The sequence below is a fragment of the Phyllobates terribilis genome, unplaced genomic scaffold (assembly GCF_046119375.1).
Source record: "Phyllobates terribilis strain yellow unplaced genomic scaffold, ASM4611937v1 Scaffold_4__5_contigs__length_816908805, whole genome shotgun sequence".
Lineage (NCBI taxonomy): Eukaryota > Metazoa > Chordata > Amphibia > Anura > Dendrobatidae > Phyllobates > Phyllobates terribilis.
Genome location: NW_027362764.1, coordinates 500,209,602 through 500,453,394, shown reverse-complemented (window position 1 = coordinate 500,453,394; position 243,793 = coordinate 500,209,602). Strand labels below are relative to the sequence as shown.

Genomic DNA, 243,793 nt, shown 5'->3' with positions numbered 1-243,793 from the left:
GCCAACATATTGGAAATGGTGGAGTTCACCCTCTTAGCTTTGTCATGTATAGGAGGAAACAATCTTTTACATGACCACAACTGTGGGACCGAGGGCTGGCTGCAGTGCTGAGAGAGGGCGGAGTATGGTGAAATGGACAAACTGCTGCACCGTGAGTGAGGTGCAGGCGGAAATGTTATGGTGGATTGAGAAACGTGTGGTATGCTCGGTGAAGCACACACACCAGGCATATCCGCTTCCATTAGAGCTGACGGGCTCTCACTCAGCCTGACTGGAGCAGGTATACAACTGGAGGTTCTGCAGTGGGAGACCTGCGTGATATTACTTGGCATGGTAACAGAGGAGGAGGAAGAAGCAGCAGATGCATTTGATGGGGCGCCTGATGGTTGTTTATTGAAAACCAATTTTGAGTTTATCATGTTTGTGTACCCCTGTGTTGAGAACAATATCTGCACCAAAAAAATAATTTCATTAGAATATAGCTATTATAATGAAGACCGAAACCTCTTCCACTACAGCCAACCCAGCAAAAAATTAGGGCCTGACACCACCGAAATGGCATCAATTTCAGTAGATTAGAAGTAGTATAATTGGGACAGACACCTCTTCCACTACAGCCAACCCAGTAAATAGAGACCCAATCAGGATTTTCCACATTTCCAAAAATTAGCGGCAGACACCAGCAAAGTGGCATCAATTTCACTAGAGTAGAAGTAGTGTATTGGAGACAGAAACCTCTTCCACTACAGCCAACCCAATAGATGGAGACACAATCAGAAGTGTTCCCATTTAAAAAATGAGGCCTAAAACCACCAAAGTGGCATCAATTTCACTAGAGTTTAAGTAGTATAATGGGTACCAACACCGCTTCCACTACAGCCAACCCAATAGATGGAGACCCAATCAGGATTCCCCACATTTCCAAACATTAGTGGCAGACACCAGCAAAGTGGCATCAATTTCACTACAGTAGAAATTGTAGAATTAGGAACGACACCTCTTCCCCTACAGCCAACCCATTAGATGGAGACCCAATCAGGAGTGTTCACATTTTAAGAAATTAGGGCCTAAAATCACCAAAGTGGCATCAATTTCACTAGAGTAGAAGTAGTATAATGGAGCCCAAAACCTCTTCCACTACAGCCACCCCAGCAGATGGAGACACAATCAGGATTGCACCATCCTCTCTAGTCGTTCACCACGTGTTAGACTTGTACTCTGTTGTGCAGGTGCACGAGCTGGTCTAAAAAATGTTTGAAAGGACTGACAGAAATTGTTTCTGCCACTTACACTACTGCTGCTGCTAATATTTTGGCGTTGACGAATTGACGTGCCGAAGATTGGAACTGTAGAGCTGCGATGAACTCTATGTGCCTCACTGCTGGCTTGGGGAAAACCTAAGGTTGTGTAAAAGTGTGTTTCAATACTCCAGCATTCGCGGGTCCCTTCCAGGTCGGAAAGAATCTGGCAAAATTTACTTTAATAACGTGGATGTAACAGAGTGGCAATGCAGTAGTCAGCACTATGTTGCAGATAGTGCAGCAAGAACACATTCATATTTCGGGCTCTTTCATGAGGTTCAAGCCCATGCGGTGTTGGTGGCTGGGTAATTCTGATGCTTGTTTCCTCCGTCCCCTCCCACCAAACACGAACAGAGAGGAGATGATTATCCTCTTCATGTTCTGACTGTTGCTCGCCCATCACCTCTTCCTCTTCCATTTGTTCCTAGTCTTCACTAACACCTTCACTAACCATTTTTCTGGTATCGCCAACCCCTCTCGATCACAGTGAACCACCCTCCCTTGGTACCCTGAGATGTCCCCTAGTGTTTGACGTTAGTAACAGAAGAAAGTATTTTTTTAATGTGGATGAGGCCTGTATAACATAGGAGTTATTCTCCAAACTATTTCAAACTGAGATGTCCCTGCTGTATAACGTTAGGAATCGAACAAAGTATTTTTTTTTTACTGTGGATGACGCCTGTATAACATATGAGATATTCTCCAAACTATTTCAAACTCAGATCTAGCCTGCTGTATCACGTTAAGAACAGCAAAAAATTGAATTTTTGACTCTATACAAGCTCTGAATACAGCTGAATTTCACCGACACTAAAAGGACTAGGTGTAACACGTTTGCGACAGAAAAAAATATTTTTTGGACTGTGGCTAGCAAGACAAAAAATCAAATTTTTTACTTTGAAAATAGCTAAGGTTTACCGCCACTAAGATAGTAGGTGGCTTTTAGCAGAGTGTAACACGTCTGCCACACAAAAAAATCTTTGGTGGACTGTGGCTAGCAACAGAAAAAATCTTTTTTTTCACTCTGAAAACAGCTGAAGTTCACTGCCACTAACGTAGTAGCTGACGTATAGCAGACTGTATCACGTTTGCCACACAAAAAAATCTTTGGTGAACTCTGCCTTGCAAGATAAAAAATCATTTTTTTTTACTTTGAAAACAGCTGAGGTTCACCGCCACTAAGATAGTAGGTGGCTTTTAGCAAACTGTATCACATTTGCCACACAAAAAAATCTTTGGTGGACCGTGGCTAGCAACATAAAAAAAATATTTGTTTTACTGTGCCTAAAGCTGAAGTTCATCCACCAAAAAAATGACAAACTTGCACTATCACATAAGCAAATGAAAAAAAAAGTTATTTGTGCTCTGCACTCAGAAGCTCTGCACTGACAAGCTCTGCAGATAGCTAAATTTCAACCCCACAAAATCAAAAAGTGGCCTACAAGGGCTTGCTTGCTTTATCACATTAGCAAGTGCAAAAATAGATTGAAGGTCTGCATGGAGCACAGACAGTACAACCCTGTTCTTTGCCATAGACCCTGCTCTTTCTGTCAGAATCATAGTAATTGCACAAAAAACAAAAAAGTGCTGCAAGGTCGATTGAACAGGTACACAGCACATGACTTATCTACACAATCTGACTTCCACAGAAGCGCCCCTCTATCTAGCTATTATCTCTCACTACACAGGAGCTGGGTGCAGGAGCAGCGTCTAACACGAGTGACATGTATAAAATGGCGCTGAGGGAACATGGCCAGTTTTTAGACAGAGAGGACTTGTGATTTCAGCAGCCAATTGCAGAAGCTCTTGTGTCTGGGACACTGTGGATGCTTCCTGTGCTCTGATTGGCTAGCCGCGCTTTCCTGACTTAAAGTTACCGCCCACAGGAAAAAAAAAACATAGCGCACCGCTGATCTGACCTGTTCTGAGATATCACCAGCCCCCCCACTCATCTGCCACGTCTCCCCGCTCATCATACACAAGCACTATGCTAGCAAAACTATTAAAAACGCTGTAGTTAACCCGCAATCTTGTAACCACGGAAATTCGGCGAACATTACCGATTTTCCCGAATTTAACAAATTTTGCTCACCTTTGCCATCATGAATCCGAATGTGCCACATTCGTGTCGAACTTAAGTTTGGAGATCGGATTTCGAACATTTTCACTCATCACTAGTTGTTAAAGGGGTTATCCAGTACTTTAGATTACCCCCCCAATGTATCCCCCCAGGGCCCCTAAGGATTTTTGTAATTAGCTTACATTGCAGATACTGCCTGTGAGCCGAGCTATCACTGGCTGCTCACAGGCATCACGTGACTCCCAGCTGCAGCCGGCTCTGACATCCACTGACGTCACAACGAGTGCTGGCAGCAGCCAGGGGTCTCTGTTTTCTGCGCTCCACGGTGGATGCCAGGCTGTGGGCGGGGTTACCCCGCGCGTCACATCCAGCATCCACGGCGTGCTCTGCCTCTCCCCATTCATTGGGAAAGCGAGCGGTGGATGCTGGGTGTGACACGGGGGGTAACCCAACCCACAACCCAGCAGCCACCATGGGGACCCCAGTGCTGAGTCACGCCTCTCTTGTCGTGACGTCAGCGCGGGGTCATGTGATGCCTGTGAGCGGCCACCAATAGCGCCGCTCACAGGGAGTATCTGCAACGTAAGCTAATTACAAAAATCCTTAGGGGCCCCGGGGGGATACATTGGGGGGTAATATAAAGTACTGGACAACTTCTTTAATACTCCTTGGTCACATGCTGTGGGAGAATCTGTCATGTCTTCTCTCCCCCTATATATGTGTGCTGGACTATTCAGGTAGTGCCAGCTATAACTTGTCTAAACCTGGTCTGGAGAGGTGGAGAGATCCAGGCATTTCTGGTGGTTGCTCTGTGATAGTTGTGTGCAGTTTTTGGTGAAAACTTTTTCCTTTCTCTTTGGTGGTTAATGTAGTTTCTTTGCCTCGTTGTCTTCTTACAATTGTTCCCTAGTGTTTATTCCTGTGTGAGTTCTGTGTGACTCAGCTTCTCTTTTCCCCTGTCTGTCTTTTCTGTGATAACGTTTTCACTTCTGCCACTTTTTCCCTGGGTGGGGGAGGGGATCAGATCAGTTCTGTGTTGGAGAATAGCGAGGTACAAGACCGAGGCATCCCCACCATCAGGGGTAATCTTGGGGACAGGGATAGCTTAGGGTCCCTTTAGCTTGAGGCACTAAAATAGGGCCCACAGTCCTTGCTACCCTACAGTCACAGCGTAACATATAATTAATGTATGTGGCTATGTAGACCCTACAATTTGCACTTGTACCCTGCTTGAGAGAGGTTCTGTGAACCAAAACATTGCCATCTGGATAAATAAAGTCCACATTTATTTGCATCTGAACTGGAGTGCTGCCTCTCTTTTCATATTTGTATACTAAATAACAAATTGGATTATTGTTTGGACGCCTGACTAAACACATACTGAACATCACCTGCTCTGGTAATATCCATAGATTCTTACATATTGCACTTGAACATCAGCTCTAACATATTCATATCAACCATATCTGAATCTATTTGATCATATAAAAATGCTTAGGAATAGACAACGAAAGGCATTTGGTAAGTCTTTATATTGCAGAGAGAATGTACACTGGAGATAATCTATCATCTTTATTTATGTTCATTTCAGCACAGATCTTTCATTTATGGCTAAGGTTAGAAGACAATTTGAGGTTCTTCCAAAGTGCAGCTGTATAACAGACATGTTTAATAAAGGCACATCCAAAGAAAATATTCTTACATTGCATCTTGCCCTTTACCTGTCATGAACTGCTTCTGTTATTACAGGAATATTGCAGTTATCCTTCTAGTCATCCATAACTCATTATGGCTGTATAGTATCTATTGTAATGGCACATAAATTGCAGGTTTGGCACATGCTTTTGTGATCCAAGACTTACATGGTGGAATGAAGACGTGCGTTGGTGCCGTGCTATCTTGTCACTTGAAAAAGGCAAATTTTAAGCAGCAGTAAATGAGTTTCAAGACAAACATGACCCCGAAACAATTGCACATGACATGGCTCTGAAAAGCACAGATCTGCTCACCCTTTACAACAACATGTACATTTTCTAGGATATGCGGTGTACAAGAGTCCATGATGACAAACACAATGCTGACATACAGTGAATGTTACAAAGCATGACCGTATACAAGCAACTTTATCTAGACGAGATACAATTCATTGCAGTCACATAATATCCTTCTGCGCATCCTGCTGGACAGTGTAAAGCATTGATGTCTGGCTATAATGATAATCTATTCATCACACAATTAGCAATATATCATGCATATAAGTAGTTATAGGTTTTTTTTTTTACTTAAATTTAAATGTAAACTTTAATGTAAAATTATAAAGCCACTTCTTTTATTACAACTGATTAGGGCTGCAGGGGTTTCTGATGAGAGCGAACCCATTTTCAGAATGCAGCCCCCCGTGATGATCACCCCAGGTACTACTCCCAGCATCCTGACAACCAGTTGACTTAGCAAGGGGAAGTTTTGGTCAGCAAGGTATATCCCTTGCAATAGTCAGTACAGCAGACATTTTTTATCACATACTATGCCCTCCATTTTGGCTCCTAGAGGGGGGTCTCCTAGTTTGAGCCCTAGATACACTAATCTAGCGCCCACTATTAGCCCAAATGGTTTCATTCATTTTATCAATCTTCATATTAGTGTATAAAAGAAAATAAAGTTGCATTACATTAAGGGGAAAAATCTTCAACAAAAACGTGATGGTCACACAAGGATTGTGTCGCATATTTCTGCTAAGTATTATGGTCTCAGGTCAGAGAACACAGATATCATTATGGCCTTTCAGAAAATAATTTTAAGGGGTAATTTCCCTTTAAGGCCTCAAAATGGCCATATATTAGAAGACCTGATCTAATTTATTTTGAGTACATAAATGCACATTCATGTTACCTAATGGATACATTAAATACAATCATTACAGTGAGCCAAACCTCTAGTTATAAATAAGATTGATAATAAATAGATAACTGTCTGCAAAATATACTAAAATATGTCACAAAGAAAGTGCTTTTCTGCGCTGTCAATGAATTACTTAAATCCTGGAGGTTTGGCAACATAAAAAAAACAGAAATTAGGAGAACATATGAGGTTATGTATTTACTGCTGTGTTTCCCAACATGTGGCTTTTTCGTGATCATAAAACTACAACACTCAGCATGCACTAACAGCCTGTTAGTTGTCATGGCGTGTTGGAGTTGTAGTTTTGCAACCGTTAGAGCCAGAAGTTGGAGATCACTGCACTATTGCATAGAGAGCTTGTCATTATTTTCACTGGGTTATTGTTGTTTTATTTTGGGAAATGTTTTTCCGGTACCAAGGAAACGTTTTGTGGAATAAAAAAGTGGACGGCTCGATGATGAGATCAATATGGAGGCTGCATATATGTTAAGAAAACATCTGGTTGGATTGCTGAGTCACGCGAATAAAAGTTGTCCTTCTGCTTAGCTCTTTCAATTTGGCAGCTCCAACATATGTACAAGTGGATCTCAGTCCTCCCAAGATGTCCCGCACAGTATTCTCCACATCTCCTCTGTATGGAACTTCCACCGTCCTGCCTTCAGAAGCCCTGAAAAAACAAAATACATAGAGAACATGATCCAGTTTTCTGCACAGCAATCACATAAAATACACCACTTCAACAGGAGTCTGGAAATAATGGGTTAACTGCAAATTTGATATGCAATGAACTCCTGCTGCATTATAGTGAGCTGTCACAGGAGCTGTCAGATAGTTGTCAGCACTAGTTATGCTGATTGATAGTAATGCATTTTTTTTTAAAGAAGCATCGTCCATTATAAAATGTAATGATTTTTTTCCTGTTAGTGACTACAAGTATCCCCTGGAACTCTGAAGAGACAGGGTATTTAGGGGGCATTACAAAGGAAAATAAAATTACATTGCTGATTAAAGAGAGCTACCAAAAGCAGGAGGTAAGCGATAGCGAAACAAGGACATCTCCGCTCCAAATCCCACTTCACCACTTATTCACTTGACCCAGTGCCATCCCACCTCCTCTCCAACCTCACCATTACACTTATCCCAGCCCTAACCCATCTCTTCATCCTATTGTTAACGTCTGGTAAATTCCCTTCTGCTTTCAAACATGACACGATCACACCTATCCTGAAGAAACCATCAACTCAACCTCTATGTCCAGCTATTGTCCCATATCGCTGCTCCCGTTTGCCTCCAAACTCCTTGAACAGCATGTCTATGCTGAACTTTCCTCCGATCTCGCATCTAACTCACTCTTTGACAACCTACCACCCAAACTACCCTGACCAAAATTACTAACTACTTACTTAATGCCAAAGCTAACAAACAATTCTCTATACTCCTCCTTCTAGACCTGTCCTCTGCCTTCGACACAGTTGATCACTCCCTCCTACTACAAATCCTCTCTTCCCTTGGCGTCAAGGACCTTGCCCTCTTCTGTATCTCCTCATACCTTTCTAACCGCACATTTAGCTTCTGCTATTCCAATATTACCTCCTCATCCCACCTTCTCACTGTTGGTGTTCCTCAAGGTTCTGTTCTAGGCCCCTTACTTTTCTCAATCTATACCTTTGGCCTAGCACAGCTCATAAAGTGCCATAGCTTTCATTACCACTTATACACCACTGATGTCATTCAGATCTACCTCTCTGTCCCAGATGTCACCTCTCTGCTGTCCAGAATCTCAGAGGGTCTATCAGCCATATCCTACTTCTTCTCCTCTCGCTTCATAAAACTCAAAATGGAACTCATTATCTTTCCTCCATCTCACCCAACACCCTACCCTATCTATTACAATTAATGACACCACCCTTTCCACCATACCAGAAGTCTGCTGCCTCGGAGTTACCCTCGACTCTGCCCTGTCCTTCAAACTGCACATCCAAGCTCTTGCCACCTCCTGCCATCTTCAACTCAAAAATATTTCCAGAATCTGTCCTTTCCTCAACCCTCAATCTACTACAATGTTAGTGCACGCCCTCATCATCTCCCGTCTCGACTACTGCAATATCCTCCTCTGTGGCCTCCCTGCTAATACTCTCGCACCTCTTCAGTTCGTCATTAATTCAATACAATTTGTGCAGTAATAAAGCAAATATGTGCAGTAATAAAACAAGTTAATACAGGGAGGGTATATACTAACTAGAACTACAACTGTCTTCCAGCATTCCACAGGTTCAGACGGAGAGCACTAACCATCTGAAGAGATAGTCTGCTTCACTTTCTTTCCCAGTCTCTGCACACCAGCTCCGTCCCCTCAGGTCATGTGAAGGTGACATCATCCCAGGTCCTTCTCCACTCAACTCCACTTCATTGACCAAGGTAACCATCTCCCGTGCTAAGATGTAATTTACAACCTGCACAGGTGCTCGGCCATGCAGCTAGAAAGGCAGCTCTGATCTGTGAGTACTAGTAGCACACTAGGGGTGTACTTACTTCTTAGAGAAGATTCTAGCTAGAGGACAGTATGCATGGAATGGCAGCCATACCAATTTGTGTGCAGTAATAAAAATTGCTTAAAAAAACTCTGCTGCAAAATAGACTGTGTGGGTGTACCCTGCAAAACAGCCTCATTGGGGGTTCTCTGCAAAACAGTCTCGGTGGGGGTACTCTGCAAAACAGACTTAGTGGGGGTACCCAGCAAAACAGCCTCTTTGGGGGTACTCTGCAGAACAGCCTTTGTGGGGGTACTCTGTAAACTAGCCTCATTGGGGGTACTCTGCAAAACAGCATCGTTGGGGGTACTCTGCAAAACAGAATCTGTGGGAGTACTCTGCAAAACAGAATCTGTGAGGGTACTCTGCAAAACAACCTTGTTGCTTTTGTTTTGTTTTTTAATTTGAGGAAGCCCCAAAACTTGGGAATGGCAAATAGAATGAACAAACTAAGGTGAAGTATAACAATGGCTGGGTGCGGTTGGTATACTTCTCTATGCAGCCATTCAACCTATTCATGCACCTGTCTGTGATCACACCCCCTGCTGTGCTAAACACACATTCCAACAGTACACTTGCCACAGGGCAGGCCAATACTTTCAAGGCATAAAGGGCAAGCTCAGGCCATGTGTCCAATTTGGAGACCCATAAGTTAAATGGGGCAGACCCATCATTTAGTACGTGCAGACGTGTGGACACATACTCTTCTACCATGTTGTTGAAACGCTGCCTCCTGCTAATACGGACTGTATCAGATGGTAGTGCTGGATGTTGTGGCGTGCTGAGGAAGGTTTTCCATATTTCGGCCATGCTAACCCTCCCTTCCGAGGGGGTGCCAGTGCCCCAGCTGCGTTGGCGACTTCTTACTCCTCCTCTGCCTTACGCTTCAAATGAGCCCCCACTGTCAGGTGGTGACGCCATCAATAATGCGTCTACCAGCGTGTGCTGGTATTCACGCATTTTTTGATCATGCTCCAGTGACGGAAGTAAGAATGTTACATTGTCCTTGTAGTGGGGATCCAGCAGGGTGGCCACCCAGTCATCAGCAGTGGTAACAATCCGGGAAACTCGGTGGTCATTGCGAAAGCAAAGCAGCATATATTCATGTGTGCCAGGCAGCCCAGAGGTAACAACAAGCTGTCCTCGGTGAAATATGTATCGTCTGTGTTCTCTGTATCCCCCCAGTCAAGCTCCAGTGATGCCCATGAGCTGCTTTGAGTGCGACCCTGCTGTAAACACGGTTCCTCCTCCAAAACTGTCCCCTGGCTGAACAGTTGTGTACCTGGCCGAGTTTGGTATAGGAACTCATCCTCTGAGCTATATGTGGATGATTGGCCTGATAATGGTGTGAATGGTCCCTGTTCCTCCTTTCCTCCTCCTCTTCCTCCTGTGCCACCACCTTATCCATCATCGCCTGAAGCGTTATTTCAAGGAAGCATAGAAGTGTGATAGTAACGCTGATGATGGTGTTATCAGCGCTGGCCATGTGCGTGGAGTACTCTAAGCAGTGCAACTGTTATGATCTGCTACAAGCACTAAGGAAATAAAGGAGATCTGTCCCTACAATAGAACTAAGCTAGATCCCTACGATGTAACGGGGAAACTGATCCTGCGATCAGACCCGCTAAAGTCCTCGGCTAGTCTGTCCGAAGACCTATAGATGCAAGGGAGGGATCCCTACAAGATCTAGGGACTGGGATAAAGTTGGACACCTCCTAGCAGAGATTGTAGCAGTAAAAGACAAACACACAACATAGAACATAAAGGTCCGAAGACCTAGCTAAACTGACTGAGAAAGGTAACTAAGCACCAGGCTAGCTTAAGAGTAGAAATTACAATGAAGTCCAGCAAGGCCAGGAGGGCGGAGCAGGATTAAATAGGCAAAAAAGGTCATGTGACCAGCAAGATAGAAAAAACCTAACAGGAGAGTTCTAACAGTACCCCCTCTTCTATGAGGATCCTCCGGATCCCCTAGGCCCAGGCTTATCAGGAAACCTCTTGTGAAACGCTCTGACAAGTCTGGAAGCAGAAACATCATCTGCCCTCACCCATGAGTTATCCTCGGGTCCGAAACCCTTCCAAGCGACGAGATACTGCAAACTCCCTCTATACCGTCTAGAATTTAGGATGCGGGAAATTTCGTATTCCCCGTCCTCCACCACCGGAGGAACAGTGGCAGAGCCGTCTCCATCCGACACATAAGCTCTTTTCAACAGAGAAACATGAAACACCGGATTAATCTTCCAGGAGGTAGGAACCTCCAACCTAACAGCAGATTGGTTAACTACCTGAAGCACCTTAAAGGGCCCTACAAACTTGGGACCCAATTTTTTAGAAGGAATCCTCAACCGCAGATTCTTAGAGGACAACCAAACCATGTCACCAATAGCAAACAAAACCTCTTGCCGTTTCCTATCAAAGTACCTCTTAGATTTTTTGTTAGCCTTCTGAAGATTACCACGCACATCCGTCCAAACTCTCTCCAAATCACCGGAAAAACTCTCCTCCTCAGGCACAGCCGATACCAATTTGGAGAATGACCCAAAAGACGGATGTCTCCCAGAACAACAAAAAAAAGGCGAACAACCAGCAGAAGAGGATGTATGGTTGTTAAGAGCAAACTCAGCAAGTGGCAGAAACTCAGACCACCCTTCCTGATTGTCTGCCACAAAACAACGCAAGAACTGCTCAACATCCTGATTCTTCCTTTCTGTCTGGCCATTAGACTCAGGATGATATCCGGATGAAAACGACAAATGAACTCCCAACCTGTCACAAAAAGCACGCCAAAAACGAGCCACGAACTGAGGTCCCCTATCTGAAACAATGTCAGTAGGAACGCCATGTAGTCTGACAATTTCCTTGACAAAGGCCTTAGCGAGTGTCTTAGCGCAGGGCAGTTTGATGAAAGGAACCAAGTGACACATCTTGCTAAAACGGTCCACGACCACCCAGATGACTGTGAAACCCTCAGAGGGGGGGAAGGTCAGTAATAAAGTCCATAGCCAGATGTGTCCAAGGTGCACTAGGAACCTCCAGAGGGTAAAGCAACCCCGCTGCAGGAGTATGTGAAGACTTAGATCTAGCACACACCGTACATTGACGCACCCACTTAATGACTTCCTTCTGCCATCCAGGCCACCAAAAACTGCGACCCACAAGTTTCTTGGTCTCAGAAATTCCTGGATGACCTGCCAACCGAGACTCATGACACTCAACAAACAAATCTCTCCTAAAGGTCCTAGGCACAAACAACCTCCCATGGGGAGTGTTAGATGGGGCATTCTCCTGTGCTTTAAGAATCTCATCTTCCAAAATGGAGTCCAATGCAGCAATCACAACACCTTCTTGTAAAATGCTCCCCTCCTCCTCAGCACCGACCATGGGAGAAAAGCTGCGACACAAAGCATCAGCTTTAACATTCTTGGTACCCGGGATGTAAGTAACGGAAAAATTAAACCGCGAGAAAAAAAGTGCCCACCTAGCCTGACGGGCATTCAAGCGCTTGGCAGCATCAAGATAGATCAGAGTTTTATGATCAGTGAAAACCTGAATGGGAAATTCAGCACCTTCCAAGAGATGACGCCAGTGTTCAAATGCGAGTTTAATAGCCAGCAATTCCCGATTACCAATATCGTAATTAAGTTCAGTCTCAGAAAAATTATTTGAAAAAAAAGCACAGGGATGTACTCCATCCTTGTTTTTCTGAGACAACACCGCACCGACCCCCACCGAAGAAGCATCAACCTCAACCAAAAACGGCTTAGTCACATCAGGCTGCGTAAGGATGGGAGCAGAGCTGAACCTCTCCTTTAGAAACACAAAAGCTTCAATGGCCTCAGTAGTCCACTGAAACGCATTAGCACCTTTCCTGGTGAGATCGGTCAGTGGTTTGACAATAATAGAAACATTTTTAATGAATTTTCAGTAATAATTGGCGAAACCCCAAAACCTCTGTATCGATTTCAAACCAATAGGCCTAGGCCATTCCTGAACCGCCTGAACCTTCACAGGGTCCATCTCAAAGCCCTCGCTGGAGATAATGTAGCCCAAAAAACTAATTCTCTGTACAGCGAACTCACATTTCTCCAGCTTAGCAAAAAGCGAATTGTCAATTAATAACTGTAATACCTCACGTACGCTCCGCCAATGAGACTCCAGATCCGGTGAATAAATCAAAATGTCATCCAAATACACAACCACATTTTTGCCGATCAAAGGTCTAAGGATGTCATTAATAAGATTCTGAAAAAATGCTGGAGCATTGGTAAGACCAAAAGGCATAACCAGATTCTCAAAATGACCCACAGGAGTGTTAAAAGCAGTCTTCCATTCATCACCCTCCTTCATGCGCAACAAATTGTATGCCCCCCGGAGATCAATTTTAGAGAACCACTTGGCCCCCACTAACTGGTTAAACAAATCAGGAATCAATGGCAGTGGGTAAGGATTGCGTACAGTAATTTTATTAATCTCACGAAAATCCAGACAAGGACGTAAACCGCCGTCCTTTTTTTTAACAAAATAAAATCCAACAGCCACAGGAGACTTGGAAGGCCTAATGTGACCGGCGGCCAAGCTTGTCTGTATGTATTCCTCCAAAGCCTTTCTCTCAGGAATAGTAAGATTAAATAAACGACTTTTAGGAAGAGTCGCTCCAGGGACAAATTCAATGGTACAATCGTAGTCTCTATGGGGAGGCAAAATTTGTGACTCCTCCTCAGAAAAAAACTCTCCAAAAATCCTGAATAGGTACAGGTAATTCCCCTTTTTCCACCGCAGCAATACGTCCGTTACAACACTTGTCATAACACTTAGGGCTCCAGGACTTAATTTCATTGGTAGACCAATCCAGTACAGGATTGTGCAATTTTAACCAGGGTAACCCCAAAATTACTGGAGAAGGCAAATTATTTAATACTACCAAATCCAAATTTTCTTGGTGAATACCATTAATAGTGAGGGGAAAATCACAGACCTTGTGAGTAACACTCTTCAAGGGGGAGCCATCGACAGAAACCACAGCAATAGGGGTTGACAAAGGTTTGGGTTTTAATTTAAGTTTTTCCAAGAATCCCCCATCAATCACATTCAGAGTAGAACCACAATCCACAAATATCCGAAATTCAATTAATTCTTCCTGAGCAGCAGTAGTATCAGAAAGAAATACCCCCTTAGTATTTAAACAGGCAATACGGGCGTAACTGACCTTTTTTTTTCTTTGTTCATACGAAGCACACAGTTCTTAATAAAATGGTCAGATTTCCCGCAATAAAAGCACAAACCTTCAGAAGATCTGCGGTCTTTTACCTGAGAGCAGGGTGCCATCGCCCCAATCTCCATCGGCTCTCCAATGTCATTACAGACCCTCTCAAGACTAGGAGCTGACATGGCAGAGGATTTACTCTCATTAACCCTTGCACGCAGTCTCCTGTCCACCCGTATAGCTAATTGCATTGCCTCCTGCAAGTTTCCAGGTGTGGGATAAGCAATCAGCAAATCCTTAACCCTTTCACCTAGCCCCGCAAGAAACAAACTTTTCAAAGCTGAATCGTTCCACCCCACCTGGGCAGACCACCGACGTAAGTGAGAACAATATTTTTCCACATTACCTGATCCCTGCCTCAAACGTCTCAATTCAGTATCAGCTGATGAGACACGATCAGGATCATCATACAACAAACCCAAAGCAGAAAAAAAACTATCCACTGATCTAAAGCATGGATCACTAGGTTGGAGAGAAAAGGCCCATCCCTGAGGTTCTTTGCGCAAAAGTGACATTATGAACCCTATGCGCTGTGATTCATCACCAGAGGATCTGGGTCTCAAACGAAAATACAACAAACAAGCATTTTTAAAGGAAAAAAACTCTTGCTGATCACCAAAAAAGAAATCAGGCAAACGTACCTTTGGCTCCACAAAATGTGCTCCAGAACAGCTACTCACGTGTTGTTGGAGCTCGGCCACCTCCAGAGAGAGTCCCTGCAGGCGTTGAGCCAAATCCTGAACCGACACCATGATGGAAACTGGAGGTCTTTCCTTAGAGATATTTTTGGGCTGGACTTACTGTTATGATCTGCTACAAGCACTAAGGAAAGAAAGGAGATCTGTCCCTACAATAGAACTAAGCTAGATCCCTACGATGTAACGGGGAACCTGATCCTGCGATCAGACCCGCTAAAGTTCTCAGCTAGTCTGTACGAAGACCTATAGATGCAAGGGAGGGATCCCTACAAGAACTAGGGACTGGGATAAAGTTGGACACCTCCTAGCAGAGATTGTAGCAGTAAAAGACAAACACACAACATAGAACATAAAGGTCCGAAGACCTAGCTAAACTGACTGAGAAAGGTAACTAAGCACCAGGCTAGCTTAAGAGTAGAAATTACAATGAAGTCCAGCAAGGCCAGGAGGGCGGAGCAGGATTAAATAGGCAAAAAAGGTCATGTGACCAGCAAGATAGAAAAAACCTAACAGGAGAGTTCTAACAGCAACATGGCAGACAAGTCACGCATGGAAGCCTACTCGTTGGTGGTGAAATGGTGTTGTTCCGCAGAGCAGCTCATTCGTATCTGCTGCAGCTGAAACTCCACTATTGCCTGCTGCTGCTGCTCGCACATTCTCTATAGCATATGCAAGGTGGAGTTCCACCTTTTGGGTAAGTCACATATGAGGCTGTGGGCGGGAATGCAGAAGTGATGCTGCAGAGCAGACAGACGAGCAGCAGCAGGGTGAGAATGCTAAAAGTGCGCACAGATGGCCCGCACTTTCTGAAGCAGTTCTGACATCTCGGGGTAATTTTTCAGGAAGATCTGCACCACCAAATTCAGCATATGTGCCAGGCAAGTGATGTGTGTCAAACCGACTACGACCAAAGCTGCTACGAGATTGAGAGGAGGCGATGGAGGAAGCAGAGTAAGAGGTGGAGGCAACATGGACAGAGAAACATCCAGTAATCTTCGGTGGTGATAGGGCATGCGCCAAAACGCTTTCCGCCTCAGGCCCAACCTCCACTATATTAGGGAGATATAACGTCCCTGCTAAGCTTATTGGTCCACACATCGGTGGCTATGTGGACCTTGCCACTGATGGCGTTGCGCAGTGCACACCTGATTTTGTCCGCAACATATTCGTGCAGGGGAGGGATGGCCCATCTGGCAAAGTAGCGGTGGCTGGGAACCATGCACTGTGGGGCAGCTATCGCCATAACTTTTCTAAAAAGTGTCTGTCTCCACCAGCTGGAATGGCAGCATTTCATTTAACAATCTACCCAATTCATTGTTATATAAATTTGTGAATAAGGATACTGTCACATTTGCATTTGGCTGAAAAGGGGGGCCCTGGAGTTTGGTACTGGTGGGCCTTCGGCACCCCAGTCCAAACACTGGCCGCAGATGCAACCTCTGCTCTTTCAGCAGGGGACCAGGTGGAAGAGAAAGTGAAGGACCTTGGGACTCTCTCAGCCATCCGATCTAAAACCACCTCTACTTGTTCTAGCCTCACCATTCGTCCAGTGGTACTCGGGCCTACGAAATTACTCAAAACGTCCTGTAGCCAGCGTGCACCAGAGGAAGGTGTTTAATTTGGGCACGTAGCAAGCACAGATCGACCACGTCCTTTCCTTGCAGCAGCTACACCACCACCAGCAGCACCATGGCCATGTCCCCTATTTAATGCTCTCCTCATTCTCTGCACCCCAAAAAAGTGTAGCGTATTACACGACCTGTATACAGAGAGAGACTGGCTAGCATATTATTACACTGCCTATATGCAGAGTGCCCCCACACAGCTTGTTCTCAGAGTACCCCCCACGAGGCTTTTGTGCAGAGTACCGCACAGAGGCTGTTTTCAGAGTACCGCCAACAAGGCTGTTTTCTGAGTAGCCCAAAAGAGGATATTTTGCAGAGTAACCGCCAAAAAATAAAAAAAAAATGACAAAAACAGTGTTGGCTACCTCATCCACCTCTTACCTACAACGCCACATCCACCTCCATCTCCTCCTTCACTTCAATGTCCGCCTCCTGGTTCAAGATTATAATTTATAATTTTTTGTTATTCTATAGTATTTTAAGTCATTTTCCTATCCACATTTGTTAACAGGGCAATTGTCCTGCTCTTACCCACATTTTCCTTCATTTTGAAGCCCCATAGACCTGACTACGACCATTTTACACAACAAAAGTTCAGGTCTCCATTGACTTCTATGGGGTTCAAGTTCAGATAGAGTTTTGATACCCGAACCGAACTTTGGACTACAGTTCAGTCGAACCAGACGAACTTGAACACCCAAGGGTCCACTCATCCCTAATTATACCATATGTATGAGTATGAGCAGAGCAGTTTATGGACCCACAGACTTTCTCTTGATCATATACACAGCTTTAAAGCTGCCAATGCACATGTGATACCTTGAGGCCAAATGCTTATTCCACAGATAGCTTTCTTTCTCAACTTCCCACTACACATGACCATCCAACTTGGGGGTGACTCATTTTTTGAAGAACAAAAGTGTGTGGGGCTTAAATTCAACCTGCCATCCTGCCCAATCTTACCCCACTACAAACACACTTCAACATCAAGTTGTGCCATATTGAGATGGTAGGACGTTCATGCCGATATCTGCCAAATTTAATCTAGTGTGTATGGGGGACTTTAAGACCAGGATACCCACTGGTAAAGAATACTTAAAGAAGCACTCTTATGATGATTTTAAAAAAAAAATAATAATCTGTGTTTATGTGCATGTAAAGTAGTGTGTTAATATATAAATATAGAAATGTGTCACCCCAGGCCTGGATGCCACAAACTTGTAAGGCTGTGTCTGAGAGCAGGAAGGAGGTTCTCTGGTCATGGACCATTTGCATGCCGCACCTCCTGTCCCAGGCCAGTAGGGGGAGCAGGCTGCCCCTATAAAAACTGGTACTGAGGGCAGGGTTAGAGAGACCATGACCCACTTCTGGGTCAGAAGCAGGAGGCATAGGAGGAACACCAAGCCAGGGACGAGAGGCGACGAGAGCCGGTCCTGGCAGAGAGAGAAACTACATACCGGACACTGGGGTCCGAGGCTGTCAGGATTGCAAGTCCTGCAGCAGATCATCAACCCGCAAGGGATTTCAGGTCCCTTGGCCAAGAAGCCTGGAGGTTCCGCCACACAGAGGGACCGGTACAGCACGGAGAAGCTACAGGTACCTAAGGTCCGAGTCGCAAGCCATACAGGCGTAGTGCACGGCAAGCTCAGGGACGTGGGCTATCATACCACTAAAGGGGGAGATAGTCAGCAAGGGCAGAGAGAGAACGGTACGCCTACCCACTCACTCTGACCAGCGGAGCTCGCCCGAATGCCCTCAGACACCCAGGTCCATTCCTACCCTGTACTCCTGTTGGGTCTATGATAAGATCAGTAAAAGACCCTGGACTGCATTATAGGACTTAGGAGTTACTGCTGCGCCTGCACCATCACCCCCAGCATCCTATCACACTGCCCTGAGGCTACACTCCTCCCGTGGGGAGTTGTACTATTCCCTGCTGCATCCCCAACACCAGCCTCAGCGGTCTGCCTTGCAACGGCGGTCCTCCCTGACCGCAATCCACGGGTGGCGTAGTCGGACATTACCTAAAACACATCATAGACTACCACTGGTCTTACCACCCTGAGCCACAGGACCGGGTCGCCACTACTACTCCCAGCTTTGCCCTGAAGTTCGGTCTCGAGTGCCCCACGGCCCAGGGGGTGAGTCAGCTTTGGCGTAGTCGGCAGGATTGTGACCAACCTGCCACAAACGGGTATTGCGTGCCTGAAAAATACTGTACACGTACCTTAAAGAGAAGTTTCCCACCATCCGGAGCCGTTTCCCGCCGTTTTCAGTCGTCTCCCGCCATCTCCAGCAGCTTTCCCGCCATCTTCAGCTGTTTTCCCGCCATCGGACGCCATCTTCAGGACGCCGCGTGGGAAGAAGAGGGGCGTGGACGTCCAAAGCGCGCGAGACTTGAAGCCCCGCCCTACGCACAGACGCTGCGCAAGGTCCTGGAAGGGAGAGAGAGCGACGCTGACGTCACCAGGACGCGACGCAAGGTCCTTGTCCGGAGCAGCACCAGCGGAGCCGTGGCCTACAGAAGAGGATCGTCGGAAGGTAGGCCACGCTTAACTAGGGGGGAGGAAGATGACGGACACGGAGGGGCCTTCTACAACCAGCGGGGCTGCAGCGGCGGTGATGCCGTTCTCTATGCCCTACATCCCCGGAGCAGCCTGGCTACCCCAATACTCAGGGGACCCCCATACCTTAACTGACTTTAGGGAAAGACTGCACAGTTTATTCAAAGTTTATCCCCTGACAGAAGAACAGAAAGTGAGCATTCTGACGGGGCAGCTCACCGGTGCAGCCCAGCGGGAAGTGAAATCATGGTCAGATGAAGAGAAAAAGACAGTAAAGGACATTCTGACCCGGCTGCGGGGTACCTTTGATACCCGTACCTCAGCAGAAATCAAAATGCGGTTCTATGGCTGTAAGCAGCGGGCCCAGGATAGTATCAGAGACTATGCCTTGAACCTGCAAGAAGCCCTCAGAGCTATCAAACAAGCTGACCCTGGTAGCGTGCAGGACTCTGATAAACTGTTGACTGACCAGTTCATAGAAGGTCTGCTGTCCAGCTCTCACAGAACCCAGCTGCGCCTCATGGCCCTACAGAACCCCGATTTGACTTTTGCGCAGTTCAAGGATCGGGCCATCCGAGTGCTCAGAGAACCCGCAGCAGGTGGCGCTGCAGCTTCCCGGCGCCCTGCCATCACTTACCACCAGGGGCAGCGCCCTACTCTGCAGACCTTGTGGGGGCTGATGCACAGGCCCTAAATCCATCCCAGCCTGCAGACCTGCACCATCAGGTCCAGGAGCTAACAAAGAGTGTGGCTGCATTAACCAGGACCGTACAGTCATTGCAGGTGGAACCGTCAAGACCAATCGAGCTGGCTTCCAGTCCGGAGGATGTCCCGTGGCGTCGACCGAGGAGGATCCCGCCGTTCAGAGGGAGGCCCGCCGACCGCTACACTGAGGATGGACAGCCGATTTGCCACCGTTGCAGTCAGCCAGGACACATAGCAAGGTACTGGACTTTAAATGGGTCCAACCTGGGGCAGAGGGCCAACCCCCAGGCATAAGGTCATCACGCCTGTCTAATTGGCGTGATAAGTACGTGGGAGGACGCCCGGTCTTACCCGTAGTGCTGGACGGTATCCCCATGAGTGCACTGCTGGACACCCGGTTTCAAGTGACTACCATCCCCTACTTACTTTTCAAGCGGTACTGGAGTGACGCTGACATAACCCGCTACCCAGACGACGACTTAAGCATCATTGCCAGCAATGGCCAACCCGTGCCGCAGGGAGAGATGACCATCAAGATTGGTAAGGTGGAACTGCCGGCACAGGGAGTGATCAGTGTGGACATTGACCGTCGTGAAAGTCACCCTAAAATAACTGTGGGTACTAATATAATTGAAAACTGTCTTTCAGAAGTAATTGTGATTTTACAGCAGGTGGCGATGAATGCGAGCTCCAGCCAAAAGAGGGTCCTCCAGAAAGAGATAAGAGCCCTGATGAGACGGCAGCAGGTAGAACTGTCTGGTGGTGAGATCGGTAGCGTAAGAATGAGTGACCCATTCCCCATTTCCATGCCTCCCAAAAGTGAAATGATGATCTGGTGTCGGACTGCAATCGGGTTGAGAGGCAGAGACTAGCAAGCCATGGTAGAACCCGTGTACTCAGACAGCAGGCCCACCATTTTGACAGCCCGGGGGGTGGTGGATGTCCATCATGGGAGGGTGCCCGTTCGCATTCTCAACATAGGGGAGAGGGAGGTACACCTACCCAGGTACGCTGCACTTGCCAAACTGTTTGCTGTTGAGCACAAGGCTATCAGGGCCGTGGAACTGTTGCCTCCATCTCCACAGGCGGAGGGTAATGGCTCCCAGAAACAAAAGGAGAACTGGTGCCAGAAACTCCATGTGGGTGCTGACTCCACTCCCCTGCACCAAAAACAAGGAGTCTACCGGGTGGTTCAGGAGTACGAGAGAATTTTTAGAAAGCACCCGCTAGACTTCGGCAGAGTAAAAGGGATAGAACACCATATCCCCACGGGGAGCCACCCACCAATAAAAGAGAGACACAGGCCTGTACCCCCTGCACATTATCAGAACGCTAAGGGTATGCTGAGAGAAATGAAAGAAGCTGGGGTCATTAGAGATAGCTGTATCCCCTGGGCAGCTCCCTTAGTTTTGGTGAAAAAGAAAGACGGTACCATGAGAATGTGCGTGGACTATAGACAAATCAATCGTATCACCCATAAAGATGCGTGTCCGCTACCTAGGATAGAGGAGTCTTTAGCAGCTCTAAAATCAGCTAATTTCTTCTCTACTTTGGACCTTACTAGCAGGTACTGGCAGGTTCCTGTGGCAGAGGCTGACAAGGAGAAGGCCGCCTTCACCACCCCGATGGGATTGAGCGAGTTCAACTGTATGCCCTTTGGGCTCTGCAACGCACCAGTGACCTTCCAGAGGCTGATGGAATGCTGTCTAGGGCACCAAAACTTGGAGACGGTCCTCCTTTACCTGGATGACGTGATCGTCTATTCGAAGACTTACGAGGACCATCTAAAGCACCTGGCCGAGGTGTTCGAAGCCCTGGCAGGTTACGGCCTGAAAGTGAAGCCTTCAAAGTGCCACCTGTTAAAACCAAAGGTCCAGTACCTAGCACACGTGATGAGTGCAGAGGGAGTAGCCCCCGACCCCGACAAAGTCACAGCCATCAAGAGCTGGCCAAGCCTCTCTAACATCAAGGAAGTGAGGCAATTCCTCGGGTTGGTAGGCTACTACCGAAGGTTCATCCCCGGGTTCACTAAGATGGCAGCCCCTATGCAGGACCTCCTGATTGGGCAATCTAAATCCAGAAGTCACAAGCCACCCTTCAAGTGGGACAAGCCGGAAGAGGAGTCCTTCCGCCAGTTGAAGATGGCCCTCATGGGGAATGAGATCCTGGCCTACCCCGATCATAGTCAGCCTTTTATCCTCCACACAGATGCCAGTAATGTGGGGCTGGGAGCCGTACTGTCACAGAACCAACAGGGCAGAGAAAGGGTGATCGCATATGCCAGCCGGAAGCTGAGGCCCACTGAAAGAAACACGGAGAACTACAGCTCCTTCAAGCTAGAATTCTTGGCAGTGGTGTGGGCCGTCACAGAACGGTTTAAGCATTACCTGGCCTCCGCAAAGTTCACCGTGTACACGGACAACAACCCGTTGACACATCTGGACAATGCAAGATTAGGTGCCCTAGAACAGCGGTGGATGGCCCGGCTATCCAATTATGACTTCACAATCAAATACCGGTCAGGCAGAACCAATGCCAACGCAGACGCCCTATCAAGAATGCCCCACCTACCTGACGGAGAAGACGACTCGGAAGAGCTGGAGGAAATAAAGCTCCCTGCTTTCCACCGGTATGGGGCCACTCAGCTTTCTCACCGGGTAAGAGACAAGGACTTAACCACCGTCATGTTCAATCCCTTACCCCACCACGGCTGGGCTGAAACGCAAGATAGCGACCCTGCAATACGCCTGATGAAAGACATGTTAACCCAGGAAGACGCTAGCCCTGGCCCGGATGCTCCAGAGGAAGCCAAGCACATATGGAAGGAGAAAAGCAGGCTATTCCTCTACGAGGGTAAGCTGTGCAGAAGGCTTGTCAATCACCGGACGCACGAGCTAACCTGGCAGATAGTGGTCCCAAGGCGAGATGCAGCAATGGTCCTGGAGGCCTACCATGACAGATCAGGACACTTCGGGTGGAAGAAACTGGAGTTCCTACTGAGAGAGCGGTTCTACTGGGTCGGCATGAGAAGGGACATCGAGAAGTGGAGCAGGGACTGCGGCCCATGTCACCTCAGAAGGAAGGACCGCACCAGCCAGCAGACACCCTTGAGGCCCATCGTCACCAGGCAGCTTCTTAAGCTGGTAGCTCTGGACCATGTGAAATTGGCTCCGAGCCGGTCGGGCTACGTCTATGCCCTGACAATTGTGGACCATTACTCCCGATTCCTGGTGGTGGTTCCTGTTAAAGACCTGACAGCCCAAACAGCGGCCAGAGCCTTCCAGCAACACTTCTGCCGTCCACATGGGTATCCGGAACAGGTCTTGACAGATCAAGGTCCAGCGTTTGAGGCTGAAGTATTCCAGGAGTCCTGCAACCTCTACGGCTGTAGGAAGATTCGGACAACGCCTTACCACCCGCAAACCAATGGGCTGTGTGAGAAAATGAACAATATCGTTATCGATCTCCTCAAGACGTTACCCCTGGAAGAACGCAGCCTGTGTCCGGAGAAGCTGCCAGATCTGATTGACTTGTACAACCACATCCCGGTGAATGCTACAAATTGCACCCCGGCTTACCTGATGCGAGCAAGACCAGGTAAGCTGCCGGTCGACCTGGAGATGGGAGTCCTGACACCTGAGGACACCTCCCCAGACGCGGACTGGGATACGGAACGGCGGCTACAGTACAAGAAGGTACAGGAGAGTGTGGAGAGGAGTCTGGCTCAACCGAGAGAAAAGCAAGAGAGGCTCTTCAACCAACACGCCCCTGCTGGTCCCCTGGAACCTGGTGAGCAGGTCCTGAAGCGGAAGAGAAGGTTACACAAGCTGGATGACCAGTGGGAGAGAGACTCGTACACAGTACTGCAGTCCAACCACGACAACCCGAAGGTATGTGTGATTACCAAGGATGGAGGAGAAACCACTAGCACCGTCTCCAGAGACCACCTAAAACGGTGCCCCGAGCAACTACAGAGTCCAAGTGAAGATCAAGATGACCTTGAACCTGCAGAGGACAAGGAAGAGATGATCAGCACAGTTCTTGGAGAGTTCCCCCGGACCTGGACTCAGATAAATGGCGCAATAGTGGTACCCGTCCTACACTTCCTTCAGCCTACCCAGCAGGAGCCTACAGGAGGACAGGAAGAACCAGAAGAGCAAATGGCCCCAGAGGCGGACGAACCCACGCCAGCAGCCCAGGAGAGTCAACCCTCTGCTGACAGTGAGCCTGCCATGCCTGCGGTAAGCCAAAGGAGCCGCAGACAGCTGCCTGCCCTGCCTGTACACACAGCTAGTATCTGTACCCTCAATGATGAAAGCCAGGTTAGACCACCACCAGACAGTGGGCTACGGAGGTCAACCAGGAGCACTAGGGGTCAAATGCCAGCTCGCTGGAAGATCTAAATGTAAAATGTATATATTTAATGTGTTATGTTTGTACCCTGGTTATTAATACTGTTTTCCAGTTTTTAATAGTGACAAATGGACTTAAAGGTTATGAACTTTGAGTAACCGGGACTTCCTTGTAAATATGTTCAGAGCCTAACCAAAGGAAAGAATAAAGACTGTCAAGGACTCGGGGCAAGGACAGACCCCCACCTGGTTAAGGCTCCCGTTGTGTTGGTGAAATGGACACCCGGTCACAGGCTATACTGTGACCTAAAGAACTCAATATGTGGTGTTGTTTGTTGTTTTCTTCTCTGTTATGTTTATGTTATAATTTCTACCCTGTATCGTGTTTCTTGTTTAGTCCCGGAGTACTAAGCTTTCCTAGGGGGAATGTGTCACCCCAGGCCTGGATGCCACAAACTTGTAAGGCTGTGTCTGAGAGCAGGAGGGAGGTTCTCTGGTCATGGACCATTTGCATGCAGCACCTCCTGTCCCAGGCCAGTAGGGGGAGCAGGCTGCCCCTATAAAAACTGGTACTGAGGGCAGGGTTTGAGAGACCATAACCCACTTCTGAAGTCATCCAGAAGGGTTCCCAGAAGCAGAGGGACAGGTCAGCCGCAGCTGAGGAGTCCAGGAGGCATAGGAGGAACACCAAGCCAGGGACAGAGGCGACGAGAGCCGGTCCTGGCAGAGAGAGAAACTACCTACCGGACACTGGGGTCCGAGGCTGTCAGGATTGCAAGTCCTGCAGCAGATCATCAACCCGCAAGGGATTTCAGGTCCCTTGGCCAAGAAGCCTGGAGGTTCCGCCACACAGAGGGACCGGTACAGCACGGAGAAGCTACAGGTACCTAAGGCCCGAGTCGCAAGCCATACAGGCGTAGTGCACGGCAAGCTCAGGGACGTGGGCTATCATACCACTAAAGGGGGAGATAGTCAGCAAGGGCAGAGAGAGAACGGTACGCCTACCCACTCACTCTGACCAGCGGAGCTCGCCCGAATGCCCTCAGACACCCAGGTCCATTCCTACCCTGTACTCCTGTTGGGTCTATGATAAGATCAGTAAAAGACCCTGGACTGCATTATTGGACTCTGTGTGATTACTGCTGCGCCTGCACCATCACCTCCAGCATCCTATCACACTGTCCTGAGGCTACACTCCTCCCGTGGGGAGTTGTACCATTCCCTGCTGCATCCCCAACACCAGCGTCAGCGGTCTGCCTTGCAGCGGCGGTCCTCCCTGACCGCAATCCACGGGTGGCGTAGTCGGACATTACCTAAAACACATCATAGACTACCACTGGTCTGACCACCCTGATCCACGGGACCGGGTCGCCACTACTACTCCCAGCATTGCCCTGAAGTCCGGTCACGAGTGCCCCTCGACCCAGGGGGTGAGTCAGAAACACATACATACTACACTACATGCACATAAACATAGATTTCGCTAAAAAAAATAACTTCATGGGAGGGCTTATTTAACACTTAGTATAGCAAATGAAAAAATGGCTTAAAGGTTAGTTACACTTTAGACATAAGAGCAGAGTTAAAAATCCAATCAGATGTTTGTTTTTATTTTCTAATCCCCAGTTGACAGCTGAAGTCTTCAATCTGATTGTTGTCATCACTGAGCTGACAAGCCCTAGCAAATGGGTCCCCCCACAAAGCTAAACAACTGACACACTTTCTCCTAACTTACTGTTAATGATTGGAAAATAACCTACTAAGTAAAATGTAAAAATAACAATTCCTGTCTTATCATCTTGTCAGGAGGGTCTCTGCATAAGACTTTCCCAGAGGCAGCATGAGGGAATAAATTAGCTGGTAAGGAACATGGCATCAGACTGCAATGAATGGCAAATCCTGTGAGGTATGATCTATGACAAGCTGGAGTGCAATAAATATGTCTTGACACTATCCTCACACTTCACTGCTGGAAATGTGAAAAAGTCACCCTTGGGGATTTTATACTATACATTGGGCTTTTTCTTCACCTAATTATTTTCTTACAGTTTGTCACATGTCCATATTATGCCATGGTTAGACAGCTGCCTAATAGGCGAGGTAGAATAAATAGATAGATAATGGATAGATACTGTAGATAGATAGATAGATAGATAGATAGATAGATAGATAGATAATGGATGTATAGACAGATATATAGATGGTTAGATAGATAGTTAGTTAGATAGATAAATAGATAGATAGATAGATAAATAGATAGATAGTTACAGTAGTTATATATAATAAGAAAACTGACCAGCACATCCTAAGTGTGAACAGGTGCTAGCTGCAGAAACTGCACAATATACAGTATATAAAGAAAGCGCAGCACTTTCTTTATATATATTGTGCAGCTTCTGCAGCTAGCACCTGTTCACACTTAGGATGTGCTGGTCAGTTTTCTCATTATATATTACTACAGGAGAATGTAACTGCCTCCTGTCTGACCTTGCACTCCCCCCATTTAACCAGCAGGTGATGTATGTTCTATTCTACCAGCCCATTTAAATTGTAGGTGTTTTAGCTCAAGAGAGGCATGTAGGCAGAGTAGTACCCATCAGATGGGAGGTCACCTTGCAGCGGATGATGGGCACGCATGAATTGGCCAATTTATGTGCTAAGAACCTCCATTTTTTGTAATAAAGCTTACTGAGTAATAACACAGTTTAGATCAAATGTTTTTATTATCTTTATGTATCTTGGCCATAATGGTGTGCTATAGATAGATAGATAGATAGATAGATAGATAGATAGATAGATAGATAGATAGATAGATAGATAGATAGATAGATAGATAGATAGATAGATAGATAGATAGATAGATAATGGATAGATACATAGACACACAAATAGATAGATAATGGATAGATACATAGATACACAGATAGGTAGATAGATAGCTAGATAGATAATGGATAGATACATAGACACACAGATAGATAGATAGATAGATAGATAGATAGATAATGGATAGATACATAGACACACAGATAGATAGATAGATAGATAGATAGATAGATAGATAGATAGATAGATAATGGATAGATACATAGACACACAGATAGAGAGATAATGGATAGATACATAGACACACAGATAGATAGATAATGGATAGATACATAGATACACAGATAGATAGATAGATAGATAGATAGATAGATAATGGATAGATACATAGACACACAAATAGATAGATAATGGATAGATACATAGATACACAGATAGGTAGATAGATAGCTAGATAGATAATGGATAGATACATAGACACACAGATAGATAGATAGATAGATAGATAATGGATAGATACATAGACACACAGATAGATAGATAGATAATGGATAGATACATAGACAAACAGATAGATAGATAATGGATAGATACATAGATACACAGATAGATAGATAGATAGATAGATAGATAATGGATAGATACATAGACACACAGATAGATAGATAGATAATGGATAGATACAGAGACACACAGATAGATAGATAGATAGATAGATAATGGATAGATACATAGATACACAGATAGATAGATAGATAGACAGATAGATAGATAATGGATAGATACATAGATACACAGATAGATAGATAGATAGATAATGGATAGATGCATAGATACACAGATAGATAGATAGATAATGGATAGATACATAAAGTACAGACCAAAAGTTTGGACACACCTTCTCATTTAAAGATTTTCTGTATTTTCATGACTATGAAAATTGAACATTCACACTGAAGGCATCAAAACCATGAATTACCACATGTCGAATTATATACTTAACAAAAAAAAGTGTGAAACAACTGAAAATATGTCTTTATTCTAGGTTCTTGGGGTGAGCTGGACCGCAGAGTGAAGGCAAAAGGGCCAACAAGTGCTAAGCATCTCTGGGAACTCCTTCAAGATTGTTGGAAGACCATTTCCGGTGACTACCTCTTGAAGCTCATCAAGAGAATGCCAAGAGTGTGCAAAGCAGTCATCAAAGCAAAAAGGTGGCTACTTTGAAGAACCTTGAATATAAGACATATTTTCAGTTGTTTCACACTTTTTTGTTAAGTATATAATTCCACATGTGTTAATTCATAGTTTTGATGCCTTCAGTGTGAATGTACAATTTTCATAGTCATGAAAATACAGAAAAATCTTTAAATGAGAAGATGTGTCCAAACTTTTGGTCTGTACTGTAGATAGACACATATATAGATAGATAGATAATGGATAGATGCATAGACACACAGATAGATAGATAGATAATGGATAGATACATAGACACACAGATAGATAGATAATGGATAGATACATACAGTAGATACACAGATAGATAGATAGATAGATAGATAGATAGATAATGGATAGATACATAGACACACAGATAGATAGATAGATAGATAATGGATAGATACATAGACACACAGATAGATAGATAGATAGATAGATAGATAGATAGATAGATAATGGATAGATACATAGACACACAGATAGATAGATAGATAGAGAGATAGATAATGGATAGATACATAGACACGCAGATAGATAGATAGATAGATAGATAGATAGATAATGGATAGATACATAGATACACAGATAGATAGATAGATAGATAATGGATAGATACATAGATACACAGATAGATAGATAGATAGATAATGGATAGATACATACAGTACAGACCAAAAGTTTGTACACACCTTCTCATTTAAAGATTTTTCTGTATTTTTATGACTATGAAAATTGTACATTCACACTGAAGGCATCAAAACCATGAATTAACACATGTGGAATTATATACTTAACAAAAAAGTGTGAAACAACTGAAAATATGTCTTATATTCTAGGTTCTTCAAAGTAGCCACCTTTTGTTTGATGAGTGCTTTGCACACTCTTGGCATTCTCTTGATGAGCTTCAAGAGGTAATCACCGGAAATGGTCTTCCAACAATCTTGAAGGAGTTCCCAGAGATGCTTAGCACTTGTTGGCCCTTTTGCCTTCACTCTGCGGTCCAGCTCACCCCAAACCATCTCGATTGGGTTCAGGTCTGATGACTATGGAGGCCAGGTCATCTGGCGTAGCACCCCATCACTCTTCTTCTTGGTCAAATAGCCCTTACAGAGCCTGGAGGTGTGTTTGGGGTCATTGTCCTGTTGAAAAATAAATGATGGTCCAACTAAACGCAAACCGGATGGAATAGCATGCCGCTGCAAGATGCTGTGGTAGCCATGCTGGTTCAGTATGCCTTCAATTTTGAATAAATCCCCAACAGTGTCACCAGCAAAGCACCCCCACACCATCACACCTCCTCCTCCATGCTTCACGGTGGGAACCAGGCATGTAGAGTCCATCCGTTCACCTTTTCTGCGTCGCACAAAGACACGGTGGTTGGAACCAAAGATCTCAAATTTGGACTCATCAGACCAAAGCACAGATTTCCACTGGTCTAATGTCCATTCCTTGTGTTCTTTAGCACAAACAAGTCTCTTCTGCTTGTTGCCTGTCCTTAGCAGTGGTTTCCTAGCAGATATTTTACCATGAAAGCCTGCTGCACAAAGTCTCCTCTTAACAGTTGTTGTAGAGATGTGTCTACTGCTAGAACTCTGTGTGGCATTGACCTGGTCTCTAATCTAAGCTGCTGTTAACCTGCGATTTCTGAGGCTGGTGACTCGGATAAACTTATCCTCAGAAGCAATGGTGGCTCTTGGTCTTCCTTTCCTGGTGCGATCCTCATGTGAGCCAGTTTCTTTGTAGCGCTTGATGATTTTTGCAACTGCACTTGGGGACACTTTCAAAGTTTTCCCAATTTTTCCGACTGACTGACCTTCATTTCTTAAAGTAATGATGGCTACTCGTTTTTCTTTACTTAGCTGCTTTTTTCTTCCCATAATACAAATTCTAACAGTCTATTCAGTAGGACTATCAGCTGTGTATCCACCTGACTTCTGCACAACACAACTGATGGTCCCAACCCCATTTATAAGGCAAGAAATCCGACTTATTAAACCTGACAGGGCACACCTGTGAAGTGAAAACCATTTCCGGTGACTAACTCTTGAATCTCATCAAGAGAATGCCAAGAGTGTGCAAAGCAGTCATCAAAGCAAAAGGTGGCTACTTTGAAGAACCTAGAATATAAGACATATTTTCAATTGTTTCACACTTTTTGTTAAGTACAGTCATATGAAAAAGTTTGGGCACCCCTATTAATCTTAAGCTTAATGTTTTATAAAAATTGGTGTTTTTGCAACAGCTATTTCAGTTTGATATATGTAATAACTGTTGGATACAGTAATCTTTCTGCCTTGAAATGAGGTTTATTGTACTAACAGAAAATGTGCAATCTGCATTCAAACAAAATTTGACAGGTGCATAAGTATGGGCACCTCACCAGAAAAGTGACATTAATATTTAGTAGATCCTCCTTTTGCAAAAATAACAGCCTCTAGTCGCTTCCTGTAGCTTTTAATGAGTTCCTGGATCCTGGATGAAGGTATTTTTGACCATTCCTCCTTACAAAACAATTCCAGTTCAGTTAAGTTTGATGGTCACCGAGCATGGACAGCCCTCTTCAAATGATCCCACAGATGTTCAATGATATTCAGGTCTGGGGACTGGGATGGCCATTCCAGAACATTGTAATTGTTCCTCTGCATGAATGCCTGAGTAGATTTGGAGCGGTGTTTTGGATCATTGTCTTGCTGAAAGATCCATCCACTGCGTAACTTCAACTTTATCACTGATTCTTGAACACTATTGCCAAGAATCTGCTGATACTGAGTGGAATCCATGCGTCCCTCAACTTTAACAAGATTCCCAGTGCCGGCATTGACCACACAGCCCCAAAGCATGATGGAACCTCCACCAAATTTTACTGTGGGTAGCAAGTGTTTTTCTTGGAATGCTGTGTTTTTTTGCCACCATGCATAACGCCTTTTTGTATGACCAAACAACTCAATCTTGGTTTCATCAGTCCACAGGACCTTCTTCCAAAAAGAAATTGGCATCTCCAAATGTGCTTTTGCATACCTCAGCCGACTCTGTTTGTGCGTACTTGCAGAAACGGCTTCTTTCGCATCACTCTCCCATACAGCTTCTCCTTGTGCAAAGTGCGTTCTATAGTTGACCGATGCACAGTGACACCCTCTGCAGCAAGTTGATGCTGCAGCTCTCTGGAGGTGGTCTGAGGATTGTCCTTGACTGATCTCACCATTCTTCTTCTCTGCCTTTCTGATGTTTTTCTTGTCCTGACACTTCTGGCCTTAACAAGAACTGTCCCTATGTTCTTCCATTTCCTTACTATGTTCCTCACAGTGGAAACTGACAGGTTAAATCTCTGAGACAGCTTTTTGTATCCTTCCCCTGAACAACTATGTTGAATAATCTTTGTTTTCAGATCATTTGACAGTTGTTTTGAGGAGCCCATGATGCCACTCTTCAGAGGAGATTCAAACAGGAGAACAACTTGCAAGTGGCCACTTTAAGTAGCTTTTCTCATGATTGCATACACCTGGCTATAAAGTTCAAAGCTCAATGAGGTTACAAAACCAAAAAAAGTGCTTTAGTAAGTCAGTAAAAAGTAGGCAGGAGTATTTAAAACAAGAAAATGATAAGGGTGCCCATACTTATGCACCGGTCAAATTTTGTTTGAATGCAGATTGCACATTTTCTTTTAGCACAATAAACCTCATTTCAAGGCAGAAACATTACTGTGTCCAACAGTTATTACATATATCAAACTGAAATAGCTGTTGCAAAAACACCAATTTTTATAAAACATTAAGCTTAAGATTAATAGGGGTGCCCAAACTTTTTCATATGACTGTATATAATTCCACATGTGTTAATTCATAGTTTTGATGCCTTCAGTGTGAATGTACAATTTTCATAGTCATGAAAATACAGAAAAATCTTTAAATGAGAAGGTGTGTCCAAACTTTTGGTCTGTACTGTAGATAGACAGATAGATAGATAGATAGATATTGTTCTTGTCTCAGTTGTAGTTCTAAATTTGTGCCAAATGGAAAAAATTAACGTGAATGAATAAATTGCTTTAGTGAGGTTGCAAGCATTCATATATTTCCCAAATAATATATTCCCAACCTTTGAAAAAATGCAGTGACTAAAATATAGCTGGAAATGATCTCCTTTTTCAATATGTCCAGCAGGTCTCTAGGACCCCCTGCGGAGTTCAGCGCATGCTGGATGTTGTAGAGCCACAGACTTACATGAGACCACTGGTGCATGTAAGGTCTTTGCTCAGTATATCACAAGCTGTGTAGTATGACGTGATCAACTTTAAAAAAAAACATGATTTTGTGATACTCTATCACAAGAAAGTATGACGTCAGACGCCTTAACAGGTGAAGAGTGCTTTTAATTCTGAGGGTCTATTTATATCCCTTCACACCAGTGGCGTACCGCCAATGGCGGCAGACCACGCGACTGCTATGGGGCCCGTGAGCCGGGGGGGCCCCATAGAAGTCCAGGGGTGGACATACCGCCGCCGGTGCAGCTGCGCCGGGTCCCCACCATGCAGCTGCACCAAGGGGCCCGCAAGGTGCAGCTGCTCCCTGCACGTGGCGGTCAGTGAGCGATCCCTGGAGCTCTGCTGCTGTCAGGAGGAGAATAGCAGCGGAGCTGGAGGGTTCGTCCTCTGCTTCCTCCCTGACCCAGGTGCGCGCAGCTTGATGACGTCATTATGCAGCGCGCGCCTGGGTCAGGAAGAAAGCTGCCGGCAACCAGGAGGATGCTGCAGGGGAGCGAGCTGAGGTAAGTTGCTTTTTTTTTTGTTTTTTTTTACTGAAACGTTGGGGAGGGGAGGTGGGGAGAGAGCAATGGTGGGATGGTGGGGCTGGGGAGAGCAATAATGGGGTTGATGGGGCTGGGGAGAGGAATGATGGGGCTAGGAAGAGCAATAATGGGGCTGATGGGGCTGGGGAGAGGAGAGATGGGGCTGGGAAGAGCAATAATGGGGCTGATGGAGATGGGGAGAGCAATATTGCGGCTGATGGGGCTGGGGAGAGGAATGATGGGGCCGGGGAGAGGAATGATGGGGCTGGGAAGAGGAATGATGGGGCTGGGAAGAGCAATAATGGGGCTGGGGAGAGGAATGATGGGGCTGGGGAGAGGAATGATGGGGTTGATGGGGCTGGGGAGAGGAATAATGGGATGGTGGGGCTGGGGAGAGCAATTATGGGGCTGGGGAGAGGAATGACAGGGGCTGGGGAGAGCAATGATGGGGATGGTGGGGCTGGGGAGAGCAATGATGGGATGGTGGGGCTGGGGAGAGCAATTATGGGTCTGGGGAGAGGAATAACGGGAGCTGGGGAGAGAAATGATGGGGATGGTGGGGCTGGGGAGAGCAATGATGGGATGGTGGGGCTGGGGTGAGCAATAACCCTAGAACGCATACCTGGGGCCTCGCCCTGTTAATTGTTTTATATTTTCTGCAAGATTACTTTAGTTAGAATTTTGAAACTCTAGGTATTCCTCAGATATATAGTTGTTTGTCATTTTTGTTTGAGTTATTCCATGTTATTTGCACACGGGCCTAAAAGGCCCCAGGTATGTGAAAGTGTAGATTTTTATGGTCATGCGTTCTAGGGATAATGGGGCTGGGGAGAGGAATAATGGAGTTGATGGGGCTGGGGAGAGGAATGATGGGATGATGGGGTTGGGGAGAGGAATAATGAGGCTGATGGTGCTGGGGAGAGGAATGATGGGGCTGATAGGGCCGGGAAGAGGAATGATGGGGCTGATGGGGCCGGAAGAGCAATGATGGGGCTGATGGGGCTGGGGAGAGGAATAATGGGGCTGATGGTGCTGGGGAGAGGAATGATGGGGCCAGAAGAGCAATAATGGGGCTGATGGGGCTGGGGAAAGAGGAATAATGGGGCTGATGGTGCTGGGGAGAGGAATGATGGGGCTTGGGAGAGCAATAATGGGGCTGATGGGGCCAGGGAGAGGAATGATGGGGCTCATAGGGCCGGGAAGAGGAATGATGGGGCTGATGGGGCCGGAAGAGCAATAATGGGGCTGATGGGGCTGGGGAGAGGAATAATGGGATGGTGGGGCTGGGGAGAGCAATAATGGGGCTGATGGGGCTGGGGAGAGCAATGATGGGGCTGGGGTGAGCAATAATGGGGCTGATGGGGCTTGGGAGAGGAATGATGGGGCTGGGGAGAGCAATAATGGGGCTGATGGGGCCAGGGAGAGGAATGATGGGGCTGATAGGGCCGGGAAGAGGAATGATGGGGAGGATGGGGCCAGGGAGAGCAGTAATGGGGTTGATGGGGCTGGGAAGAGCAATAATGAGGCTAATGGGGCTGGGAAGAGCAATAATGGGGCTGATGGGGCTGGGGAGAGAAATTATGGTGCTGGGGAGAGCAATGATGGGGCTTTGGAGAGCAATGATGGGGCTGGGGAGAGGAATGATGAGATTGATGGGTCAGGGAATAGCAATGGGTCTGGGGAGAGGAATGATGGGGCTGGTAAGAGCAATGATGGGGCTGGGAAGAGCAATAATGGGGCTGGGGAGAGCAATGGTGGAGGTGCTGGGACAGAGCAATGATGGGGGGCTGGGAGAGAGCAATGATGGCGGTGCTGGGACAGAGCAATGATGGGGTTGCAGGGACAGAGCAATGATGGGGGGCTGGGAGAGAGCAATGATGGAGGTGCTGGGACAGAGCAATGATGGGGTGCTAAGAGAGAACAATCATGGGGCTGCTGGGAGAGAGCAATGATGGGGGTGCTGGGAGAGAGCAATGATGGGGGTGCTGAGAGAGAGCAATGATGGAGGTGGTGGGAGAGAGCAATGATGGGGGTGCTGGGAGAGAGCAACTATGGGGGTTTCACTTTGCTTGTACTGTGAAGCCTTGTATGTTTTCCGTTTGCACCTAGCCTTAAAGTTAATTGGGGAGAGTCACAGAGACTGAGTAATTTATATTATTGGCTGGTGGAGATTATAGTTAATGGGGGGCACAGTGCTGCTTATCACTTTATATTTTGATTACTAAGTGGCTAATAGTATATTAATGGGGGGGGGTACATATCTGTATTCGAGGACGCAGAGCGGGGGAGACACATGTATGCATACAATATGTGACCTTGTTATTTTCTAGGCTGGAGATCATCGTGATAAGACGAGTCGTGGCTGGGAGATGTCGACATGAAGGTCTGACCAGATGGAGAAGAAGCAGCAGAAACCGACTGTAATCAGATGAGACATCAGCGGTAAGTGCCTGGATGTAAATATTATTTTGAATCTGCACTGTGTGACTTGGAGTGATAATGTTACATGTAACATCTCTTAGGCTGCATTCTCACATTTGTGTGAAATGTCCGTGTGCTGCCAGATTTTTTTATAGGATGGTCTACGGACTCGTACAGTTTTATAGATCCATTCACACATCCATGAAAATCACGGATCTGAGAATGAGATCTAAGAGGGTCAGAGAATATCCTGTTCTGATCCGATTTTGAGGATTAGAATAGGACATGCTCAATGCGTCGGTAAAACAGGGCAGCACACCGACACTGCACACAGATGCAGGAATGTAGCCTTATTATGTATAGCACAGTCCCTTAGTATATAGTGTACTCACTTATTATGTATAGCGCCATCCTTAGTTATATAGTTTCCTCTTTTATTATGTATAACACCCTCCCTTATTATGTACCATCCTCATTAGCTCTAGGGGCTCACAGTTGGGGGATCATACTGTCTTGGGGTCAGCATACTTTGTCCTGGGAGTTGAGGTGGGGTATAGTAGGGTCATTATACTGCGTATGTGGAGGAATTCACCATGGGGGTATCATACTGTGTTTGGGGGTCCTTTTATTGGCATCACACTTTATGGGGCAATGAAAGAGAGATCTAGGACTACAGCAGGAGGAAAATTACTATGTAAAGGATGGAAAGTTGTGAGATCTGATCTTTGGTGACCCCGACTATTATTTACATTTTCTTTTGGGGGGGGGGCCCAATTAGAGCTTCTGCTATGGGGCCCCATGATTCCTATGTACGCCCCTGCTTCACACACTCTTATACCGATCAATACTGTGCATCACTCTGCACGGCCACTGTGGGGATTCCTGTCACAACTTGTACCCCTATTATTGTAGGAACCTCCTTAACCCCACCCCCCAACTTACAAATACCCCTCCACTGATGATTCCTGTTTATGTGGGATGAAACGTGTCGACAAGGTTCTTTTGGGTTAATATTTATTATACGTAGGACCATGCCAGAGTATTGCCCTTGTCAGGCCAGGAGCCATTGCAAGGGGCATGACAGGGGATTTAGCACACATCCCCACCCCCACCCCCAAGCTCTTGAACCATTTATCTATGCTGAATCTCCATGACAACAAATGGATGAAATTGTTCCTTTTTTTTTTAAAGTGGACTGTTGTTTTTCAGCACCTTTGTTTTGATTTTTTGGACCGTTTTAGGGCCTGGTTTAGTTTATGATTATCAAGTCTGTCAGACTATTTAGCTCCTTTTAATGGTATTCAATAAAAAGTTAATTGTTCGAAATATTAACATTTTCTCTCCTTGCTTATCCTCTATATATATTTGAGAGTTTGGTACCCCTACTATTTGCTGGGACCCAGTATTGGTTTATTACTCTACCACAAGGTGTCTATGTCATATGTGTCTTTTTGTGATCACCCAGTGGTTGTGATGGGAATTGCAATCTGTAATGGATTTAGCAAGCACGTTGAAATATTGTATTGAATTTGTTTTGTGAGAAATCGGATTCCTTAAGCAAGAAAAGGTAGGGGTGGACACACTTGTACATGGGATCTTGTTTTGGTAATGTATATTATCTTCCCAGACATTGACTACATTGAGAGAAGGTTTTGAGTTTGTGGTTAAACCCTGCAGCTCAACAAACCAGGAATAACTGCAATGCATGAATGGAGGGAGGACTGAACAGTGGTTTGAGATTGTGCGCAGACTGGGGATGGGGTTAAAATGTCCTTGTGCTCTTAACCCAGAATACAGCTAAACTGAAGTCACAAATTATAGTCCTATTCTCAGAGAAAGTGGCCACGATGATATGGCTGCAGTTGGGCAGTATTTTATATCAGTATTTGTAAGCTGAAAGTAGGAGTCTCAAGAGAGGTTCAAATCTTTCCATTAAACTTTTGTCCTTTTTTAGATTCTATTCCGATTTGTACTAGCTAAAAAAATGGAATGTCTAAGAGAGTCTTAGTTTTACCCTTTAACCCATATACAGAAACTCGACTCTGCTGCTGGTCACAGCTCTGAGTATAGTCATGAATTGGCAACCATAACATGGCATTATCGGAAATGTAGTAAAAGATAGCCAAGAAGTCAAGGATATATATAGGGAGATGTAAAAATCAAACTCAAATGTCAATGCATAGCAGAATTACAAGACCAGAGCAAGAATATCGATAGGCAGCTAGAAAGGAATGTCAGTGTACAAGCCAATGATAGCAAACAGAAAGGATTTCACAAAATGCTCGGAAAAGGACCTCCAAAGGTAAATACCCATATCAATCACCAAGGTGTACCAAGGGGTACCCAGAAGCAGGGAATCACTTTAAGTGGTCCACTTGGTGAGGGAGTTTCGGGAAAAAGAAGAGGAGTCACTCCAAGGATGCTGAGTGGTGGTCCCTTTAAGATGCTGTGCAGTTTGGCCCTAGCAAAAGAGAGCCAAGCTCAAGGCATCACAGAAGCACGGACAGCACAGTTTTGTAACAGGAGGTAAACTTTACTTGGAGCTTGAGGCATAGTCTCTTGAATATTTTTGAACAGTATTTACAATCTCCTTTTCACTCACATACACAGACACTCCCTGGCCTCACACTGGGCACATGGCTATTTACCCTCTGCTCCATACCTCGGAAGGCCTTATCCCTCATCCTCACTTTAGACTCTCGTCTCACACTTCTCAAGCTAACCTGGTGTTTCTGTTCAACATCTACTTCAGGTTGTGGCCACTGGCCTAATACCCCAATGGTGCTCACAGGTGTCAATATACCTTGCCATTCCTTGCAGCTCCATCTTCTCTCTCTTTATGTCTACCATTTTCACTCACTCTCTCTCACTCTGATGAGACACCCCAGCAGGGTCCTGAACCTTCTGACCAACCCTGACTTGCTACTGCATCAGCTATTTCAACAGGGCAGTTTTCTGCTCCTATCCTTTGGGAAGTCCTCAATTCCTCCACCTGGGATAGTCACAAAGGCAAAAAAACATCTGTGATGTAGACTGGGACAGTACACCTTATTTACCTAGTGTACCTCTGCCCCAAATTGGTGGCTATGCCAGAAGCTGAGCTCAAAACTACTGCTCATTCCTTCAAATGCTAATTGGTGGGAATTTGGCCCTTAAGTAAGCTGGGCCATGTCTACAGTAGCCCCATGCACACATCTCCGCTCAGTCACACACCAAATAAACAACTTAATCCTAATTTTGGGCAAGTAAGGTGTGGCATCCCATGTCTGCTTAACCATTTCCAGACCCATGTCCACTTTTTCTCATAGGCTCACGACACACAGTTAAGTTCATCCAACAATATTATATCACATAACACATCATAACCCATAAAAGCCTAACCGGCCAATAAATGGTAACGTAAATTAATCAAACAGTAAATGCAATTGCAAAATAAAGGAGAGACTACAAATTTAAAGGGGCCAGTCCATTTTAAGAGGATATACCCCTCATTTAACCACCTCACAAGATGTTGCTGTTTGCACAGCAAATTCATATCTGCGTCAAGCAGACCAGGTCGAAGAAGAGGAGTTGGGTGTTTTATGGCACATTGCAAGCGCCCGCCTTATCTGACTATGAGTAGGACCAACCACAGACTTGGTATATCACAGGGGCTTAGTAGTTACTTTTTCACCCCTGAAATGAATCTTAAATTTTAATACTGTAACAGAAAATTTTACACACCTAATAAACTACGATATTCATCCCTGACATTCTGCTATGCTTCAAAGTAAATATACAGGTGCACAAGACCAAATTTCTTTTTCAGCCTTTTTTTTCTTTTCGGTGAAATAGGAAATGGGTTAAACAGTCTGACATATACAGTAATATCTGACATGCAGTCCAATAATAAATCCGCTTGCTATAATTAATCTAGATTTAGAAGGACACACATATGACCTCTCTGTAAAGCAGAATAAAAATATGTAACTGGTAAGCTGCCATTTGATTAATTATCTGACAAATGTTGGCCAGTCAGATAACTTTATTCTAAAGCTATAAATCAATGATATAAATAAGGAGCTTATCTGTTAGAGTTAACTAGGTTATTAGAAGACACAGACGTGTCTATAGGATATCATTCCAGGGTTCTTTTAAAACAATGTTGACTTTTATGTTCTCATACTTTATACATGCTTTGCACTTTAATGGTTGTGGTAAACACTGCATTACACTTTTTGTTGTCATCTAGCGTATCCATGGACAAAGTACAGGTCGATAGAACTCTATGTCCCCATAGTTCATCCCTAATGTGATACTTGAATGGAAACTGTGCGGTCCTGCCAGTCAAGGTCCACAAGAATCTGTTCCAACAGACTAAATTAGTGTGATCTTTAGTAGATTGTAATAAATGAACAAGAGCAGATCCAATATAAAAAGGATGTGTGGGATAGTAAAAAGTCTGTTTTTTTCCAGAAAAAGCCACTTTTTTCTAAACTTGTACCACTTTTAAAGAGTTGTCTAAATAATATAGGTAGGCCCAGCTGAATGCCATGACTGTCTTCAGAAAGTCACGTCAATAGGATGATATCATCATGGAAAGCTGTAAGCAACCATCCATTTCTTCTGTAGTAGAAATGTGGTATAATATATGGGCATTCAAATAAATGGCCACTTAAGTAATGCATTGTTAAAACAAGTCTGCTATGGTTATTATAGGTGTGCCTAGACAGGGGCGGACACAGACTGTAGTGGGCCCCTGTGCAAGAATGTTTTTGGCCCCCCCCCCTGCCCTTCATAGGGGGCATGAAGGCCCCCCCCCCCCCGTGCATCTCTCATCCCCCCGTGCATCTCTGATTCCCCCCACTCCTAGTTAATTAATCGTATTTAAAAAAAAATAAAACTTGTTATACTTACCCCCAGGGCCGGCTCCAGGTTTTTGTGGGCCCTGGGCGACAGAGTTTCAGTGGCCCCTATAACACATACCACGATTCATGATGCAGAGATACCGCAGAGAAATATATATATAGTACAAGGCCAAGGATTTCACTTACTACATTACATGAGCGATATCTATTGTAAATTCTACAATAGCTCAGAAACCGGCGAATTCTCTCAACGCACAGTGCAGACCTGACAGTATAGTCCTCCATACAGTATTATAGGCACCACATAGTCCTCCATACAGAATACTGGTCCCCATATAAAGCTCCATACAGGATACTGGTCATCATATAATGCTCCATACAGGATACTGGTCCCCATATAACGCTCCATACAGGATACTGGTCCCCATATAACGCTCCATACAGGATACTGGTCATCATATAATGCTCCATACAGTATACTGGTCCCCATATAACGCTCCATACAGGATACTGGTCCCCATATAACACTGCATACAGAATACTGGCCCCCATATAACGCTTCATACAGAATACTGTCCCCCATATAATGCTCCATACAGAATACTGACCCCCATATAACGCTCCATACAGAATATTGGCCCCCATATAATGCTCCATGCAGGCTGTTCCCCTCTTATAATGCCCCATTACACGAGCGATATCTATTGTAAATTCTACAATAGCTCAGAAACAGGCGAATCCTCACAGCTCACAGTGCAGACCGGACAGTATAGTCCTCCATACAGTATTATGGGCACCATATAATGCTCCATACAGGATACTGACCCCCTTATAATGCTCCATACAGGATACTGGTCCCCATATAACGCTCCATACAGGATACTGGTCCCCATATAACACTGCATACAGAATACTGGCCCCCATAAAATGCTCCATACAGAATACTGACCCCCATATAACGCTCCATACAGAATACTGACCCCCATATAACGCTCCATACAGAATACTGACCCCCATATAACGCACCATACAGAATACTGTCTCTCATATAACGCTCCATACAGAATACTGACCCCCATATAACACTCCATACAGAATATTGGCCCGCATGTAACGCTCCATGCAGGCTGTTCCCCCCTTATAATGCCCCATGCAGGATGACACCCCCCTTTTAATGCCCTATGCAGGATGTCATCTCTACCCCCCATAAAATGCCCCATGCAGGATGTCACACCCCTTCCCTTATAATGCCCCATGCAGGATGTCACTTCCCCCCTTCCCCTCTTATAATGCCCCATGCAGTATGTCACCCCCCCATATAATGCCCCATGCAGGATGTCACCCCCCCCCATATAATGCCCCATGCAGGATGTCACCCCCCCCATATAATGCCCCATGCAGGATGTCACACCACCCCCCCCATATAATGCCCCATGCAGGATGTCACTTCCCCCTTTCGCCTCTTATAATGCCCCATGCAGTATGTCACCCCCCCATATAATGCCCCATGCAGAATGTCACCCCCCCATATAATGCCCCATGCAGGATGTCACACCCACTCTCCCCCCCACCATATAATGCCCCATGGCCCCATACATAAAAAAAAAATCAAATACTCACCTCACTTCTTACCTGATGCTGATCCGGACTCCAGCATCGCCCGCGTCTTCCCGCTGTGACAGCTCAGGAGAGATCGCGCGCGGTGTAAACATATCACTGCGCCCTCTGACCTGAGACGTCACAGTCAGAGGACGCGGAAGACGCTGCAGAGGCACGGGGAGGGGTAAGTATTGTGCCGGCGCCGTCACATGACCGGAGATGTCCCTGCGCTCAGCATGGGGCCGGGGAACCATGCTGAGCGCAGGGACATCTCCGGTCATGTGACGGCGGGGGGGCCCCATGAGGAGACGCACAAGAGGGGGGCCCCAACGGGGCTCCGAGGGGGCCCCGACCGGCCGGGCCCCATGCTGGTGTCAGGGCATTCATGCCCTGATGGCGGCCCTGCTGGAGGCTGGAGGGGCCCCCTCTCCCTCGGGGGCCCCCGTTCAATGAACCGGCTGCACGGGCAGTAGGTCCGCCCCTGTGCCTAGAGCTGGGAACCCTCCTCTAATGTCCACCATGAAAAGCCTATAGAAATGGTCTTATTTATGACATTAGCCCTCTAACTTAGGATACATTGCAAATTAATGCATAGCCAGTTTGGAGTGTCCCTAGTCCTCCATTGTTTTTTTCCTTCTTGTTAAATATGTCTTGGATTTTTGTTAGCAATTTTTGTTTATTCACATACATCACAATTCACAAACCTTGATTATAGAAGGAAACCTTGAATCACATGGTCTGTGAATCTGTGAACTGTAATGTGATAAAAGCATGTAACTGCTATAAAAAAGAATGCACTGAAAAATATTTGGAAAAAAATGCAACAAAATAAAAACAATCAAAATGTGCATGTTCCTTATAAATTTGACTTTATTTCCAAGCACTCTACAAATATATACTTGGACCTAGCACATACAAAGAAGAAAAGACTTCAGAGTCTTCTAGCTAGAATAAAAAAAAAACTGCTTAAGATATAGAGTACAAAATGATGACAACGCTGTGGTGCGGATATGTCTTGAGGGCAAAAATTGCTTATTCTGACTCCATAACTAGGCTGCAAGTGTTGGACACTTGAGACTCAGTCTCTAGGATGCCTCTATGTATCAGTACTCACGCAAAGAGATTTAATCAAATAGCTTGACTCGACTGCATAGGCACGTATGAAGATTCCAGAAGAAGGTTTATTTTCAAGCTGAATTCTTGTAGTCATGCACAATTACAGTAGGTAAAAAAAGAAGATTCTGAACTAGAGCTGCAAGACATGAGCTTCTTAAGATTGCTGACATACTCACAATAAGGAAGAAGAAGGAAGGGGTTACTGATATCAGAGCTAGGGAGGCAGACAGAAAGAAAAGAAGGACAAACTTTTAAAAGGCAAACCTTATTGAACGTAACAGTAACAATACAATACTGTATGATTCTCAAGTCGTGGGACATGGCATTCCTACTGAAAAGGAAGGAAACACCGAGCAACGATGTTGGGGATTAATTTCCTGATAAAAAGCAAACAAAAATTGGTAAGAGATCTTTATTATGTATAATACCTGTATTCAGCTACTCCACCGGCATGCTTCTTCATTGCTGTGTCTGAACTCATACCATAGAAAAGCATCACCTTCTTTCCATTCTTCTCTGTGATTTCTCCTGAACACTGATCATGACCAGCAAGCATTCCTCCCAGCATGACAAAATCTGCTCCTGCTCCTGGACAAATAAAGGAAAGATGTTAAATAGACAAAATGTCAAACAACATGTTAAATAGTTTTACTCCACAAAGGGAATGGGTTATTTTAATGAAAACCAATTGTAAAAATTATTCTTAGCCAAAAATGCATGCATTCAAAGCGTACCTTCATTTTCAAAAGAAAAATGATTATAGCACAGGGCTTTGTAGTTTAATCATTTTTCTAAATCACAGTATTAGAGGATTTTGCAGTTAACCCATAACACAGATCACTCAAGGTCAATGCTGCAGGCGGCACTAGACTAGGCAGCATCCTGCTCTTGCTGCTATGTTACCATCGTCAGTGAGGGGGCAAATGTCATGGGGTCTTACAGCTCTCTCTCCTGCAAAGATGACAGTAGCTAAAAGAAGGAGTGTGATGCAGCCTAGATTATTGCAGCCAACAGCACAGTCCTCGGGCGGTCAGTGCTGCAGGTTAATAGCAAGATTTTCTAAAAAAATTATTTACAAAAATGATCATAGTCCTACACTTTAATCATTTTTCCATTGAAAGTGGAGGAACACTTTAAGGTGTCTTTATCCTTTACAGTACCTTAAATTCTATAAGGAAATTATTAATTTATATTTAGTATTTATTAAATCGCTCAATAAAGTACAGTTGATTTGGTAATAAAATTTATATCAAATAACTTTTATAGTTGTAATATCATTTCTGTATCAATTCTCAATCTTTCTGCTGGCTGGAAACAGAGATACTAAAAATTGTTAAGAATTGATACATAAAATATAAGGAATAGCAAGTTCTCTGAAGAAATCGTTCACATTACACCCTTCAATGTGCAGCTTAGATAGCTGTTCTGTCGAATTCACACACATACTCTAGGTCTCATTTTGTAGGATAGCAAATATTCTTGTTCAAATGAAAATTACACTAAATGAAAATAACCTAATGTTTAAATCACATTTTTATTTTTAATGTATTTTGGCAGTTTTTTATTTTTCATACTACCATCTGTATTTAAAAAATTAGAATTTAAAAAAAAGTTTTAAAAAAATATATATAAAAAAAAATTAAATAAATAAACATATTTGGAATTGCTGTGTCCGTCAACAGTCGGTCTATCAAAATATAAAATTAATTAGCCCTTATGGTAAACGCCATAAAGAGAAAAAAATATGCAGGTTTTTTTGGTCACCACACCTCCCTAAAAACATGCAATAAAATGTGATCAAAATGTTATATTTATCCTAAATTGGTAGCAGTAAAACCGTCATCTCGCCACCCAAAAAAAATATTTCACACAGCTCAATTGAATGAAAAATTAAAATATTATGGGTCTCAAAGATGGTGACACAAACCCCGTTTTTTTTTTTTTACAAACTTTAGAATTTTTCACCACATCAATATAAAAAACCACAAATCTATACATTCATGCATGTATGGTATCGTCGTAATCATACTGACCTGGAAAATCATTTTTAAATTTTCATTTTTTCCCATACAATGATTACCGTAAAAAAAATTTTTTAGAACTGCATTTTTTACACCATTTCATCGCACTTGGATTTCTTTTTAATATTTTTTTTTTTACTACATTGCATAGTAAAATGAATGGTGTCATTTAAAATTACTACTCGTTCTTAAAAGGTGTCACGTGCACATAACCTTGGAGGCTTTCCGCTCAGTTTCTGCTCGAAAAACACCTTGAAAAACATCGCCATTCACTTTGTCATTCCTTGTTGATTATTGTCAAACTCCATGGTATGTATGGGATGGAGGGGGTGAATATACAGTGTATATATATATAAGTCACACGACTTACCAAAAGCCTTGGCAACATCTCCTGGGCAACTGCAGCCACCGTCCTATAAAAAAATAGAAAATAAGTAATTTAATTATAGCTATGTGACCTCTACTACTTGTCTATTATAAGTATTTGCACACGCTAAGGCTACGTTCCCACAATGAGCTTTTGGTGCTTTTTTGATGTTAAAGATTTTCTGCACCATTTCAACACCTATTATTTAAATTATTTTACTTGCGATTTTGTGTGCGTTCTTTTAACCTACATTTTTATCTCATTTTTGACGCGCGTCGGTGGTGTTGTGCTTTGTCTTTGAAACTTCCTGGTATTTGGGTTTGACAAACTTTATTGATATGCGTTTCTGCTATGGAAATAAACTTAAAATGCACGGGCGTTTTGTGAAGGTGAATTTTCCATATCTAATGCAAGTCTATGTGGAGAATCACGCACCGCCGGTCAGTTTACGCTGCATTATAAAGAAGCACAGTGGGCATGAGATTTATGTAAATCCAACCCACATGTCTATAACTGTAAGATATTGCATTTTCAACACAGCAAAAATATGCAGTGTCAAAAACGCACCAAAAGTTCACCGTGGGAACTTAGCTTTAAGGATAACCGACAGACAAGGTAAGAACATTAGTAAGTTATAAAACTGTAAATTACACTTTTAATGTAGTTCTGGTGAGCAACTCCACATTATTAAAATAATCTTCATGAAAATAATCCCAGCAGAAATTCAGCTAAATGTAAAATTGATTTGACAAAACTGTCTGTCTAAGGTAAGTGGTTTCCCACGGATCCCAATTAGCAGAACCTAAGTACGAAGCATGGATCCTGATCACCACCTAGTGAGAGGAATTAGAACTGTACTAAGTCTGAGAGCTCTTTCTTGAATTTGTCTTTTCAAACCCTTTGCCAAACCTTACAGTAAAATGATGCAATGTTACACACTGATAAGCCACAAAGCTCCCTGAGAACGGCTGTCCGGGAATCTCTGACTTCAGCTGCTACATTAATGCATTAAACATTTGAGCCAATAAATATAATCATCCTGGAAGTGGAATGTGTCTAATATGAGAAACTGACAGCAAAAAGATTAGAATCATCTTCTATCATTTATATTTTTCAATAGTTTTTTTTTGTTTGTTTCACAAAAATACTGCTTTGGGAAAGTGGCCCATGAAAGGAATTACTTTAACCCTTTCACTCCCAGGCAATTTTCTTGGTTTTTTTTGTTTGTTTTTCCATTTGTTCCTCCTTTTCTTCCAAAAGCCATAACTTTTTTATTTTTCCAACCACATAGAAATATGAAGACTTTTTTTTTGCGGGACGAGCTGTGATTTTGGATGACACCATTCGTTTTATCATGTAGTGTACTGGAAAGCGGAAAAAAATCCCAAGAGCGTTGAAATTGCAAAAAAAGTGCAGTTTCACAATCTTATTTTGGGGGGAGGTTGGAGGGTTATTTAGCATGGTCACTATAATGTAAAACTAACTTGGCAATATGATTCTCCAGGTCAGTATGACTTAGCAGCAGAGGCGTAATGACCGTGGTCGCATGACCGGGCCTGTGTGGGTGTGAGCCAGCCGATGCCAGCAGAAACTTCAACTGGATGTGTGTCCGAGGACGCATACATATATATATTAAATCAGCCATCATCTGCTGGGAAAAATTTGGCCTCGGCGTGCGAGCTCGCATCAATCAAAGGGACATGACATATGACATACATATACATTATATGCTGTGAAGGGTTTCAAGAGAACATGTCAGCACGATTTTGTAATGTAAAATATAGGCACGGCTATATAAGTACTGTAATACTGATTAAAATGATACCTTTGGTGGAGAATTCCACTTTGTTGTTCTTCTGTAATCATCATTTGAAGTTTTGCGGTAATTAGATTTCGGTGCACAGGTACCAGACTGTGCACTGGGACATCTCCTCCATGCTTGTGTTGCAGCATGATTACAGCCATGTCTTTACCTTACATTACAAAAGCGTGCTAACAGGTTCTCTTTAACATTCCCTTGAAAACGTATTATTTACTTAATGTTGGTAACCACCTGATACTTCCAGTCACTACTGAAGGAGGGGTGTTAAATAATGCAGTATAAATATCTAGCTCTAATTAGTATTCAAACACAATAGCGAATACCAAAGTGCAAAATTGCAAGATTTCTCATTTTCATTTTTAAAACAGCTTGTGATATAAAATGAAAAAAAGTATTGCAAGAAATATTTAAAAATATATTTAACGCAAAAACCTAATTTAACCTTTTTGCTCATGGCTATTTTTCATTTTGCTCTTTCATTTTTTTTCCTCTCCTTCTTCAAAGAGCCATAACTGTTTTATTTTTTTGACAACATGGTTGTATCAATGTTTGTTTTTTTTTTTTTCAAATCCACCATACAGTTCCAGAGATATGAGCCTTTTTATTTTGTGCTTCCGGTATCCTTCCCTCCTTCGAACACGAAGGGTAACAGGTGAAAATGGACCTCAAAAATTGTTGTGCAATTTCTCCTGAGTGCGCTGATACCCCATATTTGGGGGAAAACTATGGTATGGACACATGGTAGTGCTCAGAAAGGTAGGAGTGACGTTTGGAACTCAGACTTTGATCTGCATGCGTCATGTCGTGTTTGGACAGCCCCTGATGTGCCTAAACAGTGGAAACCCCAGAGTAGTGACCCCATTTTGGAAACTAGACCCCTCAAGGATTTTATCTATATGTGTGGTGAACACCTTGAACCCCCAGGTGCTTCACAGAAACTTATAACGTTGAGCTGTGAAAATAAAAAAAAACTAATTTTTTCTTCAAAATGTTTTTATTTTCACAAGGGTAACAGGAGAAAATGGATCCAAAAAATTGTTGTGCAATTTTTCCTTCAGACGCTGATACCCCATACGTGAGGGAAAACTAATGTTTGGGTGCACGGCCGGGCTCGGGAAGTAGTGACGTATGGAATGTAGACTTTGATCTAATGGTCTACGGGCATCATGTCGCGTTTGGAGAGCCCCTGATGTGCCTAAACAGTGGAAACCCCTCCCAATTGAACCAATATTGGAATTCATCTAGTATTTCCTGGTATGTGAATGTTATAATGTAGTGGCATACGTAAGTTGTGTAGAGTGCATCAGGTTGGCATATGTCAGTAGTGTAGAGTGGATCAGGTTGGCATACTTGAGTTGTGTAGAGTGCATCAGGTTAGCAGACATAAGTTGTGTAGAGTGCATCAGGTTGGAATACGTGAGTTGTGTAGAGTGCATCAGGTTGGTATACGTGAGTTGTATAGAGTGCATCAGGTTGGCATGCATGAGTTGTGTAGTACATCAGGTTGGCATACGTGAGTTGTGTAAGTCAGAAATTAATTTAGTAGTCCATGGATGTGTGGTACAGTTTGAAGCATTCTTTTATACACAGGCCAGGTTTGTCGGTGCAGGTGTCACATTGATAAGTACTGTTTCCCCCTTCTGTAACACATTCAACACCTCTTTTGCGACATTCCTTTCTTTGTGGTTTGAAGGATCTCCCTCGGGAAATGTTGCACTGGTACAATACGTGAACCTTCACTTCCGGAAGTACTGGTGCACACTCCTTTCTGACTTCCAAATATTAGGGCCTTGATCACTACCTCCTGGAAATGAAGGAGGTAAGCATTCTGGCCTGCACATCGTGAAAGCACGTAAGCGTTGTAAATTACCATCTGTACGATGTGCATGGCCAGCTTCTTATACTACACCTTGGCTTTTCTCATGGCACTGTATGGCTGGAGGACTTGATCAGAGAGGTCAACTCCCCCATGTTCTTGTTGTACCCCAGTACACAGTCTGGTTTGGTGACCTGTGTAGCGGTACCTCATACAGCGGTGGGGGTGCTGCCATTATCCTGTATGGTGGTCAAGAAAAGGACATTCCTCTTGTCCTTGTATTTAACCACCAGCATGTTGTCGCTACATTGGGCTCTGCTCTAATTCTTTCTGAGCAGCTGCCTAGTTAGTGACGCGCCCCTGGGCCTGCTGTGTCGCACAGCGTCTCGCGCACGGGGGCTTACCCGGAACCGGATCAGATGAGGGTTGTAGTCTCCGAGTGGCGGGGACCCGGTCCGTGCCCAGGGAGTCAACTCAGTGTGTGGCAGTCTTGATAGATGTTATTTGAGTGTCGACTACGCCACCCGTTGATTTGCAGCTATGGAGCTGCCGCTGCAGGGCAGACCGCTGAGGCCGGTGTAGAGTTGTGCAGCGTGATAGTATAACCCCCAACGGGAGGGGTATGGCCTCAGGGCAGCCGACGTGGAAGATGAGGGTAGCAGGAACCACTCAGAGACGGTGCGGTGTAATTTAGGGTCTTTACTGGTAACAACGATAGACCCTCCCGGAGTACTTGCTAGCGAACGGGGCCTGGTCAGTCCTTGAGCAGATGGGATCTCCCCTGGCCAGGCGGAGTTGTAGGCCTCCCAAACTGACTGTACTCTTCTGGCTACCTTGCTAGAAGAGGATATAAGTAGCCCACGTCCCTGAGTGTACCGTGTGGTGCTCACCCGTATGGCCGGTGACTCGGGGCCTTCTAATGGCTTCCGCTCCATGATGGCGGCGCTGGTCCCACGCGTGTGACCGTGCCTTCGGGTTTCTGGGCCTGAGGACCTGAAATCCCCTGCCGGTCGGCTTCTGCTGCTGGGTAAGAGTTAGTCCCCACAGCCTCGGACGCCGGGTCCGGTAAGAAAGCTTCTCAGTCAGGGCGAGCTCTGCAGCTGCCAGCCCCTGACTCTTTGTAGTAGTATTGCTCCCACTGAGCTTCTGCTGTTTCTTCCTGTGACTGTTTCTTGTCTCTACTCTCCTTGACTGACTAACCCTGCTTCAGCCCCAGGTTTATATAGGGGAAGGTCTTCCCCTCCCAAGACTGGGCAGGAGGTGTGGCATGCACAGGATCCCTGGCCAAGAGACCTCCCACCTGCTCTCAGACATAACATTGCTTGTTACTGTGGAAACCAGACCCCTGGGGTGCCACATTCCCCCCTAGTGAAATTTAGTACTCCGGGACTAAACATATTTTAGAAAAACATAACAAGATATAACAATAACAATACAATAAAGAAACACATAAAGGTGGTCACGGCATGTCCGTAACCGGGTGCAGTCTTTGAAGAAACAAAGGTGTCCATTTCACCAAAACAGGGAGACGTAACCAGGTAGGGGTCTGTCCTACCCCGAGTCCTTAACAGTCTCTAGTCCATCCTGGGTTACGCTCCAACTAATTGTACAAGGATTCCCGGTAGATCCACCAAGGATTCCTAAAAATAACTAGAAACACAAAATTATACACAAGCAACAATACACAGGTAAACATAAATAAAACAATTTATACACTTTAAATCCTCCAGCGTGCGGGTAACTGGCCTCTAGTGGCCCTAGTGGACCTACGGAGCTGACTGTCTAGCCCTGAACTACAGGGTGTAGGAGCTGTCAAGGGTAAACTGGGCAGCTGTCTACCGGCTCTTTGGCTCACTAGGGATATGGCAGGCTCACTGCAAGCAGAGGGTTGATCCTCCTGGTCTGCGGGTGTGGGGTCTTCTGCCTCCTGGACCGGCTGTTCTTCCAGCTCTACCTGTTGCTCCGTAGGTGCTTGGGATGCTGGTTGGAGAAAGGTGAGTACGGGTACCACAACTGCACCATCGACTTGAGTCCAAGACCGAGGGAAGTCCCCGAGCACAGTACTAACCATATCATCCCTTTCCTCTACGGGTCGATGGTCTTCTTGTTCCTCTTCAGGGTTCCTCAGTTGTTCGGGACACTTTTTCAGGTGGTCCCGGGATACAATGGCTGTAGTTTCCCCTCCGTCTTTACTGATGGTACAAACCTTCGGGTTCTCGTGGCTTGAGGGCAGTACGGTGTACGGGTCCTTCTCCCACTGGTCGTCCAACTTGTGGAGCCGTCTCTTCCTCTTCAAGACCTGCTCTCCGGGTACCAGGGGAACAGCGGGAGCATACTGGTTGTAAGTTTTCTCTTGTCTTTCCCTAGCCTGACAGAGACTTCGCTCCACGCTCTCCTGTACTCTCCGGTACTGCTACTGCCTCTCTGTGTCCCAGTCTGCTTCTGGTGAAGTGTCCTCGGGTGTCAGGACTCCCATTTCCAGGTCAACAGGTAACTTACCAGGTCTTGCCCTCATTAGGTAAGCCGGGGTACAGTTGGTGGAACCTACCGGGATGTGGTTGTATAGGTCCACCAGATCGGGCAGCTTCTCAGGCCACAGACTGCGTTCTTCCAGGGGCAACGTTTTCAGAAGATCCATTACCACCTGGTTCATTTTCTCACAAAGTCCATTAGTTTGCGGATGATAGGGTGTCGTCCTTATCTTCCGGCAGCCATACAGAGTTCAGAATTCTTGGAAGACCTCCGCTTCAAAGGCAGGTCCCTGGTCTGTCAACACTTGGTCCGGGTACCCGTGTGGACGGCAGAAATGCTGCTGGAAGGCTCTCGCTGCTGTTCGAGCTGTTAAGTCCTTGACGGGGACGACAACCAAGAACCGGGAGTAGTGATCCACGATGGTTAGTGCGTAGACGTAGCCACTTCTGCTTGGGGTCAGTTTTACATGATCCAAGGCTACCAGTTCCAACGGCTGCCGGGTGACGATGGACTGCAGGGGAGTCTTCTGGCTGGCACGGTCCTTCCTTCTTAGGTTGCACGGGCCACAGTCTCTGCACCACTTCTCAATGGTTCCCCTCATGCCTACCCAGTGGAATCGCTCACGCAGCAGGAACTCCAGCTTCTTCCACCCGAAGTGTCCAGCTCCGTCGTGCTATGCCTCCATCACCATGGCTGCGTCTCTTCGTGGCACCACTACTTGCCAGAGTAGTTCATGCGTCCGGGAGTTAACCATTCTGCGGCACAACTTCCCCTTGTAAAGGAACAGTCGACTCCTCTCTGCCCATAGTTGTTTGGCTTCCTCCGGAGCGTCTGGTTCAAGGCAAGCCTCCGGGCGAGTCAGCATCTCCTTCACCAGTCGGACGGCAGGGTCGCTGTCTTGCGTTTCCGCCCAGTTGTAGTGAGGTAAGGGGTTCAACGTAGCAGCCTGCTTACTCCTTACCCGGTGGGAGTACTGGATAGTCCCATGACGGTGGAACGCAGGGAGTTCAACTTCTTCCAGTCCCTCCGGATCTTCTCCTTCGTCCGGCAGGTTGGGCATCCTGGACAGGGCGTCAGCGTTGGTATTGGAGCGTCCGGCCCGGTATTTGATTGTGAACTCGTAGTTGGACAGACGGGCCATCCACCTCTGCTCCAGGGCACCGAGTTTTGCCGTGTCCAGGTGTGTCAACGGGTTGTTATCCGTGTACACGGTGAACCGGGAAGAAGCGAGGTAATGCTTAAAGCGCTCGGTGACTGCCCATACTACGGCCAGGAACTCTAGCTTAAATGAGCTGTAATTCTCGGGGTTCCTTTCGGTGGGTCGCAGCTTTCGACTGGCGTAGGCGATTACTCGTTCCTTTCCCTGCTGGATCTGGGACAGTACGGCTCCTAGCCCGATGTTACTGGTGTCGGTGTAGAGGATAAAGGGCTGGCTATAATCCGGGTACGCCAGGATTTCGTCCCCCGTGAGGGCCATCTTCAGCTGGCGGAAGGACTCTTCTTCCAGCTCCTCCCATTTGAAGGGCGGCTTCTGGTTCTTGGCCTTCCGGGACTGGCCTATCAGGAGGTCCTGCATAGGTGCTGCCTTTTTGGTGAAACCGGGAATAAACCTTCGGTAGTAGCCTACCAACCCGAGGAACTGCCGCACTTCTTTTAGGCTGGAGGGGCTTGGCCATTCCTTAATTGCGGTGATCTTATCAGGGTCGGGAGCCACTCCGTCAGCGCTCACCACGTGTCCCAGGTACTGCACCTTTGGTTTCAGGAGGTGACACTTGGAGGGTTTCACCTTTAGGCCGTAACTCGCCAGAGCTTCGAACACTTCCGCCAGGTGTTTCAGGTGGTCCTCATACGTCTTGGAATATACGATGACATCGTCCAGGTACAACAGGACCGTCTCGAAGTTTCTGTGGCCCAGACAACACTCCATTAGTCGTTGGAAGGTTCCTGGTGCGTTGCAGAGTCCGAACGGCATGCAGGTGAACTCGCTAAGTCCCATCGGGGTGGTGAATGCGGTCTTCTCCCGGTCCGCCTCTGCTACAGGAACCTGCCAGTACCCGCTAGTGAGATCCAAGGTAGAGAAGAAGTTAGCAGATCTTAAAGCAGCCAATGACTCCTCTATCCTTGGTAAGGGGTACGCATCCTTGTGTGTGATACGGTTGATTTTCCGGTAATCTACACACATCCTCATGGTGTTGTCTTTTTTTCTGACTAAGACTAGTGGAGCTGCCCAGGGGCTACAGCTATCCCTGATCACCCCAGCCTCCTTCATGTCTCTAAGCATCCCCTTGGCGTGTTGGTAGTGTGCAGGGGGCACGGGTCGATACCTCTCTTTTATGGGAGGATGGTCTCCCGTGGGGATGTGGTGTTCTACCCCCTTGACTCGCCTGAAGTCTAACGGGTGTTTACTAAACACTCTCTCGTACTCTTGAACCACCCGATAGACTCCCTGTTTCTGATGTGAGGGAGTGGAGTCAGTACCCAAATGTAGTTGCTGACACCAGTCCTCCATTGTTTTCTTAGAGCCGTTACCTTCCTCCGGGTGAGATGGAGGCAAGGGTTCCACAGATTGTATAGCATTTTGGTTAATGGTATATAATTTGGCTAGCGTGGCATACCGGGGCAGGTACACTTCCCTCTTCCCGATATTGATTATGCGAACGGGCACCCTCCCATGGCGTACATTAACCACCCCCCGTGCTGTCAAGATGGTGGGCCTACTGTCTGAGTAAACTGGTTCTACCATTGCCTGGTAATCTCTACCTCTCAGACCAATAGCTGCCCGGCACCAAATCATCATTTCACTTTTTGGGGGCATGGCAATAGGAAAAGGGTCACACATTCTTACGCTACCAATCTCACCGCCGGAGAGTTCCACCTGTTGCCGTCGCATCAGTGCCCGGATCTCTTTCTGGAGCACCCGCTGCTCGCCGGAGCTGGCGTTCTTGGCAACCTGCTGTAAAAGGAAAATCACCTCTGCAAGACAATTTTCAATTACATTAGTTCCTAGAGTTATTTTTGGGTGACTCTCATGTTTGTCAATATCTACAATGATCAGTCCCTGTGCTGCCAGTTCGACTCTACCAATTTTGATGGTCACCTCTTTAAATCCGATCTGTGGCACGGGCTGGCCATTGCTGGCGATGATACTCAAGTCGTCGTCAGGGTAGCGGGTAATATCCGAGTCATTCCAGTACTGCTTAAAGAGCACGTACGGGATGGTGGTGACCTGTGACCCGGTGTCCAGTAGGGCACTCATGGGAATGCCATCCAGTACCACAGGCAAGACTGGACGTCCTCCCACATATCTGTCGCGCCAGTTCGATGGGCCTGGTGATCTTTTTCCTGGGGGTTGGCCCTCTACCCCAGGTTGTGCCCGTTTAAAGAACAGTACCTTGCCATATGTCCGGGTTGATTGCAGCGGCGGCAGATGGGTCGTCCGTCTTCGCTGTATCGGTCACTGGGTCTTCCTCTGGCCGGTGGGGTCCTCCTTGGTCGACGCCACGGGATGTCCTCCGGTCCGGATGCCAGCTGGATCTTCCCTGGGGTGGAAACCTGTAAAGACTGCACAGTTCGGGTTAGCGCAGCAACGCTCTTAGCTAGCTCTTGGACCTGATGGTGTAGGTCTGGAGCCGGGTCATTGTCCAAAGCCTGCGCATCAGCTCCCACAGGCCCTGCCGACAAGGGCGCCGCCTCCTGGTGGTAAGTGATAGCTGGGCGCCTGTGGGTCACAACGCCACCCGGTGCCGGTTCTCGGAGCACCCGGATGGCTCTGTCCTTGAACTGTGCAAAGCCCAGATGGGGATCCTGTAGGGCCATCGCCCGCAACTGGGTTCGGTGGGCATTACAATATAGTCCCTCTATAAATTGTTCGGTCAACTGCCTGTCCTCGTTTCCCACTCCATCAGGGTCGGTCTGCTTAATGGCCCTCAGGGCCTCTTGTAGGTTTAGTGCATAGTCCCTTATACTCTCATGCGCTCGCTGCTTGCACCCGTAGAATCTAAGCTTAATCTCGGCTGAGGTGCGGGTATCAAAGGTATTCTTCAGCCGGGTTAGTATCCCTGCGACAGTCTTCCTCCCAGGTGGCCAGGATTTTACTTCCCTTTTGGCTGCCCCGGCTAGTTGGGCCACCAGGATGCTCACTTTTTGCTCTTCTGTGAGGGGGTACACCTGGAAGAGGCTATCCAGCTTTTCTCTAAAGTCATGCAGGGTATGTGACTCCCCTGAGTACTGGGGTAGCCAAGCTGCTCCCGGGATATAGGGCATGGTGAAGGGCATAACTGCAGCAGCGGTGGCGCTGGCGGGGGTTGAGGCAATGAAGCTCTCCTCCGCATCCGACATCTTCCTCCCCCCTAGTGGACCGTGGCCTACCTTGCGATGATCCTGTTCCGTAGTCCGCGGCTCCGCAGTAGATCGTCAGGGTTGAGGACCTTCCGTCGCACTCCGGTGACGTCGGCGTCTGCTGGGCTCCTTCCAGGACCTTACGCAACGTCCGGACGTGAGGCGGGGCTTCAGTTCTCGCGCGCTTTCGGAGTCCACGCCCCTCTTCTTCCCGCGCGGCGTCCTCAAGATGGCGTCCAACGGCGGGAAAACTCCACGGATGGCGGGAAGAAGGCTGAAAATGGCGCCGGATGGCGGGAATCTTCACAGATGGCGGGAAGAAGGCTGAAAATGGCGCCGGATGGCGGGAATCTTCACCGATGGCGGAAAAACTTCACGGATGGTAAGTTTTAAAAGTCTCTTTTTCAGGCACGCAGTACCCGGTGGTTGCGGGCACGAAATCCTGCCGACTACGCCAAAGTTGACGCGCCCCTGGGCCTGCTGTGTCGCGCAGCGTCTCGCGCACGGGGGCTTACCCGGAACCGGATCAGATGAGGGTTGTAGTCTCCGAGTGGCGGGGACCCGGTCCGTGCCCAGGGAGTCAACTCAGTGTGTGGCAGTCTTGATAGATGTTATTTGAGTGTCGACTACGCCACCCGTTGATTTGCAGCTATGGAGCTGCCGCTGCAGGGCAGACCGCTGAGGCCGGTGTAGAGTTGTGCAGCGTGATAGTATAACCCCCAACGGGAGGGGTATGGCCTCAGGGCAGCCGACGTGGAAGATGAGGGTAGCAGGAACCACTCAGAGACGGTGCGGTGTAATTCAGGGTCTTTACTGGTAACAACGATAGACCCTCCCGGAGTACTTGCTAGCGAACGGGGCCTGGTCAGTCCTTGAGCAGATGGGATCTCCCCTGGCCAGGCGGAGTTGTAGGCCTCCCAAACTGACTGTACTCTTCTGGCTACCTTGCTAGAAGCGGATATAAGTAGCCCACGTCCCTGAGAGTACCGTGTGGTGCTCACCCGTATGGCCGGTGACTCGGGGCCTTCTAATGGCTTCCGCTCCACGATGGCGGCGCTGGTCCCACGCGTGTGACCGTGCCTTCGGGTTTCTGGGCCTGAGGACCTGAAATCCCCTGCCGGTCGGCTTCTGCTGCTGGGTAAGAGTTAGTCCCCACAGCCTCGGACGCCGGGTCCGGTAAGAAAGCTTCTCAGTCAGGGCGAGCTCTGCAGCTGCCAGCCCCTGACTCTTTGTAGTAGTATTGCTCCCACTGAGCTTCTGCTGTTTCTTCCTGTGACTGTTTCTTGTCTCTACTCTCCTTGACTGACTAACCCTGCTTCAGCCCCGGGTTTATATAGGGGAAGGTCTTCCCCTCCCAAGACTGGGCAGGAGGTGTGGCATGCACAGGATCCCTGGCCAAGAGACCTCCCACCTGCTCTCAGACATAACATTGCTTGTTACTGTGGAAACCAGACCCCTGGGGTGCCACATTAGCATCTCAGGGAGGCCTCTCTGATTTATGCAAACTATACCGCATGCTATGGTAGCTCGCACAGAGAGGGACTTGAAGAGTGGGATGCTGGTATAAAAGTTATCTACCTAGAGGTTATAACCTTGATCCAGCAGTGGGTACACTAAATCTCACACAATTTTTCCACTCACTCCCAGGACAAGGGGAATTTCATGGGGTTGAATCCGGGTGTCCTTCCCTTCATGAACTCCAAACCTGTGGGTGTACCCTGAGGTACTCTCGCACAGCTTGTAGAGTGTAATTCCGTATCTGCAATAAATTTTAGTCAAATTTCATTGGACATAATATTCACATTAGTGTACACCACTGAAAGATAGTAGATAAATAGGGAAAGGGGAAGAGGATAAAGTTATGTGAATAAAATATAACTTTTATTACAATTAATAAAAAGTAAAAATAATTTTTGATAAGTGAAAAATTCCATACAGCCTGTTTCTGGTTGGATATTGGGTCACTGCTGTATACACATTGAATTATATATTTGACAGCTTTATCAAAGGGGGGTGATTTAAGAATTATAATTACGGTTAAAACTTAGAAAAAGCCGGTATCCCGGGGAAACGCGCGTCAGGGAACACGTCTCGCTTGCATACTTTATGTTATGAAGGTCAGACAGCTCACTAAACTCTAAGATGGAGATGGTTCGGGCTAAGAAATCTATGTGCACCGTACCATCAACACGGCATGACACACTGCGGAGTGCACAGCAGTGTGCCTGCACCTTATTCCCTGCCAAAAGAGACTACGCCTCTCAGTTGTGTGGAACAATGAGTGACACAATATGATTATGGGGATCATGGAGGCTGAGTGATATCCTTAATTAATACACTGGGTATCTCAGACTATAGAATAGTATACATTTTGGAGTGATTATTATGTGTTTCTTGTGTTAACCCTAATTATAATTCTTAAATCACCCCCCTATGATAAAGAGCATTAATTTAGTGACCTAATAAATAACTTATGGTTATTAATTACTCCTGGTCTTTATTACACAAGGGAAAATTGGCAGATAACCACCTATGATTTAATACTAGCACTAATACATAGGATTTGCAACAACAACCGGATACCGATCAGTGATGTGCATCACCAACCAGCGCTCAACAACGGCTGTAGGACGCATGCACGGATGTGATGCAAAAAGGGGATAAAAAATGGACAGGAAAAAAAATTAAATTAGGAAAAAATTGGATTAGGAAAAATCAGGGATCAGGAACTTCTTTGTTCTTTCTGGAATCGCAGCAGCAACACAAGCAGTGATGGCACGGGCTTCAAAAAGTCTGTGGCACCACAAGGCCCAGCACAGCATGGCAGATCAGCACAATGACTGCTCTGCAATGTTACCAAGCCAGAACGAGGAAGTGTAGAGAGGTGATTGTGGGGTCAGACTGCATCTTTTCACTCTGATTGGTGCAATCGACGTCATTGTGTGATCGTAGCAATCAGTGCTGAGCCTGGTGACGCTGGAGTTGCTAGGCTCCAGCCTATGATCAATCCTGTCACAGCCAATCACAGCGATTGTAGTTGCGGGAGGGCGGCACCACCCCCCTGACGACGACTGCGGTCGTGGTGCCGCATTAAAGCTAGGACATATCCATATGTCCAAGGTCGGTAAGTCCTTACCAATCTGGACGTATATATACGTCCAAGGTCATGTAGGGGTTAAAGGTATAAGCATTCAAAGTTTGAAAATTGGGATTTTTTTTCTAATTTTCAGCAATTTTTATAAAAAATAATCAACCTAAATTTATCACTAATATAAAGTACAATGTGTCACGAAAAAAACATCCTGGGATATCTGAAGGCATTCCAAAGTTATTGCCACATAAAGAGACATATTACTCAGGCCAAACTTGGCTAGGTCACTCAGAGGTTAAACTTTCCTTGATCATCACCCATAAATATTTTGTAAAATGAAGATCATGACTTGCATCAGGAGTAGATAAGGCTAGCACAATAATATGATGTGACATATGTCATCAAACTAAGTGTTCAATAAGTTGTGGGGGAGCATCTTGAAGGCCACGCCATGAATGTCAAGGGAGCTTGACTCATTCCTGCATCCACCTCTATTTGATTCAAAAAATGCCAATGTTGCATACTTACCACCATTTAAAAAGCAAATTTCAGGTTATTTATTTGGATCATGTGCGAATGCCACCAAAACAGCATGGAGCTTCCACCAAAAAGCTATTTGGGCAAGGTTTTGCTAAGCCTTCCCTACTGCAACAGGCCTTTCAAAATATAGTCTTAAGGCACATGGGCGTACCCACCTAGGGGCAGGGGGCGGGCAGCAGCCCCCCCCTAGAAGCAGGGACGCACGCGGCACACCAGGGCCGGCGTCAGCACCCGGCGCACCCGGGCAAATGTCAGGGCCCTGAGCAGGCGGGGGGGGCCCTCACCGTCAGCGCCCACTCCTCCCCGCTTGCTCAGGGCCCCGGCACCCGGCACAATACTTACCTCTCCCCGTGCCTCCGCAGCAGGTCCCGCATCCTCCGCGGCTGCTGCACTGTGACGTCTCAGGTCAGAGGGCGCGGTGACGTCTTTACACCGCGCTCTCTCCTGAGCAGTCACAGCGCAGAGCGGGATGAGGCCGGCGACGCTGAGGAGTCCGGAGCAGCAGCAGCAGGTGAGGTATTTGATTTTTTTTTTTGACCCCCCTAGTTTTGATCCTGGGTACGCCCATGTTAAGGCACGTAAATATGTGTGATTCCAGCTTTGAATAGATTTTCACCTCTGACTGCAATTTTGAAGTATATACATTCAATGGGTATTCCCAGTATTTAAAGTTATCCCCTAGCCTATAGATTTCTGTTTTTTCAACTGCCAGGACACCCAAGAACCTGTATGACCACATATTAAATGGAATGAAAGTGCACATTCTTGACCTCTGCTCCTTTCCTTGACTATAAATGTACAGATTTTTTCCAGGAGTCCCATAGACAATAGATGAGATGGAAGTAGAGTGTGCCCACCTCCACAGGGCTCTACAACACCAACAATTAGTAAGTTATCCCCTATCCAAAAGTTCCCTCTTCCTACCCATAACTTTCATCTGTGATGCTGGGCCCTTGAAACCATCAATGTTGCACTAGCAGCTGATTCTGTATCATTGTGGTGAGGAAAGTTCATTACTAATGAAAAAGGAAGTTAAGGACCTGAAGGCTATTCATTCTAACTGGAAGGCTGAGACGAGAATAGACAGACAATCTCCCATCCCCACAAACAGCTCTTCATGCCCCCATCTTTTTCATAGACTTTATCACATGATCCTCCTCCACAGACTGCATCTTATAAAGTCATTATTTAGATTGCTCCGTGTTGGTCCCTTTTCTTACTGCTTATCATATGACAAAGGGTAACCTTAACACTGAAAAATATGAAGACTTGATACTTTTTCAAAGTTACATTTATTTATTAGGATCCAACATTTGTGAAAACAAATGAATTCCAAAAATTTCAACCAGTACAATGGTCTTTTTTAAGGTCATATCGCTACACATGATCATATATCCGGATTCTTCCTCATACAGATGTCCTTGAAGAAGACCATTGAATTGTTCGAAACGTTGGAATTAGTGATGAGCGAGAGTGCTCGCAACTGCTCGGTACTCGCCTGAGCATCTCACTGCTCGAGATGCTCAGCGAGTACTTCCGGGATGCTCGGGCCCCCACCCCGCATGTTTAGCGCTCTTTAGACAGCGAATAAACATGCGGATATTACCTGCCAATCACTGTAATGCCGTAGCCATGTTGGTTGTGGCATTACTGTGATTGGCTGGCCGCAAAGCGCCATCGGGTTTATATAAGACCCGGTGACCCTATGCTCGTCACAGTCTACCCCGGAAACAAGCGTATGGAGAGATGCATCTGAGTGAGGAAGAGAATTGGCGGTTTATTAGTTAAATATAGGTATACCACAGCAATATGTATCTAAACTAACAGTCCTTCTAAGAACTAATTCAGATGCATATATTTATTACTGGTAATAGCAGGAGTTAAGCAGGCAGAGTTTGTGGACACTGCATACAGCAGAATAGTGTCCATTGCACCTTCTGTCTGCTGCTGTTATTGATATCCATAGCCCTAGATATCAGTCTAATGTTTTTTTGCTCTTAATCCTGATACAGTACATCATTTTACTGCTCCAGTTGCTTGTTAGTAGAATACAGCCAGATTTTTTTGATTTTATTCGCATTGCTATATTGTGGAAGAAACTTGTCCATCATCAGACGTGATCCGATATTACGGTGGTAATAATCGTGACATTTTTTGGAGCGTGACAAATATTATACTCCAGTTAAAGTCTGCCAATTGTGTGTTGTTCAAACCTATTCACACTTGGTCACTGACCAATATCATATTTATAAGGCCACTGCGTAAACCGTGGTCATCAGACGTGATCCGATATTACTGCGGTAATAATCACATTTTTTGGAGCGTGCCAAATATCACAATCCAGTTAAAGTTTGCCAGTTGTGTGTTGTTCAACCTATTCACACTTGGTCGCTGACCAATACCATATCTTTAATGCCACTGCCTAAAACCATGGTCATCAGATATGATCCCACATTACTGCGGTAATAATCATCACATTTTTGGAGCGTGCCAAATCTTACACTCCATTTAAAATGGGCAAGGCGCGTGGCAAGGGATGGAGAAGTGCACATGATGCTGATGGTGCACGCAGAGGCCAAGGCCATGGGCAAGATGAAACTGTGCCGGAGAGGGAACACAACAAACACCCACATCATGTCAAACTACCTACCTGTCCCAATTTCTAAGGGTCCGCGGAACACAACTATTGAAGCCAGAGCAGTGTGAAAAGGTTGTTGCTTGTATAGCAGATAATGCTTCCAGTCAATTTTCCGCCACCACGCTGTCTTCCACACGGTCCAGTCTCAGTAGCCGTGAATCTGGACCACATATTCCTCACCCTGATCCTCCTTCCTCCCACCATGCCGTGTGCTGGGGGACAAGTGATCCCACACTTGGACACTACGAAGAGCTGTTCACTTTTCCAGTTATATATTCGGGCCACCTCAAGCGAGGCAAGAGGAGATAGCATGTAGCAATGCCCAAATATTTGAGCAGCCACGGTCACACAAAGTCGACGGTGGGAAAGTGCAATTACTGTAGCAAGAGATGGACGATGATGATGAGACACAATTGCCACCAAGTCAGGAGGAGGCCCAGGGTGCGTACGTGGAAGATGAGGTGGTGGACGATGAAGTCACTGACCCAACCTGGCAAGGTGACATGCATAGCAAGAAAGGTAGCACAGAGGGGGAGGGAGGCGTAGCACCACAACAGGTAGGAATAAGCAGTGGGGGGACCACAGGCACAAGGTGGGCAACTGTTCCCCGAAACACCAACACAAGGGAAGTTGACAGTCCAACTGTTAGGTCTTCCACAGTCTGGCTCTTTTTTAAAGACTGTCTAGATAACCCCAAAAAAGCAATTTGCAACCTCTGCCATGCCAGCATCAGCAGGGCAGCAAAACTACCAGCCTGACCACCACAAGCATGCTCAGGCACATGACAGCAAAGCACCCGACTAGTTGGGCTTAACACGAGGGTCAAGAAACAGTATCTGCGGGTGACACCACTGCCTGTTCTGCGTGCATGCCAATACCCTGTCTATGGTGCAGGCGTAGATGACTCCCGCCCTGCACCTGTTGATGACACTTGCAACCATCACCATCAGCAAGCACATCCACGTCCTTGTCCCACTGCGGCGTTCAGTTGTCCCTACCCCAGTCCTTTGAATGCAAGCGCAAATGCAGCCAACGCCCCACACTACTAAACTCCTACATTTCTCGAATGCTTGCACTTGAAATGTTGCCTTTTAGGCTCGTGGAGACGGAATCTTTCCACAACCTGATGGCGGCGGCCGTCCCTCGGTACTCGGTCCCCAGCTGCCAATATTTCTCCCAGTGTGACTCCCCGCCTTGCACAAGCACGTGTCCCAGAACATTACCCATACCCTCAACAATGCAGCTACTGGGAAGGTCCACCTAACCACAGACACATGGACAAGTGCTTGTGGCCAGGGACGGTACATCTCACTGACGGCACACTGGGTTAATATAGTGGAAGCTGGGACCCAGTCGGACCCTGTCACGGAACACATCCTCCTGACGCCAAGGATTGCGACCCTGGGTCCATCTGGGTTGCCACTACATTCCATAGCTACTGTACCTCCTCCTCCTCAGCCTCCATCTCCGAAATGACCACATCAGTCACAAGCTGGAAGCACTGCAGCACTGCCTTGGCCAAGCGGTAACAGGCTGTGCTGAAGCTAATATGCTTAGGTGACAAATTGCACACAGCTGCAGAGTTGTTGACAGCTGTAAAAGTGCAGGCAGATCTGTGGCTGTCACCGCTGGACCTACAGCCAAGCATGGTCGTGTGTGACAATGGCCGGAACCTGGTGGCACACATACCATGCCTGGCCTATGTACTCAACCTAGTGGTTCAGCAGTTTCTCAAAACCTACCCGGATCTGCCAGAGCTGCTTTTCAAAGTACACCGCGTGTGTGCCCATTTTCGAATGTCATCTACAGCTTCCGCTGCCCTGGCAGTGCTTCAGCAGCGTTTACAGCTTCCAGCTCACCCACTGGTGTGCGATGTCACCACGTGTTGGAACTCAACATTGCAGATGTTGGGAAGGATTTGTGAGCAGCAGAGGGCAGTTGTTGAGTACCAGCTTCAACACGCCCGTCGGTATTCAGGTAAGTGGGTATGGATGTCAGACATCTGTGCCGTCCTCCAAAACTTTGAGGACTTCACCAAAATAGTGAGCAGCGATGACGCCATAATTAGCATCACCATCCTGCTACTCTGTCTACTGAAACGCTCGCTCACAATTAAAGAGGAGGCATTGTAGGTGGAGCACGATGAGATGAAGCAAGGAACCATGCAGGGTGATGCCACACAGCCCAGCCTCATCTCATCCCAAAGTGGATTGGGTGATAATGAGGAGGTGAAGGAGGAGGAAGAAGAGGAGGAGGAACAGGAGTTGGTTTCCTGCACTACAGACGGTACTACCCACACAACTGTCAGTTCAGTGTGGATGGCCTGAGGAGAGGGAGAACAAGGAGGAGGAGGATGAGAAGGAGAGCATGGACAGTCGTCATCTCGGTCAGGACAGGGAAGTCTTGCCTGTTGGCAGTCTGGCACACATGGCTGAGTTTATGTTCCGCTGCCTTTCCCGTGATCCCCGCGTTGTATACATTTATACACATTTTAGGTGTCAGAAATTACTGGCTGGTCACACTTCTAGATCCCCACTACAAGGAGAACTTTCTATTTCTCCTTGTCACAGTTCGTTGGACAACCAAGGAGTACAGGCAAGGGAGACACAAATGTGATGCAGCGGAGGCAGGGGAACATTGTTAAAGGTCTGGGACAGTTTTCTCAGCCTCTCCCAGCGCCCAGGCCCGTATGTGCGGGGTACTCTCACAAGGAGGGAAAAGTTTTGGAAGATACTGAAGGAGTAATTTGCCTACCGTATCAACATCCTCCGTGATTCCTCTGTGCCCTATATCTATTGGGTATCCAAGCTGGACACATGACATGAACTGGCTCTCTAAGCCTTGGAGGTCCTTGCCTGCCCTGCCGCTAGCGTTTTGTCAGAGCGGGTTTTTATTGCCGCCGGGGGTATTATAACTGATAGGCACATACGCCTGTCAATGGAAAACGCTAAGAGGCTGACTCTTATAAAAATGAACAAGGGTTGGATATGTTTTTTGGGAGGGGGTCTATTCCTATGCACCTCTTCACATCCAGACATGGGTATATGCTTCCTGATTTTGGCTATTTTCTGTTGTTCTACTCCTTCTCCTCATCCTCCACCACCATATCACCAGGGTGAACGTGCTACAACACCAACATAATTTTTTTTAAGGGTGTTTATGTCAGTTTTATGTAAATTTTTTTAGAGGCCTACCTCTAACATTCTGTAGGTTATACAGTGTGTTCATGTATACCCCCTAGGGGTAAATGTTTTTCAGCCCATGCACTTAGTGCATGGGCATTACCAGTATAGGAGACCCATTACCAGTATAGGAGACCCACTCCATAACAATGGTAACATTTTTTTTTTTAATAAGGATCTCCTCTACGTCTCTTAAAAGGGGTATTGGAGTGTGTCCAATTTTTTGGCAGCCCTTGCAGTCACTGCATGCACAATAACAGTATAGGAGACCCACTCCTTAATAATGGGAACAATGTTTTTAATGAGGCCCTCCTCTACGTCTCTTCAAAGGGGTATTGAAGTGCGTCCAAATTTTGGCAGTCCTTGCAGTCACTGCATGCACAATAACAGTATAGGAGACCCACTCCATACTGGGAACATTTTATTTTACTGAGGCCCTCCTCTATGTCTCTTCAAAGGGGTATTGGGATGCGTCCAAATTTTTGGCAGCCCTTGCAGTCACTGCATACGCAATAACAGTATAGGAGACCAACTCTTTAATAATGGGAACAACAAAGCATAGCCGGCTGATGGCCCTCTAACAATAGTGAGGGCCGACTGCTGGCCTTTTAACAATAGTAACGGCCGCCTGATGGCCCTGTAAAAATAGGCTTTGTGACTTTCAGAGTCCCTCCTATATAAGTGACACAGGATGTGTCTGATCATGTTTCACACATGGGCAGATAAGGTAGTAAAATGTTAAAATGAATTTACTGATGAATGTATTTTTCACCTTTGAAGGCAATGCAAAAGTGCGAAAACACATCAAAAACGCTACGTGTGAACATAGCACCATGTGTAGAGGAGAATTTTTTTCTTTGTGGTTTTTTTTGGCCCTATATACAAGTCATTACCCTGGAAAGAATGTTCCTTAACGTTTTTTCCAGGAAAATCCATTTTCGCTTCGTTTTTGTATGTTTTATTTCAGTCTGTAAAAGTGGCGTAATACTCTGACAATATTGTTCACAACAGTGACCTGGGAGACAGAGATGCTTCTCCATGCTGTTCCCATGTCATTTCAGCACTGTTCCCATCGATTTGGGCAATTTTTAGGCACCCAGCAGACCTCCGAGGGAAGTGGCGGCCGCCGGAAAAATGCTCGAGTTTCCCATTGACTTACTTTGGACTCGTTGCTCGGGTCGAGCACCCGAGCATTACAATTTGCTCGACCCGAGCAACGAGCACCCGAGCATTTTAGTGATCGCTCATCACTAGTTGGAATTCATCTGTTTTCATAAATTCTATTAAACATAGTCAACTTTGAAAAAGCATCAAGTCTTCATCTTTTTCTGTGATGAGATTTACCAATGTGTCACAGAAAAAAGACTGTAGAGCGTACAAAAAATTGCAGCTGCAGTAGTGATCAGCTCATCGATAATTGTTTCAGTAGCCTCAGGGCTGATTTGCAGTACCTGGCAGCAGCCACTACACATTGTGTTCGCTTTGCACAATGATATCATCCAGCCTCTGCCAGAGCTTGTAACTGCTGATCAGTGGATGTTTCAGGATTAATGATGAGCGAGCATACTCGCAAATACTCGGTACTCGAGATGCTCGGAGCTCGTCGAGTACTTGCGTGATGCTCGGGCGGATGCTCGGGTCCCCTCCCGGCATGCTTCGCGCTCTATATCAGACCTGGTGCCGCTGTGCTTGTCAGTCTACTCCGCAGTCAGGCAGTGTAGGGAGAGGTGCTGCTGAGCTAGTGAGAGATTTGGTTGTGTATTAGGTAGTGTAGGAAGAAAACAAGTACATTACACATATCCATCTCAACAAACAATCCTTCGGAGGACTAATCCATCTGCAGAGATATCAGGCAGGCAGTGTATATAGGCAGGCAGGCAGTGTATATAGCAGACTGCAGTGCATATAGCACAAGAGGCTCCATTCTAGTTCTGCCTTCTGCTGCTGTTAGATATTTCTAGACAAAGGCCCAGGTCTCAGGGGCCAGGAATAATTTTTTTTGGATCTTAATCCTCATTATTTGCTTAAAAAGCAATCCAGAAAAACAGTTTTTGTGCGCCATTTGCTTGTTGGCACTGCAGAATACAGCCAGGTCCTTTCCATATTACAGCACTAAAAATCCAGCTATTTAAAACTGTGGTTTGTGTGTCACACGGATCACATATAATTGCGCTGAAAATACTGCCATTTTTGGCCTCCATTCAATTTTTTTTTCAGTGTGTCAGCAAAGTTTTTGAAACCGGTTTGATGTTCAAAATAGTTACCTACAGGCCAGGTATTTAAAACTGTGGTTTCTCCGTCACATGGATCACATATACGTTTTCTGAAAATTCTGCCATTTCTGGCCTCCATTCTAATTTTTTTTCAGTGTGTCAGCAAAGTTTTTGGCACCAGTTTACTGTTCAAAATAGTTACCTACAGCCCAGGTATTTAAAAGTGTTTTCTCCGTCACACGGATCATACTCACATATAATTGCGCTGAAAATACTGCCATTTTTGGCCTCCATTCAAATTTTTTTTCAGTGTGTCAGCAAAGTTTTTGGCACCAGTTTGCTGTTCAAAATAGTTACCTACAGCCCAGGTATTTAACATTGTGGTTTCTCCGTCACAGATCACATTCACATATAATTGCGCTGAAAATACTGCCATTGTTGGCCTCCATTCAAATTTTTTTCAGTTTGTCAACAAAGTTTTTGGCACCGGTTTGCTTTTCAAAATGGTTACCTACAGGCCAGGTATTTAAAACTGTGGTTTCTCCATCACAAGGATTACATATAACTTCGCTCCAAATTCAGCCATCTGTAGTGAGCGTGGAAGATATTGTCCTCCATTTAAAATGGGCAAGGTGCGTGGCAAGGGACAGGGAACTGGACGTGATGGTGATAGTGCATGCAGAGGCCGAGCACAAGGCCGTGGGCAAGCTGAAATTGTGCCACAACAAACACCCACATCTTCTCGCCCGACCTTCCTGTCCCAATTCCTAGGGGACCGCAGCACACCACTATTGAATACAGAGCAGTGTCAAAAGGTTCTTGGTTGGATAGCGGATAATGCTTCCAGTCACTTAGCCACCACCACCACCACCCTGTCTTCCACACGGTCAAGTCTCAGTAGCCGTGAGTCTGGACCGCATATTCCTCACCCTGATCTTCCTTCCTCTCACCATGCTGAGTGCCCGGCAACAACTGATCCCACACTTGGACACTCTGTCACACTGAGCTGTTCACTTTTCCATGTATAGATTCGGGCCTCTCGCCCGGTCCACCTAAAGCGGGGCAAGAGGAGATCGCATGTAGCGATGCCAAAATACTTGAGCAGCCACGGTCACACAAAGGCGATGGTGGGAAAGTGTTACAAGAGGTGGACGTTGATGAGACACAATTGCCAGAAAGTCAGGAGGAGGACCAGGGTGCGGAAGTGGAAGACAAGGTGGTGGATGATATAGTAACTGACCCAACCAGGCAGGAGGACATGCAGAGCGAGGAGAGCAGCACACAGGGAGAGGAAGGCAGAGCACCCCAACAGGCAGGAAAAAGCAGTGTGGTGGCCGCAGACAGAAGGCAGGCAACCGTTCCCGTAACACCAATATGAAGGAAGTTGCAAGTACTACTGTTAAGTCTTCCCGAGTCTTGTTGCTTTTTAAAGACTCTGCCAATAACCCCAAAAAGGCCATTTGCACCACCTGCCAGGCCAGCATCAGCAGGGGTGGCAAAACTACCAGCCTGACCACCACCAGCATGATCAGGCACATGGCAGCAAAGCACCCGACTTTGTGGGCTGAACCCCAGGGTCCAGCAATGGTGTCCAGCACCATTTATTTTCCGCTGTTGTGCATGCAAGCCAATCCCCTGTCCATGGTGCATGCGAAGATGCCTCCTGCCCTGCACCTGTCATTGCAAACTCTCAAGTAGCAGCATCAGGAAGCACGTCCATGTCCTTGTCCCAGCGCAGCGTTCAGTTATCCATACCCCAGTCCTTGGAACGCAAGTGCAAATACGCAGCCAACGCCCCACAGGCCACACTACTAAATTCCCACATTTCACGAATGCTTGCGCTCGAAATGTTGCCTTTTAGGCTCATGGAGACGGAAGCATTCCGAAACCTGTTGGCGGCGGCCATCCCTCGGTACTCGGTCCCCAGCCACCACTATTTCTCCCAGTGTGCCATCCCCGCATTACACAAGCACGTGTCCCAAAACATTAACCGTGCCCTCAACAACGCAGTTACCGGGAAAGTCCACCTAACCCCAGAAACGTGGACAAGTGCTTGTGGGCAGGGACTGTACATCTCGCTGACGGCACACTGGGTTAACATAGTGGAAGCCGGACCTTGGGACGGAACATGTCCTCCCGACGCCAAGGATTGCGGGACGTAGGTCAATCAGGGTTGCACACAGTCTACAGCTCCTGCACCTCATCCTCCTCAGCCTCCTCCTCCTCTTCAGTCTCCATCTCTAAAATGACCACATCAGTCACAAGCTGGAATCACTGCAGCACTGCTTCGGCCAAGTGGCAACAGGCTGTGCTGAAGCCAATATGCTTAGGAGACAAACCGCACAATGCTGAAAGAGCAGGCAGATCTGTGGCTCACACCGCTGAACCTACAGCCAGGCATGGTTGTGTGTGACAATGGCCAGAACCTGGTGGCAACTCTGAGGGGAGGCGAGCTCACACACGTACCATGCCTGGCCCATGTGCTTAACCTCGTGGTTCAGCGGTTTCTCAAATCCTACCCGGAGCTGCCGGATCTGCTTGTTAAAGTACGCCGCCTGTGTGCCCATTTTAAAAAGTCACCTACAGCTTCTGCCGCCCTTGCCATGTTTCAGCAGCGCTTGCAGCTTCTGGTTCATAGACTGGTGTGTGATGTCCCCACGCGTTGGAACTCTACACTGCAGATGTTGGGAAGGATTTGAGGGCAGTTGTTGAGTACCAGCATCAACAAGGCCGTCGGTATTCAGTTCAGACTCCACACATAAGACCTCAGGAGTGGACATGGATGTCAGACATATGTACCATCCTCCAAAACTTTGAGGACTCCACCAAGATGGTGAGCGGTGATGACACCATAATTAGCATCACCATCCCGCTTCTCTGTCTTCTGAAATGCTCTCTGCTCACAATCAAAGAGGATGCATTGCAGGCGGAACACGATGAGATGGAGCAAGGAACCTTACAGGGTGATTACACACAGCACAGCCTCATCTCATCCCAACGTGGATTGGGTGACAATGAGGAAGAGGAGGAGGAGGAAGAACAGGAGCTAGTTTCATGCGCTATAGATGGTACTACCTGCACAGCTGTCATACCGTCTGTTCAGCGTGGATGGCCTGAGGACATCATACCATCTGTTCAGCGTGGATGGCCTGAGGACAGAGAGGAGGAGGAGAGCATGGTCAGTCATCCTCTTGGTGAGGACACGGAAGTCTTGCCTGTTAGCAGTCTGGAACGCATGGCTGAGTTTATGTTACGCTGCCTTTCCCATGACCCTCGCGTTCTCAACATTTTGGGTGACAATCATTACTGGTTAGTGACACTTCTAGACTCACGCTACAAGGAGAACTTTATATCTCTTATTTCTGAGGCAGAAAGGTCTACAAAAATGGGGCTGTACCAGAAGGCCCTTGTTGCGGAACTATTAAAAAAATTCCCATCTTAAATTGCTGGCGGCAGTGGTCACAGTTCTTTGGACAACCAAGGAGTACAGGCGAAAGAGACACAACTTCAATCCAGCAGAGGCAGGGGAACACTGTTAAAGTTCTGGGAGAATTTTCTCAGCCCCTCCTTAAGGCGCAGGGGGACTCTCACAAGGAATGCAAACTTTGGGAAGATACTGAGGGAGTACCTTGCCGACCGTACTAACGTCCTCCATGATTCCTCTGTGCCTTATAATTATTGGGTATCCAAGTTGGAATGAACTGGCTCTCTATGCCTTGGAGGTCCTGGCCTGCCCTGCCGCCAGCGTTTTATCAGAGCGGGTTTTTAGTGCCGCTGGTGGAATTATAACTGATAAGCGCATCTGCCTGTCAACTGAAAATGCTGACAGGCTGACTCTTATAAATATGAGCAAGGTCTGGATTGGGCCAGACTTCTCAACACCACCGAATGATAGCAGCGTAACATAAACTCAAATCCAGTGTCTTTTTTTGGGAGGTGTATTCCCATGCGCCTCTTCATACTCACACATGGGTATACTCTTCCTGATTTTGGCTATTTGCTCTTGTCCTCCTCCTTCTCCTCATCCTCATCCTCCACCACCATATCACCAGGGTGACCATGGTCCATGATGCAAAACCCACATAATTGCTTTAAAGGGTGTTTATGATGCCCGTAAAAAAAATTTTTTATACAGTATGTTCATGAATTCCAACTAGGGGTAAATGTTTGTCAGCCCAAACACTTAGTGTATGGGCTTACAAGTATAGGAGACCCGCTCCTTTCTAATGGGAACATTTTTTTATGAGGCCTTCCTCCACATCTCTTTCAAGGGGCATTGGAGTGCCTCCCAATTTCTGGCAGCCCTTGCATTCACTGCATAGGCAAACACAATGGGAGACCCACTTCCTTATAATGGGAACATTTTTTTCAGGAGGCCCTCCTTTATGTCTCTTCCAAGGGACATTGGAGTGTCTCCAAATTTTTGGCAACCCTTGCATTCACTGCATAGGCAAACACAATGGGGGACCCACTTCCTAATAATGGGAACATTGTTTTCAGGAGGCCCTCTGACCTCCATGTCTCTTCCAAGGGGCATTTGAGTGCCTCCAAATTTTTGGCAACTCTTGCATTCACTGCATAGGCAAACACAATGGGATATCTACTTCCTAATAATGGGAACATTGTTTTCAGGATGCCCTCCTCTAAGTCTCTTCAAAGGGGTATTGGGGTGCGTCTAAATTTTCAAAGTAGTATTGGGGTGCATAAAAATTTTGGGCAGCCCTTCCACTCACTGCATACGCAATAGCAGTATAGGAGACCCACTCTTTAGTAATGGAAACAATAAAACATAGCCGGCTGATGGCTCTCTAAGAACAGTGAGGGCCGACTGCTGGCCCTTTAAGAACAGTAAAGGCCGCCTGATGGCCCTATAAAAATAGGCTTTGTGACTTTCAGAGTCCCTCCTTCATAAATGAAACACGATGTGTCTGATGATATCTCACACGCCACATGACCAGATAAGGTTGTAAAATGTTAAAATGAACAGTGTGCAAATTGAAGTGGTCAGTGGGGCGCTAGAAACTGGATAAGGCGCTGGAAAAGGATAAAAAAAACCTCTTTATTGAAGTATTAATGCCCACGACGCGTTTCTGCAGCGGTCTGCTGCCTTCATCAGGTGGAGTTATGGGAAAAAGGCAGAAACAGGCACTTTTATACATAAAGCAAAGGAACACAATGGAAGGTGCCAAGGGAGAATTTGGTACTTAACCCCTTGATCACCATTAAAAAAGACAATTACAATTTAATAACATTACAGGTCAATAACTACACATTATAAACTTACTATGAAGATGCAAGATGCAGACATTAACGGCAATGCTTTAAAAATACATACATATAAAAATGCATATATAAATGAGGTTAAATAAGCATATTACATAAAAATTGGTGAGGCATATTCTGAGTATACCCCTCAACCAGTTTTTATCCCCCCAAAATATATATATATATTAATAATTCATCTGCACACATTATCAATCGCTAAATTCAAACCTTCCGGATATAATGTGCCCAATTTAAAAATCCAAAAATTCTCTCTCTTCATAAGATAATTAAGCCGATTTGTTACATTATCAGGTACTTGTTCTAAAATCGTGAGTTTCAAGCTAATGGGATCTCTCTGGTGGGCAGTCAGAAAGTGCTTGGAGACACTATGCTGCACATACCCATTCTTAATATTAGAGCGATGTTTATTAAGGCGGGCCTGCATTCTTTGTATAGTTCGGCCCACGTATTGCAAACCACATCCACACTGCAACAAGTAGACCACATAGTCAGAATGACAGTCTACTTTACAGGTGATGGGGAATTGTTCACCAGTGGTTTGCGAGCAGAAGGATACTGCCCCATGATTAATGGTACTACAGCATAAACAGCCAGGAGATCTGCAAGCAAAACAACCTACTCCTTCTTGCCTTTGCCTCCCATATCTCCGTACTGAAGCTGCAGATTTCAAGGTCGTGTTACTGGGCGATATGAAGGACCGTAAATTCCGATTCTTCCTATAAACAATCCTGGGTTTACATGGCAAATGTTTGGACAAAAGCGGATCCCCCAACAGGACGCAACAATAACGACTTAATAGTTCCTGTATGTACACTCTAGATTTATTGAAAGTAGTCACTAAACTCCAATCTTTATATCCTGTATTCGTATGCTCACAGTTAGGGCCAGAAAATCGAGCCAGACATGATTCCTGACTGAGCGGCTTAATTCTTTTATGTGCATCCCTAATCAATTTCTTAGGATACCCCTTCCTCAAGAATCTTTTTTCAAGGACATCAGCCTCCTTTTCACCGCGGCCAAGCCCATTCCACTACCACACTCACCGAAGGAGTCGCCGGCCTCTGGAGGTACCAATGCCGCAATTCTATCCATCGCCCTGGAAGTACTCATCTTGGCCGTCCCGGTCTCGGCTCTCTCGAGAGGGGTGGGACTTCCGGCCAAGACCAGAAACAAGATGGCAGCACCCAGCTTTCTGGGGAGCGAGTCGCTGGCGACCACGTTCACCCCAATACCACTCGTGTTGCTCCGCTCAGGGACCACTGCCCCCTCAGCGAAAGGGACAAGGGAGCTTCCGAGCCCGGTGTACGCTGGCCTGATGGCCGACGTCTGAGAAGATGAGAAAATGGAGGTCTGGAAACAGCAGGACCCATATGGGTTCTTCCTGGACTTTAACACCAGGAGAATAGTGCCTGCCCTACCATTTGCCCCACCTGCAGCGCATAGCACACCCTCTGCTCCACATGCTACAGTTGTCATTCTGCCTGGCCAGGCTGAAAGTACTCCTGAGGCTACCCCTGCCGCCCCCATATCTCCAGAAGAGAGGGATCGGGACTTCCAACAGCGCCTGGCCACGTGGAAAGAAGAGGTTAATCTGGAGAAGAAACGGGTAGAGGTATGCGCTAGGGATTGGCGGGAAGGCCCTGGTGGAGAATCCCTGGGGGACCAACTGATATGTGGGACAGTCATCAATTTTGACCTTGATAATGGATTCGGGTTCACCCAGGAGCCAAGGAATCGTCTGGATATCTTTGTCAGCCGCCGATCCGTCGAGAGGGATGATTCCCTAGGATATACCCGAAATTTCTGGCCAGGGGACCTGGTGCAGTTTTTAAAAATGTGGGGACCCCGGGGCTGGTATGCCATATCAGTGTCCCAAATAGTCGAGATGGAAGAATACCACCCCGAGGATTGGTTGGATGCTGAGGATCCAAGAACCATGGGTCAGGTAAGGAGGCTCTTCCCCACCTCTACGGGACCCTGGTTTGGGACCCGGCCTATCCAGGGAAATGAGTCGGACCAACAGGCAACACCCCAGGGGGCTGCCACGGTGCAGTTTCCCACCATCCACGCCACAAATAGCCAAGTATCTATATATTGTGGAGTGCAACCTACACCGGGCCAAAAGAAGGAGAAGATGGACTGAGCCGTGGGACTTCATCTGTAAACCACTGGAGTTGTGCTGAATGCACGCAATGGTTGTTTTTTGGGATAATTCCCCATCCCAAACAGTGGTCAGGCCCCAAGCTGATATTTTACTACTGTTAAGGCTGGACAAGCCGTTATCTAAGTTGCGGTAACAGGACTGTGTTGCTGAACTTTTCCCTTGCTGGGCTGGATAAGCCCCTGTTTGTTGAAACAAAGTGACTTATATAGTTGGACAAGCCACCATTTATTTTTGTTTTCCATTATTTTTTTATTTGCACCTGTTGTGCCCTTTTCTGCTGGATATGCGGGCACGTCTAGCGAGTTGAGGAGTACTCACTCTCAACTTATGGACTGTGCTGTACCCTGTCCAGGGATTGTGACTAGTGATGAGCGAGTACTAAAATGCTCGGGTACTCGTTGTTCGAGTCTAGCAAATTGGAATGCTCAAGTGCTCGGTCCGAGTAACAAGCCCAATGTAAGTCTATGGGAAACTCAAGCATTTTTCAGACGGCTCCACCCGGCGGTCTGCAGAAGGCCTAAAAATTGCCCAAATCAATGGGAACAGTGCTCAAATGACATGGGAACAGCATGGGGAAGACCCCTGGAAGCATTTCTGACTCCAAGGTGACTGCTGTCAACAACATTGTCAGCGGTATTATGCCACTTTTACGGACTGACAATAAAACATACAAAAACTAAACCAAAATGGATTTTCCTGGGAAATATGTTAAGGAACATCCTATCCAGGATAATGACTTGTTTATAAGGCAAAATAAATAACCAAAAACAAAAATGCTCCTCCACACCTTAGGCTATGTTCACACGTAGCGTTTTTGATGCGTTTTTGCACTTTTGCATTGCTTTCAACCAAGACAAATGCATTCACCGTGAAATGTCATTTTAACATTTTACAACCTTATCTGGCCATATGGTGTGTGATACATCATCGGACACATCCTGTTTCATTTATGAAGGAGGGATTGTGAAAGGGCCAGCAGTCGGCCCTCGCTATTGTTAGAGAGCCATCAGCCGGCTATGCTTTGTTGTTCCCATTATTAACGAGTGGGTCTCCTATACTGTTATTGCGTATGCAGTGAGTGGCAGGGCTGCCAAAAATTTGGACGCAACCCAATACCCCTTTGAAGAGACATAGAGGAGGGTCTCAGTAAAAAAAATGTTCCCATTATAAAGGAGCGGGTCTCCTATAGTGGTAATGTCCATGCTGTGACTGCAAGGGCTGCTAAAATTTGGGGAAAACCCCACTAATAATTTAAAGACACATAGAGCTGGGCCACAGTAATGAGTATGACATGTTCCCATTAGAAAGTAGAGGGTCTGCTATTCAGTTATAGGGTATGCAGTGAGTGCAACGGCTGCCAAAAATTAGGAAAAACCCTACTAACAATTTAAAGACACATAGAGCTGGGCCACAGTAACGACATGTTCCCATTAGAAAGGAGAGGGTCTGCTATACAGTTAAATTGTATGTAGTGAATGCAATGGCTGCCAAAAATTTGGAGGAACTCCAATGTCCCTTGCAAGAGATGTAGAGGTCGGAGGGCCTCCTGAAAACAATGTTCCCATTATTAGGAAGTGGGTCTCCCATACTGTTTGCCTATGCAGTGAAACAACAACTGCCAAAAATTTGGAGGAACTCCAATGCCCTTTGCAAGAGACGTAGAGGTCAGAGGGCCTCCTGAATACAATGTTCACATTATTAGGAAGTGTCTCCCATACTGTTTGCCAATGCAGTGAACGCAACTGCTGCCAAAAATTTGGAGGAACTCCAATGTCCCTTGCAAGAGACGTAGAGGTTGGAGGGCCTCCTGAGAACAATGTTCCCATTATTAGGAAGTGTGTCTCCCATACTGTTTGCATATGCAGTGAAGCAACGGCTGCCAAAAATTTGGAAAAACACCAATGCCCCTTGCAAGAGACGTAAAGGTTGGAGGGAATCCTGAAAACAATGTTCACATTATTATAAAGTGTTTCTCCCATACTGTTTGCCTATGCAGTGAAGCAACGGCTGCCAACAATTTGGAGGAACTCCAAAGCCCCTTGCAAGAGACGTAGAGGTCGGAGGGCCTCCAGAAAAGAATGTTCCCATTATTAGGAAGTGTGTCTCCTATACTGTTTGCCTATGTAGTGAAGCAACGGCTGCCAAAAGTTTGGAGGAACTCCAATGCCCTTTGCAAGAGATGTAGAGATTGGAGGGCCTCCTGAAAACAATGTTCCCATTATTAGGAAGTGTGTCTCCCATACTGTTTGCCTATGCAGTGAGGAGGACAAGAGCAATTAGACAAAATCAGGAAGCCTATTCCCATTTCTGGGTGTGAAGACAGAGGTGCATGGGAATGGGAATAGAGTTAGACCTCCCAAAAAAAGACACTGTATTTGAGTTTATGTTACGTTGCTATAATTCGATGGTGTTGAGAAGTCTGGCCCAATCCAGCCCTTGTTCTTTTTTAAAAGATTCAGCCTGTCAGCATTTTCAGTTGACAGGCGGATGCGCCTATCGGTTATAATTCCACCGGCGGCACTAAAAACCCACTCTGACAAAACGCTAGCGGCAGGGCAGGCGTAGACTGCCAGTTCATGCCACGTGTCCAGCTTGGATTCCCAATAATTATAAGGCACAGAGAAATCACGGAGGACATTGGTACGGTCGGCAAGGTACTCCCTCAGCATCTACCGCAACTTTTCCCTCCTTGGGAGAGTACCCCACGCATCAGGGCTTGCACGATGGGAGGGTCTGAGAAAACTGTCCCAGAACTTTGACACTTTTCCTCTGCCTCTGCTCGATTGCATTTGTGTCTCTTTCGCCTGTACTCCTTGGTTGTTCAACGAACTGTGACCTCTGCCGCCAGCGTTTTCAGATGGGAATTTTTTAAATAATTCCGCAACAAGGGCCTTCTCGTACTGCACCATTTTATTAGTCCTGTCCTGCAAGGGAATAAGAGACATAAAGTTCTCCTTGTAGCATGGGTCTAGAAGTGTCACCAACCAATAATGGTTGTCACCCAAAATTTGGACAACGTGAGGGTCACGGGGAAGGCAGCGTAACATAAACTCAGCCATATGTGCCAGACTGCAAAGTGGCAAGACTTCTATGTCCTCACCAAAAGGACGACTGACCATGCTCTCCTCCTCAACCTCCTCCTCTTCCTCCTCCTCCCTGTCCTCATGCCATCCACGATGAACAGACAGTATGACAGTTGTGCAGGTAGTACTGTCTATAGTGCAGGAAACTAGCTTCTGTTCTTCCTCCTCCTCCTCCTCTTCCTCATTGTCACCCAATCCACAATGGTGTGAGATGAGGCTGGGCTGTGTGGAATCACCCTGTATGGTTCCTTGCTCCATCTCATCGTACTCCGCCTGTATTGCATCCTCTTTAATTGTGAGCAGAGAGTGTTTCAGAAGACAGAGAAGCGGGATGGTGATACTAATTATGGTGTCATCGCCGCTCACCATCTTGGTGGAGCCCTCAAAGTTTTGGAGGATGGTACATGTCTGACATCCATGTCCACTCCTGAGGTCTTATGTGTGGAGTCTGAACTGAATACCGTCGGCCTTGTTGACGCTGGTACTCAACAACTGCCCTCTTCAGCTCACAAATCCTTCCCAACATCTGCAATGTAGAGTTCCAACGCGTGGGGATATCACAGATCAGTCGGTGAGCTGGAAGCTGCAAACACTGCTGAAGCACGGCAAAGGTGGCGGAAGCTGTAGCTGACTTTCTAAAATGGGCACACAGACGGCGTACTTTGACAAGCAGATCCGACAGATCCGGGTAGGTTTTGAGAAACCGCTGAACCACGAGGTTAAGCACATGGGCCAGGCATGGTACGCGTGTGAGCTCGCCTCGTCTCAGAGCCGCCACCAGGTTCCTGCCATTGTCACACACGACAATGCCTGGCTGTAGGGTCAGCGGTGTCAGCCACAGAGATACCTGCTCTTTCAGAGCTGTCCACAACTCTTCAGCATTGTGCGGTTTGTTACTTAAGCATATTAGCTTCAGCACAGCCTGTTGCCGTTTGGCCGAGGCAGTGCTGCAGTGCTTCCAGTTTGCGACTGATGTGGTCATTTCAGAGATGGAGGCTGAAGAGGAGGAGGAGGTGCAGGAGCTGTAGCATGTGGGGGCAACCCTGATTGACCCAGGGCCCGCAAACTTCGGCATCGGGAGGACGTGTTCCGTCCCAAGGTCCGACTGGGTCCTGTCTCCCACTATATTAACCCAGCGTGCCATCAGCGAGATGTACTGTCCCTGCCCACAAGCACTTGTCCACGTATCCGTGGTTAGGTGGACTTTCCCAGTAACTGCGTTATTGAGGGCACGTCTAATGTTGTGGGACACGTGCTCGTTTAATGCGGGGACAGCACACCGGGAGAAATAGTGGCGACTGGGGACCGAGTACCGAGGGACGGCTGCCGCCATCAGGTTGCGGAAAGCTTCCATCTCCATGAGCCTAAAAGGCAACACTCGAGCGCAAGCATTCGCGAAATGTGTGAATTTAGTAGTGTGGCCTGTGGGGTGTTGGCTGCATATTTGCGCTTGTGTTCTAAGGATTGGGGTAGGGACAATTGAACACTGCGCTGGGACAAGGATGTGGACGTGCTTGATGATGTTGCTAGTTTGGAGTGTTCAACGATAGGTGCAGGGCGGGAGGCATCTTTGCATGTGCCATGGACAGGGGATTGGCATGCACGCACAATAGCGGAACAAGCAGTGGTGTCACCCGCAAACACTGTTGCTGGACCCTGGGGTTCGGCCCACTTTGCTTTGCTGCCATGAGCCTGATCATGCTGGTGGTGGTCAGGCTGCTAGTTTTGCTACCCCTTCTGATGCTGGCCTGGCAGGTGGTGCAAATGGCCTTTTTGGGGTTATCTGCAGAGTCTTTAAAAATTAACCAGACTCGGGAAGACCTAACAGTTGTACTGGCAACTTGCGTCGTCTTGGCGTTATGAGGAATGCTTTCCCACCTTGTGTCTGCAGCCACCACACTGCTTCTTCCTGCCTGTTGTGGTGCTACGTCTCCCTCCACCTGTGTGTTGCTGTCCTCGCTCTGTATGTCCCCCTGCCAGGTTGGGTCAGTTATTATATAATCCACCACCTCGTCTTCCACTTCCGCATCCTGGTCCTCCTCCTGACTTTCTGGCAATTGTGTCTCATTATCATCATCGTCCACCTCTTGCGACAGTAATTGCACTTTCTCACCGTCACCTTTGCGTGACCGTGGCTGCTCCAATGTTTGGGCATTGCTACACGCGTTCTCCTCTTGACTCGCTTGAAGCTGGCCGGGCGAGAGGCCCGAATCTACAAATGGAAAAGTGAACAGCTCTTCTGAGTTTCCAAGTGTAGGATCAGTTGCTTCTGGGCACTCGGCATGGAGGGAGGAAGGGGCATCAGGGTGAGGAATATGCAGTCCAGACTCATGGCTACTGAGACTTGACCGTGTGGAAGACAGGGTGGTGGTGGCAAAGTGACTAGAAGCATTATCTGCTAGCCAACCAACAACCTTTTGACACTGCTCTGTTTTCAATAGTGGTGTTCTGCGATCCCCTAGTAATTGGGACAGGAAGGTCGAGCGACAAGATGTGGGTGTTTGTTGTGGCACAATTTCAGCTTCCCCATGGCCACGTCCTCGGCCTCTGCATGCACCATCACGTCTACTTCCCCGTTCCTTGCCTCGCACCTTGCCCATTTTTAATGGAGGGCAATATTTTCCACGTTCACAAGAAATGGCTGATTTTGGAACGCAGTTATATGTAATAAATCTGACAGAGAACCACATTTTTAAATAGCAGGCCTGTAATTTGCAAATACTATTCTTTACAGACACCTAGTTTGAATAGCTTGACCGACACACTGCAACAGAATGAAAATGGAAGATGTGAGGACCTGGCCACTTTCTAAATACTTTTCCAGCACTGAGCACCCCTTTTCATCAATCTTAATTTTGTGTTTTGTTAGAAATTTGCTTGCTGTGTTTTGTTAGTGATTTGTTTGCTCATCAGTTCAACCTCAGGTATCTATTCCATTCAGTGACCATATCTCCGAGACCTTGGGCCATTGTTCTCTCCGTCACCACAGGTGCTCTCACATGCAAACCCAGGGGATGGGTTCCACCTGAGAAAATATCTCCACTAAGGCACAATTATCTGGGGTAGGGAGGGGTGAGCTCTTCTGCCGATTCAGGGGGCTGAACCCTGTGCAGGAGAAAGGGAAGATTCATTGCTAGTCGGACTGAGAGCTGGGTGGTATCATGGGCTGCGGTTGTGATATCCATCATCTGAAGGAGCATATGCTGTGACTGTCAATATACCGGCGGGAGATACAAAAAGCTGTGGACCAACCAAAAGTTGGGGGACAGTGGGTATCACCTGGTACGGGGCAGTGGAACTACTGATTCCAGGTTGGAAACTCAAGGACTAAGAGAATTGCCTGTTGGACATTTACCTGGAATTGCTGTTCACCGTGGTTGGAAGGAATAAAACTAATTGCATCGATAACCTGCCTAGGTGATTATTAAAATCCACAACCGCACATCTTTACAGAAGAAATGGCTGATTTTGGAACACTCTTATAGGTGTTATGTTGACAGAGAACCACGGTTTTAAATAGCAGGCCTGTAATTTGCTAATACTATCCTTCACAGACACCTAGTGTGAATAGTATGACCGACACACTGCAACGGAATTAAAATGGAACAAATGGCTGAATTTGGAACATTCTTATAGGTGTTATGTTTGACAGAGAACCACAGCTTTAAGCTTTAAATAGCAGGCCTGTAATTTGCTAATACTATCCTTCACAGACACTTAATGTGAATAGCTTGACCGACACACTGCAACGGAATGAAAATGGAAGAAATGGCTGATTTTGGAACACTCTTACAGGTGTTATGTCTGACAGAGAACCACGGTTTTAAATAGCAGGCATGTAATTTACTAATACTATTCTTCACAGACACCTAGTGTGAATAGCTTCACCGACACACTGCAAGAGAATGGAAAAGGAGGCCAATATTTTCCACGTTCAGTTTAAATTTCTGGATTTTTATCGCTGAAGTATTGAACAGATCTGGCTTTATTCTGCAGTGAGAACAAGCAAATGGAGCAGAAAAATGGTGTACTCTGGATTTGTTTCTAAGCAAATAACCAGGCTTAAGATAAAAAAAAAAATATTCCCTGGGCCCTGACATCTGGTGCTATGTCTACTAATATCTGTAATTATTACAGCAGCAGCAGACAGGACGTTCAATGGACCCTCTTGCGCTATATGCACTGCAGTCTGCCACATACACTGCATGCCTGCCTAATTCCTGCTATCACCACTGAATATATGCAGCTGGATTAGTCCTCAGAAGGACTGTTAGTTCAGATGGATATATATATATATACTGTATATATATATACAGTACAGACCAAAAGTTTGGACACACCTTCTCATTTATAGATTTTTCTGTATTTTCATGACTATGAAAATTGTACATTCACACTGAAGGCATCAAAACTATGAATTAACACATGTGGAATTATATAGTTAACAAAAAAGTGTGAAACAGCTGAAAATATGTCTTACTATTCTAGGTTCTTCAAAGTAGCCACCTTTTGCTTTGATGACTGCTTTGCACACTCTTGGTATTCTCTTGATGAGCTTCAAGAGGTAGTCACCGGAAATGGTCCTCAAACAATCTTGAAGGAGTTCCCAGAGATGCTTAGCACTTGTTGGCCCTTTTGTTAACTATATAATTCCAAATGTGTTAATTCATAGTTTTGATGCCTTCAGTGTGAATGTACAATTTTCATAGTCATGAAAATACAGAAAAATCTTTAAATGAGAAAGTGTGTCCAAACTTTTGGTCTGTACTGTGTATATATATATATATATATATATATATATATATATATATATGTTGTTGAATACCTATACTAACAGGACATTCAATGGACCCTCTTGTGCTGTATCATGCACTGCACAGCACTGTGGTGATTGTATCACCACTGAATATATGCAGCTGGTTTAGTCCTCAGAAGGACTGTTAGTTCAGATGGATATATACTGTATATCAGTTGTGGAATACCTATACTAATTATAAAGAAGCAAATCTCTCCCTGACACAGCAGCACCTCTGCTCTCTAAAGAGCGCCAAACATGCAGGGAGGGGACCCGAGCTCCCACCCGAGCAACCCGGAAATACTCGCCGAGCTCGTCGAGCACAGTGATGCTCGGGCAAGTACCGAGCAGTGGCGAGCATGTTCGCTCATCACTAATTGTGACTTGAAATTGCAATTGATAGACTGTGCCTTAAACTGTTTATAAGAAATGGACATTGCTTCTGCCCCTGTTTAAAGGACTGCCCCTTTTCCTGTTCCAGGGTTCTTACCCAGAAGGACTCAGGACCTAGTGCCTTAAGAGAGAACAAAAGGACTGTGTTCTTAAATGGCACAAACCTTTTCAGGAATATTGAATGTATTAAATATGTTTTATTGATGACTAAATGTTTTACCAAAGACTGTTGCAGTATTTAAGTATGTTGCATTTGAATGAGAAAAAAGTTAGCGGTAGTTAGGGAGAGCCGGTTGAACATGGGTGAAAAGCTCCGGCTGAAGAAATGACTGTTGGTGTAAAGTGTGATAAATGTTTTTTCCTTGCAGAAGGACGACCGAAAGATAGTTAGATAGAGAAAATGTATTGTTTATGGGAAGTTCTAAGAAAGGGGTCCACAGTGTCCAACTACCATCACCTCACCTTTATTTAAAGGGGCAGTATTGGGGGAACACTATCCAAGGATAGTTAGGGAAGAACGACCACAACTCCAAGGGGTTGGTTAAGGTAACCAGGTACAAGGCCAATGTCGAGGACGACATTTGAAAAGCAGGGAAGAGTGTGACTGGTAGATACCAGACATAGTGCAGAAGCATCCAGCAACCGGAGGGGTTAGCAGGGTACAGCTAGGGGGGAGTGGCCAGACCTGCCTCAGAGAGATTGAGTAGAGTCAGTTCTGGTTTGGGGAGCGAGCTTAAAAGATGCAGACCTCTTCACCAGGTTGATTAGGGCCCTGCGACACTCTTTCACTGCAACTGCCGCCCAGTTGTTAGTGGTAGCTACAGGAGAACGTAGTGAAGCAAGGAGTGAACTGTTTTTCAGCAGGAGCAAGGAGAGAACACCACATCTGAGGACTGGATTCATCCTTTTGTTCAACCACCCCATACTTCACTGCACTAAAGGTAAAGCCTGGGATGCTGTGGACCGAGGAATGCTGGTAGGAGCCTTGTGCTAATGGATGGACTGAGTGCTCTACTGTACTACTGAAAAGACTGTGTGCTACTGTGCTGCTAAGGAAACTGTATTGTTGTTACTGGAGCCTGTTGCTCGAAGGACATTTACGTTGCACTGGCAGTGCTTCATTAAACGTTACTGTTAAATCATTCAGAAGGACACTTGTCAGATGTGTTTGTGAAAGCAAATGAATCTATCGTGTGCCTGAGAAAAGCTGCCACCTATGGTCTCCCTGAGCAACGGTTCCCCCAGGATTCCAAAGAATTCATGAAACCCGTCTTGCCCTATCTGAACCTAGCGGCATGCGTATAACACTACTGGTGGGCATGCCTCTGACACATTCTGTAGTATGATCTGTTCTTACAAGCAAGTACTGTAAAGTTTAAGTGGCATTCACCAGAGAAAACCATAATTGGCAGGTCCTTCATTGGTGCCTTGTTTTCTTCACAGATGACAACAGGCTCACTCTGAGAACATACGAGAGACATAAATGAGCTTTGAGTTGCTATAGTGACGGTTATTCGGCTTGCAACATCATCTATCATCGCTTTGGTGGTGGATCAGTGGTGGTCTGAAGAGGCATATCCTACGAAGGTTACACAAACCTCCACCTCATAGCCAGCAGTAATCTGACAGCTGTTCGGTCCTGCGATTACATTTTCAGAGTAAGGCCGTGGCCACACGAGCTTAGATTCTCTCATGCGAGAGAATCGGGTCGATTATGTTAATGGCACTCCGATCAAACTCTGATCCCAGTTTGATCAGAAAGTCAGCTTAGTGTGATCCGATTCTCTTGGATGAGAGAATTGTAGCACAGGTGAGGAGAAGATGGAGAACAAGATCTCTCCATCTTCTCCATTCTGTGAGTCTGCAGAAATCGGACTACACTCAGATGTCATCCGAGTGCAGACTTATATTTTCTACTCACACATAGACTTGAATGGGTGAGTGACATCCGAATTGTACTGCAAATCGCAGCATGCTGTGATTTTTTTCATTCAGCATGAGAAAAAAAATGCTGATCACCACTGCCCCATTGAATAACATTGGTCCAAGTGCTATCTGGTAAAACCTCGGATAGCACTCTTCCAATGTATATGGTCATGTGAGCGAGACCTTATTGTCAAACCTTAAACTGGTATAGTCCTCCCAGTGCAGGACAATGCTACACAACATCACAGCAGAGAATCTGAACCCTCACCATGCAGGTCATGTCTGCAGTGAGCCAGTTAAACACCAAGCAGTTATGTACCACTAGGGGGCTGTGTCCTCCTCCCAAGTGCCTGAGGTACAGTACACCCAGACCCAAGTTGATGATCCTTCTGCAGATTCACGGCTACAAGTATAGGAACTGACTAAGAGTGTGGCTGCTTTATGTAAAACTGTGCAGACTCTCCAGGCATGTTCACCCGCAGAGAGGATCCAATTAGCCTCCAGCCCGGTTGATATTCCATGGCAACAGCAGATGAAGCTCCCACCATGGCAGTGAAGACTGACCTGCACTGGAAGGAGATCTACTGATCAATTTGACTACACAGGGACAGACCCCTTCTCGCTATAGGAACGATTCATAGAGCTAGGAAGACCAATAAGTAGATTTGATTTGTATTTATGTTGAACTATGCTTTATGTAACGTTAATGAAAATGTTGAAAAAGAAGATGTGACCACATGGACTAATGTGAGATTTCAGTAACCATTACACTTTCTTTTACTACAAGAACTCTTGTAAGGACTTAAGAACTGAAAGGAGCCTGGTACATCGTGCCTTTGTCAAGAAGACATCCAAAACAGCCAGTGCAGTGAATTTTATAATATGGTCTGACTTACTATGTCTGTGTCATTTTGTTTTATTATGGACTGCCTATCGGCTAAGTAGCCTGAGGACGTGCTACTCTTCACTATGGGGGAATGTGGCGCCTATAGAGCCACAAAACGCCTGCATGTGTGATATAATTCATATGTATTGCCAGCAATGGTGAGAGATAAGTTCTCTGCTGATATCATTATGTGGCACCCCAGGGGTCTGGTTACCACAGTAATAGAAATATTATGTCTGAGAGCAAGTGGGAGGTCTCCTGGTCAGGAGCCCTCAAGCATGCAACACCGCCCGCCCAGACCTGGGAGGGGAGGAATCTGCCCTTATAAACTGGGTCTGGGGCGGGATTAGGACAGTCAGAGCCTGGAGAGGGAAAGTTACAGCAGGAGCTCTGTAGGAGCAGGAGCGAGTGCCAGGGGCTGGAAGCCAGATAGCTCGCCCTGGCTGAAGACACTAAGACCGGACACGGAGTCCGAGGCTGTGGGGACATCCAGATCCAGCAGCAGAATCCAACCGGCAGGGGATTCCAGGTCCTCTGGCCATAGAAGCCTGGAGGCACGGTCACAAGCAAGGGACCAGCACCGCCATCGTGGAGCGGAGGCTAACAGAAGGCCCCAAGTCACCGGCCATACGGGTGAGCACCACACGGTACACTCAGGGACGTGGGCTACTTCTACCCGCATACAGCAAGGTAGCCAGGAAGAGTGCAGATAGACGGGGAGGCCTACAACTCCACCTGGCCAGGGGAGATCCTGCTTGCTCACAGACTGACCAGGCCTCTACTGCTAACCAGTACTCCCGGGAGGGTCTGCTTTATAACACCAGTAAAGACCCTGAACAGCACAGGCTCTGAGTTGTCCCTGCTGCGCTCGTGCACCATCACTCCCATCATTCGCACTAACTGCCCTGAGGCTATACTTCTCCCGTGGGGAGTCATCCCATACTTGGCTGCGCATACAACACCAGCCTCAGTGGTCTGCATCGCAGCGGCGGTCCCCACTGACCGCAATCCACGGGTGGCGTAGTCGGACAATTATAATACTACTAAGTCTGCCACTGGTTTGACCACCCTGGGCACGGACCAGGTCATCGCCACGGAGACTACAACCCCCAGCGATCCGGCTCCGGGTATTCCCCGCATACACATGCACGCACAACACAGGCCCAGGGGGCGAGTCAACTTTGGCGTAGTCGGCAGGATTCAAACCAGCCCGCTACCACCGGGTACTGCGCGCCTTCAGAGACTGAGATACTTACTGTGGTGAAGTTTCCCGCAATCGGACGCCATCTTGGGTCATTTCCCGCCATCTTCTGCCGTCTTCCCGCCATCCGCAGCCGCTTCCCGCCATCGGACGCCATCTTCGGGACGCCGCGCGGGAAGAAGAGGGGCGTGGACACCGAAAGCGCGCGAGATCCGAAGCTCCGCCCCACGCACTGACGCTGTGTAAGGTCCTGGAAGGGAGAGGGAGCGACGCTGACGTCACAGGAGCGCGACGCAAGGTCCTCAACCCCGATGATCGACTGCGGAGCCACGGCCTACGGAGGAAGATCATCGCAAGGTAGGCCACGGTCCACTAGGGGGGAAGGAGGATGTCGGATACAGAGGGAAGCTCCACAGCCACCGCCAGCGCAACCGCTGCTGCGGTCATGCCGTTCACCATGCCCTATATCCCGGGGGCAACCTGGCTACCCCAGTACTCAGGGGAGTCACATACCCTAAGTGACTTTAGGGAAAGACTGGACAGCCTCTTCCAGGTATACCCCCTCACGGAAGAGCAAAAAGTAAGCATCTTGGTGGCCCAGTTAATTGGGGCAGCCCAAAGGGAGGTAAAGTCCTGGCCATCTGGGAAGAAGAGGACTGTCAGAGAGATACTAGCCCGTCTGAAGACACATTTGACACCCGCACCTCAGCTGAAATAAAACTCAGATTTTACGGGTGCAAACAGCGGGCACATGAAAGTATAAGGGACTATGCTCTAAACTTACAAGAGGCCCTGAGAGCCATTAAACAGGCAGACTCTGACAACGTGAGGAATGAGGACAAACTGTTGACCGAGCAATTCATAGAGGGTCTGCTGTCCAACGCCCACCAAACCCAGTTACGTGCAATGGCCCTGCAGAACCCTGACCTAGACTTTGCGAAGTTCAAGGACAGAGCCATCCGGGTGCTCCGAGAACCGGCACCAGGTAGCGCTGTAACCCACCGGCGCCCTGCTATTACCTATCCTCAGGAGGCGGTGCCCTTGTCTACGGAGGCTGTGGGAGCTGGTGCGCAAGCTTTGGATACCAACCCGGCTACTGACCTGCACCATCAGGTCCAAGAGCTAACCAAAAGCGTAGCCGCGCTAACCAGAACCGTGCAGTCTTTACAGGTCTCTTCTCCAGGAAAGATCCAGCTGGCATCTGGACCAGAGGACGTCCCGTGGCACCGACAGAGGAAGACCCCACCGGCCAGAGGAAGACCCAGCAACAGATACAACGAGGACGGACGACCCATCTGCCGCCGCTGCAATCAACCCGGACACATGGCAAGGTACTGTCATTTAAACGGGCACAACCTGGGGTAGAGGGCCAACCCCCAGGCCTAAGATCATCAGGCCCATCGAACTGGCGTGACAAATACGTAGGGGGGCGTCCGGTCTTGCCTGTGGTACTGGATGGCATTCCTATGAGTGCCCTACTAGACACTGGGTCACAGGTGACTACCATCCCGTACGTGCTCTTCAAGCGGTACTGGAATGACTCGGACATAACCCGCTACCCAGATGACGACCTGAGCATTATCGCCAGCAATAGTCAGCCCGTGCCACAGATAGGATTTAAAGAGGTGACCATCAAGGTCGGTAAAGTTGAACTGCCGGCACAAGGACTGATCACTGTGGACATTGACCGTCGCGAGAGTCACCCAAAAATAACCCTAGGTACTAACGTAATTGAAAACTGTCTTGCAGAGGTGATTCTTATTTTGCAACAGGTTGCCAAGAACGCCAGTTCCAGCCAGCAGCGTGTGCTCCAAAAGGAGATCCGGGCACTGATGAAGCGGCAACAAGTGGAATTATCTGGTGGTGAGATAGGTAGCGTGAGAATGTGTGACCCGTTCCCTATTGCCATGCCCCCGAAGAGTGAGATGATGATTTGGTGCTGGGCAGCTATTGGTCTGAGAGGTAGAGACTACCAAGCAATGGTGGAACCCATCTACTCAGACAGTAGGCCCACCATTTTGACAGCGCGGGGGGTGGTCGATGTACGCCATGGGAGGGTACCAGTCCGCATCATAAACATCGGGGAGAGAGAAGTACACCTGCCCCGGTATGCCACGCTAGCCAAATTGTTCACCATAAACCAGAACTCTGTACAGGCCGTGGAACCCTTGCCTCCATCTCAACCAGAGGAAGGTAACGGCTCTAAGAAACAAATGGGGGACTGGTGCCAGCAACTGCATTTGGGTACTGACTCCACTCCCTCACACCAAAAACAGGGAGTCTACCGGGTGGTTCAGGAGTACGAGAGAGTGTTTAGCAAACACCCGCTAGACTTTGGGCGAGTAAAGGGGGTAGAACATCACATCCCCACGGGAGACCATCCTCCCATAAAGGAGAGATACCGACCCGTACCCCCTGCACACTATCAGCACGCCAAGGGGATGTTAAAAGACATGAAGGAGGCTGGGGTAATTAGGGACAGCTGTAGCCCTTCGGCAGCTCCACTAGTCCTAGTGAAAAAGAAAGACAACACCATGAGAATGTGTGTAGACTACAGGAAGGTCAACCGTATCACACACAAAGATGCATACCCGTTACCAAGGATAGAAGAGTCCTTAGCTGCATTAAAATCTGCTAACTTCTTCTCTACTTTGGATCTCACTAGCGGGTACTGGCAGGTTCCTGTAGCAGAGGCGGACCGGGAGAAGACCGCATTCACCACCCTGATGGGACTCAGCGAATTTAACTGTATGCCGTTCGGGCTCTGCAACGCACCAGGAACCTTCCAACGATTGATGGAATGCTGTCTGGGACACCGGAACTTCGAGACGGTCCTATTATACCTGGACGATGTCATCGTCTATTCCAAGACCTATGAGGACCATCTGGAACACCTGGCAGAAGTGTTTGAAGCCCTGGCAAACTATGGCCTAAAGGTAAAACCCTCAAAGTGTCATCTACTGAAGCCAAAGGTACAGTACCTGGGACACGTGGTGAGTGCTGACGGAGTGGCTCCCGACCCTGACAAGATCACCGTGATTAAGGACTGGCCAAGACCATCCAGCATAAAGGAAGTGCGGCAGTTCCTCGGGTTGGTAGGCTACTACCGAAGATTCATTCCCGGTTTTACCAAGAAGGCAGCTCCTATGCAGGACCTCCTGCGCTCGTGCACCATCACTCCCATCATTCGCACTAACTGCCCTGAGGCTATACTTCTCCCATGGGGAGTCATCCCATACTTGGCTGCGCATACAACATCAGCCTCAGTGGTCTGCATCGCAGCGGCGGTCCCCACTGACCGCAATCCACGGGTGGCGTAGTCGGACAATTATAATACTACTAAGTCTGCCACTGGTTTGACCACCCTGGGCATGGACCAGGTCATCGCCACGGAGTATTCCCCGCATACACGTGCACGCACAACACAGGCCCAGGGGGCGAGTCAACTTCATACCACATTGTTACCAGATCCCTTACTGAAGGACTGTGCACTTTAGCCTAAACCAGGAAGTTGTGCATGATCCCTCAGAGAGGGGAAGAGGTGCTTCAGTTGTAGTGTGAGGAAGATGTAGCATCATGGAGGATCCTGGTGCAAGGGAGAGAAGCGTGCTCCCTCTGCAAGGAAAAGCTGCACAAGGCCGAGTTTCAGTCCGAAGAGCACAGAGACTTCCAGGGTCCGTGCTAAACTGAAAGACTGCTCGGTCTTTATGACAGGCAGAAAAGTGCTTTTTCCTAGGGGCTCAGCGGTGCATAGAATCAGGAACACTACTACAGGAGAAAGTAGGTGTTTTCCACAGGATTCAAGCTGCCTGCTCTCTGGAGGGGATCACAGATCCAGTAACTGTTTTCCTTGGACCCCTGGGGATCCAAGGAATCGTCTACCAGAGGTATACTTAACAGCAGGAATGCTACACAACCTCACAGCAGAGATTCTGAACCCTCATCATACAGGTCTGACCAAAACCCTGTATGTTAACTGTATAGAAGCTTCTGGAACTGCTTGCAGAACTCCAGTAAAAGGTACAAAATGGTTATTACCCTGTCTCAAGCTGATTATTCTCTGCTGCACCATTCTTGCTCCAACTCCCCTGGGAGCCAGCCCTGGTTGGGAAGGGTTAATCATCTGGCACTGCTCATCACCACCTAACTCCCAGGGGCCCTCATCAGTGCCCGGCCATACCAGGCAGAACATCCCAACTGGCATCACAAACCTTTTTATTATTTTATTATTAACACCCACAATTAACAAAGAGTGGAGCGCACCCCCGGTCGGACCATAACAGCACTCAGAACGCCGTACACTAGTACCGTGACCGCAGCGGCCGGGCTGGCACACAAAGGCATTGATGCCATTGACTGTCTGGTTCTCCAGATCTAATTATAATAGAGAGCATATGCATACAGTGATCTCATATAGTGCTACACACTGTCCAGAAGCTCACTTATGACCTGATCCAGGTCTGGGAAAAGATTCCCCAGAACATCATCTGATTTCTCATCAGGAGCATGCCAAGACATTGTTGCATACAGATGTGTGTATACACTCACATACATTACTGAGAAAAATTATGAATTGACAAGGTGAGATTCACACAAACTAAATCTGCCTGTGATTTCAAAATTTTACTTTGATTTTCACGATGATTTGTAATCTAGCCCTCTATTGGTTGATAGTTGTGGTTTCCATTGATCGTTGATATGTCATTTTGTTTTCAATGAATTACACACTTCAGATTAGTAAAGATTTTCAACTTGAAATCCAATGTGTGATTCAAGTGTACCCTTCATTTTTTTTTAGCAATGTACAGTATTGTGCAAAAGTTTTAGGAAGGTATCTAAAAAATGCTGCAAAGAAAGATGCTGCACATACACCTTTGATGGCTATAGGATGAATGATGGTTTGGCCAATCGTTCGGCTGGCAGGCAGCTATCTGACCAGGCTCTCTTCTGGCAGACCGAGTGCTGGTGTATTCTCTATCAGAGCCCTGCTGCAAAACATCTCAGTCAGTAACTTAACTCAGGGAAAATAAAGACATCATAAGTCTGAAATCAGACTTGCTAGATCCTTATCATCTTCCCAGCCAATTATCTGCCCCCATACACGTTACTGTCAGCCGAACTCTAAGGCCAGAGGCACACCAGTTTATGGCATCCGATACGGTATGCTAATGACCATGGCCCGCATCAGCACCCAGCGCACCCGGGCAAGTGTCGGGGCCCTAGACCATCGGGGGGCCCACTCACTGTCATACATGCACACACACACATTGGAAATATTTTTAATATGGGGACTGGGAAAGCTCGCTCACCTGCCCCCAGCCTGTGTCCCGTCCAGCTCCTCAGGTATGTGGCAGGCAGGACCGCTGGCGTGTCACAGACATGGCCCTGGACTATCAGGGGGGCCCACTCGCCGTTGGGGCCCTGACCGCTTCCCCAGCATCTGTGCAGGATCGCCGGCGCTGTTTGAGTGGTGTCACTTTCCAAACGGCCACGCGCAGTGCTCTGTGCGGATGTGTCTGCTTAGCTAGTAATGACACGGCAGGGGCGACACTGCTCTTTTAATTGTGCTTGTGTGTCGCCCCTGCTGCATCATTACTAGCTGACACAGCCACACAGCGCACTGCACGCGGCCATGTCTGGAAAGTGACAGCACTCAAACAGCACCCACGGTCCTGCACAGATGCTGGGGAAGCGGTCAGGGCCCCAACGGCGAGTGGGCCCCCCTGATAGTCCAGGGCCATGTCTGTGACACGCCAGCGGTCCTGCCTGCCACATACCTGAGGAGCTGGACGGGACACAGGCTGGGGGCAGGTGAGCGAGCTTTCCCAGTCCCCATATTAAAAATATTTCCAATGTGTGTGTGTGCATGTATGATGTGAATATCTGTGTATGTCAGTGTGTGTGACTGTGTATATATATTTATGTCTGTTTTATATGTGCTTTTAAGAATTTGTGTTGAAATATGTACGTATGTCTGTATGTGTCCGTCTGTGTATATTTTTGTGAGTGTCTGCGTATTGTATGTCTGCATATCTATATCAAACAAAAGAAAAAAAGACGTAGAGCGAACAATATCCAAAAAATGCAAAATTTTATGGTCCATTATTGGGTCTGTTTTGGTCTGACCTGTATCATTGGAGTATATGCTCATTTTGGTATCTGTTTTTGGTGCTTTCTTATTTTTTTGGCTCATTATTGATACTTGTTGCCATGTTTTTATCTATTATGTCTTTTTCGATTTTTTAATAATGATTAATAAAATTTAGCATTTTTTGGATATTGTTCGCTCTACGTCTTTTTTTCTTTTGTTTGATAAAATTCTCTATTGACGTCGAACAACGTCATGGTTAGGTCCATCTGACTTAATTTATGTATGATCCTAGTGGTCAGATATGTTGTTTGATGTCTGCATATCTGTATACCATGTGCATGTGTGTATGTGTGTGCATGTCTGCATGTGTGCACAAGTCTGCATACTGTGTGTGGGTGCACGCATGTCTGCGTACCGTGTGTGTGCATGTCTGCGTACTGTCTGTGTGCATGTCTGCATACCGTGCGTGTGTGCATGTCTGCGTACTGTGTGTGTGCATGTCTGCATACTGTGTGTGTGCATGTCTGCGTACTGTGTGTGTGTGCATGTCTGTGTACTATGTGTGTGCGTGCATGTCTGCCTACTGTGTGTGTGCATGCATGTCTGCCTACTGTGCGTGTGTGCATGTCTGCATATGTGAAGGATGAGTGGGCAGGATGGGCCCTGTGTTGTATACCTATATTTCTCCACCGTATCTGTGCATCATGAATCGTTGTATGTTTTAAAGGGGCTCACTGAGACTCTTTCGCCCGGGGCCCATGAAAACCTGGAGCCGGCCCTGCTAATGACCCTCAGCTCCTGCTCTGCTGCGAGCGTGAGCCGTGTGTCAGTGCACTGTGCTGTCATTCTCTTGCATGAGAAGATCGCAGCACGGCTGCGGAGGAGACGGAGAAAGTAATTTCTCCATATCCTCCATGGCCTGACTGCGTATATCGGACTGCACAGGGCTGACATCGGTGTGCAGTCCGATGTTTCACGTGCACCCATAGACTTGTATGGGTGAGAGTGAATCGAGTCTCACTGCAAATCTCAGCATGCTGCAATTGTTCTCATGCCGAATCGGAATGAGAAAATAATCGCTGATCTGAGCTGCCCCATAGAATAACACTGGGCCAAGTCCTATGCAATGTTTTATCGCATAGCACTAGGCCGTGTTGTACGGTACTGTGACACCGGCCTTACATAAAGTCTAATATTCTTGGGTGCTTTCAAAAATAGAAGTGTTAATAGTTTATTTTTCATCAATTACCAGAATGGAAAGTGAATGAATAAAAGAGAAATCTAAATCAAATCAATATTTGGTGTGACCACCCTTTGCTTTCAAAAGAGCATCAATCATTCAAGGTACACTTGCACACAGCTTTTAAAGGAACTTTGCAGGGAAATTGTTCCAAAGATGTTGGCGTACTAATCACAGATCTTCTGTTGATGTAGGCTTCTGCAATTTTTTTTGTCTCTTAGTGTTATCGCAGACAGAATCGATGTTGAGAACAGGGCTCTGTGGGCGCCATATTATCACTTCCAGAACTTTTTGTTCTTTATGCTAAGATAGTTCTTAATTTTTGGGGGTGTTGCTCTGCTGCAGAATAAATTTGGAGCCAATCAGATGCCTTATTGATTGTATGGATAAGTTTTTGTCTATATTTCCTATTTCTCACTGCTGAGAAATCCTCACCAGATCCTTCAACTCCATTTGCTAAAATGCAGAACAAAACTTGAAAGGAATCTACACCATGCTTCAATGTTGCCTGCAAACACACTTTATTGCATTGTCTCTAGCTTTTCGATTAACAAACTACCTTTTGTTATAGCCAAATTTTTTTAATTTTGACACATCAGTTAAGAGCACATGTTGTTTTTTTTCTGCCCAACAGCTCCAATGTTTTTTTGCATAATTGAGCCAATTGGTCTTGTTTCCATGTCAAAGGTATGGCTTTTTGGCTTCTATAAAAAACACTTCTGATCAGACTTCTGTGAATAGTAGATGGGTGTAGCTGGGTCCTACTGGTTGCTGCCAGTTCTAAGCTGATGACCCTGCTGTACATCTTCTGATTTCGAAGGCAAGTAAGTATGATGTGTTTTTATCCACAGTTTCCTCGGCTGACCTCTGCACCTATGGTCCTCAGCATTATATATTACTTGGTGTTTCTTCAAAAAGAGCTTGAACCGCACATTTTGAAACCCAAGTCTGCTTTAATTTCTTTTCTAAGGAGAGACCTAGCTGATATAGTATAACTACCTTGTGTCTTGTTGCTGTACTCAGTCTTATCATGGTGTATTATATTATCTGTGACATGACACTGTTTTCCAGAACCTCACCTTTGTAGCCTAATTTGGCTGTTCCTTGCCCAGTTTTAAGTCTCCAACACAGCTGTTTCTATTTCAGTTAATGACTGTGTTTTCAACCAACATATAAAAACGATGAACATTATCACTTGTTTGGCATAATTGGTTACTCATACATCTGATAATAATCCTATCCATCAGTCCTTTGAAGGCAAAAGGTGATCACATGAAATATTGATTTGATTTAGATTTCTGTTTGTATTTTGTTAATTGATAAAACTAAACTATTAACAAGTCTATTTTTCAACGCATTCTTACATTGCAGTATTTGTTCATAGCTGTCTAAAATTTTTGCACAAAAATATATATTAAGTTTTTAATCAGCAAAATCTTTTAACCTATTTAGTGTTAAAAAAAAAACATGGAAGTTCACTTAAAAGTTAGTTGGAATACAAAAGTCCACAAAACTCATGAATTGATTATGTGTTGAATATTAAGAACATCTCTGTACTTACAGAAATAATGTGTCCTTTCAATCCATGGGCAGAATCAGCACATTCAATCACAGCACTTAACTGTGGATAGCCAACACCGGTTTTAATCCTGGTTGTGCAGACAGAACCTGTCAAAGTATCAAAATCTAATATTAATTGAAGACTGCTACATGACTAAGGTTGGAGTGCAATGGTGCAGCCAAAGACCAAACCCAACAATAATGCTGTAAAAACAATAATAATACTGTAACAATAATAATGCTATTTTCCCCGGTTGTGGCCTTTGGGTGCATGCGATATTCACAAATCACTGTAGCCAGTAGCTGCACTGTATTTCGTCTATTCCAGGTAAAATGAGTAAAATCTAAATAATTAATCAGGAATCACAGATGTCTCTAAAATTAGAAATATCCAGGAAGCTCTTTACAGAACCAAAAACAGCATTTGTAGTAAAACTGAGCAATACACCATGAGGAGCGGAGAGACTAACTAGGGCTGTGTGTGCTGTATAAATAAACTGGATCTCGGCGTTGGCTGTCTATGAGGAAGTACACACAGCACACTTAATTGGTGGAAAATGCAGGTAACCAAGTCCATGCGAGGCAGAAATCTAAACAAAGGCAGATGTTCATTATATCTTTTTGATGGGACATATTTTAGTGGGGAAAACAATATAAAGAAAGGGCTTCCAAATCAAGTGCAGACTTTTCCATAGAGATAAATCCCAAACAAAACTCAAACCTCAGCTTTGTTTGGAATTTTCCATAACCCCTCATCCATAAGAGGTTTTTGTGCCTGGGGTCTTTGGTGGACAGAATTTGCAGGAGTCTTTAGTCATGGGGATACTCACAGCAATTGTCCTTTTCAATATAGTAAAGGTGGTTAAACATGATAGGTTTGCATTGTCTAGCCACTCTTGGGCATGTTTGTCTGGACATCTTGTTAATTAGTAATCGGAAATAGTCTCATGTCAAATTAACATGACATCTGCCTGTTAATCTAGAAGGTTCTTGATGTGGGTCCTTGACTGTGAGATAGTAGAGAAACAGGTTACTGAAGTGGGTTATCTGCAAAAAAGCTGACATGAAGTCTAGGGCTCAGTGAATACAAGAGGGCTGGGGGTTGAGACTTCTCTCGCCTGGGGAAATGAGTTTCCTCTCTTCATTAGGGCACCAAAGTCCAGTTATGAATATTGTTTGTTTTTTTTGTGAACGACGTAGGTCCTACAGTTATGGGAGATATATTTTTGGCGTTGTGACAAAGTAGTGAACGTAATGCATTTACTTACATCACTGGGTAGTCGCCATGTTTCCTATATATTAAAAGCTAAAATTATAATAGGAAATATATCATTAATATCCCTCGCCTGGGACTTCTAGTTGGGAACTTATTCTGAAAATCCCATAATTATTTGGGACCTAGCCGCATCCCATTGACCAGCAACAATCTGAGGTCATCCAGGGAAGTTATGTGGGTGTAACATTTAGCAGATACAGTTAGGTCCATATATATTTGGACAGAGACAACATTTTTCTAATTTTGGTTCTAGACATTACCACAATGAGTTTTAAACAAAACAATTCAGATGCAGTTGAAGTTCAGACTTTCAGCTTTCATTTGAGGGTATCCACATTAAAATTGGATGAAGGGTTTAGGAGTTTCAGCTCCTTAACATGTGCCATACTGTTTTTAAAGGGACCAAAAGTAATTGGACAATTGACTCCAAGGCTATTTCATGGACAGGTGTGGGCAATCCCTTCGTTATGTCATTCTCAATTAAGCAGATAAAAGGCCTGGAGTTGATTTGAGGTGTGGTGCTTGCATTTGGAAGGTTTTGCTGTGAAGTAAACATGCAGTCAAGGAGCTCTCCATGCAGGTGAAACAAGCCATCCTTAAGCTGCAAAAACAGCTTGCACCGTGCACGGTGCAAGCCACTCATAAGCATCAAGAATAAAAAGGCTAGACTGGACTTTGCTAAAAATCATCTAAAAAAGCCAACACAGTTCTGGAAGAACATTCTTTGGACAGATGAAACAAAGATCAACCTCTACCAGAATGATGGAAAGAGAAAAGTATGGCGAAGGCGTGGTACAGCTCATTATCCAAAGCATACCACATCATCTGTAAAACACGGCGGAGGCAGTGTGATGGCTTGGGCATGCATGGCTGCCAGTGGCACTGGGTCACTAGTGTTTATTGATGATGTGACACAGGACAGAAGCAGCCGAATGAATTCTGATGTATTCAGAGCCATACTGTGTGCTCAGATCCAGCCAAACTGATTGGTCGTCGTTTCATACTACAGATGGACAATGACCCAAAACATAAATCCAAAGCAACCCAGGAGTTTATTAAAGCAAAGAAGTGGAATGTTCTTGAATGCCCAAGTCAGTCACCTGATCTCAACCCAATTGAGCATGCATTTCACTTGTTAAAGACTAAACTTCAGACAGAAAGGCCCACAAACAAACAGCAACTGAAAACCACCGCAGTGAAGGCCTGGCAGAGCATCAAAAAGGAGGAAACACAGCGTCTGGTGATGTCCATGAGTTCAAGACTTCAGGCAGTCATTGCCAACAAAGGGTTTTCAACCAAGTACTAGAAATGAACATTTTATTTACAATTATTTAATCTGTCCAATTACTTTTGGTCCCTTTAAAAACAGTATGGCACATGTTAAGGAGCTGAAACTCCTAAACCCTTCATCCAATTTTAATGTGGATACCCTCAAATGAAAGCTGAAAGTCTGAACTTCAACTGCATCTGAATTGTTTTGTTTAAAATTCATTGTGGTAATTAGAGATGAGCGTTGTTCTACTCGAACTGTTCGCCAATCTCAAATTCGAGCTGTTTTGGGCGGTGTTCGAGCCGTTCGGCGAACACGAACAATTTGAGAAAAATTCGGCTGTTCGAGGTTATGTTCAATAACTGTTCGTGCACCAAAATCATAACTGGATTTTTTCTCAGTAATGATGAAAATTAATGTTAATACGCAGTTTGAGTGTACAGCGGGGTGGGGTGAGGGGCAGGGGATGGATCTCTGCAGGAACAATGAAGATCTCCATTTTTTTTTCTCTTTCCCGCATTTACAGTGGGGAGGTGCAATCTGTCAGCCTATCAGCAGCGCACACACGGAGCGAAGTGCTTTTTTTCACACAAGCAAGGGCATGTGTCATTGGCAGTGTATGTCACATGTCCTTGCCCTATAAGACCAAGCCATTTTCCCCGTCGCCACCATTTTCTCACTGCTGCAGCTGCGTGTTAGACGGCACCGCCTTTGCTGTGTGCGCTATACCTTGTTAATTTCAAGCCAATTTTCGCACAAATATACAGATAGCTTGGGAGTAGGGAATAGTTGTGATTGCAGTCCTTTTAAGGACTAGGTTACAGCATTTCCTACGACTTTTATCAGGGAGGTCTGTGCTCTTAAATAGATCGGTTGTGGGAGTAAAGACTAATTGTAATTGCAGTCCTTTTCAGGACTAGGTTACATGAGTTCCTATCAGTTTTTGCCAGGCAGGTCTGTGCCAGTGCTGTGCAAGTTTTTTTCACAGCATTTGGCTGAATCTAGCAAAGCTAATCCTTTTTGGCCTATTGCAGAGTGTGTTAGTCAGTGGAGTAGCCTATCTGTGTTGCAAGATATACCACCTGTGTATAGAATACCAATTTTTTTACTGCACCTAGTGAAGTAAAATCTTTTGGGCATAGCATCATTCTATTAGTCCATCTATACTGACCTCCATCAGGTTGCAAATTAAAACTAATTTTTATCTGCATCTACAGTACCTCTGAAAAAATATTTGGGCTTCTAGCAGTGTGTGGGACTTGTTCTATTAGTCCATCTATACTGACCTCCATCAGGTTGCAAACTGAATATATTTTTTTCTGCATCTACCTCTGAAAAAATATTGGGCTTCTAGCTGTGTGTGGGTCTTGTTCTATTAATCCATCTATACTGACCTCCATCAGGTTGCAAACTGAATATATTTTTTTCTGCATCTACCTCTGAAAAAATATTTGGCCTTCTAGTAGTGTGTCGGACTTTCTCTATTAGTCCATCTATACTGACCTCCATCAGGTTGCAAACTGAATATAATTTTTTTCTGCATCTAGCTCTGAAAAAATATTTGGCCTTCTAGTAGTGTGTCGGACTTTCTCTATTAGTCCATCTATACTGACCTCCATCAGGTTGCAAATTAAAACGAATTTTTATCTGCATCTACAGTACCTCTGAAAAAATATTTGGGCTTCTAGCAGTGTGTGGGACTTGTTCTATTTGTCCATCTATACTGACCTCCATCAGGTTGCAAACTGAATATATTTTTTTCTGCATCTACCTCTGAAAAAATATTGGGCTTCTAGCTGTGTGTGGGTCTTGTTCTATTAATCCATCTATACTGACCTCCATCAGGTTGCAAACTGAATATAATTTTTTTCTGCATCTAGCTCTGAAAAAATATTTGGCCTTCTAGTAGTGTGTCGGACTTTCTCTATTAGTCCATCTATACTGACCTCCATCAGGTTGCAAATTAAAACTAATTTTTATCTGCATCTACAGTACCTCTGAAAAAATATTTGGGCTTCTAGCTGTGTGTGGGACTTGTTGTATTAGTCCATCTATACTGACCTCCATCAGGTTGCAAACTGAATATATTTTTTTCTGCATCTACCTCTGAAAAAATATTGGGCTTCTAGCTGTGTGTGGGTCTTGTTCTATTAATCCATCTATACTGACCTCCATCAGGTTGCAAACTGAATATATTTTTTTCTGCATCTACCTCTGAAAAAATATTTGGCCTTCTAGTAGTGTGTCGGACTTTCTCTATTAGTCCATCTATACTGACCTCCATCAGGTTGCAAATTAAAACTAATTTTTATCTGCATCTACAGTACCTCTGAAAAAATATTTGGGCTTCTAGCAGTGTGTGGGACTTGTTCTATTAGTCCATCTATACTGACCTCCATCAGGTTGCAAACTGAATATAGTTTTTTCTGCATCTACCTCTGAAAAAATATTGGGCTTCTAGCTGTGTGTGGGTCTTGTTCTATTAATCCATCTATACTGACCTCCATCAGGTTGCAAACTGAATATATTTTTTTCTGCATCTACCTCTGAAAAAATATTTGGCCTTCTAGTAGTGTGTCGGACTTTCTCTATTAGTCCATCTATACTGACCTCCATCAGGTTGCAAACTGAATATAATTTTTTTCTGCATCTAGCTCTGAAAAAATATTTGGCCTTCTAGTAGTGTGTCGGACTTTCTCTATTAGTCCATCTATACTGACCTCCATCAGGTTGCAAATTAAAACGAATTTTTATCTGCATCTACAGTACCTCTGAAAAAATATTTGGGCTTCTAGCAGTGTGTGGGACTTGTTCTATTTGTCCATCTATACTGACCTCCATCAGGTTGCAAACTGAATATATTTTTTTCTGCATCTACCTCTGAAAAAATATTGGGCTTCTAGCTGTGTGTGGGTCTTGTTCTATTAATCCATCTATACTGACCTCCATCAGGTTGCAAACTGAATATAATTTTTTTCTGCATCTAGCTCTGAAAAAATATTTGGCCTTCTAGTAGTGTGTCGGACTTTCTCTATTAGTCCATCTATACTGACCTCCATCAGGTTGCAAATTAAAACTAATTTTTATCTGCATCTACAGTACCTCTGAAAAAATATTTGGGCTTCTAGCTGTGTGTGGGACTTGTTGTATTAGTCCATCTATACTGACCTCCATCAGGTTGCAAACTGAATATATTTTTTTCTGCATCTACCTCTGAAAAAATATTGGGCTTCTAGCTGTGTGTGGGTCTTGTTCTATTAATCCATCTATACTGACCTCCATCAGGTTGCAAACTGAATATATTTTTTTCTGCATCTACCTCTGAAAAAATATTTGGCCTTCTAGTAGTGTGTCGGACTTTCTCTATTAGTCCATCTATACTGACCTCCATCAGGTTGCAAATTAAAACTAATTTTTATCTGCATCTACAGTACCTCTGAAAAAATATTTGGGCTTCTAGCAGTGTGTGGGACTTGTTCTATTAGTCCATCTATACTGACCTCCATCAGGTTGCAAACTGAATATAGTTTTTTCTGCATCTACCTCTGAAAAAATATTGGGCTTCTAGCTGTGTGTGGGTCTTGTTCTATTAATCCATCTATACTGACCTCCATCAGGTTGCAAACTGAATATATTTTTTTCTGCATCTACCTCTGAAAAAATATTTGGCCTTCTAGTAGTGTGTCGGACTTTCTCTATTAGTCCATCTATACTGACCTCCATCAGGTTGCAAACTGAATATAATTTTTTTCTGCATCTAGCTCTGAAAAAATATTTGGCCTTCTAGTAGTGTGTCGGACTTTCTCTATTAGTCCATCTATACTGACCTCCATCAGGTTGCAAATTAAAACTAATTTTTATCTGCATCTACAGTACCTCTGAAAAAATATTTGGGCTTCTAGCAGTGTGTGGGACTTGTTCTATTAGTCCATCTATACTGACCTCCATCAGGTTGCAAACTGAATATATTTTTTTCTGCATCTACCTCTGAAAAAATATTGGGCTTCTAGCTGTGTGTGGGTCTTGTTCTATTAATCCATCTATACTGACCTCCATCAGGTTGCAAACTGAATATAATTTTTTTCTGCATCTAGCTCTGAAAAAATATTTGGACTTCTAGTAGTGTGTCGGACTTTCTCTATTAGTCCATCTATACTGACCTCCATCAGGTTGCAAATTAAAACTAATTTTTATCTGCATCTACAGTACCTCTGAAAAAATATTTGGGCTTCTAGCTGTGTGTGGGACTTGTTGTATTAGTCCATCTATACTGACCTCCATCAGGTTGCAAACTGAATATATTTTTTTCTGCATCTACCTCTGAAAAAATATTTGGCCTTCTAGTAGTGTGTCGGACTTTCTCTATTAGTCCATCTATACTGACCTCCATCAGGTTGCAAATTAAAAATAATTTTTATCTGCATCTACAGTACCTCTGAAAAAATATTTGGGCTTCTAGCTGTGTGCTGGACTTGTTGTATTAGTCCATCTATACTGACCTCCATCAGGTTGCAAACTGAATATATTTTTTTCTGCATCTACCTCTGAAAAAATATTTGGCCTTCTAGTAGTGTGTCGGACTTTCTCTATTAGTCCATCTATACTGACCTCCATCAGGTTGCAAATTAAAACTAATTTTTATCTGCATCTACAGTACCTCTGAAAAAATATTTGGGCTTCTAGCAGTGTGTGGGACTTGTTCTATTAGTCCATCTATACTGACCTCCATCAGGTTGCAAACTGAATATATTTTTTTCTGCATCTACCTCTGAAAAAATATTGGGCTTCTAGCTGTGTGTGGGTCTTGTTCTATTAATCCATCTATACTGACCTCCATCAGGTTGCAAACTGAATATATTTTTTTCTGCATCTACCTCTGAAAAAATATTTGGCCTTCTAGTAGTGTGTCGGACTTTCTCTATTAGTCCATCTATACTGACCTCCATCAGGTTGCAAATTAAAAATAATTTTTATCTGCATCTACAGTACCTCTGAAAAAATATTTGGGCTTCTAGCAGTGTGTGGGACTTGTTCTATTAGTCCATCTATACTGACCTCCATCAGGTTGCAAACTGAATATAGTTTTTTCTGCATCTACCTCTGAAAAAATATTGGGCTTCTAGCAGTGTGTGGGATTTTCTCTATTAGTCCATCTATACTGACCTCCATCAGGTTGCAAACTGAATATATTTTTTTCTGCATCTACCTCTGAAAAAATATTTGGCCTTCTAGTAGTGTGTCGGACTTTCTCTATTAGTCCATCTATACTGACCTCCATCAGGTTGCAAACTGAATATAATTTTTTTCTGCATCTAGCTCTGAAAAAATATTTGGCCTTCTAGTAGTGTGTCGGACTTTCTCTATTAGTCCATCTATACTGACCTCCATCAGGTTGCAAATTAAAACTAATTTTTATCTGCATCTACAGTACCTCTGAAAAAATATTTGGGCTTCTAGCAGTGTGTGGGACTTGTTCTATTAGTCCATCTATACTGACCTCCATCAGGTTGCAAACTGAATATATTTTTTTCTGCATCTACCTCTGAAAAAATATTGGGCTTCTAGCTGTGTGTGGGTCTTGTTCTATTAATCCATCTATACTGACCTCCATCAGGTTGCAAACTGAATATAATTTTTTTCTGCATCTAGCTCTGAAAAAATATTTGGCCTTCTAGTAGTGTGTCGGACTTTCTCTATTAGTCCATCTATACTGACCTCCATCAGGTTGCAAATTAAAACTAATTTTTATCTGCATCTACAGTACCTCTGAAAAAATATTTGGGCTTCTAGCTGTGTGTGGGACTTGTTGTATTAGTCCATCTATACTGACCTCCATCAGGTTGCAAACTGAATATATTTTTTTCTGCATCTACCTCTGAAAAAATATTTGGCCTTCTAGTAGTGTGTCGGACTTTCTCTATTAGTCCATCTATACTGACCTCCATCAGGTTGCAAATTAAAACTAATTTTTATCTGCATCTACAGTACCTCTGAAAAAATATTTGGGCTTCTAGCTGTGTGTGGGACTTGTTGTATTAGTCCATCTATACTGACCTCCATCAGGTTGCAAACTGAATATATTTTTTTCTGCATCTACCTCTGAAAAAATATTGGGCTTCTAGCTGTGTGTGGGTCTTGTTCTATTAATCCATCTATACTGACCTCCATCAGGTTGCAAACTGAATATATTTTTTCTGCATCTACCTCTGAAAAAATATTTGGCCTTCTAGTAGTGTGTCGGACTTTCTCTATTAGTCCATCTATACTGACCTCCATCAGGTTGCAAATTAAAACTAATTTTTATCTGCATCTACAGTACCTCTGAAAAAATATTTGGGCTTCTAGCAGTGTGTGGGACTTGTTCTATTAGTCCATCTATACTGACCTCCATCAGGTTGCAAACTGAATATAGTTTTTTCTGCATCTACCTCTGAAAAAATATTGGGCTTCTAGCTGTGTGTGGGTCTTGTTCTATTAATCCATCTATACTGACCTCCATCAGGTTGCAAACTGAATATATTTTTTTCTGCATCTACCTCTGAAAAAATATTTGGCCTTCTAGTAGTGTGTCGGACTTTCTCTATTAGTCCATCTATACTGACCTCCATCAGGTTGCAAACTGAATATAATTTTTTTCTGCATCTAGCTCTGAAAAAATATTTGGCCTTCTAGTAGTGTGTCGGACTTTCTCTATTAGTCCATCTATACTGACCTCCATCAGGTTGCAAATTAAAACTAATTTTTATCTGCATCTACAGTACCTCTGAAAAAATATTTGGGCTTCTAGCAGTGTGTGGGACTTGTTCTATTAGTCCATCTATACTGACCTCCATCAGGTTGCAAACTGAATATATTTTTTTCTGCATCTACCTCTGAAAAAATATTGGGCTTCTAGCTGTGTGTGGGTCTTGTTCTATTAATCCATCTATACTGACCTCCATCAGGTTGCAAACTGAATATAATTTTTTTCTGCATCTAGCTCTGAAAAAATATTTGGACTTCTATTAGTGTGTCGGACTTTCTCTATTAGTCCATCTATACTGACCTCCATCAGGTTGCAAATTAAAACTAATTTTTATCTGCATCTACAGTACCTCTGAAAAAATATTTGGGCTTCTAGCTGTGTGTGGGACTTGTTGTATTAGTCCATCTATACTGACCTCCATCAGGTTGCAAACTGAATATATTTTTTTCTGCATCTACCTCTGAAAAAATATTTGGCCTTCTAGTAGTGTGTCGGACTTTCTCTATTAGTCCATCTATACTGACCTCCATCAGGTTGCAAATTAAAAATAATTTTTATCTGCATCTACAGTACCTCTGAAAAAATATTTGGGCTTCTAGCTGTGTGCTGGACTTGTTGTATTAGTCCATCTATACTGACCTCCATCAGGTTGCAAACTGAATATATTTTTTTCTGCATCTACCTCTGAAAAAATATTTGGCCTTCTAGTAGTGTGTCGGACTTTCTCTATTAGTCCATCTATACTGACCTCCATCAGGTTGCAAATTAAAACTAATTTTTATCTGCACCTACAGTACCTCTGAAAAAATATTTGGGCTTCTAGCAGTGTGTGGGACTTGTTCTATTAGTCCATCTATACTGACCTCCATCAGGTTGCAAACTGAATATATTTTTTTCTGCATCTACCTCTGAAAAAATATTGGGCTTCTAGCTGTGTGTGGGTCTTGTTCTATTAATCCATCTATACTGACCTCCATCAGGTTGCAAACTGAATATATTTTTTTCTGCATCTACCTCTGAAAAAATATTTGGCCTTCTAGTAGTGTGTCGGACTTTCTCTATTAGTCCATCTATACTGACCTCCATCAGGTTGCAAATTAAAACTAATTTTTATCTGCATCTACAGTACCTCTGAAAAAATATTTGGGCTTCTAGCAGTGTGTGGGACTTGTTCTATTAGTCCATCTATACTGACCTCCATCAGGTTGCAAACTGAATATAGTTTTTTCTGCATCTACCTCTGAAAAAATATTGGGCTTCTAGCAGTGTGTGGGATTTTCTCTATTAGTCCATCTATACTGACCTCCATCAGGTTGCAAACTGAATATATTTTTTTCTGCATCTACCTCTGAAAAAATATTTGGCCTTCTAGTAGTGTGTCGGACTTTCTCTATTAGTCCATCTATACTGACCTCCATCAGGTTGCAAACTGAATATAATTTTTTTCTGCATCTAGCTCTGAAAAAATATTTGGCCTTCTAGTAGTGTGTCGGACTTTCTCTATTAGTCCATCTATACTGACCTCCATCAGGTTGCAAATTAAAACTAATTTTTATCTGCATCTACAGTACCTCTGAAAAAATATTTGGGCTTCTAGCAGTGTGTGGGACTTGTTCTATTAGTCCATCTATACTGACCTCCATCAGGTTGCAAACTGAATATATTTTTTTCTGCATCTACCTCTGAAAAAATATTGGGCTTCTAGCTGTGTGTGGGTCTTGTTCTATTAATCCATCTATACTGACCTCCATCAGGTTGCAAACTGAATATAATTTTTTTCTGCATCTAGCTCTGAAAAAATATTTGGCCTTCTAGTAGTGTGTCGGACTTTCTCTATTAGTCCATCTATACTGACCTCCATCAGGTTGCAAATTAAAACTAATTTTTATCTGCATCTACAGTACCTCTGAAAAAATATTTGGGCTTCTAGCTGTGTGTGGGACTTGTTGTATTAGTCCATCTATACTGACCTCCATCAGGTTGCAAACTGAATATATTTTTTTCTGCATCTACCTCTGAAAAAATATTGGGCTTCTAGCTGTGTGTGGGTCTTGTTCTATTAATCCATCTATACTGACCTCCATCAGGTTGCAAACTGAATATATTTTTTTCTGCATCTACCTCTTAAAAAATATTTGGCCTTCTAGTAGTGTGTCGGACTTTCTCTATTAGTCCATCTATACTGACCTCCATCAGGTTGCAAATTAAAACTAATTTTTATCTGCATCTACAGTACCTCTGAAAAAATATTTGGGCTTCTAGCAGTGTGTGGGACTTGTTCTATTAGTCCATCTATACTGACCTCCATCAGGTTGCAAACTGAATATAGTTTTTTCTGCATCTACCTCTGAAAAAATATTGGGCTTCTAGCTGTGTGTGGGTCTTGTTCTATTAATCCATCTATACTGACCTCCATCAGGTTGCAAACTGAATATATTTTTTTCTGCATCTACCTCTGAAAAAATATTTGGCCTTCTAGTAGTGTGTCGGACTTTCTCTATTAGTCCATCTATACTGACCTCCATCAGGTTGCAAACTGAATATAATTTTTTTCTGCATCTAGCTCTGAAAAAATATTTGGCCTTCTAGTAGTGTGTCGGACTTTCTCTATTAGTCCATCTATACTGACCTCCATCAGGTTGCAAATTAAAACTAATTTTTATCTGCATCTACAGTACCTCTGAAAAAATATTTGGGCTTCTAGCAGTGTGTGGGACTTGTTCTATTAGTCCATCTATACTGACCTCCATCAGGTTGCAAACTGAATATATTTTTTTCTGCATCTACCTCTGAAAAAATATTGGGCTTCTAGCTGTGTGTGGGTCTTGTTCTATTAATCCATCTATACTGACCTCCATCAGGTTGCAAACTGAATATAATTTTTTTCTGCATCTAGCTCTGAAAAAATATTTGGACTTCTAGTAGTGTGTCGGACTTTCTCTATTAGTCCATCTATACTGACCTCCATCAGGTTGCAAATTAAAACTAATTTTTATCTGCATCTACAGTACCTCTGAAAAAATATTTGGGCTTCTAGCTGTGTGTGGGACTTGTTGTATTAGTCCATCTATACTGACCTCCATCAGGTTGCAAACTGAATATATTTTTTTCTGCATCTACCTCTGAAAAAATATTTGGCCTTCTAGTAGTGTGTCGGACTTTCTCTATTAGTCCATCTATACTGACCTCCATCAGGTTGCAAATTAAAAATAATTTTTATCTGCATCTACAGTACCTCTGAAAAAATATTTGGGCTTCTAGCTGTGTGCTGGACTTGTTGTATTAGTCCATCTATACTGACCTCCATCAGGTTGCAAACTGAATATATTTTTTTCTGCATCTACCTCTGAAAAAATATTTGGCCTTCTAGTAGTGTGTCGGACTTTCTCTATTAGTCCATCTATACTGACCTCCATCAGGTTGCAAATTAAAACTAATTTTTATCTGCATCTACAGTACCTCTGAAAAAATATTTGGGCTTCTAGCAGTGTGTGGGACTTGTTCTATTAGTCCATCTATACTGACCTCCATCAGGTTGCAAACTGAATATATTTTTTTCTGCATCTACCTCTGAAAAAATATTGGGCTTCTAGCTGTGTGTGGGTCTTGTTCTATTAATCCATCTATACTGACCTCCATCAGGTTGCAAACTGAATATATTTTTTTCTGCATCTACCTCTGAAAAAATATTTGGCCTTCTAGTAGTGTGTCGGACTTTCTCTATTAGTCCATCTATACTGACCTCCATCAGGTTGCAAATTAAAACTAATTTTTATCTGCATCTACAGTACCTCTGAAAAAATATTTGGGCTTCTAGCAGTGTGTGGGACTTGTTCTATTAGTCCATCTATACTGACCTCCATCAGGTTGCAAACTGAATATAGTTTTTTCTGCATCTACCTCTGAAAAAATATTGGGCTTCTAGCAGTGTGTGGGATTTTCTCTATTAGTCCATCTATACTGACCTCCATCAGGTTGCAAACTGAATATATTTTTTTCTGCATCTACCTCTGAAAAAATATTTGGCCTTCTAGTAGTGTGTCGGACTTTCTCTATTAGTCCATCTATACTGACCTCCATCAGGTTGCAAACTGAATATAATTTTTTTCTGCATCTAGCTCTGAAAAAATATTTGGCCTTCTAGTAGTGTGTCGGACTTTCTCTATTAGTCCATCTATACTGACCTCCATCAGGTTGCAAATTAAAACTAATTTTTATCTGCATCTACAGTACCTCTGAAAAAATATTTGGGCTTCTAGCAGTGTGTGGGACTTGTTCTATTAGTCCATCTATACTGACCTCCATCAGGTTGCAAACTGAATATATTTTTTTCTGCATCTACCTCTGAAAAAATATTGGGCTTCTAGCTGTGTGTGGGTCTTGTTCTATTAATCCATCTATACTGACCTCCATCAGGTTGCAAACTGAATATAATTTTTTTCTGCATCTAGCTCTGAAAAAATATTTGGCCTTCTAGTAGTGTGTCTGACTTTCTCTATTAGTCCATCTATACTGACCTCCATCAGGTTGCAAATTAAAACTAATTTTTATCTGCATCTACAGTACCTCTGAAAAAATATTTGGGCTTCTAGCTGTGTGTGGGACTTGTTGTATTAGTCCATCTATACTGACCTCCATCAGGTTGCAAACTGAATATATTTTTTTCTGCATCTACCTCTGAAAAAATATTTGGCCTTCTAGTAGTGTGTCGGACTTTCTCTATTAGTCCATCTATACTGACCTCCATCAGGTTGCAAATTAAAAATAATTTTTATCTGCATCTACAGTACCTCTGAAAAAATATTTGGGCTTCTAGCTGTGTGCGGAACTTGTTGTATTAGTCCATCTATACTGACCTCCATCAGGTTGCAAACTGAATATATTTTTTTCTGCATCTACCTCTGAAAAAATATTTGGCCTTCTAGTAGTGTGTCGGACTTTCTCTATTAGTCCATCTATACTGACCTCCATCAGGTTGCAAATTAAAACTAATTTTTATCTGCATCTACAGTGCCTCTGAAAAAATATTTGGGCTTCTAGCAGTGTGTGGGACTTGTTCTATTAGTCCATCTATACTGACCTCCATCAGGTTGCAAACTGAATATAGTTTTTTCTGCATCTACCTCTGAAAAAATATTGGGCTTCTAGCTGTGTGTGGGTCTTGTTCTATTAATCCATCTATACTGACCTCCATCAGGTTGCAAACTGAATATATTTTTTTCTGCATCTACCTCTGAAAAAATATTTGGCCTTCTAGTAGTGTGTCGGACTTTCTCTATTAGTCCATCTATACTGACCTCCATCAGGTTGCAAATTCAAAATAATTTTTTTCTGCATCTAACCCAGCCAATAGTTTTGGCCTAATACCACAGTTTGGCCACTCAGCTCTGCTCGGTTACCATCCATTGTTTTTTTGTGCAAACAACTCCAGAGTTGTGAATTAGTTAACCACCAAAATGAGTGGAAAAAGGCCTGCTGCTGGTGGAAAGGGGAATAGGCGTGTTGGGAAGGGGAAAAAAGGTTGTGTCCGTGGGGTAGGTGTTAAAGCAACAGTAACATCTGCAGAAGAAAGACCATCTTCCAGCCAAACTAAAATGTCTACTTCTTTTAGCGGACAATGTGATAAGATCCCTTTCTTACGGCCACGCCAATCGCTACAAATTCCAGATGAGGCACAAAAACAGCAGGTGCTTCAACGGATATCAAGTGCTCCTTTAAGTGGGCTCTCCTCCACATCAACTTCAACATCACAAATACTCCAGTCCTCAAAGGTGTCACCCAAATCGCACTTGCTTCCTCACAGCTCCCAAATCTCCAGCTGCCCGTCTGAGTATGAGGTAGAACAGATGGTTGAGTCTGCAGAGCTGTTTACTCATACTATAGCCTGGGAATCAGAGGTCGACTCCAGCGCTTCTGTGAATCCAGACGAGGAAATGATCTGCACTGATGCCCAGAATCTTTATGAGTCGGATCCAGGACCAGACGCAGAAGGTTCTGACCATAATGTAGACCCTCATTCCCAAACTGTAACTCCTGTTGGTGGAGACAATGAGGAAGACGATGATAAGACTCAAATACCTGATTGGAGCGACAACTTTAGTTTTTTGTCAGGGCAGGAACAGGTTGGCTCTGAGGACGACGGGTGTGATAACGCACAGGGTGATGATGATGAGGTCGGAGATCCCACTTACTGTCAACCCACAGTCAGCCAAGAGATGAGGTCAGCAGAGGAGGTGGAGGAAGATGCTAGTGACGACGAGGTCAGGTTGCGCCTTCCTGGACAGAGACGTAGTACTGGAAGCACGTCAACAACTGCATCCTCAAACACAACTCTGCCTCTCACCACAAGTCGTGGTGGCTCTTCAGGTCACATGGGTGCTAAGCCTTGCATAGCCTGGGCATTTTTTCAGATCGATAAAGATGACCCAACTCGTGTTATCTGTAACATTTGTCAGCAAAAGCTAAGTAGAGGCCAAAAAATACATAGTTTGAGTACTTCATGCATGAACCGGCACATGGACATGAAGCATAAGTTGCAGTGGGAAGCTCAGTGTGCTACAATGCGGCCTAGCCGGCCGGGCCAACCACCGTCTGCCATATCTTGTGCATCCGCGGCCTCTTCATCCTCTGTGACTGGGGGGACAGCAGTCACACCTGTTTTGGGGTGCAGACCTGCCACCTCTTTACCCGCAACAGCCAGCGTGATTGGCAGGTCATCATTTTCTTTGGAGGTGGTAACACCAGCTGGTGTTGAGCGCTGTCCGACATCGATAGCACCACCTTTGGATGAAGGCAACCTAACATGTCCGCCTGCATCTTCCTCACAGACCGGCAGTTTGCCGGGGACACCCCTATCAACCCCGTCTAAGCACAATAGCCAGCCCTCGGTCCCTCAGATGTGGACAAGTAAAAGACCATTTCCTCCTAGCCATGAGAAAGCTAAGAGGTTGAATTTCACCATCTGCAAGCTCTTGGCTACAGAAATGCTGCCTTTCCGCCTGGTGGACACAGAGGATTTTCTGAGACCTTATGTCCGTCGCAGTGCCCCAGTACCAGATGCCCAGTCGGCACTACTTCTCAAAGAAAGGTGTGCCTGCGCTCCACCAGCATGTCGCACACAACATCACCGCTTCTTTGAGAAACTCTGTGTGTGACAGGGTGCATTTCACCACAGACACTTGGACGAGTAGGCATGGACAGGGGCGTTACATGTCGCTGACTGGGCACTGGGTAACTATGGTGACAGCAGGACAAGGGGCTGCTGTCCAAGTCTTGCCGTCCCCACGAGTTGTGCGTCAATCCTCTTTATGTCAAAGTTCCTCCACTGCTTCTGCCTCCTCAACCTCCTCTCGGTCTTCCACCTGCACCCAAAGCCTGTCTGGTCATGCCACAAGCTTTCTAACTGCGCAGAAGGGATCCTGCACACCTCCTTACTATGCTGGCAGTAGGGCTCAACGTCATCAGGCGGTTTTTACATTGAAATGTCTGGGAAATGTGAGTCACACAGCTGAGGAGTTGTGGTCAGCTCTGGAGAACCAATTTCATGAATGGTTGTCTCCACTGGACCTGAAACCAGGGAAGGCCGTGTGCGACAATGCTGCAAACCTGGGTGCGGCCCTTCGCCGGGGCAATGTCACACACGTGCCTTGTATGGCTCACGTGTTGAACCTGGTTGTCCAGCAATTTTTAGCCCACTATCCCAGACTAGATGGCCTTCTGCAGAGGGCACGGTCGCTGTGTGCTCACTTCCGCCGTTCGCATCCCGCAGCTCAGCGACTTACATCTCTACAGAAGTCGTTGGGCCTGCCACTTCACCGGCTAAAATGCGATGTGCCTACCCGGTGGAATTCAACTCTGCACATGTTGCAGCGACTGTGGCAGCACCGACAAGCCCTGGTGCAATACGTTCTGACGTATAGCCTGGGCCAACGAGATTCAGAGGTGGGGCAAATCACGCTGGAGGAGTGGTCTCAGATCAGGGACCTATGCACCCTTCTGCACAGTTTTGAAATGGCGACGAAGATGTTTAGTGCTGACGATGCCATTATCAGCATGACTATTCCGGTGATTTACATGCTGGAGCACATGTTAAACAGAATTCGGAGTCAGGTGGTGGCACAAGAGGAGGTGGAGGAAGTAGAGGAGGAGGAGTTGTATGCGGAAGGGCTAACATCTGCAAGGTCCAGAAGGTCGGCAGCACCAAGGCGGCAGGCATGTGAGGGTGGGGGAGATGGTTTTACCAGGGCGCATGGTAGCAGCCAAACTAGTGAGGAAGGTGCAGGAGCCCAGGAAGAAGTGGAGGACGAACTGATGGAAGACTCATCAGATGAGGGAGACCTTGATCACATTTCTGTTGTGCGAGGTTGGGGGGAGAGGACAGAGGAAGGAAGCATGATTGTTACCTCGCCACCAACACAACAGGGACTTGGTGCTCCTGGATGCGCAACACACATGAGTGCCTTCTTGCTGCACTACCTGCAACATGACCCTCGAATTGTGAGAATTAGAAATAATCCTGACTACTGGGTTGCCACACTGTTAGATCCCCGGTACAAAAGTAAATTTGCAGAAATTATTCCTGCCATAGAAAGGGATGCACGCATGCAGGAGTATCAGCAGAGACTGTTGCAGAATCTTACATGTGCTTTTCCACAAAATACCAGTGGTGCACGTAGTGAATCTCACAGTTCCAACTTGCCAACCATGGGACCGTCAAGTGTTCAGCACTCAAACCGTAACAGAACCACAGTATCTGCTGGTAACATCAATTTTGCGGAATCATTTCACCACTTTTTTAGCCCATCCTTTGCAAGGCCACAGGAGACAAGAAGTCTGACACATAGTCAACGCCTAGAGACGATGGTACAGGAGTATCTCCAAGTAAACATTGAAGCCACGACTGTGTCACTGGACCCTTGCTCTTTTTGGGCTTCCAATCTGGATAAATGGCCGGAGCTAGCCACTTACGCCTTGGAGATCTTGTCATGCCCCGCAGCCAGCGTTCTGTCTGAACGTGTGTTCAGCGCTGCTGGTGGTGTGCTGACAGATAAGCGCACGCGGCTCTCCACTGATAATGTAGACAGACTCACGTTCATAAAGATGAACAAATCATGGATCCGAAACGACTTTTCTACCCCTGTGTCATCCTGGGGAGAGTAAAAGCTTGATGATTGGTTAAAATCACCCTACCAAACGTTTTAAGCTTTCAAATTACTAATCATGTTTATCTGTATCTTGACTGGAAAATAATTTGGGCTTTGTAGCAGTGTGCAGCACTGATCCTATTAGGCCATCTATAATAAGCTCCACCAGATTTAAAATTAAAAATAATTTTTAGCTGCATCTAGCCCGGAAAATAATTTTGGGGCTCCGAGATGCGCAAGACACATAAGTGCCTTCTTGCTGCACTACCTGCAGCATGACCCTCATATTGTCAGAATTCGAAGTAATCATGACTACTGGGTTGCCACACTCTTAGATCCCCCAAACTTTTCGATCAACCTTTTCATTTTAATAAAGACCAAAAAAATGGTCATTTTTGAAATTATAAGCATTAGCAGGTTGTTAGAAACTGAAATCAAACAGTTTTCAACTCAAAACTTTATTCTAGGTGATGTTACATTTTCACATAGGACCCCTTGTTCGAAAGGAGCTTCTGAACTCTCTCGTCCATTGAATTTGTCAGGTTTTGGATGGTTTCTGCTTCAATTGTTTTGCATGAGGACAGAATACCCTCCCAGAGCTGTTGCTTAGATGTGAACTGCCTCCCGCCATCATAGACACTCCTTTTAATGATGCTCCAAAGGTTCTGAATGGGGTAGAGGTCAGGGGAGCATGGGGGTCACACCATAAGTTTGTCCCCTTTTATGCCCATATCAGCCAGAGATGCAGATGTTTTATGTGCAGCATGAGATGGTGCATTATCATGCAGAAAAATGATCTTGCTGTGAAATACACGGTTCTTCTTCTTGAACCATGGCAGGAAGTGCTGTTTGAGAAAATCCACATACATTATGGAGTTCATCTTTAGCGCCTTCAGGGATCCTAAAGGGGCCGACAATCTCTCTCCCCATGATTCCAGCCCAAAACATTACTCCACCTCCTCCTTGTTGGCGCTGTAGCCGTGTTTGCGTGGGGTGTCCATCAACCAGCCATCCTCCACTCCATCCATCTGGACCATCGAGCGCTGCACGGCACTCATCCGTGAACAAAACAGTTTTGAAATCAGTCTTCATGTAATGTTTGGCCCACTGGAGCCGTTTCTGCTTGTGTGAAGTGGATAGAGGAGGTCGACAGGATGGCGTATGCACAGCTGCAAACCTCTGAAGGACCCTGCATCTTGTTGTTCGGGGGACGTTGGAGGCACAAGCAGCTTCAAAAACTTGTCTGCTGCTATGACAAGGCTTTTTTGCCGCTGCTCTTTCAACCTGACGTAATTGCCTGTAGGAAAGAGTCCTCAATTTGCCCTTATCAGCACGCACACGTGTGTACTGTGAATCAGCTACATACTTCTTGATTGCCAAGACACTTCATCCTGATCATCGCACAATGTTGATTGTAGTCATGCCTTGACCTAAACACTCCACAATTTGTTGCTTCTCAGCAGCCGACACATCCTTTTTCTTTCCCATTTTGGCAGAAAATGTAGGCTGCTTAATAATGTGAGAGAGCCTTCTTAAGTAGTCTTGCCTTTCATTGGACACACCTGCCAAACTAATTAGCACAGGTGTCTGCAATTGCTTACAGTGATATAAAGAGCCCTGACACACATCACCATCAATGAGTTTAACTGACAAACAAACAAATTCTTCCCTTATCACTCCTAAACACTTTTTGCATAATAATTTGGAACGCAGTGTACATGTGCTTTTCCACAAAACACCAGCGGTTCACGTAGTGAATCTTACAGTTCTAACTTGCCAATCGTGGTCTGTATGGAATTGTTCAATAAAGGGCCCAAAATTAAGATAACATAGATGGGAGAGGTCTCTATGAATAGGAATTCCTAAGTATTTGATACCCTGTGAGGGCCAGGCAAAGGGAAAGTTGGACTGGATGGAATCCTATATGGATTTGGGGAGGGAGACATCGAGGGCCTCAGACTTCGCTGCATTGATTTTAAAATTTTACCATGTAACAAAGTGATCTATTTCAGCCATAACAGCATGGATGGATATATGTGACTGAGTGATATATACTAGGACATCATCAGCAAATAGAGAGCACTTGTACTCGGTGCCTCCCACCTCAATCCACCTAATATTGGGGTTATGGCGAATTGATGAGAGCAGGTGCTCCGTCACTAGGATGTATAAGAGAGGGGACAGAGGACATCCCTGCCTTGTCCCATTGGTGATTGTGAAAGGTGATGAAAATGTTCTGACGCACCCCCTGGGCCTTGGGACACCCGGAGCCGGACCCTTTTTGGTGGATGCTGGTGGTTGTAGTCTTCGTGGCGGCGACCCGGTTCCGTGGCTCAGGGCGGTCAAACCAGTGGCGGAACTATTTATGTGGTTTTGATGTTTAAATGTCCGACTACGCCACCCGTGGATTGCGGTCAGAGTGAACCGCCGCTACAGGGCAGACCGCTGAGGCTGGTGTTGTGGGTGCAGCAGAGCGTAGCATAACTCCCCACGGGAGGAGTATAGCCTCAGGGCAGTGTATGCGGAGGATGGGGGTGATGGTGCAGGGTAGCAGCAGTAACGACACGGAGTCAGTGATGCAGTCCAGGGCCTTTACTCACAGTTCTTATTATCCAGACCACGTCTGCAGGTAACGGCTGCCCACGTCGTACTGTGCTCACCAGGTGAGGGGCTCAGACAACTCCCAGATAACTTTGGAGCACTTCACAGGACCCCCTTTGTGTGTCCTTTGTCTGGCCTTTCTTACCAACACTTCTGTCCGGCTGCCTCGGGCCTCCTCTTGGTAAACTTGGCGCCAGTTTCCCTGACCCTATGTGGTGCCTTCCTAGCGGGTGTAGCGAGGGGCTGCGCCACATAAAATGTCAGAGCCTCCGGTTTCTAGCTGAGGGTCGTTTCCTGCCTCCACTAGTTCGGGGACCGGTCTCCCCCCTTGGCCTGACCCCTCCACGCAGGTGGATTCGGGCGTGCGGTGGCGACTCGCCCGTCCGCACCCCTGGGATCCCTTCATTCCTCGTTCCTGGAGCCTTCTCCGCTCCTCTTCCTTCCTTCTCCCTCTTCCAGGCCTGGGCCTCTGTTACTAGGCCCGCCTCCGGAGCAGAGCTCATGCAGAGCCCCTGCTCCCTGCCACTTCTGCTCAGACTTCTCTGCACTGAACTAAGATGGTGCCCACCTTTTATACTCCCTTCTCAATGCACCCAGGAACTGCTTCCTCCCTGCTCCTGCACTACAGGGTTCCCCTTCCTCAGTGTTCCCTCCCCCCACTCCAGCCAGGGACAGGGACTGTCGTGCCCATCTCAGGGGCATATTGGTCGCCCTGCCCCACGGCAATGTGGTGTAATGCATGCAGGTGTCGGGTCCTGATCCACACTCCATCCTTACCTGAGAGTGAGATATCACACCTCTGGGTGAGGTGCAATACGTCTGTAGCAACCGAGCCCTCAGGGTGCTACAGTTCCATTTATCTTCAGCCTAGGTGACGTATTGCGATACAGGGCCGTGATTTTGGCTATAAAAGGGTCCCCTAGACCCCTACCCCAAGCTTTTTAAGAGAATCATATATGGCGTGCCAGGAGACTCTATGGAATGCTTTCTCAGCATCCAACGAGAGCATCTAATTACAAATTTTTAACTGCATCTAGCCCAGGAAATACTTTGTGCCTAGTAGCAGTGTCTGCTAGTCAGCGGATTATCCCGGCTGTTAAGCAAGCTACACCACCTGTAGTTTAGACACTTAATTTTTTCAAAGGAAATGCTTCGGGACCATGGGATACTCAGTGAAGAGCATCAGGAGGCACCCCAAGGCATAGGGGCTGGGACTGGCAGTAGGATGCCTTGCGGTGGACAGCCGAGCTCGATCCTTATAAAAGCTTTTTAACTGCAGCAGCTTTAGTGGACGCTACTGGAGCTGGAATTACGCGGCTGCTGGCATGAGACTTGCCCTCCAATAGATCCTTGTAAATGGATTTAAAGTGTATTCATTCAAATTAGAGAGACAATTTAAATTAAAAAGCTTAGAGCTGCCTCCACCACAGGGGGGCTCGCTCGACCCACCAGCGGACAGGCACCAGTATTGGGAGAGGGGGGCTGGCCATCAGGGTTCACCGCGGCTCTGGCACAAACCCGGCGACACGGAGGTGGCACAGGCAGGAGCGGACTGGCCGTGTCGGCTTCTCACTTTTTGGATTTTAGAAGGGCATGACATGCCTATATCTGTGTCTCCCCCTCCTTTTACTCCTCCACCTCTTTTATTTTCGCATGACTATATGTACTTGTCACTTTTCCATGTGTTAGTTGTGTCTTCTGAGCAGTTTGTCAGCTTTTGGACACCTTTGAAGGTGTTTTCTATGTGTTTCTATGTGTTTTTGTTTGCCTGCCATTGGTTTTAACGGTGTTCGAAGGTGTTCGACGAACAGTTCGACGAACAGTTCGGCGAACACACGGGTGTTCGACGAACCGAACCGAACTCGAACACTACGGGGGTGGCTCAACACTAGTGGTAATGTCTAGAACCAAAATTAGAAAAACGTTGTCTCTGTCCAAATATATATGGACCTAACTGTAAATAGAGATTTTTAATTCTAATCATTGTCACTCCTGGAAGACACAGTTTGTTGTGGTTTTGAAGCATTTTACTAAACACAGGTTTAGTACTTTTCTTTTGTTATCCCTTTTTATTTTATGTAATTGTATATGCTGTATTATTTTGTCCCCTTTTTTAATATCTTATGTATATTTTTATAAATACTGCCTAATTTCCAGGATTAAATATATTAAAATGAATAGCTTTTTCTTGGGTTAATGCGGAGCTTGACAGTGACCGTACAGGGATATGTATATATTATATTCCATACGTTGAAATCGAATGTATATATACTATATATACTATATAATCACTGTGAGTTCCCCAATAACTGGCTTAGTAGTGAAAGCAGTCATGTCCTCGTCTATCCATTGTCAGTCAATTTCGTAATTGTCCTGATGATTGGGGGCAGTGGAGTGCTGTTCATGACAAATTGGTAACCTCAGGGGGATATCTGAGACATCTCCCGTCTGGTTCCCCTGACAAATGCAATAACAGATACATAAATTGTTTTTCAGCTCTGGACTTGAGCCTTCATCAGATGAGCATTGACAATGAGATGGGAGTACTCGATAGTAGGTGTAGGCTGGGAATCTTCGACAGCTATGCAGGTTGCAGATTCAAGATGTGCAGCTGGTAAAATCTTAGTGCTTTTCTATGGAACTCAGGGGGTTGTGTGCCAAAGGATGTATGGAAAATTAAAGTCTAAATGTTATATATTAGTCTTCATACAGCACATGTCAAAAATAGTATGTATCGTTTTCTTTGCTATTATTGGAATGTGCACATTATAAATTCAAACTGAAGACAGCAAGACCAGTAAGGCATGCATGTGGAAATGTGGAGTAAAGAGGCACGTGTAAAACAAAACAGAATATGTAGTAAACCATATATTTCTCAAAATACTCCTTTTAACTCTGATGACAGCTTTACAAACCCTTGGCATTTACTCAAGCTTCATCAGGTACTAGTCACCAGTAATGGTTTCCAATGAACATGTATGCCTCTTCAACAGCTAATTTGTGGTACCACATGCCTTCAGAAAGTGTTTGTAGTCATTAGATGTGTTTTGCAGAGGCAGTGCTAATACACTGTTCCATAGAGTGCTGAGCCCTATTCCACAACTGTTCTGAGCCAGAAAAAGGCAAGAAACTCTCAACTAAATAAAGAGAAATGACGGTCCATAATTACGGTACTTTAATACATGAAGATCAGTTAATCTGGAAAATTGCTAGAACCTTGAAGATATGCTCAAGTACAGTCATGAAAACTATCAATTAATATGATGAAACTGTCCCTCATGAGGGCCATTCCAGGAAAGGAAGACCAAGAACTACCACTGCTGCAGAGAATACGTTCATCAGATTTACCAGCCCCAGAAACCGCAAATTGACAGCACCTCAGATAACAGCCCTTAAAAATTATGCACAGACATCAAGTAGCAGACACATCTCAACATTAAGTGTCCAGACGAGACTGCAGGCCTTTATGATTGAATTCCTGCAAAGAAGCCACTCCTGAGGACCACAAACAAAAAACACAGACTTGTTTGGACCAAGCAACACAAGAACTGGACATTACATCAGTGGAAATCAAAATTGAGGTTTGATGAGGAAAAGTTTGAGATTTTTGGTACCAACCACCATGTCTTTGTGAGATGCAAAAATAATGAACAAATGGGCACTTTAATGCAGGCACTGCATGTGTGGTGCCCACAGTGAAGCTTGGAGGGGAAAGTGTGATGATGTGGAGGCGCTTTACTGGTGGTGACACTGTTGGTGATTTATTCAAAATTTAAGGCACATTTATCCAGCATTGCTACCACAGCATTCTTTAATGACATACCATCACATGTGGTTTACACTTAGTGGGACCATCATTTGTGTTGCAACGTGACAATGACCCAAAACTCAACTCCAGGCTATATAAACTATGTAAGGGCTGTGTGACTAAAAATGAGAGGGATGGAGTGCTGTCAGATGATATAGCCTTCATAATTTCCCAACTTCAACCCAATTGAGATGGTTTAGGATGAGTTGGACTGCAGAGTGAATGCAAAGCTGCCAACATATATTCAGCACCTCTAGGAACTTCTTCAAGATTGTTAAAAAGCCATGCCAGGTGACTACCTGATGAAGCTGCTCGAGACAATGCCAAATGTAAAGTTGTCATCAGAGTACAACAGAAGTACCTTGAGGAATCTAAGGTTTACAACATATTCTCACTTGTTTCACATGTGTTTCTTTACTCCTTGTTTCCATATGTGTTCCTTCCTGGTTTTGCTGCCTTTAATATGAATTTGCAATGTGCACGTTCCAATCAGAACAAGGAGAACCACTGTATTAACAGGTGTGTCCAAACTTTTGACCGATACAGTGTGCACAGAAACTCAAATGTTATGACTTTGGCACTAATGTACCTTCATTGAGCATTCAGTAAGCATCTGTGCACACTGTTATGAATGTAAAATAGACTAATAAATATAATCTAAGCTTACATTTTCATATTTGATTTGTCTTTTACCACCTTGGCCAAAATGAAAAGCATAAAAATGTCAGAAGCGACGCAAAGTAGATCCTGAAGCCCAGTACTTGCATCCTATCACTTTATTTGCTTTAACAATCCCACAGAATATAACAATACTGTAAAGATTACTAGGAGTTATATATTACTATTGATTCGTATCAGCACCTTTAAACATTGTAATGAACTGTAGGGTATTGCGGTATAATTATGTGAATTGAATGTAAAGAATCATGAAAATGACAAAAAAATTATTTGCATTTGAACTTGCCTGGTCCAATGCCAACTTTTATTATGTCCGCTCCTGAAAGAATGAGCTCCTCCACCATTTCCCCTGTAACCACATTTCCAGCCTATAAAATATTAACACATTGAAAATATAAATAGAATTACAGATTACAATGCTCTTTACTCTATAAAAGGTGCTGCACATAATTCCTGGTGTAGAGAAAAAGTCAAGGATTAGAAAAATGTACTTTTTCAAAAATGATCTTGCCAACTGCGATACAAAAGGAGACATCTACATGTCTAGGTGCCCCTTACGGGAACAGTCTAGATCTCACAGACATACAGTAGGACTTCAGAAATCAAGACTAGCCTTTGCTTCATGTCTAAAACATCAGGTTTTCAAAAAAAGATGGAAAATGTCTCTTGGTAGTAGTAGTAATGTTTTCACACCTCAGAAGAAGCGTTACCAACCATCCAGAAATTCTGGCATGGTCCAAAATTTGAAGTGTCCGTGATTTTTTTGAAGCTGGAAAAACTTATACAGATTATTAAGACTGAAATTGTCATCATTCTACAGTTTACAGTGAATGCAGCTGATGTCTTTATATCAATATTTTGAATTGTAGATATATCACTTATAATCTTAATGATTTATAATGGTTTTCCAATGTGTCTGTAAAAGATATTGTCTGTCTGTAATTGTTTGATAAGCAGTCCAGAAAAAATAAAAAAATCAAGTTGACAACCTTGATTAGGCATGTTCTTGATATATTTTCCTATATGGTAACGGTCAACTAATTTGTCTCTTAATTTAAGCTGTGCCTTTGTCACGTGTAAGGCATTAGCACAAATATTAATTTAACTTTATTATTGTTTCTAGCCTTCAGATAATGATGTTCTTAAGTGCACGTAACTATGTTTTTATAAAGCCGCATATACAAATGATAGGTATTGTCTCCCTGCTCATTTAGCAAACTGCTATCCACTTCCACCTCTCATTGAAGAGAAAAAGACAAGCCTTCTGGCCGTGGCCTATTAGTGGTAGACCAAAAAATTGAGCATGTTGAAATCCTATAGCTGGACCTTCATTTCCCTATCATTTGCTAACAGAGAACCTGGAAGGCCTCGATATATTACATGGGAGCGGAGAGTTTTTATTTTTCTTTCCTATGTTCCTCCTTACCTTTACTTAAACAAAACAAACTTTTAGGGTTCTTCTCTTAGGTGTGTCCTACACAGCAGATGTCATCATTCTCCAATATGGTGTTTTTTTTCTATTTCTGGATATGTGGTTGGTATATTTTGACAAGACAAGGGTATTCCCCAAGTCAGACGCATACAGTAAATTTCCTAAATTTAGCATCTAAATGAGCCTCCATGGAAGACGGTGACTCACAGCTTGTGAGTCAGAGGGAACAAACAAACCCTAAAGGCTCTTATTCAGATGAGCGAGTTATTATCATAAATGGCACCTGGAGTTTTAGAAAGTTAAATATTTTTATTTCAATCAGTCATTACAGCAAACATTTTGTAATTCTGCTACTTCTGGCATTCAATGTGTAATTCAATAGAACTATTAGCATGGCATATGCCTATAGGGTATAAAAAAAGGGACAAAGTGTATATCTCACTGTACTGATATTTTTCTACTGTGACCCAATTAAATACAACAATCCCATTATACCGCTTTCCATTGATCGCTGTTATGAATATCCAGCTTGACAAATATTTCTACAATCATTAGAGACCATTAGTGGTTCCAGAACGAAATTCTACTGAGACAGTGAGGTAATGGCTGTACCACTAATGTCTGTATACACATTCTGCCATTAGTGCAAACATGGGGGCAGAGACTTATTCAGCATACAATAACAAAAAATGTCTCAGCCTATATCACACCCAGATTCCAGCTGGGAAGAAAGGACTATACTAGTAGTGTTTAAATAGAGGAGCATCTAGAATACAAAAACCCATTTTTTAGAGAGAGATTACCCCAGCAACTCATTTAAATTAGCTTCAAATCAACCGGAAGAATACTTTTTTTAAGTTTTGATGAATAGTAATAGATTTTCTTCTGTATTGATTATGCTATTAATTTCATTGCAAATCATCAATCTCATTGATTCTCTAATCTTGGACAATTGATTGTTAAATGATGGGACTAGGGAAAGAAGTTCAGGTTCTAGTATCTGACCCGAACTTTAGTCTAAAGTTTGGTTCGGTTACCAGAACTGTACCCGAACTTGAACCAGAACCCGAACCCCATTGAAAACAATGGCGACCCGAACTTTGGAGCAAGAAAATATTCTCTCTCTCTCTGTCTGCAACAGACTTCCAGGAGAAGTGTTCGGCGTTTAGTACCAGACACTAACTGTCCCGTATGAACCCCAAACTTTTAAATTCTGGTTCGCTTATCTCTAGTTGGGACTTTTAGGGATCAAAAATTCTACAGCTGATATCTTGGTGCCAGATAACACAGAACATCTTCAGAGGTCTTGAGAAGCTCCTGCCTCAAGAGGTCATGGTTGTTTTGGTGGCCCAAGGATAACCTAAACAATACTAGACAAGTATTTTAATGGTTTATCTGATTCATGTACATAGGGATGATGCATACCCCTGACAAAAGCTCCCAATGTAAGCTTTTCCAAAGGCATACCATAGCATACATTGGCCATCTGATATTTCTTTTAAAAAAATTATATTGGATGCTTCTGTATGGAATGACGCAAGCGAATATGCTATATCATACTGTTAAAAAACTATAAGTAGACAGACTAATCTTTCCACCCTCTTTTTTCCTGATTTTATTTAATTTATTTTTGTCTCATTTTTATTTTTGCTATTGTCACTTTATACGTCTCAAACTAAATATTGTTTGGTCTTTGCTATACGGAAGACTACTCTTATCATATTTAAACATAGATGAAAATATACCTAAAAGAAATATGTGCAAAATTATATTTCTGTGCTAATTATACTGTATATTACTTAAAGAGGTAGGATTAAAAAGATGAATCGCACAATGAGGGATGGCAGCATTCCAGGGGCAGAGGGATATATACAATATGAATAAATGCACAAGAAATATAGCAAAATGACACGAGAGATACTACGGAAAAATGGCGTAATTAATAATGTAAATAATGAATAATGTATGGGACTATATCATTAGAAGAAATGGCAGCAAGTATGAGGCTAACTGTAGACAAGAGTACAATGGGCAAAAGAAGAGAGATCGAATAAGGATGATTTTCCAACAGAGTATGACAATAACATAAATCTTACCAATATTATCCTCTCCAACTAGAAATCTGCCAAACCCCAACCCCTCTTATGATATTAATTGCTTGATCATTCAATGTAACTATTGTTTTTTGTCAATCAGTACATGCTCTGAAGTTGCTCTTACCGGATATGATTCTTCTGTTGTACTATCTGCTGTTACAGTGTTTGACATTTGTCAATTGTTATATATTTCTTTAGAAAATGAATAAAAAAAATGTAATAATAAAAAATAAATAAATATGGTTGGCTTGTGAGACTGGAGGTTTGCAGTGTAAGCAAAATCTAACTTTATTTGCATACAGATGCCTGACATCTCGGACATACAGTGACGAGCAAAAGGGTAACAATGTTTTAAACTTTTGACTGTTCCATATTTCTCCATCCACTACTGCTTCTAACGTGAGACTACCATCATTTTATGGACCTTCATCTTGTCTATCTCTTACATAAATTTGACTTGCAACTATTTAGCATATGATTAGTTATGCAGATTCTTGTCATGTTACTGCATTGTTACTGTTTTGCTCCTGGTGGTGGAAAAATCTTTTTCTTCCTGTATACTGTATACTTCCTGTTCTCACATTCACTAATAGCTCAGTTTGTTAGACTGCGTGCCCACAAAGCATTTTCCAAGCATTTATGCTGCGGAATTTCCGCAGCGTAAAGCTTGAGAAATGCTTGGTAATCCGCCCCCCATGGTCCCCAAAGACAAGCCGCAATGTCAATGCCCATGCTGCGGATTTTTCGGCAGCATTTATGCTGCGCTCAAAAATCCGCAGCATGTCCATTAATTTTGCGGACACGCAGCGTAATCACCGCGATTGACTTGCATTGGACCGCATGACATCCGCATCACTACATGTGGATAAGCGGATATCACACGGTTCAATGTGCGGATGGTACACAGGCCTGGAGAAGAGGAGACTCTCCTCCAGACCTGGGTACCATAGAAACTGTAAAAAAAAGAATTTAAAATAAAAAATAAAGCTTATACTCACCTTCCGATGTCCTCCCGGTGTTTTGTCTTCTCTGTCTGGTCTCTTGCATTGCTTGCGCTGTTGTGAAGGACCTGCCATGACGTCATTGAGTCATGTGACCTGACACATGACTGAATGATGTCACCGCAGGTCCTTCACAACAGCGCGAGCAATGCAAGAGACCGGACGCAGCGGAGATAACAACGGGAGGACACCGGAAGGTGAGTATAAGCTTTATTTTTTAGTTTTTTACCATTCTTATTCTTTTTTTTTTTAACTAACTTGGTCACACTACTATAAATCCATGCCGGTTGCATGGATTTATATAGTGTGAACAAGTTGTCAAGCACTTTTCCAAGTGATGCTAAAATCGCTTGGAAAAGCGCTTGATAACCTCTTGACAAACGTTTCTACCTGGCGGGAAAAGCGCATGTAAAAACCGCATGCGTTTTTCCTGCCAGGGAGAAGCGTAAAAAATATGCAGCATTTCTGCATCGTGGGCACATAGCCTTATAAGGTTGATTCCCAAGCTAAAGGTCACTGGTTTGAATCGAGGAGCAGCCATGAAGAAAATTTCCCAAGAAAAGAGAAACAGCATAATCCAGCTCATCGATAGCGGTCTCTAGGCCAAGAAAATTGCCAAACTGCATCATGTGAGTGCCAAGACAGTTGGAAGAATAAGAAATGAAGCCCCTCCATACATTCAAAAGCCAAGAGGTGGACGTCCAGGCAAAGTATCAGAGTCAACAAGTTGGCTAATCACAAGTTCTATCAGTTCTAGTGCGACAAACACAGCAATGGATTTGGCTCAAATGCTCCGTAATAGTGAGATCACAGACATCCATGCAAGCAAAATGCGATGCATGTTACACAAGTCTGGAATGGTAGCCCGAAAAAAGGCGAAGAAGCCTCGACTTCAATATCTTCATAAGAAGCGTCAGCTCGTGTTTGCAAAGAAGTACAAAAAGTGGACAGTAGAAGATTGGAAATGGGTGGCATGGAGAGATGAGACGAAAGTAAATAAACTAGGCTCTGATGGGTGCAAATGGGTCTGGAAGAAATAAGGGGAAACGGGGCTAACAGATCGAGAAATTAAAGGAACTGGAAAGCCTGATAATATGGAGTTTTTTCACCACCAAATGAATTGGATACTTAACCAGGATTGATTGTGGTCTCAATGCTGAGCTATATTTGAGTATCCTAAAAGACCGAGTTACTTTACACACTCAAGTACTATGGGTATGAAAAGGATGACAGTGTTCTAGCAGGACAATGTCCCGAAGTATACATCGAGATTGGTGAAGAAATGGTTCAATGACAATGAATTAGAGGTGCAAGATTGGCCCCCACAGTCCCCAGACCTCAACCCAATCGAACACTTGTGGGTACAGTTGAAGAAAAAACTGTATAGATACCCAAGTGAGTCGACCAGTATGCACCAACTTTGGGAACGTGTAGAAGAGACCTGGAAACAGCAAAAAGTAGCAAAGGGGGTAATAATGTAAACAACCACTTGATAGAGACAAAGCAAAGCAAAATAGTGGTAAAGAGGTTAAAACGTAACCTTTAATAAATATGGGTAAAATAGATCCTAAAAAGTCACATGGACCATAAGTCAAGTAAGTGCCTGCCAATGGTAGAGAAATGTAACTACCCAAGACAAATCTATTCTCATTCAAAGCAGGGGTTATATGGCATAATACCTAGGTACAGCCCACCTGCACACCGAACAGGATAATGGCAGATAGTAATAGAGCAGTCACTAAAAGCATTACCAGACATGAACCGTATCAGACAATCAGTGGTTTAACATGAGAGTTCACACTTTACACATAAATAATGGAACAACCTCACCATACACAGTGTCAGTTCATGCTCTTGCTTTAGACAGCTCACTATTCTGGGGCATCAAAACATCTTCAGCCACCAGCCACATATGGAACACCACTCCCAACGCGTTTCATCACCTCAGTAATTCATCAGGGGAGACGGGTGTCATCTCACTCAATGTGATCCTAGGTGTCCGTCGCCAAACCTAACACAAAGGCGGCGCAACTTACGGATAGTCTCATCATCCTATTTGTATCTGCCCACGCTCCCTTGTCGCGGACACGTCACTTCCGGTTCTGGCTACCTCACATCCGGTATGTAGAACGCAAGTGCCGGCCGTGACACGCAGGCGTCACATCCGGTGTGCGCGTCATAAGACGCACACAGTCCAGATGGGGCGCATGAGGTAAGAGTGATTGCATTACGTGGGGTAAACACTGCCCACATGATAACCTAAGCGGGACCCAAAATGGGTACCCATCATCACTCAAGCCAGGAGGGGCATCCATCCGAAAATAAATAAATAGAGTGACTGCTCTATTACTATCTGCCATTATCTTGTTCGGTGTGCAGGTGGGCTGTACCTAGATATTATGCCATATAACCCCTGCCTTGAATGAGAATAGATTTGTCTTGGGTAGTTACATTTCTCTACCATTGGCAGGCACTTACTTGACTTATGGTCCATGTGACTTTTTAGTATCTATTTTACCCATATTAATTAAAGGTTACGGGTACCCATCATCACTCAAGCCAGGAGGGGCATCCATCCGAAAATACCACAGAACAGGGCTCCAGCTACAAACCATATGCAGCGAAGTAAGATTACACAACACTACACAATCCCCAGATGGTTAATGGCAAAAGAGATCTCCACGGATTCAATAAAGTCAGTAGGTACGAGGCATTAGTATAATGAACAGACATCCCACCCAGAAAGAAGTAACACTAGAAGGAACGGGACCTATGAGGCGGGGAGAGAGACAATGCAGGGACCGCAAAATGTATTGGAAAGAAAAAGGTAGAGATATAGAGCAGGGTCTGTCCGTCCCTAGTAAGGTGCTAGCCAACTGATCCCTACCTGACAGTGGAGGTTGGCATCCTAACACCTGCGCAATTGGCACCCTCACTCCACGATGGCTTTCCCCACACTCCTCACCCTGGTAGTCCCTACACTTATAGGAAAGACCAAAAGGACTGCTGTTCATTTAGACTGTATGGAGACATTGTCTGTAGCTTATAGATCCATTTTGTCTCTCTTTGGAGGATCAGCTTGTCCCAGTCACCCCCCCCTAGGTGGGACAGTTACTTTGTCAATCCCCATGAATCGTACCACGTCAGCATGATCAGGATGTATAGTGTTCACATGTCTTGCTAAGGGGGTATCTCTTTTCAGGGCAATATCTCATTGGTGTTCTCCCACCCTTATCCTGAGTTCTCTTTTAGTTTTCCCCACATACTCTATGCCGCACACACACGTGGCATTACAGACTATCCCTTTCTACCTGCAGTTTCTAAAGTGTTTTATGGCAAAGGTCTCACCGGTGACATTACTTGTGAAGTTCTTACTTTGCATCATTGCCTTACAAGATACGCATCCACTGCATCTGAAGCTACACCTAGTGGGACTTTGTATCCAATTGCCTTCCTGGTGGCCAGTGTAGTGGCTATGGACCAACCTGTGCCTCAGAGATCTGCCCCTTTTGTAGGTGATCAGGGGCTTTGAACTATGTCCTCATCCATCTGGAGAATTGGCCCATGGTTCTGCAGTATCTTGCGAACCACGTGTGCCCTATTGGAGAATGTGGTGATGAGCCTACATGTGCTGTCATCCTCAGTTGGTTTGGGGGGTGGATTCAATAGAGAGTTGCGGTCCCTAACCAGTGTCTCTCAGTATGCCTCAGCCACCACATTCCTAGGGTATCCCCTCTCATGAAACCACCGGCATAAGCCATCAGCCTGTTCTTTAAAGGTGGCATCATCAGAACAGTTTCTACGCATCCTCATAAATTGTCCTTTAGGAATCCCTTCTTGAGGGGGACAGGATTGTTGCTTTCCCACCTCAGAAGGGAATTCAAAGCAGTCGTCTTCCTGAAGGTCTTTGTCCCTATCAGTCCATCAGTACCTTTCTGGATTAAAATGTCCAAGAACAGTAATTTCTCCATGTCGAATTCAAAAGTGAAATGGAGGTTCAAGTTGTTATGGTTCAATCTCTCTACAAAGTCTTCAAATTGTCTTTTACCGCCTTTCCACATTACCTAGACGTCGTCAATATATCGAATCCATAACACTATACTGTCGCTTCCCTCCACAGGTCTATCCCCAAAGACGACGGTTTCCTCCCACCAGCCCAGGTACAAATTGGCATACGATGGGACACAAGGGTTCCCCATCGCCGTGCCCCTGAGCTGATGGAAGTACTTCCGCCGAAAAGGAAGACATTTTTAGTCAAACAGAATTGAAGGGCCTCCAGAATAAACACGTTGTTTCTGTTGTACTGTCTACCCCTCCCACTGAGAAAGAACCGAACAGCCTCTAGACCCCTCTCATGCGGTATTGAGGAATACAGTGATTCTACATCAATACTGGCTAATAGTACATCGGGGTCCACCACCATATTTTCCAGTCTTCTAAGAAGATCATTGGTATCGCCAATGAACGAGTTCAGACCTGTCACAAATGGCCTGAGCACCTTGTCCAGGTACACCCCCAGGTTTTGAGTTAGATTATTAACACCCGACACAATCGGGCGCCCTTTAAGTGGTCTTAATCCTTTGTGCACCTTCGGTATACTATAGAAGGTTGCCATCATTGGATGGTTTGGACAGATAAACTCCCACTCCTGTTTTCTCAGAATACCGTCACGCAGAGCATCCCTAGCTAGTTGATTCAATTCTAAGGAAAATTCCTTGGTAGGATTAGTGTCTAGTAAGTGGTAGCAGTCCTTTAAATTAAGTAGTGCACATAAGGTGATAGTCACTGGTGTTCATGATCACCACATTGCTGCCTTTGTCTGACGGCTTAACCCCTTTACGACATAGGGCGTATTAGTACGTATCTGTGCCCTGGGACTTATGGACCAGATACGTATTAATACGCCCTGGCGATTTCGCCCGCACACTGGCTGTGTGGGCGCGATCGCCACCGGGTGTCAGCTGATTGTCACAGCGGACACCCGGTACTATGTGCAGTGGGCGGTCCCGCACCACTCCCGGCACATTAACCCCTGCAATGCTGCGATCGAAGTCGATCGCAGCATTGCGGTGGCTAAGGGGAGGTGATCGGTGTACTCACCTCCTCTTCTGGCCTCCAGTGCTGTCTGTCGCGGCTTCCTGGATGTTGCCATGACGACCCGATGTCGTCATGACAACATCCGGGTCACCAGACAGCAGGAAGATTTTTTGGCATGCGCAGTGCATTTCCAAACTATCTTCTCCCTGTCCAGCACTGACAGCCTGCATGGCACAGGGATGGTGCTCTATTCCTGTGCCATGCAGGCAATCAGAGAAAAAAAAGTGAAAGTCCCATAGTGGGACAAAGTAAAAAAGTAAAAAAAACTGCCATAAAGTGAAAAAAAAAAAAAAATTGTAAAAATATAAAAAAAAGATAAAAAAAATAATCCACCAAAAATAAAAATATAATGTACCCATCAATAAATATTATTATGAAAAAAAAAAAAAAACAATAAAAGTACACATATTTGGTAACGACCTGACCTATAAAACTGTCCCACTAGTTAACCCCTTCAGTGAACACGGTAAAAAAAAAAATAAAAAACGAAGCAAAAAACAATGCTTTATCACCATACCGCTAAACAAAAAATGGAATAACACGCAATCAAAAAGACGAATATAAATAAAAATGGTACCGCTGAAAACGTCATCTCGTCCCTCAAAAAACAAGCCACCATACAGCTCCTTCAGCCGAAAAATAAAAAAGTTATAGCTCTCAGAATAAAGCGATGCTAAAAAATAATTTTTTCTATAAAATTGCTTTTATTATGTAAAAGTGCAAAACATAGAAAAACGATATAAAAGTGGTACCGCTGTAAACGTACTGACCCAAAGAATAAAGCTGCCTTATCAATTTTACCACACGCAGAACAGAATAATAAAAAAAAAAAAAACAATTCCTGAATTGTTGATTTTTGTTTATTCTGCCTCCCAAAAATCTGAATAGAAAGCGATCAAAAAATGTCACATGCCTGAAAATGGCACCAATAAAAACGTCAACTCATCCCGCAAAAAACAAGCCATCACACGACTCTGTCTGCCAAAATCTGGAAAAATTATAGCTCTCAAAATATGGCGATGCAAAAACTAGATTTTACAAAAAATGCGTCTTTTAGTGTGTGACAGCTGTCAATCATAAAAACCCCATATGATTCTGGTATCGCTGTAGTTGCACCGACCCGAAGAATAAAGTCGTCTAATCACTTATACCGCACGAGGAACGGCGTAAAAAATAAACTCTCAGGTTAGGGTTGTGCTAGGGTTAGGGTTGGGCTAGGGTTAGGGCTGGGGTTGGGGTTAGGGTTGGGGTTAGGTTTGTGATGGGGTTGGGATTTTTTTCAAAAGTAAGAAAAAAAGATGACGATATGGCGACTGGTGTTGAGCACAAGTGCTCACTACTAGAGTTTGCATCGCGTGCTTGGGTATGCATTGAGTATCGTGGGTATTTGAGTGACATGCTCGAGTCTCCGCCCCATATGCTTCGCGGCCAAAAAAACTTTGCGGGGATTGCCTGCCATGCACGAGCGATCCCCGCATATTTTTTTTTGGGTATCTAATAACCGTGAAACATGCGGGGCAGGGACTCGAGCATGTCACTCGAGCACATGCACTACTTGGTGCATACCTGAGTACCCGATGCAAACTCAAGTAGCGAGTACTTGTGCTCAAGACTAACGACAACTTATTCAATATGATGACCTAATGTTATCAAATGCAGTGCCGTACCTCTGGGTTCAAAATGTTCACTATACCCCTTGATAAAATCCTTGAGGGGTCTAGTTTCCAAAATGGGGTCACTTGTGGGGAGTTTCCACTGTTTAGGCACATCAGGGGCTCTCCAAACGCGACATGGTGTCCGCTAACAAATTGAATTGAAAATCGGCTCAAATTGCAGAGTGAGCACTTGGAACCCCCAGGTGCTTCACAAATTAATCCGTAAAAATAAAAAAGTGTTTTTTTTTCCACTTTTTCATTTTTACGGATTAATTTGTGAAGCACCTGGGGGTTCCAAGTGCTCACTATGCATCTAGATAGGTGCCTTGGGGGGTCTAGTTTCCAAAGTGGGGTCACTTTTGGGGGAGCTCCAATGTTTAGGCACACAGGGGCTCTCCAAACGAGACATGGTGTCCGCTAACAAATTGAATGGAAAATCGGCTCAAATTGTTAGCGGACACCATGTTACGTTTGGAGAGCCCCTGTGTGCCTAAACATTGGAGCTCCCCCACAAGTGACCCCATTTTGGAAACTAGACCACCCAAGGCACCTATCTAGATGCATAGTGAGCACTTGGAACCCCCAGATGCTTCACAAATTGATTCGTAAAAATGAAAAAGTGGAAAAAAAATACTTTTTCATTTTTACGGATTAATTTGTGAAGCACCTGGGGGTTCCAAGTGCTCACTATGCATCTAGATAGATGCCTTGGGGGGTCTAGTTTCCAAAATGGGGTCACTTGTGGGGGAGCTCCAATGTTTAGCCACACAGGGGCTCTCCAAACGCAACATGGTGTCCGCTAACAAATTGGAACCATGTCATGTTTGGAGAGCCCCTGTGTGCCTAAACATTGGAGCTCCCCCACAAGTGACCCCATTTTGGAAACTAGACCCCCCAAGGCACCTACCTAGAGGCATAGTGAGCACTTGGAACCCCCAGGTACTTCACAAATTGATTCGTAAAAATGAAAAAGTGGAAAAAAAAACACTTTTTTATTTTTAAGGATTAATTTGTGAAGCACCTGGGGGTTCCAAGTGCTCACTATGCACCTAGATAGGTGCCTTGGGGGGTCTAGTTTCCAAAATGGGGTCACTTGTGGGGGAGCTCCAATGTTTAGGCACACAGGGGCTCCCCAAACATGGTGTCCGCTAACAATTTGAGCCGATTTTCCATTCAATTTGTTAGCGGACACCATGTCACGTTTGGAGAGCCCCTGTGTGCTTTAACATCGGAGCTCCCCCACAAGTGACCCCATTTTGGAAACTAGACGCCCCAAGGCACCTATCTAGATGCATAGTGAGCACTTGGAACCCCCAGGTGCTTCACAAATTAATCCGTAGAAATAAAAAAGTGTTTTTTTTTCCACTTTTTCATTTTTACGGATTAATTTGTGAAGCAGCTGGGGGTTCCAAGTGCTCACTATGCATTTAAATAGGTGCCTTGGGGGGTCTAGTTTCCAAAATGGGGTCACTTGTGGGGGAGCTCCAATGTTTAGGCACACAGGGGCTCTCCAAATGCAACATGGCGTCCGCTAATTATTCAAGCAAATTTTACAATCAAAAAGTCAAATGGCACTCCTTCCCTTCCGAGCCCCGCCGTGCACCCAAACAGTGTTTTTTCCCCACATATGGGGTATCTACGTGCCCAGGGGAAATTGCACAACAAATTTTGGGGTCCATTTTTTCTTGTTACCCCTGCGAAAATTAAAAAAAATTGGGTCTAAAGTAACATTTTTGTGAAAAAAGTTAAATGTTCATTTTTTTCTTCCACATTCCAAAAATTCCTGTGAAGCACCTGAAGGGTTAATAAAGTTCTTGAATGTGGTTTTGAGCACCGTGAGGGGTGCAGTTTTTAGAATGGTGTCACTTTTGGGTATTTTCTGTCATAAAGACCTCTCAAAGTGACTTCAAATGTGATGTGGTCCCTAAAAAAATGGTTTTGTAAATTTTGTTGGAAAAATGAGAAATCGCTGGTCAACTTTTAACCCTTATAGCTCCCTAACAAAAAAAAATTTGGGTTCCAAAATTGTGCTGATGTAAAGTAAACATGTGGGAAATGTTATTTATTAACTATTTTGTGTGACATATCTCTCTTATTTAAGGGCATAAAAATTCAAATTTTGAAAATTGCTAAATTTTCAACATTTTCACCAAATTTCCGTTTTTTTCACAAATAAACGCAAGTGATATCGAAGAAATTTTACCACAATCATGAAGCACAATATGTCACGAAAAACAATCTCAGAATCAGGGTGATCCTCTGAAGCATTCTAGAGTAATTACCTCATAAAGTGACAGTGGTCAGAATTGTAAAAATTGGCCTGGTCATTAACGTGCAAACCACCCTCGGGGGTAAAGGGGTGATAGAGTGATCTTTCTCGAGGGCCAACAGGGCTTGCATTTCCTGATGTGTAAAGTTGTATTTGGCCCATCCTGGTTGTCTCCCCAGATCTCTCAAGTCCTTGGTAACCATACTCAGAAAGACGTCAATCGGGCTGAGGTCATTTTGTGGAGGGGGCATTTTGATGCTTTTTAACTTGAGGTCAGTAAATGGGCCTTTACCATCCTGATTAGGGTCGGGGTCACTAAGGTGGAATAGGGTCCTAATGTCAGTTAACAACTCCTCGCGCACTCCATACTCTGCACACGTCTGTTTGTCGTTCCTTATAAAATACTTACGCCACTTCAAATTTTGGACAAATAAATTATTGTCCTTAATCATATCAAAAGAGTCATAGTTAGTGGTTGGTACGAAGGTAAGGCCTTTACTTAATACTGCCATCTCTGATGCTGTAAGGCTCCTAGAGGACAGATTGATGATCTGGGGGCTTATTGTGCTGCTGGGGGGTTGCTCATATTGAGACGGCTGCGCAGGGGATAACCCTCTTCTAAAAAATGAGTTCTCAGGGGAGATCTCCTGTTGTTGTTGCGCCCCCCCCACCCCCTCTCCCCCTTGGTCTGCCTCGTTGTGATTTAGGCCTAGCTTCTGACTCCGAAAAGTCAGTGTCAGTAGATGAGAGATCTGTATCTAGATGTCTAGGGCCCCTACTGGTTTGGAAGGTATAGGCCTTATTAGCTTTAAACTCCTGTTAATCCCTTACAAAAAATGTATGCTTACATTCCTTCAGATGGTATTGGAATCTTTCCAATGTATTCTGAAGCGAGGTTTCCTTGTTTGTAAACTCAGGTTCAAGGGAGAATTTTTTTTTTGTTTCTAATTGTGTTTTCAATGGTTCGTTCAGAGTGGCCAGTGTTAATTTCTCCTCATCTAATAACAATTTCATAAATCTGAGGGAGCTTTCAGTTGCCTCTTTCTCCCAGAGACTAAGTAGGCCGGGATTCTTGTACCGGAATGAGGGCAACAATGTAATGCGGAGGTTTCTAGGGACGATGCCTGCCTTAATGTAGTTATCTAGCGTCTGTACCTCCCACCACGACGTGATCTGCTGTTTGTAAATTTTCGTTAGCTCTTTGAAAGCAGCCGAAAAAGTCGGAGTGTACTTCTTCTGGGCAAACGTGCGCTCAGAAAATGCTTCCCTTGCCTCTGTAGCCCACTGACTAGTGTCGATACCTGCTGACAGAAATCCAGCCATACCACTAATATTCTGAAAATAGCAAAAAGTAGCAAAGGGGGTAATAATGTAAACAACCACTTGATAGAGACAAAGCAAAGCAAAATAGTGGTAAAGAGATTAAAATGTAACCTTTAATAAATATGGGTAAAATAGATACTAAAAAGTCACCTGGACCATAAGTCAAGTAAGTGCCTGCCAATGGTAGAGAAATGTAACTACCCAGGACAAATCTATTCTCATTCAAGGCAGGGGTTATATGGTATAATACCTAGGTACAGCCCACCTGCACACCGAACAAGATAATGGCAGACAATGGTTGACGTGGTACGATTCATGGGGATTGACAAAGTAACTGTCCCACCTGGGGGGGTGATTGGCACAAGCTGATCCTCCAAAGAGAGACAAAATGGATCTATAAGCTACAGACAATGTCTCCATACAGTCTAAATGAACAGCTGTCCTTTAGGTCTTTCCTATAAGTGTAGGGACTAACAGGGTGAGGAGTGTGGGGAAAGCCATCGCGGAGTGGGGGTGCCAATTGCGCAGGTGTTAGGGTGCCAACCTCCACTGTCAGGTAGGGATCAGTTGGCTAGCACCTTACTAGGGATGGACAGACCCTGCTCTATATCTCTACCTTTTTCTTTCCAATACATTTTGCTGTCCCTGCATTGTCTCTCTCCCCGCCTCATAGGTCCCGTTCCTTCTAGTGTTACTTTTTTCTGGGTGGGATGTCTGTTCATTATACTAATGCCTCGTACCTACTGACTTTATTGAATCTGTGGATTTAGTTTAAAAAATGTTTTATTATTTTCACAAAAATTCAACAATCTAACAACACATAATCCCCTCTTAAGAGGTCAAAATATATTGTTCTAAATATAGTATGTACATTTTTATTTTGTTATGAGTTACAAAACAAAAAAGTAAAATAAATTATAATATAGAAAGAACATTTTCAAAGAATAAACAAAAATAGTATAGTTTTAGGGGAGGTACCAATAGCCAATTATTATCAGATCAAAATAAATCGATAAGTATATAAAGAGAACAATCTTGCATCCCAATCATCATGGTGATAGATGTATAGCCTGGTTTAAGTTCTGATCATGTTGAAAGTCCATCCACGTGACGATGTGTTCAAAAAAATTCTAGAGTATCAGTTTTGGTAACATCAATTTTTTTTATATAACATTATCATATTGACTTTATCTTTAACCATTTGTATTGACAAAGCTGTAGACTTTCATTTTGAAGCTATGTGAATTCTAGCTGCCATAGTAATAAAGCATACAATAAGGAATGTTTTATTGGAGATCCCCTTTGGTTCATCTTCTAATAACATGACAGCAGGACTACACTGTATGGACTTTCCCATGACACTTGCAATTAGGGCCTTTACATGCATCCAAAAGGTTTTTACATGTGGGCAATACCACCATATCTGTTTCATCTGTTTCACCTAAGTAATCATAACCTCTAAAACATTTATCTGAGACGTTAGGATATATTTTATTTAAACGTGCTGGAACAAAATAAGCCCTATGTAAGACTTTAAGAGATGTTTCTGAGAAGGATGTCCAGTTATTTCCCTTTGACAGTGTGTTGCAGCAATGGTGCCATCTCTCTAACGACATTGTGCACTTTAGATCTCCCTCCTATTGTTCCCTGAACTTAGCTTTATTATTTCCAGGTGGAGAATTAAAAATAAAATAAAGTGTGATGATTACTCCTCTTCCAAATCCGCTCGAAACTTGAGGGTGGTACTATAGGGTCATTAGGGGTATTATTCCCAGCAAAATGAAGGACCTGATTTTTACACACAAACTCTCCAAGTGGTGGGATATATTTGTATATGAATTCTTGTCTAGTTAAAATGTTGTTATCGAATGACCATATATGTTCAGATTGGTGATTCCTTTTATCTTCCACCATTTAAATGCTCTTGGTTCCAGTCCCGGTGTAAACATTGGGTTGTTGAATAGTGCCAGTAAGGGAAAAGGATTAGATTGCAATTCATAAACAAATCTAAGTTTTCTCCACAGATGCAAAGAATATGTGAATATCTACTGGGAACGGACTCAATGACCACATCAGATCCAATAGAGAATATGGTAGTAGTAGGGATGATTCTAGTCTTATCCATCTAGGGAATCTCTTTTGATAAGATACTGTAGCTAGTTGAGCTATTTGAGCTGCATTATAATATAAGGCAAAGTTCAGTAGAGACAATCCAAACATCCTTCTATGATAAAACAAAGTACATAATCAAACCCTAGGTCTTTCACCTTGCCATATATACTTTGAAATCATGGAGTGTATTCTAGTAAAGGTTCTTGTAGGGATAGCAATAGGAAGGGATCTGAATAAATCTAGAAATCTTGGTAGAAAAACCATTTTTATTGAGTGAATTCTACCCAGCCAAGAACCTTTCTATTAGTGGCATATAGCTCCATCTAAATAAAGTTGATTTGTGGAAAGTCAAATTAATGCTTAGATATATAAGATAATGATCTCTTTTAGTGATGCTATATTGGGAGATAATATGATCTTGTTCATGAATAGGCATGTTTATAAATAATTCCTCTGATTTGTCTGCGTTAACCTTCAGTCCGGATATTGTCTCGAAAGTATTTAGCAAAGTCGATAGTCCCTTTAAACCTGTATTTGGCAAATATATGTGTGCAAAGCCAAGATTAGCAAATAGTTTATGTGGTGACATAAGATAACTTACCATAATAGTGTGGTTTGGAAATTTGGCATGTACAGTCTTCACAAACTCTACAAAGTGTTCTGAATATCCATTAGCTACATCCAAGCAGATGTATTTTATAAGAGGAATGGCTTCCAGGATGCAGCTCAGCTTGTCAAGATCTGCTTGACTACTTCCAGAGCTTGCTGCTACGTGCTGTGGTAGAACACAATGAAATTAGAAATGTCTGAAAAAATAGCTAGAATTAACCATTAAAACTCTATCCCCGCCATACGGTAATACATCAGTGAAAGTAATTTTTACAATCTTACTAGGAATTATGCAACTGCTTTATTAGCTGATTTTGATGCTACATGAGTTCAATCTATATTGCCGATTATCGTTTTATCATTTACATATTTACAATCATTTACAATAACAGGCATTGATCAATGCATCTGAGATATGGAGGGGGACATCTGAGGCTGAGGCAATTAAAGGGATATTTGATATAGATGCTCCTATGGAAGCATTTTTAAGGACGTACCGGTGGCTGGGACAAACTCTTAAGACAACTTAACTGGCTTTCTATCACAAATGTTGGGACCTAAGCATTTTCTTCAGCATGCTACTTTGTTATTTGTAGTGGTCATGTACCAAATTTGTTTAGCAATTTGTTTCAGCTTCTCCAATTTTCTCTAAGAAAACTATATTTAAGCCTATTCTTCTGTATGATGTAATATTACGGGAAGCATGGTGTCTCAGTGGTTAGCATTTTGTAGCATTGCAGTACTGGGGTCTTGGGACAATATCTGCAAGGAGTTTGTATGTTCTCCCAGTGTCTGCATGGGTTTCCTCCGGATTCCTCCAGATTCTCCGGTTTTCTCCCACACTCCAAAGACATACTGATAGGTAATTTAGACTGTGAGTCCCGATGGTGACAGTGATGATGATGTCTGTAAAGTGCTGTATACATAAATAAATAAGTAAAATGGAGTGAGTGCAGGTGTATGGTTTTTGCTTGATTTTGGTGTGTTAATGAGATGCCATGATTGCCAGGCTTGGCTTTATAGGTGATAGTTAATTTTCCTATATATTGCAATTCTAGAATTATCAAAACATCCCAGGCTTAAATCCCATATGGGGACTAAAAAATAAAGTGAGAAGTTAAAAAAAAATTCCCAAAATAAAGAAAATAAAAAAGTAAGCACATTTGGTATTCCTGCATCCATAAAAGTCCAATCTTTATGTTATCAAAATATCAAATTACTTAAGACATTATATTCATTTAATCTATTCTAGTCAAATTAAATTTTATAAAGAGAAAAAAATTGAAACAACATAATTGCCTTTTTGGCCACCTCACTACAATGCAATACAAAGCGATCAAAATGTCATATGTACCCAATATGACGCCAATAAAAACTACAGGCCGGTACGCAGAAAACATTCCCACATACAGCTCCATCAGTGGAAAAACAAAAGAAGTTATTGGTCTTGGAAAATGAAGACTCAAATTTCACTTTTACGAAGTTCAGAATATTTTTAAGCCACTAAAATAATAAAAACTATATTTGGTATCACCGAGAACTTACTGACCTGAAAAATCAGGTAGTCAGGTCATTTTTACTGCATAACAAACGCCGTAAAATTTCACTTTACTTGGATTCATTTTTCCATTTTTCAGTATATTATATGATAAAATAAATGGTGTCATTTGCAACTATAACTTGTCTCACAGGAAAAAAGACCTCAGACGACTATGTTGACGGAAAAATAAAAAAGTTATGGCTCTTGGAAGAAGAAGAGGAAAACATGAGAAAGCAAAAAAAAACTTTAAGAGGTTAAATGACATCTGATTGATGACAAATATGGAGAACGGCGATAGGTCATTTTGTTATGACACAAACACTATATCCCCAATACAAAAGTCAGGGGGAAAAGAGCCATATATTCCATGAGATAGGAGTCTTCTACAAGTGCGTCACTGACAAACACTAAAAAATCAAATGTGCTAGTAATTATTAATTTGCCCATATTGTACAGTATAAAATCATATTCAGTATTGTGAGAAATACAGTCTATAGATGCTGCAATATAAGGTGCCAGTACATTAAGCTTTGCTAAAATCAGAAACTCAGCATTTCCCAACTTTTAACGAAAAAAAGTATCCATACCTCGAGGCATTCTGGAGATGTAGATGCAAAATTCTTCCAGTCTTGTAATGTATAATGCTTGTGAACTACAGTAAATAATGTATGCTGAAAGAAACAAAAGAAGATTGCTAAGTTTGGCAGAATACATTCATTATTAGATTATGTAAGTAATGTATATATGTCCAGGGGCAGACATAGGAGTGGTGCAACCTGTGCGCCGCACAGAGGCCCAAAAGGTTATGGGCCCTTTTGTACCCCCAAAGCAGGTGCAATTTTACATTGTTAGGAGCTCTTAGGCTGCAAAGGACCCAAATATTGTTCTTGCACAGGGGCACTTTTATGTCTGTGTCTGCCAGTGTATATGTAATGCACAGTGTATTCTTTTATACTTGCCCAAGATGGATATTATAGAACATAGAGTATGTTATATGTCTAAGTATTGGACTTAATCTGTATTCTCAGCAGACATGTCCATTATTCCACAAGACATGTATGAATCCATGAGAAGAAAAGAGGTGTAATATGTGGACACTTAGTTCTATGGGCTTCATAATTATGATCTGGGTGAACATGTAAGAATGTAAGCCCGCAAGGGCGGGGTCCTCTTCCCTCTGTACCAGTCTATCATTGTGGGATCAATGGTGCTATATAAAAAATAATAATAATAATAATAATAATAATAATCTCTATTCCGATTCATATGATATCCAGAAAAACACCCCCATACATATCTGTATAAAAACGGAGGCACTTGATAGTACTGTGAGTCCATAGCAAACTATGGGCAATGTACTATGGATCCATAATTACATTTTACACAAATAAGACTTAATCTGCCTTACACCTGATCCCGTGTCGTCAGTGACACTTGGAGTTCACTCGGCCCTGTATAAATTGGTATGCAGGTAGACAAGAGGTTATAAAGGACCTTTCACCAGATTAGTTTTTGCTCTTATTTTATTCCTGTTACACCACTCAGTATTCTGTCTTTTTTGTTTTTATTGTTTCTTTGTTTTTTTAAATTCATCATACGGTTTTGTGCTTCCGGTATCTTTCCCTCCTTCCATACACCTTTATTAAAAAAACATCCTTCGATTGTCTCTAACCTTCCCTTCATCTATAAACACCCGGAACATTGGTCTATTCTCATTTAATCCGCTATCTCTCAGATCACTCTCTTCTTGACCCTGTTTAAATCCTTCATGACCTGGCTATTTTCCATTTTTTATTTTTAGTTTTTTTCCTTCCTTTCTTCCAGGACCCATAACTATTTTGTTTTTCCTTCCACATAGTCATAAGAGGACTTGTTTTTTTACAGGACGAGTTGTACTTGTTCATTTTATTATGTGATGCACTGGAAACTAGGAAAAAATTCCAAGTGTGTTGAAATTGCAAAAAAATGCAATTCCACAATTGTTTTTTTTGATATTTTAATTACCATGTTAATTATAGAGTAAAACTGACTTGCCAATATGATTCTCCAGATCAGTACGATTACGGAGATACCAAACTTGGACAGATTTTTTTTATTTAAGTGGTGAAAAAGATTCAGAAATTTGTAAAAAAAAAAAAAAAAATTTTGCTTGTCAAGTCATTTTCCAAACTCGTATCATTTTTAGTTTTCAAAGGGGCTTTGTGATGGCTTATTTTTTGCGTCCAGAGCTGATGTTTTTATTGATATCATTTTGGAGTGGATACGATGTTTTGATTGCCTCTTATTGCAATGTTACTGTGGCCAAATTCCAGCGTCTGAATTTATTTTTTTCGGTGCCATGTTTTCTATTTTATATTTTGATTCACCAACTTATTTTCACTATGCTTCACTCTATAGGCTCCTTTAGTATATCAATTGATTGCTCTTCTTCTCCTCCTCTTCTTCTTACAGTTGGTGCTTCTCAGGGTTCAGTCCTCGTTCACAACCTTTTTTCTCTATACACAGTTATTGGACAAATCATCAGCAGATTTGGTTTTCAAAATCATCTCTTTGCTAATGACAGCCAATTATACATATATTCTGACATCAACCTCCATTGCTAGAAATACCATTGACTGTCTTTCTGTTGTCTCTAACACCCTCTATCTCAAACTGAATTTTTCCAAAACCGAACTTCTTGGGTTTCCTCCATCTACTAATCAACCTATGCCCCATGTGTGGTTCTACCATAACTCCCAAGCGGCATGTCCGCTGGGATATATTTGACTCAGATCTTTCCTTCACAGCCTATATCCGCTCAGCTCATGTCACCTCCATCTTACAGTTGCTCTGATTCATTCTAGTCTGTACTACTGCAACTCACTAATATTTGGTCTTGCTCTTAATAAACTCTCCGTTCTCCAATCCATCCTGAATGCAGCAGCCAGGATCATATTCCTGTCCAACCGCTACACCGATGCCTCTTCCCTGGGCCAGTAATTGCACTGGTTGCTCATCTGCTACAGAATACAATGTAAACTTACCTTTCTCACCCATAAAACTCTGCATCACTGTACATCACCTCCCTCATCTCTTTCTACCATCCTAACCGTGCTCTCTGTTCTGCTAATAATTTAAGTCTCGTTCTGCCCCAGATCTCTGGAATTTTCTGGGATTCTCTGCCTCCGAAAATCTGATTAATTCCCAGTCTCCACCATTTTAAGCATGCTCTAAAAACCCATTTGTTTGGACAGTTGTGGCACCCCAGGCGTCCGGTTGCCACAGTGGCATTGCCTCCCTCACAAGGGGTGATGCCATGCCTGGAAGCAAGGAGGGGTTCCCTAATCAGGTTTACCAGCATACAACACTTTCCTGGCTCCAGACCAGAAAGGGGAGCTCCTCCCCTTAGCAACTGGAATCTGGAGGCGGGGTTAATAAGAGTGAGTGGAGAGGAGTTGAATACAGGACAGCGACAAGGAAGGACCTGGGGAGAGGAGCTGTAAGCCAGCTCACCCCAGAGGAGAGAAGCGCAGAAGAACCGGACACCAGAGTACGAGGTTGTGGGGCACTGAAGGCCCAGCAGCAGAAACCGGGGGCAGGAGATTGCAGGTCTCCTGGCCCCATCAGACTCCGGCGACACAGCAGCACCATAGGGCCCAGCACCACCACGTGGGAGCGACACTCCAGGAAGGCCCGAGCTGCCTGCCATACAGGTGAGGAAAAAGACGTTTTACACAGGTACGAGGGCCGCAGCATAGCTTCAAGCAGCAGGGCCAAAGAGATTAGCGCAGAGGGAAGGCATACAACTTCACCTGGCGAGGTGGATCCCCAACTTGCTTCCAGGCCGCCCGGACCTCTACTACCAACTAGTACCCGTGCCCCGGTCTGCTTAACAACCGCAAGTAAAGATGAGAGGAAACCGCCATTAAGTTGTGGACTGGTCATTATCTGCGCCATCACCTGCACTACACCGCACCAACAACATCTACCTCATAGCACCACTATATCCTGCCCTGGGGCTAAGCTCTGCTTGTGGAGAGCTGAAACAACTCTGCTGCGTCACCACCAGCTCCAGAGGATCTGCACCGCAGCGGCAGCCCCATATAGCCGCATACCACAGGTGGCATCACGAACATTATATACAAAAACTTTATACCTTTTATTTTATTCCCTTTTTATTGACCGCCCTGGGTCACGGACCGGGTCATTGCTACCGTGAAACCCTCAGCACCGACCAGCTCGGCTACCCCACGGCCCAGGGGGCGCGTCACAGGCCTATGACCTCATGTCACTAATCTAACTATTCCCTGTTCTCCCTTTCTAAATTTTCCTTAGAATCTGGTCCCTTCCCTCCATGCACTCAGTAGCACTTTGAATCTATACTTATACAAATATTGGCTGATGACCCGTTCATGCAGCTTTATTTGAATACCCCTATTTATCACAAAGATCGCTGGACTATACACTACAAGCATTGTTATCTTTTGTGTCACCCCTACTTTCTGAAAGATTGTAAGCTTGCGAACAGGACCCTCACTCCTCTTGGTAATTGTTGAATTATATGCTGATCTGCAATGTCTTCTAGTGTCTGTACATGCCGCCACTTATTTGTAAAGTGCTGCGGAATATGTTGGCGCCATAGAAATAAAATTATTATTATTATTATTTTTATTATTTTTGCTCATTTTTTGTTCTTTACCAAGGAGGTGTTGCTCACAGGATTCCCTGGAAATGTGTCTATAAGCCGTGCTGCATTTTACCCTGTGAGCAACACCCCCTTGGTAAAGATCATAAAAAATAGAACTAAATAAAATTTTGTGGAACCTTATTTCTGGAACCATATGGCAGATTTAATAAAAACAAATAATTGAATACTCAGGAAGGAGGGGGATTAAAATAACAGACACTTTTGACCTTGTGACAGGTCATATTTTAAGTTCCATTCCTTTTCAAAAGGCATAAAGTTCGGAACTTCTTACACAAAAAAGTTCTAACCATTATACATAATGTCCTAATGCTTTGAGCCCAGGACAGTGCTCAATTTCGCAAACAGGTCACCCACCCCTGGGCATGTGTAATATTGCATTTAACTTGCCGATGAACCATGAAAATGCTATCAGCTTCTAGAAGCCTGACCCAGCATTCAACTTACTGTCAGAAGGGTTACCCCATAAAAAAGGGATTGTCATAGGATATACTGTGTATAACACAGTATGCTTTTAGTTTAATATTGCATATTGTAGACAAGCGGCTGGCAGAATCCTGGATAGGAAGGGCTGAGAGGGTTAATAAAACAATATATAGGTGCAGGTTGGTTAGGAATAATTAGATGAGATGGGCAGATCTAGTCATTAACACCCTCCAATCTGAGAGGTGCAGCTGGTTTAAAAGGGCAGCTGAGCTGTTCATTCCTTGTCTGGGAGTGGAGGTGCAAACACCTCTGATATTTGGGTCTGTGGATGAATGCTGGAGGACCTGTGCATGTTATTTAGACTCTGCAAGAGACTGAATATTGGACTATGAATACTGAGCAGCTGAACCGGTTTGTTTTCTCATACTGGTGCATGGACTCTTTGTTTTTATTTACTGCTGGAAGTTTATGGAGTTAATACATTTTCCTGTAATGGTCACACCTTCCATTCAGAAGATAAAGCAAATCTCTGCTCTAACACAGGAAAGACATTGCAAGTTGACAGTAAAAAAACATTCACTGGTAAAATGTTGTATCCTTTAAGTAAATGTAGTGTACTATCTTAAAAAGGTGTAGAAAAAGGATCTAAAAGTTTAAGATCATGCCATTGCAGAAAATGTGTCGGACTGGGGTGTCTGGGGCCCACAGAAGGAATTGATCCTCGGGGCCCACCCCAGCTATATGTAAATACCTGATAGCCGATATCCCCGTTATAGTGGAGCGTCAGCAGTAAATCACAGGCGGCTCCTGCACATCTTCTGTGTACATGCTATAACTGGGATGTACAATTACGGTAGTTTGCATTAAAGGGGTTCTTTGGTTAAAACAAGTTATCACCTATCCATGGGCTCCACGGGATAGGTGATGATAACTTATTGATGATTTGGGTCCGAACATTGTAAAACGCACCTATTGGAAGAATGGGGAAGTTTTATCCCTGACAGGACACTTATCCCCATTTTAAAATGCAGCAGCAGGTGGGACGTCTGGCCGCAGCTCCATTCATTCTCTTTGGGGCTTCCAGAAAAAAACAACAGCCACTGAGGGAATGAATGGATCAGTAGTCAAGTCGCACATGAGCTCCAGTCTAGTGGGGATAAAAGCTCCACATTCTACCAATCGATGCAGGTCCCGGAATTCAGACCCCCACTAATCAATAACTTAGTACTTATCCTGAGGAGAGATAATTACTTGTTTTCCCCGGAGAACCCCTGTAAGTGCATTTTGTTCCAAGTATTTAATCACTAATTAAAATAAAGAATCTTCTCCTAATTAATATCAGAGAGAACAAATGACCACCATACACAACACAATCCACTATACCAACACCAATAGTACCACATACAAGGGAGAAATACTGCTACACCATGACCAGACCACATATTACCACCACATAGTGACTCAATAATACTACATACAAGGAACAAATACTGCCATACTATAAGCAGATCACATATTACCACCACATAGTGACCAAATAATACTACATATAAGGGAGAAATACAGTGACACCCGTGACCAGACCACATATTACAACCACATAGTGACCGAATAATGCCACATACAAGGGAGAAATACCACCACACCATGACCAGACCACATATTACCACCATATAGTGACTGAATAATACCACATACAAAGGAGAAATACCACCACACTGTGACCAGACCAGATGTTAACAGCATATAGCGTCCAAATAATTCCCCATCATTGCTCCCCCCACTTCCATCATTGCTCTCCCCCCACCACCTCCATCATTGCTTTCCCCATCCCCATCATTGCTTTCCCTCACCTCCATAATTGCTCTCCCTCACCTTCTACATCAGTTATATCTCCCCCACCTTCTCCATCATTACCATGTCTACCCTCACCTCCTCCATCATCATTGCCATATCTCCCCCACCTCCTCCATCATCATTGCCATACCTCCCCCACCTCCTCCATCATCATTGCCATATCTCCCCAGCCTCCTCCATCATCATTCTCATATCTCCCCCACCTGCTCCGTCATCATTGCCATATCCCCCCACCTCCATCATCATTGCCATATCTCCCCACCTCCATAATCATTGCCATGCCATATCTCCCCCACCTCCTATATCGTCATTATTGCCATATCTCCCCTCATCTTCTCCATCATCATTGCCATATCTCCCCCACCTCCTCCATCATCATTGTCATATCTCCCCCCACCTCCTCCATCATCATTGCTATATCTCCTGCACTTCCTCCATCATCATTGCCATATCTCCCCTACCTCCTCCATCATCATTGCCATATCTCCCCCCACCTCCTCCATCATCATTGCCATATCTCCCCCCACCTCCTCCATCATCATTGCCATATCTCCCCCCACCTCCTCCATCATCATTGCCATATATTCCCCACCTCCTCCATCATCATTGCCATATCTCTCCCCACCTCCATCATCATTGGAGTTAGAACCCTTCTGTTTGTTTTTTTCCATCTTGTGTTTTGCAGTCATGTGACCACCTACCTTTATATTCCAGCTCCGCCCTTCTGGCTGTGTTGTTTGACTGTCTTTCTAGCTTGGTGCTTCGGTGCCTATCTCTGTCAGTTCGCTTGGTCCTTCTGGGACCTCTAGTACCTTTTTGTCTGTTTGTCTTTTTGTGTTCTGCAACAACTTCTCTGCTTAGGAGGTATCCCATTTTTGTTCCAGTCCTTAGTTCTTTTAGGGACCCCTCCCCTTTTGCTATAGGTCTTCGTTCAGACTAGCCAAGGACTAAGGTGGGTCTGTTCGCTAGGAACAAGCAGCCCGCTACATCATAGGGATTCAGCTTAGTCTTACTGTAGGGACAGCTTTCCCCTATCTTTCCTTAGTACATGTTGCAGATCATAACACATGCCATATCTCCCCCCACCTACCCCATCATCATTGCCATATCTCCCCCCTCTTCCATCATCATTACCATATCTCCCCACCTCCTCCATCATCATTGCCATGCCATATCTCCCCCCCCTTCTCCATCATCATTGCCATGCCATATCTCCCCCCACCTCCTCCATCATCACTGCCATGCCATATCTCCCCCCACCTCCTCCATCATCACTGCCATATCTCCCCCCTCCATCATCAATGCCATATCTCCCCCACATCCTCCATCATCATTGCCATGCCATATCTCCCCCACCTCCATCATCATTGCCATATCTCCCCACCTCCATCATCATTGCCATTCCATATCTCCTCTCACCTTTTCCATCATCGTTGCCATATCTTCCCCACCTCCTCCATCATCATTGCCATATCTCCCCTACCTCCTCCATCATCATTGCCATATCTCCCCCACCTCCTCCATCATCATTGCCATATCTCCCCCCACCTCCTCCATCATCATTGCTATGCCATATCTCTCCCCACCTTCTCCATCATCATTGCCATATCTCCCCCCACCTCCTCAATCATCATTGCCATGCCATATCTCCCCACCCCTTCTCCATCATCATTGCCATATCTCCCCCCCACCTCCTCAATCATCATTGCCATATCTCCCTCCACTTCCATCATCATTGCCATATTTCCCCCACCTCCATCATCATTGCCATGCCATATCTCCCCCACCTCCTCCATCATCATTGCCATATCTCCCCCCACCTCCATCATCATTGCCATGCCATATCTCCCCCACCTCCTCCATCATCATTGCCATGCCATGTCTTCCCCCACCTCCTCCATCATGATTGCCATGCCATATCTCCCCCCACCTCCTCCATCATCATTGCCATATTTCCCCCCATCTCCATCATTGCCATGCTATATCTCCCCCCACCTCCTCCATCATCATTGCCATATCTCCCCCCACCTCCTCCATCATCACTGCCATATCTCCCCCCTCCATCATCATTGCCATATCTCCCCCCACCTCCTCCATCATCATTGCCATGCCATATCTCCCCCACCTCCATCATCATTGCCGTATCTCCCCACCTCCATCATCATTGCCATTCCATATCTTCCCTCACCTTCTCCATCATCGTTGCCATATCTCCCCCACCTCCTCCATCATCATTGTCATATCTCCCCCACCTCCTCCATCATCATATCTCCCCCCACCTCCTCCATCATCATTGCCATGCCATATCTCCCCCCACCTTCTCCATCATCATTGCCATATCTCCCCCCACCTCCTCCATCATCATTGCCATGCCATATCTCCCCCCACCTTCTCCATCATCATTGCCATATCTCCCCCCACCTCCTCCATCATCATTGCCATATCTCCCTCCACCCTCATCATCATTGCCATGCCATATCTCCCCCACCTCCTCCATCATCATTGCCATGCCATATCTCCCCCACCTCCTCCATCATCATTACCATGCCATATCTCCCCCCACCTCCTCCATCATCATTACCATGCCATATCTCCCCCCACCTCTTCCATCATCATTGCCATATCTCCCCCCACCTCCTTAATCATCATTGCCATGCCATATCTCCCCCCACCTCCTCCATAATCATTGCTCTCCCTCATCCCCAGTGTATTAGTTAAAAAAAAACAACTTACCTTTCTGCTTGTTCCCCCGCAGCATCCTCGTTGCTGGCAACTTTCTCCCTGTCACAGGCCCGTGCTGCATGATGATGTCATCAAGCCGCTCGAGCCTGTGTCAGGGAGAAAGCGCCGGGCAGGAAGCAGAGGACGGATCCCTCCGCTCCGCTGCCACTTTCCTCCGGTCAGCAGCGGAGCTGGAGGGATCGCTCCTTGCCCGCCGTACACGATGAGGGCAATTTGGCCATGGGCCCCCTGGGGTTCGAGAAGCAGGCCAGATTGCCCTCATTATGAGCCGCACTGCAAGGGCCCCCCTGCACCTCCGGGCCCCAGTGCAGGTACATCGGTGGCCATGTTAACCAGCGGGCCCCCGTGCTTCCTGCTCAGGGGCCCGCCAAGGACCTGGGACCTCCGGTGTCCCGGTCCCCCACTCCGACCCTGATTGCATACATGTGCCAAAGACTGTGATACACATACATAAAATATTTCTTATAAGAGAAATCTGCTTCTATCTCCTCCTGAACGGATCATTAATTCTCAAAATTCTTAATTCACAGGCAAAATCTGTCTTCAGGGCTTATAGATTTTCCATTACTTAGATAGAAAATGACAATTTGTGCTCATAAAGTTCTATGGAGAACTGTATCTGTCGTTTCAAGAGAACTTGCAGCAGAATGTTTGTATCTGCTTATAGCTCCTCCCTCCTACATTGAGTTTTAAAAGCACCAACTGTCATTTCCTACCTCAGTAACAGGAAAATCTGTCGTCGCTCAATACAGATTTTATCCATGAATTGAAAGTGAGAGAACAGTCCAGGAGGAGAAAGAAGCAGATTTATAAGATATATTACAAAGTTGCTTATTCTCATGTGTTCTATTGATTTATGCATAATAAAATAAAATGACAGTTACTCTTTATTGTCTTAAAGCAAAATAATGTAATGATTCTTAATTTAAATGTATTTTAAAGAAATATTTCTGGACGGAATCTCACCTTGCCCAAAGCTTTTGCCATTTCAAATGTACCCACAGTATCCATATTAGCCGCAATAATAGGGATTCCAGTATAGGTTTGTTTGGAGTTGCGGAATGTAAATGTTCGCACCAGATCTACCTGTAATACACAACCACACATGCATGAATCTTTAGAGTTTTATGTTCTGTCTCATTATTCTTACTATAGTTTATATGAGAATAATAACAATGAGATAACCTGACTACTTACTTACCAAAAACTGTGCCCCCTATGTCCATAGTCGACCAGAGTCTGATATTGCAGCTCAGCTCAATTCAAGCAAATGAACTGCAATACCACAGAGAGGCTAAGGGGGGTGCTGTTTCTGATTTACAATTCATGATGATATTGCACAATTTGATAATCATGTTAAAATTATGATACGAAAGAAACATATTCAGCACGAAGAAATAAGAATAATGCACGTAATATAAGTAACAGCATGTGTGCTGCTGGGTATAAGTCTCTGCTTTGTGGGGAACACTGAGTTACCATATCTACATGCACAAGCTGACTATACACATTCTAATATGCATCACAGAACCCATGAATACATTGCTGATTTCATTCACAGCCAGCGAAAGCTAGTAATAAACTAGATTATGCTGCAAGCTGTACATGCTAGATTAACAATTAATTAAAAATGAATCTGAGAAAGGAGGGCAGCTCCAGGCAAATATCAGTGATGCCATAATGCCAGTCTGAACCCAGTGTCAGCTTGCCAGCCCTTACTGGACAGTCACAGAGATGTTATTCAACAAGTTAACTTGGATTATTAATTTATACAAGTCATAATGTTGATTCATTTATACATTTACTGTGGCAACAATATATGTTTTTTATTACATTTTAAGAACTGTGAAATCATTTTATGAGGTGCCACGTTTGGAACTTCTCAAGAATAATGTAATAATGCATGGGAGGTTTTATTCACTCGTCCATTTTTTCTCGTATGTAAAATAGGAGATTGATTTTCCTTAGTGTGTTGGCGTAACAGGCCAAATTATCCCCTGTGCAGATTAACCCCGGGTATAGTTTGACCCAGGCCGGAGTATACCACGGGAGATAAACTGTCCTAGGCAAAACTATACTCCTCCAGGCTATAATATACCCATCTATTTTATGAGCTCTTGTAAATGAGATTTTAGATGCCATTTTTTAATAATGTAAAACTGACATCCACGTAGTGGGAAGGTATTTGTGTTGTTAATCACATGATGAAGATTGATCTTACAATACAATGTGACAGGTAACGGACAACAATCATTACATCTGAGATTACACTGTTGTCCATTAAGATAAGTGCTTTTACCATAGAATGCAATTATAACTTGATCTCATCACATCACTGGTTTTCACACCCTGTCTGATTGGTTGAAAAGAGTACAGATATCTTTCTATCATACTCAGACACACTGCTGCTTTTAATGTGTAACTACTGAGAAGTGCGGTAGGATTCATTAACTCCTTATATCTTTGTGGAAGTCTAATATTTTTACTGATTAAAGTTTTTCTGGTTCAAGTAATAAAAGTCTATGTGTTTAGAACTTTAAGATTTAAGTCAGTTATCTTCTCGCATATCTTACCTGACAAACCTAAACCCCCAATAAGATGTTGAAAAATTAAGTAATTCTTGTGTATATCGCTCAATGCTGCAGATATCAAGGGGAGTATAATCTGACATGAGGGGGTATAAAATGGCCGAGGCCGCTTTATTGTCTGGACTTGGGGTATACTATGGCCTGTTACACCGGAACAGATTATTATCATTGTTTTGGTTCACTTCAGGTTTTCCCATCAGTAATTCATTAGTTTTTCTCACAAACAAAAATAAGTGATGGTGGTTTCTCAGATTTCTAGCTAACATTCATGAAAAACTGGAAAACTAGGATGCCATCAGTGTGCAGTTCAAATTTTTCATGGACGCATAGACTTGTATTAACGAGTTTGATCTGTGCCTTGGATCCAAAATGGATATGTATCTTTTTCTTATTACATAGACTATAATCTCATACATATTCTATCTGTGAAAAACACAGCTAAGTATGAGGAAAACGGATGTCAGAAGAAAGACACTTTTTTTCCAAACGTAAAAGACTTATGTCCCCTTTAAGAACACTGTAACTGGATATTTTATTGCATTTGCTATATGTGATTTGACTATGTGCATATGCTGTTGTATGTATATATAGTGGCGACCAAAAGTTTAGAATTTTTTTTAAAAGTGTGATTACTTCTGTCTGGTTGTTGTGATGCAATTTCCTTGGTGATGAAAGAGCATGAAGTTGTCATCATGCAAGACCTTAATTTTAACAAAAATTCTTTTGAATATAGGTATGGTCATTTAATTAAAGAAAACTGACTGCCAAAAGTTTTGCATATATTATTTATTGATCACAACATAGAGAGTAATTCATTGTTTACAATGCCATAATTTAGTATTTTGTAGCATAACCTCTTGCTTTACTGCACTACACCGACGGGGCATTGAAGCCACTAGGGTATTCAAGACATCTTGAGGGATCTCGCTTCTTCATTCCATTTGCAAATCTGTAAACGATTCATCATTATAGCTATGGGTACAGGCCCAAACTTGTCACCCTAACTTATCCCAAAGGTGCTCTATAGGGTTTATATCAGGTGATTTGCTTGGCCATTAAAACAGGTGAACATTTTTTTTTGCTAACCAATTTTTAACTAAATTGGATGTGTGCGTAGGATCATTGTCTTGCTGGAATTTCCATCCCTTGCCTACTTTGGTTTTTACTATGTTGCAGCATTACATTCTCCAGTATATTCTTGTACATGGTAGCCTTCACATTTCCATCAATTCTATGCAGCGGGCCAATGGCAGATGCAGAAAAGCAGCCCCAAACCATGACATTGCCACCACCATGTTTCACTGTAGGTGTTTGGTACCTTACATCATTACGTTTTCAAATTGGGTGGTATATATAGTGCTTGCCATCACTACCACACTGATCACATTGATCTTGGATTCATCCGACCACAACACCTTAGACCAATCTGTCTCTTTCTATTGGCTATGTTCTTTGGCAAACTTAAGTGAGACCTTCTGGTTCTTTGCAGATATGAAAGGCTTCTTGACTGCAGCTCGTGCATTCAACCCTACTGCTCTTAGCCATCGCACCATAGTTTGGCCACTCACTTTGACCCCATATTCTTCATTCTTTTCGTGCGAAATCTGTACAGGACGTCTATGGACATCAGACACTGACTATTCCTTAATAATGTTATGAACTCTGGAGGAAGTTTTCTGTGATTGTCCACTTCTAGATTTGTCAACTGTTCCATAACCTTCTTTTTCTTTCTTTAATATAAGTGACACCTGACTCTGAGAACAGTGAATTCCATAGCTACCTCTTTTTGGCTTTTTGCCTGACTTCAATAATAAGCTTCCTGATATCTGGTTATAAATTTGGCTTTGTCTTTGCCATGTTTTAACCTAAAAACACACAAATAAAAGAAAGAATTTTAGGCAAAATTCGACTACCCATGACAAAATATGTAAAACATTTGGCCCAGTAAATGTTGAAAACTTACACATAAAGGGATAAAACAATGTCAAACACAATTTTCTTCCTTATAGCTGACAACCATTGCTTCCGGTTTACTAAAATCACCAGGAAAATTGCATCACAACAACATATAAATATACATATATATATTTTGACAAAGTCACTGGCAGAATACTGGAGGGGAGATATTTTTCGCTGAGACTATTGGCTTCAGTGATGTGAAACATGGAAGTTTCTCCTGCACATTAGGTGCAGAGAGGATTAATAGCCAGGTTTACAAGGGCATGCTTTACAGGTGGATAGCTAAGGGCTGGGAGGGACACCATCCACCCTATCTCCACTCCAGGCCGTGGTTTAGGGCTATAAAGAGCCAGCCTTTTGACTCAGGAGGTTGGCAGTGTCTGGAAAAACCCGCTCCAGAGAGGAGCTTGCATGTGCTGTGCTGAACCGTGAGCAACTAACTCTGAGTGGCCGCACGCCGGCTGATATACGGACTGTGCTGCAACTTTGGTATTTTGTTTTGCCTTTATGCCGAATGGGCTATGTTTTCTTTATGGACTCCATTTTAGTTTATGAAGTTTAATAAACTAACCCGAAAATTTAAAGAGGCAGTGTTACTTGTCTACCTCCGCATACAGCTAAGCAAGTCGCTTTACCACAATATATAGCACCCACCCACCACCTTTTCCTTTGAGACCAGAAGAAGCTTGTACAGCACTAATAAACTGACAATAGGGATGCCAGAATTGGAATTGGAGCACTGGAAAATGTATTTCCCGAAGTTCTGCGTAAAAGACCTGATTGAGCTAATCAGCCTCTGTGGTCCAAGGGTCCTATAGGTTTACTACCAGAGCAGATGATTTACTAGGAGAGGGGTATCAGCAGGTGGTATGTGGAACCTGAAGTGGTGGGACAAAAAGCCCCCGAGGTGCTGCCATGACGGCTCAAAAATCATTTGTTGATCATCTCTAATTAGGATAAAAGTAAACCATGGTTTTCCATGACAATGGCAGTAGATTCTGTATATTTTACATGAATATACAGTACAGACCAAAAGTTTGGACACACCTTCTCATTTAAAGATTTTTCTGTATTTTCATGACTATGAAAATTGTGCATTCACACTGAAGGCATCAAAACTATGAATTAACACATGTGGAATTGTATACTTAACAAAAAAGTGTGAAACAACTGAAAATATGTCTTATATTCTAGGTTCTTCAAAGTAGCCACCTTTTGCTTTGATGACTGCTTTGCACACTCTTGGCATTCTCTTGATGAGCTTCAAGAGGTAGTCACCGGAAATGGTCTTCCAACAATCTTGAAGGAGTTCCCAGAGATGCTTAGCACTTGTTGGCCCTTTTGCCTTCACTCTGCTGTCCAGCTCACCCCAAACCATCTCGATTGGGTTCAGGTCTAGTGACTGTGGAGGCCAGGTCATCTGGCGTAGCACCCCATCACTCTCCTTCTTGGTCAAATAGCCCTTACACAGCCTGGAGGTGTGTTTGGGGTCATTGTCCTGTTGAAAAATAAATGATGGTCCAACTAAACGCAAACCGTATGGAATAGCATGCCACTGCAAGATGCTGTGGTAGCCATGCTGGTTCAGTATGCCTTCAATTTTGAATAAATCCCCAACAGTGTCACCAGCAAAGCACCCCCACACCATCACACCTCCTCCTCCATGCTTCATGGTGGGATCCAGGCATGTAGAGTCCATCCATTCACCTTTTCTGCGTTGCACAAAGACATGGTGGTTGGAACCAAAGATCTCAAATTTGGACTCATCAGACCAAAGCACAGATTTCCACTGGTCTAATGTCCATTCCTTCTGTTCTTTAGCCCGAACAAGTCTCTTCTGCTTGTTGCCTGTCCTTAGCAGTGGTTTCCTAGCAGTTATTTTACAATGAAGGCCTGCTGCACAAAGTCTCTTCTAAACAGTTGTTGAAGAGATGTGTCTGCTGCTAGAACTCTGTGTGGCATTGACTTGGTCTCTAATCTGAGCTGCTGTTAACCTGCGATTTCTGACGCTGGTGAGTCGGATAAACTTATCCTCAGAAGCAGAGGTGACTCTTGGTCTTCGTATCCTGGGGCGGTCCTCATGTGAGCCAGTTTCTTTGTAGCTCTAGATGGTTTTTGCAACTGCACTTGGGGACACTTTCAAAGTTTGCCCAATTTTTCGCACTGACTGACCTTCATTTCTTAAAGTAATGATGGCCACTCATTTTTCTTTACTTAGCTGCTTTTTTCTTGCCATAATACAAATTTTAACAGTCTATTCAGTAGGACTATCAGCTGTGTATCCACAAGACTTCTGCACAACACAACTGATGGTCCCAACCCCATTTATAAGGCAATAAATCCCTCTTATTAAACCTGACAGGGCACACCTGTGAAGTGAAAACCATTTCCGGTGACTACCTCTTGAAGCTCATCAAGAGAATGCCAAAAGTGTGCAAAGCAGTCATCAAAGCAAAAGGTGGCTACTTTGAAGAACCTAGAATATAAGACATATTTTCAGTTGTTTCACACTTTTTTGTTAAGTATATAATTCCACATGTGTTAATTCATAGTTTTGATGCCTTCAGTGTGAATGTGCAATTCTCATAGTCATGAAAATACAGAAAAATCTTTAAATGAGAAGGTGTGTCCAAACTTTTAGTCTGTACTGTATATATATATACAGGGTTGTCCAAAAGTAGGTGGACAGAAAGTGTAATAAGGTTATGAAGGGGGAGATTTATCAAACATGGTGTAAAGTGAAACTGGCTCAGTTGTCCTTAGCAACCAATCAGATTCCACTTTTCATTCCTCACAGACTCTTTGGAAAATGAAAGGTGGAATCTGATTGGTTGCTAAGGGCAACTGAGCGAGTTTCACATATCTAGTTTTCACAGCTAGATCTCCCCCAAATCTGTTTTCTTTTCAGATAATTCAGATAACATAATTTAAATACAGATCAAAGAAAATGGATTTTAACAGAGTATTGGAAATCTCAAAATGCTGAAACCGTTAGAGCAAATTGGGTTGAAACATTTGGTACTCAAGTCCCAAAGAGACAAACCATTTACCGCATTCGTGACAAATTCAATGCCACTGGCTCAATCCTTAATGCTCCAAAAACTGGTCGACCCAAAACAGTCTGTACAGAAGATAATAAACAACTTGTTGCTGAAACATTTGTTCAGAGTCCAAAAAAGTCCACCAGAAGAGCCTCTTTGGAATTGGGAATTTCACAAGCTTCTATCATGCGAATCCTGAAATCTATTGGGTGGAAAGCTTATCGTCCACGTCTAATTCATGGTTTATTGGAGGATGATCCAGACAGGCGGCTGCAATTTAGTGAGATTATGCTTAACGAAATTGAAGAAAATCCAGTAATTTTAGATAACATTATGTGGAGTGATGAAGCTTCTTTCAAATTATCCGGCCATATTAACAGACATAATTGTATTTACTGGTATAATGAGAACATGCATTTAACATTAGAGCAACAACTAAATGAGCCTGGTGTCAATGTTTGGGGTGGGATTTCAAGTTTTGGGGTTTTAGGACCAATATTTTTTGATGGTACAGTCACAGGAGATAAGTATCTCGAAATTCTAATGAATCAAGTTGTTCCCCAGTTACAGCAACAGCCTAATTCAAATGACCTTTATTTCCAACAAGATGGGGCCCCTCCACATTATTCAAGAGTAGTCCGCGAGTATCTTGATGAAACATTTCCTAATAAATGGATTGGCCGAAGAGGCCCACTTGATTGGCCGACACGTTCACCAGACTTGACACCAATGGATTTTTTCTTTTGGGCAAAGTTTATAGTCGAAAACCAAAAAGTGTCAGTGATTTGAAAAATTATATGAGACATGCAATTCAAGACATTAATACCCAAAGAGACTTGTGCAAAAAAGTTTGTCGAAGCGTAAGAGGCAGACTTCAAAGCTGTGCAAATTGTAATGGAAAACAGTTTGAGCACCTGCGTTGATAAAATTTAAGGGCTTTTGTATTATTGTTCAGAATAAAATTTAATTGTCAATGTTATGCTTGTGTTAGTAAATATAATTTTATATATAAATCAAAATAAATGTTATTATTTTCTGGCCACCTACATTTGGACCTCCCTGTACAGTATATATATTTGTGGAGGTTAGCACTGACTATTCAAATGAGGGAGGGGGGCAATATCAAAAGAAATGCATCAGGGAGTAGTGTATGGAGTTGCTTATGTAATATATATGTATACACCCACATCTTGAATATAAGAATTGATTATATACCAGGCAGCGCATGATGGCAAATGTAAAGAAATTGTAGTGGTTAGGTAGTGCACACATGCCCTTTACTTCAGGAAACTTGGAAGTTTGTAAACAGCATAACTAATTGTGTTGTATGTTATTACAAGTGCAAAAGGGGACAAAAGTTTGGACACACCTGTTCATGCAATGGTCTTCCTTGTTCTCATTGAAATGTGCCCATTACAGAATCTGACTGAAGGCAGCAAAACTATGAAGGCATTCATATGAAAGAAAGGATCAAAGAAACAAGTGTGAAACAAACCAGAATATGTGTTAAACCATAGATTCCTCAAAGTACCTCCCTTTTACCATGATATTTTACACTCCCATGGCATTCTCTTAAGCAGCTTTTATCAGGTAGTCACTGGGAATGGTCTTCCAAAAGTGTTCCTAGAGGGGCCGAGCACTTGTTTGCTTCTTTGCCTTTGCGCTGCAGTCCAACTCATCCCACACCGTCTCAATTGGGTTGAGGTAATTGTTGGGGCCATGTCATCTGACACAGCACTCCATTCCTCTCCCTTTTGCTCACATAGCCATTACATAGCCTGAAGGTGTTTTTTGGCTCAGTGTACCATTGCTACACCAATGATCGTCCCACTAAGTGCAAACCAGATGGGATTGCATGTCATTGCAGAATACTGTGGTAGTCATGCTGGGTAAGTGTGCCTTGAATTTGAAATAAATTACCAACAATATCACCATCAAAGAACTCTTACATGACAACTCCCGCTCCATTCTTCACAGTGGGCGCCACACATGTAGAAACCATCCGCTCACCTTTTCTGCATCTCACAAAGACATTGCAATTGACACCAAAAATCAAAAATTTTGACTCATCAGACCACAGTACAGATTCCCACTGATCTAATGTTCTGTATTTATATTGCTTGGCCCAAATAAACCTCTTCTTCTTGTTTGTGGTCATCATTAGTGGCTTCTTTGCAGCAATTCGACCATAAAGGTTTGATTCTCGCAGTGTCCCCTGGACAGTTGATGTTGAGATGTGTCTGCTACCTGATTTCTGCGCATCATATGTAAAAGCTATTATCTGAAGTGCAGAGGTCTTCCTGTTCACATGAAAGCCAGTTTCATCATAGTGATTAATGTTTTTTCTGACTGCACTTCAGGATGCCTTCAAGGTTCTAACAATTTTCCAGATTAACTGACTTTCATGTCTTAAAGCAATGATGGACTATCATCCCTTTTTAATTTGTTGAACGATCCTTGCCATATTCTGGATTAGTACAGTTGTGCAATTGAGTTTAGCACTGAATGGAACTGTGTACCAAACCTGCCTCTGCAAAACACACATAATGGTTGCAACCATTTTCTGAAGGAGTGCTGAGGTAAGAAGAGGCTGCTCACTCTGCTGTCCACACTGTCTTTCTGATCTAATACTGGAGATGCCAGGAGTGCTGAGGTAAGAAAAGGTTGCTCATACTGCTGTCCACCTTGTCTTTCTGATGTAATACTGGAGATTCCAGGAGTGCTGAGATAAGAAGAGGCTGCTCATTCAGCTGTCTACCCTGTCTTTCTGATCTAATAATGGAGATGCCAGGAGTGCTGATTTAAGAAAAGGCTACTCGCACTGCTCTCCATCCTGTCTTTCTGATGTAATACTGAAGATTCCAGGGGTGCTGAGATAAGAAGAGGCTGCTCATTCAGCTATCCACACTGTCTTTCTGATCTAATACTGGAGATACCAGGAGTGCTGAGGTAAAAAGACGCTGCTCACATTGCTATCTACCCTGTCTTTCTGATCTAATACTGGAGATATCAGGGGTACTGAGGTAAGAAGAGGCTGCTCACTCTGCTGTCCACCCTGTCTATCTGAATGCTGAGTGGCTTCTATGAACTGGAGATAGCTTGATAATATGTGCTATAGGTTATTTCTGGGTCACAGCAGTGGAGCTTCCTACTTAACATGCTCATGGGCACATGCCCTAGTAACTTTCTGGGACAGGTTTATGTTATTGTAACAAGAAGGTGGCCATTTTAATTCTATAGTATTTACCTCCTTAGACAATAGTATTATTATTATTATTATTATTTATTATTATAGCGCCATTTATTCCATGGCGCTTTACATGTGATAGGGATATACATAACAAAAGCATTTACATAATCTTAACAAAACGAGTCAGCGACTGGTACAGGAGGAGTGAGGACCCTGCCCGCGAGGGCTCACAGTCTACAAGGGATGGGCGAGGATACAGTAGGTGAGGGTAGAGCTGGTCGTGCAGTGGTGTTTACTGCAGGTTGTAGGCTTGTCGGAAGAGGTGGGTCTTCAGGTTCCTTTTGAAGGTTTCCACGGTCGGCGAGAGTCTGATATGTTGGGGTAGAGAGTTCCAGAGTAGGGGGGAAGCACGGGAGAAATCTTGTATACGATTGTGGGAGGAGGAGATAAGAGGGGAGTAGAGCAGGAGATCTTGTGAGGATCGGAGGTTGCGTGCAGGTAAGTACCGGGAGACTAGGTCACAGATGTATGGGGGAGACAGGTTGTGGATGGCTTTGTATGCCATGGTTAGAGTTTTGAACTGAATTCTCTGGGCAATAGGGAGCCAGTGAAGGGATTGACAGAGAGGAGAGGCCGGGGAATAGCGGGGGGACAGGTGGATTAGTCGAGCAGCAGAGTTTAGGATAGATTGGAGAGGTGCAAGAGTGTTGGAAGGGATGCCACGGAGCAGGAGGTTGCAGTAGTCGAGGCGGGAGATGATGAGGGCATGCACTAGTGTTTTTGCAGAGTCTTTGCTGAGGAATGCACGGATCCGGGAGATGTTTTTGAGTTGGAGTCGGCAGGAGGTGGAAAGGGCTTGAATATGTGGCTTGAAGGAGAGATCAGAGTCCAGGGTTACCCCAAGGCAGCGAGCTTGTGGGACTGGGGAGAGTGAACAGCCATTGACATTGATGGATAGGTCGGATGGGGGATGTGAATGAGAGGGTGGAAAGATGATGAACTCTGTTTTATCCATGTTGAGTTTTAGAAACCTGTCGGAGAAGAAGGATGAGATGGCGGACAGACATTGTGGGATTCTGGTTAGTAGGGAGGAGATATCGGGTCCAGAGAGGTAGATCTGTGTGTCGTCAGCATAGAGGTGATACTGAAAGCCGTGAGACTCTATGAGCTGTCCCAGGCCGAAGGTGTAGATGGAGAAGAGCAGAGGTCCTAGAACTGAACCTTGGGGGACACCGACAGATAGGGGGCGAGATGAGGAGGTGGTGCGTGAGTGGGAGACGCTGAATGTCCTGTCTGTTAAGTATGAGGAGATCCAAGATATAGCCAAGTCCGTGATGCCAAGAGATGAGAGAATCTGGAGTAAGAGGGAATGGTCCACTGTGTCAAAGGCAGATGACAGGTCCAGAAGGAGGAGGATGGAGTAGTGTCGCTTGGATTTGGCATTTAGTAGGTAGTTGGTGACTTTGGTCAGGGCAGTTTCAGTCGAGTGATGCGGTCGGAAGCCAGATTGTAGACGGTCGAAGAGGGAGCAGGAGGAGAGGTGGGAGGACAGTTCAAGGTGGACATGTTGTTCTAGAAGTTTTGAGGCAAAGGGGAGGAGTGATATGGGGCGGTAGCTGGTCAGAGAGGAAGGGTCAAGGGAGGGCTTTTTGAGGATGGGTGTGATTGCGGCATGTTTGAAACATGAGGGGAAGACTCCGGTTGTTAGTGATAGATTGAAGAGGTGGGTTAGGGTTGGGATGAAGACTGAGGTGAGGTTAGTGATGAGGTGGGATGGGATTGGGTCAAGTTCGCAGGTGGTGAGGTGTGATTTGGAGAGTAAAGAGGAGACTTGACCTTCTGTAATGGTGGAGAAGTGGGGTTTGGAGGAGGAGGGTTGAGTAGATATGAGGAGGGGTTGTGTGGACTTTAGGCCAAAGTTTTGTCTGATGGTGTCAATCTTCTGTTTGAAGAATGAGGCAAAGTCGTCGGCTGAGATGAGAGAAGAGGGAGGAGGTGCTGGGGGACGAAGGAGAGAGTTGAAAGTGTTAAATAGCTGTTTAGGGTTGTGAGATAGGGAGGATATGAGAGATGAGAAGTAGGTTTGTGTTGCTGTAGTGAGTGCGGACTTGAAATTAGTGAGGGATTGCTTGAATGCGATGAAGTGCTCGATGGAGTGAGACCTTTTCCATCTCCGCTCCGCAACCCTGGAGGCCCGGCGCAGTTCTTTGGTAAGTTTAGTGTGCCAGGGTTGCCTGTTGAATGTGCGAGGTGTGGTGTGTGTGAGAGGGGCGATCGAGTCTAGAGCTGCAGCTATTGTGGTGTTGTATGAAGCAGCAGCAACGTCTGCATCGTGCAAGGAATTTATGTCTGTGAGAGGAAGGAGGGATTCAGAGAGAGAGTGTAGGTCAAGGTGTTTGAGATTTCTGCGAGGGTGTGTGAGTTTGTGGAGTGGGGATTGTGCACCCGGAGAGGAGAGGGTAGAGAATGTGAGGAGGTTATGGTCAGAGAGAGGGAGTGGTGAGTTAGAGAGGTTAGATAGGGAACAGAGGCGGGTGAAGATGAGGTCCAGTGTGTGGCCATCTTTGTGGGTGGGTGTGGAAGACCATTGAGTGAGTCCAAAGGAGGAAGTGAGGGATAGGAGCTTAGAGACAGACGAGTGGGGAGTGTCAATGGGGATGTTGAAGTCACCCATTATGATAGTGGGGATGTCAGTGGAAAGGAAGTGAAGCAGCCAGGTAGTGAAATGGTCTAAGAAGGTGGTGGCTTGCCCTGGGGGTCGGTAAACGACGGCCAGTTGGAGGTTGGAGGGGGAATAGATGCGCACACAGTGCACCTCAAAAGAGGGGAGTGTAACGGAGGGTGGCAGTGGGATTTTGGTGAAAGCGCAGAGTTCTGATAGGAGGAAACCTACGCCTCCACCATGTTTGCCATTGGGGCGGGGGGTGTGGGAAAGGTGGAATCCGCCATATGAAAGGGCAGATTTGCTAATTAAAAGAATTTACGATTTTTCTCTGAATAGCATTTATTTTAATTTACTTTTGTTATTTCTTTTTTACTTTGTGGTCAACCTCTTTAACGTCTGACAAGCTGAAATGGTCTGTTCTTATTGACCTCAGACAAGCTGAAACTGTTCTGTGTGAAACAAAGGCAGGTTAGGTTAGACAGGCCGTCTTTAATTGGATCATCTACAGTATTGCCATTGATGGTTGAAAGAGGGGCATTTGTGGCTAGCACAAGCTGTACAGGAGGCCTGTGTGGCTGGCACATGCTGTAAGGGACCCATTTGTGGTTGGTGCAGTTATCTGGAACATGTACTTTGAAAATATAAGTGTCATGTTCTCAAGTGCACTTGGGGTAAATAATGTTTCACAAAAAAACTTAGGTCTATTTGTCCAATTTTTAAGCTGAGCTTAATGCACTGCATTATTTTTCAGGTGGAAGGGGCAGGTGCAGCCAATAAATGGTCAATGGCTTGAGTGGATACCTTTTTTACAGTACACAAAATCATATACTATTTCAAACATGTTTATACTTTTTCACAGTACGCATTAAAAAATATATTCCTCAACTGAGATGCCTAATTGAGATGTAAGGCTGCGTGCACACGATGCTTTTTTCATGCGTTTATGCTGCGGAATTTCCGCAGCGGAAACGCATCAAAAACGCTTGGTAATCCGCACCCCATGGTCCCCAATGGCATTCTGCAATGTCAATGCACATGCTGCGGATTTTTCCGCAGCGTTTCTGCAGCGCAAATAAATCCGCAGCATGTTCATTAATTTTGCGGAAGCGCAGCGGAAGCGCCACCATTGACTTGCATTGAGACGCATAGAATCCGCTTCTGTACATTTGTACAAGCGGATTATATGCGTTTCAATGTGCGGATGGTACCCAGTTCTGGAGGAGGGGAGACTCTCATCCAGACCTGGGTACCATTGTACCTGTGAAAAAAAGAATAAAATAAAAAATAAAGTTTATATTCACCTGTCTGGCGGCCCCTGCAGCGCTTCTCCTTCCAGGACCTGAGATGACGTCGCGGTCATGTGACCGCAGACTGTCTCGCGAGATGCCGGAAGAAGCCAGGATGAGCGCGACAGCACACGCGGCGGGGGATCGGGGGTAAGTATAGCTTTTTTTTTTTATTTTTACGGTCACACTATATAAATCCATGCCTTTTGCATGGATTTATACAGTGTGACCTAGTTGTCAAGCACTTTCCAAGTGATGCTATCGCTTGGAAAGTGCTTGTCAGTCCGCATGCGGAAACACATGCGTTAACGCATGTGGGTACGCATGTGAATCTGCATGTATTCTGCAGGAAAAACGCATGCACAATCTGCATGCGTTTTTTCTGCCAGGGAGATGCAGAAATGCTGCAGAAATTTTCTGCTTCATTTCTGCATCGTGGGCACATAGCCTAAGTGTGGAATTGAGATGTGCAGCACGGTGGCTCAGTGGTTAGCACTGAAGCCTTGCAGTGTCGGGGTCCTGTGTTCAAATCCCACCAAGGACAACATCTGCAAGGAGTTTGTATGTGACGCGCCCCTGGGCCTGTGTCGCGCTGCGTTGCGCACGCGGGAGCTTACCCGGAGCCGGATCTGTTTAGGGTTGTAGTCTCGTGGCGGTGACCCGGTCCGTGCCCAGGGAGTCAAACTGGACGACAGTCTGTTAGCGGTAGAAAATGGTTGATGACTACGCCACCCGTTGAATGCAGCCAGGGGGCTGCTGCTGCAGGGCAGACCGCTGAGGCCGGTGGAAGGATGGTGCAGCGTGATAGTATAACCCCCAACGGGAGGGGTATGGCCTCAGGGCAGCCGACGTGGATGATGGGGGTAGCAGGAACCACTCAGAGACGGTATGGTAGCGTTCAGGGTCTTTACTGGTAACAACGATAGACCCTCCCGGAGTACTTGCTAGCGAACGGGGCCTGGTCAGTCCTTGAGCAGATGGGATCTCCCCTGGCCAGGCGTAGTTGTAGGCCTCCCAAGCTGACTGTACTCTTCTGGCTACCTTGCTAGAAGCTGATGTAAGTAGCCCACGTCCCTGAGTGTACCGTGTGGTGCTCACCCGTATGGCCGGTGACTCGGGGCCTTCTAATGGCTTCCGCTCCACGATGGCGGTGCTGGTCCCACGCGTGTGACCGGGCCTTCGGGCTTCTGGGCCAGGGGACCTGAAATCCCCTGCCTGACGGATTCTGCTGCTGGGTAGAAGTTAGTCCCCACAGCCTCGGACTCCGGGTCCGGTAAAGAATCTTCTTAGTCAGGGCGAGCTCTTTAGCTGCCAGCCCCTGACTCCTTGTGACTCTGCTGCTTCCTATGCTGCTCTTGTCTCTACTCTTCCTGGACTCACTAACCCTGCCTCAGCCCCGGGTTTATACAGGGGAAGTTCTTCCCCTCCCAAGGCTGGGCAGGAGGTGTGGCATGCACAGGATCCCTGACCAAAGGACCTCCCACCTGCTCTCAGACGTAATATCTCTATCACTGTGACAACCAGACCCCTGGGGTGTCACACTCCCCCCTAGTGAAATTTAGTACTCCGGGACTAAACACTTTTTAGAAAAATATAACAAGGTATATCAAAGAACAATAAAATACAATAAGGAAACACAATAAGATGGTCACGGATGTCCGCAACCGGGTGCAGTCTTTGAAGAAAAGCAAAGGTGTCCATTTCACCAACACAGGGAGACGTAACCAGGTAGGGGTCTGTCCTACCCCGAGTCCTTAACAGTCTCTAGTCCATCCTGGGTTACGCTCCAACTATATACAAAGGATTCCCGGTAAATCCACCAAGGTTTCCTAAAAATAACTAGAAACACAAAATTATACACAAGCAACAATAAACAGGTAAACATTGTAAAACAACTTAAACATTTAGATCCTCCAACGTGCGGGTAACTGGCCTCTAGTGGCCCTAGTGGACCTACGGAGCTGACTGTCTGGCCCTGAACTACAGGGTGTAGGAGCTGTCAAGGGTAAACTGGGCAGCTGTCTACCGGCTCTTTGTCTCACTAGGGGTACGGCAGGCTCACTATAAGCAGAGGGTGGATTCTCCTGTTCCGCTTGGGTGGAGTCTTCTGCCTCCTGGACCGGCTGCTCTTCCAGCTCTACCCGTTGCTCCGTAGGTTCTTGGGATGATGGTTGGAGGAAGGTGAGTACGGGTACCACAACTGCACCATTGACTTGAGTCCAAGACCGAGGGAAGTCCCCGAGCACGGTACTAACCATATCTTCCCTTTCTTCCACGGGTCGATGGTCTTCCTGTTCCTCCTCAGGGTTCCTCAGTTGTTCGGGGCACTTCTTCAGGTGGTCCCGGGATACAATGGCTGTGGTTTCCCCTCCGTCTTTACTGATGGTACAGACCTTCGGGTTCTCGTGGCTTGAGGGCAGTACGGTGTACGGGTCCTTCTCCCACTGGTCGTCCAACTTGTGGAGCCGTCTCTTCCTCTTCAAGACCTGCTCTCCGGGTACCAGGGGAACAGCGGGAGCATACTGGTTGTAAGTCTTCTCTTGTCTTTCCCTAGCCTGACAGAGACTTCGCTCCACGCTCTCCTGTACTTTCCGGTACTGCTGCTGCCTCTCTGTGTCCCAGTCTGTTTCTGGTGAAGTGTCCTCGGGCGTCAGGACTCCCATTTCCAGGTCAACAGGTAACTTACCAGGTCTTGCCCTCATTAGGTAAGCCGGGGTACAGTTGGTGGAACCTACCGGGATGTGGTTGTATAGGTCCACCAGATCGGGCAACTTCTCAGGCCACAGACTGCGTTCTTCCAGGGGCAACGTTTTTAGAAGATCCATTACCACCTGGTTCATTTTCTCACAAAGTCCATTAGTTTGCGGATGGTAGGGTGTCGTCCTTATCTTCCGGCAGCCATACAGATTGCAGAATTCCTGGAAGACCTCCGCTTCAAAGGCAGGTCCCTGGTCCGTCAGCACTTGGTCCGGGTACCCGTGTGGACGGCAAAAGTGCTGCTGGAAGGCTCTAGCTGCTGTTCGAGCCGTTAAGTCCTTGACGGGGACGACAACCAGAAACCGGGAGTAATGATCCACGATGGTTAACGCGTAGACGTAGCCACTTCTGCTGGGGGTCAGTTTTACATGATCCAAGGCTACCAGTTCCAACGGTTGCCGGGTGACGATGGACTGCAGGGGAGTCTTCTGGCTGGCCCGGTCCTTCCTTCTCAGATTGCACGGGCCACAGTCTCTGCACCACTTCTCGATGGTTCCCCTCATGCCTACCCAGTGGAACCGCTCGCGCAGCAGGAACTCCAGCTTTTTCCACCCGAAGTGTCCAGCTCCGTCGTGGTATGCCTCCATCACCATGGCTGCGTCTCTTCGTGGCACCACTACTTGCCAGAGTAGTTCATGCGTCCTGGAGTTAACCATTCTGCGGCACAACTTCCCCTTGTAAAGGAACAGTCGACTCTTCTCTGCCCATAGTTGTTTGGCTTCCTCTGGAGCGTCTGATTCCAGGCTAGCCTCCGGGCGAGTCAGCATCTCCTTCACCAGTCGGACGGCAGGGTCGCTGTCTTGCGTTTCCGCCCAGTTGTAGTGAGGTAAGGGGTTCAACGTAGCAGCCTGCTTACTCCTTACCCGGTGGGAATACTGGATAGTCCCATGACGGTGGAACGCAGGGAGTTCAACTTCTTCCAGTCCCTCCGGATCTTCTCCTCCGTCCGGCAGGTTGGGCATCCTGGACAGGGCGTCCGCGTTGGTATTGGAGCGCCCTGCCCGGTATTTAATTGTGAACTCGTAGTTGGACAGACGGGCCATCCACCTCTGCTCCAGGGCACCGAGTCTTGCCGTGTCCAGGTGTGTCAGCGGGTTGTTATCCGTGTATACGGTGAACCGGGAAGAAGCGAGGTAATGCTTAAAGCGCTCGGTGACTGCCCATACCACGGCCAGGAACTCTAGCTTAAATGAGCTATAATTCTCGGGATTCCTTTCGGTGGGTCGCAGTTTTCGGCTGGCATAGGCGATTACTCGCTCTTTCCCCTGCTGAATCTGGGACAGTACGGCTCCTAGCCCGACGTTACTGGCGTCGGTGTAGAGGATGAAGGGCTGGCTATAGTCCGGATACGCCAAGATTTCATCCCCCGTGAGGGCCATCTTCAGCTGGCGGAAGGACTCTTCCTCTAGCTCTTCCCATTTGAAGGGCGGCTTCTGGTTCTTGGCCTTCCGGGACTGGCCTATCAGGAGGTCCTGCATAGGCGCCGCCTTTTTGGTGAAACCGGGAATAAACCTTCGGTAGTAGCCTACCAACCCTAGGAACTGCCGCACTTCTTTTACGCTGGAAGGGCTTGGCCATCCTTTGATTGCGGTGATCTTATCGGGGTCGGGAGCCACTCCGTCAGCGCTCACCACGTGTCCCAGGTATTGCACCTTTGGTTTCAGGAGGTGACACTTGGAGGGTTTCACCTTTAGGCCGTAACTCGCCAGAGCTTCGAACACCTCCGCCAGGTGTTTCAGGTGGTCCTCATAAGTTTTGGAGTATACGATGACATCGTCCAGGTACAACAGGACCGTCTCGAAGTTTCTGTGGCCCAGACAGCACTCCATTAATCGTTGGAAGGTTCCTGGGGCGTTGCAGAGTCCGAACGGCATGCAGGTGAACTCGCTAAGTCCCATCGGGGTGGTGAATGCGGTCTTCTCCCGGTCCGCCTCTGCTACAGGAACCTGCCAGTACCCGCTAGTGAGATCCAAGGTAGAGAAGAAGTTAGCAGATCTTAAAGCAGCCAATGACTCCTCTATCCTTGGTAAGGGGTACGCATCCTTGTGTGTGATACGGTTGATTTTCCGGTAATCTACACACATCCTCATGGTGTTGTCTTTCTTTTTGACTAAAACTAGTGGGGCTGCCCAGGGGCTACAGCTATCCCGGATTACCCCAGCCTCCTTCATGTCTCTAAGCATCCCCTTGGCGTGTTGGTAATGTGCAGGGGGTACGGGTCGATACCTCTCTTTTATGGGAGGATGATCTCCCGTGGGGATGCGGTGTTCTACCCCCTTGACTCGCCCGAAGTCTAACGGGTGTTTACTAAACACTCTCTCATACTCTTGAACCACCCGATAGACTCCTTGTTTCTGGTGTGAGGGAGTGGAGTCAGTACCCAGATGTAGTTGCTGACACCAGTCCTCCATGTCTTTCTTAGAGCCGTTACCTTCCTCCGGGTGAGATGGAGGCAAGGGTTCCACAGATTGTATAGAATTTTGATTAGTGGTATATAATTTGGCTAGCGTGGCATACCGGGGCAGGTACACTTCCCTCTCCCCGATATTTATTATGCGAACGGGCACCCTCCCATGGCGTACATTGACCACCCCCCGTGCTGTCAAAATGGTGGGCCTACTGTCTGAGTAAACTGGTTCTACCATTGCCTGGTAATCTCTACCTCTCAGACCAATAGCTGCCCGGCACCAAATCATCATTTCACTTTTTGGGGGCATGGCAATAGGAAAAGGGTCACACATTCTTACGCTACCAATCTCACCGCCGGAGAGTTCCACTTGTTGCCGTTGCATCAGTGCCCGGATCTCTTTCTGGAGCACCCGCTGCTCGCCGGAGCTGGCATTCTTGGCAACCTGCTGTAAAAGGAAAATCACCTCTGCAAGACAATTTTCAATTACATTAGTTCCTAGAGTTATTTTTGGGTGACTCTCATGTTTGTCAATATCTACAATGATCAGTCCCTGTGCGGCCAGTTCGACTCTACCAATTTTGATGGTCACCTCTTTAAATCCGATCTGTGGCACGGGCTGACCATTGCTGGCGATGATACTCAAGTCGTCGTCAGGGTAGCGGGTAATATCCGAGTCATTCCAGTACTGCTTGAAGAGCACGTACGGGATGGTGGTGACCTGTGACCCGGTGTCCAGTAGGGCACTCATGGGAATGCCATCCAGTACCACAGGCAAGACTGGACGTCCTCCCACATATCTGTCGCGCCAGTTCGATGGGCCTGGTGATCTTTTTCCTGGGGGTTGGCCCTCTACCCCAGGTTGTGCCCGTTTAAAGAACAGTACCTTTCCATATGTCCGGGTTGATTGCAGCGGCGGCAGATGGGTCGTCCGTCCTCGCTGTATCGGTCACTGGGTCTTCCTCTGGCCGGTGGGGTCCTCCTTGGTCGACGCCACGGGATGTCCTCCGGTCCGGATGCCAGCTGGATCTTCCCTGGAGTGGAAACCTGTAAAGACTGCACAGTTCGGGTTAGCGCAGCAACGCTTTTAGCTAGCTCTTGGACCTGATGGTGTAGGTCTGGAGCCGGGTCATTGTCCAAAGCCTGCGCATCAGCTCCCACAGGCCCTGCTGACAAGGGCGCCGCCTCCTGGTAGTAAGTGGTAGTGGGGCGTCTGTGGGTCACAACGCCACCTGGTGCCGGTTCTCGGAGCACCCGGATGGCTCTGTCCTTGAACTGTGCAAATTCTAGATGAGGGTCCTGTAAGGCCATTGCCCGCAACTGGGTGCGGTGGGCATTGCAATATAAACCCTCTATAAATTGTTCGGTCAACAGCCTGTCCTCGTTTCCCACTCCATTAGGGTCGGTCTGCTTAATGGCCCTCAGGGCCTCTTGTAGGTTGAGTGCATAGTCCCTTATACTCTCATGCGCTCGCTGCTTGCACCCGTAGAATCTAAGTTTAATCTCGGCTGAGGTGCGGGTATCAAAAGTGTCCTTCAGCCGGGTTAGTATCCCTGCGACAGTCTTCCTCCCAGGTGGCCAGGATTTTACTTCCCTTTTGGCTGCCCCAGTTAGTTGGGCCACCAGGATGCTCACTTTTTGCTCTTCTGTGAGGGGGTACACCTGGAAGAGGCTATCCAGCTTTTCTCTAAAGTCATGCAGGGTATGTGACTCCCCTGAGTACTGGGGTAGCCAAGCTGCTCCCGGGATATAGGGCATGGTGAAGGGCATAACTGCAACAGCGGTAGCGCTGGCGGGGGTTGAGGCAGTGGAGCTCTCCTCCGTATCCGACATCTTCCTCCCCCCTAGTGGACCGTGGCCTACCTTGCGATGATCCTGTTCCGTAGGCCGCGGCTCCGCAGTGGATCGTCAGGGTTGAGGACCTTCCGTCGCGCTCCTGTGACGTCGGCGTCTGCTGGGCTCCTTCCAGGACCTTACGCAACGTCCGGACGTGAGGCGGGGCTTCAGTTCTCGCGCGCTTTCGGAGTCCACGCCCCTCTTCTTCCCGCGCGGCGTCCTCAAGATGGCGTCCAATGGCGGGAAAACTCCACGGATGGCGGGAAGAAGGCTGAAGATGGCGCCGGATGGCGGGAAACTTCACCGATGGCGGGAAGAAGGCTGAAGATGGCGCCGGATGGCGGGACTCTTCACCGATGGCGGGAATCTTCACCACTGGTAAGTTTGAACAGTCTTTGCTTTTCAGGCACGCAGTACCCGGTGGTTGCGGGCACGTGATCCTGCCGACTACGCCAAAGTTGACGCGCCCCTGGGCCTGTGTCGCGCTGCGTTGCGCACGCGGGAGCTTACCCGGAGCCGGATCTGTTTAGGGTTGTAGTCTCGTGGCGGTGACCCGGTCCGTGCCCAGGGAGTCAAACTGGACGACAGTCTGTTAGCGGTAGAAAATGGTTGATGACTACGCCACCCGTTGAATGCAGCCAGGGGGCTGCTGCTGCAGGGCAGACCGCTGAGGCCGGTGGAAGGATGGTGCAGCGTGATAGTATAACCCCCAACGGGAGGGGTATGGCCTCAGGGCAGCCGACGTGGATGATGGGGGTAGCAGGAACCACTCAGAGACGGTATGGTAGCGTTCAGGGTCTTTACTGGTAACAACGATAGACCCTCCCGGAGTACTTGCTAGCGAACGGGGCCTGGTCAGTCCTTGAGCAGATGGGATCTCCCCTGGCCAGGCGTAGTTGTAGGCCTCCCAAGCTGACTGTACTCTTCTGGCTACCTTGCTAGAAGCTGATGTAAGTAGCCCACGTCCCTGAGTGTACCGTGTGGTGCTCACCCGTATGGCCGGTGACTCGGGGCCTTCTAATGGCTTCCGCTCCACGATGGCGGTGCTGGTCCCACGCGTGTGACCGGGCCTTCGGGCTTCTGGGCCAGGGGACCTGAAATCCCCTGCCTGACGGATTCTGCTGCTGGGTAGAAGTTAGTCCCCACAGCCTCGGACTCCGGGTCCGGTAAAGAATCTTCTTAGTCAGGGCGAGCTCTTTAGCTGCCAGCCCCTGACTCCTTGTGACTCTGCTGCTTCCTATGCTGCTCTTGTCTCTACTCTTCCTGGACTCACTAACCCTGCCTCAGCCCCGGGTTTATACAGGGGAAGTTCTTCCCCTCCCAAGGCTGGGCAGGAGGTGTGGCATGCACAGGATCCCTGACCAAAGGACCTCCCACCTGCTCTCAGACGTAATATCTCTATCACTGTGACAACCAGACCCCTGGGGTGTCACATATGTATTCCCAGTGTTTGTGTGGGTTTCCTCTGGGTTCTCCAGTTTCCTCCCACACTCCAAAGACATACTGATAGGGAATATATGAGCCCTATTGGGGACAGTGCCCATAAATGTCTGTAAAGCTATGTGGAATTAATGGTGCTATGTAAGTGAGTAAAATAAATAAATAAAAATTGTGTGCAACGTTAAAAAAAAAAAAAAAACTTTTGACATTTTCTTTTACAGTTAGACCTGAATAAAAAGAGTGTAAAGGAAGCTGCAATGTAAATGTCAGAAAAAAGAAACGTCTAGGTAACACAATTCCCAAATTATATACAGTTGACATTCTGTTAGGGGAGGAAGGCTGAAGATGGGGCAGAAGGGGCTGCTAACATTATCCATAATGCAACCTAAAAATACAAAACAAGTGTGAAAAACACTAAAAAGAAGAGAAAAGGCCAAGTGCAAGTTTCTTCAAAGAGGAAAATGTAGACCAAGCAAATGCTCCTGTCAGTAAAAGACAGCTCCTAGGTGGATTTGCATTTTCATTCCTAAAAACTGCTAATGGGAACATATTTTCGTACATGAAACAACTTTGGTTCAAAGATGGCTGTCCTCTGTTTGAAGATGATTGAGTGATATGTTCAGCTGATAACAATTGACTGCCTAGCAGCAAACTCTAGTCAGTATTTTTTATTTATTTTTATCTAGAAAGATATCTGGATCGAGGCGTTAACTAATGCTGACAAAGGAGATTTTTTTCAGGGGAAGTTTTACACAAAATATTTCTTTGTCTGATAATTGCATCTTATATACTTAGTGACAAATAGAAAATAATACCAATCATGCAATAAATTAAGCAAAAGGAAAATACAAGTGCATTCCTGTTCAGAGAATATCATAAGTGCCTGCATATTTTTTTCAAAAAGACATTGTGCAGATATAGGCAGGAAAGCCATACGGCCATCCCTCTGTGAGACTTGCAGCAAGCAGCTGCAATGCAGTGATGTTAGAGCGGCAGTCCTGGACATTTGCACCACAATAAAATTACTATCTGTCTGTCTCTGGGAGAACATGACATGGACCTTGAAGATGTGTTACCTTAAATCACCTAAGGTTTATATGAGCAAAGCAACTAGGATTTGACATAGCAATTTCCCAGAAAGCCACTATGCTGGAGGGAGACACCCCCAGCCTGGAGTGAATAGAGCACATGCCTGATAAAATCTGCTGCAGCAAGAATGCCTTGAAGGTGACTTCCTATTCTCCTAAGAAAAATACACTGAATTTGTATACTGGGAATATCACAGGCTCGTTACTGTGCAGGAAGCATTTTATTAGATAGAAATTCCAATATACAATGTAAACAATGATTGCAATGTAATTTGATGTGTAATGGGTGTATGTGCGGCAGCATTGTGTTCAATGTGAATTTATATATATGTAATACACTTTTATTGGCTGCTTGATATACGCCACCTAAACATGTAGCATTGTATGTGTTAATAGATTGCAAAATGTATGAAGCAGTCATATCAGTCAGGTAGGAGAGATAACAGGACAGTGATGTCCCTGCACTAAAAGTGTTTCAAGGGGCTATGGGGTCTACACAGATGAGTTTCCCACAACAGGTCAGACTAGTTGGTGACTAATCACATCCTTATTATAATAATTGTATGCTCCGGCTATAAGTTTGGGCCATGGTTTCCAATAAGCAGGCTTTGCACTTTGAGGAATATTTGAGTTAGTCACAAAGAAATGTTTGCCCAGTATTAGTCAGTCTTATACCATTGCCCTGTGTAATAAGCCGGTATGTCTGCAGACAAGTGCATGCCAGGCTCCTAACACACGCTGCCGACTGTCATTGTCATTTGTGTATATACTTCTGCAGGGCTCAGCTTTCAAAATACCTCGCCTGACTAATCTACTTCCAACCAGAACTATGAGTTGTTCTTTCTTCTGCCAAGGTGAAATACTGAAGGTGAAAGCGAGACTGCAGCCCAACAAGATACAAATCCCGAGCTCTGAGTCCTCACCCCCGCTGCGAAGTCTACATTCCTCATTAGCAACATTAGCAAAGAAAAAAAAGTGGAAATTTCCATTTGCACTGAAAGAAATCTTCTAAGACAAGTTGAGTTTATGCCTACAACTGCTGTAATTTATCCTAATTGGTTCTACAGCGGATTTAGTGAATATGACAAACAGCGCTATTAACGTAAATCCCCTTTGGACCTCCAAAGATCGATACACATTGGTTGTTATGTTATTGTACAACATACATGATAACAAGTGACCAATGTGGCACTAGAGTTCAAGTCCTCTTCTTCTCTGAAGAGGGAATATGCATATTCAATGTGAAATAAGTAATGGCACTAATATAATATTTCTACATGTTACTCTGTAGTATTTTGTTTGAGGAGGAAAGGACTCACCTCTGATCTGCTTTTGAGGCTGCTCCTCTTTGGCCTGACCAGGACATCTTTAAAGTCCAGCTTGAGGTCTGCGTCCACTCTGGGCATCCTTATAATTGACTAAGATCCTTTAATGCTGTATTGCAGTGGTGAGCAGATATTCCTCCTCTTTTCTCCAGAGAGTGTATACCAGATAAGATACAACCCTGAAACAAGCAAAGCCTATATGATCTTCAGCAAGAGTATTTATAGTGCGGAAAAGGCCAATAGTGAACGCACAAGTCCCATATCTTTATTAGGCAAGTGCTGTTTTTAGAAAGAGATCAGCAACGGAACTGGAGTCTTCCCTCTGGCTCCTGTTCTGCCGGCTGACAGCGAGAATGTGTGTGTAATAAGAGTCTACGCTCTCCATGGCAGTGCTGCGCAACCACACCAAAGCTCTGCATAGGAACAACAATCAATGAGGCTTTTTTTTCCTGCTAACAAATCTGGAGGAACAGCCTGCAGGGATTATTTCATGACTAAACACAACAGATGAATGTATGAATGAGACCCAAATCATGCTCTGTTGTATATCAAAGAATCACTGATGCACTTATCACTGAGTGAATATAATGATAAGGAAGAGTAGTTTACATGACTGCATATCATACAGTTAAAGGGAATCTGTCAGGTGATTTTTGTGTAGTATCCTAATAGCATCCTGAAATAGTTACATAGTTCCGTAGGTTGAAAAAAGACCACGGTCCATCAAGTTCAACCTTTCTCCACCACTTATAGATTTTGTCACTAAATTATCTGTAACCCACTATGTTATATGTAGTGAGGAAATCATCCAGCCCTTTTTTTAAAGCGGTTGTAGTGTCTGCCATTTCTACCTCTTGTGGTAGGGCATTCCAATAGGGCTTGGGTGCCTTTTCAGGATATATAACTTTTATTTCTCTACTTGGCCCCCTTGTCTTGCTGTAAGCCTCAGACAAATTTATTGTCACGAGCCGGCAAGTCAAGCATATGTAAATTGTAAATTGATATTCACCCCTTCCCCCACCAATAATCATGCCCACCTCTCTGCACTGGCTTCACCGATTCAATCAGACTGCCTTATGCCCGAGAATCGCATGGTAATATATCTCTTGACCTGACAGTGACAGCTGCATAGAAATACATGCTGTCAAACTCATGTCAGGAAAGCAGACAATCAGTCCGAGGATTGCGATGCGATCCTTGGGTGAGTAACTCGGCAGTCTGACTGAATCTAATCAGTGACATCAGTCGGAACGGGTGGGCGGTATTATGGGCAGGGGGTGGGGTGAATATTCATTTGGCATTTACATACACATGACTTGCCAGTGCGCATGTAAATGCGAAATAAATATTCACCCCTTTCCCCACCCATAATCCCACCCACCAGTTTCGGCCTGTGTCACTGATTCAGTCAGTCGCAATAATTGGGCAGACCGTCTGCTCTCTTGACATCAGCGTGACAGCGTGTGAGGGGGTGGTTGAAGATTCCCACTCCACTCCCCTTTAAAGCTGTTTTAGTAGATATGTATTACATGTGTAAACACAAAAGATGTTATTGGTGTTTTGGCCATTAGATGGCAGCGGTTTGCACATTCATACTACTGTCACCTGTATGTTAGTTAGAACACAGGGAGTTAACCATTTTGGGTTGCCCCCAGTGACAGGGACTGAAGGATTACTGGGAGTTGGGATCGGCCATCTTGAGTTCAGTGATTAGTGAGTCTCAGAGAAGTCAGGAGACAGTGAGAGGGTCTCAGAGGAGACACTTGTGCTAGATGAACTAGACAAGAACAAGAGAAAAAGGGTGTGTGTGTCAAATACCAGAAGACACAAACAGCGGGGACAAGAAGAACTTCACCTTACGTGCTGAGACAGGACAGCCTTATCGGGAAGGTGGATCCAAGCAGGTCAGGCAGCGGGACCAGAAAATGGAGTTACCCTTAGGGCTGACGCATTCCGCGTTATTCTTCATCTCAGAATCTGTATCTGTGTCTATCATCAGTAGTAAAGTGCTGCTGTATGTGAAGAGAACAAAAAGAGACTGTATCACTTGCTACTCCCTGTATTTGACTGTTGTTGTAAGTAAAAAAGTTTTTACTTTTTTAAGCTGGTCTGATTTCCTCCTTCTGAAGACTAAAAGAGTCGGCACCCAGGATGGCAGGTCAGAAGTGAGTATGGAGGTCTCCTCCACAGAAATGCCACAGTACAAACACACCCAGGGATTCTCAGAGTCCCCTATTTCTGTAGCCGGCCAGGGTGAAGAAGCAGACGTGCCACTCGACCATGGCTACCAGACTGCCCCCCGTTACAAGCGTGATGTATTTCTATGCAGCTGTTACTCTCAGGTCAGGAGAGCATATTGCCAGTCCGAGGATTGAGATGTGATCCTCAGGCATATGGCCGTCTGAGTGAATCAGTGACACCAGTGCAGAGGGGTGGGTTGGATTATGGGCAGGGGAAGGGGTGAATATTCATTTGCAATTTACATATGCTTGACTTGCCCGCTTGTGAAAATAAATTTGTCCAGAGCTTACAGGAACACAATGGGGCCACATAGAGAAATAAAAGCTACATATTCTGAAAGGACTGCCCAAGCCCTATTTTAGGATACTGCAGTATTAGTATACCACTAGTGATCAGGGGTGGATTAAGAGTAGCAAGGGCCCTGGGCAGTTTAGAAGGCGCGGGCCCCCCACCCCACCCCACACATAGTCACCTGATGTATCACGTGACATGTCACATGATCCCCTGTGATAGATCATGTGATAGTTCACGTGAAATTAATTTGGCACAATATTAATTATAATAATTTTTTTTAGGCTGTGTGCCCACTAAGCGTTTTTTAAGCGTTTCCGCAGCGGCAATTCCGCTGCAGAAACGCTTAAAAAACGCTTGGTAGAAGGTCTGCCATGTTCCCCAATGATAATCCGCATGTGCTGTGCACATGTTGCGGAAATTTCCGCTGCGGATTATCATTGCGGAAAAATCCGCAGCACTAGCAATTATTATGCGGAAGCGCGGCGCTTTCGCCGCCATTGACTTGCATTGGAACGCATGTAATCCGCATCACTGCATCTGTACATGCAGAATCCATGCGTTTCAATGTGCGGATGGTACCCGGGTTTGGAGAAGAGGAGACTCTCCTCCGGACCCGGGTACCATAGAACCTGTAAAAAAAAGAATAAAATAAAAAATAAATATTATACTTACCTTCTGATGGCCCCCGGTGTCTTTATCCGATGCGTTCTGGCTTGCCGGCAGCTCGCGATGGTCTGAAAAGGACCTGCCGTGATGTCATTTAGTCATGTGATGGGTCACGCGACCGCTGACGTCGGCAGGCCATCAGAAGGTAAGTATATATTTATTTTTTACCATTCTTTTACGGTCACACTATATAAATCCATGCCGGTTGCATGGATTTATATAGTGTGACCAAGTTGTCAAGCACTTTCCAAGTGATGCTAAAATCGCTTGGAAAGCGCTTGTCAACCCGCATGCGGAAATGCATGTGAAGAACGCTTCACATCCGCATGTCCCTGGCAGGAAAAACGCATGTACAATCCGCATGTACAATCCGCATGCGTTTTTTCTGCCAGGGAGATGCAGAAACGCTCAAAAAAAATCCGGAGCATTTCTGCATCGTGGGCATAGCCTTACATTAATTGTATGACTCAATATTGAGCACACGTAGCCATCTATACACAGCAGGAGGCCGCACGTAGCCGTCTATATACGGCAGGAGGCCGCACGTAGCCATCTATACACGGCAGGAGGCCACACGTAGCCATCTATACACGGCAGGAGGCCGCACGTAGCCATCTATACACGGCAGGAGGCCGCACGGAGCCATCTATACACGGCAGGAGGCCGCACGGAGCCATCTATACAAGGCAGGAGGCCGCACGGAGCCATCTATACACGGCAGGAGGCAGCACGGAGCCATCTATACAAAGCGGGAGGCCGCACGTAGCCATCTATACACAGCAGGAGGCCACACGTAGCCATCTATACACAGCGGGAGGCCGCACGGAGCCATCTATACACAGCGGGAGGCCGCACGGAGCCATCTATACACAGCGGGAGGCCGCACGTAGCCATCTGTACACAGCGGGAGGCCGCACGTAGCCATCTATACACAGCGGGAGGCCGCTCGGTGCCATCTATACACAGCGGGAGGCCGCACGGTGCCATCTATACACAGCAGGGAGCTGCATAGTACCATCTATGCACAGCGGTAGGCCGCATGGCCCCCCCTCCAGAGACAGCAGGAGGCCGCACGGTGCCATCTATACTCAGCAGGAGGCCGCACGCAGTCATGCAGAAACGCTCAAAAAAAATCCGGAGCATTTCTGCATCGTGGGCTCATAGCCTTACATTAATTGTATGACTCAATATTGAGCACACGTAGCCATCTATGCACGGCAGGAGGCCGCACGTAGCCATCTATACACGGCAGGAGGCCGCACAGAGCCATCTATACACGGCAGGAGGCCGCATGGAGCATCTATACAAAGCAGGAGGCCGCACGGAGCCATCTATACACAGCGGGAGGCCGCACGTAGCCATCTATACACAGCGGGAGGCCGCACGGAGCCATCTATACACAGCGGGAGGCCGCACGTAGCCATCTATACACAGCGGGAGGCCGCACGTAGCCATCTATACACAGCGGGAGGCCGCACGTAGCCATCTATACACAGCGGGAGGCCGCACGTAGCCATCTGTACACAGCGGGAGGCTGCACGTAGCCATCTATACACAGCGGGACTCCGCTCAGTGCCATCTATACACAGCGGGAGGCCGCACGGTGCCATCTATACACAGCAGGGAGCTGCATGGTGCCATCTATACACAGCGGGAGGCCGCACGGCACCCCCCCCAGAGACCGCGGGAGGCCACACGTAGCCATCTATGCACAGCAAGGAGCCGCACGGTGCCATCTATACACAGCGGGAGGCCGCACGTAGCCATCTATACACAGCGGGAGGCCGCACGGAGCCATCTATACACAGCGGGAGGCCGCACGGAGCCCTCTATACACAGCAGGAGGCCGCACGCAGCCATCTATACACAGCGGGAGGCCGCACGGAGCCATCTAGACACAGCGGGAGGCCTCACTGTGCCATCTATACACAGCAGGGAGCCCACACGGAGCCATCTAGACACAGCGGGAGGCCGCACTGTGCCATCTATACACAGCGGGAGGCCGCACGCAGCCATCTATACACAGCGGGAGGCCGCACGGAGCCATCTAGACACAGCGGGAGGCCTCACTGTGCCATCTATACACAGCAGGGAGCCCACACGGAGCCATCTAGACACAGCGGGAGGCCGCACTGTGCCATCTATACACAGCGGGAGGCCGCATGGCCCCCCTCCAGAGACAGCAGGAGGCCGCACGGCGCCATCTATACTCAGCAGGAGGCTGCACGCAGTCACGCACACAAACATATACAGACATATACATACACGCATAAACACATTTGAAACACAAAAATACATATAAGCAGACATCACACAATGATATCTGCCTGCACACACATACATACATACATACACATACACACACACACTCTCACACATACACACTCTCACACACACACACTCACCATCCCCCGGCTCGGCTCCAGTCCTCCTGGCTCCTGCTCCTCTCCGGTGGTAAGTAGCAGTGCAGGCCGGGCGCGCACTGCGTGACGTCACAGCTAGGAGACACGGCCGCACACAGGGCCGTGTCTCCTAGCAGTGACGCGGCCGGGCCAGCACACAGGGAAGTTAACTGCTGCAGTGCTGGCCCGGCCGAAGAAGAAGCAGCGGCCGTGCACCGCTGCTGGGGGAGTGGTCCGGGGGCCCCCCCCCACCACTGTCTGCCGGTATGTGACGCGGGGCCACACATATAATGAGGGCAATCTGGCCATAGCCCCCCCCAGAGCCCTGGGCCCCCTGGAGACCCGAGGCCCCGGGCGGTAGCCCGGATTGCCCTGATTATAATCCGCCTATGCTAGTGATGATCAAGCACTAAAATGCTCGAATACGCAAATTAAGCAGATCGGATGCACGGACGGGCTCGACTCGAGTAACGAGTACAATGAAAGTCAATGGGAATCTCTAGCATTTTTCTGGAAAACCCTAACAAGAAAGCTAGGGGGGCAAGAAAATTGCTGAAATGGATGGAAACAGTGCTTAAATGTAATGGGAACGGCATGGGGAAGATGCCTGGACGCATCACTGAATCCCAGGTTGCTGCTGGGAACAATGTTGTCAGACTATTACAACACTTTTACGGACTGACAATAAAACAAACAAAACCGAAGAGAAAATAGATTTTACAGGAAAAAATGTTGGGAAACATTCTTTCCTGTATAATGACTTGTATATAAGACAAAATTAAAAAGAGAACAACAACAAAAAAACGCCTCCTCCAGCCCTTAATAGCCAAGCCATCTCTCAACCGTATTTCCCTATCGCCTATGACTACAGTAGATGACATAGTGGAAGAGGAAATAAAACTACAATCACTGGTAGTCACCAGGAAATGTAATTTTAACATTGTACTACGTTATCTAGACACGTTGTGTGTGTGACATGATCAGACACATCCTGTCTAATTTATAAAAGAGGACTCTGAAACTCACAAAGCCTATGTGGACAATGTAAGAACTGCCAATAATGAGAAGGAAGAGGGACTCTGATACACCCTGTATTAGACATAAAGGAGGGCCTCATACATATTCTGTTAAAATTGTTAGGTAGTGGGACTCCTAGACTCATAAAGCCTATGCACTAACTGCAAGGGATGCCAAAAATTTGGACTGCAATTCACCCTGGAAAACGTGTAGAGGAAGGCCTCAGAAAACATTTTTTCCCATTTTTAAGGAGTGGGACTCCTAGACTGGTAATGTCACGGGTGTGTCAGAAGTGACAGACAGTCACCCTGCAGTTGGTTGCACGAGATCTCTACATGGCGTGGGTGTAAAAATACCTGCTGGGTTTCAGAGGGAGGTGCCAGCAATATTCATTACTCCTTGTGAAGGCTTTAGCAGAGCAGTACTTCGTCCTCTCTGGAGCTTGAGGTCGTGTGCGCATTTGTCTGGAGTCGTCTAAAGCTAAGCTAAGCAATTTCCCCTGTTTGTTCACCCTTGTTGTCTATAGTGTTTAGTGGAGTTGGACTAGTGCTCATCTCCTCCTTTCCCTAGCCTTAGCCATACGCCAGGAAAAGACAGGGCGAGGCACGCGTGCAGCGATTGGTGCAGAGCCAATACAGGGATGTTAGGGGAGACAGGGTGGCACTAGATCAACCTAGGAGGTCTCCACTTCCCCCCTTTCCCTAGAGTCTGGGCTCCCTTTCCCTCTTCCCTTTGTGTTGCACTTAGTCGTTCCCACACCTTGTGTGACATTATCGCCGGCCGAGCACATTTTGAAGAGGAAAAAAAAAACTGACACTTTGTTTTTTTTCTCTGTGTGTTTTTGGGCGTGGACCTTTTTTTTTTCCTTTCTCCCTTGGTATGGGTTCAGTTGCAGAGCTCGCAGAGCAGTTCCGCCATCTGTCTCTGGAGGTGAATGACCTCCACTGTGAGGTTCAGCAGCAGCATCAGCGGTTACAGGTCGCCAATGTGGGGGTCTCTGCAGGTAGGCCTGTCCAGCCTGAACCCAAGGTTGCCCTCCCGGACAGGTTTTCAGGATGTAGGGGCAAGTTTTTTGTATTTAAGGAGGCATGCAAATTGTATTTTAAACTTCTTTCTTACTCCTCTGAGGAGTAACAGGTTGGTGTTGTGATCTCTCTGTTACGGGTCCGGGTGGTGGAACCTCTGTGCTTCGGTGCAAGGAGGGACCAGAGGGGCGTGACTTACATACTCGGCCCGACCAGGGTCACACGGCGGCTTAGTCGACTCCGTGAACCAGGGAGGGACCGGGAAGGTGGACCTGGTGCCACTCTGGGACCGACCTTGTGTGAGAGCAGGTGACTCCCACGGGTCAGATGGCAGGAACTGACCGGTTCAGCGGATGAGCACGGCAGGAAGGCTGACAAGTGGTCCGGGTGAATAAGCAGGCTGGTTCGGCAGATAGCCAGATGGGTGCTCCGAGTAGGCAAGCAGGCGGGCACGACAGGTAACAGGCAGGTGCTCCAGGTAAGCAGGCTGGCGGGCACGGCAGGTCACTGGCAGGTGCTCCAGGTAGGCAGCCTGGCGGGCACGGCAGGTTACAGGCAGCTGCTCCAGATAGGCTGGCTGGCGGGCGGGCACAACAGGTAACAGACAGGTGCTCCAGGTAAGCAGGCTGGTGGAAACAGCTGTAGACAGACTGGAGGACAGAACTGTTAGACAGGCTGGCGGGCTTCACTGACAGACAGACTGGCAGGCAGGACTGACAGGCAGCAGGACCTGAGGGCTGGAGCAAGTGTTAGCACACGGAACAACCTTGCACAGGCACCTCCATTTTGAAGGAGGTGCCTTATCTAGGGGAAGTCCTACGGCCATTGGTCGGGGACTCTATATGATGACGCGCGTGGCCCCTTTAAGAGGGAGGGAGCGCGCGCGTGCGCCCTAAGCACAGTGCCTGGGAAGCTGCGCGCCACAGCAGCAGGGGAGCGGGAAGACGTCGGACCTGGACCGCGGCGGTGAGGGGAACGGAGTCTCTGCCTCCTGTCGGGCAGATGCTACAGTACCCCCACCTTTATGGACCCTCTTCTTTAGGCCCGCAAGAAATTTTTTAAGAAGATGAGGGGCATAAATGTTCTCCCTGTTTTCCCAAGACCTCTCCTCGGGGCCAAACCCCTTCCAATCCACAAGAAAGAAAGTCTTTCCTCTTACCCTCTTGGTGGCTAAAATGTTTTCTACCTCAAAGACGTCCTCAGCAGAGACTGGAGCTGGAGCGGTACCTGGATCGTCAGAGAAAGAATTAAGGACAACAGGTTTGATCAGGGATACATAAAAGGAGTTGGGAATCCGTAAGGTGACCGGGAGTTTCAGCTTGTAAGCCACGGGATTGATTTGGTTCAGAACCTCGAACGGACCGATGAACAGCGGACCCAACTTATAGGAAGGTATCTTGAGACAAACATATTTGGAGGAAAGCCAGACCTTGTCTCCCGGACGGAATTGAGGCGGATCCAGACGTCTCTTATCAGCCTGCTTCTTCATCCGCTCGGAGGACTGAAGAAGCACAGATCTAGTGTCTTCCCAAATAGCCGAAAATTCGCTGACCAGAGACTCCGCGGCAGGATTGTCCACTGAAGAGGAGACGGGAAATGTAATCCGGGGGTGTTGACCGTAGACCACAAAGAACGGGGATTTAGAAGAAGACTCGCTCTCATGGTATAGGAGAACTCGGCCCAGGGCAGGAACTCAACCCAATCGTTATGGTGAGCGTTGACAAAGTGCCGAAGAAAGCTGGTAAGGACCTGGTTGATACGTTCCACTTGACCATTGGATTGAGGATGATAAGCAAAGGAGAAATCCAAGGAGACATCCAGCAGCTTACATGTAGCTCTCCAGAAGCGCGAAGTGAACTGAACCCCGCGATCAGACACAATGTGGAGGGGTAGGCCGTGAAGACGAAAAATGTGATGGGTGAAGTCCTTAGCCAGCACAGATGCAGACGGAAGACCAGGCAGAGGGATGAAGTGGGCCATTTTAGAAAAGCGGTCAGCGACCACCCAAATGACAGTACAACCGGCAGAAACAGGGAGATCCGTAATGAAGTCCATTGCAATGTGTTGCCACGGAGCGCAAGGCACGGGGAGAGGAAGGAGACGGCCGGATGGAAGGTGCCTGGGAACCTTGTTACGGGCACAGGAGGAACAAGCCGCGACTAAGTCGGCAACATCCTTGCACAGGGAAGGCCACCAGTAATGTCGGGTGATGAGCAGAAAGGTCTTGCTCTTGCCAGCATGACCTGCTAGTTTGGATGAATGGCCCCAGATGGCCTCTTCTTGGTCGGAAGACAGGAATGAGCTTGATAGAGCGTCAGCTTTAATGTTCTTGTCCGCCGGGCGGTAATGCAGAGTGAAGCAGAATCGGGCCAAGAATAGAGACCACCTGGCCTGACGCGGATTTAGTCTTTGGGCGTTCTGCAAATAAGCGAGGTTTTTGTGGTCAGTGAAGATGACCACCGGGTGCAGAGCCCCCTCCAGCAAGTAGCGCCACTCCTCCAGTGCTAATTTGATGGCCAGCAGCTCACGATCTCCTATGGAGTAGTTGCGCTCGGACGAGGAGAAGAGCTTGGAGAAGAAGCCGCAGGTTACCATTCTCCCGGACGAGGATTTCTGGGTGAGCACCGCTCCGGAGGAGGATGCATCAACCTCCAGGAAGAACTGCTTGTTGCAATCCGGACGGTGTAGCACAGGAGCGGAGGAGAAGGCTTGTTTTAGGGAGACGAAGGCCTCCTCCGCTTCGGAAGTCTATTCCCTGGGATTTGCTCCTTTACGGGTGAGTGCGGAGATGGGAGCAGTCCGGGAGGAGAAATGAGGAGAATGAAGAGTCGGTAATAATTTTCGAAGCCCAGGAATCACTGAATCGCCTTCAACCCCTCCGGTTGGGGCCACTTTAAGACGGCAGAGACCTTCTCAGGATCCATCCGCAGACCAGTCTCGGAGATAATATAGCCCAGGAATGGTAGAGAGGTCTGCTCAAAGAGGCATTTCTCGAATTTAGAGTATAGGCGATTCTGCCGGAGCCTTAGCTGAACGTGACGAACATTCCTCCGGTGTGAGGGCAGATCCGGAGAGAAGACCAAGATATTGTCCAGGTACACCACCATGCAAGAATACAGGAGATCACGGAAGATGTCATTAACCAGCTCCTGGAAGACGGCTGGAGCATTACAGAGACCAAAGGGCATTACGCCGTATTCGTAGTGACCGTCCCGGGTGTTGAATGCCGTCTTCCACTCGTCTCCCTGGCGGATCCGGACCAAATTGTACGCCCCACGAAGATTGAGCTTGGTGAAGATCTTCGCGCCTTTAAGGCGGTCGAACAGCTACGAGATGAGAGGCAGGGGGTACTTATTTTTGATGGTAATCTGGTTAAGACCCCTGTAATCGATACAGGGACGTAGAGAGCCGTCTTTCTTCTTGACGAAGAAGAATCCTGCTCCAGTCGGAGAGGTGGATTTCTGGATAAATCCCCTAGCAAGATTCTCCTCTATGTACTCAGACATGGCCCAGGTCTCAGCCAGCAACAAGGGGTAGATACACCCGTGGGGAGGAGAAGCACCAGGTACCAGGTCGATGGGGCAATCATACGACCTATGAGGTGGTAGTGTTTCTTCTTTCTTTTTGTCAAAGATGTCCATAGGACCAGTAGGGTGCCAGCAGACCAGGTAGATTAGCCGGAGTAGATGGGGGTCGAGCTGGATGAACCGGAACCACACTGGACTCATGGCATTCCTGACCCCAACGGAGCACTTCACCAGATCTCCAATTCAGGATGGGCTCATGTCTTTGTAACCAGGGTAGACCAAGCAAGAGGGGGTGAGAGAGACCAGACAGCACATGAAAGGAGATCTTCTCTGAGTGCAGCATTCCCACCTGCAGTGTTACAGGCTCTGTGACGAGCAAGATGGTCTCCGGAAGAAGCCTCCCATCCACGGAGGCAACCGCCAACGGTTCAGCCAGTCGTATAGTAGGAATCTGATACTGCTCCACAACAGCCTGTTGAATGAGATTCCCAGCGGCTCCGGAATCCAGATGGGCAATCTCGAAGAAGCGTGTCTCACCGCTGGAAATAGAAACAGACAGAGTCATGGATGGAGAGGATTTACTCTTGCCTAGGACGACCTCACCGAGCGGTCCTAGACACTGGATTTCCCGACCTCACCGGGCAGGAATGGATCAGATGCTCTTTATTGCCACAGTAGAAGCAACTCCCCTCGGCTCATCTCCTGGTGAGACTTGACCATCTTGGTTTGGTCAATTTGCATAGACTCAGGTGAACATGCCCGGGGAATTTCAGGTTGCGAGGCTGGCTTTTGGAATACAGGAGTGAGACACGGAAATCTTCTCTCCCGGGTAGTCTCCTTAGCACATTCCAGAAAACGGATGTCAATCCGGGTAGCTAATGACACCAGGTCGTCCAGGTTGGAAGGGATGTCACGACCGGCTAGCTCATCCTTGATCCATCCGGACAGACCCTCCCAGAAGGTGGACACCAGAGCCTCATTGTTCCAGGCAAGCTCAGATGCGAGGGTTCGGCATACTGGCCCACGGAGAGACTCCCTTGGCGGAGACGGAGAAGTGAGGAGGCAGTAGAAGATTTTTGTCCAGGCTCATCGAAGACCTTACGGAAGGCAGCGAGGAAAGCCAGAAGATCGGACACGAGGGGATCCCCTCTTTCCCACAGAGGGTTTAGCCATGCCAATTCCTCCCCGGTGAGGTGAGACATGATGAACGCCACCTTGGCCCGGTCGGAGGGGAACTGATGTGCCAGGAGTTCAAAGTGCAGCGTGCACTGATTTAAGAAGCCCCGACATAAGACGGGGTCACCACCAAAACGTGGAGGCGTAGAGAGCTGGGGTCCAGAGCCGGGTGCCATAGCGCCAGTGGGTTGAGGTGCCACTTGGCTAGAGACGGACACAGACGGGGTGGACACCGTGTCCAGGCGGGAGTTGCCTCCTTTAATGCATCCCATTATTTTATTTACCTTTGCAGCAGCAGCCTGACACTGGCCACCAAATGTGAGATTGTCGTCCACCAATATACCCAGGTCTTTTTCAGTGACAGTTTTGCCCAGTGCTTTACAATTAAGCATATAATTATACATTTTGTTTCCTCTGCCCAAGTGCATTACCTTACATTTATCCCCATTAAAGCTCATTTGCCATTTATTAGCCCAAGCTTCTAGTTTACATAGATCCTCCTGTAATATAAAATTGTCCTCCTCTGTATTGATTACCCTTCAGAGTTTAGTGTCATCTGCAAATATTGAAATACTACTCTGTATGCCCCCTACAAGGTCATTAATAAATATGTTAAAAAGAAGCGGGCCCAATACTGACCCCTGTGGTACCCCACTGTTAACTGAGACCCAGTCTGAGTGTGTTCCATTAGTAACCACCCTTTGTTTCCTATCACTGAGCCAGTTCTTAACCCACTTACATATATTTTTCCCTATCCCCATTGTTCTCATTTTATGTATCAACCTTTTGTGTGGAACCGTATCAAAAGCTTTTGAAAAGTCCAAATACACAACATCCACTGCATTTCCTTGGTCCAGTCCGGAACTTGCATCTTCATAAAAGCTGATCAGATTAGTTTGACAGGAACGGTCCCTCGTAAACCCATGTTGATATTGGGTCATGAGGTTAACTCTTGGTAGTCTGGAGTTGGGGTAAACAAGGGGTGCATTTGTTACCAACCTGCAGTTCCCGCTTTGTCCTGTCAGCAGAGGTGGTTCTAGACAGCAAAACCGAGAAAATTTCTGTGTTTGTGGACAGTGGAGCCGGACTCAGCATGGTTGATGCTGAGTCCAGGAAAAATCATTGTCTTGCTTACTGTGCTTTAGCTGAGCCTATTTCCATCTTTGCCATTGACTCGGTGCCACTTGAACAGAAAGCATTTACTCAGATTGTACATAATGTAAAACTAAGGGTGGGGTCAGTTCATTGTGAAATAATCCCTTGCTATGTCCTGGACAATCTTCCCACACCGATTGTTTTGGGTATTCCTTGGCTTGTTAAACATAATCCGTTGGTGGATTGGCAAACCGGGGAGATTATTGAATGGGGAGATTACTGCCAAGAGAACTGTTTAGATATTTCCCTTGTTACTGTCTCTACGGAAATATTACCTGCTTTTCTGTCTGGTTTTAAGGATGTTTTTTCTGAGAGGGGTGTCAGGATTTGCCTCCCCATTGTGCTTATGACTGTCCTATTAACCTGACCCCCGGAGCTAAACTACCGAAATCCAGACTGTATAATCTTTCTGGCCCCGAGAGACAAGCCATAAAGGATTTCATTGCGGAAAGTCTGGAGAAGGGACATATCAGACCCTCATCTTCGCCCGTGGCGGCAGGGTTCTTCTTTGTGAAGAAAAAAGCTGGCGGTCTACATCCCTGTTTAGATTTTTGGGAATTAAATCAAATTACCATCCGTGATCCATACCCTCTTCTTCTGATTCCTGATTTCTTCAGTCAAGTTGTAGGTGCTAAGGTATTCTCCAAGTTTTATTTAGAATCAGAGAAGGGGACGAATGGAAAACATTGTTAAATACCCTGGAATGACATTTCGAGAGTCTGGTTATGCCTTTTGGTTTGACCAATGCACTTGCGGTATTCCAGCATTTCATAAATTATATTTTCCATCATTTGGTGGGGAGGTTTTTGGTGGTCTATCTGGACGATATTTTCGTTTATTCACCTGATCTTGAGACTCATCGGGGGCATGTTAAGCAGGTGCTCCAGATATTAAGGGATAACAAACTTTATGCCAAACTGGAAAAATGTGTTTTCGCTGTTCAGGAGGTTCAGTTTTTGGGGTACTTGTTGTCATCTTTTGGTTTTCGGATGGATCCGGAGAAGATCCGTGCAGTCCTTGATTGGGAACGTCCCGAGAACCTGAAGGCTCTACAACGTTTTCTGGGCATTACTAATTTTTACCGGAAATTCATCCAAAATTACTGTTATTGTGAAACCCCTTACTAACATGACTAAGAAGGGGTCTGATTTTTCCAAATGGTCGGATGCTTCCCTCCAGGCTTTTTCTTCCTTAAGGAATTATTTTGCCACTGCGCCTATACTCAGTCAACCCTATGTTTCCCAACCCTTTATTGTGGAGGTTGATGCGTCGGATGTCGGGTTGGGGCTGTGTTGTCTCACAGTTCGTCCCCTGGTAAATGGCGTCCATGCGCAATCTTTTCTAAAAAATTGTCTTCGGCTGAGAGAAATTATGACGTGGGTAATAGGGAACTTTTGGCAATCAAATTGGCGTTCGAGTAATGGCGACATTGGTTGGAGGGGTCTGTCCATCCTATTACTGCTATTACTGACCATAAGAACCTGTCATATCCCCAGTCAGCTAAACATCTCAACCCTAGGCAAGCCAGATGGTCCCTGTTTTTTACTAGGTTAAATTTTGTTGGTACTTTTCGTCCAGGGGTCAAAAATGTCAAGGCTGATGCTTGTCCCGGAGCTTCCCTGGTGGTGGTGACCATGAGAACCCTGCCCCAATATTACAAAAAAAGGTAGTCATTTCAGCACTGTATCCTGAACTGGAGGGTGAGGTGTTGGAGGCTCAGGGGGACGGCCCTGCCTCCTGCCCTTCAGGAAGGTTATTTATACCATCTAATCTTGTTTCCAAGTTCTGGAAGGCATTCTGTTCTCAACTGGGGGCGCAGGTGTCCTCTTCCTCTGCCTTCCACCCTCAGCTGAATGGACAGACTGAGCGTGTCAATCAGAATCTGGAGACCTACCTCAGGTTTTTCATCTCTGAAAATCAGGAGGATTGGGCATCCTACCTACCGCTGTCAGAATTTTCCATTAATAATCATCGTCAAGAATCCACTAGCAGGTCACTGTTCTTCGGTGCATACGGTTATCACCCACAGTTTGGTACCTTTAGTGAGGGAGGAGCTTGAGGAGTTTCTGAGGAGGAACGGTTTGCTTTGTCGCTCTCCTCGGTATGGCAGGGTGTTCTGAGTAATTCAAAGATCATGGGAGACAGGTATAAATGTATGGCTGACAGAAAATGCTTGCCAGGTCCAGACGTGAATGTGAATGACTTTGTGTGGTTGTCTACCAGAAATATAAGATTGAAAGTTCCTTCTTGGAAGCTGGGAACTAGGTTTATTGGTCCCTATAAAATAACCGCCGTCATTAACCCAGCAGCGTTTCATCTTGAACTTCCTCAGGCCCTTAAGGTCCTCAACGTGTTCCATAGATCCTTACTCAAAAAGTATGTGGAACCTCTTGAGCCCTCGCCTTTACCACCCCCCCCAGTAATGGTTGATGGTAATCTGGAGTTCCAGATTTCGAGGATTGTAGATTCTCGTCTCCAACGTCGTTCTCTACAATTCTTGGTGCACAGGAAAGGCTATGGTCCAGAGGAGAGGATGTGGATTTCAGTGTCAGAGGTGAACGCTCCCAGATTGGTTGGCTCAAATCACACCTCTTAATCCTGAGAAACCCGGTCCTGAAGGTCCGGAGGCCACTCGTAGAGGGGGGGGGTACTGTCACGAGTGTGTCAGAAGTGACAGACAGTCTGCCTGCTGTTGGTTGCAGGAGATCTGTATGTTTGGCATTACAGACATCTTCTTAGAGGCTGTCTCTAGGACCCAGCGGCTACCACCCTCTGGCTAATTAACTCCCTGGCCTGGGTGTATAAATACCTGCTGTGTTTCAGAGGAAGGTGCCGGTGATATTCATTACTCCTTGTGAAGGCTTTACCAGAGCAGTACTTCGTGCTCTCTGGAGCTTGAGGCCGTGTGCGCATTTGTCTGGAGTCTTCTAAAGCTAAGCTAAGCAATTATCCCCTGTTTGTTCACCCTTGTTGTCTATAGTGTTTAATGGAGATCGACTAGTGCTCATCTCCTCCCTTCCTTAGCCTTAGCAATACGCCAGGGAAAGATGGGGCGAGGCACGCATGCGGCTATTGGTGCAGAGTCAATACAGGGACGTTAGGGGAGACAGGGTGATGCTAGATCAACCTAGGAGGTCTCCACTCCCCCCCCCCTTTCCCTAGAGTCTGGGCTCCCTTTCACTCTTCCCTTTGTGTTGCACTTAGTCTTTCCCACACCTTGCGTGACAGGTAAAGCCTATGCAAGGGCTGAAAAACATTTACCCCTGGGAGTATATGTGGCACCCTGCTACCACAGGTACCACATGACCCAAAAGGGTGCATGGATGGACTTCTCCACAAGAGGCCCTAACTACAAACAGACACCTCCACCCTTCCACCTCAGACCACCAGAGGGAGCCCTGTTAGGGATATATAAACTGGGGGGTGGAGTCAGTTAGTTAGTTAGTCAGTTAGTTAGTCAGTGAGTGTGCTGACACTGAGAGCAGTGAAGACGCAGTACGTCTGCTGCTGTACTGAGGGCCCCGAGTGTGGCCGAGGCAAGGAGAGAGGAGAGAGGAGTTAAGGGGGCAGAGGAGCATCTGAAACTCACCCCAAGACACAAGCCGGTCACCGGGTCCGTGCCTACAGGGTTCTCTACACCCAGTAGGAACAACCGGCATACCAGGAGGCTTCCAGACCCCTGGTCATCCTGAAGCTACCATCAATTGCAGGACTAGGAACCACGAAGGCCCCGGCGTCCAGGGATAGTGGTTGCCAGAGAAGAAGTCCTACTACCAAGTAGTCAGGTGAGAGAGCAAAACAACATAGAAGCTAGGCCAAGTTCCAGGCTGGCCAGAAGCTTAGAGAGAGGAAGACAAGGACCAGGAGGCCTACAACCCGCTCACTGGGGAGAGTTCTGAAGTGCACCCTTCCAATTAAGTACCCTGGACCCTACCTGCCGTTACACCAGTAAAGGTACTGAAGCGAATCCCCTGTGTGCGTGTCCGTCATTCCCCCTGACCTGACCGGGCCACCTCTCACCTGTATCCCTTCCATAAACCATGCCCCGGGGGCCCGCTCCGCCTGTGGGGAGCAGAAACATCCCAGCTGCCATCCCATCACCCCCGGAGGTCTACAGCAGCGCCGGTACTCATTACCGGGAACCACAGGTGGCGTCACGAGACAATCTGTTAACAAAAACCCCCTTTTAAAGAGTGACCCCAGAGGACGGGCCCGGGAGCCGACTGCCGTGACATCCTACAAAGAAGGTAAAGGCCCGGGTACCGAGTCCCCCATATCCACCTGGGCGAGTCATACTGTATATATGTAAGCAAATTGTAGAATTAGACCTCACACACTTCCTGTAAAAATTATGAAGGAGGGCATCATACACACCCTGGAAAAATGAAGAGTGAGGGTCGCATGATGACCCTCTAAAAATTTGGAGCAAGAGCCGCCGTATAACTCTATAAAGATTTTGAGTGGGGGCTGCCGGTGACCTTATGTTTGAATTGGCTTTATGATCCGCTGCTGTCATCCAGTGAGGTTAAGAAGTCTGGACCAATCTAGGCCTTGTTCATTTTGAGTGATGGCCACCTGAAGACCTTGTAACTATTTTGAGTGAGGGACACTGGATGACCCTATAAAGATTATGAGTGAGGGCTGCCTGATGACTAGAGATGAGCGAACCTTTCAATGTTCCGTTCGTTCCAGTTTAGCGAACTTCCCGAGGCAAAATCAAACGCATACACAACACCTTCAAATGGGCCAAAAAACTGCCAAAACAGATCAAATTAGGGGCAGACACCAGGAAAGTGGCATCAATTGACCCAGAGTACACGTAGTATAATTATTATTATTTATTATTATAGCGCCATTTATTCCAGGGTCGCCGACTGGTATAGGAGGAGAGAGGACCCTGCCCGCGAGGGCTTACAAACAATCTACAAGGGAAGGATGAGGATACAGTAGGTGAGAGTAGAGCTGGTCGTGCAGCAGTATGGTGGAGCGAGGTTGACTGCAGGTTGTACGCTAGTCAGAATAGGTGGGTCTCCAGCTTCCCTTTAAAGGTTTCCACGGTAGGCGAGAGCCTGATGTGTTGGGGTAGAGAGTTCCAGAGTAGGGGAGATGCATGGGACAAATCCTGCATGCGATTGTGGCAAGAAGAGATAAGAGGGAAGTTGAGAAGGAGATCTAGAGAGGATGGGAGGCTGCACGCAGGTATGTACAGGGAGACTATGTCACACATGTATGGAAGACACAGGTTTTGGATGGCTTTGTATGCCAAAGTTAGGCTTTTCAACTGTAGTCTCTGGGCAACAGGGAGCCAGTGCAGGGATTGACAGAAGGAGAATCCGGGGAATAGCGGGATGTCAGGTAGATTCGTTGGCCCGCAGAGTTTAGGATAGATTTGAGAGGTGCAAGAGTGGTAGAAAGGAGGCCACAGAGCAGGAGGATGCAGTAGTTGAGGCAGGAGATGATGAGGGCCTGCACTGGTGTTTTTGTAGATTCATGGTTGAGGAATATGCGGATCCTAGAGATATTTTGGCGTTGGAGTCGGCAGCATGTGGAAAGGGCTTGGATCTGACATTTGAAGGAAATATCAGAGTCAAGCTTGCGGGACTGGGGAGAGTGGGCAACCATTGACTTTGATGGATAGGTCAGTTGGTGCGATGAATGAGATGGTGGAAAAATGATGAATTCGGTTTTATCCATGTTAAGTTTTAGAAATTTAGCAGAGAACAACGATGAAATAGCGGACACACATTGTGGGATTCTGGTTAGTAAGGAGGTGATATCAGGTCCAGAGAGGTAGATGTGTGTGTCATCAACATAGAGGTGATACTGAAAGCCGTGAGACTCTATGAGCTGTCCCAGGCCGAAGTTGTAGATGGAGAAGAGCATGGGTCCTAGAACTGAACCTTGGGGGACACCAACACATAGAGGGCGAGATGAGGAGGTGGTGTGTGAGTGGTAGACACTGAATATCCTGTCTGTTAGGTACGAGGAGATCCTTGAAAGGGCCAAGTCTGTAATGACAAGAGATCAAAAATTCTATAGTAAGAGGGAATGGTCCACTGTGTCGAAGGCAGATACCAGGTCCAGGAGGAGGAGGACAAACTAGCGTCGCTTGGATTTGGGGGTTAGTAGGTCGTTGGTGACTTTAGTCACGGCAGTTTCAGTGGAATAGTGCGGTCGGAAGCCAGATTGTAAGCTGTCAAAGAGGGAGCAGGAGGAGAGGTGGGTGGACAGTTCAAAATGAACGTGTTGTTCCAGTAGTTTTGAGGCATAGGGGAGAAGTGATATGGGGCAATAGTGAGATACAGAGGATGGTTCAAGGGAGGCCTTTTTGAGGATGGGTGTGATCGAGGTATGTTTGAAGCATGAGGGGAAGACACCAGTTGTTAGTGACAGGTTGAAGAGGTGGGTTAGGGTTGGGATAAAGACTGTGGTAAGGTTTGGAATGAGGTGTGACGGGATTGGGTCAAGTTCACAGGTGGTGAGTTGTGATTTGGAGAATAAAGAGGAAAGTTGATCTTCTGTGATAACGGAGAAGCCAGTTTGCAGGAGGAGAGTTGAGTAGTTATGAGAAGGAGCTGTGGGGACTTTAAGCAAAAGCTTTGCCTTACATTGTCAATCTTCTGCTTGAAGAATGAGATGAGAGGGAGGGGCAGCTGGTGGACGGAGGAGAGAATTGAAAGCACTGAATAACTGTTTAGGGTTATGAGACAGGGATGATATGAGAGATGAGAAGTAGGTTTGTTTTCTGCAGTGAGCAATTGCGCAGCATTTTGACAACTTCTGTTATTGGACGGGCTACTACACTCCCTTTCTTTGGCAGCCGCACTGCAGTACGCCTTGTAGATCAGGGACAGAAAGAGCATGTGCTCCAGTGGATGGCAAGCGTTGCATCAAGTGGCCTGTATTCCTCTTCCTCCACCTCAACATCAAATACAGTACAGTCCTCAGAGGTGACACCCCAATTACCCTTATTTCCCCCCATGTCACAAATCTCCAACCGCCCAACTGACTTTGGGAAACCGCAGATGGGCGAGTCTGTGGAGCTGTTCACATATTCTATTCCGGGGAATCAGAGGTCTGATCCAAAGATTCACAGAATCAAGAGGAGGAAAGCATGTGCAGCGATGCCCAAATTTTTTTTAGTTTGATCCGGGGCCCGACGAAGTAGGGTCCAAGCAAAATCCAAACCCTTGTCACCAGATGTTAACCCCTGGGGGTGGAGGTGATCCTGATGAGTCTCAGATACTTGAGGCGCCCCTGAGCTGTACTGTGCTGTCAGGGCAGGAAGAGGAGAAGGGTGGCTCTCAGGGCGAGGAGTGGGAAAACAGAGAGGATGGCGATGAGGTTGTAGATCCCACTTGGTGTGAACCCAGAGGCATGCAGCTGAGTAGCTCAGAAGAGGAGATGGAGGAGGAGGAAGACGAGGAGGTTATGTAGCGGCTTCCCACACAGACACAGAGTTATGCAACCACGACAAGCACTGCATCCTCAGCCTCAACTCTGGCAGTCGCCAGCAGTGTTCATGGGTCTGCAGTTCACAGGGGTAGCAAAGATTGTTTAGCCTGGGTCTTTTTTGAGACCACAAAAAATGACACAACTCACGTTATCTGCCAACTTTGTTAAAAACGATAGAGTAGAATAAAAAAATTCAATAATTTGACCACTACATGCATGACCTGTCACATGCGCGATCAACATGCGTTAATCTGGGAATCTCACTGTGCTAAAATGCAGACTAACGGGCCTTTCAAACCACCGGCCGCCCCATCAACCGCATTTTCTGCTTCTTTCCTTCCGTCACCGTGGCAAGTCTTCTCACACAGGTCTCTGGCCGCAGAACCTCCACTTGTTTGCCTGCTTCAGTCAGGGTGAGTGAGAGCCCATCAGCTGTAGCTAAAGTGCACATGCCTGCTGTTTTTGCTTCACTGAGCACACCCCATCTTTCTCAATCCACCGTAACATCTCTGCCTACACCTCTCTCACAGTCCAGCATCTTATCGTGTTCACCCTACTCCACCCTCTCTCACAGCAACCAGCCCTCAATCCCACAGTTGTGGTCATGTAAAAGATTGTTTCCTCCTACACATGCCAAAGCAAAGAGCTTGAACTTCACCATCTCCAATCTGTTGGCCACGGAAATGTTGCCTTTCTGTCTGGTGGATACAGATGGTTTCCCAAAGTTGATGGCTGTCGCAATCTCCCAGTACCAGTTGCCCAATCGCCATTGCATCACCTATTCCTTGAAAAAATCTAGGTTTGACAGGGTGCATTTCACCACTGACACCTGCACAAGCAAGTATGGCCAGGGGCGTTACATCTTGCTGACTGGGCACTAGGTGACTCTGGCAGCTGTGCAGGCAGGCGGAGAATGGACTGCTCCACAAGTCTTGGAATCCTGGCAGGGTGCTTGGGGATGGAGAACTAAACCACTCCCCACCAGAAGATGGAAAACTAAACTACTAGACAACAGGGATTGTAGAACTAAACTACTAGACAACAGGGATTGGAGAACTAAACTACTAAACACCTAGGGTAGGAGAACGAAAAATACATACCAGAACATGGAGTACTAAACTAATAGACAACAGTGGTTGGAGAACTAAACTACAGAACAGCTAGGGTTGGAGAACTAAACCACTACACACCAGGGGATGGAGAACTAAACCACTAGACACCAAGGTGTCACTAGACACCAAGTCTTGAAATCCACAAGGCTTGCGAGACAAACCTCCGTATCTAAAACTTCCTTCAGTGCTTCTGCGTGTTCCACCTTCTCTGGGGCCTCCACCTGCGCCCTCGACCTCTGCCTTAATGAGACACACGTTCCAACAGTGCAGAGAGAATCTCCACCACCTCCATACTGCGCAGCCAGGGCTCACCGCAATCAGGCAGTGATTAAATTAATATGCCTTGGAGATCACAGTCATACAGATCAAGAGTTGTGAACAGCTATCCATGACGAGTTTGAGCAACCACTGAACCTGGAGCAAGGGAAGGCCGTGTTCGATAATGGTGCAAACCTGGTGGCGGCCTTATGCCGGGGCAACCTCACACACTTTCCTTGCATGGCTCACATCCCCAACCTGATGGTACAGCAATTTCTCCGCCACTATCCTGCCTGAATGCGCTGCTTCAGAAACCACGGTCGCTGTGTGCTCACTTCCTCCATTCGCAATCCGCGGGTCATCGACTTGCGTCGCTACAGAGATTTTTCGGCCTACCGGTTAACCGTTTGATATGCGATGTGCCGACATGGTGTAATTCAACTCTGCACATATTGCAGCGACTGTGGCACCAGCGACGAGCCCTGACGCAGTATCTCATTTTGTGAAACCTGGGCAAACGCAGTACGGACGTGATGCAAATCACACTTGTGGAGTGGACACAGAAGAAGGACCTCTGCACCCTTCTGCACATTTAAAAAATGGCTACTAAGATGGTAAGCGCTGACAATGCCATCATCAGCATCACTATTCCGGTCATCTACATGCTGGAGCACACTTTGAATAGTCTGCGGGAGGAGGTGGTGGTCCCAGGGGAAAAGGAGGAAGCAAAGTAAGATGCAGAAGAGCTAACAATATCTCTAAGTTCCAAACTGTCGTCGCCCATGCGGTTGCCATGGGAGGGTGGATTACAGTGATGAGGGGGGTCTCATGGTGCCAGACAAATTGTTAGTGAAGGTGCAGGAGCCGAGGAACAAATGGAGGAGGACGAGGAGGATAATGACCCCCTATCTGTTGTCCGTGGTTGACAGGAGAGGATGGAGTATGCAAGCTTGAGTATTATCCCACAACCAACTATGGCCTTGGACCTCATGAAAGAGACCGACAGATGATTGCCTTCTTGCAGCACTATCTGCAACATGATTGTTGCCTATATTGTTAGGATTCGAAATAGTGCTGACTACAGGGTTGCCACTGTGTTCGATCCACGGTACAAGAGTAAATTTTGCCAGATGCTTTTCCCCCAGAAAAGGATGCGCCCTTGCTGGAGCATCTAAACAAGCTTGAAGACAATCTTGAGAGTGGTTTTCCCCAAGACAGCAGTGAGGGCACACAGAGTACATCGCAGTTATAGACTTCCAACCCAAGGAACGTTGAGTCTTCAATACAAAAACATTACCAGCTTTGCAGCACTGGGGTCCTGCTTCCCAAACCCACCAAGGACAACATCTGCAAGGAGTTTGTATGCTCTCCTCATGTTTGTTTGAGTTACACCGGGTACTCATTTTTCCCACACTCCAAAGACATACTGATAGGAAATTTAGATGGTAAACCCCAATGGGGACAGTGCCACTAATGTCTTTAAAGGGCTGTGGAATTAATGGCGCTATATGAATAAAATAAATGTAAAAAAAAAAAAAAATCCGGTAGTTGTTTAACTCCTTTTTAAGACCTGACCGTGACCTGCAGAACAGAGTACAAGTCTGACATGTAGTGAACGACTGAAGAAGATGATGCAGGAGTATCTCGAGCTCAATAACAATGCCATGGAGGGAGTTTGGACCCTTTTGAGTTTTTGCCTAGAAAACTTGAAGAGTGCCCTAAGCTCGCCTGTCACACCTTAGAAGTTTTGTCATGGGCGGCAGACAGCGTTCTTTCAGAACGTGTCTTCAGTGCTGCTAGTGTGTTCATGTATAAGCGTATCTGGCTGTCCCCTAAAAGTTTAGACTGCCTAACTTCAAGATGAACAAGTCATAGATCTCCATGGATTTTGCACCCCACTCACAGACCAAGAAGACTAGGCGATGGTGTACTTTTTAGTGTGCTGCATTGATCTCACGTAATTGTAGTCTGTGACACCTTTGTTGTGGCTTATGTGCCTGTTGTTGCTAGTGCTGCAGAAGTTACTAAAAATTTTTGGAAATGTGGAGACTCCCAGTTAGGTCTCCATCTGATGGGTTGCCTATAGTGGAAGGGGTGTCAGAGCCCCATTATACTTATTTCTACTATGGGAAATTGATAATGTCTGTAAAGCACTGTGGAATTATTGGCGCTATATAAGTGAATAAAAGAAATAAATAGAAATTGATGCCACTTTGTGGTGTCTGCCCATAATTATTGGAAATGTTTGGTCTCCAAGTTGGGTCTCCTTCATGTGTGTTGCCTGAATTTGGCAGAACTCTCAGAGCACCAGGCCTACACCTGTCACTCATCCACCAATTACTGATCAAAGTTCAAGTTAGAAATGCTGCTCCAAGTCCTGTCCAATGCTGAAATGTGTCATGGTTTCAGGACCACTCTATTAGCGCAACCAATTTAGATTCTTAAATGTGGACTCCTGGCTGTAGCACAATACTAGCAAAAAATAATTAAAAGCTGAAAATAATAATTAAAAGCTGAAGTGGCCTAGTTTCTGTAGCACGGTAGTAAGAAAACCAATTTCGATTTCATCATGTGTACCCCTGTATGGAGCAAAATATCAGCACCAAAGAATTAAAGGATAAAATGTAGCCTGCTTTAGGTAGCACGGTAGTAAGAAAAACAATTTTGATTTTATAATGTGTACCCCTGTATGGAGAACAAAATCAGCACCAAAGAATTAAAAGATGAAATGTAGCCTGCTTTAGGTAGCACGTTAGTAAGAAAACCAATTTCGATTATATCATGTGTACCCCTGTATGGAGAACAATAACAGAAGATTTTTTTTTTTACTGTGGATGAGGCCTGTATAACATAGAATATATGCTCCAAACAATTTTAAACTGAGATTTCCCCTACTGTATCACATTAGTAACAGAATTTTTTTTTTTACTGTGGATGAGGCCTCTATAAGATAGAATATATGCTGCGAACAATTTAGAACTGGGATCTGGCGTGCTGTATCACCTTAGTAACACAAGCATTTTTTTTTTACTGTGGATGAGGCTTCTACAACAAAGAATATATACTCCAAACAATTTGAAACTGAGATCTGGCCTGGTCTGTATCACGTTATTAACAGAAGAAATTTGATTTTTTTTACTGTAAATGAGCTCTGCATACAGCTGAATTTCACCTCCACAAAATGACAAGCTGAGATGTGGCATGCTGTACCGCGTTAGTAACACAAAAAAAATCGATTTTTTTACTCTGAACGAGCGCTGCATACAGCTGAATTTCACCGCCACAAAATGACAAGCTGAGATGTGACATGCTGTATCATGTTAGTAACAGAAAAAAATAGATTTTTTTTACTCTGAACGAGCGCTGCATACAGCTGAAATACACCACCACAAAATGACAAGCTGAGATGTGGCATGCTGTATCATGTTAGCAACAGAAAAAAATAGATTTTCTTTACTCTGAACAAGCTCTGGATACAGCTGAATTTCACCGCCACAAAATGACAAACTGAGATATGGCGTGCTGTACCACGTTAGCAACATTAAAAGTTAGATTTTTTTTACTCTGAACGAGCTCTGCATACTGCTGAATTTCACCGCCACACAATGACAAGCTGAAATGTGGCATGCTGTATCACGTTAGTAACAGAAAAAAATAGATTCTTTTACTCTGAACGAGCTCTGCATGCAGCTGAATTTCACCGCGACAAAATGACAAGCTATGATGTGGCATGCTGTATTATGTTAGTAACAGAAAAAAATCTATTTTTAAAGGTGTACTCGTGCATGGAGCACAATAGAAGCAGTGCACAGTTCTATGCTGAAATGTGCCCTGCTGTCTTTGTCTGGACCTCACTAATGGCATAAAAAAAACAGCTGGAAGGTTGATTTCACAGCCACACAGGACCCTATCTATCTAAACTATCTGACTTATAAGCAACCGCCTAGCTAACTATCTAAAATCGCTCAGTATCCAGGAGTAGACCAGGAGCAGCCTCTCTGATCTGTTATACTGACAAAATGGCGCTAAAACAACATGTCCTCTCTTCATATGGTGTGAGATACTTTGTCAAGCATTTGACAAAGTATCTCACACCATCCTTATTGAAAAAATGACCAAGTATGCAATGGACCAGGCAACTGTTAGGTGGATTCATAACTGGCTTAGTGATCGGACTCAAAGGGTGGTTGTAAATGGCTTCACATCCAGCTGGATGAATGTCTCAAGTGGGGTACCACAGGGCTCCGTCCTGGGACCTGTATTGTTCAACATCTTTATCAATGATTTAGATGAAGGAATTGAGGGTAAACTGATTAAATTTGCTGATGACACAAAGCTAGGAGGGATAGCTAATACTAGAGAAGAGAGAGAGAGGATTCAAAAAGACCTAAATAAACTGGAGCAGTGGGCAGCAACCAACAGAATGGTTTTTAACAGGGAAAAATGCAAAGTACTACATCTGGGCAATAAAAATGAAAAAAGCATATACAGAATGGGAGGAATAGAGCTAAGCAACAGTACATGTGAAAAAGACTTAGGTATACTAATAGATCATAGACTGAACATGAGTCAACAGTGTGATGCAGCAGCAAAAAAGGCAAATACAATTCTGGGATGTATTAACAGAAGCATACAGTCTAGATCACGTGAAGTCATTATCGGTCTTTACTCCTCTTTGGTCAGACCTCATCTGGAATACTGTGTACAGTTTTGGGCACCACATTTTAAAAAAGACATAGACAAACTGGAGCAAGTTCAGAGAAGAGCGACCAGAATGGTGACTGGTCTGCAAACCATGTCCTATGAGGAACGGTTGCAGGATTTGGGAATGTTTAGCTTGCAAAAAAGAAGACTGAGAGGAGACTTAATAGCTGTCTACAAATATGTCAAGGGCTGTCACATTGTAGAAGGATCATCTTTATTCTCATTTGCACAAGGAAAGACTAGAAGCAATGGGATGAAACTAAATGGGAGGAGACACAGATTAGATATTAGAAAAAACTTTTTGACAGTTAGGGTGATTAATGAGTGGAACAGGCTGCCTCGAGAGGTGGTGAGTTCCCCTTCAATGGACGTCTTCAAACAGAGGCTGGACAGACATCTGTCTGAGATGATCTAGTGAATCCTGCTTTGAGCAGGGGGTTGGACCAGATGACCCAGGAGGTCCCTTCCAACTCTACCATTCTATGATTCTATGATTCTATGATTCATATAGAGAGGGACATGTGATTTCAGCAGTCAATGGCACAAGCCCTTGTGTCTGGACATTGTGGATGGTTCCTGCGCCCTGATTGGCTAGCTGGAATTTGCACACATAAAGTTAGAAGGGAAAAAAATTAGATTAGAAGCATGCCGCTCCTCTGACCTCTAACCACCCCCTCCCCTCATCAAACACCCCCCCCCCACTCGTCATACAGTACCACTATCCTAGCCAAAGTGCTGAAAATACTGTATTGGAAACCCAATCATTTGTCAGAATTTTACCAAATTTTACAGATTTTAAGTAAAAACACTCAGGTGTCCGATCACGAATCCGAATGTGCTACTTTTGTGCCGAATCTGAAACTGGTAAACATTTTTCGAACATGTTCGCTCATCTCTACTGATTACCCTATAAAGATTTTGAGTGAAGGCCACCTGGTGAATCTATAAAGATTTTGAGTGAGGGCCCCCTGATGATCCTGTTGATATAGTGAAAGAGGAGGAGAAAGACAAGAAAAAGAAAAAAACATGAACTGTATACCCTTTTTAAGACGGGAAAGTGTGCATGGCAATACAACAGAAAAAAATAAATTTTTGAATTGGCTTAATGTTCTGCTACTGTCATATGATGGGGTTGAGAAGTCTGGAGCAACTCAGGCCTTATTCATTTTGATAAGAGTCAGCCTGTCAGCATTTTCAGTTGACAGGCAGATGCCCCTATCAGTTATTATGCCCCTGCTCTGACAAAACACTAGCAGCAGGGCAAGCCAGCACCTCCAAGTAGTGATGAGCGAACGTGCTCGCCACTGTTCGGTACTCGCCCGAGCATCTCACTGCTGGAGATGCTCAGCGAGTATTTTCTGGTTGCTCGGGCAGAAGCTCGGGTCCCCTCCCTGCATGTTTGACGCTCTTTAGAGAGCCAATGAACATGCAGGGATTGCCTGCCACACACTGTAATGCCGTAGCCATGTTGGTTGTGGCATTACAGTGATTGGCTGGCCGCACAGTGTCATCAGGTCTATATAAGACCTTACGCCGCCATGCAGAGCTAGGCAGGCAGGCAGTGTATGTTGCAGACTGCAGTTCATACAGCATAAGAGGCTCCATTCCAGTTCTGTCTGCTGCCCAGGTATCAGGGGCCAGGGATAATTTTTTTTTTCTTAATCCTGATTATTTGCTTAAAAAGCAATCCAGAGAACACCGTTTTTCTGCTCCATTTGCTTGTTGCCACTGCAGAATACAGCCAGCTCCTTTCCATATTACAGCGATAAAAATCCAGAAATTTGTAGTGAACGTGGAAAATATTGGCCTCCGTTTAAATTTTGTTGCAGTGTGTTAGTGAAGTTATTGACACCAGGTCGATGTGAAAAATAGTAATTTACAAGCCTGCTATTTAAAACTTTGGTTTTCCGTCACACGTAGCACATCTTGTCTCTCGACCTTCCTGTCCCAATTAATAGAGGACTGCAGAACACCACTATTGAACACAGAGCAGTGTGAAAAGGTTATTGGTTGGATAGCAGATAATGCTTCCAGTCACTTAGCCAACACCACCACCACCCTGACTTCCACATGGTCAAGTATCAGTAGCCGTGAGTCTGGACTGCATATTCCTCACCCTGATCCTCCTTCCTCCCACCATGCCGAGTGCCCGGAGATAACTGATCTCACACTTGGACACTCCGAAGAGCTGTTCACTTTTCCATTTATAGATTCGGGCCTCTTGCCCGGTCCACTTGAAGCGGGGCAAGAGGAGATCGCATGTAGCGATGCCCAAATATTTGAGCAGCCGCGGTCACATGAAGGCGACGGTGGGAAACTGTCACAAGAGGTGGATGATGATGAGACACAATTGACAGAAAGTCAGGAGGAGGACCAGGGTGCGGAAGTGGAAAATGAGGTGGTGGATGATGAAGTCACTGACCCAACCTGGCAAGGTGACCTGCAGAGCGAGGACAGCAGCACACAGGAGGAGGGAGGCATAGCACCACAACAGGAAAGAACAAGCAGTGGGGTGGCCGTTGACAGAAGGTGGGCAACCATTCCCCGTAACATCAACACGACGGAAGTTGCCAGTACAACTGTTAGGTCTTCCCGAGTCTGGTTGTTTTTTAAAGACTCTGCTGATAACCTCAAAAAGGCCTTTTGTACCAACTGCCAGGCCAGCATCAGCAGGGGTAGCAAAACTACCAGCCTGATCACCACCAGCATAATCAGGCACAAGGCAGCAAAGCACCCGACTAAGTGGGCCGAACCCCAGGGTCCAGCAACAGTGTCTGCGGGTGACACCACTGCTTGTTCCGCTTTTGTGCATGCATGCCAATCCTCTGTCCATGGCACATGCCAAGATGCCTCCCGCCCTGCACCTGTTGTTGAACACTCTCAACTAGCACCATCAGCAAGCACGTCCACCTCCTTGTCCCAGCGCAGCATTCAGTTGCCTCTACCTCAGTCCTTGGAACGCAAGCGCAAATACGCAGCTAACGCCCCACAGGCCACACTACTAAATTCACACATTTCACAACTGCTTGCGCTCAAAATGTTGCCTTCTAGGCTCGTGTAGACAGAAGCTTTCCGCAACCTGATGGCGGCTGCGGTCCCTCAGTACACGGTCCCCAAACGCCACTATTTCTCCCAGTGTGCCATCCCCGGATTACACAAGCACGTATCCCACACCATTAGCCGTGCCCTCAACAATGCAGTTACTGGGAAAGTCCACCTAACCACGGACACGTGGACAAGTGCTTGTGGGCAGGGACGGTACATCTCGCTGACGGCACACTGGGTTAACATAGTGGAAGCCTGGACCCAGTCAGACCTTGGGACGGAACACGTCCTCCCGACGCCGAGGATTGCGGACCCTGGGTCAATCAGGGTTGCCCCCACATTTTACAGCTCCTGCACCTCCTCCTCCTCCTCTTCAGCATCTACAGTATCTCTGAAATGACCACATCAGTCGCAAGCTGGAAGCACTGCAGCACTGCCTCGACAAAGCGGCAACAGGCTGTGCTGAAGCTAATATGCTTAGATGACAAACCACACAACACTGAAGAGTTGTGGACAGCTCTGAAAGAGCAGGCAGATCTGTGGCTGACACTGCTGACTCTACAGCCAAGCATGGTCGTGTGTGACAATGGCCGGAATCTGGTGGCTGCTCTGAGGCGAGGCGAGGTCACACACATACCATGCCTGGTCCATGTGCTTAACCTCATGGTTCAGCGGTTTCTCAATACTTACCCGGATCTGTCGGATCTGCTTGTCAAAGTACGCCGCCTGTGTTTTAGAAAGTCAGCTACAGCTTCGGTCGCCCTTGTCGTGCTTCAGCAGCATTTGTAGCTTCCGGCTCACCGACTGGTGTGTGATGTCCCCACGTGTTGGAACTCTACATTGCAGATATTAGGAATGATCTGTGAGCAGAGGAGGGCAGTTGTTGACTATCTGCATCAACAAGGCAGTCGGTTTTCAGGTCAGACTCCACACATAAAACCTCAGGAGTGGACATGGATGTCAGACATCTGTACTATTCTCCAAAACTTTGAGGACTCCACCAAGATGGTGAGCAGCGATGACGCCATTATTAGCGTCACCATCCCGCATCTCTGTCTTCTGAAACGCTCTCTGCTTTCAATTAAAGAGGATGCATTGCAGGCGGACCACGATGAGATGGAACAAGGAAACATACAGGGTGATTACACACAGCCCAGCCTCATCTCATCCCAACGTGGATTAGGTGACAATGAGGAAGAGGAGGAGGAGGAGGAAGAACAGGAGCTAGTTTCCTGCGCTATAGATGTTACTACCTACACAACTGTCATACCATCTTTTCAGCGTGGATGGCCTGAGGACAGGGAGAAGGAGGAAGAGGAGGAGGATGAGGAAGAGAGCATGGTCAGTCGTCCTCTTGATGAGGACACGGAAGTCTTGCCTCTTTGCAGTCTGGCATACATGGCTGAGTTTATGTTACACTGCCTTTCCCGTGACCCTTGCATTGTCCAAATTTTTGGGTGACACTCATTACTGGTTAGTGACGCTTGTAGACCCACACTACCGGGAGAACTTTTTGTCTCTTATTCCCTTGCAGGACAAGCCTAATAAAATGGTGCAGTACAAGAAGGCCCTTGTTACGGAATTATTTAAAAAATTCCCATCTGAAAACGCTGGCGGCAGAGGTCACAGTTCGTTGGACAACCAAGGAGTACAGGCGAGAGAGCCACAAATGCAATCCAGCAGAGGCAGGGGAACACTGTCAAAGTTCTGGGACAGTCTTTTCAGACCCTCCCATCACACAGGCAGGGTGGTCTCACAAGGAGTGCAAAGTTTCGGAAGATGGTAAGGGAGTACCTTGCCGACCGTACCAACGTCCTCCGTGATTCCTCTGTGCCTTATAATTATTGGGTATCCAAGCTGGACACGTGGCATGAACTGGCTCTCTACGCCTTGGAGGTCCTGGCCTGTCCTGCCGCTAGCGTTTTGTCAGAGCGGGGTTTTAGTGCTGCCGGTGGAATTATAACCAATAGACGCATCCGCCTGTCAACTGAAAATGCTGACAGGCTGACTCTTATAAAAATGAACAAGGGCTGGATTGGGCCAGACTTCTCAAAACCACTGAATGATAGCAGCATAACATAAACTCAAATACAGAGTCTTTTTTTTGGAAGGTCTAACTTCCCATGCACCTCTGTCTTCACACCCAGACATGGGTATACGCTTCCTGATTTTGTCTATTTGCTCTTGTCCTCCTCCTTCTCCGCATCCTCATCCTCCACCACCATATCACCACCATATGTACCATATCAACATATCTACGTCTCTTGCAAGGGGCATTGGAGTTCCTCCAAATTTTTGGCAGCCGTTGCTTCACTGCATAGGCAAACACTATGGAAGACCCACTTCCTAATAATGGGAACATTGTTTTTAGGAGGCTCTCCGACCTCTAAGTCTCTTGCAAGGGGCATTGGAGTTCCTCCAAATTTTTGGCAGCCGTTGCTTCATTGCATAGGCAAGCAGTATGGGAGACCCACTTCCTAATAATGGGAACATTGTTTTTAGGAGGTTCTCTGACCTCTACGTCTCTTGCAAGGGGTATTGGAGTTCCTCCAATTTTTTGGCAGCCATTGCTTCACTGCATAGGCAAACAGTATGGGAGACCCACTTCCTAATAATGGGAACATTGTTTTTAGAAGGCTCTCCGACCATTACATCTCTTGCAAGGGGCATTGGAGTGCCTCCAAATTTTTGGCAGGTGTTGCTTCACTGCATTGGCAAACACTATGGGAGACTCACTTCCTAATAATGAGAACATTGTTTTTAGGAGGCTCTCTGACCTCTACGTCTCTTGCAAGGGGCATTGGAGTGCCTCCAAATTTTTGGCAGCCCTTGCAGTCACTGCATACGCAATAACAGTATAGGACACCCACTCATTAATAATGGGAACATCAAAGCATAGCTGGCTGATGGCTCTCTAACAATAGCGAGTGCCGACTGCTGGCCCTTTAAGAATAGTAAGGGCTGTCTGATGGCCCTATAAAAATAGGCTTTGTGACTTTCAGAGTCCCTCCATCATAAATGAAACATTTATGCTTTTGTCTTGGTTGAAAACAATGCAAAAGTGCAAAAACGCATCAAAAATGCTACGTGTGAACATAGCCCAAGGTGTGGAGGAGCATTTTTGTTTTTGTATATTTATTTTGCCTTATATACAAGTCATTACCCTGGAAAGGATGTTCCTTAACATATTTCACAGGAAAATCCATTTTGGTTTCATTTTGGTATGTTTTATTGTCAGTCCGTAAAAGTGGCGTAATACCTCTGACAACGTTGTTGACAGCAGTGACCTGGGAGTCAAAAATGCTTCCAGGGGTCTTCCACATGCTGTTCTCATGTCATTTGAGCACTGTTCTCATCGATTTGGGCAATTTTTAGGCCCTCTGCAGACCGCCAGGTTGGAGCCACCTGAAAAATGCTTGAGTTTCCCATAGACTTACATTGGGCTCGTTGCTTGGGTTGAGAACCCGAGCATTCCAATTTGCTCGAACCGAGCATCGAACACCCGAGCATTTTAGTGCTCACCCATAACTACCTCCAAGGCGTAGAGGGACAGTTCATGCCATGTGTCCAGCTTGGATACCCAATAGTTGTACGGCACAGAGGAATCATGGAGGACGCTGGTACGGTTGGCTAGGTACTCCATCATATTCAAAAACATTTTTCTCCTTGTCAGACTACCTTGCGCATCAGGACCTGGGCACTGGGAGGGTCTAATGAAACTGTCCCAGACCTTTGATAGTGTTCCCCTGACTCTGCTGGACCTGGTGTGTGTCTCCCTCATCTCTCCTCCTTGGTTGCCCAAGGATCTATAACCTCTGCCAGAAGGACCTTCTGGTATTGCACCATTTTACTACCCCTCTCCACCGCAGGAAGGAGAGATGGAGAGTTCTCCTTGTAGCATGGGTCAGGAAGGATGAACAACCAGTAATCAATATTGGCCAAAATGCGTATAATGCAAGGGTTACAGGAATGGGCATAAAGTCAGCCATGTATGCCAAACTTCCAACAGGCAAGACTTCCCTGTCTTCACCAGAAGGATGGCTCTCCATATCTTCCTCCACCTCCCTCTCCTGCTCCTCTTCAGCCCATCCAGGCTGAACAGACAGGATGAAGCTGGTGTGTGAAGTACCCTCTGTAGTGCAGGCAACCATCGCCTGTTCCTCCTCCTCCCCAGCCTCCTGCTCCTCATTATCACCCAATCCACTCTGAGAAGATGAGATGAGGTTGGGCTGGGTAGTATCACCCTGTGTACTTTCTTCCTCTGTCTCCACCTGGTACACATGCAAAGCTTCTTCTTTAATTGTGAGCAGTGAGCGTTTTAGTAGACACAGAAGTGGGATGGTTTCGCTGATTATGGCGTCATCACCGCTAACCATCTTGGTTGATTCCTCAAAGTTTTGTAGGACTTCACAGATGTCAGACATCCATGCCCACTCGTTGGTTGATATGTGTGGAGGCAGACCGAATACCAAAGGTCATGTTGAAGCTGTTATTCAACTACTGCCCTCTACTGCTCACAAAGCTTTGCCAACATATGTAATGTGGAGTTCCAGTGCGTGGTCACGTAACACATCAGTCGGTGAGCTAGCACTTGCAAGCATTGCTGCAGCACTGCCAGACCAGCGGCAGCTGTAGCTGACTTGTGGAAATGGGTGCACACACGGTTTACTTTCACAAGTAGATCCTCCAAATCTGGGTAGGTTTTAAGAAACCGCTGAACTACTAAGTTGACCACATGGACCAAGCTTGCCAAGCTTCAGTGCCGACATCAGCTTACAGCCATTATCACACATTACCATTCCTGGTTGTAGGTTCAGTGGCACGAGGCACAGATCTATCTGGACTGTTATACCTCTCAATAACTCGGCGGTGTGCTGTTTGACACCTAAAAAAATTAGTTTCAGCAGAGTCTGTTGTCGCTTCAGTGCTTCCATCTTGCGGCTGACATGGACGACGTGGTTCGAGATTACAATTTGGAGATGGAGTATGAGGAGGGGGTACAGGAGCTGGTGTAGGAGGTGGAGGAAACCCTGATGAAAGAAGGGCCCACAGTCCTTGGCACGTGCGCCGTTCCAGGGTGCGACTCGGTCCCAGAATCCACTAGGTTCACCCAGTGTGCCATTGGGGAAATGTAGTATCCCTGGCCACAAGCACTTGTCCTCGTGTCGGCCGTTAAGTGGACCTTCCCAGTAATTGGGTTGGTCTGGGCATGGGTGATGTTATGGGACACATGCTGGTGTAAGGCGGGGATGGCACACCGAGAAAAATAGTGGCTGCTGGTGACCGAGTACTGAGGGAGGCTGCCGCCATGAGGTTGCGGAAAGCCTCAGTGTCCACAAGCCTAAATGGCAACATTTTCAGGGCAAACAGTCTGAAAATGTGTCTGTTTAGTGTTCGGGCCTATCGGTGGGTGGCTAGGTGTTTTTGCTTGCGCTCCAAGACCTGCTTTGGGACAAGGAGCTGGACGTGGTTTCTGATGGTGCTTGCTAATGTGCAACAACAGGGGCAGGATGGGAGGCATCCGTGCCTGCATCATGGACAGGGGATTGGCAAGCATGTAGCACAGGGGAAGAGGCAGACACTGATTGTGAACCCAGGCCTACCTAGTCGGGTGCTTTGATGACATGTGCCTGAGTATGCTGGTGGTGGTCAGGCCCCTGCTGATCTTGGTTCAGCACAAGTTGCAAATGACCACTCACTTATCATCCGCATTTTCTTTAAAAAAGTGCCATACTGGGAAACACCTAACCCTTGACCTGGGAACATGACGCGTGTGGGTGCTCTGGGGAAGAGTTGCCAACCTTCTGCCTCTGGCCACCTCACTGCCTCTTCTTGCCTGTTGAGGTGCTGCGGTTCCCTCCCCCTCTACACTGCTGGCCTCATTCTGCATGGCATCTTCCCAGGTTGGGTCAGTGACTTCATCGTTCACCACCTCATCTTCCACTTCCTCACTCTGGTCCGCCTGACTTGTTGACTTACCACCATCAATTGTTGTCAACTGTGTCTCATCATCATCTACATCTTGAGACACTAATTGATGTTCTCCACTTTCATCTTCTTCTGACCATGGCTGCTCAAATATTTGGGCACCATTACACACAAGATCCTCATGTCCCTCTTGAAATGTACAGGTGAGAGTCCAGAATCAATGAATGGAAATGTAAAGAGCTCCTTGGAGTGTCAGAGTGTGAGATCACTTGTCTTCTGGGAATCGCCATGGTGAGAGAAAAGAGGATTAGGGTGAGGATTACGTGGTCCAGACTCTTGGTTAATGAGACTGAACCATGTGGAAGACAGTGGTGCTGGGAAACATACTGTAATCATTATCTGTCATCCAACCCACCACCTGTTCGCACTGTTCTGGCTTCAAGAGTGGTGTCCTGCACCCCCTGCAAAGTGGGACAGGAAGCTAGGTTTCGTGGATGAGCATGTTTGTTGTGCTCCCGTAGCAGGCACAGTTTCACCTGTCCCATGGCTTCAGCTTCTGCATGCACCATCAGCAGCACGTCCACTTCCCCGTCCCTTACGGCATGCCTTGCACATTTTAAATTAGGTATATACTGTATGCCTACAAACTTTCCGGTATTAATAGGGAAAAGAAAACAATTAGCCCTGAAACTGACTTTTGTTTTAACGGTGCAGCAGCTGTATACAAGTACTGCTATAGCAATATTAAACCCTGCCTAGATGCCTCTAATCCTAATCTTTGCCTCCACTGAATGCAGGTAACAGTGGTTTTACTACCAAATGGAAAATATTTAGCCCTGACCAGGACTGTTTTAACGGTGCAGCAGCAATATACAAGTACTGCAATAGAATAACAACAAAGATTTGCCATAAATAACAATTAATGAAAACAAGGGGAGTGGGAAGTACCCTGTGAAGTAAACAGAATGCTGTTCACATGCAAGCTGAGCAAAAAGACTTGTTGAAAAAAGGAGTACAGCACAGCAAAATTTTCTTGCATACAAATAACAATGTTTTATTATATAAAACACACAGTATGGATAGATTACATACAAGGAGATAGTGCCGGATGGTGTATTACATCACGGTAGGATAAAATTTATAATTTATAAATTCATGGTACTAGGAGACAACACAATTGCACAATGCCCATACAGGCCATACTATTAGTCTTAAGTTGTAAACCAACCAGCATCAGGGTAACAGGCTGGGGTCACAATACATGCCAAAGGTGCCCCAAAATATTACGCCTCGTGGAGCTGAGCTCAGGCTGAGCCACAGCTCCCTGTCAGCTCTCTCTGGCTGAACTACTTCTCTGTACTGAACTCCCTCCTAAGATGGCTCCCACCTTTTATCTACCTCTGTGTCTGAGCTCAGGTGACCTGCACCCAATGAGCTCCTTCCTATGCTCCAGAAACCGTCCCCTACTGCTCCTACATCACTGGGTTCTCTCCCCCCTCCCCACTCCAGCCAGGGACATGGTCAGTTGTGCCTGCATAAATGGGAGCACCGTCGAGCCTAGTCAGTCGTGCCTGCATAAATGGGAGCACCGTTGAGCTGTTCCCCGGAAATGGGGTGAGTGTGTAAGTGTGTGTATGCAGCTAACTGAGCCCTGGTCCACACTCCATCCTTACCTGGGAGTGGAATATCACACCTCTGGTTGAAGTGCAATACCCCTGTAGCAACCGAACCCTCGGGGCGCTACATATGTATATCTGTATGTGTACGTATTTGTGTATGTGTGTGTCTACGTATTGTATGTGCGCATATCTGTGTACCATGTGCATGCATGTGTGTATGTGTGTGCATATCTGCGTACCGTGTGCATGTGCATGTCTGCGTACTGTGTGTGCGTGCGTGTCTGCGTACTGTGTGCATATCTGCGTACTGTGTGTGTGCGTGCATGTCTGCGTACTGTGTGCATATCTGCGCACTGTGTGTGTGCGTGCATGTCTGCGTAATGTGTACATGTCTGCCTACTGTGTGTGCATGTCTGCCTACTGTGTGTGTGCGTGCATGTCTGCATATATGAAGGAGGAGGGGACAGCTTAGGCCCTGTGTTGTATACCTATATTTCACTGCCGTATCTGTGCATCATGAATCATGTATGTGTTAAAGGGGCCCACTGAGACTCTTTCGTCCGGGGGCCCATGAAAACCTGGAGCCAGCCCTGACCCCATGCCGCAATGCGGCTAGCCAATCACAGTAATGTCAGTATCGAACATGGCTACAGCATTACTGTGTATCGTGGGCAATCCCCGCATGTTCATTGGCTGTCTAACAGGCCCCAAAGATGCAGGGCGGGTACACGAGCATGGTGCTTGAGTACCCGCGATACTCAATCAAGTAATGAGCGTGCCCAACCCCCCTCCCCCTATGTTCGACTGAGTATCGAGCAGTGACAAGCATGCTCACTCATCACTAAATACTAGAGAAAAATCTCCTGAACTGTAAAATACCGATATAATTCATAAAGACACCACATACATTAGATGGCTGTCATCTGGCCAACAGCCATCTCAGCCATCGTTCCCACTCACAGGAGCACCCATTCGGCAGAGCACTGCTGTATTCTCTATGAGAAGGCTACCAACAGACATCTATGTCGGCTGATTATCTCCGGGAACACAAAACAAAATCAGACATGCCGATCGACATCTCCCCTGACAATCAGTTTGCCGGTGCCACCACAAATGTCAAAGTGTCTGCAGAGCCTGTCAGTATCGGCAGGTGCGGCCGACATTAGTCTGATGTGTATGGGGGGTTAACTCATTTTGACTTTAATATGTAAGAGAAACCATTTTCAGATGACTATCCAAAAATATATTGACTGAATAATAATCTTTTAGAAAAGTGGTCCTTTCAAATAAGATAGCCGATGTATATAGGATGTGTAGTAAAGTAATTAAAAATGGTTTAATGGGATTCAGTTAGGTCCCATGACTATTCCCAACTGTTACTGTAGTGGAATGCATACCAATACAGTGGCATGTAAAACTTTAGGCACCCCTGTGACGCGCCCCCTGGGCCAGTGTTGTTGGGGATACCCGGAGCCGGATCAGATGGGGGTTGTAGTCTCCGAGTGGCTGTGACCCGGTCCGTGCCCAGGGTGTCAAGCTCAGTGTGTGGCAGTCCTTATGATGTTACTAGATGTTCTTTTGTGTCGACTACGCCACCCGTTGAATTGCGGTCAATACGGCCGCCGCTGCAGCAGGGTCCGCTGAGGCTGGTGATGTATGTGCAGCTCAGGTATTATAACCCCCAACGGGAGGGGTATAGCCTCAGGGGGTCAGTTGCAGAGGATGGGGGTTGTGATGGTGCAGCGAGGATTGAAATGAGACTCAGAGTCGGGCTGTGCAGTTCAGGGTTTGTTTACTTACTGCAGTTGTTCTGGTCACTCCGGCCTTAAGTGACCACCCGAGCCGTGCTGCGTCCACCAGGTCCTGGACTCAGCCAACCCCCAGGTGATTCTGGAGCGTGGTCCTGAGCTCCCTTTCTGTCCTGTCCTCTTCTCTGGCCTTCCCCACCAGGGATCCACCTATGTCCGGCTCCCTCGGGCCTCTTGGTGGTAAACCCTTGTCTCTGGGTTCCCTGACCCTATTCCTGGCCTGCCTTCCGGGTGGACTTAGTGGGTGATCGTGGCAGATCGGTCCTGCCCACGACCTCCGGTTCCTGGCTAAGGTGTGCTGTAGCCTCTGCCAGCTTGGGATCCGGTACCCTGTTGCCAACTCTTCACCCTCTGGTCTAATTTGGGCTCTTGGAGTTCCTTCTTTCTCCCCCTCTGGGTCTCTCTTTCTCCTCTCTCTCTCTCTCGGCCTTGGAGCTGCTCTTCTCCTCTGCTCTGCTTCTCTGACTCAACTCTGACAGACTGACCTCACTCTGCAACAGACCCTGTCCTAAGATGGTGCCCACCTTATATACTCCCTCTATGTGTGAGCTCAGGTGACCAGCACCCAATGAGCTCCTAGCACTACCCAGACTGCTCCCCCTATCTGCCCCTACACTACTGGGATGTTCCACCCCCCTCCCACTCCAGCCAGGAACAGACACTGTCGTACCTGCACATTTCTCTAGTGGGAGTACCATCGGTCTGTTCCTCGGAAATGGGATGTGTGTAGTGCATGCAGCCTAATGAGCTCAGTTCCACACTCCATCCTTACCCGGGAGTGGAATATCACACCTCAGGCTTGAGGTGTAATACCCCTGTAGCAGCCGAATCCTCAGGGTGCTACACCTGGTCAAAATTACTATTATTGTGAACAGTTAAGCAAGTTGAAGATGAAATGATCTGTAAAAGGGCTACAGTTAAGGATGACACATTTCCTTTGTATTTTAGGCAAAAAATGCATAAATATTGTCATTTTTTACATTTAAAAAAGTACGAAAAGGAAAATGGGCAAAAGTTTCCGCACCCTGCATGGTTAGTACTCAGTAGAACCCACTTTTGCAAACATCATAGCTTGTAAACACTTTTTGTAGCCAGGCAAGTGTCACGAGGATACCGCGACAGAGAGGGGCCAGAAGATTGGGGCATCTGGTTTCATGAACTACTTCACTGATTAAAACTGCTTCACCATCTTATTAAACAGTGCAGGTTTCTTCCTTGCTGGCAGTGCAAGGGTTAATCAGTTCAGTTGATCTCCTGGAGCTCTGCATTCTGGATTGTATCAGCTGTTCAGTGTTGGCCACTCCCCTCTGCTATATATGCTTGCCACTGGCACTTGGGAATTGCCAGTGATAGTTCTTACTGCTTGGTTAGGAGTTGAAGGTGAAATTCAGTGTTTCGAGTTGGCGGTTGGAGAGTTGTTCTGGTGATTTCTGCATGAAGTAAGTTTGTGTCTTCATCCTCATTCTCTCCTATTTGGTTTCACCTTCCTATACCTGACCTGTGTTCCACTCTGTTGTTTGGTGAGTGCATTTTGTATAATTGTAGTTTTCATTTATCCCTGTCTGTCTTCCCTTGTCTGTCTGGTTAGTGTTACCCTATACACTTTGGCCTCACACTTTCCTGGGTGGGGGTGGGAATAGATAAGGGTTAAGAAAGGAGTATAGCACGGTAAGTGACCCCAGCATCTCCACCTTCAGGAGTAATCCAGGGGACAGGGATATGTGGCGCCCCTGAGGGTTCAGTCGCCACAGAGGTACTGCACCTCACCCAGAGGTGTGGCGTCTCCTTTTATCAGGTAAGGAGGGAGTGCTGCCCGGGACCCCAACACCCAAATTCAACACTACACTACTCCAGGCTGGCTGGAAGAGCATTATGCACTTCTTCTGCTGCCCTGTCCCTGTCTGGAGTGGGGGGGGAACCAAAGAGAGGGGGAACCAATAGTGGGTGTGGGTGGAGGATGTAGAATAGGGGAGCACCATTATAGGAGGTATATATAGGGAAGCCATCTTAGTTGGAGGGAGAGTTAAGTTCAGTCAGTGAGTAGTAAGGAGAGGAGGGGAGCAGAGTCTCTTCAGGAGCTCTGCTCCATGACTGGGGCCTAGTAAGAGAGGCCCAGGAGGGGAGCAGAGGAGAAAGGCTCCAGTAACGTAAGAGATCCCAAGGGTACGGCAGGAGCAAGAAGCCACCCGTACGCCCGAGTCTGCCAAGTGTCAGAGGGATCAGGCCGCAAGAAGGGAACCGGTCCCTGGACCAGTCGTGTTACTCCAGGTCTCGGCTGGAAAAACCGGAGGCTTCTGCACTTCCATGGTGCAGTTGCCACAACCTCACCCTAGCTGCTGTGAAGGGCACCAAATAGGTCCGGGAACTCCATGTTACCCAGAGGGACTTCAGAGTACCCGATCGGGACTTTGTGTGGGGAAGCGCAGGACAGGAGGGAGAAGACCCGGCGCGAGAAGGCGGTCTAGTAAGGAACATAAAGAAAGGGTGGTTCCGTCAAGCGCTCCTGATATACTTGAGAAAGTGATGAACCCCTTGTCTGGTAGACGCAGTGCAAAGTGGGAGGCTGACACCCATACAGTGTACCTGAGGAACTTGAACAGAACTGTGAGTAAACTCGGATGACTGCACTCCCCTGCCTCCGTCAGTTATTTCCGCTGCGCCATCTCTCTCTTCTGCACTGCAACGCCCAGCATCACCATCTGCACCTACACTGCCCCGGGGGCCCGCTCTGCCTGTGGGGAGCAGAAACATCCCAGCTGCCATCCCATCACCCCCGGAGGTCTGCAGCAGCGCCGGTAACCGTTACCGGGAACCACAGGTGGCGTCACGAGACAAACTGTACACTAAAACCCCTTTTTCAAGAGAGACCCCAGAGTACGGGCCCGGGAGCCGACTGCCGTGACATCCTAAACAAGGTAAAAGGCCCGGGTACCGAGTCCCCTATATCCCCCTGGGCGAGACAGATAGACTAGGGCACCCCTAGTTTGAGGGATTGGGTAGATGCACACAGTCCCTAGTCACTACGAGACACCAATGACACCAAGAGTCTTTCAATTCTTGTTTGAGGGATTTTCATCCATTCTTTCTTGGAATATTCTTCCAGTTCTTTGAGATTCCTCGGTCGTCTTGCATGTACTGCTATTTTGAGGCCACAGATTTTCAATGATGTTCAGATTAGGGGATTGTGTGTAAAACCTTCAGATTGTGCTTTTTGAGGTAGTCTATTGTGGATTTTGATGTGTGTTTTGGATCATTATTATCCATTTGTAGAAGCCATCCTCTTTTCAATTTCAGCTTTTTTTTTTACAGGTGACGTCATGTTTACATCAAGAACTTGTTAAAATGTTATTGAATCTATTCTTCCCTCTACCCTTAAAATGTTCCCCGTGCCATTGGCTGCAACACAACCCCAAAGCATGATTGATCCACCCACATGCTTAATGGTTGGCTCTTCCATGAAGGCCTAATTTGTGCAGGTGTCTCTCAACAGTAGGGGTGCTAGCAATCCTACGAGCAGCTCTCACTGAAATTTTGCTTGGTCCTTGGTCCTCCAGACCTTATCTTGACCTCTACTATTCCTGGTAACTGCCATTTCTTAATTACATTTCGAACTGTGGAAAGGTCAACTTGAAAACACTTTGCTATCTTCTTATAGCCTTCTCCTGCTTTGTAGGCCTTTGGAAGTTACATTGATGCATCCTCAAACGTTACCAGATTGAAAATCGTGAATGATGCCGCTGAACGCTCCATTGCACTCATGAGTACATTCAGTTTGTCACTGAGCACTAAATAAGACCAGAAACAGTTTATTCTCCAGTGTGTGGAGAAGCAGCGCCATGCCTATCCTGAACCAAATAAAGCATGTTTCGTTAAAAAAAGTGAAACCGTGAAACTACTGTAAAATTGTACATTTACTTTGCTGCCAGACATTCATTACAAATAATTGTAAGTTTTGTGATGATTTAGCCACCAGTAAACAATGTTGCAATGTAACGAAATTTTGTGTATGTTACAATCACAGACTGCATTTTATCAGCAGGACATCGTATCAGTGCTTATCATGCTGAAGCAAACACTTTTCTCCTGATGAACCTTTGACTGAACGGGGAAACGCATTGAGAAAATATAGAGAGAATTGAACATCCCTGATCTGATTAAACACTTGGAAGCCTTTACCTGATGGGGAAACAGAGATCCACGTCATTAAATAAGTTGTTTCCTCATCTATTGTTTTTGGATTTAAATTATGTCATGAACTAATGAATAGTGATTTAAATACCGGGGAGGTCTATATATGTCTTATTTTTTAATAAGGCTTGGCTCATTGTGAAGGCTACATAGGTATTCCTGTGGGGAATATTACTGCAGGGGGTTAGTTATCCCTGATAAAATGCTGCTTTAAGGGAAACTGCAATGCACTTTATACTGTCAGGCCCCCAAATTGGGGAGGCCTGTGAGGCCTTATATGCTGTGTCCTGGAGATATATCCTTTAAAATACCAATTAGGATTATTAATTCCTCGTAGTGAGGTGGATGTATCAACTTAATTAGAGGATCTATGGTGCCCCATTGTTATTATAGAGTGTCCTTTTCTATGCTCTGTGGATAAAAGTGTACTATTCCCTTTATGTATTGTGCTATGGAGATCCTGTCTGGTTACGTCCAATCTTCTGTTATTAGGTGTTCCTGGGTTGTACCAATGGATTTTTAAGACACCCTCACAAAGTGAATATTAACCCCTTAACCCCCGAGGGTGGTTTGCACGTTAATGACCAGGCCAATTTTTACAATTCTGACCACTGTCACTTTATGAGGTAATTACTCTGGAACGCTTCAACGGATGCCCCTGATTCTGAGACTGTTTTTTCGTGACATATTGTACTTCATGATTGTGGTAAAATGTCTTCGATATCACTTGCGTTTATTTGTGAAAAAAACGGAAATTTGGCAAAAATTTTGAAAATTTTGCAATTTTCAAAATTTGAATTTGTATGCCCTTAAATCAGAGAGATATGTCACACAAAAGAGTTAATAAATAACATTTCCCACATGTCTACTTTACATCAGCACAATTTTGGAACCAAAATTTTTTTTTGTTAGGGAGCTATAAGGGTTAAAAGTTGACCAGCAATTTCTCATTTTTCCAACAAAATTTACAAAACCATTTTTTTAGGGACCACATCACATTTGAAGTCACTTTGAGAGGTCTTTATGACAGAAAATACCCAAAAGTGACACCATTCTAAAAACTGCACCCCTCAAGGTGCTCAAAACCACATTCAAGAACTTTATTAACCCTTCAGGTGCTTCACAGGAATTTTTGGAATGTGGAAGAAAAAAATGAACATTTAACTTTTTTCACAAAAATGTTACTTTAGACCCAATTTTTTTTATTTTCACAGGGGTAACAAGAAAAACTGGACCCCAAAATTTGTTGTGCAATTTCCCCTGGGCACGCAGATAACCCATATGTGTGGAAAAAACACTGTTTGGGCGCACGGCAGGGCTCGGAAGGGAAGGAGCGCCATTTGGCTTTTTGATTGTAAAATTTGCTTGAATAATTAGCGGACGCCATGTTGTGTTTGGAGAGCCCCTGTGTGCCCAAACATTGGAGCTCCCCCACAAGTGACCCCATTTTGGAAACTAGACCCCCCAAGGCACCTATCTAGATGCATAGTGAGCACTTGGAACCCCCAGGTGCTTCACAAATTGATTTGTAAAAATGAAAAAGTGTTTTTTTTTTTCACTTTTTCATTGTGCGATCGCGCCCACACAGCCTGTGTGCGCGCGCGATCGCCATGACGTACTAATACGGGTCTGGCTCTTAAGTCACAGGGCACAGACGCGTATTAGTACGTCAAATGTTGTTAAGGGGTTAAGATTGGGGTGATTTATATAAACAGGTTCGGATCACATGCCTATATTTTAGGTCTTTTTCTTGTTACTTAGTATTTGATGTGAGACTCTTAATAGTTTTAAACATCTATATTAAAGGTTATTTTTTAATGGGTATTTATTGTAAAAAGGTTTCTAGGCTACCCACGTTATTTATCGATTTTTATTTAATTGATTTTATGTTACAATCACACCAAAAGGAATTATTCCCTGGGGTGAGACCTAAAAATTTGCACAAACATTTTTTGACTGTCACTAGTGATGAGCTAGCATGATCGTCACTACTTGTTACTCGCCCGATCATCACAGTGCTCGAGATGCTCGGTACTCGGCGAGTATTTTTTTAATGTGCGGACGGGAGCTCGAGTTTCTGCCCCGCATGCTTGGTGCTTTTTAGGCAGCCAATTAACATGCGGGGATTGCCTGATAGTCACTGTAATGCCATAGCCTTGTTGGTAGTGGCATTACAGTGATTGGCTGGCCGCATAGCGTCATCGGGTATATATAAGACCCGGGACCCAATGCTCGTCACAGTCTATCCCGGAAATAGGCAGAGTAGGGAGAGCTTCGGCTGAACGAGGGAGAGAATTTGTGCTCATTTTAGGCAGGGATTCCACACCAGTTGTATTTATTTCATCTGCACCAACAGCCCTTGTAAGGGCTCATTCTGATGAATATTAATACTGCTGTTGGCAGTAGTTAGGCTGAGTTTGTGGAGAATAGTGTAGTACAGGACAGGGTTGATTGGACGTTCTTTCTGCTGCTGGAACTCAGATCAATAGCCCTAGATATCAGGGATAATAATATTCTTTTCCGCTTAATCCTGATCATTTTTGTGAAAGCAATTTAATACACCATTTATTATGGTCCATTTGTTTGTTAACAGCATACAGTCAGACTTGGTTGATTTGAATAGCATTGCTATATAGTGCAAGCAGAGAGGCTTGTCCATCTGGGGTGGTCAAATCTTACTGGGGTAATAATCATGACATTTTGTTGAAGCTGCAAAATATTATACTCTATTTAAAGTGCGCCAGTTGTGCGTTCAAAACATCCATCTAGACTTGGTCGGTAACTAATAGCATTGCTATACTGCTATTGCAGAGAATCTTGTCAATCTAAGGTGGCCAAATTTTACTGCGGTAATAATCGTGACATTTTGTTGAAGCTGCAAAATATTATGCTCCATTTAAAATGCGCTAGTTGTGCATTCAAAACATCCAACCAGACATGGACGCTAACCAATAGCATCGCTATACTGCTATTGCAGAGAATCTTGTCCATCTGAGGTGGTCAAATATTACTGTGGTAATAATCATGAAATATTATACTCCATTTAAAATGGGAAAGGCACGTAGTAAGGGACGGGGAAGTGAACGTGATGTTGATGGTGCACGCAGAGGCCGAGGTGAAACTGTGCCTGCTGTGAGAGCACAACAAGCACCCACATCATGTCGACTTACCTTCCTGTCCCACTTTCTAGGGGGCCACGGGACACCACTCTTGAAGCCAGACCAGTGTGAAAAGTTTGTTGGGTGGATAGCAGGTAATGCTTCCAGTCAGTTTGCCACCACCATCACCCTCTCTTCCACACGGTCGAGTCTCAGTAGCCGTGAGTCTGGACCACATATTCCTCACCCTGATCCTCCTTCCTCCCACCATGCCGAGTGCTCACACACAAGTGATCCCACACTTGGACATTCCGAAGAGCTGTTCACATTTCCATTTATATATTTTGGCCTCTCGCTTGGTCCGCATCAAGCAGGGCAAGAGGAGGTCGCATGTAGCGATGACCAAATATTTGAGCAGCCACAGTCACACAAATGCGACAGTGGGAAAGTGCAATTACTGTCACAAGGATGATGATGAGACACAATTGCCAGCAAGTCAGGAGGAGGCCCAGGGTGCGTATGTGGAAAACAAGGTGGTGGACAATGAAGTCACTGACCCAACCTGGGAAGGTGATATGCATAACAAGGACAGAAGCGCAGAGGGTGAGGGAGGCATAGCACCACAACAGGCAGGAAGAAGCAGTGGGGTGGCCACAGACACAAGGCGATCAATTGTTCCCCAAAATACCAAAACGAGGGAAGTTGCCAGTACAACTGTTAGGTCTTCCCGAGTCTGGCTCTTTTTTAAAGACTGTCAAGTTAACCTAGAAAAGGCCATTTGCAACATCTGCCATGCCAGCATCAGCATGGGTAGCAAAACTACCAGCCTGACCATTACCAACATGCTCAGGCACATGACAGCAAAGCACCCAACTAGTTGGGCTGAATGCCAGGGCCCAGAGACGGTGTCTGCGAGTGACACCACTGCCTGTTCCGCTGTTGTACAAGCATGTCAGTCCCCTGTCCATGACGCAGGCGAAGATGCCTCCCATCCTGCACCTATCATTGCACACTTGCAACCATCACCGTCACCAACCACGTCCATGTCCTTGTCCCAGTGCCGCGTTCAGTTGTCCCTACCCCAGTCCTTGGAACGCAAGCGCAAATACGCAGCCACCCACCCACAGGCCACAATACTAAACTGCTACATTTCTCGACTGCTTGCACGGGAAATGTGGCCTTTTAGGTTCTTGGAGACAGATACTTTCCGCAACCTCATGGCGGTGGCAGTCCCTCAGTACTTGGTTCCCAGCCGCCACTATTTCTCCCGGTGTGCCGTCCCTGCCTTACACAAGCACGTGTCCCAAACATTACCTGTGTCCTCACCAATGCAGTTACTTGGAAGGTCCACCTAACTACACATGGACAAGTGCTTGTAGCCAGGGATCGTACATTTAACTGACAGCATACTGGGTTAATATTGCGGAAGTCGGGACCCAGTCAGATCCTGGGATGGAACACGTCCTCCCAACGCCGAGGATTGCGGGCCATGGGTCAATTAGGGTTGCCCCACATTCTACTGCTCCTGCACCTCGTCCTCCTCCTCTTCAGCCTCCATCTCCGAAATGACCACATCAGTGGCAAGCTGGAAGCACTGCAGCACTGCCTCGGCCAAGCGGCAAGATGGAGCAAGGAACTATACACAATGATGCTACACAGTCCAGCCAGCATCTCATCTCAATGCAGATTGAGGAGGAGGAGGAACAAGAGCTGGTTTCCTCCAGACTTTACTACCCACACCACATACCGTCTGTTCAGATGGCCTGAAGAGGGGGAAGATGAGGAGGAGGATCAGGGGGAGGATAAGGAGGAGAACATGGACAGTTGTCTTCTTGGTGGGGACAGGAAAGTCTTGGCTGTTGGCAGTCTGGCACACATGGCTGAGTTTATGTTCCGCTGCCTTTCCCGTGTTTCCACATTTCATGACACCTTGCACACAGTCTAGGCACTCTGTGCCAGAGGCAGCAAAACAACCCCTAAATATTTTTGAACTGCCACCATATTTGACTGTAAGTATGGTGTTCTTTTATTTGTAGGCCTCATTGCATTTACAGTAAACAGTTTAATGATGTGCGGTACTTAAAAGCTCTATATTCGTCTCATCTGTCCTCAAGACGCCTGCTGGCCCTTTAAAATAGTGGAGGCTGCCTGCTTGACATTTACGTTTCAAACTCTACAGAATATATACAAAAAAGAAAATTTGACCACCTCAGATGGATATGTTATATTGCAGTAGCAATATACAGCTATGCAAAGCATAGCCGGCTGATGGCCCTCGAACAATAATGAAAGCCGACTGCTGGCCCTTTAACAATAGTAAGGGCCACCTGATGGCCTGTAAAAATAGGCTTTGTGACTTTCAAAGTCCCTCTTACATATCATGTCTCACACACCACATGGCCAGATAAGGTAGTAAAATATTAAAATTACATTTATTAATGAATGTATTTTTCACTGTTGAAAGCAATGCAAAAGTGCAAAAATGCATCAAAAACACTACATGTGAACATAGCCCAAGGTGGAGGAGCATTTTTGTTTTTGGTTATTTATTTTGCCTTATATACAAGTCATTATCCTGGAAAGAATGTTTCTTAACATTTTCTCCAGGAAAATCCATTTTAGCTTTGCTTTGGTATATTTTATTGTCAGTCCGTAAAAGTGGCATAATACTCTGACAACATTGTTCACAGCAGTGACATAGGATTCAGAGATGCTTCCAGGGGTCCTCCCCATGCTATTCCCATGTCATTTCAGCACTGTTTCCATCAATTTGAAAAAATTTTAGGCCCCCTCCAGACCTCCTGAGGGGGGCGCTGGAAAAATGCACGAGTTTCCTATTGATTTACATTGTACTCGTTACTTGGGTCAAGCACCTGAGCATTACGATTTACTCGACCCGAGTTTTGAGTACCCGAGAATTTTAGTGTTCACTCATCACTAATGGAGAGGCATCTATAAGACACCTATTTCGTGGGAGAGAACTTGGGACAGGTGAGGGATATTGTTTTTTATTTTTGTTTTCTTACAGGAGACGAGGGCATCGGGGATTAGGTGTAAGATGAGTATAACCGTGTTTGTTATATTTAAATAAAAAAGTAAAACTGTGTGTGTTTTATTTCAAATAAAATAATTTATTCTGGGTGTTTGTCTTTATTTACAATATAACTATAAGATTAGTAATGGAGAGGCGTCTTATAGACGCCTCTCCATTACTAAACCCGTGGGGTTGATGTCACCGGACAATACAAAGGTGGCATGAACCCCACAAATATTACCCCACTTGCTATGGATGCATATATATAGATAGATAGATATGTGATAGATAGATAGATATGTGATAGAAATACAGTATGTGAGTGAGATATATAATCATTGCTCTGTGTCTGTAGCTTACTGTACATGTAATTTTTAAATAAATGATTTAATTTCAAAGCTTTTTACCGTGGGTCACCGTGACAGCTGCGAGATCACGCTGACATCTGACAGCGTGATCCTGCAGCGCTGTGACTGGTGGTAACTAAGTTACAGTAGATCAAAGCCCATGTTTCCCACTCTGTCACGCAGATGACAGCGTGGGAAACTACTGATCTTTGGGTTCGCGTTCGGACTCGGGTGCCAGAACATGAACCTTTTTTTTGATGTTTGGGTTTAGTCTACGAACCCGAACACGTTAGCTCATCTCTAATGATGGCATGACCACTTATACACGATTTTCATACTTGCAGTCATGATCCATCTAGTTTCTCTTCCTACTTCTTTCAATGAAGCAGGCTGCAGTTTTTAACTGAACATTGAGACGATTAGAAAGAGTAGCTAGTCGGCACATGACTGTAAGGATGCAAGTCACATACTGTATGAGAATTCACATGATGACTACTCAAACCACTTAAGCTGTGCATAGGAAGGGGCGCCAAACTAAATTTTTGCCTGGGGTGCAGGAAAACCTAGATTCGCCTCTGGTTTTATTCATTTAAACCTTTGCCATTTCCTGGATTTCTGGTGGTTCTCTCACTGATTGACAACTTTCATTGTATAAGTGTGCATACAGAGAAAGATAGCTGTCAATCACTGATAAAACTGCACATAGGACCAAAAATTCTAGAATGTGCAGGTTGGACAGCAGGACATTTAGCAAATATCAGGAAGCATACTGTGTAATTTTCATTGTGGTTGCATTTCTATTATTTGCCTCTGGGTGTCACTGTCTGACTTCATTTGAAATTATTGATCCTTTGCTGTTACGAAATTTATGACATAAGTACATTCCGTCTTCTACAGATCTAATACATGGTAAAGACAATATAAATATATGCATTACGTATAATATTCATTAAGTGAGATCAGCAGCATTTAGGCTTATGAATAAGACTAATTCTTCTCTGAAAACTTGGTATTGGTTAAAGCAATTATTAATGATCAAGAGAGGTATATAATAGAAAATCTATTTGCTGTTATTTATATTTACAGTGATTATCTAAGTTATTTCCTGAAAATATACATTTATTTATTAATACTTCACTGTATTGTGATTCGGTCATAAGGTCATCATCTTCATTGAATGCATTGAATTTCAAGTTTTTACATCTTTTTTACACTAGACAAAAAGGAAAACGATTTTACAAAGGACCATTGGCTCCTTCTATGGTGATATATTGTATTGGTTTTATTACTGTAGTTCTTGTATAGTGGTAGCATACACTGATCCATAATGGAAAGTCAATGTATGTCACTGACCATGTTTTTAGGTGTTTGTTTTATTTTTACCATCCTTTTTTGTGTTGATGATGTGGCTTGAATATTTGAGGAAATGATGAGGGGTGTGGTCAACTAAACCAAACTTTGCTCAGATAGTATTGTATGTGGTTTGGTTAGGTTTTCTTTGTCAGTGGTGATTTTTAGCTCCAGTTCAGCCTTGAATCTCAATGTACTTTAGACTTCCCTTCATCACGGGAGAGACTGTATAAATAAGAATATTGCTGCATCAGCCTTAGCATCTGCTACATTTTCCAGATCCCAAGGGGCCGTTCAAATGTATTAATTCTTTTCCTTTTGTGCGTAAAAACTAGGTGATAACTTTCTGGTATTTGGTAAGTTTATGAAAATTATACGGATCAATACTCATTCTTGACTTGGAGCATGGCCGGCTTGATAAACCAGAGCAGCGATTCTCAACCTGTGACCAAAGGGTGTATCTCCCGCATCCTCAGGAGTAGTGATGAGCGAGCACTAAAATGCTCGGGTACTCGTTACTCGGGTCCAGCAAATTGTAATGCTCGGGTGCTGGACCCGAGTAACGAGAATAATGTAAGTCAATGGGACCCCCCAGAGGTCTGGAAGGGGTCTAAAAATTGGTCAAATCGATGGAAACAGCACTGAAATGGCATGGGGACAGCATGGGGAAGACCCCTAAAAGCATCTCTGAATCCTAGGTCGCTGCTGTGAACAATGTTGTCAGAGTATTATGCCACTTTTACGGAGTGACAATAAAACATACAAAGATGACGATAAAATGGATTTTCCTGGAAAAAATGTTAAGAAACATTCTTTCCAGGGTAATGACTTCTATATAAGGCAAAATAAATAACAGGAAAAAAATGTTCCTCTACACCTTGGGCCATGTTCACACGTAGTGTTTTTGCAGCGTTTTTGCACGTTCGCATTGCTTTCAATGGTGAAAAATACATTTACCAGTAAGTGTAATTGTAACATTTTACTACCTTATCTGGCCATGTGGTGTGTGAGACATGATCGCACACATCCTGTTTCATTTATGAAGGAGGGACTCTGAAAGTCACAAAGCCTATTTTTACAGGGCCATCAGGCGGCCCTCACTATTTGTAGATGACCATCAGGCGGCCCTTACTATTGTTAGAGGGCCAGCGGCCAGCTATGTTTTGCATAGCCTCAAATTGCTACTGCAATATAATTTATCCATATGAGGTGGGCAAATTTTATTTTTCGTATTAATACTGTAAAGTTTGAAACTTGGAGGGCCAGAAGGCGGCCCTCATAATTTATAGAGTGCCAGCAGGCGGCCTCCACTATTTTTAGAGGGCGAGCAGGCGTCTTGGAAACAGATGAGACCAAGATGGAGCTTTTTGGAAAAGCACATCATTCAACTTTTTACTGTAAATCGAATGAGGCCTACAAATAAAATAACACAGTACTTACAGTCAAATATGGTGGAGGTTCAAAGATATTTAGGGGTTGTTTTGCTGCCTCTGGCACAGGGTGTCTTGACTGTGTGCAAGGCATCATGAAATGTGAAGAGTCCCAAAGGATTTTGGGTAGCAATGTAGTGCCCAGTGTCAGAAAGCTGGGTTTGCATCCTAGGTCATGGGTCTTCCAGCAGGGCAATGACCCCAAACATAGAGGTAGGCCTCTAAAAATTGTTCCTACAGGCATCATAAACACAGTTAATGTGTGTGTTGCATGATGGTCAGCCTGTTAATATGGTGGTGGAGGATGAGGAGGAGGACGACATAAAATAAATTAAATTCTGAAGCGTATACTCATGTCTGAGTTTGAAGGGGTGCATGGGAATAGACCAGAAAAAAAACACTCTATTTGAGTTTATGTTCCTCTGCTGTCATCCGATGGTGTTGAGAAGTCTGGCCCAATCCAGCCTTTGTTCATTCTGATAAGAGTCAGCCTGTTAGCATTTTCAGTTGACAGGCGGATGCGCCTATCAGTTATAATACCCCCGGCGGCACTAAAAACTTGATCCGACAAAATGCTAGCAGCAGGGCAGGCCAGGATCTCCAAGGCGTAGAGAGACCGTTCATGCCACGTGTCAAACAAACTGTGACCTCTGCCGCCAGCGTTGTCAAATGGGAATTTTTTTTAATAATTCTTCAACAAGGGCCTTCTGGTACTGGAACATTTTATTAGACCTCTCCGCCACGGGAAGGAGAGATAGAAAGTTCTCCTTGTAACGTGGGTCTAGAAGTGTGATCACCCAGTAATTACTGTTGCCCAAAATGAGTACAACGCGAGTTTCACAGGAAAGGCAGCAGAACATAAACTCAGCCATGTGTGCCAGACTGCCAACAGCCAAGACTTCCCTGTCCCCACCAAGAGGATGACTGTCCATGTTCTCCTCCTCATCCTCCCTTTCCTCCCCCTCTTTAGGCCATCCATGCTGGACTGACGGTATGAATGTGAGGGGGGGGGGTAATACCGTCTGGAGCGCAGGAAATCAGCTCCTGTTCCTCCTCCTCATTATCACCCAATCCACGTTGAAATGAGATGAAGCTGGGCTCTGTAGCATCATCCTGTATAGTTCCTTGCTCCATCTCATCGTGCTCCGCCTGCAATACCTCCTCTTTAATTGTGAGCAGTGAGCGTTTTAGTAGACAGAGAAGTGGGATGGTGATGCTAATTATGGCGTCATCACCCCTCACCATATTTGTGGAGTCCTGAACCACACAGATGTCAGACTCATCAGCTCTTATGTGCAAAGGCAGCCCTCTGCTGCTCACAAATCCTTGCCAATATATGCAACGTAGAGTTCCAATGCATGGCGACATCGCACACCAGTCAGTGAGCTGGAAGCTGCAAACACTGCTGAACCACTGCCAGGGCGGCGGAATCTGTAGCTGACTTTCAGAAATGGGCACACAAGCGGCATACTTTCACAATCAGCTCAGACAGATTTGGATAGGTTTTGAGAAACCGCTTAACCACTAAGTTGAGCACATGGGCCAGGCATGGTACATGTGCGAGGTTATCAAGCTTCAGAGCTGCCACCAGGTTCCGGCCATGGTCACACATGAACATGCCTGGTTGTAGGTTCAGGTGTGAGAGCCACAGATCTGCCTGCTCTGTTACAGCTTTCAACAATTCTGCAGCAGTGTGCGGTTTGTCACCTAAGCAGATTAGCTTCAGCAGAGCCTGTTGTCATTTGGCCAAGGCAGTGCTGCAGTGCTTCCAGTTTGCAACTGATGTGGTCGTTTCGGAGATGGAGGCTGAAGAGGAGGAGGAGAATGTGGGGGCAACCCTGATTTAACCAGGGCCCGCAATCCTCGGCGTAAGTAGGACGTGTTTCGTCCCAGGGTCTGACTGGGTCACGGCTTTCACAATATTCATCCAGTTTGCTGTCAGTGAAATGTACCATCCTTGGACACAAGCACTTGTACACGTGTCCGTGGTTAGATGGACCTTCCCAGTAACTGCGTTGGTGAGGGCACGGGTAATGTTCTGGGACAAGTGCTTGTATAAGGCAGGAGAAATAGTGGTGGCTGGTGATCGAGTACCGAGGGACAGCCGCCGCTATGAGATTGCAGAAAGCTTCCGTCTACACAAGCCTAAAAGGAAACATTTCCAGTGCAAGAAGTCTGGAAATGTGGCAGTTTAGTATTGTGGCCTGTGGGTGGGTGGTTGCATATATACTTGCACTTGTGTTCCAAGGACTGGAGTAGGGACAACTGAGCGCTGCACTGGGACAAGGACGTGGACAAGGTTGCTGACGATGGCGGTTGCAAGTGTGCAATGACAGGTGCAGGGTAAGAGGCATCTCCTGCATCATGGACAGGGGATTGGCATGCTCGCACAATAGTGGAACAGGCAGTGGTGTCACCCGCATACACTATCTCTGGACCTTGGCCCAATTTGTCGGGTGCTCGTCTTCCGCGTATGCACCCTGGTCCTCCTCCTCCTGACTTTCTGGCAATTGTGTCTCATCATCATCCACCTCTTGTGACAGTAATTGCACTTTCCCATTGTTGCCTTCATGTGACCATGGCTGCTCAAATATTTGGACATCGCTTCATGCTTTCTCCTCATGCCCTGCTTGAAGTGGACCGAGCGTAGCTCCCTAGAAAGTGGGACATGAAGGTAGGTTGACATGATGTGAGTGCTTATTGTGCTTCCTCAGCACGCACAGTTTCATCTTGTCCATCGCCTCGGCCTCTGCATGCACCATCAGCATCACATCCACTTCCCCATCCCTTCCCACGCGGATTGCCCATTTTAAATGGAGTATAATATTTGTCAGCTTCCTAAAAATGTCACGATTATTACCGCAGTAATATTTGATCACCTCTGATTACCAAGTTTTCAGGCAGTGGCGGTATAGTGATGCTATTGGACAGCGAACAAGTGTGTATATGTTTTAACTGCACAACTGGCACACTTTAAATGGAGTATAATATTTGGCATCTTCCCAAAAATGTCACGATTATTACCGCAGTAATATTTTATCACCTCTGATGACCAAGTTTTTAGGCAGTGGCGGTATAGCGATGCTATTGGTCAGCGGACAAGTATGTATATGTTTTGAAAGCACAACTAGCACACTTTAAAAAGAGCATAATATTTGGCAGCTTCCCAAAAATGTCACAGTTATTACCACAGTAATATTTGATCACTTCTGATGACCAAGTTTTTAGGCAGTGGTAGTATAGCGATGCTATTGGTCAGCAGCCAAGTGTATATGTTTTGAATGCACAACTGGCACACTTTAAATGGAGTATAATATTTGGCAGCTACTGGGTCACCTGGAATTTTCCTGGCTCTTACCTGAAAACTATCCATTGGCTTCCTTTTAGGTCTTTTTCCATTACCAACTGAGGGTCCTTTTCTTTTCTGTTTCCTATCTTTTTTCTTTCTCTCTCCTTCTGTTTTTATGTTTTATCTCATGTCCTTATCTCTTTTTTTTTTTCTTTATTCTTCTTTCTATTCTCTTTTCTTCGTGCTTCTTTCTTTTCCGTTTCTTTTCTATTTTCCAATTCCTTTCTAGTTTTTTCTTTTTCATCCCTCCCCCTTTTTTGTTCTCTTTTTCCCCTTTTTTTTTCTTTTTTTCCATTTTCTCTATCTTTTTCTGGTCGCCCTCCCTCTCTTTCTCTTGCCCACATTGCTTTTTTTTTTTGCTCCCTGCTTTCTTCCTGTTTTTCCTCCTTTCCCTTCAGAGTTTTTTAATTGGATGGGCTATGTATGTATTATTTTGTGTTCAATTCTGTATATAATTTTTTTGTTTCCTTGCCAGGCAGACTGATGAAGGTCTGACTAACCAAAAAGTCTAATTTATTCTGGAAATTCTGTAAGCAATTTAAACCATTTATTTGAATGAAGAAAACGAGTGCCAAGTTTTTCTAATACTACTTACGGATTGGGGTCCTCCTTGTGCACCAAACAATACCCAGAAGTGTAGTGTTTGTTCTTGTGTTTGAAGGGGTAAACTGTGACAAGCATAGGGTCCCGCGTCTTATATAGACCCGATGACACTATGTGGCCAACCAATCACTGTAATGCCACAACCAACATGGCTACGGCATTACAGTGACTGTCAGGCAATCCCTGCATTCAAAAAATACTCACCGAGTAACAAGCATCTTGAGCACTGTGATGCTCAGGCGAGCAACGAGTAGTGACGACCATGCTCGCTCATCACTGCTCAGGATTAATTCACTGCAGCTAAAATGAGCTGCCATGCCAGATAGGCAGATAGGACCGGAAATCTCATCCACCACAACAGGAGGAGGAGAAACTAATAACAAGTTTCCCATGACCTATCATAGTGGCACAGGGTGAAGCAAAGTGATCAGGGAAAAGTAGGAGGCCATGGTTGGGAAGATAGAGGTGTGTGACAGGTGCCGCAGAAAGTTAGCTGTAAAAAGTGTCAGATCTGAGCGGGACAGGCTGAACTTGTTGCAAGTAGGCAGGGTAATGATGCTAGCACCCACTTGGCACCAGAGAGCATTAGAGGATCCTGCACACCAGTGCCAAACTGCAGTTGCGTCAAAAGTACAAGCAGTACAAAAGAGCTGCTGCTGGGCAGACCCTTTCTCACTGGAAATCAATATTGTTCCCTAGATCCTGGGCACTCTGGCACAGTAATAGTTAAAACATCATATTAATGAGTATTAACGAGCCAAAACACAGTTCTATCTGTCTGTATATTTTGAAAATGTTAACTATATATCTAGAATGAATAACTTAGAGGGAACAGTGGACGCCACAGGTATGGGATCTATATATATAGAGGTGTTTGTGTATAGTTGAGTTATGTCTGGGGTCTATATAAATTGGGGATCTTCTTGGATCTGTATGCACTCGTGACTTTTCTTGGGTCTCTATACAGTAGGTACAGTTTGTGGTTTGTACAGTGAGCGCTGACCTGAAGTGTAAGAGGGTGTACCATGGAAGACGAGATTCCTCAGAGCTGTGTGGTATTTGTGACCAGAGACTGCCACTTACTGCCCAAATGGAACCCTGTGGAACTAATAAGAGGGGGGGAGTGTTTCGAGAAGGACGACTCTAGATGTAGCACTAGGTTAGGTGACATTCATGATGCAGTTCCCCAATATAAAAGACCGGAGTGACAAGATGGGAAAAGATTTGGTGCCAACGAGAGAGAGTAGCAGGACGTGTGCGGGGACGCCATGGCCTAGATACTGGGACGTACTCAGGAGAGCAGACCAGAGGGCTGCTGTGCTGTGAGATCCAGACTGTGCCAGGCAAGATCCAAGGACAAACCACGCCGGTCAAGACCTGAGGCCTAGCCATGCACCAGTCAAGATCCAGAGACCAGACCATGCAGGGCAAGATCCAAGGCCCAGCCCTCGTCCGTCCAATCCCAACAGACAGTCAGCGCAGGTCAAGCACAGAAGACCTGGCGAGGACCCTAACCCAGAAGTGAATGTCTGCAGCAGTGCTACGGGCAGTGTACATCGTTGTGGCGCAGGCTGAGGTCACGCGAGTTCACAGCTAGAGATCAGCTGATGAGCTTGGGATTTCACTGCGTCCAAAGCGCTGCTTGTTGCTGATCGGGGGGCACATAGCAGCTAATGAAACAGCTGTGAGCTGTTATTAAAGCCACGGAACATGTTTGCCTATTGACACCTTCCTAGGCTAAAAATAGCAGCTCTCAGCTGCCCAAGAAATGACTTGAATGGGAATGCTAATAGGATTAACGTGTATGGGATTAGCTGACACCTAACCCTTTTGTGTGGTGATGACAAGGTGTCAATCAGACCCTTTCATTACCAATCCTAATTAAAATAAAGTAAAGAGTTAAATAAATACACAGACACAGAGCGAACACTTTATTTAAAATACAACAGACACATTCTTTAATCATTTAAATTAACCAATATACTCACCCCAGTTCTGATGGTAATCCAAGGGTTAAAGCAATGTCCACGTTTCTTTTTTTTTAATAACTTTATTTAGCTCCAAAAAGCATTCATTGATGTACAAAAGCGCATTAAAAACCGCATCAAAAACGTGTCAAAATCGAGGCAAAACGCGTGTTTTTTTTCTACAGCATTTTTCCTGCCAAAGAGATGCAGAAACACTGCAGAAATTTCTGCTTCAAATCCTGAACGTGCGCACATAGCCTTACTGTGAACATTGTTCTCATTAGAAACTAGATATATAAAGTAGTGAAGTTGCGCTGCAAGAATTATAGTGCGTTGATAACAACTTTGCTATTATTGAATATTGTACACTGTAAATACCTGCTCTCCATTATTTACTTTCTGTTCAAATCACCCCCTTCCTATAAATGCACCAGGAGAATAAATAGTTAAGTTGGTGACATCCACCTTGTCCTTGTCTGTGTGATGCATCCAGTGACCTGCTTACAGAAGTTTAGTTCTTTATTTATGAGGTATGTAGTTTGTACTCATTTGAATGCGGTCTATGTACTACTATGTACTAAAATGTAGGTTGGGGTGTGTCTGTATAAATGGGTGGAGTAGTAGGTAATAATATTGCTTAGTACACTACGAAAGCTGCTTTGTGTTCTTTTCAAACTATGAAACGCAAGCACACATGTCTAAAAGGAGAACAGTGAACATCCAAATAATATGGACAACATGACAGTCCTTATTTAATGCAGTTATGTAGACCAAAATTAGATAAACATACGCATAAATTAAAACCATCTAAAAACACGAGAATCCACAGGATTGCAGACAATAGTCTCTGTCCAAGCAAACCGTACTATACCTCATAAGGTAATACCCCCATCAATATGTGCAAATATAGGTAACTAAGAGACCCTGCAAAATCTGATGGAGACATCTGCATGGGAACCCAGCAAGGACGAAACTGAAGCTGCCTAACAGTGCAGGGATACAAATGCTATGAATTTTAGTTTAAGCACATTTAAGAATAAGAATAAGGGAATAGGTTAAGTGCAAATACTTAAGAGCCAAAAATAAGTGTAGTAGGTTAGGGGTTAGCCATAGTACTGAAATGCTCAGAAATCCCATGAGTATCATTGTTTACAAAACTTTATCAAGGATTTTTGTTTTATTGTTTGTGGCTCAGGGTCCCATTAAGGAGTCCGTCACTCTGTCAGGAATAATGCTGCGCTATTCTTCCAGTCAAATCTGACAGAATTGCAGATGGAATCTTCAGATTGCAGTGTTATCAGAAACTTATTTTGTGGGATTTTTATTTACTAATTTCTTCCTTTGAGTACACAGTTGGAACTTTTCAGAACTAGGGATACTTGGCTTGAATAGTGCAGATGTGAAGCAGCCTTTTTAATGTTATTTTTATAGAAAAAGCACATTTTAATCATAAATTTAAAAAATTGAGTACAGTCCTGAAGGAGAAAGAAGATTTCTCTGATAAAATATAACAAAGTTACTTATGTTCCGTGCAATATTTAGTTAAGGAAGAAAAATTAAAACTACAGTAACTCTTTAACAATATGTAAAGTGAATGAACAAAAGAGAAATCTAAATCAAATCGATATTTGGTATGACCAGTCTATGCATTCAAAACTGCATTAATTCTTCTAGATACACTTGCAAACAGTTTTTGAAGTAACTCAATAGGGAGTTTGTTACAAACATCTTGGAGAACTAATCACAAATTGTCTGAGGATGTAGGCTTGCGCAAATACTTTGTGATTACAGTGGGTGTAGACCAACTGTGCCACGGGCTGGGCTTACTGTGGGGAGGTGTGACTAAGTGACTACCTGGTCTTCATTAGAGCCTGGGATGGTGAGGATAGGCTTGGCTGTTAGGGTAGTCACCAGGTACCACTCCAGGGCAGTACCCCGACCTGCAGCAGCTGACTAAAGGGTCAAAGATAAAACACATAGTGCTAAGGGCAAAGATAGAGACATGGTCAGACAGTCCGAGGTCAGGACAGGCAGCACAGGATCACAATACGAAGCCAAGGTCAGGAGTGGAGAGGTCAGTCAGAAGGGATATACAAGTAAGGTCAGTAACAGGAGAGTCAAAACAAACATGCAACTAGACGGATTACAAGAGACAAACTGACACTAGGAACCTAAGTTTACACAAGGTGTGGAGGGAAGAGCTGCCTAATATATCCCCTGCTGGCAGGGGATAGGCCAGGGAAGGAGAACTCAGTAGGACAAAGTGGATTAAATTCCTGCAGAGTCTGGCCACACCTCTCCATAGCCAGGTGGAGACTCTCCAGCAACAGGGGAATGCAGCAGTGCTGCAAGAGGCAGTTCGGCGTGGTGGCCTGACACTTGGGGGAGCAGAGCAGTGAATGCAATGAGTAGGACGGCGCTGAGAAAGCGTGCGAGTTACCGATGTGACATACTTCTGTCTCTTCTGTCCACTGAAAACCTCAGTTGCTGTCTGCTGCTACACAGAAGATGGAACAAGGGGATTTTGAGGGGTTATTGACTTGATAGCGACAACCACACCCCTAGATCTCCAGTATTAACATCAATACTGGACAATGAACACTCAGCGACAAAAAATACATTAAATTATTAAGGATATGAATCATGAACATGGCTCATACATCAAACTATAATTATATAATGTTACCTTAGCCAGAAATTCTGGGAAAATAGAGACAAATGCACTTAAATGAATAAAAGTGGAGTACATGTAAAAGTGCCCCACTCAGTGGTGTTCTCATACCTAATGAAATCTAACACCCCAGGGCTATTCCTGGGACACTTCGGCACACTGGGCTTTCATATAGCAACCATGCCAAAAAGCCAGAAAGTGCCATGAATAGCATGAGTCAGCTGTAACACAACATATTGCATTATGTTTGATTCCCTCCCCCCCAGCCCAAAAAAAGTATTTGCCTTTTTTTCAGTGCATTGTATGTACCCCAACATGATGCCAGGGTGATAAAAAATACAAGTCTTACAATAAAAGTTCAGCTATGTTGGGGGAAATGTAAAAAATTTAAGGCATCGATGAGAAAACAAAATAACATCGCCATCAGTGATAGAAAAGTGGTTTTGATGCTGCATAGTTTCCAGAACTATGAACATACCAAACATTAACATGAGTGGGTTTGTACTAAGATTACTTTTTTCAAATAGCAATAAAGTTGTTTCAAAGTATGAAGATAAATTTAGTATGTCTGTTCTGTCGTCTCTAGAGTCCTGAGCTGACACGCCGGCATCCTTTCTGCCATATTTATTGCTTGCGTGCTTATCCTCTATTCCCACTAGAATCAGTCTCTCGGTAGCAGCTGCTGCATGGTGATAGTACCTGGAGCATAACATAATCCGGTGTTAGTCAAGTAAGCTATAATGTAGGGGAAACTGTATACCCTGAATGCATTTTCATTGTTAAATTCCATTAGTGATGATTACTTTCCTGTTTATCTAGATAGCAGATAATAACCATGTATGTTAAAGCAGTGGTTCCCAACCTGCTTGTGTGCGTTGTTGATTTATTGGGTATGCCAGGAGTTAAAAATCACAATACAATTTAACATTAGCCCCAAAATCTAGCAAAGTTCCCTTCTACCTCTGTCCCCTCTTCACAATCCTCCTAAAACCATAAAGGTCTGTCTAGGGAGAATGGGGGTGCTTGGGTCAGTAAGGCTACTACTGAGGAGAGGAGATAACCTTGTTATGTAAGGTGGTCACAATATGGTTTGGAATAAGGCATCATGGTGCACGTTGGATTGTATCTTTGTTGTTCATAAATGGTCTAAATGGTCTAAAACAGTTCCTACCCCCAGTCATTCTGACAAGATTTAATTTAGCTGTCATGAGCATTACATTAGATGCATTATTTATTGTCATCTTCAGACTCCCCAAATTCAATCTTGGGTTGGGCATAATGAAGGTTGAATGGGTTTCTTGGCAATCTGTAAATTTTACCTCATGGTATAAAGATGGCTGATGTGGTCCTCTACAGTTGTGTATACTGTGTTTGGGGGAATACATTAAATGGTTGCCTGTGTTATATAGTAATAGTAAATTAGGTGTCATTTTTGTATTCCCCTATATAAAATTCAAGGAGTGTTAATGCAAGCCGCCTTTTCATTCAATCACCCATAAATATTTTATATAGTACCATCTCTTGAAGAGCCCCCATACACACTAAACATGGATACATCGTGGCCTTTGAGGTAAAATTAGCAGAATCCTCCCCATAAGAATCACATGCAGTCAATGACCATTACCCAAGTAATCTGCGCACAAGAAAGCTAAAACCCATAAGGGGAAAATACACTTGCCAACTCCTCCGGAATGTCCAAAAGACTCTCAGAAAAAAAGGGGAGACCACCTGGACTCACTTAAGACTTGGAAAAGTTTCCTGGTGCAGCTGAACTGCATTTGATGGAAGTGTGGCATCTAATTGTGCTTTCAGATGCTGGGACAAGGGCATACCGGAGGCGGTAATGAGTGTGGCCTTACTCAAAAAATGTTGCAACATACCATATTTTTCAGATTATAAGATGCACTTTTTTCCACCAAATTTGGGAGGAAAATCTGGGTGCGTTTTATAATCCGAATGTAGGTTACTGGGGGAGGTGCTGGGCAGCTGCAGTGTAGAGAGGTCACAGGAGGCAGGGTCGCTGCTGCAGGAGGCCAGTGACTGCAGAAGTAGGGCCATTCTGTGGGCCCCAGACTGGGAGGAGGGGGTATCCCGGTACTGCGAGGCTGCGGACTCTGGGCTGTTAGAAAATGTCAGCGTTGAGCGGAGTCCCCGCACCTTCCCATTGATTTCCCTATGGTGAGCGTCAGGAAAATGGCCACCGGAGGCGGCGCATGCGCAGTTTGATATCTCGGCTTTCTTTAAAGGTGATTCACAACATTTAAAATGATCACCTAACAACAAGCAAAGAGATAACTTGACGATCGGTCGGGAGCCAATTGCTTCATTCGTTCTGTATGAGATACTTTAAGTCTTGGAAATAAAAGCCCACATAAACATTAGACTAACGTCGGCCGAAAGCGGATGACAATCTAATGTGTATGGGAGTCCCAAAAAGATGATGTTAATGGAGAAAAGGATCCGGCATGTATAATTTAGGACTGTTGATCATTTTCTTTTCTAAAAGATAAGCAATGTCTGCAGTGCTCCAGTGTATGGGAGAACTGGGCAAGATAGCTGCCAGCCAACCGATGTGGCAAACCATAATTCAGCTGACAGCTATCTAAAATGTAAGCTTTAAACCTTTAAGAGACAGGAAAGTAAACATTAGCATGATGACGAGAAGTCAATGGAACATGTGTAACTGGACATCTGGCTCATAGCCCAATGTTGTGCAAACGTCTTCTGATGATTTACATAGACATGGTTTGGTGCCTTAGGCTTGGCATGTGACATTCAATTTCACTGGATGTATCAGAATGGATCAATTGCGGAAGCAGTAGTAAGGCCATTTCTCCAAAGTGTCCCAGGAGCCGTTTTACATGACAATGCTGGGGCGCATGTAGCCCATGCTACCATGGCCTGCAGTGTCTCTGGACTTGTCTCCCATTGAGCACATCTTGGTCAACAATTGCAAAGGGAGCTGCCAGCAGTTGATATTGATGATTTGATGGTCCAAGTGCATTCATTAATAACCTCATTAATAGCATGCCAAAGTGTGTAAGTGCATGTATTTCTGCATTTTGGTGCTCAAACTTGATGTTTGAATAAATTGAGATTGTTTTGAAAATTTTGTTTCCAATTTTACACAATTTACATATCATTGATGTGTCTATTGATACTGTGATTTTCATAATTCCACAACTTTTCCTCCTTGGTCTTGCAATTTCATTGTATATAATAGTATAAATGTTTTGAAATGCAGTATGTGTGCTGTGAGTTTGGATACAATAAAGAAATGTTTTACTATTAACTGAAACCAACCAAGAGTAAAAAAATAGCAAAATCGTGAATACACTTCTATAATTGCTTTTAGAGAATAAAGTATAATGCTTGTAAAGTTGATTAGAATTGCTTTTGTTTATCAGTGATCTGAAGTATGAACGTCTCAATATTGTTTGTAAATTTGGAAAAATCTGTCTGGCAAAATTACTGCTAATATATTTTAGGAATAGCATCATCAATCTTTTTGTGAGCAACAGACTACATCTACATGTAAATTATTAGAGTTGTCCCTGAACTATACTAATTTTCAAAATTATCAGGGATTGCTACTTTCTATAAACAGTATCAAGTTCCTTAAGTTGTGTCTAATATTGCTGTAAAGCAGTGGATTCATTATTTTTTAATCTCTACACATTATTAGCTTGAATGGTATCTGTCACTTCTCACTCTCCATTATGTCACTCTAATGATCCGGCAGCGCTAAATGACCACCAATTGGTAAACCTTTAAATGCCAAGGTAAGACCAAGGTAAACGATGCGCACGGAGCTATCTGTAATAGATCTGTAATAGATAGCCATTCAGTGTGTATAGACTGCCATTGTTCTCGGCAGTGCAAGTCCTGATTACACAGGACGATGCACCGCCAAGTACAATGATTTTTTTGTGCTGCACGAAAGACAGTTACACCCAATGAACGAGCGTTTTTCTCATTCATTGGGTGATCAGCGGACTGTTTGCACGGCAAGATAATTCTGAAACAAGCAATTTTTAGAACGCATATTCACAATTAACTTGCAGCCTAACTCAGGACAATATTAAGCCCAGGAGGGTCGAAACGTCACTGCATATGATATTCTCTGTGAACAGCAAAAACCTGTAAATCATTGAAATCTCTGTGCACTAGGCTTCACAATAAATAACTATCATTTTGAAACTGAATAAGGAAGTGTGCAGTGAATTTCTTGAATTGAGACTTCTGGGCTACCCACACCCCACTCAAGTTGCACTTCCTAACCGGACCTCGAGTGCTCACCAATTCTACTTTCATTATACAAGTTATTAAAAGACAAAATTTAGTCTCACTTACAAACTCTCATATAAACCAATTTTGATCTTAGTTTTATTCTTGTAAATTCAGGTTTTAAGCCCAGTAGTAAAACCAAATTGAATGAGTAACCTTCATATTAATTTCTATTTCATAAATCAATAATGCACATGAAAATAAGCAACTTTGTAATATATTTTATTATAGAAATCTGCTTCTTTCTCCACCCGCATTGATCAAGCATTTTCCAAATTTTTAATTAAATATACTGGTGATATCAAATATGTTAATTTTTATATTTTATTTATTTATGTTGGAAAAGGGGGGTGATTTGAACTTTCATATTTTTTAGCTTTTTATATTTAAAAAAACAATTGTACATTTTTTTTTGCAATCTAATACAAAATTGTGGGTCAACGGCATCTAAGGAGTTAAACTTCTTTAATCGGAGCTAGCTTCATTTGCAGCAGTTAAGCTCAGTGTCATTTGTAAAATACTGCTAATACCTGAATTGTATGGTGTGGGTCCAGCTCTTGGTCCCCCTCCATATATCTAATACAGGTATGATACAATGCATCCATTGCATGAGGTCTTATGGGATGCTGCTGTCACATAAGAGGATGTTAGTGTTTATTATCTGTTACATCATTGTGTGCATTATCTGTGTATGCTAATTTTGTGTTTCCTATTACTGTGCTCTTGGCGTGACATCAATATGTTAATTATCTCAGTCATTGTTTATTACCAATGTACTGTGACATCACTGTGAAGTTTCCCTGTATTCTTAGGGTCTAAGGGGAAACGTTTCTCCTTGCAGAGAGTTCCAAACTGGCATAAGGAGGCTTATAAGTCATGCAATGCTCCTCTGAGAATTCAAATATGCAAAAAGCCTTTTTCAAAAGGAATAGGACTTGATCTCTGGCGTCACTTATTGGATGTACCAATCCTAAAAGTTAATATAGACCCAAACGAGCCTTGCACAAGACTTAGGATAAGAAACTAACCCAAAAACTTAATTTTCAGACACATGTTTTCAGAGTGTTGCCCCTCCTCAGTGCAAAACAGATGATCTGATTTAGCTAGCTGAGAAGTCTTTGGCTTGTTAATGAGTCAATATTGACTTTTAGGATTGCAACATACAATAGGTGATGCCAGAGATCAAGTCCTCTTAGGCTGTGTGCCCACGATGCGTTTTTTAAGCATTTCCGCAGCGGCAGAAACGCTTAAAAAACGCATGGTAGAAGGCCTGCCATGTTCCCCAATGATAATCCACATGTGCTGTGCACATGCTGCGGAAATTTCCGCTGCGGGTTATCATTGCGGAAAAAAACGCAGCACTACCAATTATTTTGCGGAAGCGCTGCTTTTTCGCCACCATTGACTTTCATTGGAACGCATGGATTACGCATCACTGCATCTGTAGATGTGGAATCCATGCGTTTCAATGTGCGGATGGTACCCGGGTGTGGAGGACAGGAGACTCTCCTCTGGACCCGGGTACCATAGAACCTGTAAAAAAAAGAATAAAATAAATATTATATTTACCTTCTGATGGCCCGTGGTGCGCTCGTCTTCACTTGCCGGCAGCTCGCGGTGGACTGAAGGACCTGCGCTGACGTCATAGTCATGTGACGGCAGGTCCTTCAGTGTAGTGTCGGCAAGCCAGGACGGAGCGAAGCAAGACTGCGGGGGCCATCAGAAGGTAAGTATAGATTTTTTTTTTTATTTTTTACCATTCTTTAAGGTCACAGTATATAAATCCATGCCGTTTGCATGGATTTATATAGTGTGACCAAGTTGACAAGCACTTTCCAAGTGATGCTAAAATCGCTTGGAAAGCACTTGACAACCCGCATGCGGAAATGCATGTCCCTGGCAGGAAAAACGCATGTACAATCCGCATGCGTTTTTTCTGCCAGGGAGATGCAGAAACGCTCAGGAAAAAATCCTGAGCATTTCTGCATCGTGGGCACATAACCTTACTCCTGAAGAGGCTATTTGCATATTTAAATTCCTAAAGGATCATTACATGGCCTACAAGTCTTCTTATGTTGGCTTGGCACCCTCTGCAAGGAGAATCATTCCTCCTTAGACCCACAGTCAGAGGTCTCTT

General features: G+C 45.3%; 1 protein-coding gene across 1 annotated transcript; it reads right to left on the bottom strand.

Moving 5' to 3' along the window:
- Positions 1 to 4,940: 4,940 nt before the first annotated feature.
- GMPR (guanosine monophosphate reductase) lies at positions 4,941 to 176,326 on the bottom strand. The gene is made up of 9 exons (XM_073678800.1): positions 175,895 to 176,326; positions 151,285 to 151,404; positions 141,197 to 141,280; positions 139,062 to 139,235; positions 121,762 to 121,843; positions 95,956 to 96,062; positions 45,221 to 45,263; positions 43,258 to 43,417; positions 4,941 to 6,946 (listed from the first exon to the last, which is right to left on the bottom strand). Exons 1-9 carry the CDS (start codon positions 175,979 to 175,981, stop codon positions 6,766 to 6,768), a joined length of 1,038 nt encoding a protein of 345 aa, XP_073534901.1. The 5' UTR covers positions 175,982 to 176,326; the 3' UTR covers positions 4,941 to 6,765.
- Positions 176,327 to 243,793: the final 67,467 nt, after the last annotated feature.

What these genes read in the sequence shown, in the direction of transcription:
- GMPR (XM_073678800.1), bottom strand. Translation starts at nt 175,981, where the DNA reads ATGCCCAGAGTGGACGCAGACCTCAAGCTGGACTTTAAAGATGTCCTG. An exon ending in AGATGTTGCCAAGGCTTTTG is followed by an intron (nt 43,418 to 45,220) that starts GTAAGTCGTGTG and finishes TTATTTGTCCAG; the next exon opens with GAGCAGGAGCAGATTTTGTC. An exon ending in GGTGGAGTAGCTGAATACAG is followed by an intron (nt 6,947 to 43,257) that starts GTATTATACATA and finishes TTGTTTTTTCAG; the next exon opens with GGCTTCTGAAGGCAGGACGG.